Source organism: Lithobates pipiens, unplaced genomic scaffold (genome assembly GCF_037356315.1).
Source record: "Lithobates pipiens isolate NorthernLeopardFrog02 unplaced genomic scaffold, aLitPip1_a1.2 Scaffold_27, whole genome shotgun sequence".
NCBI lineage: Eukaryota > Metazoa > Chordata > Amphibia > Anura > Ranidae > Lithobates > Lithobates pipiens.
In genome coordinates, this window is record NW_027507788.1 from 207,512,371 (window position 1) to 207,800,728 (window position 288,358).

Consider the following 288,358-nt stretch of genomic DNA (forward strand, 5'->3'; position numbering starts at 1 on the left):
GGGGGCCGCGCAGCCCCCCTTCCCCAAAGCACCCCCCCATGTTGAGGGCACGCAGCCTGGTACGGCTAAGGGGGGTGCGCTCGCTCGCCCCCCCTTTCCTGGCCGGCCGGGTAGCGTGCTCGAACAAGGGTCTGATGTGGACCTGGGGGGACCCCCACGCCGATTTTTTCCGGCGTTAGGGTTCCCCTTTAAGTCCATACCAGGTGGCGTGTGTGGGCAAATCCGTTCATTTCAAAAGTAGGGTGGATAGTACGGCGGACTTAGTACGCCGTATTAGTCTACTGAAAAAGTGCCGTGTGTGGGCAAGTAGCTCGTTCGGAAAGTCAGACGGACAGTCTGGCGGGAAGTCCGCCAGACTAAGTCCGTCGGATAGTCCGCTACGTGTGTACGCGGCATTACACACACTGATTGCCCGCCCAAGCGTATGACTTTCTTTACATCACTGCTATGGGCTCTAGCCCCAGATCTTTTGTAGACCTAGCAACGCCCCTGGAGGATGCGGTGCGATATGAGCCACATAGAATAAATGGCACAAAGTGGTCCAATTCCTGTTCAAATTACATGTGGTTCCCAGACCACAGCAGTGTGAACTGGCACGAAGTCCATTGTACTTTGTACTCTTCCTGCTCAGCGGCTCCCTCTTCTCGCTCATACAGATGTTAACCATTTCAGCACTGCCAGTGTTTCTCGCACTCTTATTTTTAGCTAAGTGCATGGCTACAATTTCTACATCATTTTTAACCAGGAAAGGGTTACCAAAAAAAAAACATGGCTCCCGTCCAACACTTTCAGCTTTGTTTGTTATAAATTTCTTGGCAGGATACGGTTATCTCACTGTGCTGAGACTCATGATCTGTTAACTTATATGATTTAGCCACTCCTTATAAACTGTGTATATAAGTTCTGAACTGACCTGCATTCATATTCGTTTTATCCTGTAAAAAAAATGGAGACCGATTTTACAGACAAAGATACTTACCAAGACATATTTGATCCCCATGCATATTGTAATATCTACTATGGACCAAAATCGGGACTTTTAGTGGTTGATGGATTTCTGGATTTTGCATTGAAGAAACTTTGTGAGACTTTTACTGTCCGTAAGTATTTCATTGGTGCTATCTTACAAGCCAATCGACTTTATGTTACTGCTAAATTACATAGTAGTGTCAAAGAATTTCCAGATATTAACTATTATCTGCACTCCAAAGGCTAGGATGTCATTCTGTAATCTAATTCAATGGAAAATCTTTTATATTAAGGAACTGGAGGGTTTAAAAAAATTATAGATGACAGCTATAAAAAAAAAAAACCCAAGACTAATAGGTAGGGAAAGTATACTATGCTATGGAATCGATAAAGTAAAGAGCAAATGATAGCAGGGGCATACTGACAACACATGGGGCCCCTGGGCAATAGGAGATTATGGGGCCCCCAGGCAATCAGAGATTATGGGGCCATCCCCTGATGAAGTCACGTGGTGTGACGTCACGCGTAGGGACGGGAAGGACGCTTACTTTGGATGTACACAAGCAGGAACCTGTTGTTCGTTTGAATAAGGGCTTTTTTTAACCGATTAATGTGTGAGTACCCTGTGTGTTAATATTCAATAAATTTGATTTGTTAAATTACTACACTATGGTACCCCCTCTTTATTGATTTATTGGGTCCTACGGAGCAATAATAAATTTAAAGGAGAAGTTGACTCTGTGCACCTGGGGAGAAGAGTGTTAAAGAAACCTATGCTTATATGCAAGTTTCTCCTTACCATAAGGTAAGGGGCCACTGCCCACTAAAGTGTTGTCACAGCGGGATAAAACACTGAGAAACCTTCACCTTATTTGAATTTGCACAAGTTTGCACAAAGCACTTGCACTTAAAGGAGACTGTCTTTTCACATTATTTATGGATTGAACTTTTAATATTTATACTTTGAGTCATTAATTATCCTAAATATGGACATTTAATTCACGGAGTTTGGAGCGATTTGGGCAGACGCATGTTACAGCTGCCTCTGCAGTGCGTTTACCATTGTACGTTTACTATTTATCACTGCAGTGTATTGTATTGATAATAATTTTTTTCTGAGGGTGGATCCTCAGAAAGTTATTGTCTTTTTAAAAAATACCTCTGCAGTGTGTTTACTTTTTCTCTTTGCACTTTATCAATATATCAATATATCATTGTTGAGGTTAAAGAATTTTTTTGATGCATACATTTACAGATATTTATTATTACTCATGTTGTTTTCACACATTTTTATTCTGATCACCTCTGTAGTGTGTTTATTTATTTGCTTTGTTTTGAGCAAGCACTTAGCACTTTATGGTGAATATTTTTTATTTACATTATATTGAATGAATTTACACTCTATATGAGATTTTTTTGGCACATTAGACATTTATGTATTTATTTTTTCACTATTGATTAATCTGTGTAACCAATATATTGATCTACCACCTTTAGAGAGATTCTTTTCATATAGATAGGTAGAGGAGAAATCAAGATAAATCCCTATTTAATGTAAGAGCAGCGCGACACCAATATACTTTCTAGCTATGGGGCCACACAGTATACACACACACAGTATACAATCACACAGTATACACACACACATTATACAATCACACAGTATACACAGACATGTTTCTATTGGCTGAGAAGGTACTGGAAAGGTGGGGCAGCTATAATCTCTATATTTTTAGACCAAAAGGATGTCGGTAAGGGATATTTCAGAGACATATGTAAAAAAAACACAGATTTTTACATACTGTCCCTGGTTTTACTGAGGCTGACAACCCTGATGGGGCCCCCTAGTGGCCCGGGGGCCCTCGGGCAGTGCCCGAGTGGCCGAATGGTCAGTCAGCCCCTGAATGATAGTAATAGAAAGGGGGAGATTTACTAAAACTGGAAAGTTCACAATCTGGTGCAGCTCTGCATAGCAACCAATCAGCTTCCAGTTTTTTTTTTTTGCCAACGCTTAATTGAAGTTAGAAGCTGATTGGCTACCATGCACAGCTGTGCCAGATTTTGCACTCTCCAGTTTTTAGTAAATCAACCCCATTGTGTCTGTTCAGAGTTCAACAGGATCTGACAGCATTATACTATAAAGCAGGGCAAATTTGCATACGCTTACCTGTTTACATGCCGCTTTTAGCCGTGTTTTGCCACGGTTGTGTTTAGGAGCGTATTTTGGCATTTGGTGTTTCAGCACTGATGCGAATTTACAGCGCGTTTGATGCGTTTAGGAACACACAGATTTGCAGGTTATGTAAAAAGCATATTTTTCCATGGCTTCACATCTATGCGTTGCGAATTTGGTGCGAGAAAAAAAAAGGTTTCCTGTGCGCGTTGACTGCGGATGCTATGTGAATTCCTATGGTGCAGTGCAAATTTTATCTTCATAGGCTTCAATTGAACTTGCAGTAAACTTGCAGCACACAGTTCACATCTCTGCGAATTGTTCACTGTCTGCCTCCTGATATTCGCGGTAAATTCGCACCTGTCTACCTCAAAACGCGAGGAAAATTAGCACCTCGTGTAGGACAAAAAAAAACGGATCAAATTCGCAGTACACCGCATCGCAGTAGTATGAACCTAGGCTGAACTTAACTGCCTAGGAACCACTATAAACGACCCCCTGTACATGTACTGATAAGATAATAGAGGAGAGTTCAGGGGCAGCTGAAAAAAATGCCCAACTGCTCCTAAGGCCACTTTCACACTACCGTGACTTCAAAGTCATGTGATTTTGACGCAGTTTTGACACAGTTTCACTGAATTCCTGTGTAATTTGCATCAAAGTCAGACCAAAGTACTACAGGGACTACTTTGAAGTCAGTGCGACTTGAAGTCGCACAGATATGAATGGTACACATTTGAAATCATGGCATAGGACTTGTCATGCGACTTTGCAGTCCCAAGTCGCAGGACAAGTCGCACTAGTGTGAAAGGGGCCTTACACAGTGAGTGAGGGCGGAACTGCCAGTTTGCAGGGCGGGCGCCGGGCGGTGAGAGATGATGTAATTTCTCTTCTCCGCCATCCGCTGATTGGCCACCCACCCACCGAGCCTCCCAGCTGGCAGCTTTGCCGCCGCCAAGTCACCCAGCTGCGTCCGCTTGTACAGTCAGTGTGACTGTACGAGTGCCGAGCAGATGGGCGGATCACCCTCTGTCCGCTCACAAGGCCCTCCTCGGCTCCGGGCCCCATAGTGACCACACGGGTTTGCTATGGCGGTAGTTCCGCCACTGACCACTATTTTCTATTACAGCTTTATAGAGTCCAGTGTCATCTACTTCTAATTGGACCATAAAGATCGGATTTATCACAATGTTTATAAACAGTTCAAGCACATGTATACACATAGACATATGAAATAGTAATCGATAAAGTAATGTCATCAGACTCTATTTGCAGTGTGACAGAGCTGTATAAATCAGAAGACTGGCTAGATAAAATTACAAGTCTTTTGGCAAATAAAAAGTTTATATATAAAGTGAATATTTATTTAGCTGTTTGGTAGGAATTTTATTTGAAGTGATGATTTAATGAAATTACATATTGGTATTGGAATGTGTTTACCAAATAAAAGATCGCCACTTCTGCGCTAAAGCACAGTGAGCTGTTCAGAAATACACATGGGGGTTGATTTACTAAAACTAGAGAGTTCAAAATAGACTGCAGCTGTGCATGGTAGACAATCTGCTTCTAACTTCAACTTGTTCAATTAACCACTTTCAGACCGGACCATTTTGCTGGTCAATGACCAGAGGTCTTTTTACAATTTGGCACTGCGCTGCTTTAACTGGTAATTGCGCGGTCATGCAATGTTGTACCCAAACAAAATTTGCGTCCTTTTTTTCCCACAAATAGAGCTTTCTTTTAAAGGTATTTGACTGACTCTGCGATTTTTATTTTTTGCGATATAAACGTAAAAAGACCGCAAATTTTGAAAAAAAATTATATTTTCTACTTTTTGTTATTAGAAAAATCCAATAAACTCAATTTTAGTCATACATTTAGGCCAAAATGTATTCAGCCACATGTCTTTGGTAAAAAAAAGTCAATAACTGTATATTTATTGGTTTGCGCAAAAGTTGTCACATCTACAAACTAAGGTACGTTTTCTGGAATATACGCAGCTTTTAGTTTATGACTGCCTATCTCATTTCTTGAGGTGCTAAAATGGCAGGGCAGTACAAACCCCCCCCAAATGACCCCATTTTGGAAAGTAGACACCCTAAGGAAATTGATAAGAGGCATGTTGAGCCCATTGAATATTTTATTTTTTTGCCTCAAGCGATTGAATAATGACAAAAAATTATTATTTTTTTTTTTTTTTACACAAAGTTGTCACTAAATGATATATTGCTCACACATGCCATGGTTATATGTGGAATTGTACCCCAAAATACATTCTGCTGCTTCTCCTGAGTACGGGGATACCACATGTGGTCGACTTTTTGGAAGCCTAGCCGCGTACGGGGCCCCGAAAACCAAGCACCGCCTTCAGGATTTCTAAGGGCATACATTTGTAATTTCACTCCTCACTACCTATCACAGTTTTGAAGGCCATAAAATGCCAAGATGGCACAAAACACCCACAAATGACCCCATTTTAGAAAGTAGACACCCCAAGCTATTTGCTGAGAGGCATGTTAAGCCCATGGAATATTTTATATTTTGCCACAAGTTGCGGGAAAATTACAAACTTTTATTTATTTTTATTTTTTTTTTCACAAAGTTGTCACTAAATGATATATTGCTCACACATGCTATGGGCATATGTAAAATGACACCCCAAAATAAATTCTGCTGCTTCTCCTGAGTACGGGGATACCACATATGTGGGACTTTTTGGGAGCCTAAACGCGTACGGGGCCCCGAAAAGCAAGCACCGCCTTCAGGCTTTCTAAGGGCGTAAATTTTTGACTTCACTCCTCACTACCTATTACAGTTTTGAAGGCCATAAAATGCCAAGATGGCACAAAACCCCCACAAATGACCCCATTTTAGAAAGTAGACACCCCAAGCTATTTGCTGAGAGGCATGTTGAGTCCATGGAATATTTTATATTTTGCCACAAGTTGCGGGAATATTACAAACTTTTGTTTTTTTTTTCCACAAAGTTGTCACTAAATGATATATTGCTCACACATGCCATGGGCATATGTGAAATGACACCCCAAAATAAATTCTGCTACTTCTCCTGAGTACGGGGATACCACATGTGTGGGATTTTTTGGGAGCCTAGCCGCGTACGGGGCCCCGAAAACCAAGAACCACCTTCAGGTTTTCTAAGGGTGTACATTTTTGATTTTACTCCTCACTACCTATCGCAGTTTTGAAGGCCATAAAATGCCAAGATGGCACAAACCCCCCCCCCCCAAATGACCCCATTTCGGAAAGTAGACACACCTAAATTTAGGGGTACACTAGTGAGACTCACAGGTAAAAAAGCACCTAGGCTGTCAGCGACTGTATCAAAACGCTACAAAAAAAACTGTTAGCGATCGCAGGGATCAGGCCTGACTCTGCGAACGCTGCAGTTATGTGTGTTGTGTTTTGTAAGTGACAGTGATCGATCGATACTGCACTTGGGTGGGCTGGGCTGGGCTTGGCGGAGGGGCTAAACGCAGGTGCTAGCAGGTATTTGGGCTGATCCCGCTAACAATGCGTTTTGGGAAACCTAAACTGCTGGCGACGCTAATATAGATCTGATCAGATACTATATTACTAAGGGAGGTGTATGCTTTGTGCGTGGGTGTTAGCGGTACTGGCACTAACCTGACGCTGCCTGGGGCGACGCAGACCTTATGTGACCCTCAAACTTATATCACCCGCCGGGTGATCAGGGGGTTAAACCTTTATTAGGTAATAAATGGCGGGTGCCCTGAAACTATAAAAAAATAACTAACCAACCAGCGTCACCTGTAACAGTTATATGGTGATCACTGGTGAAAGGGTTAACTAGGGGGCAATCAGGGGGCTTTATGCGGTAGTATATGGGGGTCCCTGGCGCTATAAAAAGCTGCGGCGAACCTAAATACCTACCTGCCTAACTAGCGTCACCTGTCACACTAATACAGCGATCAGAAAAACGATCGCTTATTAGGCTGGGTTCACACTGGAGCGATGTGGGAACGCCACAAATCCGCGGCGGGTTCCCGCATCACACTGCCCTATGCGAACTGCTGGGAGTGTCAGTGAAATGTTAATGACATCCCCAGATCAGTTTGCATATCGCAGTGCGATCTGCAAACTCGGACAGGAATCGGATCGCATGGTGTGAACACCCATGCGATCCGATTCTGCTGCGAACCAAAAAAAGGGTCCCGTGCGAGTTTGCGGCGGGTGCGATGCAAATTCAGCCATACTATCTGTATGGCTGAACTCGAATCGCACAGAGATCGGATGTGATTTGCACTGCAGTGCGGTGCGAATCACATCCGTTCTCATAAACCGCTGCAATGTGAACCCAGCCTTAGTGACACTGGCGACGGGGGGTGCTGCATTCCTGGCAATACCGGGTGCTGCATTCCTGGCAATACCGGTCTGCTGCATTCCTGGCCATACTAGGTGCTGCATTCCTGGCAATACTGGGTGCTGCATTCCTGGCAATGCCGGGTGCTGCATTCCTGGCAATACCGAGGGTGCTGCATTCCTGGCAATACCGGGGGTGCTGCATTCCTGGCAATACCGGGGGTGCTGCATTCCTGGCAATACCGGGGGTGCTGCATTCCTGGCAATACCGGGGGTGCTGCATTCCTGGCAATACCGGGGGTGCTGCATTCCTGGCAATACCGGGTGCTGCATTCCTGGCAATACTGGGGGTGCTGCATTCCTGGCAATACTGGGGGTGCTGCATTCCTGGCAATACCGGGGGTGCTGCATTCCTGGCAATACCGGGGGTGCTGCATTCCTGGCAATACCATGTGTTGCATTCCTGGCAATACCATGTGCTGCATTCCTGGCCATACTGCGTGCTGCACTGATGGCATTGGGGGCGCTGCATTCCTGGCAATACCGGGTGCTGCATTCCTGGCAATACCGGGGGTGCTGCATTCCTGGCAATACCGGGGGTGCTGCATTCCTGGCAATGCCGTGTGCTGCATTCCTGGCAATACCGGGTGCTGCATTCCTGGCAATACCGGGTGCTGCATTCCTGGCAATACCGGGTGCTGCATTCCTGGCAATACCGGGGGTGCTGCATTCCTGGCAATACCGGGGGTGCTGCATTCCTGGCAATACCGGGGGTGCTGCATTCCTGGCAATACCGGGGGGTGCTGCATTCCTGGCAATACCGGGGGTGCTGCATTCCTGGCAATACCGGGTGCTGCATTCCTGGCAATACCGGGTGCTGCATTCCTGGCAATACCGGGTGCTGCATTCCTGGCAATACCGGGTGCTGCATTCCTGGCAATACCGGGTGTTGCATTCCTGGCAATACCGGGTGTTGCATTCCTGGAAAAACCGGGTGCTGCATTCCTGGCCATACTGCGTGCTGCACTGATGGCATTGGGGGTGCTGCATTCATGGCAATAGTGAGGCTGCAGATGGGCACTGACCCTTACTTTGCTTCATAGTTTATTTAAAATGAACGGTTTTTTTCCCTGAAACTTCCCTCTTAAAGTGAAGGTGCGTGTTATACGCCAATCAATACAGTATATCCAAATAATACGCCCAAGCTCATCTCTTTACTCACACACAGCCACAAAGGCAAGAGAATTATGGTTGGGCAGTGTATTTGAGCTCAAACTAACACACACACCAAATTTTATTGGTTCAAAGAATGTCAGGCAAAATGGTCGGCCCTCACGCATGTTCACTTCATCAAATCTGGCTAAGTTTGGACACCCAAATGTCTCTCAACTCCAGTCCTTAAGGCACCCCAACAAGTCATGTTTTCAAGCTCTCCATTATTTTGCACAGGTGATTTGATCAGTTTCACTGCCTTAGTAATTACCACAGCCGTTTCATCTGAGGGAAATCCTGAAAACATGACCTGTTGGGGCGCCTTGAGGACCACTGCTCTAGATAAATCAAGACTGAGTTAGGAAGGTAAAATTGGAGGACACCCCATGGCATAATCAGGAGCCGACTCATTTCAAGTGTATGCCTTTGATGTGGGCTGAGAAAGAGAATAAAGATTTGGAGAAACCATCTAAAAAGGCCTTTACATCCCAGGCTCTGTCTGAGCAGAATGTAAATGGTCCAGTCTTTGCCTCCTAAGGCTCTTTTCATTGATGAGGAAGCAAAAGCCATAAAAGGTATTTTGTTCTCCTAGCTGCCTGTCTAGGCCTAGCATGCCCTAAACTAGACTGTGACAAAGGCCAAGAAGAGTCGTAATCTTGTTTTTTAAAAACCTGAAAGGTAACCGCCCTTCTGTATTCAACGTCTGTCTGTTGTTGTCAGTTGGTGAATCTCTGGATACAGCTACAGGGCAGGTCACCATTAGGAAGGCTAGGGGAGCCTGGTAAAAGCCAACAAGTCATTAGGGGTTATTGTTAAACTTCCACCTTCAATGGTGGCTGGTGCTCAAAAATTTTGCTCAAACGCAGCCACTGTGCCCTTTCAAACGCTGCCACTGTGCCCAATTCAAACGCTGCCACTGTGCCCTTTCAAAAGTTGCCACTGTGACCCCTCGCCCGCTCACCGTCTGCCTGTACCTACCCTATCTCAGTAGCGGGTCAGGCAGGGGGTGGCAGTGGTGTGCTGGGGCACCTTGCAGCGGGTCAGACAGCAACTCCTGTGTCCTCCATGCATCTCCTCCCCTTCTCCTGATAGGCTTTGAATCACAGCACCTGTCCTTTCAGCCAATCAGGTGACTACCTGATTGGTGGAGAGGCAGTTCAGTGTTAGAAAAGCAAATATTCATTTGCTTTTCTAACACACCTGGGTGGCCTGCATGCGCAATGCTCTGCGCTCACGGTTCACTTTTTTGAATCCTATTAGAGCCTATGGCTCTAATCAGGTGCTTAAAAAACACCCCCCCCCCCCTAAAGGGGCCGGACGCTTGAATAGGGGGTGGCGGCGGCGGCCATGGATAGATTCATGCTATACATAAATCTATCCCTCTACATAGAGGGGGTGGCTGGAGAGAGGGGGCAGTGGTCGTGTATACTTAATGGATGCACCACCACTGTCTGCCTTTGAATTGTGAACGGACCATGAGAGAATACTGTTAATATGTATTTTGGTTTAACCCTTTTGCTGCCAGACCCTTTTTCACTTACAGCTTTCAGAGTTTGTGAAAGACCCCCCAAAGCATATATTTTCTGAAAGCACATGACGTGCAGAATAAAACAAATGTACTACTGATTTTTGTCGGCCCTGTAAAAGATGTGCAAATGTTCATCAAACATATGTTCACAAAAAAAAAAACACTAAAATCATTATTGGTGGACACAAACACAACATAACTTACAAAATTCCTGCTAAATTCCTATTAAGGCCTCATTCACATAGGGCATACTAAAGTGTATGCCTGTGGAGGGTTGTGTTTACCCGCACAGGGATGCACAGGTACAAGGCCTTAATATGTGTGAACAAGGCCCTAATATGTTTTTATTTTATTTTATATTTTACTTTTTTTTGGGGGGGGGGGGGGGGCGGGTGGTTTGGTGGGAACAGTTTTGCTCCAACATGACTATGCATCAGTGCATAAAGCAAGGTCCATAAAGACATGGATGAGCAGGTTTGGAGTAGAGGAACTTGACTGGCCTGCAGAGAGTCCTGACCTCAACCTGATAGAATGCCTTTGGGATGAATTAGAGCAGAGACTGAGAGCCAGTCCTTCTCGTCTAACATCAGTGCCTGACCTCACAAATGTGCTTCTGGAAGAATGGTCAAACATTCCCATAGACACACTCCTAAACCTTGTGGACGGCCTTCCCAGAAGAGTTGAAGCTGTTATAGATGCAAAGGGAGGACCAACTCAATACTGAACCCTACAGGCTAAGACTGGGATGCCATTATAGTTCACGTGCGTGTAAAGGCAGACAGCACAATACTGCTGGTAATAATGTGTCAGGAGCAGAAGAATTTATTTTGGGTAGTACTTTGGTGGAAGGTCATGGTAGTAACAAGAAATATACAGCTATATTTAAAAAAAAAAATCCTTTGATGATGATAATAATAATAATAATAATAAATCAGGATATACCCATTACCAATTACCATCAAAAGAAAGCCAAATTTGTCAAAAAAATAAATAAACGTATAATCCACCTGGATGCATAAAGTATTTGTGGTGATATGATTTTACTAACACATGTCAAAGTTGCAAAATTGTGCTTAGGCGTTAAGATTTGTTTTACCATTAGGCACAAATGGGTTAAAGAAATCCAATCATTAAACTCTCATAAAGGGTTTAACATGTTAACGCAATTTCAAAAGTTTTCATTCTTTTTGAAAATGCACTAATGCCATAAAATATATCATTACTATATTTCAAAATATTGTAAGTGAAATGAATCAATTTAAACGTGTTTTTATTTCTCTAAAAGGAGGTATCAAGGGAAAAACTTTAATTGACATTGGACATGGACCCACGACTTTTCAGGACCTCTCAGCTTGTGAAGCCTTCGAAGAGATCATTGGAGCTGACTACACTGATCGCAATAGAGAGTACTATGAACGAAGCCTTAGAAATGAGCCTGGAACATTTGACTGGACAGGAGTTATACAAAAAGTTTGTGACCTGGAAGGAAAAGGGTATGATTAAACAATTTGGTTAAAGTGATTGTACAATATATAAGGAGCCCAGGTGTAGATCCAGGGGAGGTCCATAGAGCAGACACAACCGAGTACCTGTTCCTTAGTTCAAAATTTCTGTAGAGTGGTGGGGATCCCCAAAAACATCAGTATTAGTCGTTTATTGACCATGCAGCCTCCAGGTCAATAACTTTCCAACGTCCTCTTTCTACCATGCCTACCAATACAAAAAGGTGTAGGGACACCAGGAGGTCAGCTAATTGTCAACCAAGAAGCAGTCTGATTGATTCATTTGGTATTTATTTAACCACTTGAGATCCGCGCTATAGCTGAATGACGGCTACAGCGCGGACCTCCTTTGCCGGGACTACGTCTATTGACGTCGTCCCGTGCACGAGCGGCCTGCGCGCCCCCTGAGGGGCGTGCTCGGCGCACTCTGTGATCAGCGAGTCTATGAGACTCACCTGATCACTGATCCGAGCAAGGGGTCGATCCCGACCCTTTATCACGTGATCAGCTGTCAGCCAATGACAGCTGATCATGTGATGCAACGGAGCCGGTAATCAGCTATTATTCCTCCTCGAGCTGACAGCGCGAGGAGAGAAAAAAAGATCCGATCACCAGCGGCCGTGATCGGGACATCAGTCCCGATCATGGCCAGCCCTGCCAGTGCCCACCTGTCCCCTGCCAGTGCCACCTTAATAAAACATCAGTGCCACCCAGCAGTGCCCACAGTGCCACCCAGCAGTGCCACCCACAGTGCCCACAATCTGCCTCAACAACGGTGCTGCACCCCAGTGCCACATATCCGTGCCCATCAGTGTCATCTACCAGTGCCCATCAGTGCCCAGCAGTGCCGCCCATCAGTGCCCAGCAGAGCCACCTATCAGAGCCACCTATCAGTGCCACCTATCAGTGCCCATCAGTCCCATCTATCAGTGGTACCTATCAGTGCCCCTTAGTGCCACCCATCCGTGCCCATCTTTGCCCATCACTGCCGCCTTATCTGTGCCCATCAGTACTGCCTTATCTGTGCCTATCGGTGCCACCTTATCTGTGCCTATTAGTGCCGCCTTAACTATGCCTATCAGTGCCCACCAATGCAGCCTATCAGTGCCCACCAATGCAGCCTATCAGTGCCCACCAGTGAAGCCTATCAGTGCCCACCAGTGCAGCCTATCAGTGCCCACCAATGCAGCCTATCAGTGCCCACCAGTGCAGCCTATCAGTGCCGCCTCATCAGCGCACTTCAATGAAGGAGAAAAATGATCTGTTTGCAAAATGTTATAACAAACTATTAAACATGATTTTTATTTTTTTTGCATCTTTTTTGTTTGTTTAGCAAAAAATAAAACTCCGAGCTGTAATTAAATACCACCAAAAGAAAGCTCTATTTGTGGGAAAAAAATGATAAAAATGTCATTTGGGTACAGTGTTGTATGCCCGTGCAATTGTCATTCAAAGTGCATCAGCGCTGAAAGCTCAAAATTGGTCTGGGACTGAGGGGGGTTTAAGTGCCCAGTAAGCAAGTGGTTAAAAATGTATTTAAAAAGTACTAAAGCAGAATTTTATTAGAGAGGTACGAGAGCTGCAGACTGTAAAGAGAGCTGCAATGTATCTGAAGGAAATTCCAGGAACATTCTCTTACTGCTAGATTAAATACTATAGAGGATTCCACATTACCCTGGAATTTCTAAAAAATTTTAACCACTTCAGCCCCGGTAGATTTGGCTGCAGAATAACCAGGCCATTTTTTTGCGATTCGGCACTACGTCGCTTTAACTGACAATTGCGCAGTCGTGCGGCGTTGCACCCAAACAGAATTGACATCCTTTTTTTTCCGTACAAATAGAGATTTCTTTTGGTGGTATTTGATCGCCTCTGCGTTTTTTTTTGTACTATAAACAAAGTGACAATTTTGAAAAAAAAAAAACTATATTTTGTACTTTTTGCTATAATAAATATCCCCAATTTTTTTTAAAAAAATAAAAATTTTTCTCAGTTTAGGCCGATATGTATTCTTCTACATATTTTTAGTAAAAAAATAAAAAAAAGACGCAATAAGTGTTGGTTTGGTTTGCGCAAAAGTTATAGCGTCTACAAAATAGGGGATAGATTTATAGCATTTTTATTTTTTTTTATTTTTTTTTACTAGTAATAGCGGTGATCTGCAATTTTTATTGTGACTGTGACATTATGGCGGACACATCGGACAATTTTGACACATTTTTGGGACCAGTGTCATTTATACAGCGATCAGTGCTATAAAAATGCATTGATTACTGTAAAAATGTCCCTGGCAGTGAAGGTGCTAACACTAGGGGGTGATCAAGGGGTTGTGTTCCCTGGGAGGTGATTCTAACTGAAGGGGAGGGGACTGACTAGATGAAGTGACGGATAGTGTTTCCTGGTTCCTACTAATAGGAACACACAATCTGCTATTCCTCTCAGAACAAAACACGGATTTGTGTGTTTACACACACACTTCTGTGTAATTCACTTCATTCAATAAAGTAAAATTCAATAAATAAAATTCAAGAGAACATATACACTTTAATTATCCAATCACGTTAAAAGCATATTTATTTTCTAATTGATTAGCCAATCATGCGCAGATTATATAAGTACAGTGTCTTGAAAAAGTATTCATACCCCTTGAATTTTTCCACATTTTGTCATGTTACAACCAAAAAACGTAAATATATTTTATTGGGATTTTATGTGATAGACCAACACAAAGTGGTACACAATTAAGAAGTCGAAGGAAAATTATAAATGATAATTTTCAAAATTTTTTTACAAATAAATATGTGAAATGTATGGTTTGTATTCAGCCCCCTTTACTCTGATACCCCTAACTAAAATCTAGTGGAACCATTTGCTTTCAGAAGACACCTACTTAGTAAATAGAGTCCTCCTGTGTGTAATTTAATCTCAGTATAACTACAACTGTTCTGTGAAGCCCTCAGAGGTTTTTTAGAGAACCTTAGTGAACAAACAGCATCATGAAGGCCAAGGAACACACCAGATAGGTCAGGGATAAATCTGTGGAGAAGTTTAAAGCAGGGTTAGGTTATAAAAGAATATCCCAAGCTTTGAACATCTCACAGAGCTCTGTTCAATTCATCATCCAAAAGTGAAAAGAGAATGGCACAACTGCAAACCTACCAAGACATGGCCGGCCTGGCAAGGAGAGCATTAATCAGAGAAGCAGCCAAGAGGCCCATGGTAACTCTGGAGGAGCTGCAGAGATCCACAGCTTAGGGGGGAGAATCTGTCCACAGGACAACTATTAGTCGTGCTCTCCACAAATCTGGTCTTTATGGATAAGTGGCAAGAAGAAAGACATTATTGAAAGAAAGCTATACGAAGTCCTGTTTGCAGTTTGTGAGAAGCCATGTGGAGGACACAGCAAACATGTGCAAGAAGGTGCTCTGGTCAGATGAGACCAAATTAACATTTTTGGATTAAAAGCAAAATGTTATGCATGAAAACTAGCACTATACATCACCCTGAACACACCATCCCCACCGTGAAACATGGTGGTGGCAGCATCATGTTGTGGGGGTGCTTTTCTTCAGCAGGGACAGGGAAGCTGGTCAGAGTTGATGGGAAGATGAATGGAGCCAAATACATCTTAGAAGAAAACCTTTTAGAGTCTGCAAAAGACTTGAGACCGGGGCGGAGGTTCACCTTCCAGCAAGACAATAACCCTAAACATACAGCCAGAGCTACAATGGAATGGTTTAGATCAAAGCATATTCATGTGCTAGAATGATGCAGTCAAACTGCAGACTTAAATCCAATTGAGAATCTGTGGCAAGGCTTGAAAATTGCTGTTCACAGATGCTCTCCATCCAATCTGACTGTGATTGAGTTATTTTTCAAAGAAGAATGGGCAAAAATGTCCCTCTCTAGATGTGTAAAGCTGGTAGAGACATCCCCAAAAAAAGACTTGCAGCTGTAATTGCAGTGAAAGATAGTTCTACAAAGTATTGACTCCGGGGGGGCTGAATACAAATGCACGCCATGCTTTTCATATATTTATTTGTAAAAAAATTGAAAACTATTTATAATTTTCCTTTCACTTCAGTTGGTGATAGACCAGTAATGCCGAACCTTGGCACCCCAGATGTTTTGAAACTACATTTCCCACGATGCTCATGTACTCTGTAGTGTAGTTGAGCATCATGGGAAATGTAGTTTCAAAACATCTGGGGTGCCAAGGTTCGCCATCACTGTGATAGACCAACCACTTTGTGTTGGTCTATCACATGGGTCTTCAAACTATGGCCCTCCAGTTGTTCAGGAACTTCAATTCCCATCATGCCTAGTCATGTCTGTTAATGTCAGGCCGCGTACACACGGGCGGACTGTTCGCCCAACTTTGTCCGTCCAACAGTTTCGGCAAACAGTCCGCTCAAAATAAGCATGGACGGACATGGCCACACACGACGAACGAACAGTTTGCTGAAACCGTGCGCGATGACGTATGTCACGTACGACGGGACTAGAAATAGGAGGTCCAAGACACAGCAAAGCACCCTTTGGGCTCCTTCTGCTGACTTTGCGTTAGTAGAAGTTTGGTTAGAGACGATTCGCGCTTTTCAGACTTCAGCTTAATTTGTCCGTTCACTGCGGCGCAGTCTACCTGTGAGGTTTGTATCTGTCTTTCGGTACACGTGGATCAGTTGTACCTGTTATTAGGCGCTTCTGGTCCGCTCGTTTCTGGGTTTCAGGTCGTTCTTCATAGGTCTGGCTGTTCTTCAGTGCGTTCAGTTGAGCTTGTCTGTCCAGCCGACCGTTTCAAAGCCATGGAGTGTGGACGTACTCGGGAACGAGTTCGTGCTATATGGGGGCTTGGTGTTGGGGTTAATACTTTGACCCGAGCCCAGTCTGTGAACAGGGTGAGGAGGAGTTCATGGACAAAGAATTGGTTGCGCCAGCGTGAGCAATTCTCTCATATGTCTTTACTCCGTGAGATCCGTGAGAATAATCCTGATGATTTCAGGAATTATCTCAGGATGACGGACCCCGTTTTTCACCGTCTGCTGGCTTTGCTGACCCCTTATATCAGCAGGCAGGATACCTGCATGCGGCAAGCCATCACTCCGGAGCAGAGGCTCGTTGCCACGTTGCGCTACTTGGCGACAGGGAGAAGCCTTCAGGACCTCAAGTTCTCGACAGGCATCTCCCCCCAGGCTCTGGGGATCATTATTCCAGAGACCTGTTCTGCCATTATTCGGGTCCTGCAGAAGGACTATATTAAGGTAAGTTTGTTATTTTAATATTGCATGGTATGTTTGTATTAATTTCATCATGACTTTTAATATCCATGACAGGAATATGATGTGAATGTCCCCTTAATATGAATGCATGCACTTTTTTTTATATATTTTTTTTTTTGGTGTCATTTTTTTTTTCTTAAATTTTTTTTTTTTTTCTTTAAATGTTTTTTTTTTTTTCTTTTTAGCATTTTACCTTTTTTTGTGTATACATCCTGTGTGTGGAGAGAGAGAGAGAGAGAGAGAGAGAGAGAGAGAGAGAGAGAGAGAGAGAGAGAGATAGATAGATATAGATAGATATAGAGAGAGAGAGAGAGAGAGAGAGAGAGAGATAGATAGATAGATATAGATAGATATAGAGAGAGAGAGAGATATAGATAGATAGATATAGATAGATAGATATAGATAGATAGATATAGATAGATAGATAGATATAGATAGATATAGAGAGAGATATAGATAGATAGATAGATAGATAGATAGATAGATAGATAGATAGATAGAGATAGATAGATAGATAGATAGATAGATAGAGATAGATAGATAGAGATAGATAGATAGATAGATAGATAGATAGATAGAGAGAGAGAGAGAGAGAGAGAGAGAGAGATAGATATATAGAGAGAGAGAGAGAGATATAGATAGATAGATAGATAGAGAGAGAGAGAGAGATAGATAGATAGATAGATAGATAGATAGATAGATAGATAGATAGATAGATAGAGAGAGAGAGAGAGAGAGAGATAGATAGATAGATAGATAGATAGATAGATAGATAGATAGATAGATAGATAGATAGATAGATAGATATAGATAGAGAGATAGAAATATGGATTGTCAACTCATTAATTTAATTATTCCCCCCACTCAAATTTGTTTCATGTGTTGTATACTTAGTAATTAGTCCCCCCCCCCACCCCACTTACCCACCTAATTTATGTCCCCTGGTCCATCAGAGGGCTGATTAATCTGTGAATTGGTCCGCCTATTTATATATATTTTTTTTTTTTGGTGTCTTTATTTTTTTCTTTAAATGTTTTTTTATTTTGTGTCACTTTTTTTTCTTTAAATGTTTTTTTTTTTTTTTTTTTTTTTTAGCTTTTTACCTTTTTTGTGTATACATCCTGTGTGGAGAGAGAGAGAGATATATAGAGAGAGATATATAGAGAGAGATATATAGAGAGAGATATATAGAGAGAGATATATAGAGAGAGATATATAGAGAGAGATATATAGAGAGAGATATATAGAGAGAGATATGGATTGTCAACTCATTAATTATTCCCCCCACTCAAATTATGTTCATGTGTTGTATACTTAGTAATTAGTCCCCACCCCACTCAAATTATGTTCATGTGTTGTATACTTAGTAATTAGTCCCCACCCCACTCAAATTATGTTCATGTGTTGTATACTTAGTAATTAGTCCCCACCCCACTCAAATTATGTTCATGTGTTGTATACTTAGTAATTAGTCCCCACCCCACTCAAATTATGTTCATGTGTTGTATACTTAGTAATTAGTCCCCACCCCACTTACCCACCTAATTTATGTCCCCTGGTCCATCAGAGGGCTGATTAATCTGTGAATTGGTCCGCCTACTTTTTTTTTTTTCTTGGCAGAAAACAAATTAGCAAGATTTCTGTTTAACTGTTGTTCCAAAATGTTTTTGAATTTTCTTTGTTATGAATTGTTTTTATTTAATGACTATTTTTTTTTTTTTTTTTTGTTTCAGCTTCCTTCAACGCCACAGGAATGGCAGACTGTGGCTTCCCAGTTCGCTGCCCGTTGGGACTTCCCCAACTGCGGAGGGGCCATCGACGGGAAACATGTGAGGATTGTGCCCCCACCCCATTCGGGGTCCTACTATTGGAACTATAAGGGGTTCCATAGTGTGGTGCTAATGGCGGTGGTGTCGGCACAATGTGACTTCCTTTATGTGGATGTGGGGAAGAACGGCCGGATGTCTGACGGAGGAGTCTTTAGGCAGACCGAGTTCTGCCACCGTCTTACCACTGGTGGCCTGGACTTGCCACCAGATGCCGAAAATGTGGAGGGGCTCCCGTTTGTTTTTCTGGCTGACGAAGCGTTTGGTCTGAGTGAACATCTCATGAGACCCTTCCCCCAAAGGACCCTCACCCCGGAGAGGAGGATTTTTAATTACCGGCTGGCCAGAGCAAGAAGGGTTGTGGAGAATGCCTTTGGCATTATGGCCAGCCGGTTCCGTCTGTTGCTGACAGCCATCAACCTGGCAGAATATAAACTCAACTATGTTGTTCTGTGCTGCTGCATTCTGCACAATTTTTTAAGGAAATTTTCTGGTAACCAGTACCTGCAGCCTATTGGGCCTGAGGCCGGACTCAGGCTTCCAGAACTGACAGGGCTGGATCATGCCCTTCCTGGCTTAGCCCCCCAAACAGCACGTGAGGTGCGTGACCGCTATGTCAGCTATTTTAATGGTAGGGGGGCTATTCCAATGCCAGCTGACCAATAAAAAAAATCTTTTTCTTGAAATATGTCTTGTCTGTTCAAATTTTTAAGTTTGGTTCTTGTTTGCTTTTCACGTTGCTTGTATCCTACATTGACCTAATTCAGGGATATGCAATTGGCCAACCTCCGGCTGGTGCAAAACTACAAGTCAATCATGCCTCTGGGTCTCATGCTTGTGGCTGCCAGTCTTGCTATGCTTCATGGGACTTGTAGTTCTGCAACAGCTGGATTTCCACTAATTGCATATTCTTGTCCTAGTGCATTTGTATAGCAAAGTGGTTTTTGACAATAGGAAATAAGGCCCTTTGTGACAGAAAACACAAAATGACTTTACAAACTGGTATTGAGTATTGAAAGAAGTAGACACACACATTTTTTATTTTTTTTTTTGATTTTTTAATAGTGCACATTAAAACCAGTGCCTCTTATTTAGATCTTTTTTTTTTTGTGTTTTTTTTTTTTTTTTTAATTCTTTTTTTTTTTTTTGTGAAATTGGTTTTTAAAAAATATTTTTTTTTTATATTTTTTTTTTTTTGTTTTTAAAAATTATTTTTTTTTTTAAATATATCAAAAATACAATTATCACTAAAATTTAAAATAATAAAATCAGATTTTGAACTATTTACATCAAACAAGGGGTAAAGCCAAATTTTGAAGATGCACACCAAAAATTGGTAATGTCAACATGTGCTATGTACCATCATGAGTGATCAATGGACGTGTTTGGTGTGTGCAATCCCTTCCTCTCTCATACTAGAAGGAGGAAGGGTTTGCAAACACCAAATGCGTCCATTGCGATCCTCTGATGGCACATAGCACATGTTGACACACCGTGTGCATCTTCAAAATTTGGCCTATAAAAATCTTGTAACAACCTTAAAAACTTTTGGGCAAGGAAATGAAGGACATGATCGATTGTGGTTTAGGGGAAAAGGGGCTTATATTCTCCCTAAAACATCGATCATGTCCTTCATTTCCTGCCTCATAGGGACCAGCTGTTGCTGAATGCCCAGGATTTGTTGTTGCATGGCCTGGATGTTGCTCTCCATGATGTCGATCCTGGCATTCCAGGCCATGATCTGCCCTATCAGCCTGTGGGCACTGTCCGATGTAAATGGCTCGGCTACCACAACCAGATCATCACCTAAAAACATGTGTAGAAAAAAAAATTGGTTAACATATACAGTCATTAATTGTTTAGCTTAAGCTGGGTTGTCAGACACTCACTTTCACTCTCCTCCACATCTAGCCCTGGGCTCGGCTCATCCAGTGGAGCTACGGAGCTTGGTCCAGCGGAGGATACCGAGCTCCGTAGCTCCCTCGCAGACACAGGACTGGGCAGCTCCAATACCGACGCAGGGCTGGGGTTGGGGCTGGGGCTGGGGCTAATTGCCCAATCAGGCTGGCGAGGTCGGGGGGTCCTGGGCTGCTCCGCCTCTTGTCTGAGTCTTTGTTTCCCTATGAGAATGAAAAAATAAAAAATAAAAAAAAAATAAAATACTTTTAAGCATAGTGATATTTGAGTTCAGAAATTTGAATATGAAACATTGGTTTGAAGTGGTGTAAAATTATTAGCTGCTTATTACAAGATTCTAGTTTAATACATCCTTAAAATTACTTTTTTTCAGTTAGGCTGTGTTCAGACTGCTGCGATGTGTGAACGCTGCAAATCTACTGTGGTTTCACGCATCGCATGCGGAGTTCGCACTGCCCTATGTGACCTGCTGGGAGTATCAGTGTAAAGTTTTATTGACACCTCCAAATTAGTTATCACTTCACAGTGCAATCTTTAAACTCGGACAGGAATCGGACCACATGGTGTGAACACCCATGTGATCCGATTTGGCTGTGGACTAAAAAAAGGGCCATGTACAAGTTTGGTCCGGATGCGATGTAAATTCAGCCATACTATATGCATGGCTGAAATCGCATCACACAGAGATCACATGTGATTTGCACTGCAGTGCGGTGTAAATCACATTTGATCTCGTACATTGCAGCAATGTGAACCTAGCCTTTAACCAAACTGTGATACTTTATATCTTTTGTCCAAGTTTCACAGACGGACACACTCGAATCAACGCCTGGAGTACCTGTGTGTGATTATGTCAAAAATGTTCTATGAAGGCCCAAACTACACTTATAAAAGTTTCCTAGTCCAGATGTTGAACCAGCATTTTATCTATCTATCTATCTCATTTTTTTAATTGAGTCTACATTGCACTGCATAAATTTATGAAACTTTATTAAAAATTTATATCCTATAAACTGAGCGTGACAATTCAGTTTATCATGAACAATACAAAAAAAAAAAAAAAAAATAACTAATTAAAATCTAATCCAACACCAGATAAATTTACACCATACACAAATTCATGCTATTTACGCCCACATATACGAACAACCATATGCGCCATATTTTCATAAACAACCTACACGAACGATTACGATCCGCCAGAGGTTCAGTCACTATCTACATGAACGATTACGATCAAATCCGCCAGTTTTACATACACTATCTATACGTACGATTACGATCAAATCCGCCAGTTTCACATACACTATCTACACGAACGATTACGATCAAATCAAACGATTATGTCCGACAGTCACGAGAAACGCGGAGTTTACTCACTTTTTTTCAGGACCTTTTTGATGCGGTCATATTGGTCCGGCTCCCTGGACTTGATGTCCGACCATCTTTTCCGCAGCTGGTCCTTTCCTCTCCGTACCCCGAATTTTGACTCCAAGGCTGTGACCACCTCGTCCAAGATGGCGCTTTTCCTTATATTGGGTTTTGGGTAAGGGCCATGTTCCCCATCATAATCCTCCCTTTGAAGGATAGCTACCATCTCCACCATCTCTTCGAACGCCATATTGGTGGCCTTATATCTCCTCCTTGCTTGGGGCCCACGGCTTTCCTCCGCGCTGCTCACGCTGCTAATTGAGCTTGCATCCGCCATTTTCCACTCTCATACACCCACAGCGGAAGGAGGGTAAAAGGGGCGGGGAAACACGGTCGCAAGGAACGTCAGGGGCGGGCGACGCAGGCGGAGCCTGAGCGCATGCGCCGTGTATAAAGCGGTACCACGAGGCCGTACGCTTGTCCGAACGGGAGCAGCGAGTGCTACACGCGACGGTAAGATAGTTATTATTTTCGGTTAATTTAAAGCCTGCGTTAGGGATATCCATATTGAATTTTATTCTTATTGATGTTTAATTGATCTCTATGTGGGTTGGTGGTTGAGTGGGCTTGGTGTTTTGTGTGGTAGTGTGTGGGTGGGTGTATAGGGGGTGGGGCTAGTGTGTGTGTGTGTGTGTGTGTGTCTGTCTGTGTGTGTGTGTGTGTGTGTGTGGGGGGGGGGGGGGGGGGAGTGTTTGTGTGTGGGAGGGGGGGCAGTAGTGTGTGTAGAGTGTGTGTGTGTGTGGGGGAGTGTTTGTGTGTGTGTGAGGGGTAGTGTGTGTGTGTGTGTGTGTGGGGGGGGAGTGTTTGTGTGTGTGTGTGGGAGGGGTAGTGTGTGTGTGTGTGTGTGTGTGTGTGGGTGTGTGTGTGTGGGGGGGGGTAGCGTGTGTAGTAGTGTGTGTCTCGCCTACATTGTCACAATATAGTGTGCATTTGGTCTGACTTTTTTTTTTTCTTTTTTTTTTTTTTTTCTTTTCAGAAAATGAAAAAGTATAGTGCAGACCCCTTTAAAGAGGAGGCCTTCCTCTCCACCTTTATAGATCTAGTGGAGTCCCACAGCAATCTGTGGGATACAAAACACCCCCAATACCCAATCCGTGCTGCCCGTAAGAAGACACTGGAGACAGTTTTGGCGTTTGTGAAAACCCGAGTCCCCCAGGCAGACACTGCCTTTGTGAACGCCAAAATTCAGAACCTGCGTAGCGCGTATAGGCGGGAGCAAAGAAAGATCCTAGAGTCCCAAACATCAGGATCAGCAGCAGGTCAGGTCTATGTACCTAGGCTGTGGTATTATGACAGGCTGCGTTTTCTGGATGACACGTCAGAAGCCAGGCCGTCACTTTCGACTCTTCCGTCTACCCGTCCCTCCACCCTTCCCTCCACCTCAGGTGAGCCATCCCTGGAAGATCCAGACCCTTCCTTGCTGGATGAGGTTGATGCGCCCAGCTGGAGCCAGGTATATTTTAGTTTCTAACGTTTGGATTGCTCAAATATTAATGATGTAAAGTTCAATGTTTGAATTGCTTCCAAATCTAGGATTTCATCACAAATTAAATTAGATAGAAGGATACAGTAGTTTACACAAATGTGGCTCAAATCTTAATGAACTGATGGAAAAATGATGGTGTCAAAATGATAGCCTTTTGTATTTCAAGACAAATGTATTTGCAAGTGAGAACTGTAAAATTGTTAGTGATTGATGATTTCTAAATATAGACATATTTTAGTTATTGATTGCTTTGTTTTTTTACACAGGATGAGCTCACCCAGGAGGAGGCCGGGACCAGTGGTATGGAGGAGGAGGCCGGGACCAGCCACACGCAGGAGCTAGCTGGGCCCAGCAGGAGTAGGACTGAGAGCCAGGTCCCTCCCCTCCACCTAGCCAGCAAAAGGCCCAGGAGGATAGGCCGTACAGAGGAGGAGTCCTTGGTGCTGATACGGCAAGCCACCCAGATTTTGTCCAAACCCCCCAATCCGCAGGAGGCCTATGCCACTTATCTGGCTAGCAAGCTCCAAGAAATGGACAAACCCCAAAGAGACATGTGTGAGGCAATCTTCTTTGATGCCATACAACTGGGTCTGAAGGGTGAGCTCACACCCACCACGAAGCTCTACAAAACAGACCCTACTGCTCCTCCTCCTCCTCCTCCTCCTCCTCCTCCTCCTCCTCCTCCTCCTACCACAACTCCACCACCAGAGGCACAGCCTCCAGTGAAGCGTGGAGGGAAGGCTAGACGGAAGAGTCGCAAGTGACTGCCTGGCTTCAGTCTGCTCTGAAAGAAGACGCAGGCTGTTGTAGTACCACAGTCTGGGGACATAGATCTCATCTGCTGCTGTTCCTGGTCTTTGGGATTCTAGGACCTGGTTGTGCTCCCTATGTACATGCTACGCAGGTTCGGAATTTTGGTGTCCACTCACTTGATGTGTGCCTGGGGGACAAAAGGCTTCACAAACGTCAAAATTGTCTCCAGTGTTGCCTCCCTCTTGATTTATTTTGGTTATGAGGAAAAATAAAAAATTTTGATTTAAAAAAAAAATTGTATGTTTTCTTTTTTTTTCTTTTTTTAATCAATATTTTTGTATAATTTTGGGTTAAAAAAAACAAAGTTTATTTGTGAGTAGGCAGATACATGTCAAAAAGACTCTGAGGGTTATTTACAAAACACATGTTCATGTAAATATGCTAACTTCAAGTGCAAGTTTTAAAGCACTGCAAGTGCACTTGGAAGTGCATTCGCTGTAAATTTGAGGCTTAACATTTGAAATGAGGGGAAGCTCTGCTGATTTTGAACATGCAATCATGTGTAGGCTAAAATGATGGTTTGGGTATCTATCTATCTATCTATCTATCTATCTATCTATCTATCTATCTATCTATCTATCTATCTATCTATCTATCTATCTCTACTTGCATAGTCCTGCTTGGCCCAAAAAAATGAAAGTCCATCTTGTTTCAAACCCCCCACCCAAAAAAAAAAACAAAAAAAAAAAAAAAACAATAGTAGTTCCAAAAATATATAGTAATAGATTTTTTTTTCTGAAATAAATAAATAAATATATATATATATATATATATATATATATATATATATATTTTTTTTATTTTTTTTTTTTGGGGTTGGTTTGTTTTTTTTTTTGTTTTTTTTCTTTTTTTTATATAAATTGGGAATATATTTTTGCTATAATTGGAAGATTAATCATAGGATAAAGATGAATAAAAACATGTAGTATAACTCTGTGTGAATATAAGCAGCAAAGCTACTTCACTTTTCTTGCATTACGAAGAAGAAAAGAATGTGCTATATTAAAAAAACCCACAAAATTAGCAGCATGACGAATATGCTAGCTTCAATACGAACACTAGTTTTACAAGACCGAGCGCTTCCGCCCTGTAAATTCTTTCTGAGTATGCGCGGAACTTAGTTTGTCGAACAAGCCTACACACGGGCGGACTGTTCGCTGAAACAAGGTTTCAGCGGACAGTTTTACGGAATTTCCGAAAAACCTTGTTCGTCCAACTGTCCGCTGAAACTGTCCGCTGAAAGCCCACACACGAGCGGACTGTCCGCCCAAACACTGTTCAGCGGACAAAGTTGGGCGAACAGTCCGCCCGTGTGTACGCGGCCTCAGAGTTTTACAATGCCTCATGGGACGTGTAGTTTCGCAACAGCTGGAGGGCCGTAGTTTGAGGATCCTTGGTCTATCACATAAAATCCCAATAAAATACATTTGCGTTTTTGGTTGTAACATGACAAAATGTGGACAATTTCAAGGGGTGTGAATACTTTTTCAAGGCACTGTAAAGAGGAATGTGTTTTCCACATGCTTGGAAAATGAAAGTGAATATTCACACAATTTATTGACTGAAAATATTCTTTGTTTCTTTAGTAAATCTGTCAGGAAAGCTTTATAACATTTTTGAATTGGTGACTAGCCCTTGAAAAACCTTCCCCAAAAGACTTATTGTAAGAACACTGTGACATTGAGCATTGGGCAGGTACAGTAGTTCCTTCAGCACTGATGATAATCCCTCCCTAGGGCCTAAAGTGCTGTCTAGACCAGGAAATTTACGTTGCCTAATGATAGGAATAACTCTAATTGGCATCACATAATTACAAATATGGACTGGGATAAAGTTACCAAATGGCTGTGCCCTAAAACGGTGTGCTTGAACATTTTTAAGTTAGAGCTATCCTGCATCGCTTTTTTTTTGTGGGTTAGAGACTCATGTCATAGTACCTATTATTACTGTATTCCCAATCCATTATCAAACAGGGAGCAGTTTATTTTGAATATATATTTAGCATCAAGGTCACTTTAAGTAAAGATTAACTGGCTACGTTTGGTTTAGGCCGGGTTCACACATGTGCGAATTGGATGCAGGTTTTATTGCATCCGACTCGCAAGAGAGGCAAGTGTGACCAGCTCTCAGTGAAGCCGGTTCACACATGACCATTGTCATTTATACAGCGATCAGTGCTATAAAAAGGCGTTGATTACTGTAAAAATGTCACTGCCAGTGAAGGTGCTAACACTAGGGGGTGATCAAGGGGTTGTGTTCCCTGGGAGGTGATTCTAACTGAAGGGGAGGGGACTGACTAGATGAAGTGACGGATAGTGTTTCTTGGTTCCTACTAATAGGAACACACAATCTGCTATTCCTCTCAGAACAAAACACGGATTTGTGTGTTTACACACACACTTCTGTGTTCTGTCCCTTCTGCTCGCGATCGCTCATGGTCGCGGTGATCGCGACCGTCGACCATGAGCGTCGGCACCCCTGCTGTGCAGTGGGCACTTGCGCGCGCCTGCTATCCTGCTATCCCGGTCCCGCGAGCCAACGTATAGCTACGATGATTCGTAGGATCGTGCCGACCTGCCGCAGTATAATGGCGGCGGCTGGTCGGCAACCGGTTAAGAGAGATGCCGTTTTTAAGGGGAGATTGTCATGTTGCCACTTGTTCAAATTTAAACAATGGGGTTGATTTACTAAAGGCAAAAAAAACATTGTAAAGTTTTCACTCTGCCAGAGTAGTTACTCCAGAGCTTAATAAATGAGGAAAAGTTTCACTTTGCAAAGAATACCCAATCACATGCAAGGAGAATTAAAAAAAAGCAAAATTTTTTCTTGCACATGATTGGATGATGGAAGTCAGCAGAACATTTGCCATTTACTAAGCTCTGCAGAGTGCACACTGTATTTTGCTTTAGTAAATGAACCCCTTTGCGGGTATCACCGGGTGATAACAAAACTTTTTCACATGACCAGGGTTTTGGGGTTCATTTCAGGTGTGAATTCAGGCAAAAATTTGGACCTGATCCAGTGAACAACAATACACCGGACCCTATGATGGGACTCGTATGTGAACCCGGCCTTAGTGTTGTGCATGTCTTCTAACAGACCTGCTGTTGGTATGTCATAAGCTATACATGAATTGTTTAATAATAGAATAGTTTTCCTGATCAATGGATACGTTGTCTCACAAAAGAGGTGCAATTTGTCCCAAAACACATTAGGGTTGATTTTCTAAAGGTAAAGAGGTAGTGCACTTTGCAAGTGAAGTTGCATTCTGCAAGAGCAGTTGCTCCAGAGTACATGAGCAGAAGCTCTGCTGACTTCCATCATTCAATCACGTGCAAGCAAAAATGCAGTTTTTTAAATTTCTTTGTGTGTGATTGGGTACTCTTTGCAAAGTGAAGCTTTACCTCATTTATTAAAGAGGAAGTAAACCCTGATGAGTTTACTTCCTCTTTGATTCCCTGCAAAGGTAAAGCATAATGGACTACTATGCATCGCATAGTAGTCCATTATGTGTCACTTACCTGACACAGGAGCCAGCGAAGTCACCGCTGTCCCCTGTAGTCCGGCGCATCCATCTTCTCGGTGGGTCTCGCCGCTCCGCCGCTGTCCTTCGGCGAAGCCGCGATGACGTCACTCCTGCGCATGCGCAGGGGAGCCACCACTCGCGGCAAATCGCCGTTGACCGCGGCACTCTCAGTGCGCCTGCGCACCGCTGTCTACGGCGCATGCGCCGTAGACAGCGGTGCCTGTCTTTTGGCAAATATCTCCTAAACCAGGGATCCTCAAACTACGGCCCTCCAGCTGTTGCAAAACTACACATCTCATGAGGCATTTTAAAACTCTGACATTCACAGACATGACTAAGCATGATGGGAATTGTAGTTCCTGAACAACTGGAGGGCTATAGTTTGAAGACCCATGTCCTAAACCGTGTAGGTTTAGGAGATATTTCTTGGACCTACGGGTAAGCCTTAATCTAGGCTTACCTGTAGGTCAAAGTGTGTTGTAAGGGTTTACAACCACTTTAAGCTCTGGAGCAACTGCACTATGCAACGTGCACAGTCTATTTGCATTTAGTAAATCAGCCCCATTTTCTTCATATAATTGGCAAACCACTTTTGTATTAAAAACACTTACCAGCCTACCAGCTGTCAAAGTGGTCTCTTGGTTGAGACAATCAGGACAAAGGTAGAGCAGAGTAAAAGACAATTGCTCCCTGGCTTAAAATATGAGTTGGCAAGAGGCAAGTACTCTTCATGTTTGAACTTTGCATTTCACGATGATCTAAAAAAAATGTTGCATTATTTTTTTTAGAATGACGGTAGAGGAGAAGAAAAAGAAGCTCCAACAAACAGTGAAGAAGACCATAAAGTGTGACGTTTTGAAAAGCAACCCAATGGAACCATTAGTTCTGCCCAAGGTTGACTGTGTCCTGACTTTTGGATGCTTAGAGTGTGCTTGCAGTGACCTTGATACCTATCGCAGAGTACTTAAAAATGTTTCATCCTTGATAAAAATAGGAGGGTACCTGATTGTAAGTGAAATTCTTAACTGTAGCTCTTACCTACTTGGAGGTAAGAGGTTCTCCTGTTTGGTGTTGACAGAGCAGTTCATGAGAAGTGCTATTATTGAGACAGGCTTTACCATTGTGGATTTGGAAGTCATCCCAAGAAAGTATGATAAAGAGCAATATGAGCTCTGTAATCATGATTCCAGCTTGTTTGTGCTTGCACGAAAAGAGCGAGATGTTTAAGATAAATTTGAGAAGGTATGGAAAAATTGTCACTCACTTATTACTATAGTTGCCTATATGTAGAAAGCACAATATAAAATATACCAATCAGAAACATCATAGAGAATGTCTTGTATAATTCCATAGGCTATTCAATCGTGCAAATAAGACATTCGATCTGCAGTCTATATTGATCAATTATATTGTATAACCTCTATTAAAATCATATATTTCAAGGAAAAGACCTTTATCCTACTGAAAACATCCTTCCAATTCATTCATTTAGTCATTCATTCTACATGTCCCAATAAATGCTAAAGAAAAACTCCACTTTCAATAGAAAAAATTAATAAAGCAAATACCACACAAGCCATTTTGTAATTTAATGTTATTATATATTGCCTTTCCATTTTAATCTACTGCAGCAGATTCAATGCAGTATGGCAACCTGGAGGCATTCTGCACACCCTAGTGTACAGAACACGCCCAGAAATGTAATTTCTTACTTCTGTTGATTGGCTTACTGATTTTTATTGTAGTCTGCATTAATAAGTATCAATAAGTATATACAATTTTTGGTATCTCCTGCAGTATGAACTTTATTTTTTAAGAAATACTTTGTTCTGTTTGAAATGTATCTTTTTGCATTGACATAGGTTCTTAGACCCAGTGGGAGAGATTTACTAAACTGGTTCACTCAGAATCCAGTGAAGCTGTGCATGGTAGCCAGTCAACTTCTACTTCAGCTTGTTCAATTAAGCTTTGACAATGAAAGCTGATTGGTTTCTTTGCAGAGCTGTACCAGATTTCGCACTCTCCAGTAAATCAACATCACTCTGTCTGGACCGTATGGTCACCTGTTGACTTGGCACCATCCAAAGGCAGCTTAGACACAGAAAATGAATCCAATCAATTTTATTTCAGATGTTTGCGGTACCTTAACCATCTATGCGGCTGGTACACTCCATCCATAACATTGCCCTGGACTGACGAGGGCCGTTTGTTACAATAGCATTAGACAGTTATTGTGAATCCTTTGTTGTTTTTTAGTTTTGGAGTTTTAGAGCTCTGAAAAGTTAGAACATCAGTCAGTCAGTTTTTTTTATTGCTGACTGTGTCATTGTCGGGAAGATTTACCCCACTTATACTATTCACTATTGCAGTTGAACGTGAACCTGAAGGGGGATGTAGAATTTTTATGGCTGAAGAGGAACAAAAGGGAAATATTTGAATAGGGACACTCATTTTTCCGTCAAAGGTAGGATTTTCTCAGATTTTGGGGAGATTTACACTTACTTTCTGTTTTCTCTGGAACAGGGAGTGTAGGGTAATCTCATAGATGGTGATATGATTAGCAATTAAATCTGACAGAGGCTCTAGCTTTCCAACTAAACAAAAAAATTAGTTGGAGTTAGAATCTAATTCTGCGTACACACGATCGGATTTTCCGATGGGAAATGTTGGATGTGAGCTTGTTGGCGGAAAGTCTGACCGTGTGTATGCTCCATAGAACATTTGTTGTCGGACTTTCCACCAACAAATGTTGGCTAGCAGGCTCTAAAATTTTCCTCCAACAAAACTTTGTTTTCGGTCTTTCCGATCGTGAAGTTGCACAAAAGTTCAAGCATGCTCAGAATCAAGTACGAGCCGGAAAAGCGCCCGGTCTTGTAAAAAGCATTCGTAATGGAGATATCACATGACTATTGAACTTCTTTTTTCTTGGCTCGCCGTACGTCTTGTTTGTCACTACGTTTGTAATTGTTGGCCAACATTTGTGTGACCGTGTGTATACAAGACAAGTTGGAGCCAACAACCTTCCAACAAAATCCACAATTTTTTGGTCAGAAAGTCCAATCGTGTGTACATGTGTCGAGCAATAGGGACACCTTTTAAATACCATTAGTTAAAGATGATGCACAGACCATAGAATGAATCAGGGCATGTTCGGTTGATTGCAGTTGCTCGAACTAGAGGTATAGCTAATTTTTTTTTATAAAAATTTATTGCTGACTTGGTGGTGTGGGTGGGTTTGTTCAGTTTTCATGAAAATAAGTGGAGCAAAAAATGCATTGTATAAATGACATGTAGCTGTATTCTCTGTTTTCTAAGTTACGTATCTTGTTCTGTAACTGTATGCTTTTACATAAAAATGATATCACACAGCTTGTATTATTTCATTTATATACCAAATATTCATATGTTTAATGTCAATAGTTTACTATTTTCTAAAATATGGAACACTGGAAACTAATATGTACTTTTTTACTGCTTTTCAAATAAAATTACCCAAACCTCCTAACTGTCCCTGATTTCGAGGGACTGTCCCTGACTTGGAAAAAAGTTCCTCTGCCCCTCTTTCCTCCTCATCTGTCCCAGATTTTGGTCTGGCCTATATAGTTGTATAAAAATTGCATATTTTTATCTTTCAAAAAAGTGTTTCCCAGCGCTAAACCTTTCATCTAATTTCTAAATTGCTGCATTTGTAAATTTTAAAAGCAAATATAGAGGAACAGTAGCGGCAAAGGGGGCGTGGCGGGGGGATTTGGGGTGTGTCCTGTGCCTACATACTTTTGCTAATAGGTGTCCCTCATTCCCATCTTAAAAAGTATTCATATTCCCATATTCATATTCTTCATATTCCCATCATTCCTGGATGAGCTCTGGAGTTTGGGTGCTGCAGCAACAACCAGCTGGATACTGGTTCAAGTCACGGTGAAGATATTTGCCAGCACATCATGGAACGACATAAATAGCGTCCAAACGGGTAATTTATTGCATGATCACAACACAAGGAGAGTGCAACGTTTCGGAGTCACACAGAACCCCTTCGTCAGGCATGTGACGAAGGGGTCCTGTGCGACTCCAAAACGTTGCACTCTCCTTGTGTTGTGATCATGCAATAAATTACCCGTTTGGACACTATTTATGTTGTTCCATGATGTGCTGACAAATATCTTCAGTACTACTTTTGGAATTTGGCGCCACAAAGTTGAGATTGCATTGATTCAGACAGTGCCATTGCCGGCACTAGGCTGCGATTTGACATGTCAAATCATTTTTGACATGTCATTTATCCCTCAGTGGCTGGAGAAGCGTGTGCACCGTGTCTGGAGAAGCATGTGCGCCGTGTCTGGAGAAGCGTGTGCGCCGTGTCTGGATAAGCGTGTGCGCCCCTCCCTGTCGGTCTCTGTATGATATTCAGCAGCAAAGGATTAGCATTTCCTTTTAATCATTGATGTGATTTTTTTTTTGTGTTTCTATCCTCTTACCCTCAACAGACCCTCTTACCCTCAACAAATATTTTTTTTTACAAATAACTTGCCCCTGAAGAAGAAAGAGCTATATGAATCATTACATTTGAAACGCGTTGAGATATCTTTGCCCTCATCGTATCTGTATGTCAACTGTCAAAAATGATCATCTGTTATTGAATTGCATCTTATTTTTAACATTTGTATGGAATATGTTTCAAATTGTATCGATACAATTTACTTTTTATAGATTTTTTTTTAAAGTTGTGCATGCCCTAAAAAGTCCCACTTAGAGGGTCTGGTGCTGTAATGATATTAGTATTCCGTCGATGCTGGTCAGATTTTACCATTCTACTATAAATAGTTCTACCCTTTCGATATGATGGTATAGGAAAGTTTTAAAACTGAAAAATTTGTGTATAGTTCTCCCTAAGAATGGACCAATGTTTTTTAATTTGTTTTTGGAATTCGCTTCATTTATTGAAATTTTTCTAATTCTATTCGAATTGAATGCCTTTTGATAGCAATACCCCCCATTACTCTGCAATACCCCCCATTACTCTGCAATACCCTGCCATTACTCTGCAATACCCCTCATTACTCTGCAGTACCTGCCATTACTCTGCAGTACCTGCCATTACTCTGCAGTACCCCCCATTACTCTGCAGTACCCCCCATTACTCTGCAGTACCCCCCATTACTCTGCAATACCCCCCATTACTCTGCAGTACCCCTCATTACTCTGCAATACCCTGCCATTACTCTGCAATACCCTGCCATTACTCTGCAGTACCCCCCATTACTCTGCAGTACCCCCCAAAACTTGGCAATACCCCCCAATACTCTGCAATACCCCGCAATACCCGCCAATACTCTGCAATACCCGCCAATACTCTGCAATACCTGCCAATACTCTGCAATACCCCCCAATAGCCCGCCAATACCCCGCCAATACTCTGCAATACCCTGCCATAAATTTCCATACCCAGCCATACTTGGAGATACCCTGCAATACCCAGCCATACTCGGGGATACCCAGCCATACTCGGTGATACCCTGCAATACCCAGCCATAGACGCCCCCACCCCTCACCGCCCTCCGGTGCTTCTACCAACTCGCCAATACGATCAAAGCCAGAATCTTTTTTTTTTTTTATTTCAGGCTTCCCAGCCTAGAGGTGAGATGTGGGGTCATATTGACCCCCAGATTTCACTGTAAAGAGGACCTGTCATCCCATATTCCTATTACAAGGGATGTTTACATTCCTTGTAATAGGAATAAAAGTGATCAAAAATTTATTTTTGGGGAAAAAAATGTCAAACTAAAATAAATAAAGTAAAATGAACAATAAAAAAAAAAAAAATTTTTTTAAAGCGCCCCTGTCCCCATGTGCCTTGCATGCAGGAGCGAACGCATACGTAAGCCCCGCCCACATATGAAAACGGTGTTCAAACCACACATGTGAGGTATCGCCGTGAACGTTAGAGCGAGAGCAATAATTCTAGCCCTAGACCTCCTCTGTAACTCAAAACATATAACCAGTAAAAAAAATGTAAAGCGTCGCCTATGGGGATTTTTAAGTAGCGACGTTTGGCGCCATTCCACGGGCATGTGCAATTTTGAAGAGTGACATGTTCGATATCTATTTACTCAGCATAACTTCATCTTTCACATTATGCAAAAATTGGGCTAACTTTACTGTTTGTTTTTTTTAAGCACAAAACAGTTTTTTCCCCCAAAAAACGCGTTCGAAAAATTGCTGCGCAAATACCGTGTGAGATAAAAATTTGCAACGACCACCATTGTATTCTCCAGGGTCTTTGCTAAAAAAAAAAATATATAATGTTTTGGGGTTCTGTGTAATTTTCTAGCAAATAAATGATGATTTTTACATGTAGGAGAGAAATGTCAGAATTGTCCTGGGTGCTCCAGAACGCCTGATGGCGCTCCCTGCATGTTGGGCCTCTGTATGTGGCCACACTGTGTAAAAGTCTCACACATGTGGTATCGCCGTACTCGGGAGTAATAGCAGAATGTGTTTTGGGGTGTAGTTTGTGGTATGCATATGCTGTGTGTGAGAAATAACCTGATAATATGACAATTTTGTGAAAAAAAAAAAAAAGGAAAAAAAATCTTGATTTTGCAAAGAATTGTGGAAAAAAATGAAAACTTCAAAAAACTCATCATGCCTCTTACTAAATACCTTGGAATGTCTTCTTTCCAAAAAGGGTTCATTTGGGGGGTATTTGTACTTTTCTGGCATGTTAGGGTCTCAAGAATTGAAATAGGCCATCAGTCCTTCAGGTGTGATCAATTTTCAGATATTGGCACCAAAGATTGTGGACTCTATAACTTTCACAAAGACCAAATAATATCCACCAATTTGTACTTATTTTTACCAAAGATATGTAGTGGTATAAATTTTGGCCAAAATTTATGAAGAAAAAATGACTAATCTGCTAAATTTTATAACAGAAACACAGAAAAATTCATTTTTTCACAGAATTTTTTGTCTTTTTTTCTTTTATAGCACAAAAAATAAAAAACTGAGAGGTGATTAAATACCACCAAAAGAAAGCTCTATTTGTGTGAAAAAAAGGAAAAACATTTCATATGGGTACAGTGTTCCATGACTCAGTAATTGTCATTCAAAATGTGAGAGCACCAAAAGCTGAAAATTGGTCTGGTTATTAAGGGTGTTTAAGTGCCCAGTGGTCAAGTGATTAATGAATGAGGATTAAATACTATATTGTGTTGGCTTAGAAAAGCATTTTCCAAACCCCAGATATAGTATTCTAATTTCTGTAAAAAGTGATGGTGGGATTTTTGAGGCACAATTTACACAAATTCCAATATAAAATGTAAACAAGTTTTTATTTCATGGATAGTTTAAAATTCAATCCAACAGTAAAAAAACAACCCACTTGTTATAATAAGTTAGTCATCACGACACACATTACATCAGAGATATATGAAAAAAAACACCTTTTCTTCATATCTTAGTAGACCCATCATTAGGAGTTATAATTAGCTTGATGCAATTCTTGGATGGTATCCACTTCTTCAGTTATAGACAGAGGGGGTAATAAACTGCTCTAAATATAAGAAAATAAGTACACAGAAAAACAAGAACATAATACATTTCTATATATCGAATCCAACATTTAACAATATTAATTATCACTGTGTGAGAGTACCTGATGCCCCCACAGGGGGGAAGATAACTACTACAACTGCCCAAATACACTTGAATCCTGTCATCATTTTTATGGGTATTAGAATGAAGGAGGATTGGTTGAAATGTACCAAAGAAAAAGAAAATGGGTAGGTATTTACTACAAAAATTAGGAGACCACAAATGACACAGTAGTGTAAAATTGACAAGCAGCGTGACAATTTTAAGAAAGGCTCCTAGCTGATTGTTTACTACCCTGTTTCCCCGAAAATAAGACCTAGCGTGATTGTTGGTGATGGCTGCAATATAAGCCCTACCCGCCAAATAAGCCCTACCCTGTTTCCCCAAAAAGAAGCCCTGGAAATAAGACCTACAAGGACTGTAACTAGGGCTTATTTGGGGGGTAGGGCTTATATTGCAGCCATCACCGACAATCATGCTAGGTCTTATTTTCGGGGGAAACAGGGTATGTACATAGTATAAAATGATAGTGTTTTATTCCTGCGCTACCACTGGTGATCTATCAAATGTCAAGGGCTGTTGCTACTACCGGAATGGATCACACCGTATCCACTTAATATGAAACTTAAGATATGTTGGTATTGCGCTGCCCCTATATTAAATAACCCAGGGTATGTACAGCTGCACCAGATTCTGTGTGCACCAGTTTTAGTAAATACCCCCCACTTTGTCTAATTACTATGATAAATGTAAAAGTTTCACACCTTAAGTGCCAGTTCACACTGCTGCGTGGTGCGAGACTGCATGTGATTCGCACCGCACTGCAGTGCAAATCACATGCGATGTCTGTGCAATGCCATTTCAGCCATACAGATAGAATGGCTGAAATCACATCACATTCGGACCAAACTCGCATAGGACCCTTTTTTTGGTCCGCACCAGAATCGGATCGCATGGATGTTCACACCTGTGTGATCCGATTCATGTCCGAACTGTGAGTTCGCAGTGCAATTTGCGAGCTGAAATAGGGGTGTCTTTAACAATGTATTGACACTCCCTGCAGTTTGCATATAGCAGTGTGAACTGCCATGCAAGTTGGGTGCAATGAGGAAACCCGCAGTGGATTCGCAGGGTTCCTGCATCACAAAAGTGTGAAACCGACACATCTATCAAGGGTTTACTGCTTTCTTTGTCCCCTATGAAAAGATCCCTCTCCACTATTTGTCCTGGTGATGGAGTATAATTTTGGGAAAATTAATTTTTTTTCCTGTTGTGTCTTCAGTACAGGAAATGAGGAGAAACTTCTCCAAAAGGGACAAAGCAATAAAAAACCTAATGGAGGTTCTTGCCCTCACCCACTACATCCAAAACGAAAGAAAATGTTTTGGCTGAAGTTCTAGTTTAAGTCTACTATAATTTCAAAAAGGAAAATGAAAAAAAAAAAAAGTTATACATTTTAGCATTATGTCAGCATTTACATACAAAAATATAGAGGGAAACAAAGGAATGTGGTATGCTCGTTGTATGTTTCTCTACTTTGTATGCTCACTTTGCAAAGTTAACTTTGGTAAAAAAAAAAAAAAATAAAAAAAAAAAAAAAAAAAGGTCAATAACCAATTACAGTATGTGTGAGGGAAATAAATAATGCCTGTTTTACAGCAATTGTACGTGCATTTTCAATAAAGGAAGATTATTTTTGGATGCTATCCCGAGTGCCAACCATCCTTCCTGTGATTCAAACAAAGAGGGTTTATGCTACAACATGATTGGATATACAGAAGTATAGTGCAGAAAGCAATGTACTATTCAATCCCACACTCACCCTCCACCCACAAAAACCCTTCTGTCCCTCTATTGCCGGCCATACATAGATCAAAGTTAAGCTTGGTTCATGGGTGTACCTACAGGGGTTGCAGAGGTTGCAATTGAGACAAGGCCTCTTGCTCCAGAGGACCCGTGCAGCTCCCTTGTACACCTGCCTAGGATCGGAAGCATACAGAGGAACTGATGCCCTCCATTTCCTTCTGCAGCTGCTGAATGCTCGCTTCTCCTCCTCTCCCTCTCACAGGCATTCAGCGGCTGCAGGAGGAAATGCGGCTTTGGGAACTCCTGCACTGCCTCCCTGCTCTGTTCTTCATTCATGCAGACAGCAAGGGTGGCGGAGGGGCCCAGTATGTTAATAGTAACCCGGCCCCATATGCCTGAGCCCGCCCTGCCCTCCTGTCCCTGAGTCATAGACTAGTCACTGGCAGGGGAAAGAGAAACTGTCAAAGAGAAAGGGTATTAGAGACAAGTAGTCCCTCTTCCCTGTCACTTAAGCCTGCTCCACCATCCTGCCCCTGAGCCTTACACAAGTGGAAAAAGTAAAGAGGACCTATCATAGGGGAGGGGATTGTAAACTAGTAACCCCACCCCCTTTCACTAAGCCTGCCCTGCGCTCCTGTTCCTGAGCCATACACCCAATAGTAGGAGGGGGAAAGAGAACCCGCCATGGGGGAAGGGGATTCAGAGAAGGCTAAACTACAAGTGCCAGAAGAGGGGGGAGGGGCAGAGAAGCCCAAGAAGGTCAACAAAGTATTGTTGGCCTCCGGGGGGGAGGGGGGGCAACAGTCTAATGTGTATAGGAGGGACGGTGGGGGGATGAAAAATAGATAAGGGAAAAATTAATGCGCTTTGAAAAAGATATATATATATATATATATATATATATATATATATATACACCCTGTTTCCCCTAAAATAAGACCTAGCGTGATTGTCGGTGTTGGCTGCAATATAAGCCCTACCACCCAAATAAGCCCTACCCTGTTTCCTCAAAAATAAGCCCTACCCTGAAAAGAAGACCTACAAGGACTTTAACTAGGGCTTATTTGGGGGGTAGGGCTTTTATTGCAGCTATCACCGACAATCACACTAGGTCTTATTTTAGGGGAAACAGGGTATATATATATATATATATATATTTATATATATATATATATACAGCAGCCAGCACAGCCGGAGACAAACAGCGAAACATGAATCAGGCAATATATATTAAGGACAATATATGTTGTGATCGGTTAAAACACACAATGAATATAAAAAGTCCACCTAGTGACAAAAATTATGTGCCATAAATATAAATATGTTATCCATTAAGTGAAAAATTATGTATAAAAAGATTTTCAAAAAGTCCTGGTATCAATGAATAATATCAGAAAAGGGGACATCTCAAAAACATTGATAAGGTAAGTGACATCAATGTGAAGGAACTCTATGGAGGGGAGAAAACTCGGTGAACAGAAGCTTGTAGAGGACACCACCACCAATTACATGAAGGTTTACTGAAATTAGTGGACTCCAAGGCCTTTTACCTCTCAAGTCGAACAGGCTTATGGTGATAAACACCGTATATGGAAAACCATCAGAACTCCTGGGCAGATCTTTGAATAGTGTTGGTTAACATCAAATCCACAGCGTACAGGCACATGAGGCCCAAAATGGAAGGAGGGAAAGCCAGAGGACATTCTTTGCTCACACGTTGAAACCAAAATTCAAAGAATGGTTCCACATAGTGTGATATTGTTTAAAAATTGCATTTATTTAAAAAAAGTAACAATGGAACACTCACAGAAGTGCATACAGAGCTCATAGAAGTACATGAAGAGGCACAGTAATGTTGGCAGAGGTTGAAGGATTTGCATATTAATATAAATATTTGTCTGTACTTGTATGTATAAAATACAGTTTTAATTAAAAATGTCATATACAGGAATAAAATGGCGTGAAGATGTTAGATAACCATCAAACGGCGTCCTTTGTTTTTTACTCCTACTTTAAGCTTGAACATCTGAGTATCATGTCTATGTTAATACCTTGGCCATATCTACAAAGGATTATACATTAGTAGAAAAGCTCCTTCAACAACTGCTAAACTTGACATGCTTTATGTACGTTATTTACCTGTAAAGCTTTTTTGTGTAGACATCTTAAAGCCATGTCAGTAGCCCCAGAGGACTCCGAGCTGTCACTCAAATGAAACTATTTCAAGAGTTTCCAAATATCTCCAAAAGCCATAGCATATATTTTACAAATATTTCTGGGCCAAAAATATAAAGCACCCGGCCAATCGTGGTCCTCACAGCAGATGTGCGCTGTGATTGGCCAAAGCATGCAGGTCAGGTGCACAATTTGGCCAATCAGCAGCCGTCAATGCACTGCAATCTTGCAATGCATTATGATGCGCTCCGTGGCGCTCAAATTTGCAGCGAACGCTCCATATGTTCCTTTGAAAATCCAGACCATCCCTAGTGATTAAATCAGCTGCTAAAAGTGCTTAACCTCCCTGGCGGTACGATTATTTCGGATTTTAGGTGCTAAAAGCGGTACAATTATTTTGCATGAAAATTTGGCGTTTTATATTGTAGGCCTGTAATTCTTAGGAATAACTCACTTAAATCTGTCCAAACCAGAGTCTAGCAGACATCCCGGGTATGATAAAGTTTGTAAAATGAAATCATAAATTATAATATAATAAATAACTATAAATAATTATACCAAACAATAATATAACAAAAATAAAAATTATTCAATAATGTAATCAAATTAAAAACATTGAAATTTGCTCAGTTGCAGAATTGTCACTGTCATTACTTCTCAATATTTGATGACGGATCTCCCCAAAAATCGCTATGGCTCAATTCTGCGAGTGATTCCAATTTATCATCACTGTTTTCTAGCTGGTCTAAAATCATTTTTGATGTAAAGGGACGGTTTTGGTTGCTATGGACAATCTCCAGTTTCCAGGCATAAAGAACAGTTTTTATAATATAAAACTGCATGCAGGACACTGGGCAGACCACTAGGGACAAAGGGGATGTGAAATGATTACATACAGCAATGTAATCTGTAAGATTACATTATACTGTATGTAATGTGTGTGTTTCACTTTTTGAATTTGGCGCCAATCTCCGTCCCCATGCGTCGCAACGCTCGCAGGGAACGGAGATGGGCTCTGTGATGAATCTTGCGGAGGACGAGCCGCTCGTACAGCGGGGGGACATCGCTGGATCCAAGGGAGAAGGTAAGTAAACGTCCTCCTGGATCCAGCGATGCAGTCCCGAGTCTGGCTCGGGGTTATCGCTTTTGGTATAAAACTTCCACCCCGAGCCAGACTCGGGAACACCGCCAGGGGGGTTAAACACTGAGGGTTTAATATATAGTTAATGCTGGCCACTACCTTACCCTCCCTTCCTTATTGGCTCATCATTAGGATGGGCTGCCATACTGCCCCATAGAAATGCATGGAATGAAAGAAGGGTGGCCAACGAAAATTGCCCCTCTCAAGATGTATCAATGCTTTGCCAGTCAGAATGGCTGGGGATTCAACTGTAATGGTTAATACTTGGTACACATGATGAGATTATCAGATGAATAATTGTCCTTTTTTTCCGCTAATCTCATATCAAAAATGAAGAGGTTACTAAAGTTACAAAAATTTTCTTACAACAGAATAAAAATTTGTGATGTAATGTGTTGTAATTTATTTGTATGTGTATTTTTAAACAATAACACTGCTTAAATAAAAAATTGTACCTTCTGGTATTTTGCATGTGCGTACGCGCGCCGCAGTATGAGCACGCATCTTGTAACAGTTCATTGCGCCAAAATGGGCTATTTAAACTGGGTTAGCACCCAGAGTCAATAAAAATGATTTGACTCATGAGCTATGGCATGTTATTGCCATCATCCCGGAAATGATACATATAATTGGATGACACCTCAAATTTATTGGGATTTTTAAGGCAATATAGAAAAAAATACTAAAATATATATGAAAAAATATATAAATTTTTATTACAACTATCAAAAGATATTACAAAACCACAATGATCCATAAAATAACAGTGTTGTGCTAACATATGTGTATGGCATAGAATGTTACTACATGCGTAGACTCTATCCAGCAAAACAGGCAGCTCTTTTCCTACGCGTTTCGAAAAATGTGCATTAACAATTTCTTCTTCAGGGAAGCCACTGTCTGCAAGCACACAACAAGCAATAAATATTACAGAAATTACATATATACAAATGACATGATACATTGAAACCCAATACTTGAATACTCACATGCTATTTTTGTACCAAAAGTAGGCACTATCTCCTCTTTAGGCGACCGTTCCAGAAACGGTAAGACAGGCCAAGAGAGGAGGGGATTGAGCCACAAACGTGGAGATGGTAAGGATAAGGATAATATGGATCTGTTTGCAAGGTCACCGCATTCAAAGCCCTGGAGTCCAGGAATAAAAGATTCCTTTGCACAAATGTCCAATGGCCCATCAAATAGGAAGATGTTGTGTTGTATAAACCTCAATCTTGTCTAAAAGACCGACAACAAAAAGAACCAAGAAACATTTTACTCTACTCCCTAGCCCCACATCTAACATAGGACAGAGATTCCCAAAGTGTAGCTTACCGCCATAACGAGGTTCAATCGTTTCCTAGTTTTATACGAATATCACCGAATCTGGGGCATCCAAAGGACATAGGAGAAATTCCCACCTACTTAGAGCTTCTGGCGTCTGCCTTAAATAGCCCTTATTGAGTGGATTGGTGCCAAAAAAACTTCCTCCAATCAACACAGAGGCTCCTCCCATCTCTCTAACCACTTCATTCTGATTGGAGGTTCTCCGAAGAGCTCCTCCTCTTTTCAACAATAACTTTTTTTCATTGGAGATCACCCAGGTGATTGCTCCAGGTATATAGATTCTTATTGGTCAAAATTGCGGCGTTTTTGCCGCCATTTACATCACTTCCGGTATGGCCACTTCCGCCGGAACCGGAAGTGACGTCACTTCCGCCCGAAACCGGAAATGACGCCATTTTCCGGAACCGGAAGTGAGGGGGGAAAAAAACCTTTTTTACTTCCTGGAGAAAACATCTTACTGGGCAATGACTGTAAGCAATGACTGCAAGTTATTATAAGAATGCATGGGAGGAAATAAACACTACAAAATGAATCGCTAAATCTATTGCAATCCATTTGAAAGGGGGCTCATCCTAATAGACTCAAATTAATGGGCATGTGGAAATTAATCCACAAAAGTGACCATAACTAATACAGATACACCAATTAGATTTGTCACCTGCAGTGTGTCACTAAGGCAAGAACTAAAACCACCGACACAGGAATAAACTGGATAAACCTCCAGATGCCACACACAGTGGCTATCGGGAACGGAAACCAATGCCCAAATTAGTGGCAAAGAAAAGGGGAGCAAAGAAAGGGGTAAGAATAACCCCAACCACAGCGCCCTCCCAACAAAACCACCCCGATGGGCTTGCCTGTGCCGGGAACACGGTGACCTCAGATCCCACCAAACCTATTATAAATCACTTAAAAACATGTTAAAGACATCAAGTATTGTTCACATAAAGAAAATTGTGTATAAAGATACAAATGTATTTTATTTTTATATTGTTAAGAAAGAGAAAAAAAAAAAAAAAAGGAGAAACAGAATCACATCTGGGTAAGGAGCCCAATTGTCCACCAACCAGCTAATCATTCAGTTTTACCTGAAACATAGCCCTCCAGGAATGGCCTGAAGCTCTCTGTTTCATTAAGCCCTGGATAAATTGTAGCTTCCAAGAATTTGATCCAACGCATTTCACGTTGCAAGAGTGTCTTGTTCCAATCCCCCCCTCTGATAGGTATATGTACCCGGTCTATCACAGTAAAGTTTACAACCGGCATCCTATATGCATGAGCGTCCGCAATATGTCTCCCCAAAGGGAGATAGAGGTTGCAGATCCTCATGGCAGACAAGTGTTTACTAATACGTTGGCCAATTCTTATTTGGTCTTTCCAATGTAGAAAGCTCCGCACTCACATTGAAACAGGTAAACAACGCCTTTAGTTTTGCAATTAGCGAAGTGTTTTAGTCGAAAACTCTCACCGTTAGGTAACTTGAAAGTAGTCCGTTGTTTTATGTATTCACAGCAGGAACAAGACCCACATGGGTATGTTCCCCAAGTTTTGCACGGATCTAGGCGTTGGTTACCCTTATATTCACTTTGTACCAATGAATCCCCAAGAGAGCCGGCCTTACGAAAGGTGATTTGAGGTTTTGGGGTAACAACCGTCGATAATATTGGATCCTCTGTTAATATTGACCAATATTTTGTAAGAACATTTTTTATTTTGTCATGCTCGTATGAAAACCGTAATATTAATCTAGTTGTATTCTCGTTCTTCTTAGGTTTACTTTTACCAAATAGCAAAGTTTGTCTATCTTGATTTTTAACACGGTTGAAGGCCTTTTTCAGGCAGGTTTTTGTATATCCCCGTAGCAATAATCTTTTGCTCAATTCATCCGCCTCTTTTTGAAAGGCTTCATTGGTTGTACAGTTGCGTTTAATTCGCAACATTTGACTATATGGAATGGATTTTTTCAAAGATTCCGGATGGAAACTGCCGGCATGCAAAAGCGTTTCCTTCCTGAATAATTTTGTAGTGAGTCAATGCTGTCTGCTCTACAGCGTTCCACCATGTGTCCCTGCTAACCAGTATCTGATATCTGTTCCTGTAGTTTGACCTGGCTTGTTCCTGATGTTCCTGCCTTTTGCCTGCCTCTGACCCCAGCTTGTCTTTGACTCTGCACTTGCCTGCTCCTTCTGCTACTTCGTTGCCAGCCTGTTACAGATCCGGCCTGTACCCTGACTCTGCTCCAGCCTCTGCATCAGTTCCTGACATGTCCGCCTGTGAATGACCCGGCCTGCCTGTACCTGTCTTTTCTACAGCCCTTTGGGAGCATCCATCCCACCTGCAGCTGCATCTGCTCCTCAGCCTGTGGTGTTCCAGTACCGGTCTGTTCCAGCTTCCTGCTTACCGCTGTCCCTGGTCTTCCGCTGTGTCGGTCTTCCTCCACAATCCTGCTAGGAGTTCCAGTCCAGCTCTGCTGTCAGCGATCCTGCCAGGCACTCATGCGACTCTGCACTCCCGCACCTCCTGTCTGCTCTACCAGGGGCCTTGAGTCAGAGGTGTAAGAGAGGCCGTCCTCTGCATATAAGGCTCTACCACCAGGTACGTGACAAGGTGCTAAACTAAACCAAAGTAATAAAGTGCAACAAATGTGAGCAAACAGTCTATAAAGGTAAAGTACAAAGTGTAATGAAATACTAGCTTGTTCAATACAGTATGAAAACAATATGTAGATTCCAGAGAAAAATTGATTATCTTCCACCTTATATGCAATCACCAGAAGTTAAATAAAATTCAGCGTATAATATAAACAATCAACCCAAAAAAAGATGCACAAACAGTAGTGTCAAATAAAGCTTGTAAATAAGTAATTTTTCTCCTTCACTGATGTGTGCTGACGAGGTGGCACTGATGGGCACTGGTAGGCTGCACTGATGAAGTGGCACTTAGGGGCACTGATGAGGTGGCACTTATGGGCACTGATGAGGCGGCACTTATGGGCACTGATTGGGTGGCACTTATGATGCTATGCTATACTATTATACCGCACTGATGGGCACTGATAGGTGACACCGATATGCGGCACTGGTGAACACTGATAGCATTGATGGGCACTGATAGGTGGATCTGATAGGCAGCACTGATGGGCACTGATAGGCAGCACGGATAGGCGGCACTGATGGGCTCTAAAGGGCAGCACTGACTGGCTCCAGTAATGGGCACTGATTTGTGTCACTGATGGGCACTGATTTGTGTCACTGGGCACTCATGGGCACTGATTGGTTGCACTCATGTGCATTGATTGGTGGCATTCATGGGCAATGATTGGTGGCACTTCTTGGGCTTTACTGTAATCAGGGCACTGATGATCAGTGCCCTAATTACATGCCCTGTTCTTCCCTGTGAGGAGATGCTGCTGATCGGCTCTCCTCACCACATTCTCTGTCAATGTGAGGCGATGAGAGGCGATTATTGGCACTTCCTGTATTTACAAGTGACTGGCTGTGATTGGACACAGCCGATCACATGATTGAAGAGCCACGAGCTGCTCTTTACAGAGATCGGAGTCGCAGGTGTCCTAGCAACATGGCACGATCTCGATCTCCACATGCGGGAGCGGCTGCTTAGGTGTGCCGTCATATGACATCACCCCAGAACGAGAGCTGCACCGTCCCTCCGTCATTTGACGGTGGGCAGGTAGCAAGTGATTAACTAATGTTATTTTCAGTACCAGCTGTACAGGCATACCCCACTTTTAAGTACACAATGGGGTTTATTTACTAAAGCTGGAAAGTGCAAAATCAGGCTCACCAATGAGCTTCTAACCCCAGCTTGTTCAATTAAGCTTTTGCAATAAAATCTGGAAGCTCATTGGTTTCTATGCAGAAGTGAGCCTGATTTAGCAATTTCTAGCTTTAGTAAATAAACCCCATTGTGTACATAAAAGTGGGGTATGCCTGTAGACTGCTGGTTTGGGCTGCGGGCATTGGACTTTGCAAAGGAAGTTTCACATTGCAAGGGAATTTTCCCCAGAACTTAGTGAATGTGGTGAAGCTCTGCTGACTTCCATCATGTAATCATCTGCAAGCAATAATGTTGTTGTTTTGATTTTCCTTGCATGATTGGTTATTCTTGCAAAATGACACTTCACCACATTGACTAAGCCCTCTTTTAGCTGTTCAGTAAATTCAGTTTAGTCAATTTTATAATTTATAACTGAAGTTATCTGTGTCCTTTAATAATTCATTTTCTGCAATGTTTTTTTAGAACTTATGCCCAAAACTGAATTTCATATTTAAGATTTCACTTTACATACACTCGCGAGTACGGACATACCCACGAGAGTATGTAAAGCAAGTTGCAGCCGAGTAATCCGTGCACGGATAGTTCAGATTCCCTGCTACTTGGAAGACGCTCTACAAACTGTGAGGCCGCGTACACACGCGGGGACTGTTCGCTCAACTTTGTCCGTCAAACAGTTTCAGCGGACAGTCCGCTCAAAATTAGCATGGACTGCCTGCGGGAGAGATGCAATGCAGGAACCGGCGCTGCAATCGGACTGGTTCCAACTTCCCTTAAGTGTGAACCTATCCTCAGGGCTTGTTTACACATGTGGTGCCCTCTGAAGAGCAATCCATGATTGCTCTTCAGAGGGAGTTTGACAGGCAGTGATGAGGTGTTATATCGCCTCCTCAAAACCTGTTTAAACCCCACAGCAGCACCCCGCTACTGAATGCATTGCACACGGATGCAAGAAACCCCCCATTCACTTGGATGGGCCACATTCAGCAGGCATTACTGCTCGCTGAGCCCAACAATTTTTGCCATACTCTGATGCAAAGAATTTTGGCTAATGCATGTGTACATCTAAGGTTGCCACCTTTTCTTTAAGCCAAACTCGACCACTTTAGTGGCCTCGGACACCTTTGGGTGCCCCAAGGAGAGAAGAAATGGGGTGCACATAGCATGCAGCAGTGAACAGTGGGTGTAGCCAAATTGCTCTTGCTGACATCATCGCCCTGCCCCCCCAGTGATGCCAAATCTGCCTCAGACAGACGCCTGCAGCTCCCAGGTGGCAACAGATTTGTCTGTGCCTTTCTTGGTTACTTGGGGAGCCACATACAGTCTGAATAATGTGTCCTGGTTTCAGTCTGCCTGAAACCTGGAAGCAAGATTCAAAACCCGGACTGTCCGGGTGAATCCCGGACAGGTGGCAACCCTATGTACATCCCCCCTCTGCTGCTTTTGCAGCTTAAGAGGAACAGTTGGGTAGCAGTATAAACACAGCTCAACCTCCCTATTTTTTTCTGTCCCCACAAGTGTAAACGAAGTTGCAGAGCACTCTGAAGAGTAATCTGCATAAGTTCCAGCACAAGGGTCACCTACACAACTCACCTGGGAGGAAGCCTGCATCATGACAGAAAAGTGTCCTGCATATAGGAAAATCTGTACTGCATGTGGTCAGGGCCGGTGTAAGGATTTTTGACACCCTAGGCGAAACCTCATTTTGCCGCCCCCATTGGTTCCACCCCTGACCCCACCCCCTTTGCCCTGCCCATGTGAAAGAAGACGGCGCTATAGCGGAAGTATCGGCTCTGCTTCCTCCATCGCTGGCTCCAGTGCTGCGCCTCTAATTACACTACCGGTCAGACAAAGCAGCTGCCTGAGACTGAGTTAGTTACAAGCTGCAGCCTACAGAGCATGCAGACGTGGAGGGAAACCAGCAACCGGACGCCCCTAGGTAGCAGTGCGCCCTAGGCGGCTGCCTAGTTTGCCTAGTGGTAGCACCGGCCCTGCATGTGGTAAACCAAATCACTTTGCAAGAGTGTGTCTCTCCACTAAAATTGAAGCAAGGAAGCTGCACACAATTGAGCAAATGTCAGATCCGGAGGACGTACACCTGCTTAGCACTCATATAGTTTACTCCTCAGAATGCATTGGTGCTCCAAACACAAAGGGCAAAAAATGGTTTGTAAACCTCAGATTAAACAATATAATCCAACCCTGCCAGCTGGACTCGGGTGCAATGTGTGATGTCATGAGTATAAAGGACAAAATTAAACTGGCACCCAGAGCACCCCTTCAGCCTATTAGCACCAAACTAAAGTTGTATTCAGGGGAACTAATGGAATCATTGGGGCTATTCCAAATAGAATGCAGCATACGTGATTGTCTACACAAACTGAACTTTGAGATTGTTGACGCCGATCAGAAACCGCTAATATCGGGTTCAACCAGGGGCGGACAGACAACTCATGGGGTGATTTCGATATGTTTTTCAGTATTAAGTGTAAAATACAACTGAGTAGGATTGAAGAAATGTGAACCTATGTAATACTCTTAGCCCTTGTACACACGGTCGGAGATTCCGACAACCAAATCCGTCGGATATTGTCCGTTGGATTTTGTCCGAAACTGTTGTATACACACGGTCGGACAAAGTTGCCGGAAAATCCGACGTGATGACGTTATTTCGTTACGACGGGACTACATTCAGGCTAGTAGCCAATAGCTTTGGTGTAGGAATTTGATCTGAGCATGCGTGGCACTTTGTCTGATCGGAATTCTCTACACATGATCGGAGTATGTCCGATCGGAGCATTTTGTCGGAAAATTTTACCAACAAGTTGGAAAACTCCGACGGAAACAGTCCGATGGAGACCACACACAGTCGAAATATCCGACAAAACGGTCCGATCGGACACATTCCGTCAGAATCTCCGTCCGTGTGTACAAGGGCTTAGATTATCTGCAGGTGCAACGACCACTGAAATGTGTAAATGTAGTCATTCGACACTAATGTTTTGTACATTTGTGTAATGTGTTCAATAAAACTTTTTCTGATTAAAAAAAATATTGTCCTCTTTCAGGGACAGTGAGAGCTGTAAGAAGAAGGAAGAAAAACTAAGGAGAACAGTGACAAAAGTTCTGGAATGTGATGCCCTGAAGAAGAACCCATTTGAACCAGTGGAGATGCCACAAGTCGATTGTAATATTAGTTGCCTCTGTTTAGAAACGCCCTGCAAAGATGTGGAATCCTTCACCAATGCTTTAAGGAATCTTAAAGCCCTCATTAAACCAGGGGGTCACATAGTAATTCAGAGTGTACTTAACTGTTCCTACTACTACGTTGGAAAAAAGAGATTCTTCTGTCTAGCCATTACCGAGGAAGAGCTTGAGAAGGCATATAGGGTGCTGGCTATGAAATTGTGAAACTAAAGGCCATTCCATTAACTGAAAAGCTAAGCTTGGACTTTTCTGATGAGAATGGCTATTACTTTATCCATGCCCGTAAGCCATGTTCATAGGGAAAACTACCTTATGAAGTACGGTACATACTGTATGCCCAGGTCCTAATCAGCAATTCCTCCTTTTGCTTTCCAAATGTATGGTATAATCAGCAAAGCTAGGGAAACTACATAGGTCAATTAAATGCTTTGACAAGTGTAAATGTATTAAAATATTTTTTTTTAAATTCCATTTAATATTATTTTAAAAATGATAAAAAGCATTAAAACCGCTCCAGGTTGGCCCACACTTGCCTGCAATCCATAGCTAGATGCCTGTCCAGCTCACCACTGAGGAATATATAGTAATCAAACAGCTTACTGTATGTATGCATGTTCAACATCTAACAGGATCCACATCCCCAAATAATGACACAAATGGACCTCAATATAGTAGGGCTTTAAGGCCCCTTTCACACTGGGGCAGTGCGGCCGTCGGCGGTCAAGCGCCGCTACTTTTAGCGGCGCTTTACCGTCGTTTTAGCGGTGGTCTGCGGGCGCTAGTGGGGTGGTTTTAACCCCCGCTAGCGGCCGAAAAAGGGTTAAAACCGCCCGCATAGCCCTGCTGCAGCGGCGCTTTGCCGGCGGTATTGCCGCGCTGTCCCATTGATTTCAATGGGTAGGAGCGGTTTAGGAGCAGTGAATACACCGCTCCTTCATCGCTCCAAAGATGCGGCTAGCAGGACTTTTTTCACCATCCTGCCAGCACACCGCTCCAGTGTGAAAGCCCTCCGGCTTTCACACTGGAGTGAAAGGGGCCGGTTTTTTCAGGCGCTACACAGGCGCTATTTTTAGCGCTGTAACGCCTGAAAACCGCCCCAGTGTGAAAGGGGCCTAAGGGACACCACGATAGCCCATGTACTATTTCTAACAGTACTGAAGTTTACTTATTTTGAATATAAATGTTAAAAACTGTATTTCATAATAAAAAATGTCAACAAATATAACCGATTATGTACATCTTTTATGCTATGCTTTTCTTCTAGTATTGCCACTATTTATCCATGTAAATACTTTTACCCAATAGCCTACCAGCCACTGTTATTATACTGCGACAGGTCGGCTCTCCTGCACAAATCGCCATAGCTGCAAGTCGGCTTGCGCAGGTGCGACAGCGGGCTCACGCCCATGCCCGCTGCGGTAGGGTGCCTGCGAGTCAGATGGACTATTTATAGCACTGATTGCTGTATAAATGTCAATGGTCCCAATAAAGTGTCAAAAGTGTCCGATCTGTCCGCCACAATGTCGTAGTTCCGCTAACAATCGCAGATCGCCGCACTTACTAGTAAAAAAAATAAAATAATAATAATAAAGATACCATAAATCTATCCCCTATTTTGTAGATGCTATTACTTTTGCACAAATCAGTCACAGGTTTGCACAGGTAGGCTGCATTGATGAACACAGGCTGCATTGGTGGGCACAGGCAGGCTGCATTGGTTGACACAGGCAGGCTGCATTGGTTGACACAGGCAGGCTGCATTGGTTGACACAGGTAGGCTGATGTAGGCTGCACTGGTGGACACAGGTATGCTACATTGGTGGGCAACAGGTAGGCTGCATTGGTGGGCAGCAGGCAGGCTGCATTGGCGGACACAGGCAGGCTACATTGGCAGACACAGGCAGGCTACATTGGCGGACACAGGCAGGCTGCATTGGTGGACAACAGGCAGGCTGCATTGGTGGGAATGGACAGGCTGCATTGGTGGGCACAGACAAGCTGCAATGATGGACACAGGTGAGGCTGCATTGATGGACACAGGTTGAGACTGCCTTGTTGTGCACAGGTGAGGCTGCATTGTTGGGCATAAGTGAGGCTGCACTGATGGGCACGGATAAAGTTGTTTTTAATATTTATTTGTATAACTTAATTCTGCATAAAACATTTAAATGTAATTTCATGAGATAATTTATGAAGGCGTGTTTAGGGGCGGGCGGGGCAGAGTAGGGGTTGGGTGGGGCAACTGGTGGCGAGTAACCCTTGAGGCCTGGCTAGTAGCTCGGGACTTTAAATTTTGAGCCCTGCACTATGGGATTGGAGGAGAAACAGTTTAACCTTAAACTGCAAGGGTTTTTTTCAATGTCAGGGCAATAAGGATGCAGAATTCTCTTCAACAATTGGTGGTGGCTGTGGAGAGTATTGATACTTTTAAGAGACTCTTGGATGTGCATCTTAACACAACATACAGGGATATGGGAAATAATTATAGACACTAACACAGGTGCACCTATACAGGTTGAACTGGATGGACTATTGTCTTTATTCAACCTTACCTACTATGTAACTATGGGGGTTATTTGCTAAAGGAAAATCCACTTTGCACTGCAATTGCACTTGAAAGTGCACATGAAAGTAAAGTCGCTGTAGATCCGTGGAGGACATGCAAGGAAAATTTAAAAAAAAAAGAGCATTTTAGCTTGCACATGATTGGATGATAAAATCAGCAGAGCTTCCACTAATTTCAGATCTACCCCTAAGCCCTTGTACACACGGTCGGACATTCCGACGGGAAAATGTCCAATCGGACCGTGTTGTCGGATAATCCGACCATGTGTGGGCTTCATCTGACTTTTTCAGTCAGAATGTCCGACCAACAAAGTTTGAGAGCTGGATATAAAAAATTTCCGACAACAAAATCCGATCGGACTTTATCCGATCGTTTGTAGAGAATTCCAATCGGACAAAGTGCCACGCATGCTCAGATAAAATTCCTAGACTAAAGCTATTGGCTACTAGCCTGAACGTAGTCCCGTCGTAACTAAATAACATCATCACGTTAAGAACGATCGGATTTTCCGTCAACTTTGTCCGACCGTGTGTATGCAGCACCAAATTCTGACAAAATCTGTCAGAAAAAATCAGACGGATTTTGTTGTCGGAATGTCCGACAATGTGTACATGGGCTTAGAGTTAGAGCGACTGCACTTCTAAGTGCATTTTTATTTTTACACTTTCCACCCTCCTAGACTTTGTGTATTTTCCCTTTGTGGACATGCATTGCAGGATTTTGGTCTTTTGCTCATTTTATTTCCAGCTCTGTCTGTTTGTGCCATTTTGCCACTATATGTCCAACCTCTTAAGAGTACGCTATATTAGTAAATAAGTAAACTTTCGAACATCGCGAAAGTTTGGAACCAAATAACGAACCTCATTGCAGTCTTTGGGAGACGAACTGTAAAAATCAAAAGTGCCCATTTTGAAGGCAGGGTTGCCAACCACCAGTAAATTTACTGACAGTTTGTAAAAATCAGTGATTTGTTTTTGTTTTTTTTACAACTGACAGTAAATATCAGGGGCTGATAATTTCACGCTGTGTTGACTTTTTAAGTGTAAATCAAGCAAATTACTTTGTTATAGGTAGTGTTAGGCCGCGTACACACGGGCGGACTGTATGGCCTACTTAGTCCGCCAAAACACATTTCAGCGGACAGTCCGCTCGTGTGTGGGCTTCAGCGGACTTTTTCAGCGTGCAGTCTGGCGTACTAAGTATTTCGGAATTTCCGTAATTCTGTCCGTCATACTTTGGTTTCAGCGGACAATCCGCTCGTGAGTAGGCTAGTTCGACGGACTAAGAATGGCGCATGCTCAGAAAGGATTTACACGGCGGAAGGTTGCATTGCTGTGTATTGGACTTCCTATTTCTAGTCCCGTTGTACGTGCTGTACACGTCATCGCGCAAGCTTTCGACGGACTGTTTGTGCATCCGTATGTGGTCAAGTCCGTTCATTCGAAAGTATGACGGACTGTCCGTCGGATTGTATGACGGACTAAGTAGGCCATACAGTCCACCCGTGTGTACGCGGCCTTAGTTTTCAATAGGAGTTCTGTAATTTCTCAGGTTGCCAGTAAATATTGTGCTCCGCCAGCAAATTTTCCATGTTTTGTCAGTAAAAAATGCTGCGGGAGGTTGGCAACCCTGTTTGAAGGTGTATATGCAAGTAATTGGGCATACAATGGTTATAGGGGTCCAGGCACTGCCCTGGGGACATGCATCAATGAAAAATAAGTTTGTAAAAAAATTCATTTTTAAATGAGTATTGTTATATTGATGGTTAAAGTGGAGGCATAAAAATGAAAAATTCCTTTCAATATAGTGCCTGGGGGGTCCCCTTAGTCTACCTGTAAAGTGGCACATCCGCACTGTGCATAAAAGCTGCTGCAGCAATAATTTCATTTATAAAGCTAAAAAAATAAAATTTTCCCTGCAAGCTTTCTTTATTTTGTAAGCAACGGTTTGCAGAGTGGTATGATGAGGCCATAATGTAGTGCACTGGGAACAAGATTGGAGATTTTTTTGGATAAATTCTGTTGTCTTTTCCACAGACTTTGGATAGAAGTAACAGGTGTGGAAAAATTGGTCTTTGGGTGTCAGTGGTGCCTTCACACCGTAACCTTCTAGAGGTGGGAAGAAAAAAAAATGGCTGCACGCCACAGGAACGTTCCAACGATTTTATTCCTTGTATTCCTTAGGCCTTTTCCATCCCCGGAACACCTCCACCTTCAGTACCGGACCACACCGATAGAGGCATCGGGAGATCCAATCGCCAGGAGAACCACAGCCCAGGCCCAGCCCTGGCGCCCATCTCTATCCACCTTTACCTCATACCTGGACCACCCCCGGACAAGTAACTACACCCCACGGACAGGTAAGTACCTCAGGGCACCACACACCAGCAGCTGATCCAGGGTCCGCCGATCGCCTCTGGGGTCAGGAAGGATTTTTTTTACCTCAGCTGCAGCAATTGGCCAGCTCAGCCAGGGTTTTTTCCGCCTTGCTCTGGATCAACGGGGTGGGAGGGCAGGTCAGCAGGGTCGCCTGTTCATCTCCACTACCTGAACATTCGCATCTGCATCAGGACCATCAGCATCACCACCCCATTCATCAGCCACCTCTTGCAGGACCATCATCTCCTCAACAACCACATCAATATCATCACCGCCAAATTTATTTATTTTTTTTCTCAGCATGTGCAACTTCAAATGCTCAGTGGACACCCTTCACAGGCTAAGAAACACCACCTCAACATTACCAACGTCCATTCAAAAAATACTACGAAAAGAGCACTTACTAAGGATCAACCCACAATCAACCCCCAATCAAAGGAAGACTCCAATTCAACCACAACACTTAACATGTGCCCAAAGGCGGATCCAGAGTCAAGTCTCGGGAGGGGCACTGCCAGAAAATAAGGTGTTGCTTACAGAACTCTATTTAACGTATCGTACAGTCCTAACCTTGTTTAAAACAGTGACACTTTTATCATTCCAGATTAGATTATTACATTACAAACAGACAGGATAGGTTTAACCACATATAACTTTATTATTACAAAAGTCATAAGCAGTTTATATACTTATAACAGAATATTAACAGACAAAATATTCACAAACAATATAAAATTATGTGTAAAAAAACAAATAGCAGAACCCGAACATTATCACTCTCCACTGTCTCCAAACACACACAACAGAAACATTTTATTTGTAAGTTACATAACATGAAAAATTCACAGAATTAGCTCAAGTCTTCGTTTTCCTTGTTTGGCAAACAGCTCGATAACTCGGTCAGTATTCATACTAATATCTCTATGAATGTAAAGTAAACACAAGCCATTTAACCGGTGCTCCACTATTCGAGAACGAAGCCATGTTTTAACACGACGGAGGGTTGAGAAAGATCTCTCTGCTGTGGCCGCACTTACAGGAAGAGTAGCTAAGATCAGAAGTAAACTTCTGATGGTTGGGAAGAGGTCCTGGTCACACAAGTCCAACACTTCAAGAACTGTTTTTGGAATTTCCATATGTTGTGATAACTCTCGTTTCCACTTTGTAAGCCATAGCCCTTGCACACACGGTCGGAGATTCCGACAACCAAATCCGTTGGATTTTGTCCGACGGATCTTGTCCGAACCTGTTGCATACACACGGTCGGACAAAGTTGTCGGAAAATCCGATCTTTCAGAACGTGATGACGTAATTTCGTTACGATGGGACTACATTCAGGCTAGTAGCCAATAGCTTTGGTCTAGGAATTTGATCTGAGCATGCGTGGCACTTTGTCCGATCAAAATTCTCTACACATGATCGGAGTATGTCCGATCGGAGCAGTTTGTCGGAAAATATTTCCAGCAAGTTGGAAAATTTGGTCCGACGGATATTCCGACGGAAACAGTCCGATGCAGACCACACACAGTCGGAATATCCGACAAAACGGTCCGATAGGACACATTCCGACGGAATCTCCGACCGTGTGTACAAGGGCATAGACTTACTTCTCCCTGCAGCAATGTCTCCATTATCTTCTGCTTACCATCAGTTGAAGAGGGTGGAAACGCTTTGATAATGATTGCACAGCCACAGGAACCATGCTTTCTATTTTTTTCTCAAAAAGTACTGCTGGCATCAAGATTTGAATCTGGAAACACTGCATCGAATTTCCTGGAAAACAAGTTTTTAAATCATTAATAATGTTGTCCAGCAAGGGAATATGCAACGATTTCCTGTAGTATTCTTCAGCTGATTCTACATTGTAATTGAATCTGTGCACTTGCCTGCCTACAGGACGTGGCAATTTTAGTTCCACTCCAAGTTCTGATGCCAATTCTGTAGCCTCCATATGCAAAGTGGAAAAAGTGGCATCAGCGTTACATTGAATATTCTCCATGATTGCCATGGTATCAGTCAAAGAGTCAGATGCGCTTGTTAAATCAATTGTTGGGGATTGAAGGAAGCGACTCAGAGGAAGGGTTACTTTCAGAACACTGATGACTGAGACCAAGGAAAATATGAATTCTGCACTGCACAGAGAATGAATGAGAATAGATGCTGTTGACCTAGTGCTTGAGCATTTCCATTGAGATATTGCACTCACCACTTTTAGAAGTCCATCTTGAAATCTTATGAGAGAATCATGGTGTTCTACCCATCTAGTTTCACAAAAACTGGTAAGCTGAGAGCTTAACTCCCGCTTTAAAATAAAATGACGCTTTGCTGATTGGTTAAAGAATGAAAAGGTTGATTTGACCACTGCTCAGGGGCGGATTCAGGGGGGGCAACGGAGCAATTACCCCCTCCGAGAATACGGGCAGCGGATGACAGTGCAGCCGGTTCCGCGGGTGCCAGCCTGACCGGTTACTCGGGAGCCAGCGCGGCCGGTTACGCGGGTGCCAGCGCGGCCGGTTACGCGGGTGCCAGCTCGGCCGGTTACGCGGGTGCCAGCTCGGCCGGTTACGCGGGTGCCAGCGCGGCTGGTTACGCGGGTGACTGCGCTGAGTGGACATGTGAGGGGGGGCAGCTGGGCAGCTTAGGAGGGCTGCTGGACAATCAGGAAGCCAGCGGGCAGGGGAGCAGGGAGATGACATCATCTCTCACTGCACTGCATCCCTCCAGTTCCGCCCTCACTGTGCGGGAAGCTGTGTGCAGCAGAGAGATTACATCATTTCTCTGGGACTCAACAAAAGAACACCTTAGTAGAAAAGTGACACAGTAGGTGACAATCCGCAATGTGTGGCAGGCTACTTGCCACAAGTGGCAATCTGCAATGTGTGGCAGACTACGTGGCAATCCGCAATGTGTGGCAGACTACGTGGCAATTCGCAATGTGTGGCAGGCTATGTGGCAAGTGGCAATCCACAATGTGTGGCAGGCTACGTGGCAAGTGGCAACCCGCAATGTGTGGCAGGTGACGTGGCAAGTGACAATCCGCAATGTGTGGAAGGTGACGTGGCAAGTGACAATCCGCATTTGGTGACAGGCGACATGGCAAATGACACCCTCAGGGCTCCCACTGATTCTGCATTATGGTGAGTTGAACCATTTAATTTTATATTACAATGCATTAATAGAAATAATGCGCTTCAATCATCCTGACACCATAACAGCCATGGTGCCGTAATGACTGAAGTGCCAATACCAGCCATTTCCCATATAAATTGCCCCCAAAAAAACATATTTTATAGCAGTGCCCCTCCCGAGACTAGACTCTGGATCCGTCCCTGCCACTGCTACTGCATTGCGAACTGCTGACACTTGTGAGGACTTTGAAATTGAATTGTTCAGACAATGATTGTATCAAGGACATCTGCAACTGTTGGGTGCTACACGGAGAATCTCTGATACAGCACCAGCCACCTCTGAAGACATAACACTGCAACTGTCTGTTCCAATGCCAACACCATGAGTGATGTCCAGGGAGAGGTCTTTAATTAGTTGGATAGCCATCTGGCCTAAAACCTCTCCTGTAAGCCTTGGTTCTGAACCTGAATTATCAATTCCCGATTCCTTCTGGGCTGCAAATTCATAAGCATCTACACATTTTATAAAATCCTCACGAATCGATCCATTGTAGACATATCTAAAGTTCAGTGTAAGGCCGCGTACACACGGGCGGACTGTTCGCCCAACCTTGTCCGCTGAACAGTGTTTGGGCGGACAGTCCGCTCGTGTGTGGGCTTTCAGCAGACAGTTTCAGCGGACAGTTGGACGGACAAAGTCTTTCGGAAATTCCGAAAAACTGTCCGCTGAAACTGTGTTTGAGCGAACAGTCCGCCCGTGTGTGGGCCTGTCCGCTGTACTTTCGAAATGAGCGGACTGTTCCCGCTCGGAAAGTCCGCCCATTTCGAGCGCGTGTACAGGTAGGCGGGGCCCGCGAAGGATACTTCGCGGGCTCCGCCGCCTGGAATGGGCTTAAAGGGGAACCCCAACGCCGAAAAAAATCGGCGTGGGGGTTCCCCCAAAGTCCACACCAGACCCTTGTCCGAGCACGCTACCCGGCCGGCCAGGAAAGGGGGGCGAGCGAGCGCGCCCCCCCTCCTGAGCCGTACCAGGCCGCGTGCCCTCAACATGGGGGGGTGCCTTGGGGAAGGTGGGGCCGCGCGGCCCCCCCACCCCAAAGCACCTTGTCCCCATGTTGATGAGGACAAGGGCCTCTTCCCGACAACCCTGGCCGTTGGTTGTCGGGGTCTGCGGGCGGGGGGCTTATCGGAATCCGGGAGCCCCCTTTAAGAAGGGGGCCCCCGGATACCGGCCCCCCACCCTATGTGAATGAGTATGGGGTACAATGTACCCCTACCCATTCACCTGTGAAATAAAGTACAAAAAAAAACACAACACAGGGAAAAAATATTTTATTGCACAGCTCCGGGGGTCTTCCGTCTTCGGGGGTCTTCTCGCCGGACTCCTCCGCTATGTGTGTGTAGCTCTTTTACTAGCGGAGGAGTCCGGCTTTCTTCCTCCCCGCCGCCGGCCTCTTCTACCGACTTCGGGGGTCTTGTCCCCCTCTTCGGTTCTTCTGCCGGGCCACCGCGCCTGGTCCGGTGGCCCGGTCTTCTGTCGCCGTCTTCCGTTCTTCTGTCGCCGCCTTCGGTTCTTCTGCCGGGCCACCGCGCCTTCTTGTAGCTCTTTTACAGGCGGTGGCCCGGTCTTCTGTCGCCGCTGTCGTCGTCGCCGCCGCCGCCGCCGCCTTCCGTTCTTGTTCTTCTTCTTGTTCTTCTTCTTCTTCTCCTGGAGATGTTGACTCGACGAGCTCTCCGGCCGGAATGCCAGAGCCGCGCTGTGCGGTCACTTATATAGTGACAATGGGGCGGTGTCACATGGTATATGTCACATGGGTTGGTCACATGGTGACCCCGCCCCCTTACGATGTCATAGTCCCCATGTGACATCAACCCATGTGACCAACCCATGTGACATATACCATGTGACACCGCCCCATTGTCACTATATAAGTGGCAGCGGAGCGTGTCCCTGGCATTCCGGCCGGAGAGCTCGTCGAGTCAACATCTCCAGGAGAAGAAGAAGAAGAACAAGAAGAAGAACAAGAACGGAAGGCGGCGGCGGCGACGACGACAGCGGCGACAGAAGACCGGGCCACCGCCTGTAAAAGAGCTACAAGAAGGCGCGGTGGCCCGGCAGAAGAACCGAAGGCGGCGACAGAAGAACGGAAGACGGCGACAGAAGACCGGGCCACCGGACCAGGCGCGGTGGCCCGGCAGAAGAACCGAAGAGGGGGACAAGACCCCCGAAGTCGGTAGAAGAGGCCGGCGGCGGGGAGGAAGAAAGCCGGACTCCTCCGCTAGTAAAAGAGCTACACACACATAGCGGAGGAGTCCGGCGAGAAGACCCCCGAAGACGGAAGACCCCCGGAGCTGTGCAATAAAATATTTTTTCCCTGTGTTGTGTTTTTTTTTGTACTTTATTTCACAGGTGAATGGGTAGGGGTACATTGTACCCCATACTCATTCACATAGGGTGGGGGGCCGGTATCCGGGGGCCCCCTTCTTAAAGGGGGCTCCCGGATTCCGATAAGCCCCCCGCCCGCAGACCCCGACAACCAACGGCCAGGGTTGTCGGGAAGAGGCCCTTGTCCTCATCAACATGGGGACAAGGTGCTTTGGGGTGGGGGGGCCGCGCGGCCCCACCTTCCCCAAGGCACCCCCCCATGTTGAGGGCACGCGGCCTGGTACGGCTCAGGAGGGGGGGCGCGCTCGCTCGCCCCCCTTTCCTGGCCGGCCGGGTAGCGTGCTCGGACAAGGGTCTGGTGTGGACTTTGGGGGAACCCCCACGCCGATTTTTTTCGGCGTTGGGGTTCCCCTTTAAGCCCATTCCAGGCGGCGGAGCCCGCGAAGTATCCTTCGCGGGCCCCGCCTACCTGTACACGCGCTCGAAATGGGCGGATTTGCCTCCTCCTTACGTGGGCGAGTCCGTTCATTTCAAAAGTTGAGCGAACTGTTTGCCCAACCTTGTTCGTCAAACAGTCCGCTCGTGTGTGGGCAAGTCCGCTCATGCAAATTTTGAGCGGACTGTTTGCCGAAACTGTTTGACGAACAAGGTTGGGCAAACAGTCCGCGCGTGTGTACGCGGCCTAAGTTGTTCAGTATGGGAAATGTCTGTAGTTTCATCAAATATTATACTAAAATAGCAAGCCTCTTTAATTCTATCTACAATGACATTACTGATTTCATCACCACAACACCCGATTAAATCATTTTGTATGGATTTTGAAATGTATGTAGCGCGAGAAGATGCAGTAAGGAGGTTCTTCTCTAGTATTTTGTCTCCAGGCGCAACACGGTACCTCAGCAATTCCCGAAAGTTGCCTTCATTCACCTCCGGGGTGGAGTCATCCATTAAAGCACCATCATCTTGGTGGCCATGCAGAGGTATATTTTGTCTGCCCAAGAATATAATTGACTCATCGATTGGACGAATTCGCTCTCGGTTCTCTTTCACTTTCTGAAGAGGATGCAAGTTTATTTGATTAACAATTTCATTTTCGGGTGCATGGTAGGTTTTTAAAAATGCATTTCCCTCAAATACACTCTCCTGGTGATAAACAAGCCTTGCATGGACTTCCAAATCTCCATCCTTGCCCTTAAGCTTTTTAAAATTAGTAAGGGGCTCCATTACCAATTTTCCACGGGCCATGCCTTAGTTATGACCACCTTTCCGATGCTGTGCAAAACAATCCCTTTTTGGCAGGTGAATACACTAGCCAAGGAAAACTGTCAATATGTTGTTTTGACAAGTATCTCTTTATTTCCCGAGTTTCACCATTCTTGGAAGTCATGTTCTGAACAGAGAAAGGTAATTCATATCCAGGAGGAGGTTGCCGTGTATTTTCCAATAGCAAGAATTTCGTGTAGTCACTGATTTTTTTTTTCCAAGATGTGTGCCAATGTCATTAGTTAAAATACTGCTGGTTTGAGGTGGGGTATCAACAGACAGTGGCGACACATTAGGATCTGTTTCATCAGATATTGGCTCTACAAATGTACCAGAACAGGATGGGAGGGTAGTGTCAATTTCCATACTTGAAGTGCTTTCTACTATTGGCTTTTCTCCTGATGACTTTTTTGCACTGGCACTGAAGAAAGAATCTATAATCCTGCAGTTCACTCTTTTCTGACTCATTTTGCTGTTTCTATAATTAAAGTACAAAAGTGTACACTACATAAAGTAATTGGCTTTATAGAACAGCACTGCACACACATTGTTGACATGTACCATAACTGAACTGACCCCCTGTTTAAATATTGCAAGAATACATTGCAGACATGATACAAGAGATGATCAGAGACTGCAGACATGATACAAGAGATGACCATAGACTGCAAACATAATACAGGAGATGATCAGAGACTGCAGACATGATACAAGAGATGACCATAGACTGCAAACATAATACAGGAGATGATCAGAGACTGCAGACATGATACAAGAGATGATCAGAAACTGCAGACATCATACAAGAGATGATCAGAGACTGCAGACATGATACAAGAGATGACCATAGACTGCAAACATAATACAGGAGATGATCAGAGACTGCAGACATGATACAAGAGATGACCAGAGACTGCAGACATGATACAAGAGATGATCAGAGACTGCAGACATGATACAAGAGATGATTAGAGACTGCAGACATGATACAAGAGATGATTGATTAGAGACTGCAGACATGATACAGGAGATGACCAGAGACTGCAGACATGATACAAGAGATGACAAGAGACCGCAGACATGATACAAGAGATGACAAGAGACTGCAGACATGATACAAGAGATGATCAGAGGCTGCAGACATGATACAAGAGATGATCAGAGGCTGCAGACATGATACAAGAGATGACCAGAGACTGCAGACATGATACAGGAGTTGATCAGAGACTGCAGACATGATACAAGAGATGACCATAGACTGCAGACATGATACAGGAGATGATCAGAGACTGCAGACATGATACAAGAGACAATCAGAAACTGCAGACATCATACAAGAGATGATCAGAGACTGCAGACATGATACAAGAGATGACCATAGACTGCAGATATGATACAGGAGATGATCAGAGACTGCAGACATGATACAAGAGATGACCATAGACTGCAGACATGATACAGGGGATGATCAGAGACTGCAGACATGATACAAGAGACAATCAGAGACTGCAGACACGATACAGGAGTTGATCAGAGACTGCAGACATGATAAACAAGATGACCATAGACTGCAGATATGATACAGGAGATGATCAGAGACTGCTGGCATGATACAAGAGATGATCAGAGACTGGAGACATGATACAGGGGATATTCAGAGACTTCCGACATGATACAAGAGATCAATGCAGCCTCACCAGTGCCCATTAAATGAATCCTTATCAGTGCCCAACAGCAATAAAAATTGTCAGGGGTTCTAATGATCAAGTCTGTCGGTCAGTTTTTCAGGGGGACCTGGCTGGAAAGGTCAATGCATTCCTATAGACAGGCAGGTGTAAATGGCCCATTTATACCTGCCTACCTCCTCTCCAATTTGCTCAAAAAAATGGAAGGGGATCTGTCCTTTTCTGTGTTGGCAAATCGGATTAGAAGTAGTCGGGTGTAAACAGAGAGCGGAGTCGGGTTACACCCAGTCGCTCATAGAGTAGAGCAGGCTTAGTCTGTGTTTGCTCTTCAGAAACTTGGCGGATACAGATGTGTCATCCGCCCACTCTGCTCCAATCAACAGGGGATCTGTCAGACAATCCCCGGCTGAATGAAACAGAATCCGCCCCGTGTGAAAGGGGCCTAAGGTTCTTCCTAAAATAACAGCAACATTGGTTACATTGTTTTCTTTATAAACTCACCTGTTTTGTTTCCTTTAGGTTATAAACTTTTGTACCATGAAATACCAAAATATTGCATACCCTGAAAATTTTTGCTCAATTGCCATGTCAGTGTTTAAAATTCAGTGTTAGATTTATTGATTTAACAAATGTTTCAAAAATGTAAATATAAAAAATAAGCACTGTTTGCTCTTCTGCAGCTCTGCATTTAAGTCAATATTCTGCATTATAATTAGATGAATCACTTGCTGACCAGCTGCAGTATATATACCGCAGCAGGTCGGCTCTATTGCACGAAACTACATACCAGTAATAATGGGCAGAACAAATATGAGCACTGAGAAAATTTCCTTTAGTTGAACTAACAAAAGCGTGCCCATTCTAGAGCTGGTAACTGAGGATATTCAATATCATTTTAAAGAACTGATTTTGTGCGTAAGAGGCATAGGGGAAGAGAATGGATGGTATAAACGTGGGAAGTATGTACAGGAGAGGAGTGTGGAGGGTATGACAGTGGTCACTATGTACAGGAGAGAAGTGTATGACAGTGGGCAGTATGTACAGGAGAGGATTGTGGGGGTATGACAAGGGGCACTGTGTATAGGAGAGGAGTGTGGCGGGTATGACAGTGTGTACAGGAGAGGAGTGTGGAGGGTAAGGCAGCAAGCAGTATGTACAGGAGAGGGGTGTGGAGGGTAAGACAGCGGGCACTATGTACAGGAGAGAAGTGTATGACAGTGAGCAATATGTACAGGAGAGAAGTGTGGCGGGTATGACAGTGTGTACAGGAGAGGAGTGTGGCGGGTATGACAGTGTGTACAGGAGAGGAGTGTGGAGGGTATGACAGTGGGCACTATGTACAGGTGAGGAGGATGAAGGAACCTGGGTTGCGGAAGGATGTTTAGGGACTGCGTGGTGGTTAAGCGTGCCATACATGGATTATAATTAGGCTAACTAAGCAGAGACCAGCCACGTATGGGCTAGCTGGTTGTACAAAAGTCACTCTATTAATCGACTTGAGTACAACCAGCCTGTCAGGTTTTTCCCCAAAATAATCAGTGCTGCCAGCTATAGTTAGCAACACTGATCATTGTATTCTGTGGGTAGGGAAGGCTTCTCACTGGCTGAACTCTGCAGGAGCGATTCCCCCATCCACATGTCAGCAGGTGAGAGGGTGTGTGGGGACAGACTTGGGAGAGATGTCTGTTAGCAGGGGGGTGCGAGGTGGTCAAGGATATGTATCAATTAGCGGGTGGGGGGAATAACTGGGAGATGGCTAACATGGAAAGTGGCTGGGGATTGTGAATTGGATGATTTGTTTCAAGTTTCTTTCATATTTGCGGTAATGCTTACTGCTCTCTGAAAAGTGATCTGTGGTGGGTTGCTTTTCAAGGAGTGGTATAGCAGCAGCTGACAGGCATTCATGAGGTGCTACTGACACTTTTTTTTTTTACATTGCTAAATGGTAGTTTTACATTGTTGAACTATGCTGGTACTACAAGCGAGTTTGGCTTGCAGTTGTAGAGTGACCCCATTGAAATTGATAGGCGATGCTGCCTGCCAAACTCTGCAGGCTCCAAGCTGTCCATTGAGCTCAGTGCATCTGACAAGAAGTGAGGAGAGGCTCTATGAGCTCATCTTCTCAGTCTGTTGCAAACAGTGTGCCAGATTGTATTTAAACTGGCCTCTCTGTATGTAGCTTCTGACAGGCTGCGCAAGGAGCCCCTTATCTACGGAACCATAGATGACAAGCCCCAAATTTTGACCAGTGGTGGGGAAGGTCTTCAGCTACCCCTGGTGGCCAAGCTATGACCCTCAAAGTCGATTTTTGTTTTTGTTTTTTGGGCAAATGGGCCTACCTTAAGGTAAGGGGCCTGGAGCTTCAGCTCCAATAGCCCCTAGGTTAATCCAGCCCTGCGAGGGAGGGGGGCTGCCTGTCTCCCTAGTCATCCAATCAGGCAGGCTATCCTTTGGCAATCTTCAATGTCTCCCGAGTCCCGAGGTAGCTGGAGTTGGTGGGCAGAGCCGAGGGTGTGGTGCCTCCTTCACGCTTCCCAAAGACTCGTTCTCTGGCTGTTCCTGGAGGAGAAAGAGGAGAGCACACAGGAGCTATGAGTGTCTGCATCTGCAGCTAGGCTGTAAGTGAGCACATTGTCACTGTATACGGCCCTAACCTGCCCCTAAAATACCCTATACAGCTCTAACCTGCCCCTATAATATCCTATTCAGCCCTAATCTGCACCTAAAATGCCTAACTTGCCCCTATAATACCCTATACTGCCCAAACCTGCCCCTATAATGCCCTATACAACCCTAACCTGCCCTTATAATGCCCTAACCTGTCCCTATAATACCCTATACAGCCCTAATCTGCCCCTATAATTATCATATAAATGTACTCACCGAGGCCAAGATGCCGAGAGCGGTCGCTGTTGCGACTCGGCGCAGACCACCCCTGAAGGTGGCACAGAGGGTAGTTGCACCAAGAGGCACAAGCTACCAGTAGGACAGTCACTTGCTAGAAGATCAGCAGGTAGCTTGAGCAGAGCTGAAGGTGATGTCCCATGGGAAGGTCCAGAAGCAAAGGTATCAAGTCCGTAAAGCAAAGACAGAATCCAGGAGACTGGCCAGGGGTCAAACACAGTCCAGATCAGAAGACAACAAGTACCAGGAACGCTGAGACAGAAGAATAGTCCAAGACAAGCCAGGGGTCGGGTCTAGAGAAGATCAGCGAGGTCGATGAGGCAATCCGGGTCAAAAACGAGTAATAGAGATCACAGGAACAGACGTGGGAAACACAGGGAGCTGAAGACAAACCAGCAGTGTGTTTGGATGACCTCACTTCCTTTATAGGTCAGCGAGGGGTCACACCCTGTGTGTGTGTGCTTGTGTGCTTTCGTTTATTCCTATTGCACACAGCTGTGCGCCAGAGCGCTTTACCTGTGCGCATCCTATGACAGTGCCCCCCCCCCCCCCCCGACGCCCAAGCTAGCCATCAATTCCGGATGTTGCTGATGGAATGTCTTTATTAATTTGGGAGCATGAAGGTTCTTAGATGGTTCCCAGGAGTTCCCAGGAGTTATCTTCTGAAGGATACCCCTTCCATTTTACCAGGTATTGTATTTGTCTACCGACTTTCCTGCATCCTAGTAAAGCTTCCACTTCAAATTCATCTTCTCCATCGATCTTGATGGGTGGAGGAGGAGGCACTTCCCTTCCAGGAAAAGGACTAGGAACCAATGGCTTCAAAAGGGAGGCATGAGAAACAGGGTGTATCCTGTATGATTCAGGGAGAGCTAGTTCAAAGGCTACAGGATTTATTACCCTTTTGATTTTCAATGGTCCTATGAATCTGGGACCCAGCTTGCGTGTGGGACAAGGAAGTTTAAGATTAGTGGCAGATAGCCAGACTTCCTCGCCAATTTTAAAGGCAGGGTGCTCCTTCCTTCCCCTATCATGGTATTTCTTGTAATCATCCTGGGCCTTCTGTATGGTCTCCTGGATCCTTTGGAAATTAGATTGGATGGCGGCTATCCGATCTTGGACCGCAGGAACAGTGGATTCTGGGATGGAGTTCGGGAGGAAAGAAGGGTGAAACCCACAGTTGATCCAAAAGGGAGTCTGATTGGTAGTTGTGTGAATTGAATTATTATAGGCGAATTCTGCATATGGCAATAGGGCCGACCAACCATTTTGAGATCCTGAACAAAAGCAGCGAAGATACTGCTCAAGGGTTTGATTTGTCCGTTCAGTTTGCCCGTTACTTTGGGGATGATATGCCGATGACAAACAGATCTTGATTTCCAGTATCTTGCAGAGTTCTCTCCAAAATCTAGAGGTGAACTGTGGACCTCTATCTGACGTGATACTGCTGGGAACCCCATGGAGCCTGACAACCTCCTTAATAAAGAGATTGGCAGTTTCCAGAGCAGAGGGGGTACCGACCATAGGTAGGAAATGGGCCATCTTTGAAAGACGGTCAACTACTACCAGAATTGTGGTGAAACCTTCCGAGGGCGGCAGCTCCACAATAAAATCCATTGACACGTCTGCCCAAGGTCGGTCAGGAATGGGCAAAGGCCTTAACAGGCCCCAGGGCTTAATCTTGGGACCCTTACTACGCTGGCACGGTACACAAGAGGCAATGTAAGTCTGGCAGTCCTGTCTCCAACCTGGCCACCAGAAAGAACGAGAGATCAGTTCCACGGTTTTCTGTGTCCCAAAGTGGCCGGCCAATTTGTGATCATGACAAGTCCTTAGAACTTGAGTCCTAATCTCAAGGGGAACGAAGACCTTGTTTCGGGCCCAAAACAGATTGTCACGTTTTTTCAAGGTAGATAGGACTGGGTCATTGCAATGGACTGAAGCTGTTTTGATGGCCGTAAGTAAGTCAGGCTGTGGGAGTAGAAGGAAGTTGTGAGGCGACAAGATCGTACTAGGCTCCGTTACCTGGGAAGACTCAGGGAACATGTGCGAGAGCGCATCCGCTTTTCTGTTCTTGGATCCAGGCCGGTACGAGATATGGAACTGGAATCTTGAAAAGAAAAGCGCCCAACGGGCTTGACGGGGTCTTAAGCGTTTGGCAGTCCGCAGATATTCAAGATTCTTGTGATCTGTGAATATTGTGATGGGATGAGTGGCTCCTTCCAAGAGGTATCTCCACTCCTCCAGAGTGAACTTGATGGCCAATAGTTCTCGGTCGCCTACATCATAATTCCTCTCCGGTGGGATCAGCTTCCGAGATGCGAAAGCCACCGGGTGTAACAAAGCTTTGGGCCCTTGTCGTTGTGAGAGGATGGCTCCTGTGGCTGTCTCGGAGGCATCTACTTCCAGTACGAATGGCAGTACTGGATCGGGATGCTGTAAAATAGGAGCTGAGGTGAACAAGGTCTTTAGTTTGGTAAAGGCTTCTTGGGCTTCTTGAGACCACTGAAATCGGGTGTGTTGGCGGGTCATTTGAGTAATGGGGGCGGCTATTGAAGAGAACCCGGCGATGAATCTGCGATAAAAGTTAGCGAAGCCTATAAACCTTTGCACGGCTTTCTTATCCCCTGGAGCAGGCCATTCCAAGATTGCCTTGATCTTTTGGGGGTCCATGGAGATGCCCTCGGTAGAAATGACGAATCCTAAGAATTGAACTGTAGTTATCTCAAATTCACATTTTTCCGCCTTAAGGTACAGCCGATGTTGTCAGAGGATGGTGAGGACTTTCCGCACGTGGACCCTGTGGAGTTCAAGAGAAGCAGAGAAAATAAGGATATCATCTAAATATACCACTACAAAATCATCAAGATAGTCTCTGAAGATATCATTTACTAGATGCTGAAATGTGGCCAGGGCATTGCACAGGCCAAAGGGCATAACAAGATATTCATAATGGCCAAATCTCGATCTGAAGGCTGTCTTCCATTCATCCCCAGCACGGATTCTAATCAGATTGTAGGCCCTCCGCAAGTCCAGTTTGGAAAATACTTTGGCAGATCCTAAGCGCTGGAATAACTCAGGGATGAGTGGAAGTGGATAGCTATTTTTGATTGTGACTTTATTAAGTTCCCTGTAGTCAACACATGGCCTAAGGTATCCGTCCTTTTTTCCCACGAAGAAAATACCTGCCCCTGCTGGCGAAGAAGATGGGCGAATGAACCCCTTTTCAAGATTTTCGTCAATGTAGGCTTTGAGAGCCTTTAGTTCAGTCTCGGATAAGGGGAATATTCGTCCAAAAGGGATCTCAGAGCCGGGTAACAGTTCAATGGGGCATAAGACATCCTTAAACTCGGAGTAGACCTGAGGAATGTGCTGAAGGTGATTAGTGGTGGGGGCCACGGTCATACAAGGAGCTGGAATGGACTCAAAACAATGCTGCATACAGTAGGCGGATATAAAGGACACTTCCTTCTTGTTCCAACTGATCTGGGGATCGTGAGCCTGCAACCAAGGAAGTCCCAGGATGATAGGGAACATGGGAGATGATATTAGGTCAAAGCGTAGGAGTTCTCTATGGCCTGAGTCTGTAATAGTAAGCAAAGGTAGTGTCTCCTGTGTTACTGGACCTGAGAGTGGCAGAGATCCATCAGCTAAATGGACTAGAAGGTGTGTAGCTTTATTCTGGCTTGGAATGCGTAGTTGCTGTGCAAGGGAGATGTCCAAAAAGCAACTACATGCTCCTGAGTCAATCACGGCTGGGAGTGGGATCTTCTCTTCTGCCAGCTGTAGGGAAACAGAGAGAGTCACATAAGTTTGAGCAGGACCAACACTCTGGTAGTTCATTATACACCGTGGGGGCAACTTACGGGGTCTCACAGGACAGCTGTGAATGAAATGTCCAAGCCCCCCACAGTATAAGCACAGATTGGCTTGGCGTCTTCGTTGTCGCTCTTCTGGGGTGAGACGAGGACGGACCAAACCTAGCTGCATGGGCTCCCCTTCCGAAGCTGAGGGACCTGAAGGAACCGGGATGGGCGGATACGGGACAGTGGCCTTAGGAAGCATCCAACTAGGCCGAGGGGCCTGGAGGCGTTCGGAGCACCGCTCGCGCATCCGTCTGTCCAGTTTTGTAGCCAACTGGATTAATTCCTCCAGGGAGGCAGGAGTCTCTACTCGGGCCAACTCATCCTTTAGGTTCTCGGAGAGCCCTAACCGGTATTGATAACGCAGGGCCGCCTCGTTCCAGCCGGTGTCAGCTGACCACTTGCGAAACTCAACGGTGTAATCCTCCACCGGTCTTCTCCCGTGTGAGAGAGCATGCAGGGTAGCCTCAGCCATGGCAGTACGCTGAGGGTCATCATATAATTGTCCCATGGCCTCAAAGAAGGTGTCCATGGAGTTTAACAAGGGGCTTCTCTGTTCCATAAGGCTACGGGCCCAGGCCTGGGGTTCCTCAGCCAAAAGAGAGATAATAAACCCGACCTTGATGATCTCCGAAGAAAAGGTCCTGGGTTGCAAAGCCAAGTACAAGGAACATGCATTTTTAAAAGCTCTGAATTTCTTTTGGTCGCCTGAAAATCGCTCAGGCGTGGGTACTCGTGGTTCGGGTACTGTCATCATCATACCGGGTGGAGGCTGGACATGAGGTGTGGAGGCACCGCTGACTGAGGCCTGCGTAGGATTTGTGGGTGCCCGAGCTGTGGCTAGTCGCTGAAGCCTGCTGTCGATCTGTGCATAGCCATCCTGTAGTTTCTGTACTGCTTCTGTGAGTGCAGAGACTTGCTGGCACAGGACTTCTAATGGAGAAGTCCGTAAAGCAAAGACAGAATCCAGGAGACAGGTCAGGGGTCAAACACAGTCCAGATCAGAAGACAACAAGTACCAGGAACGCTGAGACAGAAGAATAATCCAAGACAAGCCACGGGTCGGGTTAGGAGAAGATCAGCGAGGTCGATGAGGCAATCCGGGTCAAAAACGAGTAATAGAGATCACAGGAACAGACGTGGGAAACACAGGGAGCTGAAGACAAACCAGCAGTGTGTTTGGATGACCTCACTTCCTTTATAGGTCAGCAAGGGGTCACACCCTGTGTGTGTGTGCTTTCGTTTATTCCTATTGCACACAGCTGTGCCCCAGAGCGCTTTACCTGTGCGCATCCTATGACAATAATGCTCTAGCCTGCCCCTATAATACCCTATACAGCCCTAACCTGCCCCAATAATACCCTATTCAGCCCTAATCTGCACCTATAATGCCTAACCTGCCCCTATAATACCATATACTGCCCAAACCTGCCCCTATAATGCCCTATACAGCCCTAACCTGCCCTTATAATGCCCTAACCTGTCCCTATAATACCCTATACAGCCCTAATCTGCCCCTATAATGCTCTAGCCTGCCCCTATAATACCCTCTACTGCCCTGACTTGCCACCATAATAACCTATACTGCCCTGACCTGCCACCATAATACCTTATACAGCCCTAGCCTGACACCATAATACCCTATACTGCCCGAGCCTGCCACCACAATACCCTATACTGCCCTAGCCTGCCACTATAATACTCTAACCTTCTTAAATTGAGCTGCAGTCGCAGCAAATCACACACTGTCACTCAAAAGAAGCTCCTGCTCCCTTTTAAGTGACACACTTAGCACGCAGCGATTTCGTCAGGGGGGTTGCCAGAAATAGGATCTGTCCCGGGTGCCAAATGCCCTAGGTACGCCCCTGATGCCAGTCTTATCATAAAAACTGGGTGACAGGGAATGTCCTAGTGTTGGTGCCCTTCTGGGTACTATGTTGCTGCCGTTATGCAAGATATTCGCACATACATCATAAACCCAGAGAATAGGTAGGTATTTGTTGATGATGACACCTCACTGAGCTCCAAACTGAAAGGTGTAGATAGAGTTAATTTGTATTTATACAGATCTACCATCTCACAAACCTATGGAGTCACCAACTCATCCCTACTCTTGCGTTTTGCACTACTATAAGCTCTGTTTAGCATCCACTTAGGGTAGCCCCTATCCAGAAATCATTTGTAGAGCACACTAATCTCTATATTGAATTGTGAATAATTACTACAAATGCGTCTTAAGCACAAAAACTGTCCTTCAGGGATACCCTAATAGTGTGTTTGCAATGTCCAGACTTAGCTGAGAGTAATGTATTTCCAGATGAAGATTTTTTGTATAGTGTGGTACTTACTCCCAGTACTTCTCCCATGAGACACACATCTAAATAACAGATCCTGTCAGGATCTATCACTCCTGTGAATGCCAAGGTTGTGTCATTGTCTTTGAGGTATCGCAAAAACCGGTCAAGCATGTCACCACCTCACCGAGAATGGCGGCGGCAGCAGCCAAGAGCCAAGCGATCAATCGGCCTCGGCTGCCGACATCGTTGGACCATGGGACAGGTGAGTGTCCATTTATTAAAAGTCAGCAGCTGTAGTATTAAAAGTCAGCAGCTGTAGTATTTATAGCTGCTGGCTTTTAATAATTTTTTTTCGGGTGTACTCCCTCTTTAACCACTTGCCGACCGCCGCACGACGATATACGTCGGCAGAATGGCACGGGCAGGCATATGGGCGTATATATAAGTCCCTGCCTGCCCGCGGGTGGGGGGCCCGATCGGGCCCCCCCCCCCGGTGCCTGCGGCGGTCGGCATTCCTTCGAGAGCGATCCGGGATGAGGGGGCGGCCATTCATTCATGGCCACCCCCTCGCGATCGCTCTCGACGAATGGAAATCCCCGGTGACATCACTTCCTCTCCTGTAATGTAAACACAGGAGAGGAAGTGATGTATTCTCTCCTCCGTGTCGGTATTTTTCGTTCCGACACGGAGGAGAGCGGATCGGTGAGTTGCACCAACACTCTACACACACAGTAGAACATGCCAGGCACACTCACACCCCCCCTTTACCCCCCGATCACCCCCCCAATTACCCCTGCCCCCCAGTCACAGTGACACCAATGTCATTTTTTTTTTTTTTTTTTTGCATTGGTGTCATTTGTGACTGTAATAACTGTTAGGGCAGTTAGAGTTAGCCCCCTTTAGTTCTAATGTGCCCCCCTAACCCCCCCCAATAAAGGTTTAACCCCGTGATCACCCCCCGTCGCCAGTGTCACTAAGGCTGGGTTCACATTGCAGCGGTTTATGAGAACGAATGTGATTCGCACCGCACTGCAGTGCAAATCACATCCGATCTCTGTGCGATTCGAGTTCAGTCATTCGCCGCACCCGCCACACCCGCCGCACCCGCCGCAAATTCGCACGGGACCCTTTTTTTGGTCCGCAGCAGAATCGGATCGCATGGGTGTTCACACCATGCGATCCGAGTTTGCAGATCGCACTGCGATATGCGAACTGATCTGGGGGTGTCAGTAACATTTCACTGACACTCCCAGCAGTTCGCATAGGGCAGTGTGAACTGCCGCCGGGAGGCATGCGATGCGGGAACCCGCCGCGGATTCGCGGCGTTTCCGCATCGCTCCAGTGTGAACCCAGCCTAATAAGCGATCATTTTTCTGATCGCCGTATTAGTGTCACAGGTGACGCTAGTTAGGCAGGTAGGTATTTAGGTTCGCCGCAGCTTTTTATAGCGCCAGGGACCCCCATATACTACCGCATAAAGCCCCCTGATTGCCCCCTAGTTAACCCTTTCACCTGTGATCACCATATAACTGTTAGAGGTGACGCTGGTTGGTTAGTTATTTTTTTATAGTTTCAGGGCACCCGCCATTTATTACCTAATAAAGGTTTAACCCCCTGATCACCCGGCGGGTGTCATTTGTGACTAATAACTGTTAGGGCAGTTAGGGTTAGCCCCCTTTAGTTCTAAGGTACCCCCCTTACCCCCCCAATAAAGGTTTAACCCCGTGATCACCCCCCGTCGCCAGTGTCACTAAGGCTGGGTTCACATTGCAGCGGTTTGAGAACGGATGTGATTCGCACCGCACTGCAGTGCAAATCACATCCGATCTCTGTGCGATTCGAGTTCAGCCATTCGCCGCACCCGCCGCACCCGCCGCAAATTCGCACGGGACCCTTTTTTTGGCCCGCAGCAGAATCGGATCGCATGGGTGTTCACACCATGCGATCCGAGTTTGCAGATCGCACTGCGATATGCGAACTGATCTGGGGGTGTCAGTAACATTTCACTGACACTCCCAGCAGTTCGCATAGGGCAGTGTGAACTGCCGCCGGGAGGCATGCGATGCGGGAACCCGCCGCGCATTCGTGGCGTTCCCGCATCGCTCCAGTGTGAACCCAGCCTAATAAGCGATCGTTTTTCTGATCGCTGTATTAGTGTCACAGGTGACGCTAGTTAGGCAGGTAGGTATTCAGGTTCGCCGCAGCTTTTTATAGCGCCAGGGACCCCCATATACTACCGCATAAAGCCCCCTGATTGCCCCCTAGTTAACCCTTTCACCAGTGATCACCATATAACTGTTACAGGTGACGCTGGTTGGTTAGTTATTTTTTTATAGTTTCAGGGCACCCGCCATTTATTACCTAGTCTCACTAGTGTACCCCTAAATTTAGGGGTGTCTACTTTCCAAAATGGGGTCATTTGGGGGGGGTTTGTGCCATCTTGGCATTTTATGGCCTTCAAAACTGTAACGCCCTTAGAAAGCCTGAAGGCGGTGCTTGGTTTTCGGGGCCCCGTACGCGGCTAGGCTCCCAAAAAGTCCCACATATGTGGTATCCCCGTACTCAGGAGAAGCAGCAGAATTTATTTTGGGGTGTCATTTCACATATGCCCATGGCATGTGTGAGCAATATATCATTTAGTGACAACTTTGTGAAAAAAAAAAAAAAAAAAAAAGTTTGTAATTTTCCCGCAACTTGTGGCAAAATATAAAATATTCCATGAACTCAACATGCCTCTCAGCAAATAGCTTGGGGTGTCTACTTTCTAAAATGGGGTCATTTGTGGGGGTTTTGTGCCATCTTGGCATTTTATGGCCTTCAAAACTGTAATAGGTAGTGAGAAGTGAACTCAAAAATTTACGCCCTTAGAAAGCCTGAAGGCGGTGCTTGGTTTTCGGGGCCCCGTACGCGGCTAGGCTCCCAAAAAGTCCCACATATGTGGTATCCCCGTACTCAGGAGAAGCAGCAGAATTTATTTTGGGGTGTCATTTCACATACGCCCATAGCATGTGTGAGCAATATATCATTTAGTGACAACTTTGTGTAAAAAAAAAAAAAAATTTTTTTTTTGTCATTATTCAATCGCTTGAGGCAAAAAAATAAAATATTCAATGGGCTCAACATGCCTCTTATCAATTTCCTTAGGGGGTCTACTTTCCAAAATGGGGTCATTTGGGGGGGTTTTGTACTGCCCTGCCATTTTAGCACCTCAAGAAATGAGATAGGCAGTCGTAAACTAAAAGCTGCGTAAATTCCAGAAAACGTACCTTAGTTTGTAGATGTGACAACTTTTGCGCAAACCAATAAATATACAATTATTGACTTTTTTTTTACCAAAGACATGTGGCTGAATACATTTTGGCCTAAATGTATGACTAAAATTGAGTTTATTGGATTTTTCTAATAACAAAAAGTAGAAAATATCATTTTTTTTCAAAATTTGCGGTCTTTTTACGTTTATATCGCAAAAAATAAAAATCGCAGAGGCAATCAAATACCATCAAAAGAAAGCTCTATTTGTGGGAAGAAAAGGACGCAAATTTTGTTTGGGTACAACATTGCATGACCGCGCAATTACCAGTTAAAGCAGCGCAGTGCCAAAGTGTAAAAAGACCTCTGGTCATTTACCAGCAAAATGGTCCGGTCTGAAAGTGGTTAATGTTGAGATGAAATGTATCTTTCTCTGAAATAAATTTTCCTTTGCTTCCTTTGTTGCTTCTACTTTAACTATTTTGTTTTTAAGAATGCTAGAATGTCACAACAATCTTCACTCAATCTCACACAGGTGTCTTTACAAACCACAAACAATACCATTGCTGATGTAAATTTAAAATGAGTCACAATTTTTTGTGCTTTTTATTATTTTCAAATAATCCTAATTTGAGCCCAAAAATGTGATATGTGTACCAACATCAGAAATCAAAATGTAATTCCCAAAAACTTGAGGGTAATATCACTAATCTACACTCACCCACAAAGAACCAGCAAATATCACAGAATAAATCAAGAAGAATAACTCTTGAGTAATGTAATTCCATTACCTGTATATCCAAAGAAATGCAGTATTTATGTGTGTTTATGTGTAGGATGCTCTCACATGTGGCTTAGAGGTTAGAACTTCTGCTTAGCATCCCTGAGCGTCTGGGTTTGAATCCCAAACATCCCGCTTCATCTAGAGAAGTTGTCTCATCTCCCAGGTCCTAAAACTATGTCCAAATGTATTTAAATGTATTATTTATGTGTAGGAGGGTTCCTCCACCATTGTAAATCTTGCCAGATACACTATCTAGTCAAAAGTATTGGGGCACCTGCCTTTACACACACGTGAACTTTAATGGCAGCCCTGTCTTAGTCCGTAGGGTTAAAAGAGTTCCATTCACTGGAACTAAGGGATCTCACAAATGGTGAATGGTCAAACATTCCCATAGACACACTCCTAAACCTTGTGGACAGCCTTCCCAGAAGAGTTGAAGCTGTTATAGCTGCAAAGGGTGGGCCAAATGAATTTTGAACCCTACGGACTAAGACTGGGATGCATTACACTTCATGTGCGTTTAAAGGCAGGCGTTCCCATACTTAGGCCAATATATTGTATATTGCTTGTGACACCGAGCATGGCTACGGATTTAGGGTTGGTTTGCAGCAAAGAGATGCAGAGAACATGTGTGAGGCTTACGCAAGCTATATTTTCCTATATGTGTGCTATATAGAAAACCTGTTATGAAGCTGAAAAACAGAACTAGTTGACTTTAACTAGAGTCTGAATATACAAGTTAAGATATATGAATCCATATGACTCTATGGCCACACAAAATAGAGTCACCTCTGTTCAGTCATATTACTACAGGGAAGAAAAGCAATCTTGTAGAGATACATGTATTCAATATGGTGCACCACCTTTTTATCATGATTCTTCTGACATGTTGTCTCTCACTTTAACCGCTTCAGCCCCGGAAGATTTTACCCCCTTCCTGACCAGAGCACTTTTTGCGATTTGGCACTGTGTCGCTTTAACTGACAATTGCGCGGTCGTGCAACGTTGCACCAAAACAAAATTGATGTCCTTTTTCCCCACAAATAGAGCTTTCTTTTGGTGGTATTTGATCACCTCTGCGGTTTTTATTTTTTGCGCTATAAACGAAAAAAGAGCAACAATTTTGAAAAACATGCAATATTTTTACTTTTTGATATAATAAACATCCCCCAAAAATATATAAAAGAAAAATATTGTTTTCCTCAGTTTAGGACAATATGTATCCTTCTACATATTTTTGGTAAAAAAATAAATAAAAAAAATGCAATAAGCAAAAGTTATAGCGTCTACAAAATAGGGGATAGTTTTATGGCATTTTTTTTTACGAGTAATGGTGGGGATTGGCGATTTTTATCAGGACTGCGACATTATGGCAGACACATCGGACAATTTTGACACATTTTTGGAACCATTGGCATTTTTACAGCGATCAGTGCTATAAAAATGCATTGATTGCTGTAAAAAGGTCACTGGCAGTGAATGGGGTTAACCACTAGGGGGTGATCAAGGGGTTAATGTGTTCCCTATTCTGTGTTCTAACTGAAGGGGGGATGGGACTGTGTAGGGGAGATGACAGATCGCTGTTCATAGTCTGTATGAACAGACGATCTGTCTGTTCTCCCCTCAGAAAACCGGGATCTGTGTGTTTACATGTGCCCTGAGCGATTGCGGGAGCCCAGTGGTGATCGTGACCACCGAGCACTTGCATTGGCTCCCTGGGCGAGCGGGGGGCGCGCCTTACGCCCATTGCCCAAATATAAAGGCAACATAACATGACGCAATTCGCGCAGCCGAGCCATGTTGCGACCTGCGGCAGCTGGTCGGCAAGTGGTTAAAACAATTTTTAGCACTCCGACTACAAAACCTAACCTTGTCACCACCACAAGCATAAGCTTAATGTGTGTTTCTTTTTGTACATAGAAAAGCTGCATATTTTCTTTAAACCAAAAAGTTACCTAGGGAGTAAAGTATAAGGGCCTATGTTGATGAGCTTTGGGCTTGAGTCTATGACAGAGATCTGCAATTAGCGGACCTCCAGCTGTTGCAAAACTACAAGTCCCATCATGCCTCTGCCTCTGGGTGTCATGCTTGTGGTTGTCAGAGTCTTGCTATGCCTCATGGGAGTTGTAGTTCTGCAACAGCTGGAGGTCTGCTAATTGCATATCCCTGGTCTATGACATCAGTTTAAGACTCTTTGAGAATTCACAAACAATTAATTGATTGCATTTGACCTGCTTCAAGATGGTTTTGCATGCACAGTCTTTATTGGGAAATGCAAAGCCCATTTGAAGGGGTGGTTGACACTGGTCAGGGCTGAGCAAGCAAGGGAAAGATAAATATAGCTGATTTTCCCTTACCCCCAGATGATCCCTTGCAGTGCTGGGGAATCATCACTGTTATGCCCCGTACACACGATTGGATTTTCCGACAAGAAATGTTGGATGTGAACTTGTTGGCTGAAAGTCCGACTGTGTGTATGCTCCATCAAACATTTGTTATCGGACTTTCCGCCAACAAATGTTGGCTAGAAGGTTCTCAAATTTTCCTCCAACAAAACTTTGTTGTCGGAATTTCCGATTGTGTGTACACAAGTCCGATGCACAAAAGTTCACAATGGGAAAGAGAAAATCCACCGCTCCAGGCTGATCCACCGAGAAACTGACCACTTTTCCTCCAAACAGATAGGGGTCCCAGGTGCAGGCTAATTGCACTAGCCAAATGGAAAAGAACAGAGGAACTCTGGATAGCCGCACTCCGGATCAAGTAAAGTGAATTGTGCCTTTATTGTTTCCACTAAAAAACCTTCACATCATACAAGTCACAACAGCAAAGGGGAAAAGAATATAGAGCAAAAAATTGTGACGCGTTTCACGCTAAAATTAGCGCTTACTCATAGCTATGAGTAAGCGCTAACAGTTCTTTTCCTTTTGCATAAAAGTTCACACATGCTCGGAATCAAGCGGAAGGAGCCGCACTGGATATTGAACTTACTTTTTCTCGGCTTGTCATACTTCTTGTACCTCACCACGTTCTTAATTGTTGGCCAACATTTGTGTGACCGCGTGTATGCAAGACAAGTTGGAGCCAACAACCTTCGAACAAAATTCCACGGTTTTGTTGTCGGAAAGTCCGATCGTGTGTGCGGGGAATAAGAGTCATATATCTTTTTTTCTGATGTTCAGTTTTAAGGTATAGAAGACTGCTGAGTTTTGAACTATAGAGTTTGACCTTCCATGTTGGGCCATCCATATGTTGAGAGGTTGCTTTGGCTCCTCAGTTCCTTGGTACACTGGAATGCAAATAACAGGTTACAGGTTACTTTATCTGTGTTTGGTTGTTGGGGCTTTAAAATGGAAGTAAACCCTTCCAAACAACTTTGACCTACAGGTAAGCCTAGATTAAGGCTTACCTGTAGGTCCAAGTAATATCTCCTAAACCTATATGGTTTAGGAGATATTTGCCCGAAAATGGGCACCGCTGTCTACGGCGCATGCGCCGTAGACAGCGGCGCGCAGGCGCACTAAATGCGGCAAGTCCAAGAATGGATTTGCCAAATTTGTCTACTCCCGTGCGCATGCGCGGGAGTGACGTCATCGCGGCTCCGGCGAATGGCAGCGTCGGAGCTCCGAGACGCGACTCCCGTGCGCATGCGCGGGAGTGACGTCATCGCGGCTTCTCCGCTGTCATTCGTCGGAGCTGCGAGAGACGCCACAACCAAGATGGATGCGGCGGACTACAGGTGACAGCGGCGACTTCGCTGGCTCCTGTGTCAGGTAAGTGACACATAATGAGCTACTATGCGATGCATAGTAGTCCATTATGCTTTACCTTTGCAGGGAAAAAAAGAGGAAGTAAACCCATCAGGGTTTACTTCCTCTTTAAATATCAGAGTATGTTTCATGTTTTTTAGAACTAAAAAAGCTGCTAAGATAAGAGGCAGAACATGTTTAGCATTTGAGATCCAGGCTATTTACTTCTCCTAATAAAAGTGGAAATGAAAGCGGGAGTCCGCCGTTTTTTTTTTTTTTTTTTTTAATCCAGCAGCTACAAATACTGCAGCTGCTGACTTTTAAAATAAGGACACTTACCCGCCCAGCGTGGCCGCGATGTCGGCACCCGAAGCCGATCTCTCGATCGTCTCCCGGGTGCTGCCGCCGCCATCTTAGGTTTGGGAATCAGGAAGTGGAGCCTTGCGGCTTCATTTCCCGGTTTCCTACTGCGCACGCGCGAGTCGCGCTGCGCAATAAGGATGGTCGCCGCTGTCTCTGGGATCCGTGTGTTTCCCAGCAGACAGTGGGGGACCTGCGGAAAGGGGCGTAGATTCTGCGGAAAGGGGCGTAGATTCTGCGGATATCTATGCCGGAAGTGGGTGCAGATACCTGTACTGTACAGGTACCTGCACCCCCCTTCCCCCTGAAAGGTGCCAATTGTGGCGCCGGAGGGGGGGAGGGTTCCAATGAGCGGAAGCTCCACTTTAGGGTGGAGCTCCGCTTTAAGACCTGCTAGATGACTTCAGGCTGGCCCCTTTTGCAGGCGTAGCTAGGTAAAACATTGAAAATAAGTGCCTATACTGCTTAAAGTCCAGTAGCACACTGTCTCACCCTGCTCTGCACATGCTCAGTTGCTCTCCATTTTTAGGCATTGCCGAGTTTGTAGAGGCCAATCTGCTGACAGCCTTAAAGCAGAATTATACCCTCCTATCCTTTACAGCCAAGGAAGCTGCTTCTGCTTGATCTACAACTGCCATGGTGCTGCACATGTGATCAATTATGACACCAACCATTTGATGGTTTGACAGTTTGGTTGCGGACACAAGCAAATGTGATGGTTAACAATCCCAGCATTAAACCTTTAAATTGATAGGATTAGTCCCCCTTCATGATTTACTGCTGTTCAGGGGCTCTAAGCTTCAGCAAAATGGCAGCTTCCGACAAGAAGAAACAGGATCAATGCTGGAGGCAATTTACAACACACACTAATTTTGGTAGCATAATTATTAGTGTGGAATGTATGTTCCTTGCTAAAGAACAATATTTTTTATCAAACTGTTATGAGTAAAGTTTTGCTTTAAGCCAATAAAACATTTATGTCAGTTTGTAATTTTGTTATTTGCATAAAGTTGCCAATATATTTTAATTCTTTCTATGATCTACCACAGTAGAGAACTCACAAATTTGTCTGAACATTAGTGCCAATATTTAAACAGAGAATGGTGTTTGACCTGCTTAACATTTCATGATGAGCAAAGTCCTTCCTAATTATCTCTGTTATTGCAAAGTATTGCATTCTCTGTTTCAGTTGCAGTCCACTTGCAAATAACAGTATCAAGTTTCCTTTACTCTCCTAGAGAGAAGATAGATCAGCATGGAGACTCCATACACATCATCTCAAACCTACATTGATGAGTTTGACCCTGTAGATTACTACAGAACGTATTATCACCCCGAAGAGGGAACTATAACAGGAGAATGGCTTGATTTTGCATTGCGTAATTTTCATGAAACTTTCACTTCAGGTAAACAACTGACTGCTTTATTATTATTATTATTATTATTATTTGTATTATTATTGGCAGTTGCAGCTGAAATCTTTCTATCTTTTTATATCCTTTTCCATCTTTGTAAAGTTTAATTACCTTGTTACGCAGGTCTTTTGACTGTTCTTTTCTACCTCCTCATGGCTCAGTGTCTAGCTTGCTTAGTGCATCCATGTGACTATTTATACACAGACACTAATTGTGATTTAAAAATTGCCATTTTAATCTGTATGTGCCACCTTCTGTGTCTGTACCAAGGCCAAACATTCCAGGGTATGTAAACTTTTTATCAGGGCCATTTGGGTGATTTCTGTTATCATTATGATCTAAAAAGGATCCAAAAAACTATGATAATAAATGGCTTCATGTGATTGCTATCCTTGAATAAAAAATACAGTTTTTTTTGGCATAATCAGTCATATTTTCAATATTAACCACTTCAGCCCTGGAAACAGGGCTGGATTAACGTAGGGGCTATTGGAGCTGCAGCTCCAGGCCCCTACCTTAATATAGGCCCAGCCACCCAAAAAGGACATGGAAAGCAATGGGTCCTGCATTCCACATGCACCGCCTGGGCAGAGTGGTGGGATTGATAAAGGGCACTGCATGAGCAGTCCTAACAGAAGCCTGGGGCATGCCAATGCAGGGCTCTTACAGAAGTCTGGGGCTTCCAAAGTGTTAGGCCTGCACAGCTGCACTCTTTCAGCTCAGAGTGCACGCCAATACACGTCCCTTACAGAAACTTTGCAAATCAAATGCCAGGCTTCCCTAGTGTTATGCCTGTGTGGCTGCGCAGTTTTGAGTTTGGGTGCATGCCAGCACAGGCTCTTGGAAAGCAGAAGGGTGCCCAGTAAAAGGCCCACCAAAATCCTCAGCACCAAGCACATGATGCTCTTAATCCGGCCCTGCCTAGAAATAATTCCCCACTTCCTGATCGGGTCATTTTTTGCGATACGCACTGCATTGCTTTAACGTTGAAACCATTGACATTTATAACAGCAATCAGTGTTATAAATAGCCACTGATTACTGTATAATCTGTCTGTATGATCTGTCTCCTCTCCTCGGACAGAATATGGATTTGTGTGTTTACACACAGATCCCCGTTCCTGCTCTGTCAGGAGAGAATGCGGATGCCCGGCGGACATCGCTGCTGCCGGGCACGTGCATCAGCTCCTCAGTGACGCGACGGGTGCCGTACACCTACGGTGATTTGTGCAGGGGAGCCATTCTGCCACTGCCAAACGATAGCGGGCAGTTGGCAAGTGGTAAATGCCAAATTTTCACAATTTTTGCCAGGGTATGCAAACGTTTGAAAAAAAAAATACAAGTAAAGGCGCAATATCTTAGAACCGTAAATCTCCCAAAAGCAACAAAAGTCTGTGCAGCAACAAAAGTGAAATACACAGCCTGTTTTAGTCCATGTAGGTAATTATTAATATATAGGGCAGTGATGGCGAACCTTGGCACCCCAGATGTTTTGGAACTACATTTCCCATGATGCTCATGCACTCTGCAGTATAGTTGAGCATCATGGGAAATGTAGTTCCAAAACATCTGGGGTGCCAAGGTTCGCCATCACTGATATAGAGAATAAAAAGTCCAGAGCATTCAAGGCTGCCATCATATAGGAACAGAAACCAGGTTGCAAAGCACTGCAAGAGACAAGGAGAGAAGCGCCTCTGAGTGTAGACGTTTCTAAAACTTTAATAAAACATTACATTTACCAACTCACATTTATGTGGTGAGTACAGGTATGTGGATCCCAACAAGGGTAAGTCCTGGTGACGTTCCTGCTTCCTCGATCATCCACAAACTGGCACTGTCTATGTGGATATCCACCACTGTAGATGAAAAGCCAGCTGCTGTGGAAGGACTCAGAACGAGGCGTGAGGCGCAAAGGCAAGGGTGGCAGCAAGGGATGACATCACACTTAATGGACACGTTTTCTGAGCATGTGTGTTGCGATATACCAGCAAGCTGCGCTCCTTTTTCAAACAGAAGAAAAAGATCCCGCCTCCATGAAATAAGAACCAATATGTAGTGTATTTATATGATAGTGGAAATTTCGATGCCATTGTTGATGCCACCAGGCAAAAGGATGTCAAGGTTGTAAAGGTTGTAAATCCAGAATGTTTCTCTGGCACAACGTTTATTAAAGCATTCAACCACTGGGAGAGAGCTGGGTATCCTGGTATAGGAGGGGGCCTGATCCTTCTCTGCTGCAATTTTCCTTCCAGGAAGAAATGTGGAAAATGTTGAGGGGTATGAATACTTTTTCAAGGCACTATATATAGATATATTATATATATATATATATATATATATATATATATACACAACAAAAGTGAGTACACCCCTAAGGGAAAAATGTCCAAATTGGGCCAATCAGTGGCATGTGACTCATTAGTGTTACAAGGTCTCAAGTTTGAATGGGGACTAGGTGTGTTAAATTTTGTGTTGTCGCTCTCACTCGCATACTGGTCACTGAAAGTTCAACATGACACCTCATGGCAAAGAGCTCTGAGAATCTGAAAAAATAATTGTTGCTCTACATAAAGATGGCCTAGGCTATAAGAAGATTGCCAAGACCCTGAAACTGAGCTGCAGCACGGTGGCCAAGACCATGCAGTGGTGTAACAGGACAGGTTCCACTCAGAGCAGGCTTCGCCATTGTCGGCCAAAGAAGTTGAGTGCATGTGCCCAGCATCATATTCAGAGGTTGTCTTTGGGAAATAGTGAGTGCTGCCAGCATTTCTGCAAAGGTTGAAGGGGTAGGGGGTCAGCCTGTCAGTGCTCAGACCATACGCCGCACACTGCATCAAGTTGGTCTGCATGGCTGTCGTCCCAGAAGGAAGCCTCTTCTAAAGATGATGCACAAGAAAGCCCTCAAACATTTTGCTGAAGACAAGCAGACTAAGGACATGGATTACTGGAACCATGTCCTGTGGTCTGATGAGACCAAGATAAACTTATTTGGTTCAGATGGTGTCAAGCATGTGTGGCAACCAGGTGAGGAGGACAAAGACAAGTCTTGTCTACAGTCAAGCATGGTGGTGGGAGTGTCATGGTCTGGGGCTGCATGAGTGCTGCCGGCACTGGGGAGCTACAGTTCATTGAGGGAACCATGAATGCCAACATGTACTGTGACATACTGAAGCCGAGCATGATCTTCTCCCTTTGGAGACTGAGCCGCAAGGCAATATTCAAACATGATAACGACCCCAAACATACCTCCAAGATGACCACTGCCTTGCTAAAGAAGCTGAGGGTAAAAGGTGATGGACTGGCCAAGCATGTCTCCAGACCTAAACCCTATTGAGCATCTGTGGGGCATCCTCAAATGGAAGGTGGAGGAGCGCAAGGTCTCTAACATCCAACAGCTCTGTGATGTCATCATGGAGGAGGGGAAGAGGACTCCAGTGGCAACCTGTGAAGCTCTGGTGAACTCCATGCCCAAGAGGGTTAAGGCAGTGCCAGAAAATAATGGTGGCCACACAAAATATTGACAGTTTGGGCCCAATTTGGACATTTTCACTTAGGGGTGTACTGACTTTTGTTGCCAGTGGTTTAGACATTAATGGCTGTGTGTTGAGTTATTTTGAGGGGACAGTAATTTACACTGTTATACAAGTTGTACACTCACTACTTTAAATTGTAGCAAAGTGTAATTTCTTTATTTTTGTAAATAAAATATTTACAAAAATGTGAGGGGTGTATGTATGTATATATATATATATATATATATATATATATATATATATACATATATATATATATATATATATATATATATATATATATATATATATATATATATATATATATATATATACATACATACATACCGTATATACTCGAGTATAGGCCGACCCGAGTATAAGCCGAGGCCCCCAATTTACCCCCAAAAAACTGGGAAACCTATTGACTCGTGTATAAGCCGAGGGTGAGATATGCCTGTCCATCCCTGTGTGTGTCCGTCCATCCCTCTGTGTCCGTCCATCCCTGTGTGTCCGTCCATCCCTGTGTGTCCGTCCATCCGTCCATCCCTGTGTGTGTGTCCATCCATCCATCCCTGTGTGTGTGTCCATCCATCCATCCCTGTGTGTGTGTGCGTCCATCCATCCATCCATCCCTGTGTGTGTGTGTGTGTGTCCATCCATCCATCCATCCCTGTGTGTGTGTGTCCATCCATCCATCCATCCCTGTGTGTGTGTGTGTGTCCATCCATCCATCCATCCCTGTGTGTGTGTGTGTGTGTGTCCATCCATCCGTGTGTGTGTGTGTGTGTGTGTGTGTGTGTGTGTGTGTGTGTGTGTGTGTGTGTGTGTCCGTGCAGCCTTGTGTGTCCAGCCTACCTGTGCCCCGAGCCTCCGTCCGGTCCCGTCCCGAGCCTCCGTGTCGTCCCGTCCCGAGCCTCCGTGTCGTCCCGTCCCGAGCCTCCGTGTCGTCCCGTCCCGAGCCTCCGTGTCGTCCCGTCCCGAGCCTCCGTGTCGTCCCGTCCCGAGCCTCCGTGTCGTCCCATGCCAGGATCGCCGCTCTTCGTCGGCGCCCTGGCGGCCATTCCCCTGTTCAAAAGCCGCGCCTCCGCCTACCGCCTGTGATAGGCGGAACACTCAATTTCCCAGCAGTCAGTGTTCCGCCTATCACGGACATCGGCTCATCCGAGGATGAGCCGATGTCCGTGATAGGCGGAACACTGACTGCTGGGAAATTGAGTGTTCCGCCTATCACAGGCGGAGGCGGAGGCAGAGGCGCGGCTTTTGAAAGGTAGAATGGCCGCTGTCTGTCTGCTCGACACGCTGTTCGGGCAGTCAGACAGCGGTGACTCGAGTATAAGCCGAGGGGGGCACTTTCAGCCTCAAAAAAGAGGCTGAAAATCTCGGCTTATACTCGAGTATATACGGTACATATATATACACACACACACACATACACACACACACACGGTGTGTATTTACTGCGCAGAAGTCTTAGCCCCTGTACACACGGTCGGAGATTTCCACAACCAAATCCGTCGGATTTTGCCCGTCGGATTGTGTCCGAACCTGTTGCATACACACGGTCGGACAAAGTTGGCGAAAAATCCGATCTTTCAGAACTTGATGATGTTATTTCGTTACGATGGGACTACATTCAGGCTAGTAGCCAATAGCTTTGATGTAGGAATTTGATCTGAACATGCGTGGCACTTAGTCCGATCAAAATTCTCTACACATGATCGGAGTATGTCCGATCGAACCAGTCGGTTGGGAAATATTTCCAACATGTTGGAAAATTGGGTCCGACGGATATTCTGACGGAATCAGTCCGATGCATACCACACACAGTCGGATTATCCGACGACACGGTCTGATAGGACACATTCCGACGGATTCTCCGACCGTGTCTACAAGGGCTTAGACAGGTGTGAATAAATGCTGTAAACTAAGAATGCCTTCAGAAAAAGAAGTGTTAATAGTTTATTTTTAGCGTATGTGTATAGAAGAGTCAATGCTCAGGGAAGTAACAAAAAAAAAAGCAGCATACAATATGGTCAATATGCAAAAACCCTCTAATGAAAATAATAAATATAATGTGAATAATTGTATGAAATATTTTTTTCTGTAAGCATAATGGCATTAATTCTGTCTTTGATTTGCAAGAAAGTTACAGAAGTGTTCTACCAATTAATTGCAATGGCCCATATTGTTTCAATAGAGAGTATGAATCAAAAGATGTGAAAGATATTACCGGTATTGGAGCAAATATTAAAAATATTGAAGGAAAAAGGGAAATAGAACAAAGTGTAATTTGTGAGGCAAGTGAAGGATGTTAGAAGGGTCATCATGATGTTCATTTTCATTATATACGTGTAGCACTTATGATACTGCTATCAAATAGATAATGAGGAATGCTGAAGATGCTGACTGTTGGGAGATATGTGCAGCATTTGATCCAATGTTGCATTTGTCCCATGCCTCCTCTATAACCAAGAACTGAGTGATTAAAGACCCCTGATCACTCAATTCTCGGTCTTCAGTGAGCAGAGAGCCGAGAGCCGGTGACTATCAGTCACTGGTTTTCTGCTCTACCCCTCCAGCACTCACTGGAGCACCAAGCTGTGCAGGAGGCTCTCAGCAGCAATGCCGAGAGGCTGAGCCAGCTGCATGTCAGGCATCTGGAAGTATCCTGAAATGAAAGAGCCGCCTAAGTGACTATAGCCAGACTACAGGCATGTACTGGCCATCGGGACTACAGGGAGTTTCCCGGTGGGCCGATGGCTTAGTGGGCCACTCTGATGTAAGGGGGCTGGTGATGGGACACTCTGATGTAAGGGGGGGCTGATGGAACACTCTGATGTAAGGGGGTGCTGATGGGACACTCTGATGTAAGGGGGCTGCTCATGGGACACTCTGATGTAAGGGGGCTGCTCATGGGACACTCTGATGTAAGGGGGTGCTGATGGAACACTCTGATGTAAGGGTGCTGCTCATGGGACACTCTGATGTAAGGGGGCTGCTCATGGGACACTCTGATGTAAGGGGGCTGCTCATGGGACACTCTGATGTAAGGGGGCTAGTAATGGGACACTCTGATGTAAGGGGATGCTGATGGGACACTCTGATGTAAGGTGCTGCTCATGGGACACTCTGATGTAAGGGGATGCTGATGGGACACTCTGATGTAAGGGGGCTGCTCATGGGACACTCTGATGTAAGGGGGCTAGTAATGGGACACTCTGATGTAAGGGGGTACTGATGGGACACTCTGATGTAAGGGGATGCTGATGGGACACTCTGATGTAAGGGGGCTAGTAATGGGACACTCAAAATGTAAGTGGGCCGGTCTGGATGTCCCAGGGCCAAATTTCTGTCCCAGTCCAGCCCTGCCAGACTATAGCCTAAGAACTAAGTGCATTCCTGTGACCCGCAAGGAAAATAGTGCCAAAGAGCTTTAGCCTTACTTCCTATTTTAAAGCAGTTTGATGTAAGCTTTCAGAGGCGGTCAAGCCACATTTTGCTATTCACACAGGCTTCAATGTCATAGAACCAAATTCCAGACAATGTGAAGTTCTTGTTCCCATTTTTTTAAACATATTTTTAGCACATATAGTATTTACTCTTTTAGAACCTGTTTAATTTACTATTGAAAAAGCTTTTCAAATATTCATCCTTTTGCATCCTTCGGTCATTCAGTGTTAAAGATTGTCAATTAAAACAGAGGTGAAAAGGACTTAGCACAAAGTCCATCTGGTCAGTCAATATTAAGATATTCAGTTTGTTACACAGGGCCCTACTGAGTACAACACACATATGTTATACACAGGGGTGGACTGGCAACTCATGGGACCCCCCGGGCAATAGGAGATTATGGGGCCCCCGGGCAATAGAATATTATGGGGCCCCTGGGCAATAGGAGATTATGGGGCCACACAGTATACATACACACACACACACACACACACACACATACAGTATACACACACAGACACATACTGTCCCTGGTTTTATTGAGGCTGGCAACCCTGATGGGGCCCCCTAGTGGTATGGGGCCCTCGGGCAGTGCCCGAGAGCCCCAATGGTCAGTCCGCCCCTGGTTATACATTAACCACAGTGTTATCAGAAAAAATCTGATTTCACCTTGACTCCTCTATGCTTCTAAACAAAAAGTTCCACTCTTTGTTTTTTTTTTACCCCTAAGGTGGTGTTAAAGGAGACCTACTAATAGACTTTGGAGCTGGACCCACAATTTATCAGCTTCTCTCTGCTTGTGAAGCTTTCAACAATATCATCATTTCCGACTTTCTTGAGCAAAACCGAGCACAGCTACAGAAGTGGCTGAGGAAGGATCCCGATGCGTTAGACTGGACTAAAATTGTCAAGCTTGTGTGTGAACTGGAAGGTAACAGGTGTGTCACAATTGTGTTATTAGGATAATGTGTTTGTGTAACAGCAGTTCTGCCCTCCCCGACTAGTTTGTATATATTATTATTTTCATTGCAATCAAATGCACTAACATGAGGTGAGCTGTGGTATGTTGCAATAAAACCAGCGCGTCTGCTTTTTTACGCACTTCACCAGCACCCACCTCAATGTAGCGTTTTGGTGGAAATAAGTGTAGTGCTAGCCCTGTATGGGCTGCTCAGAATAGCTGGTTCTTTCCAATAGTACAGAGGCTGCCTGTCCCCACAAGCACCAGTCCATATACACACCAGCTCCAATAACTTAGTCTAGGCTATGTCTTTTTTGAAATGTATTGCTTTAAGTACTTCGAACAGGAGGGGGGTTAGGGCATGGGATACTCAAAATTGCCTTCACAGATATAAGGGGACTCTCTTCTCTAGGCTCGTATACACAGATCCACTGGGGCCACAGAGGAATGGCCTGTACTCTAAGGCCGCGTACACACGGGCGGACTGTTCGCCCAACCTTGTCCGCTGAACAGTGTTTGGGCGGACAGTCCGCTCGTGTGTGGGCTTTCAGCGGACAGTTTCAGCGGACAGTTTGACGGACAAAGTCTTTCGGAAATTCCGAAAAACTGTCCGCTGAAACTGTGTTTGAGCGAACAGTCCGCCCGTGTGTAGGCTACTTTCGAAATGAGCAAACTGTTCCCGCTCGGAGGAAAGTCTGCTCATTTCGAGCGCGTGTGAAGGTAGGCGGGGCCCGCGACGGAGACGTCGCGGGCTCCGCCGCCTGGAATGGGCTTAAAGGGGAACCCCAACGCCGAAAAAAATCGGCGTGGGGGTTCCCCCAAAGTCCACAACAGACCCTTGTCCGAGCACACTACCCGGCCGGCCAGGAAAGGGGGGCGAGCGAGCGCCCCCCCCTCCTGAGCCGTACCAGGCCGCGTGCCCTCAACATGGGGGGGTGCCTTGGGGAAGGGGGCCGCGCGGCCCCCCCACCCCAAAGCACCTTGTCCCCATGTTGATGAGGACAAGGGCCTCTTCCCGACAACCCTGGCCGTTGGTTGTCGGGGTCTGCGGGCGGGGGGCTTATCGGAATCCGGGAGCCCCCTTTAAGAAGGGGGCCCCCGGATACCGGCCCCCCACCCTATGTGAATGAGTATGGGGTACAATGTACCCCTACCCATTCACCTGTGAAATAAAGTACAAAAAAAAACACAACACAGAGAAAAAATATTTTATTGCACAGCTCCGGGGGTCTTCCGTCTTCGGGGGTCTTCTCGCCGGACTCCTCCGCTATCTTCGTGTAGCTCTTTTACTAGCGGAGGAGCCCGGCTTTCTTCCTCCCCGCCGCCGGCCTCTTCTCCCGACTTCGGGGGTCTTGTCCCCCTCTTCGGTTCTTCTGCCGGGCCACCGCGCCTTCTTGTAGCTCTTTTGCAGGCGGTGGCCCGGTCTTCTGTCGCCGCTGCCTTCCGTTCTTCTGTCGCCGCCTTCGGTTCTTCTGCCGGGCCACCGCGCCTTCTTGTAGCTCTTTTACAGGCGGTGGCCCGGTCTTCTGTCGCCGCTGTCGCTGTCGCCGTCGCCGCCTTCCGTTCTTCTTCTTCTTCTTGTTCCCCAGGAGATGTTGACACGTCGCTCTCTCCGGCCGGAATGCCAGAGCCGCGCTGTGCGGTCACTTATATAGTGACAATGGGGCGGTGTCACATGGTATATGTCACATGGGTTGGTCACATGGGTTGATGTCACATGGGGACTATGACATCGTAAGGGGGCGGGGTCACCATGTGACCAACCCATGTGACATATACCATGTGACACCGCCCCATTGTCACTATATAAGTGACCGCACAGCGCGGCTCTGGCATTCCGGCCGGAGAGAGCGATGTGTCAACATCTCCTGGGGAAGAAGAAGAAGAACAAGAAGAAGAAGAAGAACGGAAGGCGGCGACGGCGACAGCGACAGCGGCGACAGAAGACCGGGCCACCGCCTGTAAAAGAGCTACAAGAAGGCGCGGTGGCCCGGCAGAAGAACCGAAGGCGGCGACAGAAGAACGGAAGGCAGCGGCGACAGAAGACCGGGCCACCGCCTGCAAAAGAGCTACAAGAAGGCGCGGTGGCCTGGCAGAAGAACCGAAGAGGGGGACAAGACCCCCGAAGTCGGGAGAAGAGGCCGGCGGCGGGGAGGAAGAAAGCCGGGCTCCTCCGCTAGTAAAAGAGCTACACGAAGATAGCGGAGGAGTCCGGCGAGAAGACCCCCGAAGACGGAAGACCCCCGGAGCTGTGCAATAAAATATTTTTTCTCTGTGTTGTGTTTTTTTTTGTACTTTATTTCACAGGTGAATGGGTAGGGGTACATTGTACCCCATACTCATTCACATAGGGTGGGGGGCCGGTATCCGGGGGCCCCCTTCTTAAAGGGGGCTCCCGGATTCCGATAAGCCCCCCGCCCGCAGACCCCGACAACCAACGGCCAGGGTTGTCGGGAAGAGGCCCTTGTCCTCATCAACATGGGGACAAGGTGCTTTGGGGTGGGGGGGCCGCGCGGCCCCCTTCCCCAAGGCACCCCCCCATGTTGAGGGCACGCGGCCTGGTACGGCTCAGGAGGGGGGGCGCGCTCGCTCGCCCCCCTTTCCTGGCCGGCCGGGTAGCGTGCTCGGACAAGGGTCTGTTGTGGACTTTGGGGGGACCCCACGCCGATTTTTTTCGGCGTTGGGGTTCCCCTTTAAGTCCATTCCAGGCGGCGGAGCCCGCGACGTCTCCTTCGCGGGCCCCGCCTACCTGTACACGCGCTCGAAATGGGCGGATTTGCCTCCGCCTTACGTGGGCGAGTCCGTTCATTTCAAAAGTTGAGCGAACTGTTTACGTGGGCGAGTCCGTTCATTTCAAAAGTTGAGCGAACTGTTTGGCAAACAGTTCGCTGAAACAGTCCGCTCAAAAAGTGCCGTGTGTGGCCATGTCCGTCCATGCTAATTTTGAGCGGACTGTTTGCCGAAACTGTTTGACAAACAAAGTTGGGCGAACAGTCCGCCCGTGTGTACGCGGCCTAAGGCACTATGAGAGCTGTCTCAGTCTATGGCTACCTCTAGCACTTACATTCCAAAGTAATGCAGTCGCAAAGTTTCATAGTTAATAAGGTTGAATAAAGACACCAGTCCATCCAGTTCAACCTGAGCGAGTGTCTACAATTGTCCCTATCCCTTTACATTGCACACTCACATTATTATTATTATTATACAGGATTTATATAGCGCCGCCAATTTACGCAGCGCTTTACAACATTGGGGTAGACAGTACAATACAATACAATTTAAGACAAGGGGAATCAGAGGGCCCTGCTCGTTAGAGCTTACAATCTAGGAGGGAGGGTCAAGTTATACAAAAGGGTAATAGCTGTGGGGGATGAGCTAATGGAGACAATAGTGAAGTTGTTAGATGGAGGCAGGATAGGCTTCTCTGAAGAGGAATGTTTTCAGGGATCGCCTAAAAGTGGATAAATTTGGAGACAGTCTGACAGATTGGGGTAGTGAGTTCCAGAGGATGGGTGAGCCTCGGGAGAAGACCTGGAGGTGGATATGGGAGGAGATGGTGAGGGAGCTAGAGAGCAGGAGGTCTTGGGAGGAACGAAGTGGGCGATTAGGTTGGTATTTTGAGACTAGGCTAGTGATGTAGCTGGGGGCAGAGTTGTGGATGGCTTTGTAAGTAAGTGTTAGTATTTTGAATTTAATTTGTTGGGCAAGTGGCAGCCAATGGAGTGATTGGCAGAGAGGGGTAGCAGACACTGTGCGGTTTGTAAGGTGCATGAGTCTGGCAGCAGTAGTCAAGGTGAGAGATAACCAGGGAGTGAATCAGGAGCTTTGTGGTTTCATTGGTTAGAAAGGGACGTAGTTTAGAGATGTTGCGGAGGTTGAGGCGGCATGCTTTGGAAAGTGATTGGATATGGGGCTGAAAGGAGAGTTCAGAGTCCAGGATAACACCTAGCCCCCTGACATGTGGGGATGGGTGGATGGTTGTGCCATTACTCTTTACTCCATTACTCACATTGGTCCCTACCCTCAAGGAGCCCACAATCCAAGGTCCCCAATCATATACTAGGGCCAATTTTGGACAGAAGCCAATTAACCTACCAGCATGTCCTTGGAGTGTGGGAGGAAACCGGAGTACCCGGAGGAAACCCACGCAGGCACGGGGAGAACATGCAAACTCCAGGCAGGTAGTGTCATGGTTGGGATCACAATTAGTATCACAATTCAGGGTCAGTACTCACAAGTCCTCATGATAACTGCACACCTTTCAGTTTCCCCCAGACACAATCCAGTGAGGGTGACAATCCTTCTCCAGACCAGGTGCCTTATTGTGAAGTTCCAAAGCCAGCTTCTCAAGAAGATCACTTCAGGCTCTCACCTCTGCCACAGCTGATATCTCAAAGAACAGCTACATGGTCTACCGGTTGTCTCAGGAGGCTTTGGAACTCTCCCTGATGAGGAAAGAATGATCTCTCCAGGGCTCCAGACCATGTATTGCCTCCTAGTCACCATCTGAACACTCCCCTCCAAAGGTTGTCTAGGGCATGGGAAATATTAAGTCTGGTCATTTGACTCACCCAACCCCATATTCTGGAAACTTTTTCCAGAATCAAGGGGAAGCAGTCAATTTCCCACCCTGTGAAACCCCGAACAGGCCAGAACAATCAATCACTGCTCCCTTAACTACAGAAGCAGCCAAAAACCAAATTTGCAGAGGGTGCTACATAGGTCACATAGAAAACAATAGTTTGCAGATCAACACAGTTCAATTAATATGGGGTGAACAAGCCCTAAACCTGCCTCCTCTTTTTGAAACAGGGGTAACTGCAGTTATGTAGAATCCATATTCTCAATATATTTACATGGCTTTCACAGGAGGAGAAAGCAGCTAAAGGCCAGATGAGAGTCCTTTCTCATACTATCCGTAGTGCTGCAAAAGGGACTGACCTGCACAATCACTTTCTTGCACCTAGGAGAAACCTACAAAATACTACACACAAGTAAAATATAGAAAAGGTATAAATGTAAATTGCAACTAACTTATGGTACGGTCCCCGCACCTCCCCTTCCTGGGTTCCCTGCCCTCAATCTTGACTTCCTCCTCTTCTGTGTCTGCCCCCATAGCAAACTCTTGGGTCCATTGAAACACACAGCTTGGCTGGGCCCTACCCCCCACTCTCTGCTCACAGGATTTGACTGAGAGCAGCAGGAGCCAATGGCTTGTGAGAGTGGGGCAAGAGGAAAGAAGACCAGCAGAAGGGCACATCGTTGGATCAATACAGGACTCGGGTAAGTATTTAGGTGAGGGGAAGGGCACAGCGAGTAACAAAATCACTTTTAGTACCACTTTAATTAAATTGATGGAACCTACTATTCCCATTCCAGTGCTAATAGAGGGTGCTAAACAAGACAAGATTCTTACTTAGCTTGGTACTAGGTACTATGGTTCCTTTCAATCCGTATAGAGCTTATTTACTATAGAGATTATTAGAAATGTGAGCAATAATAACACACTACAATTTCCTCTTTTAGTGACGATGAGAGCTGCAAGAAGAAGGAGGAAAAACTAAGGAGAACAGTGACAAAAGTTCTGAAATGTGACGCTCTGAAGAAGAACCCATATGACCCGGTGGAGATGCCACAAGTGGATTGTCTGATTAGTTGCCTCTGTTTAGAAGCACCCTGCAAAGATGTAGAATCTTTCACCAATGTTTTGAGGAATCTCAAGAGCATCATTAAACCAGGGGGTCACATAGTAATTCAGAGTGTGCTTAAGAGTTCATACTACTATGTTGGTCAAAAAAGGTTTTTCTCTTTGTCCATTACTAAGGAAGAACTGGAGATGGCATTTAAGGAGGCTGGCTATGAAATAGTAAAACTAAAGGTCACTCCATGGACTGAAAAACGAGAAATGCACACCTTTCATCATGATGGCTATTACTTTGTCCATGCCTGTAAAGCATGCTCATAGGGAAAATGACAATTGTTCTTCTACCCAGGTTATAATTAGCAATTTCTCCTGTTGCTTTCCCAATGGTTAATATGATTAAACAGGACAGATCAGTTAAATCCTAGGTCAAGTTAAAATATATAAAATGTTTATTCCATTAATATTGGTAAACATTTATTAATTTCAAGGTGGTTCTAGAATCTAGATGCTAATAACTCAAGGCCCTTGTACACACGGTCGGAGATTCCGACAACCAAATCCGTCGGATTTTGTCCGTCGGATTTTGTCCGACGGATCTTGTCCGAAACTGTTGCATACACACGGTCGGACAAAGTTGTCGGAAAATCCGATCTTTCAGACTGTGATGACGTAATTTCATTACGATGGGACTACGTTCAGGCTAGTAGCCAATAGCTTTGATGTAGGAATTTGATCTGAGCATGCGTGGCACTTTGTCCGATCGGAATCCTCTACACATGATCGGAGTATGTCCGATCAGAGCACTTTGTCGGAAAATATTTCCGCCAAGTTGGAAAATTTGGTCCGACGGATATTCCGACGGAAACAGTCCGATGCAGACCACACACAGTCGGAATATCCGACAAAACGCTCCGATCGGACACATTCCGTCAGAATCTCTGATCGTGTGTACAAGGGCAAGGACATGTGCAGTGGCATAGAAACTGCATTCACGGCTGATATCAGACCTTTTCTGTCCATTTTGCCCAGCAGACAGTGTGTAAATCCTTGTACACATGATCAGATTATTCATTATTGGACACATTTTCGGCAGTTTTTTGTTCGATGCTAGTCTCAGCCCTTGTACACACGGTCGGACATTCTGACAACCAAATCCGTTGGATTTTGTCTGACAGATTTTGTCCGACGGATTTTGTCCGAAACTGTTGCATACACACGGTCGTACAAAGTTGTCGGAAAATCCGATTGCACATAACGTGATGACGTTATTTCGTTACGACGGGACTACGTTCAGGCTAGTAGCCAATAGCTTTGAAGTAGGAATTTGATCTGAGCAAGCTTGGCACTTTTTCCATCGGAGTAGGCTACACATGATCGGAGTATGTCCGATCGGAGCATTTTGTCGGAAAATTTTACCGGCAAGTTGGAAAAGTTGGTCCGTCGGATATTCCGACGGAAACAGTCCGATGGAGACCACACACACAGTCGGAATAGCCGACAAAACGGTCCGATAGGAAACATTCCGTCTGAATCTCCGGCCGTGTGTACAAGGGCTCAAATTGAAAGTGAAGAGGGTACTCACCATCAGAAATCTTTTGTACGACAGAATTCAACGTCAGAAGTGACATAATGTGTTGAATTGTTTTGTATGTGTTCTTTCATTTCTGAGCATGCCTAGTCTTACTCTTCAGATTTTTTTTTTGACAGAAATCCCTACTAATGAAAAGAAAATGGGACGTTGTGGTCACATCAGACAAACATTTTGGAACCTGCACATCCAGTTTTTGTCTGCCGAAAATTCATAATCGGTTGTCAAAAGCAGCATACTAACGATCAGAAAATCAGCAGATCGTTCATGGGACTAAATTTAACATCAGCTTTTCTGATCGTGTGTATAGGCCTTTAGACCCCATACACACTATTAGCCCTTGTACACACGATCGGAGATTCCGACGGAATGTGTCCGATCGGAGCGTTTTGTCGGATATTCCGACTGTGTGTGGTCTGCATCGGACTGTTTCTGTTGGAATATCCGTCAGACCAAATTTTCCAACTTGCCGGAAATATTTTCCGACAAAATGCTCCGATCGGACATACTCCAATCATGTGTAGAGAATTCCGATCGGACAAAGTGCCACGCATGCTCAGATCAAATTCCTACATCAAAGCTATTGGCTACTAGCCTGAACGTAGTCCCATCGTAATGAAATAACATCATCACCTTCCGAACGATCGGATTTTCCGACAACTTTGTCCGACCGTGTGTATGCAACAGTTTCGGACAAGATCCATCGGACAAAATCCGACGGATTTGGTTGTCGGAATCTCCGACCGTGTGTACGATTTTCTGCAGATTTTTGTCTTCAGATTTACCAAAACCTTGTAGTGCAAGGGCCTGCCTGATTGTATACAAACTGAAACTCTTACCTTCTATTATATGGTTTTGGTAAATCTCAAGGCAAAAATCTGCAGAAAATCTTCTAGTGTGTAGGCTAGTATACACGCTTAGATTTTCGGACGACCGAACGTCCGTATTTTGTGGCATGCTAGTCTCATGTCGAAAGTGAAGAGGTTACTCACAATAGGAAAATTTTCGTACGAGAGAATACAACGACAGAAGTGATGTAATGTGTTGAATAGTTTTGTATGTATTCTTTCGTTTCTGAGCATGCATAGTTTTGCTCTTACGATTTTTTTCGTACGAAAACCGTACTAATGAAACGAAAATCGGACCTTGAGTTCACATCCGATAAAAACTTTATAGCCTGCACATCCAGCTTTTGTCTGCCGAAAAAGCAAAACCGGCTGTCGAAAGCACCGTACTAACGATCCAAAAATCGGCAGACAGCTTGCCGTACAACTTTTTCCATCCCATTTTTGTATTGTGTGAACGGGCCTTTACACATACTATGCAGAAAATGTAAGCCAAGGGGCGTTGTAATTTTGTATCCAAATCAGAAGGCAGAGCTCTTTCTTCAGCATAATAGTAGGGGTGGTATAGTGTGGGCTGGAGGGTTTAGGCACAGCAGTAAGGGGATGGGGGAGTGGGAAAGAACCCAATGTCGGCCAAAACCCACATATCTTCACCAAACTGATCTTTATTACTATTATTAGCTATTACTATATCCATGCTTTTAAAACTTGCAAATGACCAATAAAGTACATTTATCCAGATTCATTTTAATGATAGTAGTAATAAATTCATAACTGCAATCATGGTGTGTGTGTGTTTTTTTTATCTTCCTGGAGTTAATCTGATCCTATGGCCTAGGCCAGTGACGGTGAACCTTGGCACCCCAGATATTTTGGAACTACATTTCCCATGATGCTCATGCACTCGGCAGTGTGGTTGAACATCATGGGAAATGTAGTTCCAAAACATCTGGGGTGCCAAGGTTTGCCATCACTGGCCTATACTATGGTCATTAAGGTAATTGCATGCTCTCCACAAATTGTAAATCAGCTAACAAGCCCTCACTGACCTCTCTAGTTGCAGGTGCTGTGGAGTAATGTATCCTTTTTGAGCTTTTTGCAGTGTCAGTGGTTTTGGACATTTTTGTAAAATTACATTAGCTTACATTCAGCTCTGCATTGTAAAAAATGCTGAGCGCTATTTGCGTTTTTCAGCGTTTTTTTTTTTTTGTTCAGATGAACTGCTCTAGAAACGTGATTTTAGGGCGTTCAAACAACAAATCCTAAACTCCCCTGCTGATAAACTTAAAGTGGAGGTAAACCCATCGATTTAAACAGTTAAAAAAAAAAGGCATGCCGGGAATGCTAACTGCACATTGGCTGTGCTCTCAGCCAAACTATCAAACCATCCAATGGCTGGTGTCATAACGAATCACATGTGCAGAACCATAGCAGTTGAAGATTAAACAGAGGCAAAGATGGCAGCTTCCTTGGCTGAAAACGATAGGGGAGTCTACTTCCACTTTAAAAAAAGGTCCATGTGTGCATGGACACATAGGATAACACAGAGAGGAGTTTATGGGCTGTTCAAAAAGACGCCCAAACTCATGAAAACATGAATTTATGAGCTGTAGTGTACATGAGGCCTAAGGCTCCATGCACACTATCGTTTTTTGTTTTTTTAAAGCTAAAAAAAGCTGGATAAAAAAATGCTGGTAATAGTTTTTTTGTAGCAGCATTTTAGTAGTGTTTTAGGAGCATTTAAGAGTGTTAGCCCCCGTAGTACACATGGTCGGAAATTCTGACCACAAAATCCGACGGATTTTGTCCGAAACTGGTGTTGCATACACACGGCCGGACAAAGTTATCGGAAGATCTGATCGTTCAGAACGTGATGACGTTTGTTCGTTCCGTCGTGAGTAAATTCAGACTAGTAGCCAATAGCTTTGCTCTTGTACTTTGATCTGAGCATGCGTGCCACTTTGTCTGATCGGAATTCTCTACAAACGTTTGGAAAAAGTCAGATCGGATTTTGTTGTCGGAAAATTTTATTTCCAGCTCTCAAACTTTGTTGGTTGGACATTCTGACGGAAAAAGTCCGCTGGAGCCGACACACGGTCGGGTTATCCGACAACATGGTCCGATCGGACATTTTCCATCGGAATCACACTGGAACACTTCATGCCGTCGGTGCGCCTGGATATGCACCTGGAATTCCCTCTCTCAGGTTGGATGTCCCAGACCGGCTGTGGAACTTGTAAACGAAATAGGGTACTGACCCGGGACTGACCTGGGAGGCAACACCTCTCCTCTGGGTCCAGTCTCTTCTCCTGCCTTGTGGTGGCTGAATTCCCTCAGGACAAGATGGAGTCTTTAGTTCTTTTCTCCCAGAGCAAAGTCTCTCTCTCTCTCTCTCTCTCTCTCTCTCTCTCACGAGAGCCTGTGTAAAAGGTCTTGGCAAGGCCTGCGGGAGATGCAGGGCACCTGCTGCATATGCACTGGCACTGTATAAATATGAAATGTCTATATTTTTAGTTATTTATTGTCATATTTCAGTCAATACCTTACCTTGTTATGGAGCTTCACTTATCCACATAGGTTACAATAATCCTGCCGCTAGCATGCATCCCAGTGTTTCCCAGTGTAGCACAGCCCGGTCGTCTCACCCTCCTATGCAGTGTTCCAGACTCCAAGTCTCCATTGAGACAGCATGTGATGTCATCAAATGTTGCCATGCAGCTTTGCCCTAAAGGCAAAGCAGTGAATGAGTTAATGGATGAAAGCAGTAAGAGATCAAGCAAAGAGTTTAATATATAACTAAAGGAAAAACTTTTTTTTTTTTTTTTTTTACAAAACAAAATGTTCCTTTATTGAAATGTTGGCATTGTACAAGGTTCAACAACACTCAATGGCACAATAACAGCACAAATTAAAGCAAAACAGCAGTAATAGCAGTACAATGTCCATATGGGAAAAGCTACCCAAACCTACATAGAACCTGAACCAAGGCCCTCAGTCAGGGTCATATCTCACAACATCCAAGACAGGGCACCACAGTGCAGTCGAATAAAAAGCAGGTGAAGATGAACTGCACCACTAGGCTGTCCATGGCTGCCAAACCCTATCAGACTTTTTAGGGCAGTTTCTACTGATATAAGTTAACTTATACATCAGAAGGACAGCATTAATAGAATTCTTCCATGAGACCACGGAGGGAGGGCAATGGGCATTCCATTTAAGTATGATTTCTCTCTTGGCATAGTATAACAAATAAGACATTAAGAGTTTTGTACATCTGGGTCTTTGTTCACCAGTTAAGATACCCAACAATGCCAAAGTAGGAGAAGTTGAGAGAGTCAGCTGCAGAAGGAAGTTGATTAGCTCAAACCACCATCCAAAGCCGAGTCACCCCTGGACAGCTCCAAAACATGTGGAAGAACGTGCCAATACCTGTCAAACATTGGGGGGGGGGGCAGTCCAGGGAGCTCTGGGGGTTTATTCTTTGTAAACTCTGGGTGATATAGTATGCCCCATACAAGAATTTAGTCTGGATTAACCATCAGTTTCCTGCTATCTTTGAAGCAGTCCTTGCCATCCTCTCTGTCAAGGTCAGGCATGTCCATTCTCTATGCCCCCCATAGTCTATCCATTTTAGGGGAGTCTACACTAAGTAGGGCCAGATTGAGGGAGGATAAAGCCTTTGACAAAGCCTCCTGAGCAAGGAGTTCCTGAATAGCTAGTGTCGGGGGGTTAGAAAATGGGCTGCGGGGTGCAATTAAAGATAGCAGAAGTACATCCATCGCACCAGTGCAAACTTATACCGAAGGTCAAGAAAGGGAAGTAGGGAGCCCATGAGAGTATGTCTCACAGGGTTTTTATGCCATAGCGGGCCCAAAGTTGGGGATCAGGCAGTAGATGGAAGTGAGAAAGATTTGGATTACCCCAAAGAGGGCAGTGTGGAGACCAATGATCTGACCGAAGGAATCTCCTCCTGGCCACTGTCCAAAACCATAACGTCGTCTTACTGGGCAATGGAAGTCGATTTGGTCAAGATTGGAGTTCAATTCCAGAGGGGGTTACTATAATTAATGGGGGCCGATGGCAAAAAAAATTTTGGGGGGCGGCAAACAGTATGGCACCCGGTTCCGGTTCCTTCCTCCTCCTTGACGGCAAATCAGGGGTCTTCTCTTGTTGGCCAATTGGAAAACGGGTTTCACACCCACTTCTGATTGGCCGAATTGAGGATCAGTGTTTTAACAGTGAATGTTCATTCGCTGTTGTAACACACCTGGGTGGGATCAGAGCGCACTCTCTGCAACCTGCACAGTGTACACCTAAAGCTACCGCAATTGCTTGTGTTCTTCTGGTCCTATACCACAGACAGCTGCAGCAATTACAGTCGGTGTATTGTGCCACCTGCACAGTGTACACCTAAAGCTACCCCAATTGCTGGTGTTCTGCTGGTCCTACTCCACAGGCAGCTGCTGCAGCAATTCCAGTCGGTGTATTCTGCCACCTGCACAGTGTACACCTAAAATTACCGCAATTGCTGGTGTTCTGCTGGTCCCTTTACCACAGGCAGCTGTAGCAATTACAGTTGGTGTATTGTGCCACCTGCACAGTGTACACCTAAAGCTACCCCAATTGCTGGTGTTCTGCTTGTCCTATACCTCAGGCAGCTGTAGCAATTACAGTTGGTGTATTGTGCCACCTGCACAGTGTACACCTAAAGCTACCCCAATTGCTGGTGTTCAGATGGTCCTATATCACAGGCAGCTGCTGCAGCAATTACAGTCAGTGTATTGTGCCACCTGCACAGTGTACAGCTAAAGCTACCCCAATTGCTGGTGTTCTGCTGGTCCTATACCTCAGGCAACTGTAGCAATTACAGTCGGTGTATTGTGCCACCTGCACAGTGTACAGCTAAAGCTACCCCAATTGCTGGTGTTCTGCTGGTCCTATACCTCAGGAAGCTGTAGCATTTAGAGTGGGTGTATTGTGTCACCTGCACAGTGTACAGCTAAAGCTACCCCAATTGCTGGTGTTCTGCTGGTCCTATACCATAGGCAGCTGTAGCAATTACAGCCAGTGTATTGTGCCACCTGCACAGTGTACACCTAAAGCTACCCAATTGCTGGTGTTCTTTTTTTTATTTTTTTTTATTTTTTTATTTAGTAGGTCAAGTGAGAAGCTAGTGGTGGTGGTTGTCACTGATGGTGATATAATCATCTTTGGATGCGTGCCTGCTTTTTTACTTTACGGATTTCCGTGTGTAGTGATTTTCCACCTGTTGGGACTAATATTAATTACTTGCACAGTTTTTGTTCACCTCTTAGCCCTTGTACACACGGTCGGCGAATCCGTCGGAATGTGTCCTATCGGACCGTGTCGTCAGATAATCCGACTGTGTGTGGTATGCATCGGACTGATTCCGTCGGAATATCCGTTGGGCCCAATTTTCCAACATGTTGGAAATATTTCCCAATCATGTGTAGAGAATTTTGAGAATTTTGATCGGACCAAGTGCCACGCATGCTCAGATCAAATTCCTACATCAAAGCTATTAGCTACTAGCCTGAATGTAGTCCCATCGTAACAAAATTACGTCATTACGTTCTGAAAGATCGGATTTTTCGCCAACTTTGTCCGACCGTGTGTATGCAACAGTTTCGGACAAGATCCGACGGACAAAATCCGACGGGCAAAATCCGACGGATTTGGTTGTGGAAATCTCCGACCGTGTGTACAGGGGCTTACTGTGGACTGCTGTTAATATACTGACTTTCTTTCCAGTATATATCCATTGAGCCATATATTTGCCCACTTGATATAGATTATGGTTTTATGATTCACATTTTTTTGTGGTGTGTGTGTGTAGCACTGTCTTTTAATATTAATACTGTTTTGTACAATGTGATGTAGAAACATAGGACTTGGCAGCGACACATTTTATAGACATTTAGACCCCTTTCACTCTGTGCCGCCTAGGGTGTCAGCGGGAAAGCATCGCTATTTTTAGAGCTGCTTTATCGTTGTTTTAGCAGCACTATTCGACTGCTAGGGTGGTTTTAACCCCCTGCTAGCGGCCGAAAAGGGGTTAAATCTGCCCGAAAAACGTTGCAGCGCTACCCCATTAATCCCACTGGGGAGCAGCGGCGGAGGAGCGGCGAGCCCACCGCTCCTTCACCGCTCCAAAGAAGCTGCCGTCAGGACCCCCTCCGACGTCCCGCCAGCGCACCACTCCGAGTGCACGGAGCAGCTGCTCAAGACCCCCTTCACATTGAGGGCATTCCGAAGGCGCCATAGCGTTAAAGATAGCGACTGCAAAACGCTCTAAAACAGCTGCTCCATGCACGGTGCGCTGGCAGGACGCCAGAAAAAGTCCCGCCAACAGCCTACCTGGAGCGGTGAACTCACCACTCCTCCACCGCCGCCCCCCCACCGAAATCAACGGGGCAGCACTGAGATACCCCCTTTTCGGTCGGTAGCGGGACGTTTTTTTTTTTTTTTTCTTTTTTTTTCTTTTTTTTGCTACATCAGCGAATTTATCGGCGAGGCTCCAATCAACTTGACGTTCATTTAGTTTTCCTCGTCTTCACATCATTGTAGCCCATCTTTTTATGTTAACATTACCAACAATAGTCTTTATTCAATCATGTATAAAAGGAAGAGCCCAACTATTCCATACTATCCCCGGTGGTTGACCCAAACCAACCCTCACACTGCGTCTTTACATTATTTTACCCCCCCCAGTCCCCCCCCCTCTTTTATTTCCTATGCGGGTAGAAGAAAGGAAAAGGAAACCCAAAGAAAGAAACAAGACAATAAACATCAAACCAACAATCAGGCCTCCTCCCTTTATCCCTTTATATTCTGACCTGCTCAGCATAGCTCCAGTTTTTTTTAAACTTTTTCCACTTCTGCCAACTATCTATTGCCAGGTCTTTATCATCGTATCTATCCCTACGTCTGACCATTTGGTAAGTTTCTTCTACCGCGTCAATCCATTCCCAGATTGGTGGACTTTCCTCTTTTTGCCAGTTCTTAGGAATCACTCTTTTTGCGGCATTCAAAAGATGCGGGACTAGTGACTCTTGATATTTTTTTATTTCTCCTTTAGTGCCGTGGAATAGAACGATCCACGGATCCTCCGGGATTTTTATATTAGTAATTTCTTTTACATAATTTAAAATCTTTTTCCAATATGTGTTAATTTTTGGACAACTCCACCACAAATGAGTCATCGTCCCTGCCACTTTACACCCTCGCCAACAGTCCCCTGACCTATTCGGTTGGAATTTATGGATTTTATCTGGTGTAGCGTACCATCTTGAAATGCATTTATAATTCATTTCTGCAGTGAAGCTATCCGCTGCTGATCTATGAACGAGTTTAAAAAAATTTCCCAGTGTACCTTTATCACATAGTGAGCCTAGTTCCCTTTCCCATTTTTGTATATAAGGGGGGCTCTCCAGCTCCTCCCCCTCGGTCAGGAGCTCATACAGCCTGGAGACGATCCTCTTTGAGTTGTCGGTTAAACACAGCCTCTCCAATGGAGAGAGCTCGCTTTCCCTTTTCAGTGGCTGCGGTAAGCTCCCCACAAAGTGGGCCAGCTGGAGATACCTCCACTCATCTATTTTACCTATTTCCCCTTTATATTTTAACTCATATAGTGACCTCATCCTCCCGTTTTTTATAATATCTTTTACCCGCACCCTCCCCTTATTTAACCAATTCCCACTATTAATTTTTAGTCCCGGAGGGAAATATTCATTCTCTGTTAACTCAATAAGTGGCGAGTTATACTGACCATTCAATTTCTTATATGCCCCATTCCAAACCTTAAGTGCGTTTAGTGTTAAAACATTTGTATTTTCATCTAGTGTCCTATACTTTGGTGGATTCCACACTATCTTATTCAACTGTGCCCTGCTAAAAGTGTTCTCTATATCTATCCATCTTTTCTCCTTATTATTCCCCCTAACACACTCCACTACTCTTGACAGCACGATAGCTTTATAGTATTTCTGAATGTCTGGAACCGCTAAACCCCCTTTTCCTTTACTTCGTTTTAATGTAGTGAAGGGTATTCTCGGTTTCTTATTATTCCAAATATACTCCATTAACAAGGATTTCATCTTAGAGAAATAATACTTTGGGACTGCTAAGGGGATCATCTATAATTTATATAGTATTTTTGGCACGATATACATCTTCAAAGCACAGATACGTCCTATCCAGGTTAATGATCTGTTGGCTAGTCTTTTGCTTTCTTTCCTGATTTCCTCTAATAAGGGAAGATAATTTAATTTATACATCTTCTCTATAGAGGTCGCTAATTTTATTCCAAGATAGTTCAATTCCTTCCGCCAAGGAAACTCAAACTTTTTTTGAAGCTTCTCTTTGTCCAATTTACCCGTATTTAAATTCAAGATTTCTGATTTCGCCTGATTGATTTTAAAATTCGAAAGTTGACTATATTGTACTATTACTTCCATTAATTTGGGCATGGAGACACCGGGGTTGCTGATGTAAAATAAAATATCATCTGCGAAAGCAGCCAATTTATGTTCTTCCTTTCCTATTTTGATTCCCCCAATCTGTGGGTCATTGCGGATCGTGGCAAGCAGTGGTTCCAGGGATAATACAAATAGAATGGGTGATAGAGGGCATCCCTGCCTCGTTCCGTTTTTCAACTCAAAAGGTAAGGACAACATACCGTTAACCCTGACCCTCGCGGTAGGGTGGCTGTATAATGTCCTAATCCTCTTGATCATTTTGGGGCCTACCCCCATCATTCCCAACGTCTGAAGCATAAAGCCCCAGCCCACCCTGTCGAAAGCCTTCTGGGCATCAATCGACCAGAGTAGACGGGGGCCCCACCCCCCATTTCCCTGGGACAGAAGGAGCACCGTTCTCACCCCATTATCCTTTCCTTCCCGCCCTGGTATAAAGCCCACCTGGTCTGGGTGTATCAATGTGCCCATCAAGGCCTTCATTCTTCCCGCCAGCACCTTAGCAAAAAGCTTTGTATCAGCGTTAAGTAAAGAAATAGGCCTATAATTAGGGCACCTTGTCTCATCCTTCCCCTCCTTCCGGATTATAGTTATAGTAGCAGAAACTGCATCTTTACTCAACTCATAATCCATACCCAGTCCATTCATATAGCTACATAGATGCGGAATTAATATTTCTTTATATTTTTTATAATAGTATACCGTAAACCCATCCGGGCCTGGGCTTTTCCCCGAAGCTGATTCCATCAGTGCCCTATTTAGTTCCTCCTCTGTTATGGGTCTATCCAAATCTTCCTTGTCTAATTCCGTAATTTTTGTTAGCTGGGCCTTTTCCAGGAACTCCTCTCTTTGTGCTTCCTTATCCTCCCCCACTAGTCCCTCTAACTGCTCTACTGAGTATACTTTCTCGTAATAGTTTTTGAATGTTTCCGCTATCTCAGTTGATCCAAAAACCATTTCTCCCTTTCCTGAATGAATCTTTTCTATAAAGTTCCTAGATTTTTCCTTTTGTAACTTTCTTGCTAGGTATTTAGTGGGTTTATTCCCCCCCCCCCCCCATAGTACCTATCCCTGGTTCTCTGACTGAGGGTTTTTTGAGTTTCTTGTTCCATTAAAATTTTCAGTTCATCTCTCTTGGCTATTAATTTTTGGAGGATCCCTTTGTCTTGATTCCCATTTTGTTTATGTTGTTTTTCAATTATATGTATTTCCTCCATTATGGTTCCTATTTTAACTAGTCGCTCTTTTTTCTTCCTAGCTCCCTGAGATATCAGGATACCCCTGATATAAACTTTGTGAGCCTCCCATAAATTTTGCCTTGATATATCCTCTGTATTATTTATAGCAAAGTACTGTTTTAATTCTTTCTCAATCTCTTTTCCTACCTCCTCATCTTGGAGTAAACCCTCATTCAGACGCCATGAGAAAGGTATCCTCTCCTCTCCCCTTACTACCATCTTCATTCCCACCGGAGCATGGTCCGAAATAGTAGTTGTCTCGATCCTGGTCTCTACAATCCTTTCTAATATTCGATGTTCAACATATATATAATCGATCCGGGAGTACGTCCCATGCACAGGGGAGTAAAACGTATAATCTTTTTCATTTTGGTGTTGTACACGCCATGCATCCACTAACTGGGATGCATGTAATTTTTGTTTAGTTCTTTTAAGTTGAATCCTACTAGTCCCCTGTGCACAGGACGTACTGTCCAAACTCGGTTCTATACTAAAATTTAAATCTCCCATCAAGATTACCGGGCCTTTCTTAAAATCCCTCATTCTAGCTAAGGTACACTCCATTTCTCCTAGTTTACCCTTTAATACTAAGTACCTTCCCTCAGGATCGACTAATCTATCATCCAACTTAAACTGCACCTTCCCTGCAAACTCTATAGCCACTCCCCTACTCTTATTTGTTATAGCATCGCCATAGTACCAGACTGGGAAGTCTTTGGAATATAATTTAGTATTCGCTTCATGGGCAAAATGGGTTTCCTGTAGACTAATCACATCTACTTTATAATATTTGAGCTCTTTTAGGATCTTATGCCTCTTACTTGGTGTGTTCAGCCCTTTGACGTTATACGTCATAAAATTTATGACCGACATCTAGTGTCCCCTTTTTGGTCCTGTCGCTTCCCCCCTCTCCCTCTGAACCTCCGTCCACCCCCTTCCCCCGCATAGGTTTCTCCCCCCTCCCCCCCGCCCTCCATCATCCCCGGCCCACAGTCGGCCTTTAACTCGCTGATGGTTCTATAATACTTAACCATCATTGAGTCTCCTCTCCAGGGTGAACCCGCACGCCTGCCCCGTCCTCCCTCCCGGCCCCCAACATGTGGGGGGGGGGCGGGAGGGAGGCAGAGACTCTCCCGCTGTCCAATCCACCCCCCCCCCCTCACCCCATCCCCCCCCCCATCCCCCCAACCTGGAAGATCTGGAACCCGCACATCCAATTTTTTACAAAAATCCTCTAATTCCTCCGGGAATCTCAGTCTAGCTGACACACCGTCCCCCGAACCAATTAAACTTGAGGGAAAACCCCAGTTATGTTTAATATTTTTCTTCTTCATTTCTTCCAGCAATGGTTTTAATAATCTTCTCCTGGTCAACGTCTCGGGGGCCAAATCCGTGAATATTTGTAGCTCTATGTCCATATATAAGGGGACCACCCCTCCCCTCAACTTCACCCCGATATCTTCTTTATCCTTATGAAACCTAAATCTCACAATAATATCCCGGGGTCTACTAGCCCCGTCATTTCTCCATTGACCAATCCGATGTACTCTCTCAATTGCTGGAAATTCCTCCTTATCTTCTCCAAAAATGGGCAAAATATTATTTTAATGATTTTGTTTAAATCTTCCCCTCTAGATTCTGGTACTGATCGGATTTGCATATTTTTCCGTCTGTTACGATTTTCTTGGTCTTCTAGTCTATATAATAGTCCCCTCTGATTTTGCTGGGAAAGTTTAACCATTTCTTTCAACTTTATGACCTCCTGGGCCTGGTTCTCTACTCTTTCTTCCGTCACCTCTACTCTTGTTAACAGATGACCCAAGTCGACCCGTAGCAGATTTATATCTGCTTTAATAGACTTTTCCATTCGTGTAAACATTTCCATCAAATCGCCTTTTGTTAATATTTGGTCCTCCGTTCTTCCTTCCCCTAGTTTACTTATTTCTGTATCGCTGCCATTTCCTAGTTCTTCTGAGGACTGATCTGGGGTCTCCCCGAGTTTATCTTCCCGTCCCTTTCTCCTTACAGTCTTGGGGTGTTGGTGTCTGGTTCCTTCCTGGTCTCTGGGGCTCGAACCCTGTGTCATGAACTGTCTTATTGAACTCTCGTTCCCTCTGTCTTTTGGAGTTTTCAAGGGACCTCCCTTTGTTTTGCTTGTAGACTTACTCATTGTAACTTCCTTTCCTTTTCTTATTCGCTTCCCCAGTTTCCTCTACAAATGGGCGTCTATCCCCTTCTTAGGCCAATTATTATTATTGGTGGAACACTATCCAGGTTCTTCTAATTTCCCCTCTAATCTCCTGTTACTGGGCCACCAGGTTTGTTTGCCTGCCAGGTAATCCGCTTGTAAATTCACCTTCTATGATCCGTGAACTTCTGGATATACAGGATATTTAGGCTTTTATTCCCTGGTTCTTTAATCATCTATCCATACACAGTTATTTTTAGGTGTTAGCTCGTATAGAGTTATTGGGAATCCAATTCTTTAGACACCCTTCAACTTGTAGTAAACTCATAAAGATGCTAATTCCTTTACACGGCCCTTTATTCCATGCCTCTGTAGGGGGATCCGGGACAGTGGACTTGATTACCAACCTTTAGGATTTTATCCGGTTACTAGCACCAACCTTCCACTGAACCTCTTTAGAATTCTCCCGTTTTCCAAAGCAATTCTCCCTGTCGCCCCTATTTCCTCCTCCTCCTCAAATCGCATTCTATATAATAGGGTTTTATGTGAACCACATATGCTCTCAGTCCTCCTAACAGGGGATAAAATTGCCACTGAGCACATCCACCATTTAATTTGTAATTGTCGCATAGTATTCCTCCAAATTCATATTTCTTTCATGCTTTCCATGCCATTATACACATAGGGGAAAACGCTCAACCAAAACAGTATAAGACAGAACTTGTACACCTCGTGCTTCTCCTTTAAGAGAGCTGCTCCACTCAGTTTCCTTTACAAGTTTGAGGAAGTCAAAAAAGGAACATTTGTTTATTTTGTGTCAAAAAAGTCTTACCAGTCTTTCCAGTTTTAAACGATAGTCCCCAACTTTCAGCCAGCGGGTCTCTCAGGTCCCCTTAACTTTACTCATACCTTATTGTGCCGCTTTCCGTCCAGGAGGAGAACTTATCTTGTCCAGATTTGCTTCCCTCTCCTGTCCCCTGATCTCCCAGACATACATTTATCTTCAGCCTCCGTAGCAAATAGGCAGACCGGCAGATGGAGAGAGAGGGGGGGAGGGGGGGGGGGAGACACACACGAGCCAGCAGCCACCTCACCGCTCCAGTAAACCTCTGCTCTTTTCCTTCTCCCGGGGCGCAGAGTCAATCCCTGCGTCTCTTCCGACGGTGCTGGCGGTGACTTCGCCGCTCGGTCCGTGTCCCGCTCGAAACCTCTCACGCTCCGATGCCCACAGACCCTCGTGTTCCTTCACTCTCGGGCTTCCGCGAACTCATGCCGGCTCCTCCCCCCTGGTCAGAGGTCACGTTGTCAGCTCGTCATGACGCCCTAGTGGTAGCGGGACGGTTTTAACCACGCTGCTGGTGTTCTTCTGATCCTATACCACAGGCATCTGCTGCAGCAATTACAGTCAGTGTATTATGTAATCTCCACAGTGTACAACTAAAGCTAACCCAATTGCTGGTGTTCTGCTGATCCTATCCACAGGCCGCTGTAGCAATCACAGTCAGTGTACTGTGTCATCTGCACAGTTTGCACCTAAAGCTACCCCAATTGCTGGTGTTCTGCTCATCCTACACCACAAACAACTCCAGTAATTACAGTTGGTGTATTGTGTCATCCGCACAGTGTGCATCTAAAGCTACCCCAATTTCTGGTGTTTTTCTGATCCTATACCACAGGCAGGCAGCTTGTCAGACTTCGTGTACCTGAATGATGAGCCTAAGATAGCAGGGGAAGGCCTCCCTTATGTGTCTGGTTTGCTACCCCTGGTAGCATGGACAGGAGGCACGGGAGCACAGATTGGTATGAGAGCCTGGCGGGTTGTTGCAGGAGAAGAGGCCCAAGGGCTTGATGCAGATGGGTCGGTGGACTCCAGGCAGCTGGACCCTGGCAGCGGATGCAGAGCAAGAGCTGGTGAGGCAAGTCCAGTCACAGCTTGGATCTCCAACCCCACTATACCTTCAGTCCTCTCTGAAACCTGCACTGAGAGAAATGAAGGTGTAGAATTAGGTGTGTCACGGCTAAGTACTTGCGAGCAATCTGCTAGCGGTAAACTGATGTCCGATTGTACCAGGCAAATTTCTCTGCCCCAGCTGCTGCACCGTCGAAAGAAGTTCACTCCCAGCCATCCACATGCCCAGCGGTTGAATGCTAGCTTGGCTAAATTGCTAGCACTTCAACTGCTGACTTTTCAGTTGGTAGACTCGGCCCCCTTCCGTGAGTTTGTGCAATGTGCGGTTCCTCAGTGGCAGGTTCCCAAACGCTACTTTTTCTCATGAAAGGACATTCCGGCTCTCTACCGGCATGTGGAAGGCATTGGGTGACTCTTCTGGCAGCTGGTGCTCGGTAGGTGTTCAAGGGGCTACGCAAGTACACAGGCAAAAATATGCCATGCCGTGCTTGCGCTGGTGTGCTTGGTTGGACAGGAGCCACACTGGGGCAGAGATTCTGTCATCTCTGCAGGGGCAGGCTGAGAGGTGGTTGATGCCACGCCAGCGTTAGCCAGGAATGGTGGTTTACGACAATGGCACCAACCTCCTCTCCGTCTTCCGACAGGGACAACTGACCCTTGTGCCCTGTCTGGCTCATGTTCTTAACTTGGTGGTGCAGTGGTTCTTGGGCAGGTACTTGGGCTTACAGGATGTCCTGAGGCACACCAGGAAAGCCTGTGGGCATTTCTGCCGGTCATATAATGGCAGTGCTCGGCTGGCTGACCTCCAAAAGGAATTGAACCTGCCCAAGAACCGCCTAATCTGTGACATGCCCACCAGGTGGAACTCAACTTTGGCCATGCTGCAGTGGCTGCACACGCAGCAGAGGGCCATCAATGAGTACTTGTGTGACTACGGCACCAGGACAGGGTCAGAGGAGCTCAGTTTTTTCCCCACGCCAGTGGGCCATGATCAGGGATGCATGCACTATCCTGTCACCATTTGAGGAGGCCACGAGGATGGTGAGCAGTGACAGTGCATGCATCAGTGACAGTGTCTCTCTTGCCCACCTGTTGGAGCACACGCTGCGTGGAATAATGGACAGGCACTTGAGGCAGAATAGAGGCAGGAAGAGGAGAACTTCCTTGCCTCTCCCCCTTTATCCAGACAGTGTTACTGCTGGCCCGCCGATCCCACAGGAAGAGTACGAGGAGGAGGAGGATTGTGTCAGCATGGAGGTGTAGCCTGGCACTCAGCATCAGCAGCAGTCTTTTAGGGATCATTTACAGTGCCAAGAAACCCCTGGACTTGTACGTGGCTGGGAGGAGGTAGCTGCGGATCATGTCATCCTTAGTGACCTAGAGGACTCCGGATCGAATGCCTCAGCTAACCTACACTGCATGGCCTCCCTGATCCTACAAAGCCTGCGGAAGGATCCTCGTATTCATCGGATCAAGGAGAGGGATCATAACTGGCTGGCAACTCTCCTTGATCCATGGTACAAGGGTAAGGTTGGGGACCTTATCTTGCCATCGCAGAGGGAGCAGATGATGAGACATCTTCGGGAGGCCTTGCAGAAAGGTCTGTGCAACGCATTCCCAGAGACTGGGAGGTTACAAATTCCTGGTCCTGGACAACGTGTTGCTGAGGCTTCGGTCAGTCAGAAGGAGCGATGGAGAAGGTAGCCGTCTGACCGATGCATTCAGACAATTTTTTGCTCCGCAACCCCAAGGTATGATCGGTTCCAGCAACCATCGCCAACGTCTGATTTACATGGTGCAGGAATACCTAGGGGCAAGATCAGACTTGGACACCTTTCCCACTGAAAATTCTCTGGGTTACTGGGTCTTGATGATGGATCACTGGTCAGAGCTTGCACAGTATGCAATTGAGCTACTGGCCTGTCCTGCATACAGCGTTCTTTTGGAATGCACATTCGGTGCTGCTGGAGGCTTTGTAACTGGTCACAGGGTGCGCCTGTCCACCAACTCGGTTGATCAACTGATCTTCATAAAAATGAATCAGTCTTGGATCACCACCAGCTACCAAGCACCTGAAGCTGATGCAACCGAATAATTTTTTTTGAAATGTCAGATCCCTTCAAGACTGCCTATGCTGATGCTGAGTGACTATCCTGTTATGCTGACTGACTATCCTCTTCCTCCTCAATGATCCTGCTGATAGCTTGGAAGAACATTTTTGGTTCTAGGCACCGCCACCAGTGGCTAAGGCCCAATTTTTCAGCCCCTGTTTAACAGAGGCGTGTAATTACAATTTTCGATGCAATATTTTTCAGGAGGGTTCGTTGCTGCGCTCAACTACAATATCTGTGAGGGGTTGCAGTGTTGTGGCACCAGCAGCAGTGCCTAAGGCCCAATTTTTCAGCCCCTGTTTAACAGGGGCATGTAATTACAATTTTTGATGCAATACTTTGCAGCAGGGCTCATTCCTGCTCTCAAACTAGAGTTTCTGTGAGGTGTTGCAGTGTTGTGGCACCAGTGCCTAAGGTCCAATTTTTGTGCCCCTGTTCAACAGGTACATGTATTTACAATTCTTGATATAATATTTCACAGCAGGGCCTGTTCCAGCGCCCACCAAGAGTAACTGTGAGGACTTACAGTGTTATGGCACCAACACCACCACCAAAGGCCCAATTTTTCTACCACTGATCAACAATGGCATGTAATTACAATTCTTGATATAATAGTTCACAGCAGGCGGTTCCAGCACCCACCAAGAGTCACTTTGAGGGCTTACAGTGTTGTGGCAACACCAATACCTTAGGCCCAAATTCATGCAGAGCATATAGGGCAGGCCCCTACTGTCAAACATCCATCTTACAAACGTCTCCTACTTGCAAACGGAAGGAGACAATAGGAAGTGAGATGAAATCTACCCCTAGGAAGGGAAATTCTCTCCTGTAAGAGTTGATATGGATCTTCTCTCCACTGATGCTTTATCCCAATCCTTGTTTTACTAAAAAAAACACATTTTCTAAAAATATTTGTCATTGGGACAGAAAGTGAGGTGAAATCTTCTGAAGAGGTGCACAAATAGCAAAAAAAATGTTACAGGGGTGATAACCCTTCCCTATGTTTTCCAAAAAGCTTAAAAATAGATTTTTTGACTGATTCTACTTAAAGGGGTTCTGCACTCAGAATAAAACATTTGCCCATTCTCTTGCCTCTAGTTAATATATTTCATAATGCCACCTGTTTTTTTTTTTGCATTCACCTACCTTTTGTAATCTTTAGTCGTTTATTTTAAACCCCTGCGGCGATGGGCGGTCTCTTGCGGGGATCAGCGTCATTTCCTGCTGAAGCCCGCACTGTCTCCTGGGATCTCGTTCGTGTAATCCCAGGAGACATTGCGGCTAATGCACCCGACATCTCGCGAGATCTCGGGTGCTACAGCCGACATCTCGCATGATTTCGGTAATTACAGGCTGTAATTACCGAAATCACGCGAGATGTCGGCTGTAGCACCCGAGATCTCGCGAGATGTCGGGTGCATTAGCCGCAATGTCTCCTGGGATTACACGAACGAGATCCCAGGAGACAGTGCGGGCTTCAGCAGGAAATGACGCTGATCCCCGCAAGAGACCGCCCATCGCCGCAGGGGTTTAAAATAAACTACTAAAGATTACAAAAGGTAGGTGAATGCAAAAAAAAAAACAGGTGGCATTATGAAATATATTAACTAGAGGCAAGAGAATGGGCAAATGTTTTATTCTGAGTGCAGAACCCCTTTAACAACAAACCAACACTGTCCCTGTCTTGTTTGCACTGCCTGTATACTGCTGTTCTGAGTATATTGGGCCTGGGGGCCCCACGCCTTCCTTTTTTTAATTTGGGTACGGGGTTCCTCTTAATATCCGTACAAGACCCAAAGGGGCTGGTAATGGGCGGGGGGGTACCCATGCCCTTTTTCACAATGATTTTCATCCATATTGCCGGGACCAGACATTACATTAAAACCACAAGCAGTTTTACATGACTTTTTTTCTGTTAGAAATTTCATTTTGTGCAGGGACTGTTCTAAACATGGGAAACACGTGCCACTTCACAAGGCATACTATAGACACCCCCAGGCATGATATTTAAAGGAATATTTCACTTTTTTTTCAATTTAAGCGTCATTAAAATCAATGCTCCTGAAAAAAGCCTGTTTTTTAAACTTTTTTTTGCATTGATACATGTCCACTGGGGCAGGAGCCGGGTCCCAAACCCTTTTTAGGACAATAACTTGCATATTAGCCTTTAAAATTAGCACTTTTGATTTCGAACAGTCGAGTCCCATAGACTTTAATGGGGTTCTGATGTTCGTGCAAATTTCCGTTCGCAGGTTCTGGTGCGAACCGAACCGGGGGGTGTTCGGCTCACCCCTAAATCACCAGAAAAATTGATCAAACCCAATAATATGAAATTGTAAATGAGTGTTATACAATTAATACATAAAAAATGAACGTATAAGGAAAAACCAATAAATTATTAAACGTGCCAAAAACGTGCAGATAAGAAATCTTGCATTGAAAGTTAAAGATTGAATCCTTCCGCCGTGACACAGTCCAAGTTCATAAAACAGTATTCAAAAATATTGGCTTGGATTATCGTTGATTCCATGACAGAACCACCACTGCAACCAAAACTGTGACCACCATGTGAAATTGTGAAATACAAGCTTACCAAATAGCAAGCTCAGCCAGCTTGTGACCTATATCCTCCGTCAGGGCCTTTAACCCAAACTGCACCAGATATCAGCAATCCGGACCTATATCCTGACGTATCACATATTTATAGAAACAAAAACAAACCAAGATCGAGGCTTGGTTTGTTTTTGTCTCTATAAATACACGATATGCCAGCGCGTCGACCGTTCCCCAGACGATGTCAGTGGTTTGACAAAACGTACGTCGGGAGGAATTGACATGCTGATGTCACCGCATACCAGTGTTTCAGTGGACGGGTGTCCATGTTTAGCCGGTCCGGCTATTTTTGCTGTTACTAATTTCAACACTGTAAGTGTACTTTTAACCTTTTAATAAAGTTGTTCAGACGGAATTATGCTATGTTTAGGCTTTCCTGAGGCTTACCTTTTGGGTTCCATATGAATATCGTATTGGAGTTCCCAGATTAAGAGGACACTTCGGATTATTAGGAATCATTCCCCCTGTGATGTTTTAGCCTGGCTTCAGGATATAGGCCCGGATTGCTGATATCTGGTGCAGTTTGGCATAAAGGTCCTGACCGGGATATAGGTCACAAGCTGGCTGAGCTCGCTATTTGGTAAGCTTGTATTTCACATGGTGGTCACAGTTTTGGTTGTGGTGGTGGTTCTGTCACGGAATCAACGATAATCCAATCCAATATTCTTGAACACTGTTTTATGAACTTGGACTATGTCACGGTGGAAGGATTCAATCTTTACCTTTCAATGCAAGATTTCTTATCTGCACGTTTTTGTCACGTTTAATTATTTATTGTTTTTTCCTTATATGTTCATTTTTTATGTATTAATTGTATAACACTCATTTACAATTTCATATTATTGGGCTTGATTAATTCTTCTGGTGATCTTCATTGCTATTTTTAGTTAAAGGTCAATTCCTAGCACAAGTATATATTTTTATATTTTTTTTATTTTTAGTGCTGCTACATTTTTTTCTATTTGCTATTGTGTGTGTATCTCACTTTTAGTAGCTGTTTTTTTTTTATTACATTTTGTTTTTAGACATAGCGCAGTATTTCACCACATTCCAGTACTCATTGTACAGTGCTAAATGCATTATATTTTTATATTTTTTTATTTTTAGCGCTGCTACATTTTTTATTACAAAAGAAATGCCATACAATTCATATACTGATCACATTTGAAAGCATTTACAAACAGAAACAAAGAACATGAAAATAAATAAACACAGCCAAGAATACTGACCCCCGTGTATTGTATGTTTCAACCAAAAGAGATCATAGCTAAAAGAGTGAAAAAGGGCTGAAGCGCTAAGGCAGCACCGTGAAGTTTTCACTTTTTAACCACTTGCCTACCAGGCACTAACACCCCCTTCCTGTCTAAGCCATTTTTCCGCTTTCATCGCTGTCGCACTTTTAATGAAAATTGCGCGGTCATGCTACACTGTACCCAAACAAATGTTTTATCATTTTCTTCACACAAATAGAGCTTTCTTTTGGTGGTATTTAATCACTACTGGGTTTTACAAAAAAAAAGACAAAAAATTTTGAAAAATAAATGTTCTTTACTTTACCACTGATGAGGTGGCACTTATGGGCACTGATGAGGTGGCACTGATGAGGAGGCACTAATATGCCGCACTTATGGGCACTGATAGGTGTCACTGATATGTGGCACTGACGAGCACTGTTAGGTGGCACTGGTGGGCACTAATAGCTGAAACTGACTGGCACTGATAGGCAGCAGTAGCGAGCATGGATAGGCAGCACGGATAGGCGGTACATATGGGCACTGATGGGCATTGATGGGTGGCACTGATGGGCATTGAATGACAGCAGTGATGGACATTGATGGGCAGCACTGATTGCCAGCACTGACTGGCATGGCTAATGGGCACTGATTGGTGGCACTTGTTGGCAGTGGTGGGCACTGATTGCTGCCACTGGTAGGCATTGTATGCTGGAATTGGTGGACACTGGATTTTAACACTTTATTTCTTTATTGTAATCAGGGCACTTATTTTCTTAAAGCGGGAGTCCGCCGTTTTTTTTTTTTTTTAAAGCCAGCAGCTACAAATACTGCAGCTGCTGACTTTTGAAATAATGACACTTACCCGCCCAGCGCGCCCGCGATGTCGGCACCGGAAGCCGATCTCTCGATCGTCTCTCGGGTGCTGCCGCCGCCATCTTGGGTATGGGAATCAGGAAGTGGAGCCTTTCGGCTTCATTTCCCAGTTCCTTACTGCGCATGCGCGAGTCGCGCTGCGCAATAAGGATGTTTCCCGCTGTCTCTGGGATCCGTGTCTTTCCCAGCAGGCAGCGGGGGACCTTCGGAAAGGGGCGTAGATTCTGCGGAAAGGGGCGTACCTTCTGCAGAATCTACGCCGGAAGTGGGTGCAGATACCTGTACTGTACAGGTACCTGCACCCCCCCTCCCCCCTGAAAGGTGCCAATGGTGGCGCCGGAGGGGGGGAGGATTCCAATGAGCGGAAGGTCCACTTTAGGGTGGACCTCCGCTTTAAGGTTTTTAATATTTGCCGTAAACGGCTGGAGGCACCGTCTATTAATTCTATTTATAATTCAGACAATGCCCTTTTATTAATATTTTATAATTTACAAAACTTCTCCTTTTAACTTCATTATATTATTTTCCACGTATAACATCACAATTTTTTATACCACTATACACTTATAACAACATAAGTAGCAGATTGTCTTTAACACTACAGATTAAGGCTACTTACCGTATTTATCGGCGTATAACATGCGCCAGCGTATAACACGCACCCCAAGTTTAGGAGGGAATTTTAAGGAAAAAAACTTTTAGGAGGGAAGTTTAAGGAAAAAAACGTACATTTAAGTGCCCATCAATGCAGCCTTATCAGTGCCATTTGCAGCCTTGCATTGCAGCCTCGTCAGTGTCGTTGCAGGCTTGCCGTTTAAAAATGGCGCCGCCAAGATACAGAGCGGAAGTCCTGTGTATCTCAGCGGCGCTCTGTAGCTCTCGGCCGTTCTAGGCGGCTTTCAGCTATATTCGGTGGCCGACAGCGGCCAAAAGCCGCCGAGAAGCTCCCAATCAGCGGGGGATCAGCGTATAACACGCACCGACGTGCGTGTTATACGCCGATAAATATGGTATTTCTTTCAATAATCTATCACAACAGAGAACACAAAGTTTCCTCTAAATATTTAGTCAGTGATAATATTTAAACAGTGAATGATGTCTCATCTGCTAAATATTTCATGCTGAGCAAAGTCCTTCCTAATTATCTCTTTTATTCCGAAGTATTATACTCCCCTTTTTCAGTTGCAGCCCACTGCAATTACCAGAATCAAGTTTCCTTTACTCTCCTAGAGAGAAGATAGATCAGCATGGAGACTCCATTTGCATCAGTTCAAACCTACATGGATGAGTTTGACCCTGTGGCGTACCACCGAATGTACTATCACCCTGAAGAAAGAACTTTACCTGGAGAAAGGCTTGAATTTGCATTGCGGAATTATCATGAAACTTTCACTTCAGGTAAACAAATTGCTGCTTTATTAACCCTGGTTCACATAGGGTTGCCACCAGGGCCGTTTTTAAGGCAGGGCAAAAATGGGCAGCTGCCCTGGGCCCCATCATTGTTGTGGGGCCCAAAGCAGCTGCCTCATACTTGCCAACTAGCCCACTGCCCTATTTACAGGGGCAGCTGAGAGGGGGGGGGGTAGCTGACAGAGCAGGGAGGGTAGCTGAAGGAGGAGGGGAGGGTAGCTGACAGAGGGGGGGGGGGGTAGCTGACAGAGAAGGGGGGTAGCTGACAGAGAAGGGGGGTAGCTGACAGAGAAGGGGGGTAGCTGACAGAGAAGGGGGGTAGCTGACAGAGAAGGGGGATAGCTGACAGAAGAGGGGGATAGCTGACAGAGGAGGGGGAGGGTAGCTTGCTGACAGAGGGGCGTAGCTGACAGAGGGGCGTAGCTGACAGAGGAGGGAGAGGGTAGCTGACAGAGGGGGGGTAGCTGACAGAGGAGGGGGAGGGTAGCTGACAGAGGGGGGGTAGCTGACAGAGGAGGGGGAGGGTAGCTGACAGAGGAGGGGGAGGGTAGCTGACAGAGGAGGGGGAGGGTAGCTGACAGAGGAGGGGGAGGGTAGCTGACAGAGGAGGGGTAGCTGACAGAGGAGGGGGGTATCTGACAGAGGAGGGGGAGGGTAGCTCACAGAAGGGGGTAGCTGACAGAGGAGGGGGGTAGCTGACAGAAGAGGGGGAGGATAGCATACAGAGGAGGGGGGAAGCTGACAGAGAGGGTAGCTGACAGAGGAGGGGGGTAAGTGACAGAGGAGGGGGAGGGTAGCTGACAGAGGAGGGGGTAGCTGACAGAGGAGGGGGTAGCTGACAGAGAGGGGGTAGTTGACAGAGGAGGGGGGGTAGCTGATGGGGGTAGCTGACAGAAAAGGGGGTGGCAGCTGACAGAGGGGGGAGTAGCTGACAGAAGAGGGGGTGGCTTATAGAGAGGAAGTGAGAGGGCAGATGAGAAATAGAGGAGACACACAGTGCATGACAGGCAGGGAGGCGGGACTCCGAGCGCCGGTGCTCTGGCAGATAGTGTCCTGCCATCATATAGGGCAGAAGAAGCTTCGGAAAATCTCCGAAGCTGAACGGCGCCTGCGCCATGAGTGGAGGTGGTAGCCCCACCATCCAAGCGGACATAGGGTTGTGAAAATTAGAGGGCCCCTCGCGGGCTCGCTTCGCTTGCCACGCTTCGGGCTTTTTTATTCCTACTCTATGTCCACTTGGATGGTGGGGATAGAACCTGGACTCATGGCGCATGCGCCATTCATCCTCTGCTATTTTCGGAATCTGTGTTGCTGTGTACTGCGCATGCATAGTACACAGCGGACACTATCCGATGGGGGACCTTATATGATGGGACATCGGCGATCACCCACAGTCCAGCCCCGCCTCTACATGTGACACGTTCCACCGGGCCAATCACAGACTCTCGTGTCTGCCGGCTGCACGTGACCCATTCAGCCAATCACAGGGCGCTCGCTGCCTATCGCTGAGCTGGGCTCGGAGTGCACAGGCATGTGTGTAACATTGATGGCGGGCACATGAATCGCCGCTCTAGATGGGTTTCTGGCGAGTTGAAACCTGGGCACATGTGTCAAAACCCGGACTGTCTGGGTCAAAACATAGGTGGCAACCCTATGTTCACATTATGAATTGCAATTCACACATGAATCAGTGTGATATGAATGGGCTGAAACCGCACTGTATTACATGGTACTTTTTGTACCATCCGCTCCGAGGCAGTGGGGTTAATTTATTAAAACTGCAGAGTGCAACATCTGATGCAGCTCTGCACATAAACTAATCAGCTTCCAGGTTTTTTTTTTTGGCAAAGTTTAACTGAGCAAGCTGAAATTGGAAGCCTATTGACTACCATGCACAGCTGCACCAGATTTTACATTCCTAGGTTTTATTAAATCAACCCCATTGTGTTAGTGACCAGCATTTAAGGGTGTCATTAACTTAACATACACACTCACTGCAGACCGCAACTGCTGTGCATTTTGAACGTGGTGTGGGAAGCGCACAAAGAACCATGTTGTAGTGTGAATCAGTGGCGGCCGATGGTAATTGTTTTGGGGGGCTAGCAAAGAGTACCACCCCCCATCCCCCCCCCCCTGGTCGGTCGGGTGCACTTACCCCATCTATGGTGGGCAGCGCTTCTCCTTCCCCTGCTCTCCACGGGCTTTGCGGCAGCTTCCGTTTCCTCCCTCCTCCTCTGCGGCCAACTGGGACTCTTCTCGGAAAATGGTGATGTTGTTGGGGACTAATATAAAGAAGAAAAACAACACACGGGGAAATTACATTAAAAGATACCCTAATAGAGGTCCCAGTTTACTAACATTCTGTGGAATAGATAAGATCAAACGAGATTGGAGGGGCTGTAACATGAAGCTGGAAGTATCTGTGAATGAATCCAAGTGGATTTTTGATTTGAATACTTTATGTCCAGCAGGCCTGAATGTGGATATTGAATTCAATTGTTTTATATGTAATTTTTAGTTACATTGTTAATGTTTTTTTACAATTATTTAGCATTAATCCAATAACAATGTAATAAATAAACTTTTTTGGGACTATGTTGAAAATGAGGCAATACCAATTGGTTAAGATTCCCTACAATCCCATAGGGTGATAAATGTTCCCAATGGGAGAGGGTATTCATTAATTGTCTATTTTTGGCCACTGGAGGTCCTCACTTAAATGTAAAGAATAGACATGTGCAAAAGGAAAAAATTAGTTTAGTTTCGTTTTAATTCGTTAATGAATTAATTTTGTTCGTTAAATTCGTTAAATTCATTTTCGGATTTTGTTTCGTTTTCTACCGAATTCGAAAAATCAGTCGCATAAAATATTTCAACCGCATTCGAAAATATTTTACGACCCGACTTTAGGGCCATGTATCTTGGGGTCACTTGGTGCTATAAAACCCAATTTGGAGATGTTGTAGTGCTAGTTCTATTGTATTTGCATACCAAATCTGGTATTTCTAGCTATAAGTGACCCCGAGATATGTGGCCCCAAATTCGGGTAGCAAAATGTAATTCTCTGCTGCAGAAAAATGCTTGACATTTTGTGACTCGAATTTGGGGCCACGTATCTCGGGGTCACTTGGAGCTAGAAACCCCAAATTTGGAGATGTTGTAGTGCTAGTTCTACTGTGTTTGCATACCAAATTGGGGTTTCTAGATATAAGTGGCCCCGTATTCGGGTCGCAAAATGTCATTTTTCGAATTTGATTAGAATTTCGTTTGAATACGTTAGCATTGTAATTCGGTAATTCGGATGCATCCGAATGTCCGAATAATGAAAATTTGTCCGAATTTCGAATCGGAACGAAACGAAATGCACATGTCTAGTAAAGAATGATAGGTCCTCAATAGTCAATCAGATATGGTGGTTATTTTACATATTTTTAACCAATTGAGGTCTTAAGTGATTGTAAAGTCTTGTGTTTTTTTCTAAAAAAAATAATAAACATGTTATACTTACCTGCTCTGTGCAGTGGATTTGCACAGAGCAGCCCAGATCCTCCTCTTCTCGGGTCCCTCTTTGGTGCTCCTGGCCCCTTTTTCCCGTTGAGTGCTCCCACAGCAAGCAGCTTGCTATGGGGGCACCTGAGCCGAGTCTCAGCTTACTTTGTCCATTCAGACACAGAGCCATGGCTCGGCCCCACCCCCTGTCTCTCTTGATTGGCTCACTGAATTTGATTGACAGCAGCAAAAGTCACTGGTGCCATTGCTGTTTCTCAGCCAATCAGGAAGGAAAGTGTTGGACAGTGTTGTAATGACAGTCTTGGACTCACACAAGGGACATAGCTCAATGGAGCATCAAGATTCTAGTGGAATTTTAATTCTGGTGTCCAAAGGCAGTAAAGCAGAGAAGGGTTTGTGTGGATTCATCAATCATCTGCTTACTAGCCACCTTGCTTGTGGAAAACACATGCTTTCTCTAGGCCAGACATACACTATATTACCAAAAGTATTGGGACACCTGCCTTTACATGAACTTTCATGGCACCCCAGTCTTAGTCCGTAGGGTTCAATTTTGAGTTGGCCCACCCTTTGCAGCTATAACAGCTTCAACTTTTCTGGGAAGGCCATCCACAAGGTTTAGAAATGTTTAGGGAATGTTTGACCATTCTCCCAGAAGCGCATTTGTGAGGTCAGGCACCTATGTTGGACGAGAAGGCCTGGCTCACAGTCTCTGCTCTAATTCATCTCAAAGGTGTTCTATCGGGTTGAGGTTAGGACTCGATGCGGGCGAGTCAAGTTCCTCCACACCAAACTCATTCATCCAAGTCTTTATGGACTTCACTTTATGCACTGGACTAAATAAAAGACCATGTTCCGGGGAAGGGGGGGGGGGAATAGATCATGGTGGGGGGTTGTGTTTCAGGGGTTGGGCTTGGCCCCTTAGTAAAAGTGAAGGGAACTCCTAAGGTGTTAGTTTCATGCTCCCAACTTTGTGGCAACAGTTTGGGGATGGCCCTTTCCTGTTCCAATATGACTGTGCATCAGTGCACAAAACAAGGTCCATAAATACACGGATCAGAAAGTTTTGGGTGGAGGAACTTGACTGACCTGCAAAGAGTCCTGATAGAGCAACTTTGGGATGAATTAGAACGGAGACTGTGAGCCAGGCCTTCTCATCCACATCAGTGCCTGACCACACAAATGAACCTCTGGAAGAATGGGCAAACATTCCCATAGACACACTCCTAAACCTTGTGGACGACCTTCCCAGAAGAGTTGAAGCTGTTACAGCTGCAGAGTGCGGGCCAACTCAATATTGAATTCTACCTTCTAAGACTGGGGTGCCATTAAAGTTCATGTGCATGTAAAGGCAGGTGTCTCAATACTTTTGGTAATATAGTGTATCTTCCAATAGCCAGCATCTTCAGGATTTCTCCTAAGAGGGGCGATTTCTGCAACATTTGGGGTCCTAGGTCCCACAGGCATGGGGAGCAAGACAGATTTCACAGCAGCATCCTCTCTGGGCAACAGCAAAAGAAGAAAGACCATGTGCCAGATAGTGTCTTAAATATTGAATGCCACCTGAGCAGCATCTCAAGGTCCAGTACAACATACAAGTCTATGGGAAAGCAGTTTTATGCAGCTTGGAAAGAGGTCAAGCCAAATTTTCTTATTGACACAGGCTTCAGACCTCATTCAGCGTGACATAGCAGCTGATACGGCCGCAATGTCCACCGGGCACCCCCGATCGCTTCTGAGAGAGACAGAACGGAGGATCTGTCAGTGTAAACAGTAAGGGAGAGGAGAGAGATCTGCTGTTTCTAGTGAATAGAAACAGTGATCTCTCTCTACTCCCTGTCAGTACACTGCCCCCACAGTTAGAAGCACCTCCCTAGGACACACTTAACCCCCTTGATCGCCCCCTAGTGTTAACTCCTTCCCTGCCAGTCATATTTATACAGTAATTAGTGGCTATTTTTAGCTCTGATCACTGTATAAATGTCATTAGTCCCAAAAAAGTGTCAAAAGTGTCCGATGTGTCCGCCGCAATGTCACAGTCCCGCTAAAAATCACAGTTAGCCGCCATTAGTAGAAAAAAAAAATAACAATATAAATGCCATAAATATATCCCCTATTTTGTAGATGCTATAAATTTTGCACAAACCAGAAAATACACACTTATTGCGATCTTATTTACCAAAAATATGTAGAAAAATACATATTGGCCTAAACTAATGAAAAAAATTGTTTAAAAAAAAAAAAATTTGGGATGTGTATTATAGAAGAAAGTAAAAAAATTTTTTTTTTTCAAAATTGTTTTTTTTTTGGTTTATAGCGCAAACAATAAAAACCACAGAGGTGATCAAATACCACCAAAAGAAAGCTATTTGTGGGGGAAAAAAAGGACACAAATTTTGTTTGGGTACACCATCGCACGATTATCAGTTAAAGTGACGCAGTGCCGTATCACGAAAAATGGCCTGGTCATTAAGGGGACAAATCCTTCCGGAGCTGAAATGGTTAAACAACATCGCAAGCCACAAATCTCACTGATCTGCCACTTTGAAATTGTGCTGAAGATCTACGATTTCAAAGCCGGAGTAATTCCGATGGATTAATTCCGGAAGAGGTCCGGAAGTGATGTTGCATACACACGGTCGAAAATCCGATTGTACATAACGTGATGACGTTATTTCGTTAGGTCGGGACTACATTCAGGCTAGTAGCCAATAGCTTTGGTCTAGGAATTTGATCTGAGCATGCGTGGCACTTTGTCCGTCGGAGTAGGCTACACATGATCGGAGAATTTTGTCAGAAAATTTTACCGGCAAGTTGGTCCGTCGGATATTCCGACGGAAACAGTCCGATGCAGACCACACACAGTCGGAAAATCCGACAAGACGGTCCGATAGGAAACATTCCGTCGGAATCTCCGACCGTGTGTACAAGGGCATACAGCCAGTGTACAGATTTTGTTTTACTGTGTTAAACATTTTTAGCACATATAGGGGGGTATTTACTAAAGGCAAAACCAGATGTAAACTACAAGTGCAAAGTACACTTGAAATTGCACTGAAAGTGCACTTGGAAGTGCAGTCGCTGTAAATCTGAGGGGGGCATGCAAGGAAAATAACCACTTGAGGTCCGGGCCATAGCCTCAATTTCCAGGAGGCCATCATAGGAACGTCCTCCCCTGTGCACGCTCCCTGAGTGCGCCCTACAGGGCGCTCGGGGAGCGCGCTGTGATCACGGGTCACTGAGACTCAGGTGATCACCGATCCACTTAAGGGGCTGTTCCCAGCCCCTTACCATGTGATCAGCTGTCAGCCAATGACAGCTGATCACATGATGTAAACAAAAGCTTGGTAATCATTTTTTTTTGCTCCTCAGCGTGAGGAGAAAAAATAGCCAATCAGCGGCTTATGCTAAAGGGACATCGGTCCCGAAGAGGAAGGAACACAGGCACCTCATCTGTGCCAATCAGTACCCCCTGCCAGTGCCACCTGTTATTGCCACCTACCAGTGCCCACCAGTGCCACCTATCAATGCCCATAAGTGCCACCTATAAATGCCCAAAAGTGCCACCTATAAATGCTCACCAGTGGTGCCAATCAGTGCCACCTATCAGTGTAAGCAATCAGTGCCCATTATTTCCAGTGCCACCCATCAGTGCCCATCACTGCCACCCAGTGCCCATCACTGCCACCTATCAGTGCCCATCACTGCCACCTCATCAGCATACATCAATGAAGGAGAAAAATTACCTGTTTGCAAAATTTTATGACAACATATTTAAAAAAAATAATAATTTTTAAAATTCTGTCTCAATTTTTTTTACAAAAAAGAAAAACCGCAGAGGTGATCAAATACCACCAAAAGAAAGCTCTATTTGTGGGGAAAAATTTGGGTACAGTGTTGTATGACCGCGCAGTTGTCATTCAAAGTGCATCAACGCTGAAAATTGGTCTGGACAGGAGGGGGGGTTTAAAGAGGAAGTAAATCCATTCCTGATGGGTTTTACTTCCTCTTTGATTCCCTGCAAAGGCAAAGCATAATGGACTACTATGCATCGCATAGTAGTCCATTATGTGTCACTTACCTGACACAGGAGCCAGCGAAGTCACCGCTGTCCCCTGTAGTCTGGAGCATCCATCTTCTCGGTGGGTCTCGCTGCTCCGGCGCTGTCATTCGTCGGAGCCGCGATGACGGCACTCCCGCGCATGCGCACAGGAGCCGCCACTCACGGCATATCGCCGTTAACTGCGGCGCGCTCAGTGCGCCTGCGCACCGCTGTCTATGGCGCATTGCGCCGTAGACAGCGGTGCCTGTCTTTCGGCAAATATCTCCTAAACCGTGTAGGTTTAGGAGATATTACTTGGACCTACAGGTAAGTCTTAATCTAGGCTTACCTGTAGGTCAAAGTGGTTTGTAAGGGTTTACAACCACTTTAGGTGCCCAGTAAGCAAGTGGATAAAAAACAGCATTTTAGCTTGCACTTGATTGGATGACAAAATCAGCAGAGCTTCCCCTCATTTTAGATCTACCCCTCAGATCTACAGCGACTGCACTTCCAGTGCACTTTCAGTGTAATTTCAAGTGCACTTTGCATTTGCAATTTGCTCTTGTAGTGTAAAGTGGATTTGCCTTTAGTAAATACTCCCCATAGTAGTTACTCTTTTGAAACCTGCTTAATTTATTGTTGAAAAGCGTTTCAAGTATTCATCCTTTGGTCATTTGGTGTTAAAGCGGGAGTCCGCCGGGACTCCGCGTTTTTTTTTTTTTTAAAGCCAGCAGCTACAAATACTGCAGCTGCTGACTTTTAAAATAGTGACACTTACCTGTCCAGCGCGCCCGCGATGTCGGCACCCGAAGCCGATATCTAGATCGTCTCTCGGGTGCTGCCGCTGCCATCTTGGGTATGGGAATCAGGAAATGGAGCCTTTCGGCTTCATTTCCCGGTTCCCTACTGCGCATGCGCGAGTCGCGCTGCGCAATATGGACGGTCCCCGCTGCCTCTGGGATCTGTGTGTTTCCCAGCAGGCAGCGGGGCACTTGCGGAAAGGGGCGGGCACTTGCGGAAAGGGGCGTAATCTACGCCCCTTTCCGCAGGGAGCTATCCCGGAAGTGGGTGCAGATACCTGTACTGTACAGGTATCTGCACCCCCCTCCCCCCTGAAAGGTGCCAATTGTGGCGCCGGAGGGGGCGCCGGAGGGGGGGAGGGTTCCGCTGAGCGGAAGGTCCACTTTAGGGTGGACCTCTGCTTTAAGGACTGCCATTTTAAAACAGAGAGGTGAAAAGGATTAAGCAGAAAATCCATCTGGTAGGTTTATATTAAGGCTTTAAATTTGTTACATGGATGGACCCAACTGACTACAACACACATACAAGTGTATACAATACGTTACCTACAATGTTAGCAGAATAAATCTGATTTAATTTTTTTTTTGTTTTTTGTTTCCAAAGATGGTGTTAAAGGAGACCTACTAATTGACTTTGGAGGTGGACCCAGTATTTATCAGCTTATCTCTGCTTGTGAAGCTTTCAAAAATATCATCACTTCTGACCTTGTTGAGCAAAACCGAGCACAGGTAGAGAAGTGGCTGAGGAAGGATCCCGATGCATTAGACTGGACTAAAATGATCAAGTTTGTGTGTGAACTGGAAGGTAACAGGTGTGTCACAATTGTGTTATTAGGATAATGTGTTTGTGTAACAGCAGTTCTGCCCTTTCCGACTAGTTTGTATATATTGTATATCTAAACCAATATTTACTTCACTATAAGCCCTGGAACACAGTCAGACATTCTGACAACCAAATCCGTTGGATTTTGTCCGACGGATTTTGTCCGAAACTGTTGCATACACACGGTCGGACAAAGTTGTCGGAAAATCCGATTGTACATAACGTGATGACATTATTTCGTTACGACGGGACTACGTTCAGGCTAGTAGCCAATAGCTTTGGTCTAGGAATTTGATCTGAGCATGCGTGGCGCTTTGTCCGTCGGAGTAGGCTACACATGATCGGAGTATGTCCGATCAGAGCATTTTGTCTGAAAATTTTATGGACAAGTTGGAAAACTTGGTCCATCGGATACTCAGACGGAAACAGTCCGATGGAGACCACACACAGTCGGATTATCCGACAAAACGGTCCGATAGGACACATTCCGTCGGAATCTCCGACCGTGTGTACAAGGGCTAACAGGTGGAGGTTGGTGTCCATTGTATAGGGGCCATGCTTTTTGTTTCAAGACAAGGCACTGTGTTTTGTTCTTTTTTTTTCAACTTTATTGAAATGTCACCCAATTTCATTCACTTCTTTGCTGCAGTGCAGTGCCATGCACTAACATGAGGTGAGGTATTTTGCAATAAAAGCAGCAAGTCTGCATTTTTTACGCAATGCACCAACTCCCACCATAAAATGCAGCATTATGAAGGAAATTGGTATAATGCTAAGGGGCTGCTGGTAATAGCTGGTTCTTCCCAAATTGTACAGAGGCTGCCCCCGTCCTCATAAGCACCATTCTATACACACTGGCTCCAATAACAATGTCTAGGGGATGTCTTGAGATTTATTGCTTGAAGAACTTTACACAAGAGAGGAGTTAAACATGGGATACTCCAAAACACTTGTGCAGTAATAGGAGGACACGCTTCTCTAGGCTTGTATACAAGGGTTCAATTGGGAAAACAAGGGAATAGCCAGACATTATGAGAGCTGTCTCACGCTATAGCGACCTCTGGTACTTACATCCTAAAGCAATGCAGTCCCCAAGAATCACAATTCAGGGTCAGTACTCACAAGTCCCCAGGATAGCTGCACACCAGCTTCCTCGGCACATGGTTAAATGTGGGAGAAAATCCTTCTCCAGACCAGATCCCTTATGGTTTTCTACAGCTAGCTCCTCGAAAAGGTCAGTTCAGGCTCTCAGTTCTGCCACAGTTGAGACCTCAAAGAAGAGCTACACAGTCCACAGGCTGCTTCAGATGCAGGAGCCCCAGAGGCTTCAGATCCCTCCCTGACAAGAAAAGAACAATCTCTCCAGGGCTCCAGACCTTTTATCACCTCCCCAGCCACCTTCTGGACACTCCCCTCCAGGGATTGTCTAGACCTGGGGAATGATAAATATTTAGTCTGGTCATTTGACAGATGCAAGGGGAAGCAATCAAACTCCCAGCTTGTGAAACCCTGAACAGACTAGGTCAATCAATCACTGCTCTCATGACTTCAGAAGGAGCCAAAAACTAAATGTGCCCAGCATCCTATGCCAGGAAGATGCTACATAGGGCACATAGAAAACTACAATTTACCAATCAACGCAGCTCAATTAATATGGGGTGAACAACCCTAAACCTGGCAGATCTCCTCTTTTTGAAACAGGAGTACCTGCAGTTATGCAGAATCCATATCACCATATTATTTACATAGCTTCCACAAGAGAAAGAGACAGCTAAAGGCCAGGTGAAAATCCTGCCTCATACCATCCTAAAGGACAGTGCTGTCAAAGGAATTGACCTGCATTTCTGGGGGTCTTGCACCTAGGTGAGACTTAAAATATAGAAAACAATTAGTAAATTCATAAAGGTTTATTGTAACTAACTTATGGTTCTAAATCATAACTTAGCCACTTTAATAATGTGCTATAGCCGAAAGATAGCTACAGGGCGTCCTCTCTCCTTCTGGGAGGGTATCCATCAGGGGTCAAGTCCTGGGAAAAAAAGTGTGGGAACTCCCACCCAAGATCCATTCCCCCACGCTCATATGCATATATACTTCACAGAAAATACAGTACAACATTTATTGTAAAGTGCCAGTTTACAAAAACAAAATAACGTGTGTTAGAAAAGTTTTAAATGTTTATTGTGTGACTATTAGAAAAACAATAGTCCTGAGACTGATTTGTTAAAAAGCTTACTTCTGAGCACATTATTGTATTAACTCATTGTATTGTTTTGTCCTAATTAACTCCATAGTAAGTAGGATGATTAGATTTAACTAAATATGATAGCCTAAGAATACACTGAACATGTATAGCTTATAAAGTGCCAGCCTGTGCCATGACACATTATTTATGTTCCCTCAGCCAATAGAAGCACAGAGATGTTATTCTTGTGGGATATGTGAGGGCGGAACACTTTCTTTTGTTGAGACATTTTCTTCAGCTTTCGTCCTGTAAGCATGTCTCCCTGTTGTGGGCCACATCAGAAATACATTTTCCTGCTTCTCAGAACACCTGAAGTTTTTACTGATCACAAGGGAATTTCCTAACATTTTTGGTCCTTCGAGCCGGAAGCAACACGCTGGTTTTCAGATCAGACGGCCCGACAACACTTCGGTGAGTATTGGACTTTGAAGCTCACCGACCGATTATAAGTCCCCCCAATCAATGTTATTTGGTGAAAAAGGGGCAGGGCCATAGATCTGAATTCCACTGTCTGTTTCCGAACCTTGTGTGATCCAGTCCAGGTGTTTGAGAGGTAAGATAATTTAAATTATTCTTAATTCTTTCTGAGTCTTTTCTTCTCTTTCTCTTGCTTCTGGTTTAATGTGTTGTAATTGCCGACATTGGTATTGATCGTATAATATCTAGATGATCCAGTGCTCGTAGACAGAGACACTTGGGGACGTTGTCTAAGGTAAAAAATTACGTCGCCCGCTGTTCCGGACAGATAACAAAAAGATTTGAGGTATACCGAATGTCAGAGGTTAATTGCCTGACTATTTTAAGCACTGTTTAGTTAAGTGATCTACAAAGATCGCAAGGCTAATTTTCTTCTGTGTGTGTTTCATGTTTATGTTTATGTTTATGTGTATGGTTCATGTTTAACCCTTTCTGATTCTCTCGATAGTGTGGGAATGGGTTGTTTTTTTTTTCTCTTGTATTGACATGGTTTTTGTGCTGCATATTTCTAAGCAGATAAGAAAACATTCTTCCCCTAAGCACTGCACTCCCCCTCCCCTCATGGAAGGAGGTTTTCTTTAAGAAGTTGTAAAGTTAACCCTTGATTAGCTATGACAATACAGAAGGGTTATATTGTATATATTGAAACTTAGCATAAAAAAAAAAGAAGGTAGATGGCATTTTGGAGTAAATAGAATGTTGTAGAATTATCAGGTGGCTTGATGAATGTGAAAAGAAATGAAAAAAAAGGCTGAGGATATTTTCATTGCTATGAAGGTCAAGAAGCTGTTTCTCAGAAACAAGAAAATGCAGATTGCCTGACAGAGGTTAATTTGTGCATCTGTGAAAATATTAGGACTTTTGGTGGGAAAAAGAGTTTGAAAAATAGTCTTAAAGTAAATATTTATATTGGATTGGAGTTATTTTTAGAATTCATAGACTTTCAACTGTGGAGTGTTAATGATGCAATGCTGTTTATATTTGGGTACATTTATAAAGTCAAAAGGCAAAGTTCAAAAAAAGTATAGGTTAAAAATGGCAGCGTATTGGCTTCAGCATGCTAAAATTAGGGTAGAAGGAAAAAGGACAAAGGAAAAATGCCAAGCCCAATTGCCCCTAGTGGACAAAGAGGATGATCTCATCTGCTGTACCCAGAGACCACCTCCCTATGGTGGTCCTCCCCCTCAGGTGCAAGTAACTGCCCAGAGTAACACCTTCCCTGTGACATCCACCCCTGTCAAAGGAACCGCCTCTGAACAAAACCCCAACTCCACTTCCTCAATCTCTCCAGACAGTAGTTCAGTCCTGAAGATGAACAGATCGATCCTTGAAACATTAACTGACGCCATAACTCATGCACTGGGTGCCCCAGCAGGAGTCAAGAGACTAAGTAAACCTCCTATTAGGTATGGTGTGGAGGATGGTGAGGAATACCCCTTGATAGAGGTCCCAAACCCAAGGGGAGGACAGAATGATGCACTGGGCCAGCCATATCCCTTGACTATCACTGTTTTTCGACCATGGACTGACAGTGATATACAAAAGGCTACAGAACACATAAAACATCCAAAATTAGGTCCAGCTGAATCCATTGAAAACATAGAGGGATTACGGAACAGTTATAAATTGAATGGGGTGGAAGTAGAGAGAGCCCTGAGGAGAGTATTAAGGTCAGATTGGGCTTCGGTAAAGGGGGATTGGGACCCCTGCGCCCCAGCAAATGCACATGGATGGGGGGATCCATTGCCTCCAGAAAGCCCAGACTTAGGAAACAGGTTGACTGCCCTACTGAACAGATGCCAGCTTAGATGGGTATAACGGACTGATTCGCAAAAAATAAATAAATATGACAGTACAAGAAGACAAAGAAAGTGTCAGTGACTACCTAAATAAATTACGAGAGATTTTTAGAGTGCTCTCCGGGCTCCCCGAAGCTGAGGATGTGTATAGTGCATATTAGCAACAGCTAAAGATTGCTTTTTTAAATGGATTGAAACAGGATCATAAGGATTACATTGTTTAAAACATGGTTACTTACCGAACTGCATCAGTTTTAGATGTTTTACAATATGCTAAGCATTCTGAGAAGTATTTGAAAGCAAAAGCAAAAAAGAATGTGAAATTAAAGGTTCTTATGCAAGGTGATGAAAGGGAGGAGGATGCAGAAGAGTACACTGCTGAGGCAGAACCAGAGGGGTCTCATAGAGGAAGGATTACTCTACAGAAATAGACAGTGCAACGAGAGTACTTCCACCCTGTGTACAAGCACTGGTAGCATCAGCGGTGTAGTGGTTAGCACTCTCGCCTAGCAGTGAAGGGGGTCACTGGTTCGAATCCTAATCATGACGCTGCCTGCCTGGAGTTTGCATGTACTCCCTGTGCCTGTGTGGATTTCCTCCGGGTGCTCTGGTTTCCTCCCGCACTCCGGGGACATGCAGGTGGGTTGATTGGCTTCTGTCCCGGTTTGGCCCTGGTATATGAATGGGGACGTTGGATCCTTGGGGGTGGAGAACGATGTGGGTGTACAGGGGTAGAGGCTAGACACTCACTCAGGCTGAACCGGATGGACTGGTGTCTTTATTCAACTTTACTAACTGAAAAGGTACCACATGCAGTGTTTGCTATCCTGTTACAGCAAAAGATATCACATTTGAGCCCAGCACGACACCTTTCCTGTATGACAATACTCTTGACACAACCTCACTTAACAATACAGAGGTGTACTACATTAAACCCATCCACGCTACTACTACTTCCTACTGACGGGTATAAACATGACTGCACTGTTGCCATCGCTGAAAAGGTACTGCCACAAAGTGATCTGAAAGATGTACCATTATCTAACCCTGACATGATACTTTTTGTTGATGGTTCTAGTAAGAAAAATCCAGATGGCACAAATGCAACAGGATATGCAGTAGTGACACAGGATGAGATTTTGGAAGCGGGGCCACTACCAAAACATTATTCAGCACAAGTTGCAGAACTTGTAGCACTGACAAGAGCATGTATACTGTCAGAAGGAAATCTGTAACCACATACACTGACAGTCAATATGCCTTTTCAACAGTGCATGTTTTTGCACAACAATGGAAAAACAGGGGGATGGTCACCTCCAGTGGTAAACCAATTTCACATACGGACTTCATTTTAGAACTCCTAGATGCAATACAGTTACCAAAAAAGCTTGCAATCTGTAAATGTCAAGCACACACAAAATATACGGACCCCATCTCAAAGGGAAATAAAAGGGCAGATGAAGCTGCACATAAAATAATGACGAGAAATCATAGTGATAGATCATACAGTCCTTACTGATATGCAGCAAAATGCCCCCCCTGGGGAAAACAATATTGGAAAACAAAGGGTTGCACAATAATTGATGATATTTACACATCACCTGAAGGGAAACCGGTATTACCAAAATCTTTATTTAGGTATGCAGCAGTATTGACACATGGAGTAACGCATGTGTCAAACAGGGGGATGACTGAGATGTTAAATAAAGTATGTACAGCCTATGGATTCACAAATTATTAAAAAAAAAAAAAAAAAAAAACTTTTTGCTCTCAATGTCTTATATGTGCAAGACACAATGCTCAGGGAGGTATAAGACCACAGAAAGGGAAGTTCCCTACACCACAATATCCATTCCAACACATTTGCATGGATTTTATTGAATTAGACAAATGTGAAAGGAAGAAATATTGTTTGGTACCCAGGCACCCTGACCAAATGGGAGGAGATATTCCCGACAGGAAGTGCAGATGCACAGACTGTAGCCAAAGCATTACTAAGAGATATTATTCCTAGATTTGGAATCCCTGAAAGGATTTACAGTGATAATGGACCCCATTTTGTAATTAAAAAATATACAACATTTGATAGAAGTGATGAGAATTAAAGGGAAATACCATTGTGCCTATCATCCCCAATCAGCTGGATTGGTAGAAAGACATAATGGCATTCTAAAAAGCAAACTGAGAAAAGTTATGGAAGAAATTGGTAAAAATAATTGGATGTATTGCCTACTAGTAGCTGTGACCAGTATGTATATCACACCCCCAAAAGAAGATGAAAAAGGTGCATGTGGGAGATTGGGTCTCAATAAAAAGTAATAAGAAAAAAGCAGTGGTACTCCCCAAGGTGGGATGGTCCTTTCAAAGTCCTTTTAACTACCCCTACTGTGATAAGGATTGTAGAGAGGTCTACCTGGATTCACCAGTCCCATTGTAAAAACGTTTTACAGGCAGAGTAGGGCCAGTTGGCTACAAGAGGTCCAGAAAGTCCGGCTACAAAGGGAGGTCTCACACAAGGTGGGACTTGTCTCAAACCGGTGAAGTCTCCCTCCCCTTCCAACTCCCCTATCCTATCCGCTGGAACTCTGTAGCTGGTTAGGATGAAAGGGACAGTAATTATCCTTGGGTTACTGGTGACTCTAGGAGAGGCATCCATAAGAGGGGGTAGGTGCTATGGAAGAGTAGAGGAACCTTTGGATTGGGAAAGAACAGGAAAAGCATTAAATCCAAAACTTTATAGAGGGAATAACTAGCACTATACTGGTAGACTTCTGTCAGATTGCAGATTGTGGGGATACAACTGGGGCTAGAGGACTTCTATGGGCAGATAAATATATCTGCTGGCTCTGGAATAAGGCAGGATGTCAAGCATGGGATCAGGCCCTGTGGACTACAGCGCATCAAGATTGGGGGTATAATCAACCAGGGGCTAAAAAGAGTGGTATAAAGGAGAGACTCGTAATCACAAAAGCGGCCAACTCCCCCTGCACAAATAGTAAGAACTGTAACCAACTATTACCGTATATACTCGAGTATAAGCCGAGATTTTCAGCCTCTTTTTTGAGGCTGAAAGTGCCCCCCTCGGCTTATACTCGAGTCATCGCTGTCTGCCTGCTCGATCAGCGTGTCGAGCAGACAGACAGCGGCCATTCTATAATTCAAAAGCCGCGCCTCCGGCTCCGCCTTCGCCTGTGATAGGCGGAACACTGAATTTCCCAGCAGCCTGTGTTCCGCCTATCACCGACATCGTCTCATCCTCGTACTACGGACGAGGATGAGACGATGTCCGTGATAGGCGGAACACAGGCTGCTGGGAAATTGTGTTCCGCCTATCACAGACAGGGAGGCGCGGCATTTGAACAGGGGAATGGGCGCCGACGAAGAGCGGTGATCCTGGGACGGGACCGGACGGAGGCTCGGCTCGGGACGGGACGGGACCGGACGGAGTCTCGGGACGGGACCGGACGGAGGCTCGGGACGGAACGGGACCGGACGGAGGCTCGGGACGGGACGGGACCGGACGGAGGCTCAGGACACAGGTAGGCTGGACACACAAGGCCACACACACACACACACACACACACACACACAAGGCCACACACACACACACACGGATGGACACACACACACACAGGGATGGATGGATGGATGGACACACACACAGGGATGGATGGATGGATGGACACACACACACACACAGGGATGGATGGATGGATGGACACACACACAGGGATGGATGGATGGATGGATGGACACACACACACAGGGATGGATGGACACACACACACACAGGGATGGATGGATGGATGGACACACACAGGGATGGACAGGCATATCTCACCCTCGGCTTATACACGAGTCAATAGGTTTCCCAGTTTTTTGGGGGTAAATTGGGGGCCTCGGCTTATACTCGGGTCGGCCTATACTCGAGCATATACGGTAATAACATTAACGGAGCCGAGGAAGGAAGATCAGCGGTTGTATTCCATGGGAGCATGGGTGTCAGGAACTGACCCCTCAGGAACATTTTTCCCTGAGGTATTACTACCTAATAAAATTAAACAACAGGAAAAAGTAGACTCAGAAGGGAAAGAAGTAGGCCATACTAAAATAGAAGTTCTGAGTATAACTATAAGATTCACTAACGTAACAATAGAAGATGCCATAGCTTTGGAGACGGGCTACCAAGAAAAAATGAGTGGTTAGAATGGTTGAGGTACACGGTTAGAACTCTGAAAAAGGAAAACTGTTTAGTTTGTGCCGGAGCCAGACCACATTTAGCAACAGTTCCTTTTCCTCTAGATCACAATACAGATCCAGAAGGTTTAAAATGTATGTTGCAATTGTATAATAAGAGCTATAAACCTGAAACAAATTCTACTTGTCACACATTGAGTTTGTTGTTTCCCCCAGTACAGAGACCTCAGATACCTCCAGCGGTTACCGCTTATCCGGGCAACTTTACTTGTTTTGCACTCCCAGGGAACCGTAGCGCGGTGGATCTTGGGTCACTACCTGATGACTACTGTGTGGAGAGGATTAACACGGACAACGGTGACTGGGTTGGACATGACATTCAGAGAGCTGATGTCTGGTGGATGTGTGGGGATAAGAAACTGCGAGCTAGACTACCGGCCAATGCCCAAGGGGATTGTGCTATGGTCCAGCTGGCTATGCCCCTGAGAATCCTGTCAGAATACCCGTGGACTAAGAGTCACCGACAGTATCGTAGGGACACCTCTCCCTTGGGGTCATTTGACTCTCAGATCTACATAGATGAGGTTGGGGTTCCTCGCGGGGTGCCGGACGAGTTTAAAGCCAGGAATCAGGTGACAGCTTGGTTTGAGTCTCTTCTCTGGTGGGTGACTATAAATAAAAATGCTGACTGAATTAATTATATATATATTATAACCAACAACGATTTGTAAATTATACTAGGGATGCTGTGAAGGGCCTAGCAGAACAGTTGGCCCCCACATCTCTAATGGCCTGGCAGAACCGAATGGCTTTAGATATGGTCTTAGCTGAAAGAGGAGGGGTATGCAAAATGTTTGGTAGCATGTGTTGTACATTTATCCCCAACAATACAGCTCCTGGAGGGACCGTGACCAGAGCCTTGGAAGGACTGACTGCGCTATCGAATGAATTGGCGGAAAACTCAGGTATTAATGATCCATTCACAACTTGGCTTGAAGGATGGTTCGGTAAATGGACTGGATTTATCACATCATGTTTGATCTCAATCGCTGTGGCTTTGGCCGTTTTGGTCACTTGCGGATGCTGCTGCATTCTCTGTATTCGAGGACTTTCACAAAAACTCATTGCAGTCTCAAGAACAATGTATCAAACCCTCTCTACCTCTGAGGAGACCTATGTGGACATTGAAGCTCAACTTAATGACATACAGTCCGAAAGTGTATAACACAGGGACTTTCATCGAAATGTGTGGAGATAAAATAGTCACACAAAGAGGAGGGAATGTTAGAAAAGTTTTAAATGTTTATTGTGTGACTATTAGAAAAACAATAGTCCTGAGACTGATTTGTTAAAAAGCTTACTTCTGAGCACATTATTGTATTAACTCATTGTATTGTTTTGTCCTAATTAACTCCATAGTAAGTAGGATGATTAGATTTAACTAAATATGATAGCCTAAGAATACACGGAACATGTATAGCTTATAAAGTGCCAGCCTGTGCCATGACACATTATTTATGTTCCCTCAGCCAATAGAAGCACAGAGATGTTATTCTTGTGGGATATGTGAGGGCGGAACACTTTCTTTTGATGAGACATTTTCTTCAGCTTTCGTCCTGTAAGCATGTCTCCCTGTTGTGGGCCACATCAGAAATAAATTTTCCTGCTTCTCAGAACACCTGAAGTTTTTACTGATCACAAGGGAATTTCCTAACAACGTGTCAAACAAAACAATCAACACAATGGGTGATGATCTTTCCCTCGCAGGGAATTTCTACCACAAATACACCCTGTTCCAAATTCTGTTACACAGCCCATTAGAAAATATCCCACAAACAGGAATAAGTATTGGCAGAGTATTGAAGAGTATTGGCAGGGTATTGCAGAGTATTGATAGGGTATTGCAGAGTATTGGCAGGGTATGTATTGAAGAGTATTGGCAGAGTATTGCAGAGCATCGGCAGGGTATGTATTGGCAGGGTATTGCAGAGTATTGATAGGGTATTGCAGAGTATTGGCAGGGTATTGCAGAGTATTGATAGGGTATGTATTGTAGAGTATTGGCAGGGTATTGCAGAGTATTGATAGGGTATTGCAGAGTATTGGCAGGGTATTGCAGAGTATTGGCACAGTATTGCAGAGTATTGATAGGTTATTGCAGAGTATTGGCAGGGTATGTATTGTAGAGTATTGGCAGAGTATTGTAGAGTATTGGCAGGGTATGTTTTGGCAGGGTATTGCAGAGTATTGGCAGGGTATGTATTGCAGAGTATTGATAGGGTGTGTATTGTAGAGTATTGATAGGGTATTGCATAGTATTGGCAGGGTATTGCAGACTATTGGCAGGGTATTGCAGAGTATTGGCAGGGTATTGCAGAGTATTGGCAGGGTATTGCAGAGTATTGGCAGGGTATGTATTGCAGAGTATTGGCAGGGTATTGCAGAGTATTGATAGGGTATTTATTGCAGAGTATTGGCAGGGTATTGCAGAGTATTGATAGGGTATGTATTGCAGAGTATTGGCAGGGTATTGCAGAGTATTGATAGGGTATGTATTGCAGAGTATTGGCAGGGTATTGCAGAGTATTGATAGGGTATGTATTGCAGAGTATTGGCAGGGTATTGCAGAGTATTGGCGGGGTATGTATTGCAGAGTATTGCAGAGTATTGGCAGGATATTGAAGAGTATTGGAAGAATATTGAAGAGTATTGCAGGGTGTGTATTGGCAGAGTATTGGCAGGATATTACAGAGTATTGGCAGGGTAGTATTGCAGAGTATTGGCAGAGTATTGCAGAGTATTGACAGGGTATTGCAGAGTATTGGCAGGGTATTTATTGGCAGAGTATTGGCAGGGTATTGCAGAGTATTGGCAGGGTATTGAAGAGTATTGGCAGAGTATTGGCAGAGTATTGAAGAGTATTGGCAGGGTATTGCAGAGTATTGGCAGGGTATGTATTGCAGAGTATTGGCAGAGTATTGGCAGAGTATTGCAGAGTATTGACAGGGTATTGCAGAGTATTGGCAGGGTATTTATTGGCAGAGTATTGGCAGGGTATTGCAGAGTATTGGCACAGTATTGCAGAGTATTGATAGGGTATTGCAGAGTATTGGCAGGGTGTTGCAGAGTATTGGCAGGGTATGTATTGCAGAGTATTGGCAGGATATTGAAGAGTATTGGCAGAGTATTGAAGAGTATTGGCAGGGTATTGCAGAGTATTGGCAGGGTATGTATTGGCAGGGTATTGCAGAGTATTGGCAGGCTATTGCAGAGTATTGACAGAGTATTGCAGAGTATTGATAGGGTACTGCAGAGTATTGGCAGGGTATTGCAGAGTATTGGCAGGGTATGTATTGCAGAGTATTGGCGGGGTATTGCAGAGTATTGCAGAGTATTGGCGGGGTATTGCAGAGTATTGATAGGGTAGTGCAGAGTATTGATAGGGTAGTGCAGAGTATTGATAGGGTATTGCAGAGTATTGGCAGGGTATTGCAGAGTATTGATACTGATAGGGTATTGCAGAGTATTGGCAGGGTATTGCAGAGTATTGGCAGGGTATTGCAGAGTATTGGCAGAGTATGTATTGCAGAGTATTGGCGGGGTATTGCAGAGTATTGGCGGGTATTGCAGAGTATTGGCGGGGTATTACAGAGTATTGGCGGGGTAGTGCAGAGTATTGATAGGGTATTGCAGAGTATTGATAGGGTATTGCAGAGTATTGGCAGGGTATTGCAGAGTATTGATACTGATAGGGTATTGCAGAGTATTGATAGGGTATTGCAGAGTATTGGCAGGGTATTGCAGAGTATTGATAGGGTATTGCAGAGTATTGGCAGGGTATTGCAGAGTATTGATACTGATAGGGTATTGCAGAGTATTGATGAGTATTGGCAGGGTATTGCAGAGTATGGATGAGTATTGGCAGGGTATTGCAGAGTATGGATGAGTATTGGCAATTTGGCAGGGTATTGCAGAATGCAACTTACTTACACACTAGTGACTGACCTCCTGGTATTTATTCTCTTCCCTTCTGTTCTGGGGGGAGAAGAAGTAAACTTGAAAAGTGCAGCGGCTGTGGCAACAGGAGGCACTGGGTAGAGTGGAGCGGGAGGACAGTCCGGCGCGCAGCGTGTGTCACACTGACTGACGGTCTCGCGCCAGTGCGTGCCCACGTGCACGGCCGAAGTCATGTGACCGGTTGCTAGATGCGGAGCGGCCCCTGCCTAGCAACCAGTCACTCGGCGGCTGAGGAGCGGCGCGGACTACGCGCTGCATAGCCTCAGCCCGGCTCAGACAGCTAATGGGAACGGCGTTCCCGCTGTGGAAATAGTACGGGAACGCCGTTCCCATGCGTTCCCGCAGCACTCGAGCCCTGGTATCCATGGATGTCCTCACAGAAAGCACCTTCTGGGCGCCCCCTGGGAAGCACTTTGGGCTCACTATGTTATTACTGTGCCCAAAAGACCAGATCGAGGTAAAAGGCCAATCACAGCAGCCCTTTGCCATGTGATCAGCTGTGTCCAATCACTTGCCAACTATTGGAAGGCAAGGATTGCCGATAAGTGGAAGCCTGTCAGCACACTGTTTATACTGATAATCAGTGCCCTCATTATCGGTGCAGCCCCATCAGTGTCCATCAGTGCAGCTTATCAATTCCCATTAGTGCAATCTCACCAGTGCCGCCTCATCTGTGCCCATCAGTGCAGCCTCATAAGCGCACATGAATGAAGAAGAACAATTACTTTAAAAATGTATTTGCTACATTTTATAACAAGCTAAAAAAAATTATTTTTTCTCAAAATTTTCTGTCTTTTTTGGTTTGTTTAGCAAAAAATAAAAAGATCCCTGTGGTGATTAAATATCCCCAAAAGAACACTCTATCTGTCTAAAAAACAAAATGATACAAATTTCATATAGGTTCAGTGTTGCATGACTGCGCAATTGTCATTCAAAATGCAACAGGGCTGAAACCTGAAAATTGGCTTGGGCAGAAAGGGGGTGAAAGTGAAGTGGTTCAATTGCTTGTAATGCAATTTTTTTTAATTAAAATAATAAACAATTTATATTTGCATGCTCTGTGCAATGGTATTGCACAGAGCGAACCAAAACCTCCTCTTTTGGATTTCCTGTTGCCGATCTTGGCATCTCCTCTTCTGCATCTGCCCTTCTAGCAAGTGCTTGCTACGGGGGCAAACATGCAGGCTCAATCCTTTGCATCTATTGGCCCCATCCGCCACTCACTGCTCACAGGATTTGACTGACAGCAGCAGGAGCCAATGGCTCCAGCTGAACTTAGCCAAGCTGTGAGTGTGGGGAGAGGAGCGAAGACTATTGGACAGGTACAGCACTAGATCCATACAGGCCTCATCAGGCATGTACTGGCCATAGGGACTATAGGGAGTTTCCCGGTGGGCCGATGGCTCAGTGGGCCGGTGACAGGCAGTGGCATCGCTGGAGGGGACTTTTGGGGCTATAGCCCCGATTCTGGGGCCCATTGCCCCAAGTCAGTGCAGGAGTCCCCAACCACAAGATCCCGGCCCACTACCTGCCCTCTTTCTGGTGACCCTGATATTAGGAGGGGCTCTCTGTGGACCCGGATGTAAGGGGGGCTCTGTGGGGACCCAGATGTAAGGGGTTGGCTCTCTAGGGACCCTGATGTAAGGCAGATGATCTCTGGGGACTCTGATGTAAGAGGGGCTCTCTGGGGACCCTGATGTAAGGGGAAGGGTATATGGGGACCCTGATGTAAGGGGAGGCTCTCTGGGGACCCTGGTGTAAGTGGGGTGCTCTCTGGGTACCCAGATGTAAGGAGGGGCTCTCTGGGGACCCTGATGTAAGGGGGGCTCTTTAGGGGCTTTTTTTTGCAATTGCGTACAGTTTATATACTGTTTTTGCGTGTTTGCAAAATTAAAGTGGGCCGGTCTGGTTGAAGTCCAGGGCCAAATTTTTGTCCCAGTCCAGCCCTGGGCCTCATGTAGGTATTCAGGAGTGGGGAAGGGCAAGTGGCAAAACCACCTTTAGAACAAATTGAATGGAATTGATGGAACCTATTCTTCCCATTCCATTGCTAATAGAGGGTCGCAAATGAGGTGAGATTTTTACTTAGCTTGGTACCAGGCAGTCTGGTTTCTTTTAATCATTTTAGATCGTATTTACTATACAGATTATTATAAATATGTGCGATCCTAATATTCTACAGTGTCCTCTTTTAGTGACGATGAGAGCTGTAAGAAGGAGGAAAAACTTAGAAGAACAGTGACAAAAGTTCTGAAATGTGACGCTCTGAAGAAGAACCCATTTGACCCGGTGAAGCTTCCACAAGCGGATTGTCTGATTAGTTGCCTCTGTTTAGAAGTAGCTTGCAAAGACGTAGAATCTTATAACAAGGCTTTGAGGAATCTTAATGGACTCATTAAACCAGGGGGTCACATAGTAATTCATAGTGTGCTTAAAGCGGGAGTCCGCCGGGACTCCGCGTTTTTTTTTTTTTAAAGTCAGCAGCTGCAAATACTGCAGCTGCTGACTTTTAAAATAGTGACACTTACCTGTCCAGCGCGCCCGCGATGTCGGCACCCGAAGCCGATCTCTAGATCGACACTCGAGTGCTGCCGCCGCCATCTTGGGTATGGGAATCAGGAAATGGAGCCTTTCGGCTTAATTTCCCGGTTCCCTACTGCGCATGCGCGAGCCGCGATGCGCAATGAGGACGGTCCCCGCTGCCTCTGGGATCTGTGTGTTTCCCAGCAGGCAGCGGGGCACTTGCGGAAGGGGGCGGGCACTTGCGGAAAGGGGCGTAATGTACGCCCCTTTCCGCAGAGAGCTAGCCCGGAAGTGGGTGCAGTTACCTGGATTATCCAGGTAACTGCACCCCCCTCCCCCCTGAAAGGTGCCAATTGTGGCGCCGGAGGGGGGGAGGAATCCGATGAGCGGAAGGTCCATTTTAGGGTGGACCTCCGCTTTAACTGTACATACTATTATGTTGCTCAAAAAAGATTCTTCTGTCTGGCCATTACCCAGGAAGAAATGGAGATGGCATTTAAGGGGGCTGGCTTTGAAATCGTGAAACTAAAGATCATTCCGCGTACTGAAAAACCAGGAGAGGGCATTTTTGATAAGGATCAATATTACTTTGTCCATGCCCGTAAACGATGTTCATAGGGCAAGTGACATGCCTTTTTTCTACCCAGATCCTAATCAGTAATTTCTCCTGCTGCTTTCCAAATTGTTGCTATAATTAAGAAAGCTAATGAAACAACAGAGAGCAATTAAATCTTATGCCAAATTGGAATTAAGAGATTTTTTTTCCATTAATATTAATAAACATTTATGAATACCAAGGCATTTTATATACTAATACCGTATTTATCGGCGTATAACACATGCCAGCGTATAACACGCACCCCAAGTTTAGGAGGGAATTTAAAAGAAAAAAAACTTTTAGGAGGGAAGTTTAAGGAAAAAAACTTACATTTAAATGCCCATCAATGCAGCCTTATCAGTGTCATTTGAAGCCTTCCATTGCAGCATTGTCAGTCATTTGCAGCCTTCCATTGCAGCCTTGTAAGTCACTTCCAGCCTTGCATTTCGCCTTGCCAGTCATTTGCAGTCTTTTCTGTGGCTTTGCCATTTAAAAATGGCGCCGCCGAGATACAGAGTGGATGTCCTGTGTATCTCGGCGGCGCTCGGTAGTTCTCGGCCGTTCTCGGTGGCTTTCGGCTATACTCGGCCGTTCTCGGCTATTTTTGGCCGTTCTCGGCTATTTTCGGCCACACTTGGTCATTCTCTGCGGCATTCGGCTTTCCTAAAGCCGCCGAGAATGGCCGAGTGTGGCCAAAAATAGCCGAGAGCGGCCGAATATAGCCGAGAACAGCCGAGTGCGGCCGAAAATACCCGGAAGCCGCAGAGAGCGGCAGAAAGGGTTAGAAATAGTGGGGGATCGGCGTATAACACGCACCCCCAATTTCCCCCTGATTTTAGGGGGAAAAAAGTGCGTGTTATACGCCGATAAATACGGTAATTCAAGGACAGGTGCAGTGGCATTAAAAAACTGCACTTACAGCTGATACTGGATCTTTTCTGTCCACAATTTTTCCCAGCCTCCAGTGTTTTACAATTATTACTACTTACTACTATGTAGAAAATGCAAGTCATGGGTTGTTGTAACTTGTAGTCAGATGAAAGGGCATAAGAAGGGCATTTCTTCTGCACAATAGTAGTGGCAGTATAGCATGGGCTGGAGGGTTTAGGCGCAATAAAGAGGGGTGGGAAAGAGCCCAAGATCTGCACTGGGGCCAAAACCTATATAGCCACACCAGACTGATCATGATAGCCAGTATTATATCCATGCTTCTAAAACCTGCAAATGCCCAATAAATTAATTACAATTAACCAGATGATTAATCTACATAACTGAATTTATCATGTGTGTGTGTGTGTTTTTTTTTTGTTTATTGTTTTTTGTATCTTCCTGGTGTTCACTTTAATCTGAACCTGTGGCCTAGGCTATGGTCATTCAAGTAAGTACATGCTCATGACAAATTGTAATTCAGCTTTAACCACTTAACCCCCGGACCAATTGTCAACCTAAGGACCAGAGGTCTTTTTACTATTTCGCACTGCACTGCTTTAACTGGTAATTGCGCGGTCATGCAATGTTGTACCCAAACGAAATTTGCGTCCTTTTCTTTCCACAAATAGAGCTTTCTTTTGATGGTATTTGATTGCCTCTGCGATTTTTATTTTTTGCGATATAAATGGAAAAAGACCGAAAATTTCGAGAAAAAAATATATTTTCTACTTTTTGTTATAAGGAAAATCGAATAAACTCAATTTTAGTCATACATTTAGGGCAAAATGTATTCAGCCACATGTCTTTAGTAAAAAAAATGTCAATAAGCGTATATTTATTGGTTTGCGCAAAAGTTATAGTGTCTACAAACTAGAGTACATTTTCTGGAATTTACACAGCTTTTAATTTATGACTGCCTATCTCATTTCTTGAGGTGCTAAAATGGCAGGGCAGTACAAACCCCCCCCCCCCCCCCCCCAAATGACCCCATTTTGGAAAGTAGACACCCCAAGAAAATTGCTGAGGGGCATGTTGAGCCCATTGAATATTTTTTTTTTTGTCCCAAGTAATTGAATAATGACACAAAAAAATAAAAAAAGTTTACAAAAAGTTGTCACTAAATGATATATTGCTCACACATGCCATAGTTATATGTGGAATTGCACCCCAAAATATATTCTGCTGCTTTTCCTGATTACGGGGATACCACATATGTGGGACTTTTTGGGAGTCTAGTCGCGCACGGCACCCCGAAACCCAATCACTGCCTTCAGGATTTCTAAAAGGTGCAAATTTTTGATTTCACTCCTCACTACCTATCACAGTTTCGCAGGACATAAGAAGCCAAAATAGCACAAAACCCCCCAAATGACCCCATTTTGGAAAGTAGACACCCCAAGATATTTACTGAGAGTCATGTTGAGTCCATGAAATATTTTATATTTTGCCAGAAGTTGGAGGAATATTAAAAAAAAATTTTTTTTTGCACAAAGTTGTCATTAAATGATATATTGCTCACACATGCTATGGGCATATGTGAAATTACACCCCAAAATAAATTCTGCTGCTTCTCCCGAGTACGGGGATACCACATGTGGGGGACTTTTTGGGAGCCTAGCCACGTACGGGACCCCGAAAATCAAGCACCGCCTTCAGGATTTAAATATAAAACGCTACCAAAAAAAACTGTTAGCGATTGCAGGGATCAGGCCTGACTCTGCGATCGCTGCAGTTATGTGTTTAGTGTTTTGTAAGTGACAATGATCGATCGATACTGCACTTGGGTGGGCTGGGCGGAGGGGCAAAACGCAGGTGCCAGCAGGTATCTGGGCTGATCCCACTAACAATGCGTTTTTTTGGAACCCTAAACTGCTGGGGACGCTAGTATAGATCTGATCAGATCAAATATTGATCTGTTCAGATTCTATACCACTACGGGAGGTGTATGCTTTGCGCGTGGGTGTTAGCGGTACTGGCACTAACCTAGCGCTGCCTGGGGCGACGCAGACCCTGACCCTAAAACCTAATTGATATCACCCGCCGGGTGATCAGGGGGTTAAACCTTTATTGAGTAATAAATGGTGGGTGCCCTGATAATATAAAAAGCAAACTAACTAACCAGAGTCACCCGTACAACTTATACGGTGATCATTGGTGAAAGGGTTAACTAGGGGCAATCAGGGGGTTAAAACCATTATTGGGTAGTATATGGGGGTACCTAGCGCTATAAAAACCTGGAGGTGAACCTAAAAAAATAACTAGCTACATAGCAGCACCAGTGACACTAATGCAGCGATCAGAAAAACGATCGCTTAGTGACACTGGCAAAAGGGGGTGAAAGGGTTAACTAGGGGTAATCAGGGGGTTAAAACCGTTATTGGGTAGTATAGGGGGGTACCTAGCGCTATAAAAACCTGGCGGTGAACCTAAAAAAATAACTAGCTACCTAGCGGCACTAGTGACAGTAATGCAGCGATCAGAAAAACAATGGCTTAGTGACACTAGCAAAAGGGGGTGAAAGGGTTAACTAGGGGCAATCAGGGGGTTAAAACCATTATTGGGTAGTATATTGGGGTACTTAGCACTATAAAAACCTGGCGGTGAACCTAAAAAAATAACTAGCTACCTAGCGGCACTAGTGACACTAATGCAGCGATCAGAAAAACGATTGCTTAGTGACACTAGCAAAAGGGGGTGAAAGGGTTAACTCTAGGGGCAATCAGGGGGTTAAACCTTTATTGGGGGTTTGTAGGGGGCTACCCTGGACCTAACACTAAATGCCCTGACAGTTTTTACTGTCACAACTGACACTGAATGCAGTGATCAGTAAATAAATGATCACTGCAATCAGTGACACTGTGACTGGGGGGGGGGGCGGGGTGATCGGGGGGCGATCGGGGTGTGCCTATGTGTACCTACATGTCAGTGTAGTGTTGGTGCACACTTACTTTCTCTGTTCTCCTCGCAGTCCGGTCAAAAAGACCGCCCCGAGGAGAATGACATCACTTCCTCCCTGCCTGCGTTTACAATACACAGCGGGGGAAGCTTCTCATTCACCAGGAGCGATCGAGAGGGGATGGTCAGAAACCAACGGCCATCCCCTCATCCCGGAATGCTCCTGAAGCAAAACGGACCGCCGCAGCCAGCGGGAGGGGGTCCGATCGGACTCCCCACCCGCTGGAAGGCAAGCACGTACATGTACGTGCTTGTGCCTGTCGGTGCCATTGTGCCGACGTACATTGCCATGCAGCGGTCCTGAAATGAACAGACTTTTCCCGCCCGGAGAAAAAGTCCGCTCATTGTGAGCGCGGCTCCAGGTAGCCGGGACCAGCGAAGGAGGCGTCGCTGGCCCCGTCACCTGGTATGGAGTTAAGGGGGAATCCCTACGCCGAAAAAACGGCGTGGGGTCCCCCTCTAGGTCCATATCAGACCCTTATCTGAGCACGCTACCCGGCTGGTCAGGAAAGGGGGTGGGGACGAGCGAGCGCCCCCCCCCCCCCCCCCCCCCGAGCCGTACCAGGCCGCGTGCCCTCAACATGGGGGGTTGCTTTGGGGAAAGGGGGGGCGCGCGGCCACCCCAAAGCACATTGTCCCCATGTTGATGAGGACAAGGGCCTCTTCCCGAAAACCCTGGCCGTTGATTGTCGGGGTCTGCGGGCAGGGGGCCCGATCCGAATAGTCTGATAAGTGTGTACGTGGCAGTACACAGAATGTGTACAGAATTCCCCCCCCCCCCCCAGAAACATAATTTCCTGCTTGTGTGATTGGCTCACCAATTTTCCCAGAAGTCTATACTAAGATACAAGTCAAATATGCTCTCCTGCTGCTGTCTAGTATTCCATTCTCCACTTCACCCGGCTGACAACTCCCCCCCCCCCAGTGGCATGTTACCTCAGCTTATATAGGAGGACCACCTCCTGCCAATTCCAGTTGGGGATTGGTCAGGGCTCTCACACGAGCTGCTTGCCACTCCAGTTCTAGGCCCTGCCCCTCTTCCAGAATATTCTCCCTGGAAGCAGGGGAGGCGCCTCAGAACCAGAGCACAGGTGGTCACACCCACTGCTACACTAACCACTCCCAGCCCTCAGATTAAAACAATCAGGCCTAGGCCTGCCTAAATTTACCTGTGCTGACAGTATATTTAGTAAAAATCCTATTAATAGCACCTACCTATTGGTAGAGAGTGCTACATAAGGAAGAGCCCCCAGGTTTTTGTGCAGTTGGTCAAGCATTGGCAAAAGAGCTAACCTCCCTCCCACCATTGTCGCTGGTACTTTATATGGTTTGTCACTCTGGATGGCTTGGGAGGGGACATTTATTGTTATTTTAGTTCAATTGGGCTTGAGTTGTAATAACTTAGCTTATATACATTATGAATATTTACTTTATTTATGGTTGAATAATAAATATTTTATGGATATATGATGTTTAAATTAAACCAATAAAGTGTCATGCCCAACTGATATCTGATTATTGTGCTTTTATTTATGGCTGTATTGTAAATTGAAATGCATGGGATTACAGGCAGTCACCACTCCAAGCTACACAAACAGTTTTTAATTTAAACTATTTAATCTCTAATTTTTATTCTTTTGAAAATGTCACTTTTCTGTCGCATATCCCACAGCAAGAATGGAAAAATAATTCCCATTCCTCTCCAAACCAAAAATGCATACCAGGCCCTTTGAATCTGGTTTGGAATTTAAGGGGTACCTCATGCAAATAAAAAAAAAAAAAAAAGATAAAAGTGCGTAGGGTCCCCCAGAAAACCCATAACAGACCCTTCAGGTCTGGTAAAAAAATTTATGGGGACTTCACAAAAAAAAAAAAAATGAAAACAAATTCAAAATAGATGATGATGATACCTGACCCTTAATCCCAACATTCAGCATGGCTAGGAAGGGGGTGGGGGATAGAATAAGTGTGCCTGGTGTAATGTTCGGGTGATTAAGCACAATTGGTAGATGCACGTTTTAGTCTACATCAGGCAGGCGTTTTATGGTTAAGGGCCTGGTAGCCCACGTTTATTATAAGAAAACAAAATATTAGTTCATCCAGTAATCCCACGCAGGGGTTTAAATTCATTCAGCACACAAATTAACATACCAAACCACCTGGCTCTCAATTGTCAACAGTTCCTCTGCTTGCTCCCAACAGGTTTGTCAACTCTTTCCAGCCCCCTGGACTCACCGACTTCCTTAGTCTTCCTGACTCTCAAGGTTGTCAGCCTTTCCCAGTCCCTTACACGGACTACAGTCTCCCACAGGGCAAACCACTCTTCAACCAGCAGCAAGCTGCTCACACTCCTCCACACCCATCTACAACTTCCTGTCTTGCTTTTTAAAGACACTGCCTTAACAGGTGGGTTAATCAATTGTATTCCCTTAAAGAGAGCACAACCCAAACAGAGGGGAAATATAGCGTCCTTCCAGGACCCAGCCACGGCGTCCATTACATATCCCCCCCCTGTGTTTCGATCCGGAGGGAGGAACACCAGCACCCATCATGATGGTTGGGACACCTCTGTGCTGGCTGTCAGCCACGTAGGCCCAACCTTTTTTCCGGGTGCGCTTCCAGGAACATTCCCCCCTGGATCTTAACAGGTTCCTATATTGTCCTATACTCAGCCTTCCTCTTCTTTTGGGGTCCCTGGGCTTATTCACTTTTCTTGGGGGAACTCTGCCTTCCTTGAGCCCTCCTTTCAACTTACAAATACCCATTTTACCCTTCACCATCTGTATTTCAGGTTCAAAACAGTTTCTCTTGTTACCCATGGCAACCAAATCATTGTTTGCAGAACGAACTCTTAACAGATCACAGCTTTCCGTATCATCAGTGCTTTCCAAATCAGTGTTTGTTAGAAGAAGACCCGAGGAGGGGCTACATCCGACGGAACCATAGCACAGCTCCACCTCACCCGTTGTCCAACACTCCATGGGTACCTGTTCTAACAAACTACCCTGACCCAAGCATAAACCATTTTTTCCAGGTGTACACATTACATTGTTACGGCAACCAACATTAACACTTTCTCCGGGCACCTTAACTTGTACCCCTGGGCCAGTGACAGAAAGCATCTCTGCTACTGCTGAGTCCATTCTGGGCCGTTCCTTCTCATGAGGCCTAGCGGGTAAGGCAGTGTCTGCGCCCTCTACTGACAACTGCTCCGCCGCACCTCGGACCACACCAGCAGAGATTTTTCTAGTCACCGCCCCAGGCGGAGAGACCTCTGATATCTCAAGCAGTTCTCTCGCGTGCCTTCCATACCAATCAATAACTAGAAGTACGCTCACAGAGAATCTGGAGATCCTGTGCCAAATGGGTAACCATTGGTCCCACCAATTCCACTGTTGGTCATGGTTTCCCAGCACTGCCTGTACCACCTGGCTCCACCCATTGGTGCTACGCAGCACCACCTGGTCCAACTGCGGTGGAGATACCCAAGTATACAGCAAGTTCATTTTTACCAACTCTAGCATTTCCAGTAAGGTTTCGGTCATCTCTAAACATCCCATGTCTAAACACCAGAACTTTCTAGGGTCTTTTACCCTGTCCAAGACATGGAGGGGCTCAGCGACTGTAGGTTGAGAGGGTGAGACATTTGACACCCCCCTGTCTGGCATAGCAGTTGTGTCCACACCCTTGTTATTTAAGCTAGCCTTACCCAGCATGGCTAGCAATTGTTTGGCCCAGCTGTCCCAGTCCATTGTGGTTCCACCATGGGTGTTCCACAGCGTTGCATCACCTGCTGTAGAAAGCCGCACAGAAACCTGGGATTCATTAGCTTTAACTGCACATTCCTCACTTCTATATACATCATTTTGTGACACCATACTTTTATCAACGTTGCATTGGGGTGATGCTTCACCTAAAGCTTGGTGCAGCACACCATTTTGAACACCTTTTTCTGGTGGCACTACAGACACATTCAGCTTTGTACCCTCAACTTTTGCAGGCTGAATTAACCCCTTGCCCACTGGGCTACACGTAGGGTTGTGGGGCTGCGCCCACACTCTCTCACTGTGTGGCTCAGTCGTAACATTACAGGAAACACATTTTTCAGCATTATAATCACCAATCACATCACATTGGCCAACACTATTGTCAGCATGACCATCAATATTCTCATTATGTGTTGACATAGCTACTGCTTTTGTGGGTTGTCTATGAGCCACCATAACCTCTGAGCAACTCTTCACAGCACCCGCTCTCGGTAAAGGGGCACTTTTGCCTATTTGGGCAGCTCCATAGCTGACCTGGGAAACTCTCTGCTCCAACACTGCAAGCTCCTTGGAAGTTTCCCTGGGCAACCCTGCAGCAGCTGTCACTAGGGAACATGGTACCAGCACTGTTTTGGTCACCCCTAGCTCAATTTTCCCAGCCATCTGCTGGATCATAGCAGGCATATACAGAGTCCCCATGTCCTTTTCAGTCTTTAGCCCTGCGTCTAGTTGGGCTTTACGCTGCGCCTCCCCACTGCTCTGGGTAGCACAATGCAGAAAGTCTATGTCCATTTGTACTGCGGATCTCCCCACTGGACATACTCCCACTTCACTGGGTTCAGCATCATAAACTGAAACAGTCTTACCAGTTCCTGCAGCTGATGTCATAGCCTTCACTTGAGTGCGTTGTTCCACTGGTGTGGTGTCTCCATAGGCTGACTCCCCCATGTGGCCATGGAGCAAAACTGCAGCCTTTCTGGACCCACTGACGCCCCCTGTAGGTAACACAAGATCCTTGTTGCTAGGGGTAACTGCAGACTTGCGCTCCAAAGCTGGTTGGCTATAACTCATGCAGGATTCAAGCTGATGTACTCTCCTTTCGGGACTGACCCCTTTGCCTAAGCGGCCATGACAGAAAACCTTACGTTTCTCTGGATTTCCAATTCCTAGGACTTCCGGCGACACTTCTCCCATCCTGGAGCATTGCTGGCGGCCCATGATACGACGGAACTCTCCTCTAAGAAGGATTTCCTCTTTAAACTTGCGATAGTCATCCTGGTCCCCATCCATCAAATGGTAAACCGACCGGAACTCTATCCGCAATAAGGTTTGCAGCAGTTTTGGCCACCGGTCCCTAGGCCATTTTCTCTTTACAGCAACTTTTTCAAATCTTACAAGGAAGTCTCCCACCTAGGGTGCCCACGTGTCCCGGATTGCCCGGGATTGTCCCTGATTTCACACTTTTGTCCCGTGTCCCGGGCACCTTCATTCCGGGACAATACAGTGTCCCGGAATGAAACAAAACACAGTCTGCTCCGCTGAGTCCGCTCCCTCTCTCTGTCTGCCGCCGCGCCGCCGCCACACACAGTCAGTATCAGTGTCACACTACACAGCGCACAGGAGAATGACTCATGCTGGCAGTCTGGTTGCTAGGCTAGGGGCCGCCCCGCATCTAGCAACCAGTGACATCAGCCTGAGGGGCGGGCTGAGAAGGAGCTGGTGGCACTGGCAGTGAGTGTGGGCAATGCAAACCCCCCGCAGGCCCCACACAGTAACGTACCGGTCCCCAGCCCAGCCAGAGTGACGCCACTGACGACACAGGGCGCCACTGACGACACAGGGCGCCACTGACGTCTGGTCTCCAGACTCCAGGGCAGGCCAGTCAGCAGCTTCAGTCTCGTGTGTGTCCTACTCCTCTCACTGCCTGTGCTCTCACTGAGATTCCTCCTCAGATTCCTCCTCCAGAGCCCAGGCTCCTCCCGCCCACGAGGTCCTGCAGTTAAAATACAGACACTGACAAACTTCCAGGAGTCCAGGTTAGTGTACAATTCTGCTGCTGTCCCCCTCCCCCTCCATTCTGCTGCTGACTGTCCCCCTCCATTCTTTCTGCTGCTGTCCCTCTCCATTCTTCCTCTGTGTCCCCCTCTTTTCTGTTGCTGTCCCCCTCCCTGCTTCCTCCGTGTCCCCCTCCGTTCTTCCTCTGTGTCCCCCTCCGTTGTTTCTCTGTGTCCCCCTCCGTTGTTTCTCAGTGTCCCCCTCCGTTGTTTCTCAGTGTCCCCCTCCGTTGTTTCTCAGTGTCCCCCTCCGTTGTTTCTCAGTGTCCCCCTCCGTTGTTTCTCAGTGTCCCCCTCCGTTGTTTCTCAGTGTCCCCCTCCGTTGTTTCTCAGTGTCCCCCTCCGTTGTTTCTCAGTGTCCCCCTCCGTTGTTTCTCAGTGTCCCCCTCCGTTGTTTCTCAGTGTCCCCCTCCGTTGTTTCTCAGTGTCCCCCTCCGTTGTTTCTCAGTGTCCCCCTCCGTTGTTTCTCAGTGTCCCCCTCCGTTGTTTCTCAGTGTCCCCCTCCGTTGTTTCTCAGTGTCCCCCTCCGTTGTTTCTCAGTGTCCCCCTCCGTTGTTTCTCAGTGTCCCCCTCCGTTGTTTCTCTGTGTCCCCCTCCGTTGTTTCTCAGTGTCCCCCTCCGTTGTTTCTCAGTGTCCCCCTCCGTTGTTTCTCAGTGTCCCCCTCCGTTGTTTCTCAGTGTCCCCCTCCGTTGTTTCTCAGTGTCCCCCTCCGTTGTTTCTCAGTGTCCCCCTCCGTTGTTTCTCAGTGTCCCCCTCCGTTGTTTCTCAGTGTCCCCCTCCGTTGTTTCTCAGTGTCCCCCTCCGTTGTTTCTCAGTGTCCCCCTCCGTTGTTTCTCAGTGTCCCCCTCCGTTCTGCTGCCGTCCCCCCCCCCCGTTCTTCCTCCGTCTCCCCCCCCGATCTTCCTCCATGTCCCCCTCTGTTTTTCCTCCGTGTCCCCCTCTGTTCTGCTGCTGTTCCCCTCCATTCTTCTTCTGTGTCCCCCTCTGTTCTGCTGCTGTTCCCCTCCATTCTTCCTCCGTGTCCCCCTCCGTTCTTCCTCCGTGTCCCCCTCTGTTCTGCTGCTGTTCCCCTCCATTCTTCCTTCCTGTCCCCCTCCGTTCTTCCTCCGTGTCCCCCTCCGTTCTGCCTACGTGTCCCCCTATGTTCTGCTGCTGTTCCCCTCTGTTCTGCTGCTGTCCCCCTCCGTTCTTCCTCCGTGTCCCCCTCTGTTCTTTCTCCATGTCCCCCTCTGTTCTTCCTCTGTGTCCCCCTCTATTCTTCCTCTGTGTCCCCCTCTATTCTTCCTCTGTGTCCCCCTCTATTCTTCCTCTGTGTCCCCCTCTATTCTTCCTCTGTGTCCCCCTCTATTCTTCCTCTGTGTCCCCCTCTATTCTTCCTCTGTGTCCCCCTCTATTCTTCCTCCGTGTCCCCCTCTATTCTTCCTCCGTGTCCCCCTCTATTCTTCCTCCATGTCCCCCTCTATTCTTCCTCCATGTCCCCCTCTGTTCTGCTGCTGTTCCCCTCTGTTCTGCTGCTGTCCCCCTCCGTGTCCCCCTCCATTCTTCCTCCGTGTCCCCCTCTGTACTTCCTCCATGTCCCCCTCTGTTCTGCTGCTGTTCCCCTCTGTTCTGCTGCTGTCCCCCTCTGTTCTTCCTCCGTGTCCCCCTATGTTCTGCTGGTGTCCCCCTCCGTTCTTCCTTGTCCCCCTCTGTTCTTCTGTGCCCCCATACTTTATTTTTTCCTTATTTAAAAACTCTTACAGAAAACATCTAACATAAATAAAATGTATTTTTAATCCCCACCAGACAGAGCCAGACTTACTGCTGGTAAGGATACAGCCTGTGCCCAGTCAGTGCCAGTCCTGGGGCCGCCGCCGACTACTCCCGCAGCCGTTGCAGTGCATTGCCAGCAGCGCCGAGGTCCGTGAGTTTGCCTCCCGCCAGACATTGACAAACTTCCAGGTTAGTGATACACTTTGTTACAGTGAGCATACTCCCCCTCCATTATGCTGCTGTCCCCCACTATCTCTCCGTTCTGCTGCTGTCCTCCTCCAGTTTTCCTCTGTGTCCCCCTCCATTCTTCTGCTGTCCCCCTCCAGTTTTCCTCCGTGGCCCCCTCCGTTCTGCTGCTGTCTCCCTCCAGTTTTCCTCCCTGTCCCCCTCTGTTCTGCTACTGCCTCCCCTCCAGTGTTCCTCCATGTCCCCCTCCGTTCTGCTGCTGTCCCCCTCCGTTCGGCTGCCCCCTCCACTCTTCCTCCACTTTCAGTGTCACTTACAACTCCTCCTCTGTTCCTCTTTCTGTTGGGGTACCCCAAGGCTCCGTCCTTGGGCCTCTCCTATTCTCTCTTTATACCTCTTCCCTGTGTCAGTTGATAACCTCATATGGCTTCCAATACCACCTATATGCCGATGACACACAGATCTCTCTCCCCTCTTCAACTAACCTCCTCGATCTCCTCATGGATCTTAAACTTACTGAATGACATATTGGTATGGATGTCACAGTCACACCACTTCCTCAAACTCAGTCTTACTAAAACGGAGCTAATTACATTTCCTCTTTCCCAGTCCCCCCCCCCCCCCATGATTTTATCAACAGCACAACCATTAGTCCCTCCACACATGCCAGGGTGCTGGGTGTCATCCTTGACTCTGACCTCTCCTTCAGCCCCCACATCAGTGTTGCCAACCGTCAGTATTTAGTGGCAGCCAATAAAAAACAGACAATTTTCTCCTGCAAGTAAATGTAAAAAAAATGCCAGAAAAAGTAAAAGGTTGCCAGTAAAAAATATGGCTGTGACGCTCGGCTTGGTTCAGAGCCGGTTGAGACCATCTGAGTGCCTTCTACAGTGTGATCGGGCAGCTCAGGCGGTGCAATGGAGCCAAGCAGAGCAGCCAAAGCCTTGTGATGCAGTGAACTTGCCAGAGTAAGTGATGTACAAAGTACACCGTTGTCACTAAGTGACTTAGTTAAAGCAGGTGTACATTGCATACCTGTCTAAACTGGTTACCACTGTTTGCTTTTTTTTCCCCAAAAAATTGGCAAAAAAGGTATCAAAAACCATCTTTTTTGGGCGGGTGCGGGGGGGGGGGGGTTGTCCCTGAATGGCAGTTTGGAAATGTGGTCACCCTACTCCCACCTCCTCTGTAGGCAGCATGGGTTGCACATAGTCAGAGGCCAAGATGTCAGCCCCTTACAGTGCACCCCACTCTTTGCGATTCCGCTGGAACCATTCATTCGCTGTCTCACATTTCACTGGCCCCTTTTGGCTGGCCCTACAAGGTGGAGACATCTTCCCAGGCCATGCTGAGCTCACATCCTCTTTAACTTGATAAAACATGAACTTCTTGCTTTTTGACTGCCTCATCCTTGCAATCACATGCACACAGCAGCTTGTAACAGTTCTCAGCAAAGAAGGAGAAAAAAAAAAATCTGATGTTTGATTCTTCCTTCACAGGTACACAACCCGCATTCAACACAGTCCATCAAATAAACGTATCCGCAATGCTGTTCGCCTGGCTGCCACACACAGCTAGCAGCAGTTCCTGATGCGACTCACTGTGGAGCAAGGACCCGGATTCCACCGTCTACATGCCCGCATTCGAGCACCACTTGTAATGTTCGGGTGATTAAGCACAATTGGTAGATGCACGTTTTAGTCTACATCAGGCAGGCGTTTTATGGTTAAGGGCCTGGTAGCCCACGTTTATTATAAGAAAACAAAATATTAGTTCATCCAGTAATCCCACGCAGGGGTTTAAATTCATTCAGCACACAAATGAACATACCAAGCCACCTGGCTCTCAATTGTCAACAGTTCCTCTGCTTGCTCCCAACAGGTTTGTCAACTCTTTCCAGCCCCCTGGACTCACCGACTTCCTTAGTCTTCCTGACTCTCAAGGTTGTCAGCCTTTCCCAGTCCCTTACACGGACTACAGTCTCCCACAGGGCAAACCACTCTTCAACCAGCAGCAAGCTGCTCACACTCCTCCACACCCATCTACAACTTCCTGTCTTGCTTTTTAAAGACACTGCCTTAACAGGTGGGTTAATCAATTGTATTCCCTTAAAGAGAGCACAACCCAAACAGAGGGGAAATATAGCGTCCTTCCAGGACCCAGCCACGGCGTCCATTACACTGGCCAAATACATACTAGGCCACACGCACCCAACATGGGGTGGTCAAAGACCTCATCCCCACGACCCTTGTCTGGCAGTTGTGGGGAGATTTATCTGAAAGCCCCCTTTAATGTAAAGGGCGCCCCACAGATACCACCCTCACCTTACATGAATGAGCATTGGGTACTCATGCACAAGAAAACTCAAATAATCCACAAATAAAGACATCCCAAAACTGCCCCTTGTAAATCCATTGTCAGTCATGATGCTTGAAGCCAGGGCAGAAACTACTAGGGGGAGGGGGCAGGGGGTATGTGTCCTGGGTGCCACACTGAGAGGTGTGCCACTGACATGCAGATTCTCCACCATTTGACAGGTTCCTGCTGTCTCTGCTCCCTAACAATCTCTCCCCTCCGATGTAGTTCAGATCATCTATTCTCCTTTCTTTGGTCTCTTCTTTCTCTCCTCCCTGCCACACCCATTCCCTGATTTCCTCTCCTTCCCAGCCATTAACAGTTCCACCTATGCAACTCCTTTCTCTGAAATCAGGGCCGCAGCTCTATTTTCCAGCTCTCCACGCCAGCAGAAGCTGCTTTCCTCAGTTCTCTGGGAGGCTTTAATGAAGCTTGTCCGGGTGCGTCTGATGTACTGTAAGGGAGGGAGGCCCCGATGATATCACTAGCACAGGGCACCTGCAGAATCCCCCCGCCGGCTGCCGACAGTCACCCCAATGTAACAGAGCCGAGGCAGCTTTCCGCAGGCTCCAGTTTTGTCTTATGACAGACCACCACGTGGAGGAGCCTGGGAGGAATATCTCTCGCCCTGCATGGAGCCGCACTGTATCTGAGGTCTATGTTGGGAAGGGAGGGAAACAGAAGGATTTATGGTTGCATTTGTACATTTAGGGGGATGGGGGGGGGGTGGTAATGTGCTGGTAGGAGAAGAGGTTTTATACTGGGAGGGGGGATGTGGGGGCTTGGTCTAAAATGTCAAGGATGGCAAGAATGGCAATTTGGTTTAAAGTGAGATATGCAGTCCTGAGCTCTACCTTCTGTACATAGCACATGCCTTAACTCTGCACTCTCTGAACACTGCGCATTCCCGATCACCGCACTCTGTACACTGCGCATTCCTGATCACCACACTATGTACACATGCGCATTCCTGATCACTCCACTTTGTGCACTGCGCATTCCTGTTTACCGTTTTAATAATTCATAATTTTATTTATTCAATCAATTTATGTTACAAAAAGGGAAATATACTGGAGCCCTTGGGTTGTCTGGTAGGAGGAAGGGATGACTGTCACCATCGAAAGAAAGCTTGAAACCACTGAAAAGGCACAAAAAAGACATAAGGAATGGGAGACCACAAAAAAACCAAGCAGTACAGGAGACCCAAAGAATTTCTAGGAAGGACTTTAAGCCCCACCAAGACAATACAGAGGATGTGGATGGGTTCTTTCAGGATTTTGAACATCAATGTGAACTGGGGGTCCCACCTGCAGCCTGGAACTGGCATTTTTAGTATGACTGCTGGGGGGGGGGGGGGTGCTGAGGCTTATCGAATGATGGACCCTCTAAAGAAACGTAGCTATGAGGACCTAGAACAGGCAGTACTGGACTATTATGCTTTATCGCCAGAGGCGTACTGGGCCCAGTTCTGGACTACTCCTCAGGTTCCCGAGACCTCCTTCAAAATGTTTGCGCACAAGCTGTCCATAGCATGCCACCGATGGCTGGAAGGGGAGAAGGCCACCTCCCCTGAGGGGATCTTACAGGCTGTCCTGAAAGAACAATTCTTTTTCAAGTGCCCCCTGAGCTCCGAATGTGGGTGCGGAAGCGAAAACCTTCCACCCTAGAGGAAGCTGCAGCCTTAGCAGATGAGGCCCTCTTGATCAACACACAATGGCGGAAGCCCCCCGCCGAGGCACCCCCGAGTTCCCAGGGTATCCAGCCCCACCTCTGGGCCCTACATGCCTCCCCATCATCAGATGAACCACCAGGCAGCACCAACCTATGGGTTGTGAACAAATGGGCCAACTTGCTGGGGTCGCAGCGGACCATCTCAAGGTTGCCCAAACCCTCCAAAAGACATGGTATGACCGCAAAGCTCGAAACCTTGAGTTTGCCAAGAGTCAACAGGCCCTTATGATAGTCCCAGATGCCCAAAACAAATTACAATCTACACAGGAGGGACCCTTTCGAATCATCAAGATGTTAAATGAGACCAACTATGTTCTCACGCTAGATGATCAGGGGAGGCGGCAAAAGACCGCGCACATCAATATGATCAAGGAATACCATGACAGGAACCTTCCGTCCTGGCGGTCTGCCCCGTACCCTCTGAAGAAGATGACAAAGTCGTGCTTGATCTACTGGAGGTAGTACGCCACTCAGCTGATGTACACCAGGTACCCTTGGGCCCCCAGCTCAGCCCATGAAGACCGTTGTGCACCACCGCTGTCTCATCTTTTCCACTCTGCCTGGAAGGATGACCCTCACTACTCATCATGTGGAAACCATGCAAACTCGGCCCATCCAACAAGCCCCTCACTGAGTTCCAGAAGCCATCCAAAACATCATAAAACATGAGCTGAATGAAATGTTGGACTTGGGAATTATCCAACCCTCCCAGAGCCCCTGTGGCACCGCCCTAGACCTAATTACAGGGGCCAACCTCACTATCCGGCCTGATAAGTGCCAGATGGGAATGGCCGAAGTCCAATACTTGGGACAGCGGGTGGGGGGAGGCAGACTGCGCCCCAAACCAGCTAAAATCACTGGCCCGCTCCTCAGAATAAAAAGCAGGTTATGGCCTTTTTTGGCACTGCTAACTATTATCGCACATTTTTATCCATTTCAGCACAATTTCCAAGCCACTGATGGACCTAACCAAGAACACTATGTCCAGGGTGGTGAGGTGGACCCCAACCTGCCAGACCACCTTTGACCAGCTAAAAGAGGGCCTCTCCGTGACCCCATCCTGGCAGCTCCAAACTACAAGCGAAGGTTCATTGTACAGACGGATGCTTCCACAGATGGGCTGGGGGCTGTCCTCAGCCAGGTAAATGAGGAGGAAGAGGAGCACCTGGTGGTCTTCCTTAGCAAAAAGTTGCTGGACAGGAAGGTCGCCTATGCCACCATCGAAAAGGAGTGCCTGGCTATACTATGGGCCTTAAAAAAACTGTAACCCTATTTGTATGGCAGGGAGTTCACCATTCTCACAGACCACAACCCCCTCATCTGTCTGAATCGGGTCTCAGGGGATAACAGCTGCCTGCTAAGGTGGAGTTTGGCCTTACAATTGTACAACTTAATTATTCAGTACCAAAGGGGGAGCCAACACCAAAATGCAGATGGGCTCTCCCATCAACAAGATTCCCAGTAAAGCCCAGCAATCCACAAGTGCATCTAGGGTAGCCTGTTGGGTTTCCTCTTTTGGCAATCGTAAAGTAGAGTGGGAAAGGGTTGTCACGGGGAACCTACTTCCCCTGATTGCCCTACTGTTCCCCGGCACTAGCCCTACAAGTGTTTGCGCCAAGTATCACTGTGACGGGAGTCACTTTGGGTGTGGTTGTATTCCATTGTCGTGTTGTGTCTGTCGGCCTTGGGAGAAAAGTATATTATGGGATGTATGTCTATGTGGAGGGGAAATTCCTCCAGCAGCCCCTCCTTGCTGATAAGGCTTTTTACTGATGAGAAGTTTGTATACACCTGACGTGTGTGTCCATTGTTCTTGTACAGTTTACCCCGCCCTGAATCCAAGGGAGGGGGGGAGTGTCCCTGAGTTGTATATCTGTTGTTACATGTTTTTGAATAAAGAGTCTGATGTTTTTCACCCTACACTGAGTTACGGCTAGAGGGTGGGCTAAAGGGTCTTGGATCATGTGGTACAGTAACAGGACAGAGGAAGTATTTACCGCGGACATAGTCCTGTTGAGGATGGAGGTCCGTTACACATACAAGTACACAAAAAAATTAAATAGAAAAACATTTAAAAACATTGAACCTTTTGATTATGAGTAATCATACAGATAATATTATAGGAGGTTATATTTTGTGACATACAGTATTAATCACAACATGTTTCGCCAACTTGTAGACTCCATCAGGAGATGTATATTACCACACCTACATAAGTAGATCAAATATATGAATGTACATGTATATTTATAAATATGAATACACAATCCAATAATACACACATACACTATCCAAAAAATACACCTCAAGAATATTATTGAATGATTGGTGTAGGGAATCTTACCAGTCCAATATATCTGATAATTCATCCATTCAAAGAGATGAGAAATATGAAACATCAAAATACTTTTTGGTTCGATTCAGTGGGGGGAAAAAACAGGAGGTTTATGCCTCCCGGGGAGTTGAATGATGCGTTATGTGGCTGGCCACAGGAGGAGCCTTATTGGGTAGGAACTTATTGGTTAGCTAGAGAACCCTAAACAAATAAAGACAAGCAGGTTACCTATAAGTTCTTGGGTTATGAGGTCAGTGGTGACCTTTGATAGTATATATATATGTATATGACAAAAAATCATACGTAAATAATAAATGTCAAGGATGTCAAAAGTACCCTTATATAGGCCATTGCCAAAATAGAATAAATCATAACTTACAGTACAGTTTTGATAAAGGGTAAATTGGCAAGTTCATTAGGTAAATATACTGCCAGATGGGTTACCTTAAAAACATGATTAGCAGATGTAGATACTTGGGGGGTTATTACGAAAGGCAAATCCACTTTGCACTGCAAGTGCTCTTGAAAGTGCACTGAAAGTGCACTTGGAAGTGCGGTCGCTGTAAATTTGAGGGGTAGATCTGAAATGAAGGGAAGCTCTGCTGATTTTATCATCCAATCATGTGCAAGCTAAAATGTTGTTGTTTTTTCTCCTTGCATGCCCCCCTTGGATCTACAGTGACTGCACTTCCATGTGCACTTGCAGTGCAAAGTAGATTTGCCTTTCGTAAATAACCCCCATGGTGTGTTTCCCCAGAGCCATCCAGGAGACAAATCCCTAAGGGACATTTATTTGGAGGACATAAAGCAAAGACTATTAGGTACAGTGGATATAAAAAGTCTACACGCTACTGTTAAAATGTCAGGTTTCTGTGATGTAAAAAGATGAGACAACTATAAATCATTTCAGATTTTTTTACACCTTTAAATGTGACCTATACACTGTACAACTCAGTTGAACAACAAGCTAAAATCTTTTAGGTGGAGGGAAGCAAAAAAAATAATAATATTGCTGCATAAGTGTTCACACCCTTAAACTAATACTTTGTTAAAGCGGAGGTCCACCCTAAAGTGGAGCTTCCGCTCATTGGAACCCTCCCCCCCTCCGGTGCCACAATTGGCACCTTTCAGGGGGGAGGGGGGTGCAGGTGCCTGTATAGTACAGGTATCTGCACCCACTTCCGGCGTAGATTCTGCAGAAGGTACGCCCCTTTCCGCATAATCTACGCCCCTTTCCGAAGGTCCCCCGCTGCCTGCTGGGAAACACACGGATCCCAGAGACAGCGGGGACCATCCTTATTGTACAGCGCGACTCGCGCATGCGCAGTAGGGAACCGGGAAATGAAGCCGCAAGGCTCCACTTCCTGATTCCCATACCCAAGATGGCGGCGGCAGCACCCGAGAGACGATCGAGAGATCGGCTTCGGGTGCCGACATCGCGGGCGCGCTGGGCGGGTAAGTGTCATTATTTTAAAAGTCAGCAGCTGCAGTATTTGTAGCTGCTGGCTTTTAAAAAAAAAAAAAAACGGCGGACTCCCGCTTTAAAGCACCTTTTGATTTTCTTTTACAGCAGTCTTTTTGGGTATGAGTCTATCAGCATGGCACATCTTGACTTACCACTGTTCGCCCACTCTTCTTTGCAAAAACACTCCAAATCTGTCAGATCACAGCCCTCTTCAGATCACCCCACAGATTTTCAATAGGATTCAGGTCTGGTCTGGCTGGGCCATTCCAAAACTTTAATCTTCTTCTGGTGAAGCCATTCCTTTGTTGATTTGGATGCATGCTTTGGGTCATTGTTATGCTGAAAGATGAAGTTCCTCTTCATGTTCAGCTTCTAAAGGCCCATACACACGATCAGACTTTTTGACAACAAACATGCAAATTAGCTGTTTTGGAGCAACATCCGACTGTGTGTACGCTCCATCGGACAAACTTTTTTGGTTTTCATCAGACTTTTGTTGGCTGTGCGAACGGACAAACTTTCTGGCAACAAAAGTCTGATGGAGCAAAGTCTGATCGTGTGTACAGAAAACCATAGGGCTTTTGTACAAAGTACAAACAGGCATGCTCAGAACCAATGCAAAAGATCAGACAACAATACAGAAGTTGACCAAAGGTGGCGGTAAAGAGCAGAAAAACCACGTGATTTGGTGAAAGTTGGCTGAAAAAGTCCTGCTGTGTGTATGCAATACAAGTTCAGGGCCGACGCCCTTTGTACAAAAATCCAAGGGAAAGTTTGTACAAAGTCCTATAGTGTGTATGAGGCTTTAGCAGAAACCTGAAGGTTTTGTGCCAAAATTGACTGGTGTTTGGAACTGTTCATAATTCCCTCTACCCTGACTAAGGCCCCTGTCTCAGCTGAAAAAAAACACGCCCCAAAAATGATGCGGCCACCATCATGCTTTACTGTGGGTATGGTGTTCTTTTGGTGATGTGCATTGTTGTTTTTGTGCCAAACATTACTTTTGAATTTATGGCCAAAAAATTCAACCTTGGTTTCATCAGACCAGAACATGCTTTTGGGAGACGTCAGATGTGTTTTTACAAAATTTAGCCAAGCTTGGATGTTTTTTTTGGTAAGAAAGGCCTTCTGTCTTGCAACTCTACCCCAGGCATATGACGAATACGAGAGATTGTTGTCACATGTACCACACAGCCAGCACTTGCCAGATATTCCTGCAGCTCCTTTATTGTTGCTGTAGGCCTCTTGGCAGACTCCCTGGCCAGTTTTCTTCTTGCCTTTTCATCAATTTTGGAGGGACGTCCAGTTCTTGGTAATGTCACTGTTGTGCTGTGTTCCATGGTATATCTAATCCCTTGGAAATTCTTTTGTACCCTTCTCCTGACTGATGCCTTTTAACAATGAGATCCCTCTGATGCTTTGGAAGCTCTCTGTGGACCATGGCTTTTGCTGTAGGATGCAACTAAGGCTGGATTCACACCTATACATTTTTAGTGCTTTTTGCATTTTGGAGATTTGCACTACAGTCCATTTAACATGGTTTCCTATGGAAAACGTTCTGTAGTGCAAATCTGCAAAATGCAAAAAGCACTAAAACTGCCATAGGTGTGAATCCAGCCTTAGAAGATGTCAGGAAAGACCTACTAGAACAGCTGAACTTTATTTGGGGTTAATCAGAGGCACTTTAAATGATGGCAGGTTTGTACTGACTCCTATTTAACGTTAGTTTGAATGTGATTGCTTAATTCTGAACATAGCTACATCCCCAGTTATAAGAGGGTGTGTACACTTATGCAACCACATTATTTTAGTTTTTAATTTTTCTTCCCCTATAAAAGATTTCAGATTGTTGTTCGATTGAGTTATACAGTTTATAGGTGACATTAAAAGGTGGAAAAAGTTCTGAAATTATTTATCTTTATCTCATTTTTTTTTTACATCACAGAAACCTGACATTTTAACAGGGGTGTGTAGACTTTTTATATCCACTGTATATGCCGCAGGGATGCAAGCCCCATGCCCATGCCAGCCGAAACATAAGTTGTGCAGCTTACATTAGTTTTACTCAGGTGGACAAACACAGCATGTGGGCTTAAAGCGTCCCCCGCCAGTCCGCTTTGGCCACTAGGGTCCGCCACTTAAATGCTCCTCTTACCACTCCCGACAAAGGACATTTTGGTGTGAAGCAGAAGCCAGTGACACCCCTCCCTGTGCTGACAGACCCTGGGATTCCCTCAGGCAGGCGCATGCGCGCACCGGTCCAGACGATATAGCTGCTGTATACAGTCACTTCCTCTAGATCATAGAGGCTCGTGGTTTACCATATTGTTGCAATAATAGGTTTGTATGAGGCAAAGGGCAAAAAAAAAAAACACCAAGTCTCTACACATATGCTAATAGAAGTTACCATTATGTAAGCACCTCATTCTACAGATCTGGGGAACAAAAATACTAATGCATCATTAGAACCTATGTTCTATTAAATTAGTGGTGAGTCAGAGGTGTTCAATACCAGGGTAAGGTCACGTTGAACAGGGCACCCCTAGGAGGACAGTCAACTAGCTCATCCCCAAAACAGAAAAGGGTGGAGAGAAAGATTGGTGTAGAGCGGTGGTGTAGATTGGGCATCTGTATGACTTAGGCCGCGTACACACGGGCAGACTGTCTGGCCAACTAAGTTCGTCAGACAATCCGACAGACAGTCCGTTCAAAATTTGCATGAACAGACTTGACCACACACGATGAGCAGACAGTCCGCTGAAAGCGTGCGTGATGACGTGTACAGCACGTACGACGGGACTAGAAAAACGACGTCCTATACACTGCAATGCAACCTTCGGCCGTGTAAATCCTTTCTGAGCATGCGCCATACTTAGTCCGTCCAACTTGCCTACACACGAGCGGACTGTCCGCTGAAACCAAGTTTGGACGGACAAAACCAAGTTTGAACGGACTGTCTTACGGAAATTCCGTAAGACTTTGTTCGTCAGATTGTCCGCTGAAAAAGTCCGCTGAAGCCCACACACGAGCGGATTGTCCGCTGAAACACGGTTCAGCGGACTAAGTTGGACAGACAATCCGCCCGTGTGTACGCGGCCTAACCGGAAACATCATCCCCAAAAAAAAAAAAAAAAAAAAACAGGAAAGGCAAAACATTTCTAGTCCACGAATAAGTTCTACTTGATATATGTTAACCTAATAATAATATAATTAATATAGGGAAGAAACAGATTATGTCAATTTGTGCCCAACACCAATCTTGCACATAAACAATGGATACGGACAATTACATCTTTATAAAAGAATCGCATGAACGCAATCCATTGGAGCACCTGTGGTGGGGATACAAACACATGTACCTTGAGATTTTATAAATAAGGTTTAAAACTCAAGGATTTATTCAGACCTGGGAATTTAATAGCTTGCAACGTGAAAATCTATTTGGTTTCTCGGTAACGGAGGAGGTAGTCAATGTCTCCACCCCTTTTTTTTGGATAGGTGCATGTTCCAACACAAAGAATTGGATTTCGTAGTTGTGATATAACCCAAAGTGACTACTAATGGTGGGTTGTAGTCCTTTCTTGGCAATTAGGGACATGTGATCTTTGATGCGCTGGAAAAACGCATGCTTTGTTTTACCTACATAAAACGCTCCACAGGTACATTGCATAAGGTATACAACCCCTACCATTTGACAGTTAGCAAAAAATTGTGGGGTATCCATGCGGCCGCTGGGTAGATTAAAGGCCATTGAATGTGTTACATAAGGACAAAATTTATACATGCTGCAGGGAAGGTATTTGTCCTTGAAGCAGCAGATTTACCCTAACTGATTTTGATCTTTTAAAAGTGATCTCAGGGCTCAAACCAACATATTTTGAGTCAAAACTGTTCTATCTGCCTGTAATAAATACCAATATTTGCCCAAAATCTTATCCCTTGTGCACTGTCAGATGTTGGCCAAAGAAGCGTGTAATAATTCTAGTGGTGGGAAGACTAAGTGCCCATTCACACTACCGCGACTTGTCAGGCGACTTAGTCGCCTGACAAGTCGCGCTCCGTTCTGTACTACGGAACCATTCTAATAGGAGCGACTCAAGTCGCGTCTGTGAGTCGTGCTGCAAGTTGTGTCGCCCCTGTGTGAACGGGCACTTACTCATGGTTTGCTTTTATGGATTAGTTGAGATCTGTCACTATTTTTTACATGATTATAAGCCTTATTAAGGTAAGTATGCCTGTAACCTCTCTGTAAGAAGCTTCATTGTAAAGCTTTTGCTTCTTTGTAAAAATGTGGGAGTTACGCCGTATTCTGAGATACTGACTGAAAGGGATGCTAGAAATTAACAAATTAAGGTGCACACTAGGAATGAGCTCAGGCGCGTTCAGGGCCCGCCAGGAAGTCGGCGCAGTGCTGCACTAATCACAGGCAATGAGACATTGCCCGATCTCTGCAGCCGCACATTGGGGCGATGTCTCACTGCCTGTGATTAGCTCAGCGCTGCGCCGACTTCCTGGCGGGCTCTGCACGTGTTCCATGCGAACACGCCTGAGCTCATCCCTACTAGTCACATGGAGAATAGTATTCCTTGCCAAGGGTTTAGTGTAAAGGGATGAACCTATTCTTCCAACGTCAAATAGTAAAAGAAATCCGGCAACACGAATGCTTCTTCTTGTAAAACTTTTATTCAAACACAACAAGCAGTGCTATATCTGAACAGTTATAGTCACCCGATGTTCCATGCAACTTATGAGTCTCATCATGACATATGAGAAGGAAGCTCTATTTTAAGTTAAAGCGGGAGTCCGCCGTTTTTTTTTTTAAAAAAGCCAGCAGCTACAAATACTGCAGCTGCTGACTTTTAAAATAATGACACTTACCCGCCCAGCGCGCCCGCGATGTCGGCACCCGAACCCGATCTCTCAATCGTCTCTCGGGTGCTGCTGCCGCCATCTTGGGTATGGGAATCAGGAAGTGGAGCCTTTCGGCTTCATTTCCCGGTTCCCTACTGCGCATGCGCGAGTCGCGCTGTGCAATAAGGATGGTCCCCGCTGTCTCTGGGATCCATGTGTTTCTCAGCAGGCAGAGGGGGACCTTCGGAAAGGGGCGTAGATTCTGAGGAAAGGGGCGTACCTTCTGCAGAATCTACGCCGGAAGTGGGTGCAGATACCTGTACTGTACAGGTACCTGCACCCCCCTCCCCCCTGAAAGGTGCCAATTGTGGCGCAGGGGGGGGGGGGGGTTTCCAATGAAGCGTTATGCTTAAAAAAAAAAAATAATTAAGTCAGCAGCTACAAATACTGCAGCTGCTGACTTTTAATAAGCGGACGCTTACCTGTCTCAGTGTCCAGTGATGCGGGGGAAGGAAGCCCCACTCATCTCCCCCTCCTCTTGGCGGCATCGGCATTTTCACTGTGGGCGCCCGGCTGTGGCTTCACACACTGCACCTGCGCAAGCCGTGCAATCATCTGGGACCTGTGACATGTCCCAGATGATTGCCAAGAGGGAGGGGGGAGAGGTGATCTCCCTTCTGGTGCACCAGGAGGAAGTGGGAGCTGGGACCCTCTAAAAAGAGGGTATCCACCCCCACCCCCCAAAAAAAATGACATGCCAGGGGATCACCTTCCCTTAAAGTTAACATTCTATTTTTGGGTGGAACTCCGCTTTAATGAAGAGATTGCATCTCTAAAAAAAAAATGTCTTCTCTGTCCCTCTGTGACCCTTTGAATCAGGACCTTCAGGCAAATATACAGAGTTTGGAATCACAAATTATGGAAACAAAAAGACTGGAGTTCCTACGTGATCTCAAAGATTGTGAGGATGGAACTGTCTATGTGCACCAAAATTTCCTTGTTCTATCCCAGTGATGGCGAACCTTGGCACTCCAGATGTGTTGGAACTACATTTCCCATGATGCTCAACTACACTGCAGAGTGCACGAGCATCATGGGAAATGTAGTTCCAAAACATCTGGGGTGCCAAGGTTCTCCATCACTGTTCTATCCTAATGAAAAGGACATCGGGCTCCACGGCAGAGAAAAGGGTTAACTTCAGTTCGCTGGAGACATCTGATACTCAATCAGAGTTTTCAGATACAGCTCAGTCAGGATTGTTGACTCCCTTCCATAGCTCAGTTGGTTCGGTTTTTTCCAAAAAGGATTCTCCTGCTAATCCTCCAAAAGACCTGCAGAGCAACAAACAGAATTCAAGAAAAAGAATAAAAGATCAAGACACGGGAGGACAAGCAGAAAAATTACCCCAGGAGAACCAAGAAACACAGAAAATAGGTACTGTTGATGTATTGAATTTATCATCTATAACATTGACTGACATCAAACTTTATTTGCTGTCAAAAGGTTTAATATTTTACTCCTGTTTGCCAATTTGATGTTTTGTCTACTATTTTAGACATTAATCTTTTTTTTAAGAATTTATTGTTGAAAAACCATTTTGTTCAGGGAGCTACGGAGTTTGATGTTTCACCTTCTGGGGTTCAATCTGATGACAGCTCTTGTTTTTGGTTTAATTGTCTAACTATGATCTCTACTTTTAGAAAGTTTACAATTTGAATGTGATAAGGGATCAGGGGTGGACTGACAACTCATGGGGCCCCCGGGCAATAGCAGATTATGGGGCCCCCAGGCAATCAGAGATTATAAGGCCACACAGTATACACACACACAGTATATAATCACACAGTATACACATACATGTATACACAGACATGCTTCTATTGGCTGAGAAGGTACTGGAGAGGCGGGGCAGCTATAATCTTGCGAATTTTTAGACCAAAAGGATGTCGGTAAGGGAAATTTCAGGCACAGATGTAAAAAAATAAAAAAAAGATAGATTTTTACATACTGTCCCTGGTTTAAATGAGGCTGGCAACCCTGATGGGGCCCCCGAGTGGCCAAATGGTCAGTCTGCCCCTGTAAGGGATCCTATGGGATGGAAAATAGTCTCATTTCCACCGGAGACAAGTATTTTTATCCCATTCTGGCTAGAAGTGAGGTGGTGGATACTATTCAACAGAGAGTTGAGAGGGAGTTGAACAAATTGAAAGAGCAGTCTGAAAGAAAGAAAGAGCCTAAAAAAGAAAAACAAATGCAGTCATCACACCTAAAAATTGGCAAGCTGCAATATAATAAATGTTTGTTTTTGCGTTTAAAGTGGTTGTAAACCCTTACAACACACTTTGACCTACAGGTAAGCCTAGATTAAGGCTTACCTGTAGGTCCAAGAAATATCTCCTAAACCTACACGGTTTATGAGATATTTGCCGAAACACAGGCACCGCTGTCTACGGCGCAGGCACACTGAGCGCGGCACCGGCGAATATGCTGCGCGCGCGTGACGTCATCGCGGCTTCGCCGAATGACAGCGGCGCAGCAGCGAGACCCACCGAGAAGATGGATGCCCCGGACTACAGGGGACAGCGGTGACATCACTGGCTCCTGTGTCAGGTAAGTGATACATAATGGACTGCTATGGGATGCATAGTAGTCCATTATGCTTTACCTTTGCAGGGAATGAAAGAGGAAGTAAACCCATCAGGGTTTACTTCCTCTTTAAGTGCCCTGTAATAATGGAGACAGAAGGACCTACTAGTAGGGGAAAAAAAGAGATGGCTGTGCGGTAGATCAGAAGGAATAGTATAAAGTAGTCTTCACTAATCAAAGCACCACGCCAGCTGTGTTGCCACTCATAACGGGTTGGGGAAACACCAGAGGAAACTCTAAAAAGAATAACAGAAAAAACAGAAAGAGGGCGCACCAGCCTTGTAGAAAAAAAAAAAAAGAAACTGCGGTAAGGTGTATAAAGACCAACTGATAAATATGACGTTTGATGGAAGCAGCAATTCTCCTATATAGCACCAATATAGTGACAGCATAAAAAGAAAAAATAGAATCTCACTAAACCAATAACTATAAACAAAAATAAACCATGAATATAACACACAAAAAAATGCAAACCATTCGCAATACAATGTGAATAGTAAACAATAGCGCTTGGCAGTGGCGTAACTAGAACCTTCAGGGCCCCGATGCAAGAAACCACGAAGGGCCCCCCTGAACCCCAGCCAGGGTCCTTCCCTCCGAGTCCGGCGGTGGAACTCCAGGGCGTGGTCACAGGTATGACCTTTGTGAGCCCTGTAGTTCCACCACTGGTATCAGTAGTTTTTTTTTTGTTTGTTTTTTTTAGGTGCCCCATTGGGGGACTCTCCCTAGGCAGGATGGGGTCCCCATCCCCAGAAGAGATGAGGTCCTTTCCTCCAGGGCAGATGAAGTTACTGCCCCCAGGAGAGAAGGGGTCCCTGTCCCCAGGGAAGGTGGGGGTCCCTGTCACCACATGAGAAGGGGTCCCTGTCCCCAGGGGGAGATGGAGGGGGTATGTAATGGTGTGTGGGGGATGGGGTCCTCTCACTCACCATGACCAAGCTGTAGGCCGCGCACTCATCCATGTTGGCCTGGGCTCCATCCAGTGTGCTGGACGGGTGATCAGCATATCTCCCAGAAAGACCTTTCATCATCTGTGTATGACGGGGGAGGAGGGGGGCTGGCAGACAAGCCTGCAGTGTCCTCTGGGGGGCTCTCATAGGGCTGCACTGCATCTGTGTGCTTAACGTTTGTTTACCCGGGAGAAGTATGCAGTGCAGTGTGGGTCGGACTCAGGGGGGACGGAACTCTGGCTGGGGAGAACAGACATCGGATTGAGCGGCAATGCATGGAGCAGGAGAGGGGTAGTCTGAGGAGCTGGCCGAGGACACAGGTCATGCGGGGAATGCACAACTAAAGAGCAGCCAGTGCGATAGTCGAGCATGGAGCTCTGCTAGTCACCCTCCACCTCCAGCCACCCGTGTGCATGGTGCACTAGTAACCCTAGCTGCCTATGCTGCTGCCGGCCATATGTAGAGGGGGCTGCATGGGCCCCCTGCATCACAGGGCCCAGTTGCGGTCGCAACTGCTGCACCCCCTATAGTTACGCCCCTGGCGCTTGGTAAATAAACCCTGGGTTACACTCAAAAGTGCGTAAACCAGTCACAGCTCAATGTGAATAGCTCATATATGTGAGTGAATTAATAAATCATAAACTTTATGAAAAACATATATAAGAAATTATAATCATAAACAATGGTGAACAAAATTCAGTCCGTGCCTGGACCAAACAAACAGTCTGTGTATGAATGACTAAAAAGTGTCACATCCACCCGTGCCAAAATCAAGGATAAAGTCCATCCACCACCACTATGGAAAGAATCACTTCATACCAGATAGCCATGATCTCCCACTACAGAGGATCACTGAAGGCATGTAATATAGACTCAATTGTAGCTTCAGAGCGCATCAAAACCACTTGATTGCTTGCTAGCCCCCTCTTCAAATTGCCTCACTAGTGGGTACACATAGCATGTAAAGGACATAAAAGCTCTGATAGTGTAAGCCCTTGTACACACGGTCGGAGATTCCGACGGAATGTGTCCTATCAGACCTTTTTGTCTGATAATCCGACTGTGTGTGGCCTCCATCGGACTGTTTCCGTCGGAATATCCGACGGACCAAGTTTTCCAACTTGCCGGTAAAATTTTCCGACAAAATGCTCCGATCGGACATACTCCGATCATGTGTAGCCTACTCCGATGGACAAAGTGCCGCGCATGCTCAGATCAAATTCCTAGACCAAAGCTATTGGCTACTAGCCTGAACATAGTCCCGTCGTAACGTCATCACGTTATGTACAATCGGATTTTCCGACAATTTAGTCCGACCGTGTGTATGCAACATCACTTCCGGACCTCTTCCGGAATTAATCCGTCGGAATTACTCCGATGGATTTGGTTGTCGGAATCTCCGGCCGTGTGTACAAGGGCTTACACCTTCAGATTTATAAAAAATGTTAAGAACAAAATAACGCACTTACAAATGTGGTATCAGCTAGAAAGCCTAAAGTCCAATGTGTCGACCAATACACGTTCGGACAAACCCATCCTGCTGGATACGAATAGTGACTTGAGGTGACGTCAGCGTGTCGACTTGTTCTACCCTGCACGTTTCGTAATAGAATTACGTCATCCAGGGGCATGGGTGGCGCGCTGCGTCACCTCCCTTTATACCATGCCAGCCTGACCAAGCCTTGTTCACCGTCGGACCTGCGCAATGAAAAATGTGAAGTTATGCGAGACCCGAACCCTAATACGCTGGCAACCTGACCAAGCCTCATTGTGAACCTCATTGTGAACCTCATTGTGAACCTAGATCTCAATGTAAAAGGAGCTGTACAGCCAGGGTATGAACCTCTGCTAACACTAAAAATAAAAAGAAGTCCATACTACACCCAAAAATCCGTAAATAAGCTGCTTGCAATAAAAAATAAAATGTAAATATGTTATCTGTAGAACAATCTTAACGTATGACTAACAGAAGAAGTGGCAACTCGCCAGAAATAAATGCCGTCTCAGCCAAGAGAACAGCAAACACGCTTTGTGTAATCCCTCTGTGCTGTAATCATCAGAGTCCAGTATTTGGGTGTTTTAAACTTCTCCTCAGGATTCCGTGGTGCCACAATGTGCAAATTATCTTGAAGGCAAAAAAGACTTATAGTATGTGTGTACACGGCATTACAGTCTATCGCCATTTTGTCCTTGTGTGTGGCCAAGTGTTTATCCAAGGTTTTTTCTTTTCCACATTCCTACACTATATTGTCCATTACATAAGCCTGCACTATATACACTATATTGTACCTTACATATTCCTGCACTATATACACTATATTTTCCTGTACATCACTGGACTTTAAGTAGTTAAACCAAGAAAAAATACCACTGCCCCCACCACAGTTTTGACTGTGGTATACTATGTGCCCCCCTGTATATATTGTTCCTAGAGTCGCCACTGCGTACTGTCTATAATATAAATAAAGTAGAACAGCTAATGGACAGTGAGGGGGGGGGGTAGCTTGGGTGGCCATTAGGGTTGGCCATGTCTGGGCAGCATGGGAGAGACCTGTCATCCGCACTGCCCATCACCTCACTTCATAGTACGCAACATGGCTCAGCCTCAGGGCCACTGCATTGCTGAAAGACAGCCAATGGCTGAGCAGCAATGTCGGTTTCTCAAGTTCCAGCGCGACGTTAGCCCTCCCACTTCACTTGTTCGCTTGTTTTTGTGCGTGTTTGCAAAATTAAAGTGGGTCGGTCTGGATGAAGTCCAGGGCCAAATTTTTGTCCCAGTCCAGCCCTGAATGAGGGGCAAAAGGGGAAGCTACACCAGGCCCAATTATTGTTTTGGGGTCCAAAGTAACTGCCCCTTGAGCCTGTGCTACTCACAAATTGGGGGTCCCATTGGCACTGTGCTTTGTATTATTCCCGAATGCCCAGCGAGGAAGGAGCGGGCAGGGCCATGAGCCTCATGCCAGTCTGCTCTTATGCACGGGAAGCCATAGGGTAGGAGCTGATAGTGAGAAGGGTAGCTGGCAGTATTGAGAACGTGCAATTGGTGAGCAGAGTTTGGCTGGCCAAGACTAGGCATGTGCTTCTCCCCTATCCTGTTCCTAAACCCTGACCTTGCTGTGGCTATTTTTCTGTAAATAGAGAGCTAGGGCCACAGTGGTACTGGCACACATGCCATCTTCCACACAGGCATAGCGAAACACAACACTGCTTGATGGACTTCTTTTAGGCCTGGTTCATATTTGAATGGGCTGCTGTGCCTTCGTTTTGCACAGAGAAAAGATACAGGCAACATTTTAAAAACGCAGTGTCCTTGAAATTGACACTGCGTTTTCCCTGCTGTTCCCACACTCCTAAAATGCGCTGCATTTTTATATGCGTGGCCTAACCAAAGTTAAGTCCCATGATGGAAAGAGTGTTCTCCACAGTGGCCTTTAGTTCATGTCCGCCAACAGAAATTGTTGCACCAAGACGTCTTCAGCCCACTTCCCTCCGATCAGAGAAGACAAGGCTGACACTTTCACTTTTAAAGTATTGTAGCCCAGTTTCTATTCTTGAGCTGTCTGAAGGAAACATAACATTTCTGCAGGCTTTGGGATCAACAGATCAAAACTCTTTTAACCTGGCAAAGGACTTTTTCCATATTCGATAGAAAGTACTGTTTGTGGAGGATTTCTGCACTTATAGCTTAGTGTCCACAACCGACAGCGGAAGAGCCTCCGCTATCAGTTTTTTCCTTTAAATAAGAATGCAGTCCGGCACAGTGTCTGCAGATTGGAATGCTGCCAATGCTTCCTGGAGCAACAAAATTTCCTGCATGATAAGTGAGGAGCAGCTATCATTACTTGAGTTAATAGCGGAAACCAGGGCTTCCTTGTTCAGAACGGCACCACAATAATTGTTTTATATAGTTACATAGTTAGTAAGATTGAATAAAGACACCAGTCCATCCAGTTCAACCTGAGTGAGGTGCGTGTCTACAATTGTCCCTATCCCTGAACATTGCGTCTCATTAAGATGCTCATCTATTATATTATTATTTTATTAAGTGGTTGTAAACCCTCCCCCACAACTTTGTCCCATGTAAATCAGCATAAAAAACCCTAATGAACACTGCTTGTAGATATCTCGTTACTTGCTTAGTATTGTTGTAATCCTTGTTCTGTAGAATGAAGTCACTGAGCATGAACAGATGTCTTATCTATCTGTTATCAGGACTTCCTATGGGAAAACACTGAACTCTGCTAATCACTCAGAGCTTCCTCCTACACACCATGTGACCTCACATACAGTCTAAACTGCAGCCATTACTGCAGTCTTATCAGCTGAAGCTGATAGGTCTGACAAAGGGAAACATTAGACATTGGCACAAGTAAATACTGTGAAATAAACAAGTAAGCTATGAACAGGGAAGCAGGGTTGCCATAGAAATGTTGGATTGAGAAGGAGGCTTGGTTAACAGTACAGGAAGTGCTCAATGTAAGTGCAGAAATACACTCCACTGTGGACTCAGAAAACAATACTTAAATCGGTTCTCCACCCTGAAGTGGAAGTTCCGCTCATCTGATCCCTCCCCCCCCTCCGCTGCCACAATCGGCACCTTTCAGGGGGGAGGGGGGTGCAGTTACCTGGATAATCCAGGTATCTGCACCCACTTCTGGGACAAGACCCCCGCAGACCGCCACAGATGCCCCCCCCCCCCCCCCCGTTGTGTTCTGGGAAACACACAGTTCCCAGGACACAGCGTGGACCAGCAGAGACGCGCAGCGCGACTGGCGCATGCGCAGTAGGGAACCGGGCAAGGAAGCCGCAACACTTCACTTCTCGATTCCCTGACCGAGGATGGCGGCAGGAGCAGCAGAGAGAGACGAGCGATCACTTGTCATCTGCCGCCGACATCGCTGGACCCTGGGACAGGTAGGTGTGAATTTATTAAAAGTCAGCAGCTGCAATATTTGTAGCTGCTGGCTTTTAATATTTTTTTTAAAGGTGCAGAACCGCTTTAAGATGGCGCTGCCTAACCCCTGGAAACAAGTTTTTTTAAAGTTTCTTTAACCACTTCCCAACCAGCGCACGACGATGTACGTCGACAGAATGGCACGGGCAGGCATATTGGCGTATATGTACGTCCAATATTCAATGCCGCCCTGCCATCGGGAGCGCCCCGCCGGCAGCGCACTCCCGCGCTGGTCGGGACCCCCGTGAGTCCGGTCGCGGGACCCACGGACTCGATCGCTGCGGGCATCCGTGTAAACAGCATTTCTCCATTCTGCCTAGCAACTAGTGACGCTGATCTCTGCTCCATGTGATTGGAGCAGAGATCAGTGTTCACTAAATGAAAGCCCAACCCCCCCACAGTTAGTAACACATCCCTAGGAACACTTAACCCTCACACTGCCACCCACTGGTTAACCCCTTCACTGCCAGTGTCATTTACACAGGAATCACTGCATTTATATAGCAGTGATTACTGTATAAATGACAATGGTCCCAAAAATGTGTCAAAAATGTCCGATGGGTCCCCCACAATGTCGCAGTCACAATAAAAATCACTGATCGCCGCCATTACTAGTAAAAAAAAAAATAATAAAAAATTATTAATAAAAATGCTATAAAACTATCCCTATTTTGTAAACGCTATAACTTTTGCGCAAACCAATCAATAATCGCTTATTGCGATTTTTTTTTTACCAAAAATATGTAGAAGAATACGTATTGGCCTAAACTGAGGGAAAAAAATGTTTTTTTATATATTTTTGGGGGATATTTATTATAACAAAAAGTAAAAAATAATGCGTTTTTTTCAAAATTGTCGCTCTATTTTTGTTTATAGCGCAAAAAATAAAAACCGCAGGGGTGATCAAATACCACCAAAAGAAAGCTCTATTTGTGGGAAAAAAAAGGACGTCAATTTTGTTTGGGAGCCACGTCGCACGACTGCGCAATTGTCAGTTAAAACGATGCAGTGCCGAATCACAAAAAGTGGTCTAGTCTTTGACCAGCAAAATGGTCCGGTCTGAAAGTGGTTAAACAGTAAGTAATATGCGATTTGGGCTGGATTACAGTGGCTATAGTCTGATAATGACTTATTATAATGGACTAAATGAAAAGAAGCATCAGAGTGGGAGAGTTTACTTCCTCTTTAAGGTACCCATATAGCGCCATCAATTTTACTCAGCGCTCCACACATACATTGCACACTCACATCGGTCCCTACCCTCAAGGAGCCCACAATCCAAGGTCCCCAACTCACATTAATATACTAGGGACAATTTTGGACAGAAGCCAATTGGCCTACCAGAGTGTCTTTGGATTGGGAGGAAACCGGAGTACCCAGAGGAAACCCACGCAGGGTCTTTAAGATTAGTAGACGTGCAATTCGTTTTGGTCCGAATACAAATTTGGGTGAATTTTTGATTATAGTGATATTCGGATATATCCGTATCTCCAAATGAAATAGTAAGAAATAGTAACAAATTCCAAATTCTCAGAGTGATTAGAATTTGGATGGATCGAAAAATTATCCACCGATTCAAATTCTGTGTGAAGAATAACTGGTTGTTAAGCAGTGGACCAGGAAGCAGGCCGCCATGTCCTTAGCAATTGATGACACGTCAGCTGTCGCTAGCCAGTCCGACAGAATCTGGCCAAATGTCCTGGTTCAGTTGAAGGGGCATGACTGAAAAAGGTCTGCCGATTGACATCCAATCAGCCCTCTCAACCAATAGGAGAGAGCCGATTGGTGTGTTCTGGCGGGGGGCTGTCCCCATCAGGACACAATAGCTCAGCGGGGAGATCACTGTACTAACACTAGATTGTTAGTACAGCAGCTCCTCCCGGGTTCTTCAGTTTTTTTTGTTTTTTTTTTTGCTCAGCCCACTAAGTTGAGGCTGGGCTCACACTGAGGAATGAAGCAGCTCACAACTGGACCATTTCAGGCAGGGCTGTCTTTAATATTGATTGGACCTGGGGCAAACATTTTCTTGGGGTCCCCTTCCCCCATGCAATTTTGCTCTTCACCTTCTCTGAGACATACAATAAATAGCAGCTAGACTTAAAATCAGTTTACTGTATCAGATCAGGCAGCGATTGCGATTGGTTGACAGAGGTTACAGCATACCATTACTGCTTACTGACTGGTTGCTAGAGGCTACTGTACACATTAAGGCTCACTGATTAGTTGCTAGAGGTTACGCTTGTGTGCTTGTTGATTGGTTGCTAGAGATTACTGTACAGTAATACTGCTCACTGGTTGCTATAGGTTACAGTACATCTTCTCCTCACTGCAGGGGGGCATGATATATATGAATGTCACCTTTATTTACATATCAATGCCGCCAGCTTCAGCTATTTACATATGACTGTTGCTTCTATTTACATATGAATCAAAACAATAGGGCAGAGCTGAGCAGCATTAGTAGTTTCACACTGAGATATTGGGACACAGCACAGGACTAAAATTCAAGGGACAAGGGAATTTAAACTGGAATGGTTGGCAAGTATGAGGCAGCTGCTTTGGGCCCCACAACAATGACAGGGCCCAGGGCAGCGGCCCCTTTTGCCCTGCCTTAAAGACGGCCCTGATTTCAGCCCAAATTTTTGGCTGAATTCGGACCTGAAATGGACCAGAAAACTCATAGGACTCCTGTGCAATTTGCACTGGAGCCACTCCGGAGATATGTGAACCAGCTCCATAGAGAGTCACAATCTCCTGACATGCAAATCAGATGAGGGGAAAAACCCACATCCAATTCCCACTGGTGCGATCCCAGCCTTAAGGAAAAATAAACACAGTGTGTACTAGACTTTAGGCATACCCAAGTAACAGTTTAAGTATCCAAATTATTTCTGTGTATAATTTAAGTGTTTAATTATGGATCGCATATATGTATAAACATACACCTCTTTGTAGCTAAAAAATCCCATTTTGATGTTGCTACAGCAAAAGATTAAATATCACAAATTATAAATCACCAAACTCTCAGAGGGGTATAGTTATATGCCTTCTAAGTAAAATACAATTAAAACTATAAAGATTAGATACTAGAAAATTTATTCTCCCTGGAAACCTGAGTATAGAGATTTCTGGTCTCAGAATGCCACCTGGTGGCCAAGTTAAGCTGGTGTCAAGCTGGTGATTATACAAATAATTAATCAATAATTTGATCCACCAATGATAAGAAAGTAAATAATACCAGCTACACCCTCTGGGCAGATTTTTATAGGGGGTCCGACCCTTGAAACGCGTTGGCCATTTATGGACCTTTAATGGTCTTCCCATGCCATCAGCTGAGTATGGTGTTTTGGAGGCTGTCATCTGTGTCTCTAGACATGCTTGTGTCAGACATGTGTTTGAAAGTACCTACTTGTTATACTTTCTTGATAAGTACTTTCTTGATAGTTATGATAATGCACTAGGTTGGTGCACCCTCTTTCTTGTTGTTTTCTATTGGTTTCAATTAGTAAATAGCAAGGTCAGGGAGACATTCAAGATCAGATCATCTCATCCACCATCAGACATCACAGGACACCATAGGCGTGTGCATGGGGTGTGCCAGATGCATCTGGGAAAACCCCAATCACCCCTGTGCGCCAGTGGCATCCAGAGTGCAACCCTGAAGTTAGCAGCAGCGCTCGATCTGCTGTATCATCTCCCTTTTAAGTCAGGCTGAAGGGTGCCTGTGAGCTGGGGCAGGTGTACTGTGCCATGCTGATCTGATTGGCAGTGCCCAGTACTGTGTGCTGTATAAACAGGATGGAGGTGGCTGAGTCTGCCTCCCATCCCACCCCTGCTATGTCTGTCCTGCACCATACTCCACCCCCTTACCTTCACACGTTGCTGTGAAAAGGCTTGCTATGAAGGTGGCAGATTTAAATATAGAGCACACAGCAGGTCTAGATCTTGGCTGCCTGAGCCTAGGGGAGACGAGCCTGGGGCCATGATTGTGAGGAGCAGACATACTGAACACTCCCTTTCTCTCACTCCCCCCTCTCTCTCACTCCCCCCTCTCTCTCATTCCCCCTCTATCTCACTCCCCCCTCTCTCATTCCCCCCCTCTCTCATTCCCCCCCTCTCTCATTCCCCCCCTCTCTCACTCCCCCCTCTCTCTCACTCCCCCCTCTCTCTCACTCCCCCCTCTATCTCACTCCCCCCTCTATCTCACTCCCCCTCTCTCTCACTCCCCCCTCTCTCTCACTCCCCCCTCTCTCTCAACCCCTTCTCTTACTTCCCTTCTCTCCCACTCCCCCCTCTCACTTTCTCCTCCCTCTCTCTTTCTTCCTCTCACACCCCCTTCTCTTCCTCTCTCCCCCATCTCTCTCTTCCCCTTTTCCCCCTCTCTCCTCTCTCTATCTTCCCCCCTCTCTCACTCCCCGCTCTCTCTCATTCGCTTTCTCATGCTCTCTCTCTCTCACGCCCCTCTCTCTCTCCCCCCCCTCTCTTCCTCACTTCCCCCTCTCACTCTCTCTCTCTCTCCCCACCTCTTTCTGCCTTCTTTCTTCCATCTTCCATTTCCCCATCTCTCTCTCCCCCGTATTCTTATTTAACAAAAAAAATATTTTCTGTGATATTTCAGGTTCTTAGTAAAAAATGCACTCTGTCAGTAGATTTTCCATGCTTTGTCAGTAAAAAAAAAAAAAAAAAAAAAGGTTGTGGGGATTGGCAACCCTGTCAGGAAGGAGCTGAGTGGGAAATGAATGGCTGCACAAGGCAATTTACTCCCCAATCATTGTTCATTTTTAATGTACTATATAACCAGCAGGGTGCCACCTTGAGCCCCTGAAAACCACACCCAATTTTGCCTGGGAGAATCCTGACCCATTGGATCTTTCTCAGAGCCATGAAGTTCTGGAGGAATGGTACCTACCACCCCTAGAAGTTGTACCGCCGGACCCCGCCAGCCATGAAGGTGATATTCCCGCTGATTTCTCTGAGGCTGCTGGAGTTGGAGAGCCCAAATACACGGACGTTACTGTGGACTCTCTATCTGACACAGCCGACAGCTCAAGTGAGGGTGTTATGTCTATCCATGATATCTCTCAGACACCTGAAGCTTGTGAACAGCCCATGTTAGGAGGACACTCTGATGTTGAACTTGAGCCGATCATTGAGGACAGCTGCCCCATCCAATCTAGCCAAAGACGGCTGCCAGCTCAATTACGTGTGTTACTGTTGTGGAAATTCCACTATACGCTATGCGTAATCCATGTCTCCTGCACTAATAAGCTCCCTTTCAGCCTTTTGGTACAATGCATCTTACTAAACCAGGGGTCTCAAACTGGTGGCCCTCCAGCTGTTGCGAAAACTACAAGTCCCATGAGGCTTTGCAAGGCTGACAGTTTTAAGCATGACTCCCACACTCAGAGGCATGATGAGACTTGTAGTTTTGCAACAGCTGGAGGGCCGCCAGTTTGAGACCCCTGTACTAAACCCATTTGCCGTATACATAAACAGATATGACCACCATGCTTACATCCTTAGCTCTGTAACTCGACCAACTGACCCTGGAGCTCTGTTTATTTACAGTACTTAACAATAGAGTTTGATAGTTTCACAATCGACCAATCAAGTACAGGCATTCCTTCAAACAGGAAGAGTTATACAAATCTCAACCAATGAACAATGACTAGGGGAGTTTATGGGCGTGTCTGGGCGGAGGCAGTGTGTACGATTTCGCACCCCCTGTACTTGGAAGCCATGCTCTCCAGTAAGTCGCATGGCTGGCTGAAATCATGAACACTGCCCCCCACAAAAAGACTCTCGTTTTCACCATTGGCGTGAATCTTTATTCTGCATTGTTCAGAGAACAACGCATACCCGGATTATACTACCATTCCTGGTGTCAGTCTGCTCCAGTCCACTTTTTAGAGCAGGCTGCGGGAGAACTAACACTGGGAGACACTATGACAATACACATTAAATACATCTTCATAAAATTTCCACTACATTGCCTTTCTTTCTTCTTTTTTTTTTTTTCTGTTTTCATGTTGATGCCTTTTTGTACGATTACCATGGACAGCATCTGTCAAAGAGGGGGAGTGTAGGCAGGTGTAGTTTGGCCTCCCTACGTTGTATGGTGGCCACTGTGCAGGGAGTCAGGGGGAACTCAGGTCCCTTCGACTGACCTCGCAGGCCATTGCTGGTGTGGTCAGTGCTGATATATAGCACTGTCCCTTCCTCGGGTTGGCACGCATTTTGCGTAGTGGGTAAGCCGGGGACAGAGTCCAGCTGGTTAGGGAAATATTTGTTAGCCAAGGGGCAGGTTCCAGTGGAGGATGAAGGAATAGTAGGAATGGACAATATCCTGCTTCAGTAGTCTTCCTCTGTAGAGGCCTCATTGCCGGGCTTCCACCTCCTCTGTTGGATGCTGTCAGTTGTCTGCGGTGTACACTGTTTTGCCTTGCCAGTTTTTCTGTGAGTATTCTGGTCCTGTGTGGCTGTAGGCCGGTAGTGGTTAATGCTGCCCCCGCTAAGAGGGATTGAGTTAACTTGTTTCCTGGGTCTTTCTTGGTGGGCTTCTGCTGGGCCCTGCGCTCCTTCTTGTGCTCATAAATTCAGGAAGGAGGCTCTGCCCAGAAGAGTTCCAGCCACGTGGGAAAGAGGAAAGGCTGTCAGCTGAAAATGCAACCAACCGGAGGGGAGAGGAGCATGTATGGGAAACTGCTGAGATGCTGCTGAACCCCATAACACATGGCCTGCTGCAGGGGAAGGAAGCCAGCCAGCAAGAGGTGAGAGAGTGCTTTTGTTCCTGATTCCAGCAAAGCTGCTACAACACACCTGTGTCCTGGAGCCAGGGTCAGACTGACCATTGGGCCACTCGGGGCACAGCCCCAGGGCCCCAAGCCACTAGGGGGCCCCATCAGGGTTGCCAGCCTCAGTAAAACCAGGGAAAGTATGTAAAAATCTGTGTTTTTTTTTACATCTGTCTCTGAAATGTCCCTTACCGACATCCTTTTGGTCTAAAAATCCTGAGATTATAGCTCCCCCACCTCTCCAGTACCTTCTCAGCCAATAGAAACATGTCTGTGTATACTGTGTGTACATGTATGTGTATACTGTGTGATTGTATACTGTGTGTGTGTATACTGTGTGGCACCATAATCTTGGATTGCCTGGGGGCCCCATAATCTCCTATTGCCCGGGGGCCCCATGAGTTGTCAGTCCACCCCTGCCTGGAGCCTTCCACATGTGGGGGGACTTCTGGGACTTGCAGTGCCCCTTGAAGATACCAACCATGAACTCTTTCCTAAGCAAGTATGCTGGGGCAGCCACAAGCCTGAAGTTAGGTGCTAGAGATGTTAGGAAAATACTGCACTTACTGTTGAACTGTTATCTTGTGATTCTCATCGTGCTGTGTTATTTCAGTACAGCTTTTGAAACTTTGCATAGTCTGAAGTTAATAAAGGGGTGTAATGCAATTAGCCTGCACACATATTCAGCATTTGGGTCACCAGCACATTGGGGTATGAAGACATCAGTACAAAGAGTTAGGATATGGTGGTTATCAAGGATAACGATGGTTTGGTAAGCAGCCTGTAGTTAAGTGTGTACATGTGGCAGGTGACATAGCCTTTTGTAGAGAGGAAGATGTTGTCAGCACTCCTTCTGCAGCGATTCATCTCCCATAGCAACAGGAGCAGATTTGCAATGCTGGGGTCCTCAGCCTGTGCACAGGTACATAAAAGGAAGAGTTAATTAAGTGCATGCATGAACACCAATTTATTAGTTCAAGTGTACATGATGCTCAACATAAGTAAAGGTACCCCCTGTTCCCTGGTAATTAACTCTGTTCTGGGTGCCCAGCCTAGCCCACTCCTACATGTCCGTGAATATCGAGTTGCTGTACTGCCCAATACTATCACATTAACCACTTGCTTACTGGGCACTTAAACCCCCCTCAGTCCCAGACCAATTTTCAGCTTTCAGCGCTGATGCACTTTTAATGACAATTGCGCGGGCATACAACACTGTACCCAAATTAAATTTTTATCATTTTTTTTCCCACAAATAGAGCTTTCTTTTGGTGGTATTTAATTACAGCTGCGAGTTTTATTTTTTGCTAAACAAACAAAAAAAATGCAAAAAAAAAAAAATCATGTTTAATAGTTTGTTATAAAATTTTGCAAACAGGTCATTTTTCTCCTTCATTGAAATGCGCTGATAAGGCTGCACTGGTGGGCACTGATAGGCATAGTTAAGGCGGCACTAATAGGCACAGATAAGGTGGCACCGATAGGCACACATAAGGCAGTACTGATGGGCACAGATAAGGCGGCACTGATGGGCAAAGATGGGCACAGATAAGATGGCACGGATGGGTGGCACAGATGGGTGCCACTAAGGGGCACTGATAGGTACCACTGATAGATGGGACTGATAGGTGGCACTGCTGGGCGGCACTGATGGGCACTGGTAGATGACACTGATGGGCAGGGATATGTGGCACTGGTGTGCAGCACTGTTGTTGAGGCAGATTGAGGGCACTGATGGGTGGCACTGTGGGCACTGATGTGTGGCACTGTGGGCACTGCTGGGTGGCACTATGGGCACTGATGGGGGGCACTTTATTCCTGAGGTGGCACTGGCAGGGGGCAGGTGGGCACTGGTAAGCTGGCCGTGATCAGGACTGATGTCCCGATCACGCCCTCCGGTGATCGGCTCTTTTTTTTTTCTCCTTGCGCTGTCAGCACGAGGAGGAAAAATAGCCGATTACCTGCTCTATTGTATCACATGATCAGCTGTCATTGGCTGACAGCTGATCACGTGGTAAGGGGTCGGGATTGACCCCTTGCTCGGATCCGTGATCAGGGGAGTCTCATAGACTCGCCGATCACAGAGCGCGCCGCGCGCGCCCTTCAGGGGGCGCACAGGCCGCTCGTGCACGGGACGGCGTCAATAGACGTAGTCCCGGCAAAGGAGGTCCGCGCTGTAGCCGTCATTTGGCTATAGCGCGGGTCTCTAGTGGTTAAAATACTTTACCACTTCAGCCGGTCTCCACGTGAAGTCTCGTCGATCGTGGGCAGTGTGCCTGGACCACTGAATGAATGAATGAATGAGTGACTTGTATAGCGCTACCTATGCGAACTGAATCGCCTCAGGGCGCTTTCTTGCCACCAGAGTCGATCTGTGGCTTTTTGCGTGGTCCTTTACCCCGTAAGGCCCTGACATGCACCTCACTAATCTTGAAAGAATATCAGTTCTGTTTGATAAGAAGGAAGACTACTAATTCCTGGCCTGCAGAGTTTGACCTCCTATCTTGGGCCATCCATTTGTTGAGATGATGTTTTTCCTCCCAATCTACAGATCTTTCCATATGCCGGTTCACTTACCTTGTGTTTGGGCATTGGGGCTACAATATAAACGCCAAGTATGCTGACATTCAATAGAACTAAAGAAACTGCTTGGATAACTAGTGAAACAAGATCAGCATTACAGAACAAATCCAGATATCTGTAATTAACTTCTACGAGCTCAACTAATAAACCATGCGTGCAAGTTTGTGATTTGTTATTGTGGAATGAAGCCAATTTTTGTAGGTGTTTCCACCATCTATCGCTGTGCTGGCAGACTCACAGCATTTTGAAGATGTAATTGATAACAATAATTAAACATAAACTTCCCATTTATCTCTTTATTCCGAAGTATTACATTCCCCGTTTCAGTTGCAGTCCACTGCATTTAATAGAATCAAGCTTCCTTTACTCTCATAGACAGAAGATAGATCAGCATGGAGACTCCATACACATCATCTCAGACCTACATTGATGAGTTTGACCCTGTGGATTACTACAGAACATACTATCACCCTGAAGAAGGAGCTATGACTGGAGAATGGCTTCATTTTGCATTGAGGAATTTTCATGAAATCTTCACTTCAGGTAAAGAAACACGGATTTATTGCTGCAGAAATGAGCACACAAAAAAGCTGCACTTAACTCTTTTACTGCCACGGCTGTATGTTGCGCTGTACAGCCATTGGGTCGCTTCCACATATCCTGGTGAGTATTAACTCCCCCCCCCCCCATTCCCGTGTACGCCTCTGCCATGTCTCCCCGACTCCTCTCGCCCGGGACTGGCATGGCGTGTGCTGCCAGGTAGAGTGGAGGAGGGGGATTAGCAAGGTTGTTCACACTTTCACTTTCAAGTCCTGGTGTCACTTGCTGGGGAAAAGGCTGATGGAGTTCGATCTGCAATACATTAGATTCATTGGGGAACAGATGAGACATCAGGGGTCTTCTTATGCCCCGTACACACGAGCGGACTTTTCAACATCCAAAGTCCGAAGGACCGAGTCCGTCAGACTAGCCGATCGTGTGTGGGCTGCAACGGACTTTTGATTCGCCAAAGTCTGACGGACTTTAGAAATGAAGCATGCTTCAAATTTTCCCGACGGAACTCCGCCGGACCCGGTCCCCTTCGAAAACTCCGCTCGTGTGTATGCTACTCCGACGGACTAAAACCGACGCTAGGGCAGCTATTGGCTACTGGCTATGAACTTCCTTATTCTAGTCCAGTCGTACGTCATCACGTTCGAATCCGTCGGAGTTTAGTGTGATTGTGTGTGGCCAAGTCCGTTCGGCCGAAAAGTCTGTCAGAACTCCGTCGGAATTCCAGCAGAACTCCGACGGAACTCCTTTGGAAGTCTGTCGGACTTAAGTCCGCTCGTGTGTACGGGGCATTAGGGTTGCCACCTGTCCAGGATTCACCCGGACAGTTCGGGTTTGGAATCCTGTGTTCCGGGTTTCAGACAGCCTGAAACCCGGACACATTATTTAGACTGGACTATGGCTTCCCAGCAGGGTTGCTGGCTGCAGTTGTGTAAGCTGAGAGTGTGTGTTACACTTTCTTCACACATACAGATGGGAGAGGAGAGAGGGCTCGATCTGCACCTCTTCCTCTCACTCCTACTCCTCTGTGTCTGCCCACACTCCAATCTCCAGGGTTGTAGCTCAGCAAAGGAAAGTGCGGGCTGGAAATATGAAGTCTAGCAGCCTCAGATACATCTTGACGATAGGTGCTGACTGCCAAGGGGTGAGTGAGCTCACCATCCATCCCTGTCTGTGACTGAAGTCTCCCCCCTTCTTTCTCCTGCCTCTGACTGAGTACACTAATTTAAATCAGGGTTCTCAGAGCACCCCTTACATCAGAGTTCCCCTTTACACCAGAGGACACAGTGTTCCCCCTTACTTCAGAGTCCTCTCCATACATTAGAGTTCTCAATGTTCCCCATTAAATCAGAGTTCCCAGAGCATCCCTTACATCAGAGTCTACAGAGCTCTCCCTTACAGTGTAAGGGAACTCTGCGGATTCCGATGTAAAAGGGGAACTCTGCAGATTCCGATGTAAAAGGGGAACTCTGCAGATTCCGATGTAAAAGGGGAACTCTGCGGATTCCGATGTAAAAGGGGAACTCTGCGGATTCCGATGTAAAAGGGGAACTCTGCAGATTCCGATGTAAAAGGGGAACTCTGCGGATTCCGATGTAAAAGGGGAACTCTGCGGATTCCGATGTAAAAGGGGAACTCTGCGGATTCCGATGTAAAAGGGGAACTCTGCGGATTTCGATGTAAAAGAGGAACTCTGTGGATTCCGATGTAAAAGGGGAACTCTGTGGATTCCGATGTAAAAGGGGAACTCTGTGGATTCAGATGTAAAAGGGGGAATTTGCAGATTCAGATGTAAAAGGGGAACTCTGTGGACTCTGATGTAAAGGGGAACTCTGCGGATTCAAATGTAAAAGGGGGAATTTGCGGATTCAGATGTAAAGGGGAACTCTGCAGATTCAGATATAAAAGGGGAACTCTGTGGACTCTGATGTAAAGGGGAACTCTTGTGATTAACTTAATATGATTAGAAATGTTATTCAATTGCAAAATATATGTATAGTTTATACTATAAAAAAATAAATAATTGCTGTGCACCGCTAAAGTGTTCGGGTTTGACTTGAAGAAAAGGTGGCAACCCTAGATCTTCTAGACATGCATACTAGCAGGAAAACAGCTGGGGGAGTCAATGGGGGAGAAGGATCTGGGTGTTCTGGTAGATCATATACTTAATAAGAGGATGCAAGGCCAAGCTGCAGTTTCTAAAGCTACCAATATATCTTGTATAAAAAGCGGTAGAGACTAGAGAGAGAAAAAGATATAATTTTGCCTCTGTACAAATCATTAGTAAGGCTTCATCTGGAATATGCAGTTCAGTTTTGGGCACCAGTTTTCAACAAAATAAAGCATTGACACGTGGATTGATGGGTGAGTTGGCTTTGAATATTAAAAGTGAAATTGTAAGCATATCCAGTTTGTGGTGACCGGATGCAGCTTAGTTACACTTTAACCACTTGCCGACCAGCCACCATTATACTGCGGCAGGTCGGCAATCCCGTGAGCCGTCGTAGCTATACGTCAGCTCCTTTAACCACTTGCTTACTGGGCACTTAAACCCCCCTCAGTCCCAGACCAATTTTCAGCTTTCAGCGCTGATGCACTTTGAATGACAATTGCGCGGCCATACAACACTGTACCCAAATGAAATTTTTATCATTTTTTCCCACAAATAGAGCTTTCTTTTGGTGGTATTTAATTACAGCTGGGAGTTTTATTTTTTGCTAAACAAACAAAAAAAGATGCAAAAAAAAAAAATCATGTTTAATAGTTTGTTATAAAATTTTGCAAACGGGTCATTTTTCTCCTTCATTGAAGTGCGCTGATGAGGCGGCACTGATGGGCTGCATTGGTGGGCACTGGGCTGCATTGGTGGGCACTGATAGGCTGCACTGGTGGGCACTGATAGGCATAGTTGAGGCGGCACTAATAGGCACAGATAAGGCGGCACCGATGGGCACAGATAAGGCGGCACTGATGGGCACAGATGGGTGGCACGGATGGGTGGCACGGATGGGTGGCACGGATGGGTGGCACGGATGGGTGGCACGGATGGGTGGCACGGATGGGCACTGATAGGTGGCACTGATAGGTGGCACTGCTGGGCACTGATGGGCGGCACTGCTGGGCACTGGTAGATGACACTGATGGGCACGGATAAGTGGCACTGGGGTGCAGCACCTTTGAGGCAGATTGTGGGCACTGCTGGGTGGCACTGTGGGCACTGCTGGGTGGCACTGACGGGGGGCACTTACTTTTTAAACATTTGGCACTGCAGGGGGCAGGTGGGCACTGGCAGGGGGCAGGTGGGCACTAGCAGGGCTGGCCTTGATCGGGACTGATGTCCCGATCACGGCCGCCGGTGATCGGCTTTTTTTTTTTCTCCTCACGCTGTCAGCCGATCACAGAGCGCAACTCGCCGATCACAGAGCGCGCCGCGCAGGCCGCTCGTGCACGGGACGACGTCAATAGACGTAATCCCGGCAAAGGAGGTCCGGGCTGTAGCCGTCATTTGGCTATAGCGCGGATCTCAAGTGGTTAAGCGTCATAGCAGGTGAACGATCGCTGGCGTGAGAGGCAGAACAGGGATGTGTGTGTATAAACACACAAATCTCTGTTCTGTTTGGAGAGGAGATGCAGATCATGTGTTCCTAATAGCTAGGAACCACGATCTGTCAACTCCTATAGTCAGTCCCCTCCCCCTACAGCTAGAACACACAGTCAGGGAACACAGTTAACCCCTTGATCGCCCCCTAGCGTTAACCTCTTCCCTGCCAGTGACATTTATACCGTAAACAGTGCATTTTTATAGCACTGATCGCTGTATAATTGTCAATCGTCTCAAAAATGTGTCAAAAGTGTCCGCCATAATGTCGCAGTCATGATAAAAATCGCAGATCGCCGCCATTACCAGTAAAAAAAAAAAATAATAATAAAAATGCCATAAATCTATGCAATATTTTGTAGACGCTATAACTTTTGCGCAAACCAATGAATATAAGCTTATTGCGATTTTTATTACCAAAAATATGTAGAAAAATACATATCGGCATAAACTGAGAAAAAAATTGGATATTTATTAAAGCAAAAATTAGAAAAAACGTTTTTTTGTTTTTCAAAATTGTCGCTCTTTTTTGTTTATAGCGCAAAAAAAAAACCCAGCAGAGATGATCAAATACCACCAAAAGAAAGCTTGTACTTGTGGGGAAAAAGGACGTCAATTTTGTTTGGGTACAGCGTCGCACCACTGCGCAATTGTCAGTTAAATTGAAGCAGTGCCGTTTCGCAAAAAGTGCTCTGGTCATTGAGCAGCCAAATCTTCCGGGGCGGAAGTGGTTAAACCACGTAATTACACTTTTAAGTGTAATTTCACAAAGTTTTATGATATGCTCTAAAAAAAATCCTTGCTATTATCACTTCACATATGTATACATGGTAAGCCTCCCCACAATGCTTTAGGTCCAAGACTCCACTCAGACCTAACATCTTGGAGAAGCTAATCATCAGGGATGAGGTAGATGGGAACATTTCTATATAAACGCATGCAATCTCCTTGTAGCGCTTACTGTATTTATCGGAGTATAACACGCACCTTAATTTTAAGAGGGAAGTTTCAGGAAAAAACCGTACATTTTAAGCTTTGAAACAAAAAAAGGGTCAGTGCCTATCAATGCAGCCTTATCAGTGCCACTACCCATATGCAGCCTCACTAGTGCCCATCAATGCAGCCTTTATCAGTGGACATCTGCAGCCTCACAATTACCCGTCAATGCTGCCTGATCAATTCCCATCTTCAGCCTCACCATTGCCCATCTGCAGCCTGATCAATGCCCATCTGCAGCCCCACCATTGCCATCCGTTCAGCTTGATCAATTCTCATCTGCAGCCTCACAAGTGCCATCAATGCAGCCAAATCAATGCCCATCCGCAGCCTCACAAGTGCCATCAATGCAGCCTGATCAATGCCCATCTGCAGCCTCAAAATTGCCCATCAATGCAGCCTGATCAATGACCATCTGCAGCCCCACCATTGCCATCCATTCAGCTTGATCAATTCTCATCTGCAGCCTCACAAGTGCCATCAATGCAGCCAAATCAATGCCCATCCGCAGCCTCACAAGTGCCATCAATGCAGCCTGAACAATGCCCATCTGCAGCCTCACTTTGGATTACTGCTGCCTCGGAGGGGACAGGGAGGGGGGCTGGACAAGCGCCGTCAGATTACATACAGTTAGAATCTCCTGTTTACTTAGCGGCCTCTAACCACCCCAATACATTGCAGTTACACCCCCTTCCTGACCAGACCAATTTTCAGCTTTCAGCGCTCTCACAGTTTGAATGACAATTACTCAGTCATGCAACACTGTACCCATATTAAACTTGCATCCTTTTTTCCACACAAATAGAGCTTTCTTTTAGTGGTATTTAATCACTAGTGAGTTTTTTATTTTTTGTGCTATAAATAAAATAAAACGTAAATTTTGTGAAAAAAATGCCTTTTTCTTTGTTTTTGTCATAAATTTTTGCTAATTAGTAATTTTTCTTCATACATTTTGGCCAAAATGTATACTGCTACATATCTTTGGTAAAAATAACCCACATTATTGTATATTATTTGGTCTTTGTGAAAGTTATAGAGTCTACAAACTATGGTGCCAATCGCTGAAAATTGATCACTTCTGATCAGGCCTTCAGTACATCAGGTGAGTCTCATTTCTTGAGACACTAACAAGTCAGGAAAGTACAAATACCCCCCAAATGACCCCTTTTTACAAAGTAGACATTCCAAGGTATTAGGTAAGTAGCATGATGAGTTTTTTTAAGTTGTCATTTTTTCCCACAATTCTTTGCAAAATGAAGATTTTTTTTTTTATTATTATTTTTTTTTACAAAATTGTCATATTATCAGGTTATTTCTCACACACAGCATATGCATACAACAAATTACACCCCAAAATACATTCTGCTACTCTTCCCGAGTACGGTGATATCACATATGTGAGACTTTTACACAGCCTGGCCACATACAGAGCACCAAAATTGATGTAGTACCTTCAGACATTCTACGAGCAAAAATTACACATCTCATTTCTCATCCACCTATTACACTTTTGAAGGCCCTGGAGTACCAGGACAATGGAATTTCCCATAAAATGACCCCATTTTGGAAAGCAAACACCCCAATGTATAATCTGTGAGGCATAATGAGTCTTTTGAATGGTTAATTTTTTTCCAGAAGTTTTTGGAATATGTGGAAAAAAATTAAAACGCATTTTTTTTTACACAAAATTGTCAATTTATGAGATATTTCTAACACATAGCATGTATATAGCAAAAATTACAAGCCAAAACACATTCTGCTACTCTTCCCGAGTATGGCGATACCACATGTGTAGGACTTTTACACAGCCTGGCCACATAGAGAGGCCGAACATTGAAGTAGTACGTTCAGGCGTTCTAGGAGCATAAATGACACATCTCATTTCATTCCTACCTATCACACTTTTGAAGGTCCTGGACCACCAGGACAGTGAAATTACCCACAAAATGACCCCATTTTGGAAAGCAAACATCCCAACGTATATTCTATGAGACATGGGCTGCAAATAGGTACTGGGGTACTCTGATGGGCTGGAGATAGGTACTCGGGTACTCTGATGGCCTGGTGACAGGTACTCGGGTACTCTGATGGCCTGGTGACAGGTACTCGGGGTACTCTGATGGCCTGGTGACAGGTACTCGGGGTATTCTGATGGCCTGGTGACAGGTACTCGGGTACTCTGATGGCCTGGTGACAGGTACTCGGGTACTCTGATGGCCTGGTGACAGGTACTCGGGTACTCTGATGGCCTGGTGACAGGTACTCGGGGTACTCTGATGGCCTGGTGACAGGTACTCAGGGTATTCTGATGGCCTGGTGACAGGTACTCGGGTACTCTGATGGCCTGGTGACAGGTACTCGGGTACTCTGATGGCCTGGTGACAGGTACTCGGGTACTCTGATGGCCTGGTGACAGGTACTCTGATGGCTTGGTGACTGGTATTTGGGTACTCTGAAGGGCAGTGACAGGTACTCATATGGACTGTGACAGGTACTCAGATGAACTGTGACAGGTGCTTGGGTACTCAGATGAACTGTGACAGGTACTTGGGTACTCAGATTAACTGTGACAGGTACTCGGGTACTCAGATGAACTGTGACAGGTACTCGGGTACTCAGATGAACTGTGACAGGTACTCGGGTACTCAGATGGACTGTGACAGGTACTCGGGTACTCAGATGGACTGTGACAGGTACTCGGGTACTGAGATGAACTGTGACAGGTACTCGGGTACCCTGATGTGCCGGGACAGGTACTCGGGTACCCTGATGTGCCGTGACAGGTACTCGGGTACCCTGATGTGCCGTGACAGGTACTCGGGTACCCTGATGGGCCGTGACAGGTACTCGCCGTGACAGGTACTCGGGTACTCTGATGGGCCGTGACAGGTACTCGGGTACTCTGATGGGCCGTGATAGGTACTCGGGTACTCTGATGGGCCGTGACAGGTACTCGGGTACTCTGATGTGCCGTGACAGGTACTCGGGTACTCTGATGGGCCGGGACAGGTACTCGGGTACTCTGATGGGCCGGGACAGGTACTCGGGTACTCAGATGAACCGGGACAGGTACTCGGGTACTCAGATGGACCGGGACAGGTACTCGGGTACTCAGATGGACTGGGACAGGTACTCGGGTACTCTGATGGGCTGTGACAGGTACTCAAATACTCTGATGGACTGTGACAGGTACTCTGATGGACTGTGATTGACAGGTACTATGAGGGGTGGTGACAGGTCCTCTTTATTGCGGGGGGGGGGGGCAATCAGTGTGATTGGTGTACACTAAGCGGTAACAAGATGTTACCGCAATCTCCTCCTCACACACGATCGGTGTGTGAGGGGGAGAACAACCCGGTAACATCTCGTTACCGCGGTTTGTTTACATTTTAGTGATCGGCTGTGAAAGGATCACAGCCGATCACGTGGGTAAACAGCCGGCCAATGGCTGTTTACCAGCGTCGGTGACGAGCAGTGTTCCCGGGGAACACGCCGCCACCGACGCGATCGCGCGCATGCGCCGTGCACAGCCTGGGTGTGACCATCTGTGATCGGCCGTGACTTCATCACGGCCGATCACGTGGTAAACAGCCATTACCAATGGCTGTTCTCCCCCTTCGGTGGCGAGCGGTGTCTCCGTGACACGCCGCCACAGAAGAAACAGGGATGCGCGCGCACGATCGCGCGCATTCCCTGTTTAAACGGGAGGACGTCATATGACGGCCTCCCACCACAATAGGTGCGCCGCCTGGCCATCATTTGATGGCCGGCGGTCGGCATCTAGTTAATACAAAGTCCCACCTCCTGGAACGGCTTCTATGATAGACAGAACATTGGTCCAATGTTGGCCCAGGAGACAGGACTTCCTATTACAGTATCAGCGTATAACACACACACACACACACTATTTGCATTTGATTTTCAGGCGTGTCATATGCCGATAAATATGGTACTTGTGAATGTAAGGAAAGAACAGGTCCTTAGCAAAGAAAACTGAGAAACCATTGCTGCCTATCTGGCATGGGGTCTCATATCACTATTACACTCAAACCCCCAACAGCACAGTGGCTCTCAGTTTAGTAATTTTGCCCTGCAGCACTGGGTCATTGGTTAAAATCCCAATTGGGCACTAGACTCATGGAGTTTGTATGTTTTCCCTTGCTCGGGTGGGTTTCCTTCCACACTCCTAATACCCGCTGGTAGGTAATTTAGGCTGGGTATGTATATGTATACATGTATGATAAGTTCCTTACAGTTTCATCACTCCACAAAAAAAATTCCCAGTAGCATTGCGGTTTGCCAAAATGCTCTTTAGCAAATTTCAGGTGCGCAACCATGTTTATTTTTTTTGGAGAGCAGCGGTCTTCTCCATGGTGTTTATCCATGGACAGCCTGTCTGTTCAAAAACGTACGTATGGTAGACTTATGAACAGGGATGTTTGCCAGTTTCAGTGATGACTTCAAGTCATAGTGTCTACTGGATACTGGCTTGTCAGTGTTAGGCCCTTTTACATAAGTGGACCGATCGAGGCCACCTGTCAGTATTTCAGGCGGACTCAATCAGACCATTCATTGTCCTCTACGGAGTGGCAGGTGTAACATGTGTCACTTTACATCCACCAATACCCAATCTGATCTAGTTCGCTAAAAACAGACAGATGGCGATCCATTCCCCACCCTTCTACTGGGTCGGATGGCAAGTGGGTATAAACAGACAGGCGATCCGTTTACATCCGGCTGTGTCTGCTCTGCATTAGTAACTTTGTACAATGCATCTTCTGCCATAATATGCCATACATCATTCAAATATAATGTGATGTACTTTTATCTCACATGCATAATGCTAGTTTCCTTATTTCTCCCTCTGTTTTTCAGCTCTACAAATACTGTGAATCATATAAAATATACAGGTGATGACCTCGAGTCCTGATTTTCTGTGTTGCTACACTTCATTTCTTTGGCATGATATAGTGTTGTTTTTCCCACTTCCGTTTCATCGAAGCTCCCCGGTACACAGGGGCCCTCTGATGATTTGCTTTATCTCTGGGCATTTCCCCTAATTGGGTTGCAGTACCTTGTGTGGTCGATTGAATGGTTATTCCATCTGGTGCATGCGCAACCACCTCCGTCCATCTTGCCAGTATGTCATGGTTATGCAATAGTTTGTCTGCTTACCTGTTTCCATGTGTTCATCTAGAGACCAGCCGACCCTCACCTGTCTGCTTTTGTAATCCATCCTCTGGCATGGCTCCACCCTAGCTCCTATCAGGGACCTCTATATTAACCTGTGCACTGCAGGCCAACGCGGCTGATCAACCTTTGTGTGTTAGCTTCCTGTTACCTGCCGTGTGCTCTGCTGTTATTCCGTTACCGACTTTGGCGTGTCCTTGACTATCCCTGTTTGCCTGTGATCCTGACCTTTTGGCGTGTCCCTGACTATTCCTGTCTGCTTGTGGCCCTGACCTTGGCTTTGTCCCTCACCATCTCTATCCTCCTGTTGCCTACTGTGGGTTTGAGCTGGGGGACCCTGGGGGTCGCAACCTGGAGCAAGTTGCAGCCAAGTCCATCCTCACCACTCGAGGCTATGTGAACACCTGCTGGCTCATAGACTCCACTCCCCAGGGAATCTTACGCTCTAACCCCGGTGGGATCCATCTTGGTGTTCTGGCGGCCCTGCCTTCCTATCACCTTGACCCCCGTCCGCAGCAGTCAGCCGTAGGGTCCACAACCTTGCGGTGCACTCCTAATCCCTATGGGGTGCATCTGTCACCTGGCCTCAAGGTGACCTGACACAGTACTTGCCGCCCACTTGCTGGCTCAAATTAGTTGATGCAAAAGTGAATACACCTCACAACAAAAACAATTACATCGAGTATTTTGCATGACCTCCATGATTTGTAAGGACAGCACCAAATCTTCTAGCCTAAGCATGGAATGAACAAGTTGGCAACATATTGCAACATCTTTCTTTTTCCATTCTTTAAGAATAACCTCTTTCAGAGCCTGGATACTGGATGGAGAGTGATGTTCAGCTTGTCTCTTCAGAATTCCCCATAGGTGTTCGATTGGGTTCAGATCAGGAGACATACTTGGTCGCTGAATCATGTTTACCCTGTTCCTCTTCAGAAATGCAAGTTAACTTATGCCGCGTACACACGACCAGACTTATGTCCGACAGACTTTCGAAGGAGTTCTGCCGGAGTTCTGACAGAGTTCAGACGGACTTTCCGAATGAGGGGACTTGGCCACACACAATCACACCAAACTCCGACGGATTCGAACTTGATGACGTACGACTGGACTCGAATAAGGAAGTTCATAGCCAGTAGCCAATAGCTGCCCTAGCGTCGGTTTTAGTCCGTCAGACTAGCACACACACGAGCGGATTTCTGGGTCCGGCAGAGTTCTGGCGGAAAAATTTGAAGCATGTTCCATTTCTAAAGTCTGTCAGACTTTTGCGAATCAAAAGTCCGTTGCAGCCCACACACGATCGAATAGTCTGCCGGAATCATTCCGTCAGACTTTGGATGTTGAAAAGTCCGCTCGTGTGTACGGGGCTTTAGATGTGCGTTTTGGATGATTTTCATGTTGGAAAAGTGCATGGAGTGATGGTAAGCATCTTCTCTTTAGAGCAGTACATCTGTGAATTCATCATGGTACCATCAATGAGGCCTCATGCACACTGGACGTTTTTTGACATTTTTACAGCAGCTGTTTTTGGCTTTAGACTTTTTTTTTTTTTACAGTCAATAAACTCCCCATCATGTTATCCTATGTGTCCATGCACAGGCTCTTATCAGCTGTTTCTGGCTTTAAAAAACCCCCAAAACTATTGAGTTCTGAGAGGAGTTTTGCCATCATGGAGGAGGGGAAGAGGACTCCGGTGGTAACCTGTGAAGCTCTGGTGAACTCCATGCCCAAGAGGGTTAAGGCAGTGCTGGAAAATAATGGTGGCCACACAAAATATTGACACTTTGGGCCCAATTTGGACATTTTCACTTGGGGTGTACTCACTTTTGTTGCCAGTGGTTTAGACATTAAAGCGGGAGTCCGCAGTTTTTCTTTTTTTTTTAAGCCAGCAGCTACAAATACTGCAGCTGCTGACTTTTAAAATAATGACACCTACCCGCCCAGCGTGCCCGCGATGTCGGCACCCAAAGCCGATCTCTCGATCGTCTCTCGGGTGCTGCCTTGCGGCTTCATTTCCCGGTTCCCTACTGCGCATGCGCGAGTCGCGCTGCGCAATAAGGATGGTCCCCGCTGTCTCTGGGATCCGTGTGTTTCCCAGCAGGCAGTGGGGGACCTTCGGAAAGGGGCGTAGATTCTGCGGAAAGGGGCGTAGCTTCTGAAAATATCTATGCCGGAAGTGGGTGCAGATACCTGTACTGTACAGGTACCTGCACCCCCACCCCCTCCCCCCTGAAAGGTGCTAATTGTGGCGCTGGAGGGGGGGGAGGGTTGCAATATGAGGGGTGCATAGGTGTGTGCGCGCAGGGTGTGCCTGGCTACACCCTAATGCCCAAGCACACCCCAGGGCTTTTTTGCTGGCAGGATCTCCATTCTGGCACCTCTGCTGATGGACAATGGGAACGCTGTGACTGTGCGAGTGGGACGTTTTTTTAATTTGGCTGTATAACTTCTGTAAGTGCAGACACTGAATGTGGAGTGAGCAGGCAAGCAGCCGCATTTTCCGATGCTACTTCTATAGTTCCGGCTACTGCAGCCTGACAGCTGAATATCACTCCGCCGCCTGTTTTCATGGATGCTATATCCACAACTATAGAGGTAGCATCGGGGCTGGATAAACCCCACTGTTTTTAAACAAGACCTGCCCGCTACCACCGCGGGGCTTCCAGTCCACCACTGCCGTGTGTGTGTGTGTGTGTGTGTGTGTGTGTGTGTGTGTGTGTGTGTGTGTGTGTGTGTGTGTGTGTGTGTGTGTGTGTGTGTGTGTGCGCGCGCGCGCGCGCCTCTGCAGCAGGCAGGGAGAGAGGGGGGTGTAGTGCTTTTCATCTATCCTCTGAATTCTTTCATTTGCTGTATTGAAAAGCTAGTAAGAAGTGTGCATCACTGTTCACATGTTCAGGAATGTTCTTCCCATCACATGAATATATACCAACATGCTCTTTGGTTCCCAGTCACTATGCAATGTTCTGTATCCGAAGTCCAGGATATGTCATGGGTAACCAGCCGTGCTAACTTAATGGCATCCTACTGTAGTAATAGCCTTACAAGGGCCTAATTAGAGGGTGTAAGTATATATCCTGTGTAAATATCATCGCATCTCCTGCAGGGAATAAATATTGACCCCCCTGTCTTGAGGATTAGTAATGCCGTGTACACACGGTGAGACATTCGGACAGAAAAAGTAAAACGGAATCATTTTATCGGATATTCCGATAGTGTGTGAGCTTCAGCTGACTTTTTTTTTTCTCAAAAATTCTGACGGACCTAGAAATAGAACATGTTTCAATTTCTATCGGGAAAACCATTTGTCTTTATGCTGTTCTGAAGAACCAAAAACGACGCAAGGGCAGCTATTGGCTACTGGCTATTGAACTTCCCTTTCTAGTCCTGTCGCACGTGTTGTAGGTCACCGCGTTCTAAACGATCGGACTTTGGTGTGATCGTGTGTAGGCAAGACCATTTCAGCGGAAAAACCGCCTGAGTTTATTCTGATGGGAAAAAAAACGGTGCTGTGTACGCGGCATAAGTCATTCTCTGGTAAATGTGGCTGCTAATTGCACATTCATACTTTCTTGGGTTGAATCACTCAGTCGGCAGATGCTGCCAAGCACAAAAATAATTAAATAGGATTTGAATATTAACCTGAACTTATATATTTATGTTTAAACCCCAAAAAAATAAAAAAATATGTGTGTGTGTGTGTGTAAAAATAAATATATATATATATATATATATATATATATATATATATATATTACATATACAATTAAAACTATATGAACACCCTGGCTTGTCAGCAAAAAAGTATATCTATCTATCTATCTATCTATATATATATATATATATATATATATATATATATATATATATATATATATATATATATATGCACTTTTTTGCTGACAAGCCAGGGTTCATTTAGTTTTACTTAGTTTCATAGTTAGTAAGGTTGAATAAAGACACCAGTCCATCCAGTTCAACCTGAGTGAGTGTCTACCCCTATCCCTGTACATTGCACACTCACATCGGTCCCTACACTCAAGGAGCCCACAATCTAAGGTCCCCATTCATATACTAGGGCCAATTTTTGGACAGAAGCCAGTTAACCTACCTGCATGTCTTTGGATTGTGGAAGGAAACCGGAGTACCCAGAGGAAACCCACGCAGGCACAGGGAGAACATGCAAACTCCAGGCAGGTAGAGTCTTGGTTGGGATATATATATATATATATATATATATATATATATATATATATATATATATATATATATATACTGTAATTACAGACGCACGTGTGTTTGAGCTTTGGTTTGAGGTGCACACCCTAATGCAATAGGCTGTGCACGCCTATGGAGGGGGTGTACTCACTTTTGTGAGATACTGCATTTGAAAATGGTAATATTGGAAAGTGATCCAAATTCTCACCTCTTGTCAGCTCCCATTTTAAATGGAGAGGTGGAGATGACCGAGTACAACACCCAACCAATAGATTAAAAGGGAATTCCAGCTTAATCCTAGCTACTCCTAAAACTGTCCCCTCCTAGCACCCGTGCTTACTAATGTGACAAATAGATGTGTATACTTATAAATTATCAGACCGCTCCGGTCCAGTCACATGGTCCTGCTCTCCTGTTTCAATGCCATTAAAGCCTAGGGGTGACGTCACCGCTTCAGGCTTCACTAGCCATTGTCAGAGCGCTCTCTCCTCTCCCCTGCAGTGCTTCACTAGCCATTGTCAGAGCACTCTCTCCTCTCCCCTGCAGTGCTTCACTAGCCATTGTCAGAGCGCTCTCTCCTCTCCCCTGCAGTGCTTCACTAGCCATTGTCAGAGCACTCTCTCCTCTCCCCTGCAGTGCTTCACTAGCCATTGTCAGAGCACTCTCTCCTCTCCCCTGCAGTGCTTCACTAGCCATTGTCAGAGCGCTCTCTCCTCTCCCCTGCAGTGCTTCACTAGCCATTGTCAGAGTGCACTCTCCTCTCCCCTGCAGTGGTGCTGGCTGACACAGAGGAGCAGGATCATGCGTCTGGTCCAAAGCAGCCTGAAAAAAGGCCAGTTTACAAAGTTTTCTACATTTAAAAAATTGTAATCCACAGTGGTTTTTTTTTTTAAGGTGGTGTTAAAGGAGACCTATTAATTGACTTTGGGGCTGGACCTGCAATTTATCAGCTTCTCTCTGCTTGCAAAAATTTCAACAATATCATCACTTCCGACTTTCTTGAACAAAACCGAATAGAGCTACAGAAATGGCTGAGGAATGATCCAGATGCATTTGACTGGACTCCGATGGTCAAGTTTGTCTGTGAACTGGAAGGTAATAGGTAAGTTACACGTGTCAGTGGGATTAGAATAATGTGCCTATGAAACAGCAGTTCTGTCTTTTTCTCTGACTGCTTTCTCCCTCTCTTTCAATTTCTGAAGCAGGCATGGGGGGGGGGGGGGGTGATAGTTGGGGACTCCAGCAATCCAATATCTGCATCTTATTTCCAAAGTTTTCACAGGAGCAGGAGGCAGCTGATGGCCACCAATGTAGGTGAGAACCTTGTCCTACAGGGGTGCCCAACCTTTTGAAGAGCGAGGGCCACTTAAGTGAATTGGTAACTGGTCACGGGCCACAATGAGCGGAGCGGGAGGGTGACAGGTCCCTGTCCACAGACACAGCCCACTCTACTCTATGGGCCCTCTGCTCCAATCCGATTCGTCCAGACGGAAGGGGCAGATCCCTTTCTATTTTTTATTTTAGGTAGGCGGGTGTAAACAGACACAAGTCCGTTTTACATCTGCTGCTCCATAGAGGTGAATAGTAAGTCCGATTGGGTCTGACCAATCATGTGAAAGGCACCTAAGGCTGGTTTCACACTGACGCCCTGCTTTTTGCCCAAAGCGTGGGTGTAGTGCAGTGAACCTGTGGATTTTCTGTAGGTTAGCTGCACTTTGCCATAGACTTCTATTATATCTTGCAGGTGTGGCACACTTTCTGAAGGCCCAACAAACCCGCAGGTAATAACAGAAGTCTATGGTTCAATGCAGGTAACCCGCAGCTGCACTGCACCTGCAGATCAGTTTGAAAGAAGCCCAGTAACCACTGCAAAACAGATATATCCATATATACTGTGAATTTAGTAGTAAACTTACCTTTAATAACTGCCTTCCATTCTGGTACCGCTGGCTGTTGCTGTCCCAGGCGGAGTGCATTTGGTATCACTCTGCCTGCGACAGGAGTGGGCACTATACAAGAAGCATTGGCTTATGTGGCTCTGCTCCACAGCCACTTGCTTCCACTACCAGTGGCTTCAAACACAAAATTGCTGCTCTGGGATGGCTGGTCGGCAACCCGTGATCTGGGCTTGCCAACCTGCCATCTTAGAGCAGGAGGTCGAGGGCCACATCAGAGGGCTCCACGGGCCACATGTGGCCCCCGGGCCACTGGTTGGACACCCCTGTCCTACACTATCCTAGGGGAAAGTATTGGATTGACCACTGAACCTGAATGAGAACTCTCTAAAGGGTCCTGAACCTACAAGTTTGACACAAGCTAAATACAGAAAAAACTTAAAACCCCAGCTAAATGTAACAAAGCAAAAATAAATAGCTCATTAACCGCTTGCCAACAGGCTGACACCGATAAACGTCGGCAGAAGGGCAAGTACAGGCATATTAACGTACCTGTACATTGCTCTTTAAGAAGTGGTTTGTGGGCGCGTGCACACCGTAAGCTGCGTGAGTCGGATCGCGGGTCACACAGACTCGATGTCCACGGGGATACCCACGATCGTCTCACGGAGAGGAAGAACGGGGAAATGCTAATGTAAACAAGCATCTCCCCTTTCTGCCTAGTGACACTGATACTGATCACAGCTCCCTGTAATCGGGAGTGGTGATCAGTGTTGTGTCACACATAGCCCCCCCCACAGTTAGAATCAATCCCTAGGACACACTTAACCCCTACAGCGCCACCTAGTGGTAAAGCCCTTCACTGCCTGTCACATTTACACAGTAATGAATGCATTTTTAATCGCCATGATCGCTGTATAAATGTGAATGGTCCAAAAATAGCACCAAAAGTGTCCGATCTGTCTGCCTTAATGTCGCAGTCACAATAAAAATTGCTGATTGCCGCCATTACTAGTAAAAAAAAAAAATATTAATAAAACTATCCCCTATTTTGTAGACACTATAACCTTTGTGCAAACCAATCAATAAATGCTTATTGTGATTTTTTTTTACCAAAAATATGTAGAAGAATACGTATTGGCCTAAACTGAGGGGGGAAAAAAAATTTTATATATATTTTTGGGGGATATTTATTATAGCAAAAAGTAAAAAATAATGCATTTTTTTTCAAAACTGACGCTATTTTTTTGTTTATAGCGCAAAAAATAAAAACCGCAGAGGTCATCAAATACCACCAAAAGAAAGCTCAATTTGTGGGGAAAAAAGGATGTCAATTTTGTTTGGGAGCCACGTCGCACAACCGCGCAATTGTCAGTTAAAGTGACGCAGTGCCGAATCACAAAAAGTGCTCTGGTCTTTTGCCAGCCAAATGGTCCGGGGCTTAAGTGGGTAAAATAATACCCATGTTTGCTGCAGTATTCACTTTGCATTAAAGCGAAGTTGCAGCCAAAAATGGAACTTCCGCTTTTCCGAGTTCTCCCCCGTCCGGTGTCACATTTGGCACCTTTCAGGGGGGAGCAGATACCTGTATAACACAGGTATTTGCTGCCACTTCCGGCAATAGATTCTGTGGCGATCTATGCCATATCTGGCCTCTTCTCCACCCCCCCCCCCCCATGGTTTTCTGGGAGACACACAGGTCCCAGAAGACAGAAGGGACCAGTGGGATTGCGCATGCGCAGTAGGGAACCAGGCTGTGAAGGCGCAAGGCTTCAATTCCTGATTCCCTTACTGAAGAGAGCCGAGGGACAGATCGACTACGGGTGAGGACATGGCGGGTGCCCTGGACAGGTGAGTGTCTTAATATTAAAAGTCAGCAGCTGCAGTATTTGTAGCTGCTTACTTTTTCATGCAGTACTTTTTTCTACCAGCAGAAGTCCTCATTCTGATGGCCAGCATGATTTTTCTTCCTATCAGCATGCTGCTTGTCATGAAAGTTTTTTCGGCGTAGGGCTACCCCTTTAAGTCCATACCAGGTGACGGGGCCGGCGAGGTGTCGATCTCACCACCGAAGGTGGCGACATTGACTTCCTTCGCTAGTCCCGTCTACCTGGAGCCGCGATCAAAATGAACGGACTTTGCTCCATGTGTAGGCAAGTCCGTTCATTTCAAAAGTCCAGCCGTAGTCCGGCGGTTTGTCCGCCGCACCTAGTCCGCCGGAAAAGTTCAGTCATGTGTGGGCAGATCCGCTAGTTTTGAAGTCCAGCGGACCTCCGCTTCAAAGTCCGGAGGTTTGTCTGCCGGACTAAGTCTACCAGATAGTCCAATCGTGTGTACGCAGCATAAGGGAATCTAATCTCAGCTATGTTCTGTGCGGGGAGGAGGAGATCTGATCATTTCAATAGCTGTGCATTCCCCGCTGCACACTGTCCCCTCCCCCTGTCCGGGGAATTTTGATGAACAGATCACCTGTCCCAGGATTGGACGGGAGATCGGTCTATCAAAGTGCCCAGACAAAGAGGAGGGGCTGTATATGACGGCGCACGACGGGGAACACACAGCTATAGAAATGAAAGCTGTTATGTTCCCTGCGCTCTGATCATCCGGGCAGCGGCTCTTCCCTCTCTTCCACTCCGATCGGTGGGAGAACAGCTCCCATACAACCCACCTGCCGGAGTTGCTGCCCCGCTCCCAGGCAGCCAACATTCGCCAGCCCTCAAAATCCAGTCACAAAATGTGAGTAGGCAAGTGGAATTTTCGCGGGCTGGTATAGTGTATGGTGAGCTTTAAAGGGGTTGTAAACGTAAAAATAACAAACATGCCTATACTTACTTTCTCTGTGGAATAATTTTGCACAGAGCAGCCCCAATCTTCTCCTTCTAGGGTGCCGCACGGGCACGCCAGGCCCCTCCTCTTCATTGGGTGGGCCTGCTCCCGAGTCAGACAGCAGGACTCTACCCAACCCCCGACTCACATGTCACTGGATTTGATTGAATGGCTCCCGCTATCAATCTGTCCAATGAGGAGAGAGACAGTGGCTGGAGCCCTCTGCGTTCATGTACATCGCTGGATCGGATCAGGCTCAGGTAAGAAAAGGGGGTGAGGTCTGTGAGGAGCTTCTTGAGGCTTTACATCCACTTTAAAAACTTCCAGGAACACACTTCTCCTGTTTTCAACTACAGCTCTGCTCCACATAGACTGCTTGTGATCACTCAGCTCCTGCACACTCTGCCAAATGAGTGATCTATGCAAGATGAAGGAACCCAAAAAAATGATCACTATATATTTATTGAGAACAGATGATATATAGATGGATAATATTTGTATGGTAGCACAGAAGTGGGCGTGTGTGTATTGAGGGGGGGGGGGGCATGCAGGTGCAGGGCGTGTGTTATGAGGTACTAGTTTATACCAAATTTAGGATGGGGCAGGAAGTAATGGAGGGGGTTTCTATGAACACTCCAGGGGCTGAGGTAAGGCCTGTCCTAAAAGACAGAGAAAGCTTTTTATTTTCTGCAACAGAGGCACAATAATGGTATATTGGTACATAGAGGAGCTGGAGTTTGGGAAGAAAAAAAAAACAGGTGAACTTGGCCTTTAATGTTTGCAATCATTACACTAAAATAAAATAATCTATAGTCTTCTTTTTCAGTGACGATGAGAGCTGTAAGAGAAGGATAGAAAAAATAAGGAGAACAGTGACAAAGGTTCTGAAATGTGATGCTCTGAAGAAGAACCCATTTGACCCGGTGGAGATGCCACAAGCCGATTGCCTGATTAGTTGCCTCTGTTTAGAAGCACCCTGCAAAGATGTGGAATCTTTCACCAATGCTTTGAGAAATTTGAAGGCCCTAATTAAACCAGGGGGTCACATAATAATACAGAGTGCACTTAACTGTTCATACTATTATATTGGTAAAAAGAGATTCTCCTGCCTGCGCATCACTAAGGAAGAAATGGAGGCATCATTTAAAGAGGCTGGCTTTGAAATACTAAAAGTAAAGATCATTGCATGTACTGAAAACCCAAAGACAGATATTTATAATCAGGACAGCTATTATTTTGTCCATGCCCGTAAACCATGTTCCTAGGGCAAATGACCTATCAAGCATTTACACCCAGGTCTATGGCTAAGTTTGCACAGCAACAAAGAGCTCTATACTGCTCTGTCAGCTGTCCAATCCTGGGTACAGTAGGGGGCAGTGTGGTGCATGGTTCATCGCATCACACAGCTCCCTATTTATTTTAATTTTTTTTTATACAAATCTTTAGTTAAAATGTACAAAACACATACTTCATTCATGGTGCTGTTCAGCCGTGTGACGCGCTGCACTGCAGAACAGTTCTATCACATTCCGTACGGTGCACTGCGGCGTGACTGCATTTTAGCGCAGCCCTAGAAATCAATTATTTTCTATGTGTCCTTGCGGTGACAGACATTTTACAATGCAGTAAAATGACTGACACCACACACAGAATCGGCCCTTTAATTAGTAACTCTGCTGTTGCTTTCCAAATGGATGATAGAATCATCCATAGAGAGAGATCAAGGAACTTATTAACCAGTTCCCAGTAGACCGATAACTGCAGAGTGGGACATTTGTTGTTTCAGTTGGACATCATATGATGTCCTTCTGGAACTCACCTCACACGCACCCCACTGGCCACGCCTGGGGCGCGATCTGTCATGTTGGACACAACCAATGACAGATCACAGTACTGGGCTGCTGCCAGTACCATGTGCTCACTGTGACCAATCATAGCAGGTTACATGACAAATGTAAACAATGAATGCCTTTCATTCATGCCATTCATTGTGTACAATGGAGTTGCTAGCTGTGATTGGTCACAGTGATCACATGGTACAGACAGGGTCAATCAAAGTACTATGTTATAGGGATGGGCAATCACAGCTAATCACAACAATACACACTGAATGGATCAATTTAATTCAGTAAAAATTGTATCTTATAACTGAGAAATTCACTGGTATAAGCAATCAGAATGTAAAAAAATAAAATAAATTGTAAACAAAGTGTATCCACTTGCCGCCCGCCATATAGCAAAATGACGGCAGCAAAGTGGTTTCAATACCCTGACGTCATATGACATCTTCAGGATATTAAGCCCTTGGGTCTGACACACCGCAACTCCGATCTAAGTAAAGAGTCTCTGACAGAGACTCTTTAACACGTGATCAGCCGTGTCCAATCACGGCTGGTCACAGTGTAAACAGGAAGAGCCAGTGATCAGCTTTTCCTCACTCGCGTCTTATAGACGCAAGTAGAGGAGAGCCAATCGGCTGCTCCTCTGACAGGGGGGGGTCTGTGCTGATCAATTATCGACACTGCCCCCCGAAGGAAGTCCACACTGGACCACTAGGGATGCCACCAGACCACCACGGATGCCCACCACCAGGTATGGCACCCTAGACCACCAGGGATGCCAATCAGTGCCCACAATGGGCATCACCGATTGGCAGACATTATTGTTTGGCACTGATTGGCATCAGTACCATATATTACAGTATATTAGTGCCAACTATCAATGCCCATCTGTGCAGCCTATCAGTGCCCATCTGTACCGCTCATCCATGCCGCCTATCAGTGCCCATCCGTGCTGCCTATCTCTGCCCATTTGTGCCGCCTATCAGTGCCCATCCGTGCCGCATATCAGCGCCACCTATCAGTGCCGCATATTAGTGTCCATCATCAGTGCCCATCAATGCCACCTCATCGGTGCCCATCAGTGCAGTCCCATCATTAAAGGAGAAAACTTACTTATCTACAAGTTTTGTAACTGAAACAAATAAAAAATTTTTTCCAAATTTTCGGTAATTTTTTATTTGTTTAGCAGAAAATAAAAATCCCAGAGGTGATCAAATACAACCAAAATAAAGCTCTATTTGTGGGAACAAATTGATAAAAATGTAGTTTGGGTACAGTGTAGCATGACCGCGCAATTGTCATTCAAATTGTGACAGCGCTGAAAGATGAAAAATGGTCTGGACAGGAAGGTGTATAAGTGCCCAGTATTGAAGTGGTTAAAAAATGTAAAAATAAAATAAAAAAACAATAAAAAAAATCACTACTTTTTTTTTTTTTCCATAATGTCATTATTGGTCAGTGTCCCTGATAACCACCACAGCAGTTATATGATGACACTGTACTGCTCTGGTGATAGTATGTACAAAAAATAAAATTGTGAACATTTTTTTTTTTTTTTTAATTGCTTCATTTTCCAAAAAATTGTGGCAAAAAATGGCAACTTCAAAAAACTCCCAATGTTTTCCTAAATATCAAAAAGAGGTCATTCGGGGGTTATTTGTACTGTCCTGGCATTTTTAGGCCTCAAGAAATGATATAGGCCATCAGTAAATCAGGATTGATACATTTTCAGATACTGTATATAGCATAGTTTGTGGACTCTATAACTCTCCTACAGACTAAATAATCTACAGTACGGTACACTGATTTGGGTTTTTTTCACCAATGAAATTCAGCAGTATACATTTTGGCCTAAATGTACTACAATTATTATCTAATATAATCATTATCTATTTGCAGACTTTTATAACAGAAACAAAAAAAAACACTTTCTTTTTTCTTTTTTTTTATAAAAAAAAACAGGATTAAATACCACCAAAAGAAAGCTTTATTTGTGTGAAAAAAAAATATATAAATATTTCATATGGGTACAGTGTTGCATGGCCGTGCAATTGTCATTTAGAGTGCAACAGCGCTGAAAGCTGAAAATTGGCCTGGGCAGGAAGGGGTAAAAGTGCCTGATATTGAAGTGGTTAAAAGAGATCTTCTTTATTACACAACGTGTATAAAACATTGGTGGATTGAAGGTAATTTCATTACCTGATATGACTTATAAAAGTTGTATTGGCACAGGGACCGGTTGGTTCTGGGCACGCCAACCCCCAGACACTGGTGCTGTAGTATGTAGATGGAGCACAGGACATATATGTTTCTCCATGTGTCTCTTGCACTTGGTCTTATGATATTGCATGATCAAGCTAAGCAAATACATAGGGAAGTATCAATGTCCTGTGCACCAACTATTCAGTACAGCACCCCTTTGCTTGCATAATAGTAAGTGTATTATAGTGTGGGCTGCTGGCTCGGGACACAGTACTGGGGAGCTGGTCTAAGGTTCTCATTAGGGCCTCAACCTACACTATATTACCAAAAGTATTGGGACACCTGCATTTACACGCACGTGAACTTTAATGGCATCCCAGTCTTAGCCCTTGTACACACGGTCGGAGATTCTGTCGGAATGTGTCCAATCGGAGCGTTTTGTCGGATATTCCGACTGTGTGTGGTATGCATCGGACTGTTTCCGTCTGAATATCCGTCGGACCAAATTTTCCAACTTGCCGGGAATATTTTCCGACTAAATGCTCCGATCGGACATACTCCAATCATGTATAGAGAATTCCGATTGGACAGTGCCACGAATGCTCAGATCAAATTCCTACACCAAAGCTATTGGCTACTAGCGTGAACATAGTCCCGTCGTAACGAAATAACGTCATCACGTTCTGAACGATCGGATTTTCCCGACAACTTCGTCCGACCGTGTGTATACAACAGTTTCGGACAAAATCCATCGGACAAAATCCGACGGATTTGGTTGTCGGAATCTCCGATTGTGTGTACAAGGGCTTAGTCCGTAGGGTTCAATATTGAGTTGGTCCACTCTTTGCAGCTATAACAGCTCCAACTCTTCTGGGAAGGCTGTCCACAAGGTTTAGGAGTGTGTCTATGGGAATGTTTGACCATTCTTCCAGCAGCGCATTTGTGAGGTCAGGCACTGATGTGGACGAGAAGGACTGGCTTACAGTCTCCACTCTAATTCATCCCAAAGGTGTTCTATCAGGTTGACGTCAGAACTCTTTGCAGGCCAATCAAGTTCCTTCACCCCAAACTCACTTATCCATGTCTTTATGGACCTTGTTTGTGCACTGGTGGGCAGTCATGTTGGAACAGGAGGGGGACATCCCCAAACTGTTCCCACAAAGATGGCAGTATGAAATTATCCATTATCTTGGTATGCTGGGTTTTCTTCACTGGGAGGGATCAAGCCCAACCCCTGAAAAACAACCCCACACCATAATCCCCCCTCCATCAAATGATTTAGACCAGTGCACCGAGCAAGGTCCATAAAGACATGGATGAGCAAGTTTTGGATTGAAGAAACTGACTTGGCCTACACACAGTCCTGACTTTGACACTGTGCCCCGACCCTACAGCCCACACTTTAATACACTTACTATTATGCAGAGCAAGCAAAGAGGCGCTGTACTAAATAGTTAGCACACAGGACATTGATACTTCCCTATATGTTTGCTTAGCTTCATCATGCAATGTCAAAAGACCAAGTGCAAAGGACACATGGAAAAACATATATATATGCCACCTGTCCAGGATTTACCTGGACAGTTCGGGTTTAGAATCATGAGTCCGGGTTTCAGACTGTTTGAAACCTGGACACATTATTTAGACTATGGCTTCCCAGCAGTTTTGCTGGCTGCAGTTGTCTAAGAGTGTCTGTTACAATCTTTCACACTGCCCAAAGGCGGCACTAACAACCCCCCCAAACACACAGATGGGAGAGGAGAGAGGGCTCAATCTGCTCCTCTTTCTCCTGCCCCTACCTCTCTGTGTCTGCCCACACTCCAATCCCTGGCACTGTGCCTCAGAAAAAGAAATTTGGGGCTAGAAAATTGAAGTCTAGCAGCCTCAGATACATCTGGATGAGAGGTGCTGACTGCCAAGGGGTGAGTGAGCTCACCATCCATATCTGTCTGTGACTGAAGTCCCCCCCCCCCCATCCCTCTTCTCTCTCCTGCCTCTGAGTGAGTACACTAAGGTAAATCAGGTTTCTCAGAGCACCCCTTACATCAGAGTTCCCCCTTTACACCAGAGGCCACAGTGTTCCCCCTTACATCAGAGTCCTCACCATGTATCAGAGTACTCAGTGTTCCCCCTTAGATCAGGGTCCCCAGACTATCCCTTATGTTAGAGTCCCCAGAGATCTCCCTTACATCCGAGTCTTGAGAGTCCCCTCTTACAGTGAAAGGAAACTCTGCAAGTTCAGATGTAAAAGGGGAACTCTGTGGACTCTGATGTAAAGGAGGACTCTTGTTATTAACTTCATATGATTAGAAATATTATTTAATAGCAAAATATATGTATAGTATATACTGTACAAAAAAAAAATTGCAGTGTGCCACTAAAGTGTTCGGGTTTGATTTGAAGAAAAGGTGGCAACCCTACTGTATATTCAATAATAATAATAATGAATCATTAGGATCACAATTATTATGGTACTTTACATGCTTTAGTGGTGTTAGTTAATGACATACCACAGTTGCTACATTTCAGGGCTTTTAAAAAAAAAAAAAAATTATCACATGAACTGTAACCAAGATCCAGCTAATACTATAATAACCAAACATGTAACAGCAAGATTTATTTTTTCAGCATTATAAAACAACACATATGTCATTTACTACAGTGCTAACAAACAAACTGATGATTGACAACTCAGTTTTTACTTTAGATTAAGCCATAGACTGAAAAGAAGTGAAGATAATACCATAACAGAGTAAATTATTTTTAGAAAGACGCTTAAGTACTTATTATACCCCAAAGCAATAGAGACCCTAATATAGATATACTGTATGTGCTGAATGAGGTTTGATAAATATTAAATCACTGGAGAGATCTTGTATTTTGACCATCAGAACTAATTGGACTGATGGATAAAGATACCTACAGTGCCTTGTGAAAGTATTCGGCCCCCTTGAACTTTTCAACCTTTTGCCACATTTCAGGCTTCAAACATAAAGATATACATTTTTTATTTTTTGTGAAGAATCACCAACAAGTGGGACACAATTGTGAAGTGGAACGAAATCTATTGGATTTTTTAAACTTTTTTAACTAATAAAAAAATGAAAAGTGGGGCGTGCAAAATTATTCGGCCCCCTTGCGTTAATACTTTGTAGAGCCACCTTTTGCTGCGATTACAGCTGCAAGTCGCTTGGGGTATGTCTCTATCAGTTTTGCACATCGAGAGACTGAAATTCTTGCCCATTCTTCCTTGCAAAACAGCTCGAGCTCAGTGAGGTTGGATGGAGAGCGTTTGTAAACAGCAGTTTTCAGCTCTTTCCACAGATTCTCGATTGGATTCAGGTCTGGACTTTGACTTGGCCATTCTAACACCTGGATATGTTTATTTGTGAACCATTCCTTTGTAGATTTTGCTGTATGTTTGGGATCATTGTCTTGTTGGAAGATAAATCTCCGTCCCAGTTTCAGGTCTTTTGCAGACTCCAACAGGTTTTCATCCAGAATGGTCCTGTATTTGGCTGCATCCATCTTCCCCTCAATTTTACCCATCTTCCCTGTCCCTGTTGAAGAATAGCAGGCCCAAACCATGATGCTGCCACCACCATGTTTGACAGTGGGGATGGTGTGTTGAGGGTGATGAGCTGTGTTGCTTTTACGCCAAACATATCGTTTTGCATTGTGGGCAAAAAGTTGGATTTTGGTTTCATCTGACCAGAGCACCTTCTTCCACATGTTTGGTGTGTCTCCCAGGTGGCTTGTGGCAAACTTTAGACGAGACTTTTTATGGATATCTTGGAGAAATGGCTTTCTTCTTGCCACTCTTCCATAAAGGCCAGATTTGTGCAGTGTACGACTGATTGTTGTCCTATGGACAGACTCTCCCACCTCAGCTGTAGTTCTCTGCAGTTCATCCAGAGTGATCATCGGCCTCTTGGCTGCATCTCTGATCAGTCTTCTCCTTGTCTGAGCTGAAAGTTTAGAGGGACGGCCAGGTCTTGGTAGATTTGCAGTGGTCTGATACTCCTTCCATTTCAAAATGATCGCTTGCACAGTGCTCCTTGGGATGTTTAAAGCTTGGGAAATCTTTTTGTATCCAAATCCGGCTTTAAACTTCTCCACAACAGTATTACGGACCTGCCTGGTGTGTTCCTTGGTCTCCATGATGCTCTCTGCGCTTTCAACAGAACCCTGAGACTATCACAGAGCAGGTGCATTTATACAGAGACTTGATTACACACAGGTGGATTCTATTTATCACCATCAGTCATTTAGGACAACATTGGATCATTCAGAGATCCTCGCTGAACTTCTGGAGTGAATTTGCTGCACTGAAAGTAAAAGGGCCGAATAATTTTGCACGCACCACTTTTCAGTTTTTTATTTGCTAAAAAAGTTTAAATTATCCAATAGATTTCGTTCCACTTCACAATTGTGTCCCACTTGTTGGTGATTCTTCACAAAAAATAAAAATGTTATATCTTTATGTTTGAAGCCTGAAATGTGGCAAAAGGTTGAAAAGTTCAAGGGGGCCGAATACTTTTGGAAGGCACTGTAGATAGATCAATCCCAGTAAAAAAAAAGTGAGTCTTGCAGTTGGCCCCAGAATTATAATGCCGGGTACACACGACCAGTTTTTCCATCAGAACAAACTCTGATGTTTTTTTTGATGGAGCTCCAACTGAGTTCCGCTGAAACGGACTTGCGTACACACTATCCAACCAAAGTCTGATCATTTAGAACGCGGTGACGTACAACACGTACGACGGGACTAGAAAAAAGGAAGTTCAATAGCCAGTAGCCAATAGCTGCCATTGCGTAGTTTTTGGTCTGTCGGAATAGCATACAGATGAACGGTTTTCCCGATAGGAATTGATTTCGTCTTAAAGATTAAAAACGTTCTATTTCTAGGTCCGTCAGAATTTTCAAAAGAAAAAGTCAGATAAAGCCCACACATGATTGGAATGATTCCATATGACCTTTTCAGCCAGAAAGTCCGCCCATGTGTACACGGCATAAGAAGCCAGTGGGTGACTAAGCACAAAGACAAAACTGAAATGTATGAACCTTTGAAAAGAGGCCATTATGTACTACTTAGCAAGGTAAAACAATCCTACAGTCCCACCTGTGTTCTCACATGACTTAGATACATTTATCTCCATGGTTTATTGCTTTGTTGTATCTAAGAAGTAAATGAGTATACTTGATAGTGATGGCCGAACGGTTCGCCCGGCGGTCGTTTCGCGGCGAATTTCCGACTTTCGCCGTCCGCGGGTTCGAACGCCTTTTTCCGTCGTTCGCCCCGGCGGACTTACGTGTTTAATGTATACAAGAACTTTAACCTTTCGTGACACGTTTATCATGTGTTACAGGACAACCAATTGAGACATGACAGCTCATGGACACTTGGACATTCCCCCTAACCTATAAATACACCCGATCCGGTGGCCATTTTACATTCTTTCTTCTGTCACTGTAGGGAAAGGATCCTGTGTGGAGTAGGGACAGAGAAAACGCTAGCTATTTGGTACACAAAAGTTCTTTTCAGGACTGGTATAGGTGTTAGGTCAGCAGCCTGAGTTTCTTTTGTCAGTTTAGATAAAGGGACAGAGCGCTGTATGCTGCTATTTTAGGGACAGCTCAGCCAGATTAGTCTTTCTTCATCATCATCATCATCATCATCATTAGCTGTTACTATCAGGTCCACAAAAGAGCTGTTCCAGCTAATCGTTCCAGCCTACTCTTTTTTGCCAATTTGTATAGGGACAGGCAGGAAGCAGTGTGTCAGGCAGTGAGGATAATTTTAAAGACTTGCTGTTACTATTAGTTCCACAAAGGTTCTTTTCAGGACTGGTATCAGTGGTACGGTAATAGGCTTGTACACGTATAATATTCTTTCTTCCAAATATAGAAAGAATATTATACTTGACTGCTGCCCTTCTGCTGCAGTCTGCTAATCATTCACAACTCACTTGTTCCACAAAGCTCTTTATCAGGACTGGTAACTTGGTCTGTCTAGGGTGCTACGGTACATAGGCTTGGGTGCGGTACAGTCTGCTGTTCTGTAAGGACCGCTATCGGTCCACAATACATAGGGTTGCCGTGCACTACTGCTGACCGCTGCCCTATACTGCAGCAGTCCTTCATTGGTATAGGGACTGACGTACAGTCTGCTAATCACTAACACACAACCTGCTTGGTCCACAAAAGTTCTTATAAGGACTGGTAACTTGGTATAGGGTGCTACGGTACATAGGCCTGAGTGCGTTACAGTCTGCTGTTCTGTAAGGACCGCTATCGGTCCACAATACATAGGGTTGCCGTGCACTACTGCTGACCGCTGCCCTATACTGCAGCAGTCCTTCAGCGGTATAGGGACTGACGCACAGTCTGCTAAACACTAACACACAACCTGCTTGGTCCACAAAAGTTTTTATAAGGACTGGTAACTTGGTATAGGGTGCTACGGTACATAGGCCTGAGTGCAGTACAGTCTGCTGTTCTGTAAGGACCGCTATCGGTCCACAATACATAGGGTTGCCGTGCACTACTGCTGACCGCTGCCCTATACTGCAGCAGTCCTTCATTGGTATAGGGACTGACGTACAGTCTGCTAATCACTAACACACAACCTGCTTGGTCCACAAAAGTTCTTATAAGGACTGGTAACTTGGTATAGGGTGCTACGGTACATAGGCCTGAGTGCGTTACAGTCTGCTGTTCTGTAAGGACCGCTATCGGTCCACAATACATAGGGTTGCCGTGCACTACTGCTGACCGCTGCCCTATACTGCAGCAGTCCTTCATTGGTATAGGGACTGACGTACAGTCTGCTAATCACTAACACACAACCTGCTTGTTCCACAAAAGTTCTTATAAGGACTGGTAACTTGGTATAGGGTGCTACGGTACATAGGCCTGAGTGCGTTACAGTCTGCTGTTCTGTAAGGACCGCTATCGGTCCACAATACATAGGGTTGCCGTGCACTACTGCTGACCGCTGCCCTATACTGCAGCAGTCCTTCATTGGTATAGGGACTGACGTACAGTCTGCTAATCACTAACACACAACCTGCTTGGTCCACAAAAGTTCTTATAAGGACTGGTAACTTGGTATAGGGTGCTACGGTACATAGGCCTGAGTGCGTTACAGTCTGCTGTTCTGTAAGGACCGCTATCGGTCCACAATACATAGGGTTGCCGTGCACTACTGCTGACCGCTGCCCTATACTGCAGCAGTCCTTCATTGGTATAGGGACTGACGTACAGTCTGCTAATCACTAACACACAACCTGCTTGTTCCACAAAAGTTCTTATAAGGACTGGTAACTTGGTATAGGGTGCTACGGTACATAGGCCTGAGTGCGTTACAGTCTGCTGTTCTGTAAGGACCGCTATCGGTCCACAATACATAGGGTTGCCGTGCACTACTGCTGACCGCTGCCCTATACTGCAGCAGTCCTTCATTGGTATAGGGACTGACGTACAGTCTGCTAATCACTAACACACAACCTGCTTGGTCCACAAAAGTTCTTATAAGGACTGGTAACTTGGTATAGGGTGCTACGGTACATAGGCCTGAGTGCGTTACAGTCTGCTGTTCTGTAAGGACCGCTATCGGTCCACAATACATAGGGTTGCCGTGCACTACTGCTGACCGCTGCCCTATACTGCAGCAGTCCTTCAGCGGTATAGGGACTGACGCACAGTCTGCTAAACACTAACACACAACCTGCTTGGTCCACAAAAGTTTTTATAAGGACTGGTAACTTGGTATAGGGTGCTACGGTACATAGGCCTGAGTGCGTTACAGTCTGCTGTTCTGTAAGGACCGCTATCGGTCCACAATACATAGGGTTGCCGTGCACTACTGCTGACCGCTGCCCTATACTGCAGCAGTCCTTCATTGGTATAGGGACTGACGTACAGTCTGCTAATCACTAACACACAACCTGCTTGGTCCACAAAAGTTCTTATAAGGACTGGTAACTTGGTATAGGGTGCTACGGTACATAGGCCTGAGTGCGTTACAGTCTGCTGTTCTGTAAGGACCGCTATCGGTCCACAATACATAGGGTTGCCGTGCACTACTGCTGACCGCTGCCCTATACTGCAGCAGTCCTTCAGCGGTATAGGGACTGACGCACAGTCTGCTAAACACTAACACACAACCTGCTTGGTCCACAAAAGTTTTTATAAGGACTGGTAACTTGGTATAGGGTGCTACGGTACATAGGCCTGAGTGCAGTACAGTCTGCTGTTCTGTAAGGACCGCTATCGGTCCACAATACATAGGGTTGCCGTGCACTACTGCTGACCGCTGCCCTATACTGCAGCAGTCCTTCATTGGTATAGGGACTGACGTACAGTCTGCTAATCACTAACACACAACCTGCTTGTTCCACAAAAGTTCTTATAAGGACTGGTAACTTGGTATAGGGTGCTACGGTACATAGGCTTGAGTGCGGTACAGTCTGCTGTTCTGTAAGGACCGCTATCGGTCCACAATAGATAGGGTTGACGTGCACCACTGCTGACCGCTGCCCTATACTGCAGCAGTCCTTCAGCGGTATAGGGACTGACGTACAGTCTGCTAAACACTAATACACAACCTGCTTGGTCCACAAAAGTTCTTATAAGGACTGGTAACTTGGTATAGGGTGCTACGGTACATAGGCTTGAGTGCGGTACAGTCTGCTGTTCTGTAAGGACCGCTATCGGTCCACAATAGATAGGGTTGACGTGCACCACTGCTGACCGCTGCCCTATACTGCAGCAGTCCTTCAGCGGTATAGGGACTGACGTACAGTCTGCTAAACACTAATACACAACCTGCTTGGTCCACAAAAGTTCTTATAAGGACTGGTAACTTGGTATAGGGTGCTACGGTACATAGGCTTGAGTGCGGTACAGTCTGCTGTTCTGTAAGGACCGCTATCGGTCCACAATAGATAGGGTTGACGTGCACCACTGCTGACCGCTGCCCTATACTGCAGCAGTCCTTCAGCGGTATAGGGACTGACGTACAGTCTGCTAAACACTAATACACAACCTGCTTGGTCCACAAAAGTTCTTATAAGGACTGGTAACTTGGTATAGGGTGCTACGGTACATAGGCTTGAGTGCGGTACAGTCTGCTGTTCTGTAAGGACCGCTATCGGTCCACAATAGATAGGGTTGACGTGCACCACTGCTGACCGCTCACCTATACTGCAGCAGTCCTTCAGCGGTATAGGGACTGACGTACAGTCTGCTAATCACTAACACACAACCTGCTTGTTCCACAAAAGTTCTTATAAGGACTGGTAACTTGGTATAGGGTGCTACGGTACATAGGCTTGAGTGCGGTACAGTCTGCTGTTCTGTAAGGACCGCTATCGGTCCACAATAGATAGGGTTGACGTGCACCACTGCTGACCGCTGCCCTATACTGCAGCAGTCCTTCAGCGGTATAGGGACTGACGTACAGTCTGCTAAACACTAATACACAACCTGCTTGGTCCACAAAAGTTCTTATAAGGACTGGTAACTTGGTATAGGGTGCTACGGTACATAGGCTTGAGTGCGGTACAGTCTGCTGTTCTGTAAGGACCGCTATCGGTCCACAATAGATAGGGTTGACGTGCACCACTGCTGACCGCTGCCCTATACTGCAGCAGTCCTTCAGCGGTATAGGGACTGACGTACAGTCTGCTAAACACTAATACACAACCTGCTTGGTCCACAAAAGTTCTTATAAGGACTGGTAACTTGGTATAGGGTGCTACGGTACATAGGCTTGAGTGCGGTACAGTCTGCTGTTCTGTAAGGACCGCTATAGGTCCACAATAGATAGGGTTGACGTGCACCACTGCTGACCGCTCACCTATACTGCAGCAGTCCTTCAGCGGTATAGGGACTAAGAGTTTTGTCACAGGGTCATTTAAAAAATGACATGCAGAGGAAGAGGCAGGCCCTTCCGCAGGGGTGGTAGGGGTAGGGCAGGAGCAACAGGCTTGAGCCAAAGTGGGAAGTTGCAGAAGGTGCGTTCAATTACTTTAAAGGATGCACCAGACTTGGTTGAGTGGCTCGCTCAGCCTTACTCTTCTGCACCCTCCTCATCCTCTCGATCTGCACCCTCTTCTTCACTCTCTGCTATGTGCACCCCCAAAGACACTACCACCAACAACACGACCACCACCACCACCACCACATACCTTCCGCTTGAGTCACTGGAATTATTTTCCGATCCATATCAAGAGGACATTTCTGATGCGCAGCCACTCTTGGTATTGGATCAGGAAGAGGAGGTAGCAACAAGCGCTACTCAGCAGTCTGACGCCAGTACCCAGATCAGCCCAAGGAGGAGGTTGGTCCCCGGTGTTGCTGCCTACTCTACTTATAGCGGTGGGGAAGGTGACGTTGATGATGACGTGTCTAGTGATGTCACGTGGGTGCCCACAAGAGAGGAAGAGGAGGGGAGTTCAGAGGGAGATATGGACCAGCAGATAGGGAGGAGAAGCAGCAATGACTTACATTGCACAGCAGGGACAAAGCAGACTGCAAATGTATCAGGAGCGAGTCATCGACCATGTACGGTCACATCTGGCGCTCCCAGGACACCGGCACATGGCTCCGCAGTGTGGGCTTTTTTTAACGTGTCCGCTGCTGACAATAGCGTTGCCATCTGCAATCTTTGCAGTCAACGCGTTAGTCGCGGTAAGCCCAATACTCACCTAGGGACGACCGCCTTAAGAAGGCACATGAGCAGCCATCACCGAGCCCAGTGGGAGCAACGGAACACACAAAGCCACACTGCAGGCTCTCACCGTCCAGCCTCGTCTTCTACTTCTCCTTCTCCTCTCTCCTCACAATTGTCCTCCACTCCACCTTCCATCACGCCAAGCTCACATTTTTCTGCAAAAAGGCAGGCTTCCGTGGGCCTAATGTTTGAGCGTAAAAAAATGATGACGCCGGATAACCCTCTTGCCCAACGGTTGGCGGCTGGCTTGTCAGAACTCATAGCCCGCCAACTACTGCCATATAAACTGGTGGACTCGGAGGCCTTTCGCAAATTTGTGGCCATTGGAACACCACAATGGAAGGTCCCAGGAAGGAAGTATTTCTCAGAGAAGGGCATCCCAGAGCTATATGGCCATGTTCAGCGGCAAGTGAATGTATCTCTGGCACACAGTGTCGGTGCCAAGATACATCTGACCACAGACACGTGGTCTAGCAAACACGGGCAGGGAAGGTATATCAGTTTTACTGCCCACTGGGTGAACCTTCTGACGGCCGTCAAGCATGTAACCCGTGGCACCCGTGTAGATTTGGTTTTACCGCCACGGATTGCATGCAGGCCTGACTCTTCTTCTCCTCCTCCTACTCCATCCTCCTCCCTCTCCTCCTCAGCTGCCTCCTCCTTTTCCGCTGCTAGCGTCTCTTCCACTGCACCGCCCAAGCTCCCCAGAACCTATTCCACATGCCAGGTGAGACGTTGCCATGCCGTGCTGCGTCTGTTGTGCCTGGAAGCAAAGAGCCACACTGGCCCGGCACTCCTTTCAGCTTTGCGTTCACAGGCAGATGAGTGGCTAACACCGCTCAATTTGACAGTTGGTAAAGTGGTGTGTGACAACGGTGCCAATCTGCTTAGCGCATTGAAACAGGGCAAAATCACGCACGTGCCGTGCATGGCACACGTCTTAAACTTGGTCGTGCAGCGATTCCTTGTCAAATACCCTGGGGTCCAGGACATCTTGCGGCAGGCAAGGAAAATCTCGGCCCATTTCAGAAGATCTTACACGGCCATGGCTCGCCTTGCTGACATTCAGCGGCGACACCATCTGCCGGTCAGACGTCTTATTTGCGATTGCCCGACGCGATGGAACTCAACCTTCTATATGCTTGATAGGCTGCTCCAGCAGAAACGTGCAGTTAACGTCTACCTGTATGAACTCTGCGAAAGAAACGGTTCTGGGGAGCTGGGTTTTTTTTCACCGCGCCAGTGGCTGCTCATGCGCGACACATGCAGACTTCTGCGGCCATTTGAGGAGATCACCAAACTGGTCAGTCGCAGCCATGGCGCCATCAGTGACATGGTACCTTATGCCTTCTTTCTGGAGCGTGCATTGCGTCGTGTCATTGATCAGGCTGTGGAGGAGCAGGAGCGGGAAGATGAGGAAGTCGCAATGCTGGATGAATTCCCAGGGGGGGCTACTCTATCTGAGACAAGTCAACAACAGGAGTCTGATGAGGAGTCAGAGGAGGATGGTGCCGGGGCGGATGAGCAGGAGCAAGAAGAGCATGCTTTAAACCTTTCTGGGATCCCTGTTGTGCGAGGATGGGGAGAGGAGAATGAAGAGGACGACATTATCCTGGATGATGAGCAGGAGCCAGGCCACCACACCGCTTCCACTTTAGTGCAAATGGGGGCCTTCATGCTCCAGTGTTTTAATAGGGACCCCCGTATAAAAAGCATGAGGGTCAAGGACCAGTACTGGGTGGCAACGTACTTAGACCCCCGGTACAAACACAAAATGGCGGAAATGTTACCGCCGTCGCAGAGGGCTGTCAGAATGCAGCACTTCCAGGCCTTGCTTCGAGAAATGCTGCATTCTGCTTTTGCGTGCGCTGGCAGAGGAGCAATTCCCACTCCCAGAGAAGGATTTGCGGGTACCAATCCAACAGCGCCTGCAAGAAGAGGCCGGTTTGAAGATGTGTTGGTGACTTCGGATATGAGGTCATTCTTTCAGCCGACCCATCGACAGGTGTCATCCGGATCCAGCATCAGGGAACGCCTAGACCGTCAGGTGTCCGACTACATTGGGTTAACGGCCGATGTGGACGCTCTGAGGAGTGATGAACCCCTAGACTACTGGGTGGGCAGGCTTGACCTCTGGCCAGAGCTTGCCCAATTTGCAATCGAACTGTTGGCTTGCCCCTCATCCAGTGTCCTGTCCGAAAGGACGTTCAGCGCAGCAGGGGGGATTGTGACCGATAAGCGTACTCGCCTAGCTCACCACAGTGTTAACTACCTCACATTTCTAAAAATGAATGAGGCATGGATCTCGGAGGAATTCAACACATGTGATCAGTAGACCATGTATATGTCTATAAACAATTTTTGGAATCAAGCACACAGACCTTCTTAATTCATTTGGCTCACTTCCCTGACCCAAAAAAGCACACCGTACTATATGCCCCTACCCTCCTCTTTGAAGAGGTTGAGCGGTGTCATATTTCTACTGGGGCTGCTTATTATGAGGGGTTCCCACCATCCCTGTGCTGTGCTGACTTCCTCCTGGGTGTTCTTATTATGAGGGGCTCCCACCATCCCTGTGCTGTGCTGACTTCCTCCTGGGGGTTCTTATTATGAGGGGATCACACCATCCCTGTGCTGTGCTGACTTCCTCCTGGGGCTGCTTACGGTGCTGCTGTCAGCGCTGTATGTCACGGAGCTGCTGTCAGCGCTGTATGTCACGGAGCTGCTGTCAGCGCTGTATGTCACGGAGCTGCTGTCAGCGCTGTATGTCACGGAGCTGCTGTCAGCGCTGTATGTCACGGAGCTGCTGTCAGCGCTGTATGTCACGGAGCTGCTGTCAGCGCTGTATGTCACGGAGCTGCTGTCAGCGCTGTATGTCACGGAGCTGCTGTCAGCGCTGTATGTCACGGAGCTGCTGTCAGCGCTGTATGTCACGGAGCTGCTGTCAGCGCTGTATGTCACGGTGCTGCTGTCAGCGCTGTATGTCACGGAGCTGCTGTCAGCGCTGTATGTCACGGAGCTGCTGTCAGTGCTGTATGTCACGGAGCTGCTGTCAGCGCTGTATGTCACGGAGCTGCTGTCAGCGCTGTATGTCACGGAGCTGCTGTCAGCGCTGTATGTCACGGTGCTGCTGTCAGCGCTGTATGTCACGGAGCTGCTGTCAGCGCTGTATGTCACGGAGCTGCTGTCAGCGCTGTATGTCACGGAGCTGCTGTCAGCGCTGTATGTCACGGAGCTGCTGTCAGCGCTGTATGTCACGGAGCTGCTGTCAGCGCTGTATGTCACGGTGCTGATGTCAGTGCTCTGTATTACGGTGCTGCTGTCAGTGCTCTGTATCTCCTGCACCCTCTTGTTTGCCTACCCTGGTCCCTGACCTTCCCTCTCCTCCATTGCCTTCATTAGCTCCATAGTCCTGAATTGTCAGAACAATTTCCCAAATAAAAAAAAAATGCTTGTAGTTATCGATCCCAAATTCACCTCATACATGTATTATGCTATTGTCCAGGTGGTGGGACTACGTGCTACCCCCTAATAATTACCCCGTGGCCGCAAATTCGACCTAAAGGTTTGCGAAATTCGCCTCCCATTGAAGTCAATGGAGCCCGCGGCGAACGGTCGTTTTCGCGAACGTTTGTGTCCGTTCGCGTTTCGCGTTCGCGAAACGTCCCGTCGGAAGTTCGTCCATCACTAATACTTGACAGCAAAATTATTGGGTGATAATATGTATACACACCCTCAATTACAGCATGAACCCATTTACCTTTACCCACACCTATGCTTGTCAGTAGAGCAAAGACAGGAGATATATTTCTGTGCCTGGATTTTAATCTTTTCACTTAAAGACAACTCTTTCCATGCTAGGGAGAAAAAAAAAATATGTATGTACGGTATCTCACAAAAGTGAGTACAGCCCTCACATTTTTGTAAATATTTTATTATATCTTATCATGTGACAACACTGATGATATTACACTTTGCTACAATGTAAAGTAGTGAGTGTACAGCTTGTAAAACTAAAGTAAATTTGCTGTCCTCTCAAAATAAGTCAACAGACAGCCATTAATGTCTATACCACTGGCAACAAAAGTGAGTACACCCCTAAGTGAAAATGTCCAAATTGGACCCAAATGTCAATATTTTGTGTGGCCGCCATTATTTTCCAGCACTGCCTTAACCCTCTTGGGCATGGAGTTCACCAGAGCATCACGGGTTGCCACTGGAGTCCTCTTCCACTTCTCCACGTGGACTTCATGGAGCTGGTGGATGTTAAAGACCTTGCGCTCTTCCACCTTCCGTTTGAGGATGCCCAACAGATGCTCAATAGGGTTTAGGCAGGCGCGGACTGACAACTCATGGGGCCCCCGGGCAATAGGAGATTATGGGGCCCCCAGGCAATCAGACATTATGGGGCCACACAGTATACACAAACACACACACACACAGTATACAATCACACAGTATACACAGACATGTTTCTATTGGCTGAGAAGGTACTGGAGGGGTGGGGCAGCTATAATCTCAGGATTTTTAGACCAAAAGGATGTCGGTAAGGGATATTTCAGAGACAGATGTAAAAAAAAACACAGATTTTTACATACTGCCCCTGGTTTTACTGAGGCTGGCAACCCTGATGGGGCCCCCTAGTGGCACGAGGCCCTTGGGCAGTGCCCGAGGGGCCAAATGGTCAGTCCGCCCCTGGGTTTAGTTTTGGAGACATGCTTGGCCAGTCCATCACCTTTACCCTCAGCTTCTTTAGCAAGGCAGTGGTCGTCTTGGATGTGTGTTTGGGGTCGTTATGTTAGAATACTGCCTTGCTGCCCAGACTCCAAAGGGAGGGGATCATGCTCTGCTTCAGTATGTCACAGTACATGTTGGCATTCATGGTTCCCTCAATGATCTGTAGCTCCCCTGTGCCGGCAGCACTCATGCAGCCCCAGACCATGACACTCCCACCACCATGCTTGACTGTAGGCAAGACATACTTACATAGTTACATAGTTAGTCAGGTTGAAAAAAGACACATGCCCATCAAGTTCAACCACAAAATAAATAAATAATAATAATATCATACAATCCCATATACCCAAATCTATACCCACAGTTGATCCAGAGGAAGGCAAAAAACCCCACCAGAGCATGATCCAATTTGCTAAAGCAGGGGAAAAAATTCCTTCCTGATCCCCCGAGAGGCAATCAGATTTTCCCCGGATGAACTTTACCTATAAATGTTAGTACCCAGTTATATTATGTACACTTAGGAAATAGTCCAGGCCTTTCTTAAAGCAATGAACTGAGCTGGCCAGAACCACCTCTGCAGGGAGTCTATTCCACATTTTCACAGCTCTTAGCCCTTGTACACATGGTCGGAGATTCAGACGGAAGGTGTCCGATAGGACCGTTTTGTCGGATAATCCGACTGTGTGTGGTCTCCATCGGACTGTTTCTGTAGGAGTATCCGACGGACCAAGTTTTCCAACTTGCCGGTAAAATTTTCTGACAACATGATCCGATCGGACATACTCCGATCATGTGTAGAGAATTCCGATCGGACAAAGTGCCACGCATGCTCAGATCAAATTCCTACACCAAAGCTATTGGCTACTAGCCTGAACGTAGTCCCGTCGTAACAAAATAACGTCATCACGTTTTGAACAATCGGATTTTCCGTCAACTTTGTCCGACCGTGTGTATGCAACAGTTTTGGACAAAATCCGTGAAGAAACCTTTCCGTATTTGGAGATGAAATCTCTTTTCCTCTAGACGTAAAGAGTGCCCCCTTGTCCTCTTTGTTGACTGTAAAGTGAATAACTCAACACCAAGTTCACTATATGGACCCCTTATATATTTGTACATGTTGATCATATCCCCCCTTAATCTCCTCTTATCAAGAATGAATAAATTCAGTTCCTCTAATCTTTCCTCATAGCTGAGCTCCTCCATGCCTCTTATCAGTTTGGTTGACCTTCTCTGCACTTTCTCCAGTTCCCCGACATCCTTTCTGAGAACCGGTGCCCAAAACTGAACTGTATATTTCAGATGAGGTCTTACTAATGATTTGAACAGGGGAAAAATGATACCTCTCTTAATACAAGAAAGGACTTTGCTCACTTTGAAAACAGCAGCTTGGCATTGCATGCTATTATTGAGCTTATGATCTACCAAAACCCCCAGATCCTTCTCCATTATGGATTCCCCCAGTTGTCCTCCCCCTAGCATGTATGATGCATGCATATTCTTAGGCCCCAAGTCCATAACTTTACATTTATCCACATTAAACCTCATTTGCCACATAGTCGCCCAATTAGACAGAGCATTGAGGTCGGCTTGTAAATTGGAGACATCCTGTAAGGACGTTATTCCACTGCATATCTTGGTGTCATCTGCAAAGATGGAAATTTTACTTTTGATCCCAGACCCAATATCATTTATAAAGATATTAAAAAGTAAGGGTCCCAGCACTGAACCTTGGGGGGCACCACTGATAACCTTAGACCAGTCAGAGTAAGAATCATTAACCACGACTCTCTGAATTCTGTCTTTTAGCCAGTTTTCTATCCATTTACAAACTGATATTTCCAAACCCGTAGACTTTACCTTACACATGAGCCGTGTGTGCGGAACTGTCCACCACCACCCCTCTGTCCAAGGTTTTACTTACCACCTCATAAAAATAAATCAGGTTTGTCTGACAACTTCTGTCTTTCATGAATCCATGCTGTCTGTTGCTTAAAATATTTTTTTCCTGCAAGAACTCGTCTATGTGGTCTTTTATTAATCCCTCCAATATCTTCCCAACTATAGAAGTTAAACTAACAGGTCTATAGTTACTTGGTAAAAAACTTTGTTCCCTTTTTAAATATAGGCACCACATTGGCCCTGTGCCAATCCAGTGGTACTATTCCTGTCATTAATGAGTCCCTAAAAATTAGATACAATGGCTTTGAAATTACGGAGCTCAATTCTTTTAGGATCCGTGGGTGGATGCCATCAGGTCCAGGTGCTTTATCCACCTTTATTCTGTCCAAATATTTCTGGGCCATATCACTTTTGAGCTATTGTGGATTTGGGGCTGCGTCACTACCACCCCCATTATGGACATGGTTGTCTTGGGTGTGTGTTTGGGGTCGTTATCATGTTGGAATACTGCCCTGCAGCCCAGTCTCTGAAGGGAGGGGATCATGCCCTGCTTCAGTATGTCACAATACATGTTGGCATTCATGGTTCCCTCAATGAACTGTAGCTCCCCAGTTCCGGCAGCACTCATGTAGCCCCAGACCATGACACTCCCACCACCATGCTTGACTGTAGGCAAGACACAGTCTTGTACAGTCTTTGTACTCCTCACCTGGTTGCCGCCACACACGCTTGACACCATCTACGTTTATGTTAGTCTCATCAGACCACAGGACATGGTTCCAGTAATCCATGACCTAAGTCTGCTTGTCTTCAGCAAATTGTTTGCAAGCTTTCTTGTGCTTCATCTTTAGAAGAGGCTTCCTTCTAGGACAACAGCCATGCAGACCAATTTGATGCAGTGTGCGGCATAATGCAGTAATGCTGGCAGCACTCATATGTCTATTTCCCAAAGACAATCTCTGGATATGATGCTGAGCACGTGACCTCAACCTCTTTGGTCGACCATGGTGAGGCCAGTTTTGAGTGGAACCTGTCCTGTTAAAACGCTGTATGATCCTGGCCACTGTGCTGTAGCTCCGTTTCAGGATTTACACTGTTATACATGCTATACACTCACTAATTTACATTGTAGCAAAGTGTAATTTCTTCAGTGTTGTCACATGAAAAGATATAATAAAATATTGACAAAAATGTCCGGGGTTGTACTCACTTTTGTGAGATACTGTATATGCATGAACCACCTAGTTGGGCCTTTTTATAGCATACAGTTTATATGACATTATTTCTATAATGTATTATTTTGTACATAAAAATGTGAGAGGTGTACTCACTTTTGTGCGATACCGTATATCATTTATGATTTCTTGCCCATTTTTCAGAGAACATGAATGATAACACAAAATCATTTCTTTCTCTCATGGTTAGTATTTGGCTGAAGCCATTATCAATTAACTGTGTTTACTCTTTTAAATCATAATGGCAACAGAAACTACCCAAGTGACCCCGATCAACGATATGAATAAATATGATTTTGGCCTGATAACATGCACACAAGTTGACACAAAAGGATTTGAATGGCTATTGAAGGTAACCATCCTCACCTGTGATCTGTTTGCTTGTAATTGGTGTGTGCCAAAAAAGGTCAATGAGTTTCTGGACTCTTGACAGACCCTTGCATGTTTCATCCAGTGCTGCGCTGACGTTTCTGGATTCTGAATCATAGGGAAAGCAAAAGAATTGTCAAAGGATATGCAGGAAAAGGTAGTTGAACTGTATAAAACAGAAATTGAGAATGCCAATCAGCAGTGTTCAAACACGAATCAAGAAGTGGAAAATGAGGGGTTCGGTTGAAACCAAACCACAGTCAGGTAGACCAACTAAAATTTCAGTCACAACTGCCAGGAAAATTGTTAGGGATGCAAAGAAAACACCCACAAATAACTTCAGGTGAAATACAGAACTCTCTGAAAACATGTGGTGTGGCTGTTTCAAGATGCACAATAAGGAGGCACTTAAAGAAAGATGGGCTGCATGGTCGAGTCGCCAGAAGTAAGCCATTACTATGCAAATTCCACAAAGTATCCCACTTACAATACACCAAATAGCACAGAGACAAACCTTCTGGCACAAAGTAATTTGGAGTGATGAGACCAAAATTTAGTTTTTTGGCCACAACCATAAACGCTACATTTGGAGAGGACTCAACAAGGCCTATGATGAAAGGTACACCATTCCTACTGTGAAACACAGAGGGGGATTGCTAATGTTTTGGGGATGTGTGAGCTACAAAGGAACAGGAAATTTGGTCAAAATTGATGGCAAGATGAATGCAGTATGTTATCAAAAAATACTGGAGGAACAGTTGCATTCATCAGCCAGGAAGCTGCGCATGGGACGTACTTGGACATTCCAACATGACAATGATCCAAAACACAAGGCCAAGTTGACCTGTCATTGGCTACAGCAGAATAAAGTGAAAGTTCTGGAGTGGCCATCTCAGTCTCCTGACCTCAATATCATTGAGCCACTCTGGGGAGATCTAAAACGTGCCGTCCATGCAAGACAGCCCAAGAATTTACAGGAACTGCTGGCCTTTTGTCAAGAGGAATGGGCAGCCTTACCATCTGAGAAGATAAAGAGCCTCATCCACAAATACCACAAAAGACTTCAAGCTGTCATTGATGTTAAAGGGGGCAATACACGGTATTAAGAACTGGGGTATGTAAACTTTCAAACTTTGGGTAGTTTCTGTTGTGATTAGGATTTAAAAAGAGTAAACACAGTTGATTGATAATAAATGGCTTCAGTCAAACACTAACCATGAGTGAAAGATAAGTTGTTGTGTTATCATTAATATTCTCTGAAAAATGGCCAAGAAATCATAAATTCTGCCAGGGTATGTAAACCTATGAGCACAACTGTATATATATATCTGTATATATATATATATATATATATATATATATATACAGTGGTGTGAAAAAGTGTTTGCCCCCTTCCTCATTTCCTGTTCCTTTGCATGTTTGTCACACTTAAGTGTTTCGGAACATCAAACCAATTTAAACAATAGTCAAAGACAACACAAGTAAACACAAAATGCAATTTGTAAATGAAGGTGTTTATTATTAAAGGTGAAAAAAAATCCAAACCATCATGGCCCTGTGTGAAAAAGTGATTGCCCCCTAAACCTAATAACTGGTTGGGCCACCCTTAGCAGCAACAACTGCAACCAAGCGTTTGCGATAACGTGCAATGAGGCTTTTACAGCGTCCTGGAGGAATTTTGGCCCACTCATCTTTGCAGAATTGTCCTAATTCAGTTACATTAGAGGGTTTTCGAGCATGAACGGCCTTTTTAAGGTCATACCACAACATCTCAATAGGATTCAGGTCAGGACTTTGGCTAGGCCACTCCAAAGTCTTCATTTTGTTTTTCTTCAGCCATTCGGTGGTGGACTTGCTGGTGTGTTTAGGATCATTGTCCTGCTGCAGAACCCAAGTTCGTTTCAGCTTGAGTACACAAACAGATGGTCGGACATTCTCCTTCAGGATCTCTTGGTAGACAGCAGAATTCATAGTTCCTTTTATCACGGCAAGTCTTCCAGGTCCTGAAGCAGCAAAACAGCCCCAGACCATCACACTACCACCACCATATTTTACTGTTGGTATAATGTTCTTTTTATGAAATGCAGTGTTCCTTCTACGCCAGATATACTTGGACACACACCTTCCAAAGAGTTCCACTTTTGTCTCATCGGTCCACAGAATGTTGTCCCAAAAGTCTTGGGGATCATCAAGATGTGTTGTGGAGAAATTGAGACGAGCTTTGATGTTCTTTTTGCTCAGCAGTGGTTTTCTCCTTGGAACTCTGCCATGCAGGCCATTTTTGCCCAGTCTTTTCCTGATGGTGGAGGCATGAACGCTGACCTTAACTGAGGCAAGTGAGGCCTGCAGTTCCTTGGACGTTGTTGTGGGGTCTTTTGTGACCTCTTGGATGAGTCGTCGCTGCGCTCTTTGGGCGGCCGGCCACTCCTGGGAAGGTTCACCACTGTTCCATGTCTTCGCCATTTGTGGATAATGGCTCTCACTGTGGTTCGCTGGATTCCCAAAGCTTTGAAAATGGCTTTATAACCCTTTCCAGACTGATAGATCTCAATTACTTTCTTTCTCAATTGTTCCTGAATTTCTTTGGGTCTCGGCATGATGTGTAGCTTTTAAGGATCTTCTGGTGGACCTTACTGTGTCAAGCAGCTCCTATTTAAGTGATGCCTTGATTGTGAACAGGTGTGGCAATAATCAGGCCTGGGTGTGGCTATAGAAATTGAACTCAGGTGTGGACAACCACAGTTATAGTATGTTTTAACAAGGGGGGCAATCACTTTTTCACACAGGGCCATGATGGTTTGGATTTTTTTTCACCTTTAATAATAAACACCTTCATTTACAAATTGCATTTTGTGTTTACTTGTGTTGTCCTTGACTATTGTTTAAATTGGTTTGATGTTCCGAAACACTTAAGTGTGACAAATATGCAAAGGAACAGGAAATGAGGAAGGGGGCAAACACTTTTTCACACCACTGTATGTATATATATATATATATATATATATATATATATATATATATATATATATATATATATATATACACATACACACACACACACAGTGCTCAGCATAATTGTAAACATAATTGTAAACACCCCAACAGATTTGTCAGAGAACCTTTACTTTCCTTTCAGAATCAACATTTTCTATAGAACACTATACTACAAAATACTCCCACAGATGCTGGCCATTGATTGCAACCAAGACTTGCTAATTTGCACACACAAAAAAGTATTTTTCCTAACAAATTAATTCAAGACCATGTTGCAAAAATGAATACACCTCAATGAAAGTCTTGGGGTTCATACACACTGCAGCTCAAAGGGGCTCAAAGAAGCGGCTCCTACAGGCTTTTGAGTTCTTTTTTCTTCTGTCTAGAAACTTCCCTGCATGTTAGCCAAAGTGTCCATGCACACTAGGGCTTTTTCAATAATGTGAGGGGTGTACTCACTTTTGTGAAATACTGTACATGCTCCTAATTCACTCCTGGCCTTATAACAATATTTATTTTCAGATAAAATTAAACCCAAAACCAAAAATGTAATATATAGCTACAGGCCAGCAGGAGCTGCAGGCACAGCAGAAGCAGAAGGCCTACATGACTGGGTTTGACTGTAGGCTCTGGTAACATAAGGCTTAATATAATGGTGTTTTAAGGAAAATAGGCCTTACCTCATTGGTGGAGGGAAGGATGTGGCCCTAGGGGTCTCATGGTGGGAGGTGTTGCTTCTAGCATCAGATGGAACAAGGGACAGCGCCGGACAAGCTTCTCCCGCCCCTTCACTTGTTATATGGGTGGCTCTTTTCTTACCAGGTTGATTAGGGTGGGACTGGTGATGTTGTAGCAGCAGGCAGATGTCGCAGGGTTTTCGAAGACGGGGATGGTTTTTTTCTTTGGAGAACAATGGGTTGGGCCTGTCTCCGGTATGGATGCACCTGCCCTAATAAGTGTCATAAGTAATATGTGATTGGTTAGTTGGCTGTATGGGCTGGAGAATTGATAAACAATTGGCGGTGTAGTTTACGGCTGGGGGCTGTGGAGATGCAAGCTGGTGCCAGATACAGCTGGTTGGTCATTCACGTGTCTTCAAAAATCCTAATACCTAGTAGAAGAGCGGGTAGTTACATCAGGCTGTTATGCTTTGTTTAACTACTTAAGGACCAGCCTCTTTTTCAGATTGGGTGTTTACATGTTTAAAACCGTTGTTTTTTTTTTGCTAGAAAATTACTTAGAATCCCCAAACATTATATATTGTTTTTTTTTTCTAACATCCTAGAGAATAAAATGGCGGTCATTGCAATACTTTTTTTTCACACCGTATTTGCGCAGTGGTCTTACAAGCACAATTTTTTTGGGAAAAAATTCACTTTTTTGAATAAAAAAATAAGACAACAATAATATTAGCCCAATTTTTTTTATATTGTAAAGGATAATGTTACACCGAGTAAATTGATAACCAACATGTCACGCTTCAAAATTGTGCCCACTCGTGGAATGGCTTCAAACTTTTACCCTCATATTTAGACTTAAATGCAATAAAAAAAAAAAGTAATTTAAAAAAAGTGCCTTTAAACTTCCCACCTGGCCAATGCATATATACGGCTGGGTGGGAGCCGTCTACTTTTGATAGGACGTTCAGGAACGTCCTTCAGAAGGAGCGGGATCGCGCCCGCGCAGCGGCGCGATACCGATGTGCTCGTGTCACCCGGACACGGCACATCTCAGATCGGCAGGAGGGCTCTGTGATTGGCCCTCCTGATCACATGGCGGCCGTGTCCAATCACGGCCGTCATGTGATGTAAACAAACAGCCGGTTGCTAGGCAATCGGCTCTCCTCTCCTCACACGGAAGTCATCGCTGAGGAGAGGAGAGCAGATCGCTGCAGCCGGCTGATGATCAGTGAGTATGAGCTTACAGCTTTTTACTCACTGATCATCAGTCTAGTGTAAACACACAACACAGTGTAAACACAGTCCCCACATATGTCCCCAAAACACACATGTCCCCAAAACATACATGTCCCCAAATAATAAAAACACATGTCCCTAATAATAAAAACATGTCCCCCACATATGTCCCACTAAAATCACATGTCCCAATGATTATCTGCACACATATGTACATGATCATTTGCGTACATATGTCCGTGATCACACAAACCAATTATTATACACTTAACGGAATTTTTTTTACCAAAAGCATGTAGCAGAATACATTTTGGCTTAAATTTATGACAAAATTTGATTTTATTGGATTTCTTTTAAAATAGAAAAAAGAAAATATTGTTTTTTTTCCAAATTTCCGCTATTTTTGCGCTTATATCGCAAAAAATAAAAAACGGAGTCGTGAATAAATAACACCAAAATAAAGCTCTATTTGTGCGAACAAAATGATAAAAATTTCATTTGGGTACAGTGTAGCATGATCGCGCAATTGTCACTGAAAGCGCTAGAGCGATGAAAGCTGAAAATTGGGCTGGGAAGGAAGGGGGCGAAAATGCCCTGTATTGAAGTGGTTAAGAGGTATGGGCAACATGAAGGACTCGATCTCCTCCGCAGCTACCAACGGCTCCGGTAAGCGGCGGAGGGCGGCAGGAGGGGGATGGCACCTCTCCCGTTGCCGTTAACGGTGATCTTGCGGCGAACCCGCCACGGAGACTACCATTATCGTAAACACGACCGGCACCGCAATTTTGATTCATTATTTTGGATTCGTTTAACCACTTACAGACCGCCGCACGCCGATATACATTCTAAGTTTGAAGAGGAATATCGTTGTTATGGCAGCAACTAGCTGCCATAACCCCAGTATCCTCTTCTTTGGCCGGTGGTCCGCTTTCCGATAAGAGTGGTCACTGCCGCGGATTCACCGCGAGATCACGTTTATCAGCGGTGGGAGAGGACCTCCGCTCCCGCCGTGCTCCGATGCCTTCCGTCACTTACCAGAGCCGTCGGCAGCGGCGGAGGCGATCGGACCTTCACCCTTGCTGGGTATGGAGACGAGTGTGGGGAAGATGGCCCCCACCTGTCTCCATAACATTGCAGGGCGGAAGTGATGTCAAAATGTCACTTCCGCCCATAGCTCTTAAAGGGCCATTTTTTTTTTGTTTTTTTTTAAATTACACATTTTTTTTATTGCATTTTAGTGTAAATATGAGATCTGAGTTATTTTTGACCCCAGATTTCATATTTAAGAGGTCCTGTCGTGCTTTTTTTCTATTACAAGGGATGTTTACATTCCTTGTAATAGAAATAAAAGTGGCACGATCTTTTTTTTTAACCACTTACCACGAATGACGGCTACAGGGCGGTTGCTTAACTTTGGCTTAACTCCCAGAATTCCGCTCTCGCGCGCCCCCTGGGGCACACACCCGAGAGCATCACGGATCACGCGATGAGTGGCCGTTTACGTCGTGATCGCTCCGTCAAATGACGGAACGATCACTTGTAAACAAACCAGCGTCATGTTATGACGCCGGTTCCTCCCTCCCATCTCTGTACCAATCAGTACAGCGGAGGGGGAGAGATCGGTGTCAGCCGCGCTGTGGGCTGGATCTGCAGTGCCCACAGCACTGCTCACCGACAATTAACCCCTCAATTCCCTACCAATACTCTTCAATACCCAGCTATGCCCTGCCAATACTCTGCAATACCCAACAATGCCCTGCCAATACTCTGCAATGCCCTGCCAATACTCTGCAATACCCAGCAATGCCCTGCCGATACTCTGCAATGCCCTGCCAATACTCTGCAATACCCAGCAATGCCCTGCCAATACTCTGCAATACCCAGCAATGCCCTGCCAATACTCTGCAATACCCTGCCAATACTCTGCAATACCCAGCAATGCCCTGCCAAAACTCTGCAATACCCAGCAATGCCCTGCCAATACTCTGCAATACCCTGCCAATACTCTGCGATGCCCTGCCAATACACTACGATGCCCTGCCAATAGTCTGCAATACCCAGCAATGCCCTGACAATACTCTGCAATACCCAGCAATACTCTGCAATAGCCTGCAATACACTGTCAATACTCTGCCATAAATTGCCATACCCAGCCATACTCGGTGATACCCAGCAATACCCGGTGATACCCTGCAATACCCAGCCATACTCTGCAATACTCAGCCATAGTCAGTGATACCCTGCAATACCCAGCCATACTCTGTGATACTCTGCAGTACCCAGCCATACCCGTTGATACTCTGCAATACCCAGCCATACTCAGCCATGCTCTGCCATACTCTGATACCCTGCAATACCCAGCCATACTCGTCCATGCTTAGTCATACTTGGTGATACCATGCAGTACCCAGCCATACTCGGTGATACCCTGCAATACTCGGTGATACCCAGCCATGCTCAGGCATGCTCAGCCATGCTTGGCTGTACTCGGCCTCTGCATGTGGCCAGGCTGTAGAAGTCTCACACATGTGGTATCGCCGTACTCAGAAGGAGTAGGAGAATCTATTTTGGGGTGTAATTTTTGGTATGTACATGCTATGTGTTAGAACTATTGTATAAATGGACAACTTTGTGTTAAAAAAAAAAAGAAGCATTTTAAGCACTTCCCGCCCGCCGGCCGTCATATGATGTCCTTGTGTCCTTGACTTTGTGCGGGGATATCTGAATGATGGGTGTAGCTACAGGCATCATTCAGATATCAGCTTTTTTAGCCAGCGATTCCCTACACCATAAGAACAATCATAGTGGCTGTTCCACTGCTTGATCGTTCTTACAGGAGACGAGAGGGGATGTCTCCCCCCCCCCCCCCCCGGTGCTTCTACCGATTTGCCAATACGATTAAAGCCAGAATCGTTTTATTATTTCAGGCTTCCCAGCCTAGGGGTGAGATGCGGGGTCTTATTGACCCCATATCTCACTGTAAAGAGGACCTGTCATGCCATATTCCTATTACAAGGGATGTTTACATTCCTTGTAATAGGAATAAAAGTGATCAAAAAATTTATTTTTGGGGGAAAAAAAATGTCAAACTAAAATAAAGTACAATAAAAAAATAAAAAAATTATTTAAAGCGCCCCTGTCCCCATGTGCTCGCATGCAAAAGCGAACGCATTCGTAAGTCCCTCCCACATATGAAAACGGTGTTTAAACCACACGTGTGAGGTATCGCTGCGAACGTTAGAGCGAGAGCAATAATTTTGGCCCTAGACCTCCTCTGTAACTCAAAAAATTTAACCAGTAAAAAAATTTAAAACGTCGCCTATGGGGATTTTTAAGTAGCGACGTTTGGCGCCATTCCACGAGCGTGTGCAATTTTGAAGGGTGACATGTTAGGTATCTATTTACTCGGCGTAACTTCATCTTTCACATTATGCAAAAACATTGGGCTAACTTTACTGTTTTGTTTTTAAGCACAAAACTTTTTTTTTCCAAAAAGAACGCTTTCGAAAAATTGCTGCGCAAATACCGTGCGAGACCACCATTGTATTCTCTAGGGTCTTTGCTAAAAATATATATATAATGTTTTGGGATTCGATGTAATTTTCTAGCAAATAAATGATGATTTTTACATGTAGGAGATGCTCCCTGCATGTTGGGCCTCTGTATGTGGCCACGCTGTGTAAAAGTCTCACACATGTGGTATCGCCGTACTCGGGAGTAATAGCAGAATGTGTTTTGGGGTGTAATTTGTGGTATGCATATGCTGTGTGTGAGAAATAACCTGATAATATGACAATTTTGTGGGGGAAAAAAAAAGGAAAAAAAAAAATCTTGATTCTGCAAAGAATTGTGGGAAAAAATTATAACTTCAAAAAACTCATCATGCCTCTTACTAAATACCTTGGAATGTCTTCTTTCCAAAAAGGGGTCATTTGGGGGGTATTTTTACTTTTCTGGCATGTTAGGCCGTGTACACACGGGCGGATTGTCTGCCCAACTTAGTCCGCTGAACCGTGTTTCAGCGGACAATCCGCTCGTGTGTGGGCTTCAGCGGACTTTTTCAGCGGACAGTCTGACGGACTAAGTCTTTCGGAATTTCCGTAATTTTGTCCGTCCAAACTTGGTTTCAGCGGACAGTCCGCTCGTGTGTAGGCAAGTTGGACGGACTAAGTATGGCGCATGCTCAGAAAGGATTTACACGGCCGAAGGTTGCATTGCAGTGTATAGGACGTCGTATTTCTAGTCCCGTCGTACGTGCTGTATACGTCATCGCGCAAGCTTTCAGCGGACTGTCTGTTCATCGTGTGTGGTCAAGTCCGTTCATTCAAAAGTTGAACGGACTGTCTGTCGGATTGTCTGACGAACTTAGTTGGGCAGACAATCCGCCCGTGTGTACGCGGCCTTAGGGTCTCAAGAAATGAGATAGGCCGCCAGTACTTCAGGTGTGATACATTTTCAGATATTGGCACCATAGCTTGTGGACTCTATAACTTTCACAAAGACCAAATAATATACACAAATTTGTACTTATTTTTACCAAAGATATGTAGTAGTATAATTTTTATTTATCAAAAGGTGAAAAAACGCAAGTCTACCACTTAAAATGCAAATGACACCTAGTGGCGCTATAAAGACTGCACACTGTTAAAGAAACAGTGTGTTAAGATCCCCAAAATACCAACATAAAAATGATAAATAACTGTGCATCAATATAATCAACAATAAAGTGAATATATCGTGATAATGTGACAGTAAAAAATACAATAAAAGTATAGGTTAGAATAAATACATAAATAAATCGCACAGAAAAAAATGCAGTGAAAAAAGTGACAAACGATGAAAATCACATACACAATAACAAAAAAGTGCTCTAATGAGACTGTGCAGTTCCAAAGTGCATTAAACAGGTCTTCAATCCAATGCAATTATTGAAGAGTAATAATCGTGATGATGACAATAGTTCAAAAAAAGAGAAGAAAAGTCTGCACCCAAATGTCCATCAGCTGCAAAACCTCCACCACACCCTTAGTGGTCGTGCCCCCCTTGTTCAAAACACTCACCAAAAGTATTGCCCAGCACTCTCGTGTCGGGCAAACAACGCTTATAATGTATGCAGGTGATGATTAATTCTCCAAGCCAGGAGAATTAGGAGAATTAGGGGATCTTAGCACACTGTTTCTTTAACAGTGTGCAGTCTTTATAGCGCCACTAGGTGTCATTTGCATTTTAAGTGGTAGACTTGCGTTTTTTCACCTTTTGATAGATTCATTTATTTTTAAAGTGGCAGCTGGGAGGAGGGTGAGTTTGAGCACTGTGATGATATACTAATTGGGAGGTCATTGATAGTGTATCTTGAGTTGTTTATAATTTTTATTACTAATCTTCTAAATTTTATAACAGAAACGAAGAAAAATTCATTTTTTTTTACAGAATTTTTGGTCTTTTTTCTTTTATAGCACAAAAAATAAAAAACACAGTGGTGATTAAATACCACCAAAAGAAAGCTCTATTTGTGTGAAAAAAAGGACAAAAATGTCATATGGGTACAGTGTTGCATGACTGAGTAATTGTCATTCAAAATGTGAGAGCACCGAAAGCTGAAAATCGGTCTGGTTATTAAGGGTGTTTAAGTGGTTAAAGTGTAAAAAAATAAAATAAAAGGTAAAATAAATAAGAAAAAAATTCCCGCTAGGCTTGCGTGCAGAAGCGAATGTATACGTGAGCAGTGTCCGCATATGAAAACGGTGTTCAAACCACACATGTGAGGTATTGCAGTGATCGGTAGAGCAATAATTCTAGCCCTAGACCTCCTCTGTAACGCAAAACATGCAACCTGTAGAATATTTTAAACGTTGCCTATGGAGATTTTTAAGGGTAAAAGTTTGTCGCCATTCCGCGAGCGGGCACAATTTTGAAGCGTGACATGTTGGGTATCAATTTACTCGGTGTAACATTATCTTGTTGGGCTAACTTTACTGCTGTCTTATTTTTTAATTTAAAAAAGTGTATTTTTTCCCAAAAAAGTGCACTTGTAAAACCACTGCACAAATACGATGTGACAGAAACTATTGCAATGACCGCCATTTTATTCTCTAGGGTGTTAGAAAAAAATGTATAATGTTTGGGGGTTCCAAGTAATTTTCTAGCAAAAAAGAAAAAAGCAGTTTTTAACTTGTAAACAACAAATCTCAGAAAGAGGCTCGGTCCTTAAGTGTTTAAATTCATTACTATTCTAATGTATCCAAATTTCTGAAAAATTTGTCCAAATTTCAATTCAGAACAAAGCTAAATGCACAAGTCTAATATCTGGTGACCTGGTCATGAAAGTCCTTGTTCATAAACTCCCTGTTATGTCTAATGCTGCGTACACACGTAGCGGACTATCCGGCAGACTTAGTCCGGCGGACTTCCCGCCAGACTGTCTGCCGGACTTTCCGAACGGGCTACTTGCCCACACACGGCACTTTTTCAGCGGATTAATACGGCGTACTAAGTCCGCCGGACTATCGGCCGTACTTTTGAAATGAACGGACTTGCCCACACACGCGGAGAAAAGTCTGCTCATTTTGAGCGCGTCTCCAGGTAGGCGGGGCCCGCGAAGGAGGCCTCGCTGGCCCCGCCACCTGGTATGGACTTAAAGGGGAACCCCAACGCCAAAAAAAATCGGCGTGGGGGTCCCCGCCAGGTCCACATCAGACCCTTGTCCGAGCACGCTACCCGGCCAGCCAGGAAAGGGGGGGGGACGAGCGAGCGGCCCCCCTCCTGAGCCGTACCAGGCCGCGTGCCCTCAACATGGGGGGATGCTTTTGGGAAGGGGGGGCCGCACGGCCCCCCACCCCAAAGCACCTTGTCCCCATGTTGATGAGGACAAGGGCCTCTTCCCGACAACCCTGGCCGTTGGTTGTCGGGGTCTGCGGGCGGGGGGCTTATCGGAATCCGGGAGCCCCCTTTAATAAGGGGGCCCCCGGATCTCGGCCCCCCCACCCTATGTGAATGAGTATGGGGTACAATGTACCCCTACCCATTCACCTGTGGAAAAAGGTAAAAATAAAACACAACACACAAGGGTTAAAATAGTTTATTGCACAGCTCCGGGGGTCTTCCGTCTTCGGGGGTCTTCTCGCCGGACTCCTCCGCTATCTTTTGCTAGCGGAGGAGCCCGACATTCTTCTTCATCGCCGCCCTCTTCTTATGACTTCGGGGGTCTTGTCCCCCTCTTCGGTTCTTCTTGCCGGGCCACCGCACCTTCTTCTAGCTCTTTTACAGGCTGTGGCCCGGTCTTTTGTCGCCGCCTTCTGTTCTTCTATTCTTCTCTTCAGATGTTGCCTCGTCGCTCTCTCTGCTCACAATGACGGGGACAAGGCGCGCGGCGACTTATATAGGGACATCACCGGATGATGTCCCCACCCAGTATGATGTCACAGTCCCAGAGGATGCTGGGACTGTGACATCATAATAGGCGGGGACATCATCACCGATTTTTTCGGCGTTGCGGTTCCCCTTTAAGTCCATACCAGGTGGCAGGGCCAGCGAGGCCTCCTTCGCGGGCCCCGCCTACCTGGAGACGCGCTCAAGATGAGCGGAATTTTCTCCGGGCGGGAAAAGTCCGTTCATTTCAAAAGTACGGCGGACTGGCATGCGCACGGCCGGATTGTCAGCCGAAATGCGAGTCCGGCAGAAAGATTGGAGTGCAAAACTACTTTCTAAGTCCGCCGTACTTTTGGGTAAAAAAAGTCCGCCGGAGGCTACACACGGGGGGATTGTCCGGCGGACTTGAGTTTGCCGGACTTTTCCACCAGATTGTTTGATCGTGTGTACGCGGCATAACAAAGCCTTGTCACTGTTTTTCTATTTTCCTCTGCTTTGTCACCTTGTCATGTGCTCTCCCGATACAGATTGCAAAAGACTATACTGATGTACAAGTCAGTGGCAATTGTTTGATACACGCATAAACAAACGGCTGATTCACAGAGGCCTTAGGCTTTCTGTTTTTTTTAACTCTGAAGAACTGCAAGAGTTGGAAGACATGATAATTCTTTTAACAGTGTATGCTAGTAAAAAGCGACAAACAATTTAATATCAATAAACAAAACACACTGGGTTGAATTAAATGTACTGCAAGCATTTATAAGAACCTTTAACTGGGCTGTGAATTAGCACCAAGACCGTTTAATGGTAAATGAACTTAACCACTACAATACCGGGCACACTTTCCCCCCTTCCTGCCCAGGACAATTTTTAGCTTTCAGCGCTGATGCACTTTGAATGACAATTGCGCCGTCATACAACACTGTACCCAAACTAAATTTGTATCATTTTCTTCTCACAAACAGAGCTTTCTTTTGGTGGTATTTGATCACCGACAATTTTGAAAAAAAAAAAAACTGATGGGCACTGATAGGCGCCACTGGATAGGTGCCACTGGATAGGCAGCACTGATGGGGCACTAATGACTGGCATTACTGAGTGGCACTGATTGGCACTTTGATGGGGCACTGATTGGCACTGTTGTGGGCACTGACAGGCGTTTGTGGAGGGGGACAGGCTGGCAGGTGATGGGCACTGATGGGCACCTTTTGATGGGGCTGTGCTGGTAATCGATGTGCTGATTATCAGCACAGCCCCCCCCCCCCCCTCTCTGACAGGGAGAGCCGCCAATCGACTCTCCCTGTCAGTGTTAACCCGAGGAAAGCCATTTACCGGCACATCCTGGTTCCCGCGATGATCAGCTGTGATTGGTCACAGCTGATAATATGGTAAGTCAGAGGCTTCATACCGTGATTGAAGTTGCGGTGTGTCAGACTGACACATAGCACCTCCAATTGCTGCGCTGCGCGCCTCCATATGATGTCCGATCAGGATAACACAACCATTTGCCGCTGTCATTTTGCTATACAGCGGGCAGCAAGTGGTTAATATAATGGTCAGGGTTAGGCTGTACTCACACAAGAATAGACTGCTGCTGAAGTGTGTTACCTCTCCGGCAACTGCCCATTCTCGATTGCAGTAGGGGGCGGTGTAGGGTGTGATTCAGCACATTACACATAGCTCCCTTTTTTTTTTTGCTTGAAGTTATATTTTATTTTTTTGTTTCAATCGTTTTTATTGGTAATTTTTTCAACATTAACACAAGTGTAATACGTTATGGAAAACCCACTTTGGCCCGACATATTAAGGAACTGGGTGCATTCAAGAAAAAGAATGACAAAGTCAAACAGTCCAATATCTTACGGGCCCATGAGTGGCTTCCCACTCACTGGTCGGGTAGTCGGGGTACTATGAATGTAAAATCCAAACAGTAGTCCGTGAACCTGAGCATCATTTGCATCATCCCCAACAGGGGGAGCTATTGTGTAATATGAAATAATGTAAGTGTGAAGAAATAATTTGCACAGGGTATTCTGTGCTTAACTTTGAACATATTAACTCCTGCCTGTTCCCTTACTTGGACTCATGCGAGCCCTTTCACTTTATATTTATTGACCAAGTCGCTCTGGACCAACAACGGGTTAAAGGTTAATCCATCTTGTAGAAAAAATGGAGAAGAAAAGATGTGTAGGAGAAGAAAAAAAAGCAGAGGGGGAGGGGGAAAGAATTAGGTAAGATAAGAGAAAAGCCCGTAGAGAAGGAGATGGGAAAAGACAGGAAGAAAGTGGTAGTGCCTATGTGCCAGGCTATGGCACCCTGCTATACGGGATGCTAGTGTCTCTCCCTCCAGATCAGATGGATTCTGACAGGTATTTTATCCATAGAGTCCATGTTTTCTCAAAGTGGGCTAGTTTGTCCCAAAGGAATAGCCACCATACGTTCATTGATCATGATCCATGTCAATTTTGCCTTCAAAAGATCAAAGGAATTATGGGCGATCTCCAGGATCTCGCTATGGATATCCTAGCTACCATAAAGATTATTGCAATTAGTCATCTCACATGTCCCGTGTAGAGACTTTGTTAGGTTCACTTGGGTGAGGGAATAGATAAAATTATATGTGCGGATCCAGAACCACCTAACTTTGCTACACGTCCACCATGTATGGAGGACGGTGCCCTCCTGGCCACAACTGCAAAAACACTTGGAGTAGCTCCCTTTTTTTCTTATTCAAACTTTATAAACTTCAAACTTTATTGGAAGTGTAGAAAAGTTGCGTGATGTGCTGCACTGCTCTACAGTGCCATGCAATTCTGTGTAGGGTGGTTAAATAAAATGCAACATGTCTGTATTTTATTGCAGCAGGCTGCAGCACAGTTCTGGTCTGCATTGCAGTGTGAATAGGACGTACAGTAAACCATTTTTTTCTCCTTGCGGTCACTGGTGCTTTACAATGCAGTAAAACTCCTGTCATCACATGTGTGAATAAGCCTGTAAAAAAGTTCTGTAAAAAACGTGCATGTAAGCATTAACTGCAATGTGAATAGTAATACTATAACTAGTCTAGAGTGCATTTTAGGAGAATGGCTAGGATATGGTGCAATGTTCTCTGACAGGTACCTCTTAGCCCTTGTACACACGGTCGGAGATTCCATCGGAATGTTTCCTATCGGACCGTTTTGTCGGATATTCCGACTGTGTGTGGTCTGCATCAGACTGTTTCCATCGAAATATCCGACGGACCAATTTTTCCAACTTGCCAGTAAAATTTTCAGACAAAATGCTCCTATCGGACATACTCCGATCATGTTTAGCCTACTCCGACGGACAAAGTGCCACGCATGCTCAGATCAAATTCCTAGACCAAAGCTATTGGCTACTAGCCTGAACGTAGTCCCGTTGTAACGAAATAATGTCATCACGTTATGTACAATCAGATTTTCCGACAACTTAGTCCGACCGTGTGTATGCAATATCACTTCCGGACCTCTTCCGGAATTAATCCGTTGGAATTACTCCAATGGATTTGGTTGTCGGAATCTCCGACCGTGTGTACAAGGGCTTAGCGTAAGCAATAGGTAAAGGTCTGTAGCAGCTGTAAAGGGATAGCCTTTGGTCTCTTAACTCTTCAGCCGGCTAGCTTTGGGGCCCAGCTCAATTGTTGGTGCACATGAGAATAGTCCTAGTCAAGCTGGCAGGCAGCAGTAAGGCTACAAAATGGCTGTGTGGTCAGTTCCTAAGGGGGTTAGTCTCTCTAGCAGTGGATTTTAAATCCCCACAGCAGCAGCTTACCAGTAACAGTCCACTCTCTGCTCTGCACTCTGGCTGTCAGCACCCCCAAACTCAGAGCACTGGATCCCATTCATACCACTGATATGCCACAGTGATGGTGCACACTGATCAGCAATGTGCACTCTCCAGGCTCCCTCACAGTAAGAGGAAACGATGTCCTACAGAGCCTAAGAAAATGCATCTTTTCCCCCTCCTTTTGGCAATCTCCCTCTGGGAAATGCAGTTTAAAAGCTCTTGATTACAGTGGAATCTTTCTCCTCTGAACTACATATCCCACAGTGCAGTGTTGCCTGACTCAGTATATTGTACTCTTCCTGCTCAGCAGCTCCCTCCTCTTGCTAATACAGCTGTTATCAGTTCAGCACTGCAGGGCAGCAACTACAGACAGCAGCTGCAGCCAGTGTTTCTCTTACTTTCTCTTACTCTTACTTTCCATTCTTAGCCAACCACTTGTCTAAAGTATTTTTATAAAAAATTAGCACAAGGTCCGTTACTTACAGTCAATGAGAACTGTCCCTTTTGCTGTTAGCTAAAGTTTTAGTTGAAGTTTTCAGACCTCTGATCACCCCAATAACCAGGTAGTGATGGTGTTCTGGGGACCTGTGATGTATCAAGAGTGCCAACACTTTCTCTCCCCCTCCCCCATTCATAGATTCTGAACCATAGCTTCCATAAATGTAATGCAGTCTATGAATGGATGACCAATGAAAGGTGCAGACAGGACTTTCAGCTGTTTGCCTTAAAGCATAGTTCCAGGCATTTACATCAGGTTCGGCAGCACAATGGCTCCTGGGGTATGATCGTTGTCAATCCCAGGAGACAATACGCCGCTTGTAGCATGGCTATGTTGTTTATGGCCATGCGCCCAAACGGGAGGTGCATGCTGAGTAGCCAGCAGTACTATATCCCGGAAGGACATACTAGTGGGCTTCAGGTGCCTACACAGATGGGAACGTGCTCGATGGGGACTGCTGCTCAGTAAACATTTATAAATAAATAACATTTAAAAAACCTACACTAGATAATAATGCCTCTTGATATAGGATTAGGTGCAAACAACATGGGGGGGGGGGGGGGTGTTTTAAAATAAAAAAAACGCTGGAACGCCGCTTTGAATTCAGTTTTAAGCTAAAGGCAACAATAAACTGTTTTACAAAATAACACTAATTTCCATGTTGTGAATCGTAAAAGACTCTCTGTTGATGTTTTGGACTGATTTGAAGAGCCAACAGGAGTCCAAATACGGTCCACAATTTCTGTGGATCTGAATTTTAACATGATTCACACCACTTATATTTGAATATGACTTACAGACTTTCAGGGTGTCACAGAAGAAGATTAAGAATACTTATACATAATCCCTGTTTTGGGTATAATTTCATAGTATAACATCGTTACTGACTAATTGTGATGAATCACTAAGGTGAGATGAATGGTAGGGCACACTGTTCATAAACAAAATCTGAAAACTGCAGATTATTTCATCTATAGTGTAGTATGTTGTTAATCATACATAAAACCTCTTAAAATATGTTATAGTAGAACATTCTCAGACCCCACCTTGTGTATAGGAGGATCCCTTTCTCATACGTATAAAAAGACAAGTCTATCCAAACATCGGCTTTCCACCATAATATTCCATCTCTTTCAGCACAATGAATTTCTTCGCAGTAGGATTATTTTCACTGAGTGCCATGTTGACTATTTCAGGAGGTAAGTTATACACTCTTCAAACATACCTAAAACAATATTTTATTTAGAGCATTTTAGTGGTTCAACATCGCAAAACACCTAATAAGTAAGGCACCACATCCCTGAGAATTGAAACATGAATCAAAAACAAGGAAGGGAAATAGTGATTTTAGCGGTGCAAATAATAACTAAAACATAATAGACATTATTAGACTGATTACAACATTGTATTACAAATATTTATTAAATTCAAAGTTAAAATTCATTAACAATTATTAATGAAGTATAAAAACAGAGGACAATACAATGCAGTGGTTGTTCTCGTTAAGCACACATTATCCCAACATGTTTCGCAGTAGTTGCTTCTTCAGGGGATGTGTGGATATTTCAAAGAGATCTTTAGCCACTACAAAGGTGATAATATAGGGAGTTTGTCCACCTCAAGAGTCACCCACAGCCATGCTGGATCGCAGGGGGCATCTGGGAAACTGCTGTAACTGAACAGAATCCCAAGTTGAAGGTTGCCTTAAAGTCTTCTTGAGGTGGACAAACTCCCTATATTATCACCTTTGTAGTGGCTAAAGATCTCTTTGAAATATCCACACACCCCCTGAAGAAGCAACTACTGTGAAACATGTTGGGATAATGTGTGCTTAACGAGAACAACCACTGCATTGTATTGTCCTCTGTTTTTATACTTCATTAATAATTGTTAATGAATTTTAACTTTGAATTTAATAAATATTTGTAATACAATGTTGTAATCAGTCTAATAATGTCTATTATGTTTTAGTTATTATTTGCACCGCTAAAATCACTATTTCCCTTCCTTGTTTTTAATATTTTATTTAGTTTCCAGATATTTTATGCAGTTAAAGACCAATGCCACCCAAACCTGGAATTACAGAGGCACTGCTGGATTAAACCCCCCTGGCGGGCTTCTTCTTTCTTGGAGACTCCATAAATGAGGTTAACCTTCATGAATGTGGAAAAATAATCTCTTACACCCTATTTGGGTGGTTATATTACAGCAGCCATAATAACTGTGTATAAAAAGTGAAGTGGCGCTAGTTAAACCAATCTAGTAAACAGGTGAATAAAAATCTAACCCAATTATCAACAAGGGATATATACGTATCCATAAACAGTGATAAATTATTACTATATATATTTTCTTTGGATTGTTTATATTCTGCGGATTTTATTTTTCCAATAAAGAACTTTATATGTCATCTACATTGTACCTTATTCAAATCGAAATGAGTTTTTTTGGGTTTTTTTCTCACATCAGTATTTATTGCATTTTTATTTATATTGATTTAGATCACGTGTTTTGGGATTATCATTAATATTTTTTGAATTTACTTATTACTGTTTATGGATACGTATATCCCTTGTTGATAATTGGTCAGATATTTATTCACCTGTTTACTAGATTGGTTTAACTAGCGTTACTTCACTTTTTATACACAGTTTTTATGGGCGTTGGTAACATTTTAGCCCTTGTACACACGGTCGGACATTCCGATGGAGAATGTCCGATCGGACCGTGTTGTCGGATAATCCGACCGTGTGTAGGCTCCATCGGACAGTTTCCGTCGGAATATCCGACCAACAAAGTTTGAGAGCTTGGCTATAAAATTTTCCAACAATATGATCCGGTCGTTTGTAGAGAATTCCGATCGGACAAAGTGCCACGCATGCTCAGATCAAATTCTTAGACCAAAGCTATTGGCTACTAGCCTGAACGTAGTCCCTTAGTAACTAAATTACGTCATCACGTTCTGAACGATCGGATTTTTCGACAACTTTGTCTGACCGTGTGTATGCAACACCAGTTTCGGACAAAATCCAACGGATTTTGTTGTCGGAATGTCTGACCGTGTGTACAAGGGCTTAGAAGTTTAGCTGCTTTTTACTTGCATTTAGCACCTTATCTATTTATGTGTATATACCTCATAGCCAGCACAGATTGCTTTCTTAGCGCCTTAATACACACCTTTTGATATATTACAGAAGCTCTGTGGGTGAGAGACTGATGCTTTCTGTTGCTCATTTTGCTCCATTAATTTGTGCCTCCGTTCTGTCCCACAACGATACAATAAAGAGGTTACTTTTACTTTACACCTTTACAGATCCTGTTCTGCAGAGCCATAAAAATTTGAGCACGCCTAGGAATTATGATAGAGATATTTTAACAATGAAGATCCTAAATTATGTAAGAAGTCAGAATGTAATGTTGGTTTTAGGTGAATTTTAACGCTTTCTGTAATTTATTGTTTAACTAACTAACCACATATATATCGGCTTGCATAAAGTGTATGTCCATTAACCCCAAACCTACATCTTCCTTTCTATTGCATGTCCCAGTATATTATTTCTGTTTTAACTGCTTCCCGACTGGCGCAACACAATGTATGTCGGCAACAGGCAAATGGGCGTAAAGGTACGTCCCTTTGAATTTGCCGCCGTGCCATCGCATGTTGGCGGCACGCATGCCGTTAGGGACCTCTGTGAGTCTGAACACGGGTCCCGCAGACTCGATCACCGCAGGGATACCCACAATCATCTCACGGGGAGGAAGAACGGGAAGATGCTGATGTAAACAGCATCTCTCTGTTCTGCCTAGCAACAAGTGACACTGATCTCTGCTCCCTGTGATTGGAGCAGAGATCAATGATCTGTAAAACACAGCCTCTTCCCCCACAGTTAGAAACATGCCCCTAGGACACACTTAACCCCTGCACTGCCACCTCCTGGTTAACCCCTTCACTGCCAGTGTCATTTACACAGGAATCAGTGCATTTGTATAGCACTGATTGTGCTGAATAAATGACAATGGTCCCAAAAATGTGTCCAAAATATCTAGTGTCCTCCATAATGTCGCAGTCACAATAAAAATCGCTGATTGCCGCCAATACAAGTAAAAAAAAATTATTAATAAAAATGCCACAAAACTAGCCCCAATTTTGTAAACACTATAACTTTTGCCCAAACCAATGAATAATCGCTTATTGTGATTTTTTTTACCAAAAATATGTAGAAGAATACGTATCGGTCTAAACTGAGGAAAGACATTTTTTTTGGGGGGATATTTATTATAGCAAAAAGTACAAAATAATGAGTTTTTTCAAAATTGACGCTTTTTTTTGTTTATAGCGCAAAAAATAAAAACCACAGAGGTGATCAAATACCACCAAAAGAAAGATCTATTTGTGGGGAAAAAAGGACATCGATTTTGTTTGGGAGCCACTTTGCACGCAGTGCCGAATCGCAAAAAGTGCTCTGGTCTTAAGCCAGCAAAATGGTTTGGTCTGAAATGTTTTTAAGAGGGATAAAATATGAGGATACTTATGTTTTGCAGAGAATCACACATTCTGTGGTTTAGATCTGTCCAATGTACTAATAGTCCGTTAAAGGACAAGTTTACCTTTGGGAACATGTTACATGTTCTTTTCAAAAAGGAAAGAGGGCGCCCAAAGGACAAGCTGAGCTGCACTGCTCCATCCGTTTTTAGGAGAAAAACAAGTTCCATTCGTTTTTAGGAGAAAAACATGTTCCGTCTGATTTAGAAGGAGATTTTCTCCCCATGTCCACTGCCACAATTTAAAAAGAACGAGGCCATGAGAGGCTCCGAACTCTAGAGTTATATGAATGAATAAACTACAAGAACCAACAGCCTTTGCAGCTGACATCTTTTTACCTGCAATACAATTTGCATTTATAAAATTTATTTTTTCTTCTTTGAAATTCTAATTCTTTTTTTTTTTTTTTTTTTTTTTTTTTGTTTACAAACGATTTTTATTATTTGTAAGGTCAGAGTATAAAACAGTTAAGTGAAGGTACAGGTATAAAAGTATATGATAATAACAATAAATGTAGTACAGGAATATAACAAGGATTATGGTTGAATGAATAATAGAAAAGAATCTGTAAATTTGCTCATTGTTGTATTATTGGCTATATGTAAGTGGTAGAGGTGGGAAGGGTTATATAGTAATTGATACTTGAATGTTGCGGCGGGGGGGTGGAAGATAGTAAAAAGCTGAGCCTAGGTTCCCCTTTTCTCACCCCATACCTCCCATTCTCTCTTAAATTAAAAGAGCGGTATCCCATAGCATCCACTTCTTTTGGTAAAGGGGCATTGAGTCGTATAGCATGTGGTGAATTCTTTCTGAAAGTTTGATGTTCATCATGCGGTTGAGGATTTGTGGCCAAGGTACCGTAGTGGAGCGCCAATTAAAGGCTATGGCCCAGTTGACTAGTAAAAGAGAGGGGAGAACAGTCCTCCTCTCTTTGACACAATAGTTTGTTACTACATGATCATATGAATCAACTTAAATGAAATGCACTATTATATTTTATTAAATATTATATTTTTTATTATATATTTTATTTATATATGCAAAGTTCTTTCTTACATTAATGCCCCAATCAAGAAATATTACAGTGGGAAGATAACATTCATACTTTATATATGTTTGATAAACTCTTTAAAGTGGTTCTAATGGCTGAGGTTTTTTTTTTTTTTTTACCCTTCATGCATTTCAAAAAAATAAACACATATACTCGCCTTCCCAGGATAATTTGCCACTAGTTTGTGGCTGTGTTGAATTGTAAGCCTTTTAACTTGCTGCACATTTTCACTGGCACATTGTACACTTGCAGAGCACTTGAAGTACAAGTTCTAGCTGACAGTTTTCCAATTTGTAGAAAATTTGTGTGGCAAATCTCTAGTAAAAGCAAAGTTGCAGTGGTGAACCTACAGCAAGAGTACTGCAAGTCACAGTGACCCCATGTGGTGGGGTGACTATTGCACAAATAACTGAACCAGAACTTGCGGTAGACTTGCAGAGTGTTTACAAAGAAAGTTGATCTGGAGTCACACAATGCGGACTTGCAATTTTGCAACAAACTTGTGAATCCTGGCAAGTCTAGCAATAGTTTAGTAAGTCATTTTCAAACTTGCAGCTTATTTTAATTGCTTGCTATCTGGGTTGCAGGGATGCTGCAGCTGTCCGATCTTGGCTCTAAACCCAGAAGCTGAGCGATCACATAACCGCTGATTGCTGAGTTCTCGGTCTGCTCTGGGCATAGAGCAGGCACCACTCTCTGCTCTGCCACTCCAGTGCTCACTGGAGCTCCGGGTTGGTGATGGAACGGGTGCATCTGTCTTCGCTGAGAGCCATAGCAAGCTGTCAATCGGGCAGGTTGGTGGATCCCAACAATATGCTCAGGATCCTTCCAGAGTCTGGAACCTTTCTGTGTTGTCAGCTGACTCTCGTAGGATGTCAGCTGAGTCTCGTAGGATGTCAGCTGACTCTCGCAGGATGTCAGCTGACTCTCGCAGGATGTCGGCTGACTCTCGCAGGATGTCAGCTGAGTCTCGTAGGATGTCAGCTGACTCTCGTAGGATGTCAGCTGACTCTTGCAGCATGTCAGCTGACTCACATGAGTCCAAAATTAAGTGCACTTCTCTGACCCAGAAGAGACGTATAACCAACAAAACCTTTAGCCGTACATCTCTTTTAAAATCAAGTCATCTTATATTAATTGTAAAGCTATTTATGAAGAATATGCTGATCTTACATGTTGTCACCATTACTTTGCATCAATCGCTCACTTCTATATTTTTCTATTTTAGTGGCATCTTTATATTGCTATTCATGTACTGATGTGAAAAACAACACTTTGTGCAACCAACAGCCAGCAGTGATCTGTAACTCCTCCAGCCTGTGTTTTACACAAATAGACAAAGCAGTACGTAAGTATATGACTTCTTTGGGCGTGTCACCCACATTACAGTGAGGTCAATATAATTGTTCATTTTCTAATGCTTGTTGCAAAATGGAATGCTTAGTACCTAATCAAAAATCATAATCACAGTGCGTAAAGCAAAAAAGAAATAAGTGATGTAAATCTGTGTTCACTTCTGACAATCATTTGCAAGGGCAGCTGTTTTTTAACATTTTCCTGCATGCGATTGGCTGTTTATTTTCACTTTATTTCACACATTGTTTAAATTTGACTTTTATTGTTATACTTAAAGGATAAGTTCACCTTTTTAAAAAAAATAAAAATGAATCCACATCTTTTTGCAGATAAAAAAAATGTGCATTTATTTATTTTTATTTTTATATTGGGAGCCTGAAAAGCATTGCATCAGAGATCGGCATATTGTGGGTGCTATGCAGGGTTCTGTGTGTTAGCTGTCTGCTCATACACCGTATGGACAAGCAGTTACACACTAACATGAAGCATCAATGAACTACCACAGCGCTCAACAGCACTGTGGTACTTCATTGAGAACTACAAGCCGACAGCTGCAAAGGCAGTTTCCTATTTACTTAACTCTGTGAATGAATTACGTGGATGGGTGGGCAGAGCCCCGCACGGCCACGTTCTTTCCAGACAGTGACAAAGAGCGAGGGAAGAGGATCCCCTGCCGCCTATTACAACGGGGAGTCAGGGGGCTGTGGGGGCTGGTGAATTTGTAACCTGTTACATGTTAGACCCTGTAACACATAACAGGATAAGGAAACCTGTCATGGATAAGGAAAGCTGTCATGATAAACATTTAGGCTTAATCAGGAGTGTAAGTAGAAATCACAGCGCCCCATTGCGAAATTGGCACCTGACTAAATAACTGTGAAACCTGAATTGCCTATATATACACAAAGATTGCCATCCAGAAATACCATTTACAGGCAGGCCCCTTTGAAGCAGCTAGCTATCTATATACCCCCTTGCAACTTTCCATAGGTAACTTGCAGCCATCTACTGATCCCCTTTACAACCATTCAATAACCTTCTTGCACCCTTCAGAGGCTCCCTTTGTAATCATCCATATTCAAAATTGCACAAATCTATAAACCCCCTTTGTGGTCATCCATAGTCCCATTAGCATCCATTCACGGTGGATGGGTCCTCCACTGCAAGCGGGGCTATGAATGGCTACAAAGGATGAATGCCTTTGTAACCATTCATAGCTCCACTTGCAGCCATCTACAGGCAGGCTTTGCCGTCATCCATTGCCCAGCTTGCTCCTTTCCACAGAACGTCCTGTGTAATCATTTCTAGTCCTACTTCCAGCCATCTACAAATCCTTTTAAGATGCATCCATAGTCCCATCTACACAAATCCACAGACTCTTTGTTATCATCCATAAACTCACTTGCAGAAATCTACAGAGCCACTGCAGCTTTCTCCACTGGAGAGGGATTACTACCAGCAGTGAGATGTGCTGGTGGTACTTATGTCACTACATTCTCAGCACAGGACAGGTAGTAATGCTAAACCTTCCTAATAGGGCACATAATCCCACCATCCATCCATCTATCCATCCATCCATCTATCCTACCATATATCCATCCATCCATCCATCCATCCTACCATCCATCCATCCATCTATCCTACCATCCATCCATCCATCCATCCATCCATCCATCTATCCTACCATCCATCCATCCATCCATCCATCCATCCATCCTACCATCCATCTATCCTACCATATATCCATCCATCCATCCATCCTACCATCCATCCATCCATCTATCCTAACATCCATCCATCCATCCATCCATCGTACCATCCATCCATCTATCCATCCATCTATCCATCCATCCATCCATCTTTCCTACCATCCATCCATCTATCCTACCATCCATCCATCCATCTATCCATCCATCCATACATCTATCCTACCATCCATCTATCCATCCATCTATCCATCCATATTTCCTACCGTCCATCCATCTATCCATCCTACCATCCATCCATCTATCCATCCATCCTACCATCCATCCATCTATCCATCCATCTATCCATCCATCCATCTTTCCTACCATCCATCCATCTATCCTACCATCCATCCATCCATCTATCCATCCATCCATACATCTATCCTACCATCCATCCATCCATCCATATTTCCTACCGTCCATCCATCTATCCATCCATCCATCCATCTATCCTACCATCTATCCATCCATCCAACCATCCATCCATATTACCATCCATCTATCCTACCATCCATCTATCTATCCATCCATCCATCCATATTTCCTACCGTCCATCCATCCTACCATCTATCCATCCATCCATCTTTCCTACCATCCATCCATCCAACCATCCATCCATCCAACCATCCATCCATCCATCCATCCATCCAACCATCCATCTATCTCACCATCTGTCTGCCTGTCTATAGGGATACAGACATAGGTATATATAGGTATATAGACATACCACTATTCCAAATACTTGCAGTTAAATAATTGTAATAGACAATCTACCACATTAAACTTATATTAAAAAGGCAACTTGGCCATCTGATTTCCACTATTAACGGCTTATTCTATTCTGATCTTTAAATAGGACTACAAAATTAGTTCAAACCCAGGAACCGGAACTAGGGGTTACACTATCGGAAGAAGATTGGAATACAGTTCTCACAGTCATTCACACGGATTCCTTAAACATTAATAGTCAAGAACACAATTATAAGGCAGTTTGTTAAAATGCTATAGGACCCCATACATCGTCCATAAAATATACCCCAACACATCTGACCATTGCTGGCGATGTGGGACCGCGCAAGGGACTAAGATCCACATTTGGTGTCTGTGTCTCAACATTCCACAATACTGGGCTCGTGTTCATAATATGATCACCAGGGTCACAAGATACCCTTTCGATTTTTTGCAAGCACCTAGCTTGGTTCACTAGATTGAATAGAATAACAGACATGGAGTAGTTGATACACATTTCCAAAGATAGAATTACCAAATATAACAAACTTTGGCCATGCTGGTGTCACTTTCAAACTACCTCTGAATACAAAACTATCATGACATAGGCTTCATGAGACATCATGGATATGTGACTCCTGAGGTCTATTGCTGCTAGGTGAAAGTGCTAACCACTACACCACTGTGCTGCCCTTTATACCACACATGCCAATTTTGAGATTTCTTGCCTGATCTGTTTTATTGGGATGGTAATTGTATTCCTGCCTTGTTGTTTTGTCTCAGGTTGACTTAATTTATATGTTATTATTATTTAAGGTACTTATATAGTGCCATCAATTTACACAGTGCTTTACATATACATTGTACATTCACATTGGTCCCTACCCTCAAGGAGCTTACAATCTAAGGTCCCTAACTCACATTCATATACTAGGGCCAATTTAGACAGAAGCCAATTAACCTACCAGCATGTCTTTGGAGTGTGGGAGGAAATTGGAGTACCCGGAGGAAAACCCACACAGGCAAAGGGAGAGCATGCAAGTCATGTCGTGGTTGGGATTCAAACCAGCAACCCTTTATTGCTGCTAGGCGAGAGAGCTATCCACTATACTACTGTGCTGCCTGTATATGTCGCTGGTAATGTACATTAAGGGCCATTTTATATCATGAATCACACAGAACTGCTCTGTGCATTCCTGTGCGATTGACATGCAATCTGGGTGTGGTGCAATTTCACCCAATTCATTTGAATGGGCAGAAATTGCGCCGGACTGTAGCATAAGTATTGCAAGAACTACTTTACAAAATGCAGAGCGACTGGATCTCATGGTACTTCTGTACAACGCAATCCATGTGCAGACAATTGCACTGTGTTTACAATCTGCGTTTGGGGGGGTCGTTAGCATTGCACTGGCACTGCTGCAGATAGCAAGCGCAGTGCATTTTGAACGCGGTGTGTGCAATGCGGGTTTTGGCACCACATTCTGGTGAGAACCGACTCTTTAAACTCTAATAAAAAAAATGTAACAAAAAAGGCAACTTGATCATCCAATGTTTCTTACTTGCCTATTTGTGTTTGTATTTAGTTCACAATGTGAAGATTACCAAAAAATGTGTTCATGAGAGGGAATGCAATCCAACAAACTACAATGTATTGGTGGCCTCTAAGCATACATCCTGCTGCTCTGGAGACTTCTGCAATGAATATGCGAACGGCAAGACCAATGTTACATGCAACATCTTCCTCATAATGGCTGCAGTACTGGTGCTTGGAATCTTCAAGAAGATGGAATAATCTTATGAAAACAAGTCTAAACAACTTATGAAATTTGAGGGGGTTTTTTTAGATATTGTTTGCATCCAGGACTCTAAAATATCTGCAAAATGTTCTTAGATATGTTTAAAAAAAAAAAAAAAGTTACCTTGGGCCATGCATGAAAATGTCTGCAAGAGCAACAGTCTACCTTGCATATAGCAGTCAGATTCCCTAATCTCTTCCTGCACTTGTATCCATGAGGCCTATTAAAATACTGTAAATGTTTTTCTGGAATTCCTCATCAAAACTAGCAATGTACGTCCTGGTTTGTGTGTGTGCCGGCAGCCTTACAGCTAACTATAGAGATTTCAGGCTCTGTTCTCTTGACTTTTTTCCTTAGCGTATTTGGCCTGAGATTTGGGGATTTCACTGCTGTGCTGCTCCCTGTTCTCTTTGCTGGAGACTCAGATACCAGAAAGCAAAGCCCTGCCTCTACCAAGATGGCCACCTCTGCATAGAGACACAGTGCAGAACAAGACAAAGTAAGCCCTTGTACACACGGTCGGACATTCTGACAACCAAATCCGTTGGATTTTGTCCGACGGATTTTATCCAAAACTGTTGCATACACGCGGTCAGACAAAGTTGTCGGAAAATCCGATTGTACATAACATGATGACGTTACTTTGTTACGACGGGACTACGTTCAGGCTAGTAGCCAATAGCTTTGGTCTAGGAATTTGTTCTGAGCATGCGTGGCACTTTGTCCGTCGGAGTAGGCTACACATGATCGGAGTATGTCCGATCGGAGCATTTTGTCGGAAAATTTTATAGACAAGTTGGAAAACTTGGTCCGTCGGAATATCCGACGGAAACAGTCCGATGGAGACCACACACAGTCGGATTATCCGACAATACGGTCCGATTGGACACATTCCGTCGGAATCTCCGACCGTGTGTACAAGGGCTATGGCAGCAATGAAAAGATCAGCTGCAGGGAGACCCTAGGCAATACTGGTGTCCAATCATTTGCCTTCTTCATGACTGTTTTGGGCACAGCTTCCAGAGTTCAATTCCTCTTCAAAGCACAGTTTAAAGTAGATCTAGTCATTAAAATATCCCATGTTGGCAGTGTGCCGGGACAAGGTCATCTAGTGCCCTGGGCAAAGATGCAAAAATACCAAAATACCCCCCCCCCACCTCTCTTAAGGTTAGGGTCAGGGCACCTCTATTACTGTAATAAACTATTGTGCCCAGGGCGATCATCCTCTCCTGCCCACCCCTTGTCCCACCCCTGGTTGCCACTCTCGTTCTTGTTTGTTAATATTTTTATTATATGAAATTACAAGTGGCCCTGCTGACACGTATTGCTAAGACATGGTCCACTGTTGTCACTGTCAGGGATTCGATCTTCAGATATCATACACAGCCAACAGTGGAGCAAGAATGTGTAGACAAGAAGTGGCTTAAATAGGCAAGAGAAGATCAGAACCACGGTGGTGTAAATAAGAATGAAAAACAGATGGAAACAGTATTTTACAAAAAAAAAGGCAACTGTTTATTATACTCTGTGTTTTAGCAAACTAAACTAGCTAGGATTTGGATCCTTAGGATTGAGATTTGGGATCAAGGTTATTGAGTCCTGCTAGGCATAGCAAAGTGTTCTGTCCCCAGCTCTGCACTTGAATATTGGCACTTCACAGACTGTTAGGAGACCATTACTGGAATAATTAGCAGTTCTTATGCTAAATTTCAGCATCATTGCTGAAAGTCTCACTACAGATCTTCTCAAATAAAAACACTGCGCTACTCTCCACACAATGGCGGTTATTTACGAAAGGCAAATCCACTTTGCACTGCAAGTGCAAACTACAAGTGCAAAGTGCACTTGAAATTGCACTGAAAGTGCACTTGCAAGTGCAGTCGCTGTAAATCTGAGGGGTAGATCCGAAATGAGGGGAAGCTCTGCTGATTTTATCATCCAATCGTGTGCAAGCTAAAATGCTGTTTTTTTATTTTCCTTGCATATCCCCCTCGGATCTACAGCGACTGCACTTCTAAGTGCACTTTGAGTGCAATTTCGAGTGCACTTATTTAAATAAGGCACATCCACTTAACCCCCAATGTGTAGGGAAAGTATGCGATATCAAAAAAAGTAAAAAAAAAAAAAAAAAAAAAAAAAGATTATATATATAAAAAAGCAGAAGAGGGATTGCTGCACAAACAAAAGTAAATTTATTGATAAAATTTACATCACATCAGGTATAATTCAGGTATTCAGGTGACGTTACCTTAATACCTGAATTATACCTGATGTGATGTAAATTTTATCAATAAAATTACTTTTGTTTGTGCAGCAATCCCTCTTCTGCTTTTTTATATTGAGTCTTTGGGACAGACTCGATTGCTGGCACACCTGTTTCACTGACCGTGTGTGCATCTCACCTACTACTTTTATATATATATACATATATATATACATATATACATATATATATATATATATATATATATATATCTTGCCGCTAAAAACTGACATGCATTCCTGCAGCCAAAAAAAAACAGAAGACAGGAGAGTAAAAGTTTAACTCCACAAATCAAATTGGTTGTGTGAAATATGTGAATAACAGGCATTTGATATCAAAAACATCCTTGAAAATACTTTAAATTCACAAAATCATATTCCTCATATACATGTATAAAGTACTTATTTGTAAATGATAACATGCAAAAAATGCATGATAACATATACCACAATAACATGAGTGGTATAAATGTGCAATATGCTACACACAAAGGGGGTTATTTACGAAAGGCAAATCCACTTTGCACTGCAAGTGCACTTGGAAGTGCAGTCACTCTAAATCTTAGCCCTTGTACACACGGTCGGAGAATCCGTCGGGATGTGTCCTATCGGACCGTGTTGTCGGATAATCCGACTGTGTGTGGTATGCATCGGACTGATTCCGTCGGAATATCCGTCGGACCCAATTTTCCAACTTGTTGGAAATATTTCCCGACCAACTGGTTTGATCGGACATACTCCGATCATGTGTAGAGAATTTTGATCAGACCAAGTGCCACGCATGCTCAGATCAAATTCCTACACCAAAGCTGTTGGCTACTAGCCTGAACGTAGTCCCAACGTAACGAAATTACGTCATCACGACCGTGTGTATGCAACAGTTTCGGACAAAATCCGACGGATTTGGTTGTCGAAATCTCCGACCGTGTGTACAGGGGCTAAGGGGTAGATCTGAAATGAGTGGAAGCTCTGCTGATTTTTTTCATCCAATCATGTGCAAGCTAAAATGCTGGCATGTCCCCCCCCCCCCCCCCCCCCCCGGATCTACAGCAACTTTACTTCCAAGTGCACTTGTAGTGCAAAGTAGATTTTCCTTTAGTAAATAACCCACACAGTGTAAACCTGCTCTTTGGAGGATTGCTGCATTTACATACACCCAGGTGTCTGGAAAAGCTCTGGTTGACCTTATCATTGTGTACATCGGATGTGGAGGTAAGTGGCAGCGAAGACTTGTGGTGGATACACAGAGGTTGAGCACTCCTGAAATTTGGAATTTGGGCTTGTTTGCTATTAAGGCCGCGTACACACGGGCGGACTGTTCGCCCAACTTTGTCCGCTGAACAGTGTTTCGGCGGACAGTCCGCTCGTGTGTGGGCTTCAGCGGACAGTTTCAGCGGACAGTCTGACGAACAAAGTTTTTCGGAATTTCCGTAAAACTGTCTGCTGAAACTTGGTTTGAGCGGACAGTCCGCTCGTGTGTAGGCTTGTTCGTCAAACTAAGTTCCGCGCATACTCAGAAAGGATTTACGCGCCGAAGGTTGCATTGCAGTGTATAGGACGTCGTTTTCTAGTCCCGTCGTAGGTGCCGTTCACGTCATCGCGCACGGTTTCAGCGGACTGTTCGTTCATCGTGTGTGGTCAAGTCCGTTCATGCTAATTTTGAGCGGACTGTTTGTCAAACTGTTTGACGAACAAGGTTGGGCGAACAGTCCGCGCGTGTGTACGCGGCCTTAGAGTTTTCATGCATTAATACTGCAGGACATTTTTATTGATGTGGACTTTTCTTTTTGTTTTTTTTCCAATTTCATTTGCATTTTGCGTGTAGCATATTGCACATTTATACCACTTTTGCATTTTTTACATGTTATCATTTACAAATAAGTATATTATATGTGTGTTCTCACACAACCAGTTTTTTAGTGGTGTTGCGCTTTTACTCTTCTGTTTTTTAATATGTGCTTGGATAAGCATAAATGGGCAAATCTCAGAAGAATTAAGACAAATCAAAGTTCAAATGAAATGCGAAGGGTCCAATTGATATGTGTGTAGTAAGCGTGTTTGTGTTTCTTTTTTAATAAATCTCCCTTGCAGGTTGCAGGGCTCTCATCATCTTTATGTTTTCTCTCTTCTCTTCCCTTGGAACAAGTACCCGCATGTCAGGGTTGCTGTCACTTCACTGCCTACAAGCTTGTTTGATCTCAGAGGGATGAAAGGATTACAGATCGGGCATCTGCATACATGTCCATGTTACTCATGAGCTCATACAAGTTTGTGAACATTTTATTGTTACATAATGTATTTATTATATAAGAATTATTATATTAATAATACATTATTAACACAGATTGAAGGGTTTTGTTAAAGGGTTTAAAATATTATGTTGCCAAATTATAAATCAATATTAAAGTGCTTAGATTACATAAGAGTAAGACTAGGACTAGGTTGTTTTTATTTTATTTTATTTATTTTTTGTTTTGTTTTTGTTTTTCATGTACGTTTGGGGAAATTTTCCTCACTCTCTGGAGTTTTTTTTAAATTTTCCACCCGCTCTACTTTTTGTTTTTGCTTTTCTGTTGGTTATGTTTTGTTTGTTTTTTGTTTGTATTTTGGCACATTGTTAGAGAGACATCCCCTCACTTCCTGTTCTATTGGCAATGTTGTCACCTAAAGTGAGAAGTAAAGAAAATGTTCTTATTCAATGCTCTACCTAAAACTAGAATAAAAGCATTTTTCCTAAATATACATTTTATAATAAGCATTTACACTACAGTCTCAAGTTGTTAAAAATCATGTTTTTTGTTGCAGTATACAACTCCTTCAAAGAATACATCAGTATCAGTTTGTATTTATGATGGTCCCATTAATGTGGAAAACCCTTCATGAGTTAATTGTATATGTGTATATATATCTATATATATAGAAAGAGAGAGAGATAGATCTATATACATATATATATATATATAGAGAGAAATACACGCACACGCACGCACGCACGCACGCACGCACGCACGCACGCACGCACGCACGCCAAAAGTATTGGGACACCTGCCTTTACACATACATGAATTTTAATGGCATCCCAGTCTTAATCCGTAGGGTTCAATATTGAGTTGGCCCACCCTTTGCAGCTATAGAAGCTTCAACTCTTCTGGGAAGGCCGTCCACAAGGTTTAGGAGTGTGTCTATGGGAATGTTTGACCATTCTTCCAGAAGCGCATTTGTGAGGTCAGGCACTGATGTGGGCGAGAAGGCCTGTCTACGCTCTAATTCATCCCTATCAGTTTGAGGTCAGGACCCTGTGCAGGTCATTCAAGTTCCTCCACCCCAAACTCACTCATCCATGTCTTTATGGACTTTGCTTTGTGCATTGGTGTGCAACCATGTTGGAATAGGAAGGGGCCATCCCCAAACTGTTCCCACAAAGTTGGGAGCATGAAATTGGCCAAAATGTGTTGGTATGCTGACGCCTTAAAAGTTCCCTTCACTGGAACTAAGGGGCCAAGTCCAACCCCTGAAGAAAAACCCCACACCATAATCCCCCTCCACCAAATGATTTGGACCAGTGCACAAAGCAAGATCCATAAAGACATGAATGAGCGAGTTTGTGGTGGAGGAACTTGACTGGCCTGCACACTCAACCTGATAAAACAACTTTGGGATGAATGGGAGACTGCTAGCCTGGCCTTCTTGTCCTTACATCAGTGCCTGACCTCACAAATGCACTTCTGGTAGAATGGTCAAACATTCCCATAGACACCCTCCTAAACCTTGTGGACGGCCTTCCCAGAAGAGTTGAAGCTGTTATAGCTGCAGAGGGTGGGCCAGCGAAATATTGACCCCTACGGACTAAGACAGGGATGCCATTCAAGCTCATGTGCATGTAAAGGCAGGTGTCCCAATACTTTTGACAATAGAGCGTATATATACATATTCATCATATGTAACCAAAAATGCTTTTGATCATTAAATACATCATTTACATTCTAGGATATATATGATAAAATAATTTACCGGTTATTTTGTCTCACAATGTGTTGTGATAAATAAACAGATTTTACATTAAACTTTAGTGGCATCTTTGTTATGGTTTTAGACCAGGAGATGGTAAGATCCTCTGTCACGGTTTGATTCTAATAAGTGTCCTAACACTGGCAATACGCAAAATCGAAATGTGGCCTATCTACCAGGGACTGGGTACATTTCTACCAGAGGTTGGGCTCCCCTAGTTGACAAAAGTTGATTGTTTAGCTCCGTCCCGGCCCCTTACCATGTGATCAGCTGTCAGCCAATGACAGCTGATCACATGATGTAAACAAAAGCTCGGTGATCTTTTTTTTTATCCTCACACTTACAGCAGAGGAGAAAAAAAAGCTGATCACCGCCTTATCTTAAAGGGACATCGATCCCGAAAAGGAAGAGGAAATTATGCCTCATTTATAGAGTAACAGTGCCCACAAGTGCCACCAATCTATTCCCACAAGTGCAACCTATCAATGCCCACTAGTGGTGCCAATCAGTGCCACCTAGAAGTGCTGCCTATCAGTGTAACCGATCAGTGCCCATCACTGCCACCCATCGGTGCCCATCACTGCCACCTATCGTGCGCATCACTGCCGCATCATCAGCGTACATCAATGACTGACCGTGTGTTTCCCAGCAGGCAGCGGGGGACCTTCGGAAAGGGGCGTAGATTCTGCAGAAAGGGGCGTACCTTCTGCAGAATCTACGCCGGAAGTGGGTGCAGATACCTCTACTGTACAGGTACCTGCACCCCCCTCCCCCCTGAAAGGTGCCAATTGTGGCGCCGGAGGGGGGGAGGGTTCCAATGAGCGGAAGGTCCACTTTAGGGTGGACCTCCGCTTTAAAAAAAAAAAAAATTGCAGAGGTGATCAAATACCACCAAAAGAAATCTCTATTTGGGGGGCAAAAAAATGATAAAAAAATTTCATTTGGGTACAGTGTTGTATGACCGCGCAATTGTCCTTCAAAATGTGACAGCGCTAAAAGCTGAAAATTGGTCTGGATAGGAGGGTTGAAGTGCCCAGTAAGCAAGTGGTTAATCAAATTCAGTCAAAGGGACCCTGTTGGTAAATTTTTCCAGCAATCAGCATCTGCAGCTGATCAGTGGATTCCTTCATACACTTTGTGGTTAAATGGCAGGATGAAAAAATAACCATGTATAACCACTATTACTTGGGAGATTCTTAGATTCCCGTGTGGTCACCAGTAAAGGAAAGTTTGCACTGATGGCAAGATGAAGTACAACTTTGGCCTGCAGTTCTATTTTAAATGGATCACTGCGTTTGTGTTATATCTCCTGCAACTGCTCAAAAAATACTCTCACTCATACTGCATGTCACTGATAAATAGTTAAAGTGGTTGTACACTCTTTTTTTTAACTTTTTTTTAACTTTTACCTACAGGAAAGCCTATAATAAGGCTTACCTGTAGGTAAAAAAAAAATAGGAGATATTCCCCTCGGTATGCGCCGCTGACTGCAGCGGCGCATGCGCACGAGGGGATTCTCGGCCTGAAAATCCGTCAGTGTCCGGCCGGCCGGAATGAAATCTCCCGCGCGCATGCGCGGGAGTGACGATATCGCCGCTCCGGCCACTCACAGCGCCGGAGCCGCGATACCCGGAAGAAACGCAGAGGGAGCATGTCAGCTCCCTCGGCGTGGATCGTGCCAGATGTCGGGGCCTCGTTCTAAGGTAAGTATTTCATAATGAGCTAGTATGCGGTGCATACTAGCTCATTATGCCTTTTGCTTTGCAGGTGTTAAAAAAATAAATAAAAAATAGCGGGTTTACTACCGCTTTAAACCATTGATGTGATGATTCTATTGGTTGCTTTTCAGTCATTCGCTGGCAACATCACCAGTTTTCTTAGTAAAATTGTAGAACTTGGAGAAATGTGCTATAATGTAAATGTAGCTTTGGGTGAGTAAAATTAAAATTTACGTAAATTTCGAGAAAAATGTGGATACATCTGTACAATTTCCCGTGTTGGCAAAATGCATTAGAGGAAAGAGAATAAATCAAAAGTCTTTGGTGGTTTTTAAGGTATAATAGCTTTGATGTTAAACCCAAGAACAAAAATTTACTCTATTGCAGCTTACCAGTCTTCAGATGTGATCGCTGCATTAGTGTTCTTTTTACAGGTTTTTAACTTATTTTTAACTTGGAGATTCTTATTTATTTTTACTTGTTGGTCCTGCCAGTAACACACTTCCTTTCCTAGAGTGACAGCATTTATCTACTGTACTGTATCATAAGAGCAGTGTGTCACCCTAGGACAAATATGATAGGGCTATAGAACACCTCCCCTTTTCTCATCTTTATAACATACACTAAATTAGCATTTTAACTAATCTTCCAAAAGCATATTTGTGAGGTCAGGCACTGATGTAGACAAGAGGACCTGGCTTGCAGTCTCCACTCTAATTCATCCCAAAGGTGTTCTATCGGGTTGAGGCCAGGACTCTGCAGATCAGTCAAGTTCCTCCACCCCAAACTCACTCATCCATGTCTTTACGGAGCTTGATTATAGTGTGGTGTTGTTTTTCAGGGGTTGAGCTTGGCCCCTTAGTTCCAGTGAAGGAAACATGCCAAGACATTTTGGACAATTTCATGCTCCCGACTTTGTGAAAACAGTTTGGGGATGGCTCTTTCCTGTTCCAACATGACTGTGCACCGATGCACAAAGCAAGGTCCATAAAGACATTGATAAGCAAGTTTAGGGTAGAGGAACTTGACTGGCCTGCACAGATTACTGCCCTCAACCCAACAGAACAACTTTGGGATGAATTAGAGCGGAGATTGCGAGCCAGGCCTTCTCATTCAACATCAGTGCCAGAACCTCCCAAATGTGCTTCTGGAAGAATAGTCAAACATTCCCTTAGACACACTCCTAAACCTTAATGACAGCCTTCCCAGAAGAGTTGAAGCTGTTATAGCTGCAAAGGGGGGGCCAACTCAATATTGAACCCTACAGACTAAGACTGGCATGGCATCCCAATACCTTTGGTAATATAGTGTAGGTGAAAGGTGTTTTGGAATCCACATAGGGAAGCGAGAACAATACATCTGACCCACTGATTCCAAAAATGCCACCAATTTTTCTCTATCAGCTCTAGTTTTTTGTGATACAGAATAAATGCCATATAGCACTCTTTACTCTGGTCGCCCATCAAAAATCTGGATATTTTAAAAAATTTCTGCCCGGCCTATTGACAAATGAGGGCCGAGAGGGAGCCTTCCAGTTTCAGGATTATGTCCTCCCAGTTGCGCGCCTTGCGGCTGCACTGCAGCGCAATCCATCACAATGGAGGCCATTCATAAGAATGACAGCTCATCACTTTTTTTTTTCCTTATCCACCGTGGTGCAGAAACCTACAATGAAAAAACCGATGCATGTAAACACACACTATAAAAGTGCACTTAAGGGTGTGCTTTAGTCCATCTTCCCGAAGGAGTAGGACTTCTACCCTGACCCCCCGGGGCACAAGGCTCCTGATGGGGACATAGGTTTAAATGGTCTGCCTAGCGGGAAGGCATGGCAGACCCCGGGCCATCCTCGAATACTAGGTCACAGGAGCTCTCCCAAAGAGACCCCCCCCCCCCCAGAGGCAAGGGAGGAAGGAAACTGTGGGCCACACATCCTCCCCTTAGACGTCAGGGTAAGTCTGAGGACTTACACCCTTCATCCATTGAAGAAAACACACACAAAAGTGAAGAGGTGACAAACATGGGAGAAAAATAAATAAAAATAATAAACCGTGCCAAATAATGCACTGGCCGGGCCCTGAGGCCTGGTAAGTAAAAATTGCCCTGGACTTAAGCCAGAAAGCCCAGCCCTGAAGGCGCAGTGCAAAAAAAAGTGTTTGGAGCTGTGACCATATGATCTTTACACACAGTGGGTTCTCCACCCATAGTGTTCCTATGAGCACCCCTGGGGCAACCACTCCCAGAGGGCACAGACACCACGGACTCTCTGCCTTCCCAGCCTATGGCCAGACAAGGTAGGCTGCTCAAACCAGGAGGTACCCGACCATTCCAGTTTCCAGGGAGAATTTACTTACAGCCCCCAATTACTCTTGGGTGCTCCGGTTTCAATTCCTGCCAGTATTAACCTTCCTGGCCCCCATCAGTCTAGCAGGGTTGCATAGTCACCACTCCAACCCAAGCCGGTATGGGTCAGAATGATAACACAGCGGGTTTACAGAGAATGGTCTGAAAAAGAGAAAATATCCAGTGAGCTGAAGTTGCCTGAAAATGCCTTGATGAGGTCAGAGGTCAGAGGAGAATAGGCAGACTGGTTCAAGATGATAGAAAGCCAACAGGAACTCAAATAACCACTGATTACAACAAGGTATGCAGAATACCATCTCTGAATGCACAACATATCGAACCTTGAAGTAGCAGAAGACCACAGCAGGTGCCGCTCCTGTCAACTAAGAACAGGAAACTGAGGCTACAATTCACACAGGCTCACCAAAATTGGACAATAGAAGATTGGAAAAACTTTTGATTTCAGCTGCGACATTCAGATGGTGGGGTCAGAATTTGGCGTAAACAACATGAAAGCATGGATCCATCCTGTCTTGTATCAACGCTTTAGGCTGGTGGTGTAATGGTGTGGGGGATATTTTCTTGGCACACTTGTGGCCACTTAGTACCAATTCAGCATCCTTAAATGCCACAGAGTATTGTTGCTGATCATGTGCATTGCTTTATGACTACAGTGTACCCATCTTCTGATGGCTCCTTCCAGTAGGATAATGCACCATGTCACAAAGCTCAGATCATCTCACCACTGGACAATGAGGTCCCTGTACTCCAATGGCCTCCACACTCACCAGATCTCAAACCAATAGAGCACCTTTGGGATGTGGTGGAACGGGAGATTTGCATCATGGATGTGCAGCCAACAAATCTGAAGCAACTGTGTGATTGCTATCATGTCAATATGGACCAAAATCTCTCAGGAATGTTTCCATCACCTTGTTCAATCTATGCCATGAAGAATTAAGGCAGTTCCAAAGGCAAAAGGGGGTCCAACACAGCACTAGCAAGGTGTACCTAGTAATGTGGCTGGTGAGTGCATGTGTTAACTTGTACACAAAAACACAAGCTAGACAACTGAAGAACAAGTTGATCAGAAAGATTCAAAAACTGACAAACAAATTATATAAATTCAACCATATCTAAGAAACTAGAGCTCATGCAGTCTTGCCAATGCAATTTTCTGAATAAGCACCCCAAATAACCCCAAGAACATTTCTAAACAGCGGGGCATAAAGAAATGTTTTTATTTTAAAATTTTATTAGGCTGTGTAATCAATAGTAGGGATGAGCCCGTTGTTTGAGTCAAACATATACTTAGAATTTAGAACATTATGGGGCGTTCGCGGGAAATTTGAACGCCCCATAATGAACGGTCACAGTGCATCGACGGCTGCTGATTGGCCAAAGCATGAACCTGACCTACATGCTCTGGCCAATCACAGTGAGAGCCATGATTGGCCAAAGTCCACACTCCACACTATGTTGGCCTGCTTACATTGCGGCCGTACATAGATTTATAAATGAGAGCAGCAAAATTACATTTGTAAAGGAAAAAATGTCATTTAAAACTGCTCGTGGCTGTAATGTATTGCCAGATCCCGGCAATATAGATAAAAATCATTGAAAAACACTCCCCCCCCCCCTTTTTCCTGCGGCCTACTAGGTTGCGTGCTCCGTTAAGGGTCTGGTATGGATTTTAGGGGGGGCCCCTTGTAATTTTTTTTTTTTTGGCAATGACAATTACTCAGTCATGCAACACTGTACCCATATGAAATTTTTGTCCCTTTTTTCACACAAATTGAGCTTTCTTTTGGTGGTATTTAATCACCGCTCTGTTTTTTTTTTTTTTTTTTTTTTTGTGCTATAAAAGAAAAAAAGACAGAAAATTCTGTAAAAAAAATGAAATTTTCTTTGTTTCTGTTATAAAATTTAGATTAGAAATTTTTCTTCATAAATTTTGGCCAAAATGTATACTACTACATATCTTTGGTAAAAATAAGTACAAATTGGTGGATATTATTTGGTCTTTGTGAAAGTTTTAGAGTCCACAGCTATGGTGCCAATATCAGAAAATTGATCACACCCGAAGGACTGACAGCCTATCTCATTTCTTGAGACCCTAACATGCCATAAAAGTACAAATACCCCCCAAATGACCCCTTTTTGGAAAGAAGACATTCCAAGGTATTTAGTAAGAGGCATGATGAGTTTTTTGAAGTTGTCATTTTTTCCTACAATTCTTTGCAAAATCAAGATTTTTTTTCCTTTTTTTTTCCACAAAATTGTCATATTATCAGGTTATTTCTCACACAGCATATGCATACCACAAATTACACCCCAAAACACATTCTGCTATTACTCCCGAGTACAGCGATACCACATGTGTGAGACTTTTACACAGTGTGGCCACATACAGAGGCCCAACATGCAGGGAGCGCCATCAGGTGTTCTGGAGCACCCAGGAAAATTCTGACATTTCTCTCCTACATGTAAAAATCATCATTTATTTTCTAGAAAATTACATAGAACCCCAAAACATTATATAATTTTTTTAGTAAAGACCCTGGAGAATACAAGGGTGGTTGTTGCAACTTTTTATCACGCACGGTATTTGGGCAGCAATTTTTTCGAACGCGTTTGTTTTGTGCTTAAAAAAAAACAGTAAAGTTAGCCCAATGTTTTTGCATAATGTGAAATATGAAGTTACGCCGAGTAAATAGATACCTAACATGTCACCCTTCAAAATTGCACACGCTCGTGGAATGGCGCCAAACGTCGCTACTTAAAAATCCCCATAGGGTGACTCAAATTTTTTACTGGTTACATGTTTTGAGTTACAGAGGAGGTCTAGAGCCCAAATTATTGCTCTCGCTCTAACGTTCGCAGCGATACCTCATATGTGGTTTGAGCACCGTTTTCATATGTGGGCGGGACTTACGTATGCGTTCGCTTCTGCATGTGAGCACATGGGTACAGAGGCGCTTTAAAAAATTTTTTTTTTTATTGTTCATTTTACTTTATTTATTTTAGTTTGACATTTTTTTCCCCAAAGATACATTTTTTTGATCACTTTTATTCCTATTACAAGGAATGTAAACATCCCTTGTAATAGGAATATGGCATGACAGGTCCTTTTTATAGTGAGATGTGGGGTCAATAAGACCCCACATCTCACCTCTAGGCTGGGAAGCCTGAAATAAAAAAAAATAAAAAATAAAAAAAAATAATGGCAGGGTATTGGCAGGGTATGGCAGAGTATTGTCAGGGTATAAGACCCCACATCTCACCTCTAGGCTGGGAAGCCTGAAATAAAAAAAAAAATAATAAAATAATGGCAGGGTATTGGCAGGGTATGGCAGAGTATTGTCAGGGTATTGCAGAGTATTGACAGGGTATTGGCAGGGTATTGGCAGGGTATGGCAGAGTATTGGCAGGGTATTGGGTATTGCAGAGTATTGGCAGGGGTATTGCAGAGTATTGGCGGGTATTGCAGAGTATTGGCAGGGTATTGGGTATTGCAGAGTATTGGCGGGTATTGCAGAGTATTGGCAGGGTATTGGCAGGGTATGGCAGAGTATTGGCAGGGTATTGGGTATTGCAGAGTATTGGCAGGGGTATTGCAGAGTATTGGCGGGTATTGCAGAGTATTGGCGGGTATTTCAGAGTATTGGCAGGGTATTGGCGGGCATTGCAGAGTATTGGCGTGTATTGCAGAGTATTGTCAGGGTATTGCAGAGTATTGGCATGTGGGCACTGCAGATGCAGCCCACAGCGCTGCTGACACCGATCGGTACAGAGAGGGGAGGGAGGAACCGGCGTTATAACATGATGCCGGTTTGTTTACAAGTGATCACTCCGTCATTTGACAGAGTGATCACGTGGTAAACGGCTGCCCTGAAGCCGTTAATCGGCTATGGGCCGGTTGTTAAATGGTTAAAGAGGACCTGCAGTCTGCTTACATAATTTGTAATAATAACATATTTGCCATTCTGAAGCTTCCCTCCAACCTCTTTGTATATTATGTGTTATATATATTGTGATTCTGTACTTGCCAAATATGCTGCAGAAATCTCCCTCCACTGAGTCTGGCTGCATCGATTTTAACTGTGGGCAGCTGAAGCGGCTGCCTGTTCAATTCCTGGATTTACACAGACACAGAGGCACACCTCCAGTTCTGCGGTTCTTGTTGGCCCTCTTAGGACTCATCCCCCCTCCCTTCCTGGCAAACTCTCATGAGAGTGAGAGGGAGAGAGCTGTGCGTGATGTCATAAGCCTAGGCTAATGACCAGACAAGAAACAGGAAGTGGGCTGTAGAAGGGATTTACTGGCAGAAAAAAAATGTTTTACTATCCAAAGTTAAAACAACAAGGGCAGAAGTTTTAATAGATGGAAAGATGAAAAAAATGACTGCAGTTCCACTTTAATGTCATTACAAGGGTAATAATATTCTTTGGCCACTAGATGGAGACATCTTACTTAATTTGCATAAAGACACATAATAATAAGCCTGTACATGAAATACATTGTAACAGATTAGTATCTAATAAGTATCAAAATATTAATGAATGGTTCTCTGGTCAGTAACCTGATACAACAAAGGGATACAAGGAGTCTTTCCATAAGTAGGTATAAAAACAAAAACAATAACTTAAAGAGAAACTGCAGTCTGATCATTTAATTTGTAATAAAAACATCTTCGCCATTCTGAAGCTTCCCTCCAACCACTCTGTATATTATTTTATATATACTGTGATTCTGTATTTGCCAAATATGGTGCAGAAATCTCCCTCCACTGAGTCTGGCTGCAGCCATTTTAACTGTGGGCAGCTGAAGCTGCTGCCTGTTCACTTCCTGGATTTACACAGATACACAGAGGCACACCTCTAGCTCTGCAGTTCTCATTGGCCCACTTATGGCTCATCCCTGGCAAACTCTCACGAGAGTGAGAGAGAGAGAGCTGTGCATGATGTCATAAGCCTAGGCTTTTTTTCAAGACAAGAAACAGGAAGAGGGCTGTATAAGGTATTTACTGGCAGAAAAAGAAAAAAAAAGATTTTTTGTACTCACCGTAAAATCCTTTTCTCTGTAATTCCCCGACCGACACAGCTCCTCTCTGTAACAAAATGGTTGTTAGCCCTATCACTGGAGATTAGTAGGAAAAGTTGTAAAACAACACTTCAGAATTTTAGTTACATAGTTAGTCAGGTTGAAAAAAGACACAAGTCCATCCAGTTCAACCACAAAAAAATATATATATAATAATATCATACAATCCCATATACCCAATTCTATACCCACAGTTGATCCAGAGGAAGGCAAAAAACCCCAGCAGAGCATGATCCAATTTGCTAAAGCAGAGGAAAAAATTCCTTCCTGATCCCCCGAGAGGCAATCGGATTTTCCCCGGATCAACTTTACCTATAAATGTTAGTACCCAGTTATATTATGTACTCTTAGGAAATAATCCAGGTCTTTCTTAAAGCAATCCACTGAGCTGGACAGAACCACCTCTGCAGGGAGTCTATTCCACATTTTCACAGCTCTTAAGCCGCGTACACACGGGCGGACTGTCTGTCCAACTTAGTCCGCTGAAACACATTTCAGCGGACAGTCCGCTCGTGTATGGGCTTCAGCGGACTTTTTCAGCGGACAGTCTGGCGGACTAAGTCTTTCGGAATTTCCGTAATACAGTCCGTCCAACTTTGGTTTCAGCGGACAGTCCGCTCGTGAGTAGGCTAGTTGGACGGACTAAGTATGGCGCATGCTCAGAAAGGATTTACACGGCGGAAGGTTGCATTGCTGAGTATTGGACGTCCTATTTCTAGTCCCGTCGTACGCGCTGTACACGTCATCGCGTAAGCTTTCAACGGACTGTCTGTTCATCGTGTGTGGTCAAGTCCGTTCATTCAAAAGTAGGACGGACTGTCCGTCGGATTGTCTGACGGACTTAGTTGGCCAGACAGTCCGCCCGTGTGTACGCGGCTTTACTGTGAAGAAACCTTTCTGTATTTGGAGATGAAATCTCTTTTCCTCTAGACGTAAAGAATGCCCCCTTGTCCTCTTTGTTGGCTGTAAAATGAATAACTCAAAACAAAGTTCCCTATATGGACCCCTTATATATTTGTACATGTTGATCATATCCCCTCTTAATCTCCTCTTATCAAGAGTGAATAAATTCAGTTCCTCTAATCTTTCCTCATAGCTGAGCTCCTCCATGCCTCTTATCAGTTTGGTTGCCCTTCTCTGCACTTTCTCCAGTTCCCTGATATCCTTTTTGAGAACTGGTGCCCAAAACTGAACTGCATATTCCAGGTGAGGTCTTATGCCCCGTACACACGAGCGGACTTTTCAACATCCAAAGTCCGACGGACTGATTCCGTCAGACTATTCGATCGTGTGTGGGCTGCAACGGACTTTTGATTCACCAAAGTCTGACGGACTTTAGAATATGGAACATGCTTCAAATTTTTCCGACGGAACTCCGCCGGACCCGGTCCCTTCGAAAAATTTGCTCGTGTGTATGCTATTCCGACAGACTAAAACCGACGCTAGGGCAGCTATTGGCTACTGGCTATGAACTTCCTTATTCTAGTCCAGTCATACGTCATCACGTTCGAATCCGTCGGAGTTTAGTGTGATTGTGTGTGGCCAAGTCCGCTCAGTCGAAAAGTCCGTCAGAACTCTGTCGGAACTCCATCAGAACTCCTTCGGAAGTCTGTCGGACATAAGTCCTCTCGTGTGTACGGGGCTTAACTAATGATTTGAACAGGGGCAAATTGATATCGCTCTCACTGGAGTCCATACTGCTCTTAATACAGGAAAGAACTTTGCTCGCTTTGGAAACCGCAGCTTGGCATTGCATGCTATTATTGAGCTTATGATCTACCAAAACCCCCAGATCCTTCTCCACTATGAATTCCCCCAGTTGTACTCCCCCTAGCATGTATGATGCATGCATATTCTTAGCCCCCAAGTGCATAACTTTACATTTCTCAACATTAAACCTCATCTGCCACATAGTCGCCCAATTAGACAGAGCATTGAGGTCGGCTTGTAAATTGGAGACATCCTGTAAGGATTCCACTGCATATCTTGGTGTCATCTGCAAAGACGGAAATGTTACTTTTGATCCCAGACCCAATATCATTTATAAAGATATTAAAAAGTAAGGGTCCCAGCACTGAACCTTGGGGGACACCACTGATAACCTTACACCATTCAGAGTAAGAATCATTAACCACTACTCTCTGAATTCTGTCTTTTAGCCAGTTTTCTATCCATTTACAAACTGATATTTCCAAACCTGTAGACTTTACCTTACACATGAGCCATGTGTGCGGAACTGTATCGAATGCTTTTGCAAAATCCAAGTATACCATGTCCACCGCCACCCCTCTGTCCAAGGTTTTACTTACCTCCTCATAAAAAGAAATCAGGTTTGTCTGACAACTTCTGTCTTTCATGAATCCATGCTGTCTGTTGCTTAAAATATTTTTTTCGTGCAAGAACTCGTCTATGTGGTCTTTTTAATCCCTCCAGTATCTTCCCGACTATAGAAGTTAAACTAACAGGTCTATAGTTACTTGGTAAAGACTTTGTTCCCTTTTTAAATATAGGCACCACATTGGCCCTGCGCCAATCCAGTGGTACTATTCCCATCATTAACGAGTCCCTAAAAATTAGATACAATGGCTTTGAAATTACAGAGCTCAATTCTTTTAGGATCAGTGGGTGGATGCCATCAGGTCCAGGTGCTTTATCCACCTTTAGTCTGTCCAAATATTTCTGGACCATATCACTTTTGAGCCATTGTGGATTTGGGGCTGCGTCACTACCACCCCCATTATGGACATGAGCTCCCCCATGCTCCTTTGTATACACAGAGCTGAAGAAAGTATTTAATAAGTTAGCCTTCTCTTTGTCCCCAGTCACCCACTCCAGATTATTTTGCAAAGGGCCTACATGCTCAGACTTAACCTTTTTACTATTAATATATTTGAAGACTTTTTTGGGGTTTGTCCTACTATCTTTTGCAATCTGTCTTTCATTTTGAATTTTTGGATCCTTGATTTCCTTTTTACATATTCTGTTATATTCTTTGTAACATTTAAATGACACTAGCGTTCCTTCATTTTTATATTTTTTAAAAGCTCTTTTTTTTATAGTTTATAGCTTTTTTAACTTTGGTCGTGAGCCACATCGGTTTTATTTTTAGGCTTTTAAACTTATTGCCCATGGGAATATACTTTGCCGTGAGATCACAAACAGTCTTTTTGAAGAATTCCCATATCTGTTCTGTGCCCATTGATGCCAATATTCTCTCCCAGTCTAGGTCCTGGAGAGCAGCCCTCATCCTTGGAAAATTTGCTCTCTTGAAATTAAGTGTGATTTTTGCTTACAGCTAACATCAAATGAAATCATGTTATGCTCACTGCTACCCAGGTGTTCCTTTATCTGAAAATTAGTAATACGTTCTGCATGGTTTGAGATTACCAGGTCCAACAGAGCATCATTCCTAGTTGGGGCCTCAATAAACTGGACCATAAAATTGTCCTGTAATAGGTTTACACATTTTTGCTCTTTAACTGTCCCAGCAGTGCCATTACCCCATTACCCCAGTCAATTTCTGGGTAGTTAAAATCCCCCATTATTATCACTGTCCCAGCCCTTGCAGCCCTTTCTATCTGTGCAAGGAGCTGAGTCTCCACCTCCTCATTAACATTGGGTGGTCTATTACAAACTCCAATGATTAACTTTGAACTACGCACATCTGTATGCAGTTCCACCCATAATGCTCATCACACTCTCCATCCACCAGGTCCTCTTTCTCACTCGCTTTGAGATCACTTCTCACATACAGACAGACCCCTCCACCTTTCCTTTTTACTCTGTCTTTCCGAAAGAGTGCATAGCCAGGAATATTAATAGCCCAGTCATGTGAGGAATGAAGCCAAGTTTCAGCAATACCGATTACATCATAGCTCTCCTGATGCACCAGAGCTTCCAACTCGCCTATTTTGCTTGGCAGACTTCTGGCATTGGTGAACAAACATTTTAATGCATTAATATAGTTTGACCGGTCACATACTATCCTCTTGGGTGTTCCAAGATTACAACTAGGACTTGCTACTATATTTACCTTGGGTTTATGTGCTTTGGTTACCCTACCACTAATGCCCCTAATATTACCCTCTGGAATATGCTCCAAGCTGACTATCTCTAGCTCTGAACCCCCCCCCCCCCCCCATTGCCTAGTTTAAAAACCCCTCTAACTTTTTGGCCATCCTTAATCCCAGCTGATCTGCACCCTCCTAATTTAGGTGCAGTCCGTCCCTTCTATAGTACCGGTTATCGACTGAGAAGTCCTCCCAGTCCTCCAGGAACCCAAACCCCTCCTTACTAGACCAGCTTTTGAGCCACTTGTTTACTTCCCTAATCTCCCTCTTCCTTTCTGGTGTGGCTCGATGTACTGGTAGTATTCCTGAGAATACTACCTTGGAGGTCCTTTTCCTCAATTTAGCTCCCAAGTGCCTAAAATCATTCTTTAGGACACTCCATCTGCCTCTGACTTTGTCATTGGTGCCAACGTGCACCATGACAGCTGGGTCTTCCCCAGTGCCTCCCAGTAATCTGTCCACCAGATCCGTGATGTGCCGAACCTGAGCGCCCAGCAGACAACATACAGTTCGGCACTTCAGGTTGTTGTTACAGATTGGCCTCTCTGTCCTCCTAAGAATTGAGTCCCCTACCACCAGAATCTGTCTTTCCTTTCCCTTCGCTCCCCCCCCCCCCCACTCTCACTGGAGGAGTTCTTCTCCTGGCAGCTAGGAGAATCCCTCAGCTCCAGCAGTGCTGGTCCCTGACTGGGATCACCAATGTCACTCAATGGAGCATACTTATTGGGATGCTCCAGCCCTGGATCGGCCTCCCTGGCACTTGCCCCTCTATCCTTCCTGACTGTCACCCATCTACTCTCTGCTAGTACCTGCACCTCTTTGTCTCCACCCACCTCTGTGCTGGCCCCTGCTGGCACCTGCCGTGTACGTTCCTGGTTCTCATTTAGGGTGGAGGGGCCTCTCAGTGCTGACAGTTGCTTCTCCAGATTCAGAACCTGGGCTTCCAGGGAAACAATGTGCTTACATTTTGCACAGCAGTATTCAACCTCAATCAGATGATCAAGGAATGCATACATGCCGCAAGATGTACACCAAGTTGCCTCTCCACACCCGCCAGTCATTGTACCTATTAATTTAATGAGAATTAGAGATTATACCCAGTCCAAATTACCTAACAACTAGCTTCCTGACCCTAATACTCAACAAGACAGTACACAGGTACTCACAGACCAGCGTGCACCCACAATATACAAGTACTAACGATACACACACACTACTCAGACAACACTCAGGTATTCACACTACACAGCTACTATGACCCCTGTTATAACCTCCTGTTTTCAACTCTGGTTTTTAACTCACCACTTTGACCAGTTCCACTTAGACTTCTCACAGACTCAAGATGAGCAGGCTCAAATGAGTTCTACACAAAGTTATATAGATCTCAAGCACCTGTGCCCAATTAAACACTCCCCTTAATTAGTAGGCTAAAGGAAGGAAATAAAATAAAAAAAAAACTATTTAAAGAGTGTCAGAAAAGGGTATTAAAAAGCTACAAGGAAAAGCCCCAAAAGAACCTAAAAATGCAACCCAGCAGTCACCAGCAGTCAAAAAGCAATACTTATTCACACTCCACTCAAGGCTCTACTGTTCAGATTACAACCAGCAGTTAGTTCCGCACAGGGGGGCGGTCACTTAGGTTACAATCCCCACACTCTGCCCTAGCAGCCTCAGTACGTCAACAAGCAGTATAACGCAGAAAAAAGGAGGGGTGGGTGCTGTGTCGGTCGGTGAATTACAGAGAAAAGGATTTCACGGGGAGTACATAAAATCCTGTTTTCTCTTATATTCACCGACTGACACAGCTCCTCTCTGTAACTACATGGGACATCCCCAAGAAGTGCCAAACGAAGGGTGGGAAAAACAGCATAAAAACTTCATCCACCATGGCAAGTGGGAACTAGTGAAACTAAACCCACAAAAAAAAAAAACAACAGTGTGTGGAAAACCACCACAAAACAACAGGGTATCCTCAACAGGAGTGATCCCCAAGACCGCAGCCAACTGCGGAAGTAATGCAAACAGTGCATTAACATAACAGTTCTACGTTTTTTCGAAAAACGAGGAAAAAATATCGGTTGCATACTCAATTGCAACTACACGGCCGCCTGCAAAACTTTGGCATCAGCCAATGCACTGACGTCTACCTTGAAAACTTGGTAAACGTATGGACAGATGACCAGGTCGCCGCCTTACACACCTGAGCGACCGACGCTTGGTGTCGGTAGGCCCAAGACGTTCCGATTGCCCTTGTGGAGTGGGCCGTGACCGGAAAGGGGGCACCTGCCCCTTTAAGGCGTAGGCTTGTACTACAATCTGTCTGATCCACCTGGAAATGGTGGCCGACGAGACCACCATGCCTTTCTTGGGACCAGCTATTTAAAAAAAACAGTGAGTCTGACTTCCGAAAGGGAGCCGTGGCAGACAAATACACCTTCAGAGCCCTAACCTCATCCAAAGCGTGAAGGGCCACCTCTTTAGGGTGCTTTGGGTTAGGACACAGCGATGGTAATACAATGTCTTCATTGATATGGACGCAACACCACCTTATCCCTGTGGATAACCAGATAGGACGACTTGCAGGCCGCCAATTCCGAAACCCTCCTGGCCGAGGTGATGGCCACTAGAAAGACCACTTTTTGGGAAAGAGTCAAAAGGGGAATCTCCATGATATTCTCAAACGGCGGTTTTTGAAGCGCTGATAACAGCAGGTCCAAATCCCATGGGGGTAACAGTGGACGCACCGGAGGGACTACGTGTCGTACCCCCTGAACGAAGGTACTCACTAAGGAGTGCGATGCCAGGGGTTGTTGAAAAAAGACAGCTAAGGCTGAGATTTGCCCTTTGATGGAACTTAATGCCAATCTCTGGTCAACTCGTTGCTGGAGAAACAACAGGATTCTGGATATGGAAAAGGAGCGTGGATGCCATCCTTTCTCTTCACACATGGAAATGTAGGCCTTCCAGGTACGATAGTATATCTTCCGAGAAGAAGATTTCCGTGCCCGCAACATAGTTGGAATCACCGAGTCCGACAGGCTCCTGTTCCTCAACACCTGGCTCTCAATAGCCATGCCGTTAAAGCCAGCGATGGTAAAGCAGGATGGAGAATTGGACCTTGAGATAGGAGGTCCTCTCGCAACGGCAGTCAACAGGGAGAGTCTGCCACCAGACGCACCAGGTCTGCGTACAAAGGATGCTGAGGCCAATCCGGAGCAACCAGTATTACAGGGATCCCCTCGGCTTCCACTCTGCGAAGCAACAGTTTCAGTGGAGGAAAGGCGTAGATCAGCTGGTACTGATCCCACGGGGTCACCAGCGTGTCCGACATGTCTGCCCACGAATTTATTGTCCTGGACACGAATCTTGGCACCTTCTGATTGAGACGGGAGGCCAGTAGATCCACATCTGGTGTGCCGCACTTCAGGCACAGCAGCCTGAATGTCTCCGGATGCAATGCCCATTCTCCTGGGTCCAGCATCTGGCGGCTTAGATAGTCTGCCTGCCAGTTCTCCACTCCCAGGATGTAAATGGCCGTCAGGGCCGGTACATGTCGCTCTGCCCACCGAAGTATGTGAGCGACCTCCCGTGCAGCGGCTGAGCTTCTTGTTCCCCCTTGGTGATTTACATACGCCACAGCCGCGGCGTTGTCCGATGCATCCTGATCAGAAGCCCTTGAAGACTCATCGACCATGTGTGGAGACACAGCCTGATCGCTCTCAATTCGACCAGAGGCCCTGAGCCGACTGGACCCCCATCACTCCACCCCAGCCAGATAGACTGGCGTCCGTAGTGATCACCGTCTATTTCAGAGGAAGGAATGATTTTCCAAACTGAATCACCGGGGACCTCAACCACCAGATCAGTGAGTCCCTGACTTGCTGGCCCACCTGGATCTGCCGATCCAGGGACAACTGAGATTTGTCCCATTTTGACAAGATGTCCTTCTGCAGAACTCTGGTGTGGAACTGGGCGTAAGGCACTGCCTCGAAGGAGGCTACCATAAGTCCCAGTACTCGCATGCAAAACTGGAGCGTCGACCACTTGTGGTTCATCAGTAGTTTGACCGCAGATCTGAGAGTCTGCAATTTGTCTGAAGGGAGAAATACTCTCGCTTCCCTGGAGTCCAACAGCAAACCTAGGTACTCCAGATGCTGGGTTGGCACAATCACTGACTTCTTTAGGTTCAACAGCCACCCAAATTCCTGCAGGGTCTGCATGGTGAATGGCACATCCTCCTCTAAGTCTGAGGCAGAAGATGCTCTCAGGAGGAGATTGTCTAGGTATCTCACGATTGCGACCCCATGTTGTCGCAGCAACGCCAAAACTGGAGCCAATACCTTGGTAAAGACTCGGGTGGCTGATGCCAGACCAAAGGGAAGAGCCACAAATTGGAAATGGGCTTTCCCGACTGCATAACGCAGAAACATTTGATGCTGAAGGCATATGGTTATGTGCAGGTACGCATTCTGGATGTCTAAGGACGCCAGGGAGTCCCCTTGATGAAGTGTAGCGACTACTGAGCAAACTGATTAGATTCTGAACCTCTGTACTTTTACAAAGTGATTGAGAGCTTTTAAGTCCAAGATTGGACGTACCCCTCCCTTCTTGGGAACCACAGATTTGAGTAGAATCCCTGGAAGCGCTCCGAGTCTGGAACTGGTACAATCACCCCGCGATTCAGCAAATCCCTTACCACCCCCAACAGGGCCTCCCGGCAAAGCGGGGATATGGGTATGCTGGAGGGGAAGAATCTGTTTGGTGGCCAAGAGAGAGACTATCTTGTAGCCTGTGGAAATCAGATCAGAGACCCATTGGTCGGATAACCGGGAGGACTACCTGGCTGCAAACTCCCTTGTCTCGGGTGGGGGCAAACCTTCATGCGGTAGCACTTTTATTCGCAGGCTTGTTAGGCTTGCGATTCCAGAGATGTTTCTGGCCATCCGTGGGCGTCCTGTCGGGCTGGGGACGTTTAGTTGAAGCTCCGGGCGGATGAAAAAGCCGGTTGTTAGTGGAAAAAGAGGGCCCTTGCCTACGGCGTGGCTCCTTAGCCTTCCTGGCCTGTGGGAGTAGTGTACTGTTACCACCAGTGGCATTTTTAATAATGTCATCTAATGAGGCTCCAAAGAGCCGGTCGCCAAGGAAAAGAAGATCCGTCAGGGCTTTTTTGGATGCCTGGTCAGCAGACCAGCATTTTAGCCAAATTCGGCGCCTCAGCACCACAGCTGACACTGAAGCCCTGGATAACAGAGGGAGAGTATCCAGAGCCACGTCACAGACGTACTTAAGGCCTTGCACTAGTTGGTCTGCTAGTTCCACGCAGACAGGGGAAGCCTGTTGCTCTCCCAATTCGCGGTGCAAAAGTTTTGCCCACTCAGTTAGTGTCTGCAACACAAGTGCGGATGCCAGTACAGGTCGCACGGCTGACCACACGACCGTAAACTAGGAGCGAGCCACTGCCCCGGCCTTCCTTTCTGTGGGATCCTTAAATGCAGGAGTCACCTCAACTGGGATCGTGGTTACTTTCTTTAAGCGGGATACTGGGGGGTCAACGACCGGAGAAGCCGACCACTTTTTGAGAAGGCTTTCCTCAAAGTTGTAACGCACCACCATGTATTTGGGGACCGAAAAGGTCTGTTGCAAGCGACCCCATTCCTTGTAAATGAACTTGTCAAAATATTTCAGATACGGGAACACCTTAGGTGAACGTGCTGGCTTGCAGGACCCAAAAGGGACCGGTACATCAGCAGAGGGATCCGCTGGCTCCTGAATCTTTAGGGTATCACGCAAAGCTGTGATAAGTGCTCCAACAAGCGCTTTGTCGCGCATGGACCCGGACGGGGACTCATCCTCACTGTCTGAACGGTTCTGGTCAGCTGACAAGACAGAGCAGGGGTCACCGGCCTCAGCAGGACCCGAGTCTGCGTCAGAGCTCTCCCCAGAGGACGGGGGGTAGGGGCCGCTTTTTAGCACCTTTCTTCCCACGCACCACCTCTAGCTTGGCAACGAACGAATTGAGGACCGCCATCAGGGTGTCCATGGGAAACGCGCAGTCCGCAGGTGACCCAGTTGCAATTGCTTGGATTTCGGGGGAAGAAACGCCAGTTTCTGAAGCCATGCTGACCCTACCCTGTTTGCCACCCGAAGGGGACTTAGGACAGTGACAGTCCCTCCCACCTTGCTGCCGCTGACTGAGGGGTTCTAACCCGCTGGACTCACCGTCCTGAGGAGTTCCACGCTGTATACAGCAGTGCCTGTAGCCCCCTAGTGCTCCCAGATGCATAGGGACCAAAGCTGTGTCGGTGACAGCCCATCAGAACGAACAGTGAAAGATCACTAAGCGATCTGAAAAACGTGTCCAGATTACATAGAAAGCCTGCCAGCGCTCTGTGATGACAAAACAGGAAGCTGAGGGCACAGGAAGCTGCTAGAGCACAAAAAATGTGGTCCAGCTTCAAGAAAATGGCTGCCAGTGTTCTGAATAGGGAATCACTGGGAAAATGGCCGCTTGAAGCCCAGAAGCATGCTGTCCCTTGCCCACACTGAAAATGTCCGCCAGTCAGCGCCATGAGAGGCAGAAAGAAACATGTGGCAGACACAGAGCTGCACCAACACAGGGGCAACCCTCACAGACACCTCCCGGGATTAAGCACTCAGGACCCAGGCACCCCAGTACAGCCAGAACCCAGGTGAGGGCCCAGGGGCACACACACACACACACCGCTCAGCATCCATGCACAGGGGAAGGAGGGGACCGACCACCTCTGGAGCTAAGGTATTTCGTGGCCTCCCGAGCCATAGCTGCGACCTGCACGCGCTCGATGGCCGGACTGGGGAGACTACAAGGATAAGTGAACCAGCCTGTCACCCAGCCGGCTGTTGTTAGAAGATCACAGGATCATTCATCTTGCGCAAAAAGCCAAGCTTTTGCATCAACAAAACACGGACCTATGGGCCCGCAGGATTCCTAGGTCTATCTCCTCACTAGGCAAAATAAAACTGAGGCTGCTAGGGCAGAGTGTGGGGATTGTAGCCTAAGGGACCACCCCCCTGGGTGGAACTAAAGTTCTGAAGTGTTGTATTACAACTTCCCCTAGTAATCTCCAGTGATAGGGCTAACAACCATTTTGTTACAGAGAGGAGCTGTGTCAGTCGAACATAAGAGAAAAAAAGTTTTACTATCCAAAGTTAAAACAACAAGGGCGGAAGATTTAATAGATGGAAAGATGAAAAAAAGACTGAAGTTCCCCTTTAATTTCATAACAAGGGTAATAATATTCTTTGCCACTAGATGGAGACATCTTACTGAATTTGCATAGAGACACATAATAATAAGCCTGTACATGAAATACATTGTAACAGATAAGTATCTAATAAGTATCAAAATATGAATGAATGGTTCTGTGGCCAGTAACCTGATACAACAAAGGGATACAAGGAGTCTTTCCATAAGTAGGTATAAAAACAAGAACAATATCTTAACCCGTTCCCGCCGTGTTTTTGTTCTACCTTAACCTCCCTGGCGGTATTATGTCAGATTTTTGCGTCTCAAAGTGGTACATTGTTTTGCATAGAAATTTGGCGTTTTACATTGTAGGCCTGTAATTGTTAGTAATAACACACTTAATTCTGTCCAAACAAGAGTCTGGTAGACATCCTGATAATGTTTTAAACACAAAATCATAAATTATAATAATAAATAACTATAAATAATTATAAAAAATAATAATGGAATAATAATAAAATTAATTTCCCCAGGATTCGCTATCGCTCAGTCCTGCAAGTGTTCTAATTTATTATCGCTGTTTTGTAGCTGGTCTAAAACCACTTTTGATCTAAAGAGACAATTGTTGGTTGCCATGGACAATCTCAAGTTTCAAGGCAGAAAGAACAGTATATACAGTGGTGTGAAAAAGTGTTTGCCCCCTTCCTCATTTCCTGTTCCTTTGCATGTTTGTCACACTTAAGTGTTTCGGAACATCAAACCAATTTAAACAATAGTCAAGGACAACACAAGTAAACACAAAATGCAATTTGTAAATGAAGGTGTTTATTATTAAAGGTGAAAAAAAATCCAAACCATCATGGCCCTGTGTGAAAAAGTGATTGCCCCCTAAACCTAATAACTGGTTGGGCCACCCTTAGCAGCAACAACTGCAACCAAGCGTTTGCGATAACGTGCAATGAGGCTTTTACAGCGTCCTGGAGGAATTTTGGCCCACTCATCTTTGCAGAATTGTCCTAATTCAGTTACATTAGAGGGTTTTCGAGCATGAACGGCCTTTTTAAGGTCATACCACAACATCTCAATAGGATTCAGGTCAGGACTTTGGCTAGGCCACTCCAAAGTCTTCATTTTGTTTTTCTTCAGCCATTCGGTGGTGGACTTGCTGGTGTGTTTAGGATCATTGTCCTGCTGCAGAACCCAGTTCGTTTCAGCTTGAGTACACGAACAGATGGTCGGACATTCTCCTTCAGGATCTCTTGGTAGACAGCAGAATTCATAGTTCCTTTTATCACGGCAAGTCTTCCAGGTCCTGAAGCAGCAAAACAGCCCCAGACCATCACACTACCACCACCATATTTTACTGTTGGTATAATGTTCTTTTTATGAAATGCAGTGTTCCTTCTACGCCAGATATACTTGGACACACACCTTCCAAAGAGTTCCACTTTTGTCTCATCGGTCCACAGAATGTTGTCCCAAAAGTCTTGGGGATCATCAAGATGTGTTGTGGAGAAATTGAGACGAGCTTTGATGTTCTTTTTGCTCAGCAGTGGTTTTCTCCTTGGAACTCTGCCATGCAGGCCATTTTTGCCCAGTCTTTTCCTGATGGTGGAGGCATGAACGCCGACCTTAACTGAGGCAAGTGAGGCCTGCAGTTCCTTGGACGTTGTTGTGGGGTCTTTTGTGACCTCTTGGATTAATCGTCGCTGCGCTCTTGGGGTAATTTTTGGCGGCCGGCCACTCCTGGGAAGGTTCACCACTGTTCCATGTCTTCGCCATTTGTGGATAATGGCTCTCACTGTGGTTCGCTGGATTCCCAAAGCTTTGGAAATGGCTTTATAACCCTTTCCAGACTGATAGATCTCAATTACTTTCTTTCTCAATTGTTCCTGAATTTCTTTGGGTCTCGGCATGATGTGTAGCTTTTAAGGATCTTCTGGTGGACCTTACTGTGTCAAGCAGCTCCTATTTAAGTGATGCCTTGATTGTGAACAGGTGTGGCAATAATCAGGCCTGGGTGTGGCTAGAGAAATTGAACTCAGGTGTGGACAACCACAGTTATAGTATGTTTTAACAAGGGGGGCAATCACTTTTTCACACAGGGCCATGATGATTTGGATTTTTTTTCACCTTTAATAATAAACACCTTCATTTACAAATTGCATTTTGTGTTTACTTGTGTTGTCCTTGACTATTGTTTAAATTGGTTTGATGTTGCGAAACACTTAAGTGTGACAAACATGCAAAGGAACAGGAAATGAGGAAGGGGGCAAACACTTTTTCACACCACTGTATATATATTATATATATATATATATATATATATATATATATATATATATATATATATATATATATAAAATATAAAACTGGATGCAGGGCACAGGACAAAGCACTAGGGACAAAACGGAGGTGAAATTATTTGATACAGTAATGTAATCTGTAAGATTACAGTGTACTGTATTTGTTGTGTTTTGTGTACTTTTTAAATTTGCCGCCGGGCTCCGCCCCCTGCGTCGTGGTGCTACAAAGAATTACCGCTCCGAGGTAATGACTTCTCCCAAAACAGCTGTCTCCACAATCCCACAGGGTGCCGGCTCCGTTTGCAACAGGAACTGAAGTAGAAAAGATGTAGCTGGATAGCCGCACTCTAAATTATTCAACTTTATTTAAAATTTTTTATTAAAATCATAGCATCTAGGCTTTCATACAGACTAACTGCACAGCCTCTGACATGTTTCACACTGAACACAGTGCATAGTCATAGCTGCGTCGTGGCGCTCGCAGTGAACGGAGCCCGGCACACAGAGGCATGGGGTGGAGGACGTAGCCCACAGACAAAGCAGGGGTCACATCGCAGGATCCTGGTGAGAAGGCAAGTAACCTGCACCAGGATCCTGCAATGCAATCTCGAGTGTGGCTCGGTGTTACCACTAATGGTACTGAAATTTAACCCCGAGCCACACTCGGGAAAACCACCAGGGAGGTTAAGTTGAATTTGTATGTAAATTGGATCAGGTACATTTTTTAAATGTAGATCCAGCCAAAAAAAGCATTTTTACATTTCGGATAGCATAGGGAAGGGTTAACTGGCCACGCAGTGATGTGGGACTGCTGACAGGTCCGCCAGACAGTAGGTGGCAGCATGTGGTAAGCAGCAAGATGGTCACCCGGCAGTTTCCGGGACCAGCGTGACACCACACTGCCTCCGTTCTTAACCACTTAACAACCGGCCCATAGCCGATTAATGGCTTCAGGGCGGTTGTCTAACTCTGAGTGGCCGTTAATTAACGGCCTCCCAGAATTCAGCTCTCACGCGCCCCCTGGGGCGCGCACACGAGAGCATCCGTGACCGTTTACCACGTGATCGCTCCGTCAAATGACAGAGCGATTACTTGTAAACAAATCGGCGTCATGTAGGTGGCAGCATGTGGTAAGCAGCAAGATGGTCCGTTCCTCCCTCCCCCTCTCTGCACCGATTGGTACAGCGGAGGGGGAAGAGATCGGTGTCAGCAGCGCTGTGGGCTGCATCTGCAGTGCCCACATCGCTGCTCACCCAAATGTAACCCCTTAATTCCCTGCCAATACTCTGCCATAAGATGCCCCTGTTGAAGTCCTATGGGACGAAACGCGTATGGCGTGGTAATCATGTTCCCTCTATTGCTTGTTTTTATGTGATCACAATTTTATTTTCGAAAATGTATTTTTTATCTTGCGTTTTGCTGATTTTATGTCAATAAACAGCCATCTGTTATTTTCCATCTACACCATGGGAAGCTGTTTCTCTTTTTTATTCCTCATATAATTTCGTGTATGGGATTTGATTTTTCCATTACCTGTGGTCCTTGCTGGAGCTGCGTCTTCCTTACGTCCATTTTCTTTGGACCCTGGAGAAGTGGGAGTTCTGGAGACGTTACTGAATATCCATCTGATCAAGAAGGTTACAGTTAGGTATCGGCTGTTATCTTGGCGGAGATCCATTTTTATTTCTACATGCAGGTTTAATCTTCTGTTCTGGTAAGAGTATCCACCTTATCTATTTTCACTTGGAAGTTCACTATGTTTGAAAGGTTTCACGAACATCTTCCAGCCTTCACATTGTGTGCAGAATCACACTGTATGTCCTATAAAGATTTTGAAGACTTAATATCGGGACTTTACCTCCCCTATATTTGTCACATTTTATTTTATTTTTATTTTCACAAGTATATTTTAGCGCTACATTCTATTGTGTTTGTGTTATTTAGGGATTTGGTCATATTCTTATGTAGCTGCTGGTTTATATACTTTTATTTTTTGGGTTAGCGCAATAATTTTTTTCCTTTTTTCAATACTCTGCCATACCCTGCCAATACTCTGCATTACCCAATACTCTTCATTACCCTGCCAATATTCTGCCTTACCCAATATTCTTCATTACCCTGCCAATACACTGCCAATACCCTGCCAATACCACGCCAATACCCTGCCAATACCCTGCCAATACCACGCCAATACCCTGCCAATACCACGCCAATACTCTGCCATACACTGCCAATACCGCGCCAATACCCTGCAATACCGTGCCAATACCCTGCAATACCACGCCAATACCCTGCAATACCACGCCAATACCCTGCAATACCACGCCAATACCCTGCAATACCACGCCAATACCCTGCAATACCACGCCAATACCCTGCAATACCACGCCAATACCCTGCAATACCACGTCAATACCCTGCAATACACTGCCAATACTCTGCAATACCACGCCAATACCCTGCCATACCACGCCAATACCCTGCCATACCACGCCAATACCACGCCAATACCCTGCAATACCACGCCAATACCCTGCAATACCACGCCAATACCCTGCCAATACTCTGCCATACCCTGCAACACCCTGCCAATACCCTGCCAATACCCTGTCAATACTCTGCCATACCCTGCCAATACTCTTCCATACCCTGCAACACCCTGCCAATACCCTGCCAATACTCTGCAATACCCTGCCAATACTCTGCAATACC

At 45.1% G+C, this 288,358-nt stretch overlaps 5 protein-coding genes and 1 long non-coding RNA gene across 6 annotated transcripts; 5 read left to right on the forward strand and 1 right to left on the reverse strand.

The window, feature by feature from the left end:
• The first annotated feature begins 830 nt into the window (after window positions 1–830).
• On the forward strand, window positions 831–31,371 carry LOC143934488 (indolethylamine N-methyltransferase-like). The gene is made up of 3 exons (XM_077458146.1): window positions 831–1,100; window positions 11,509–11,716; window positions 28,792–31,371. The coding sequence occupies exons 1-3, from the start codon at window positions 947–949 to the stop codon at window positions 29,228–29,230; spliced, it is 801 nt and encodes a 266-aa protein (XP_077314272.1). The 5' UTR covers window positions 831–946; the 3' UTR covers window positions 29,231–31,371.
• A 46,951-nt stretch (window positions 31,372–78,322) lies between these two features.
• On the reverse strand, window positions 78,323–184,833 carry LOC143934492 (uncharacterized). Its single transcript, XR_013263279.1, has 4 exons — window positions 184,493–184,833; window positions 121,324–121,450; window positions 99,644–99,821; window positions 78,323–78,859 (listed from the first exon to the last, which is right to left on the reverse strand). It is a non-coding gene; the product is annotated as an uncharacterized LOC143934492 (long non-coding RNA).
• LOC143934489 (nicotinamide N-methyltransferase-like) lies at window positions 80,858–97,876 on the forward strand. Its single transcript, XM_077458147.1, has 3 exons — window positions 80,858–81,085; window positions 88,789–88,996; window positions 94,546–97,876. The coding sequence occupies exons 1-3, from the start codon at window positions 80,935–80,937 to the stop codon at window positions 94,982–94,984; spliced, it is 798 nt and encodes a 265-aa protein (XP_077314273.1). The 5' UTR covers window positions 80,858–80,934; the 3' UTR covers window positions 94,985–97,876.
• Window positions 118,959–146,092, forward strand: LOC143934491 (nicotinamide N-methyltransferase-like). Its single transcript, XM_077458150.1, has 4 exons — window positions 118,959–119,156; window positions 128,125–128,332; window positions 143,274–143,509; window positions 144,020–146,092. Exons 1-4 carry the CDS (start codon window positions 119,006–119,008, stop codon window positions 144,217–144,219), a joined length of 795 nt encoding a protein of 264 aa, XP_077314276.1. The 5' UTR covers window positions 118,959–119,005; the 3' UTR covers window positions 144,220–146,092.
• Window positions 184,834–186,766: 1,933 nt separating the features above from the next.
• On the forward strand, window positions 186,767–208,993 carry LOC143934490 (nicotinamide N-methyltransferase-like). The gene is made up of 3 exons (XM_077458149.1): window positions 186,767–187,051; window positions 201,954–202,161; window positions 206,607–208,993. Exons 1-3 carry the CDS (start codon window positions 186,901–186,903, stop codon window positions 207,043–207,045), a joined length of 798 nt encoding a protein of 265 aa, XP_077314275.1. The 5' UTR covers window positions 186,767–186,900; the 3' UTR covers window positions 207,046–208,993.
• Window positions 208,994–246,474: 37,481 nt separating this feature from the next.
• LOC143934493 (lymphocyte antigen 6E-like) lies at window positions 246,475–256,853 on the forward strand. Its single transcript, XM_077458151.1, has 3 exons — window positions 246,475–246,584; window positions 252,208–252,327; window positions 256,399–256,853. Exons 1-3 carry the CDS (start codon window positions 246,527–246,529, stop codon window positions 256,605–256,607), a joined length of 387 nt encoding a protein of 128 aa, XP_077314277.1. The 5' UTR covers window positions 246,475–246,526; the 3' UTR covers window positions 256,608–256,853.
• Window positions 256,854–288,358: the final 31,505 nt, after the last annotated feature.

Excerpts from the sequence above, each read along its gene's own strand:
- LOC143934488 (XM_077458146.1), top strand. The coding sequence starts at position 947 with ATGGAGACCGATTTTACAGACAAAGATACTTACCAAGACATATTTGAT. Across the intron at positions 1,101-11,508 it reads TTGTGAGACTTTTACTGTCC|GAGGTATCAAGGGAAAAACT; the intron begins GTAAGTATTTCA and ends TTTCTCTAAAAG. Across the intron at positions 11,717-28,791 it reads TGTGACCTGGAAGGAAAAGG|AATGACGGTAGAGGAGAAGA; the intron begins GTATGATTAAAC and ends TATTTTTTTTAG.
- LOC143934489 (XM_077458147.1), top strand. The coding sequence starts at position 80,935 with ATGGAGACTCCATACACATCATCTCAAACCTACATTGATGAGTTTGAC. Across the intron at positions 81,086-88,788 it reads TCATGAAACTTTCACTTCAG|GTGGTGTTAAAGGAGACCTA; the intron begins GTAAACAACTGA and ends TTTACCCCTAAG. Across the intron at positions 88,997-94,545 it reads TGTGAACTGGAAGGTAACAG|TGACGATGAGAGCTGCAAGA; the intron begins GTGTGTCACAAT and ends TTCCTCTTTTAG.
- LOC143934491 (XM_077458150.1), top strand. The coding sequence starts at position 119,006 with ATGGAGACTCCATTTGCATCAGTTCAAACCTACATGGATGAGTTTGAC. Across the intron at positions 119,157-128,124 it reads TCATGAAACTTTCACTTCAG|ATGGTGTTAAAGGAGACCTA; the intron begins GTAAACAAATTG and ends TTGTTTCCAAAG. Across the intron at positions 143,510-144,019 it reads CATAGTAATTCATAGTGTGC|TTAACTGTACATACTATTAT; the intron begins TTAAAGCGGGAG and ends TGGACCTCCGCT.
- LOC143934490 (XM_077458149.1), top strand. The coding sequence starts at position 186,901 with ATGGAGACTCCATACACATCATCTCAGACCTACATTGATGAGTTTGAC. Across the intron at positions 187,052-201,953 it reads TCATGAAATCTTCACTTCAG|GTGGTGTTAAAGGAGACCTA; the intron begins GTAAAGAAACAC and ends TTTTTTTTTAAG. Across the intron at positions 202,162-206,606 it reads TGTGAACTGGAAGGTAATAG|TGACGATGAGAGCTGTAAGA; the intron begins GTAAGTTACACG and ends CTTCTTTTTCAG.
- LOC143934493 (XM_077458151.1), top strand. The coding sequence starts at position 246,527 with ATGAATTTCTTCGCAGTAGGATTATTTTCACTGAGTGCCATGTTGACT. Across the intron at positions 246,585-252,207 it reads CATGTTGACTATTTCAGGAG|TGGCATCTTTATATTGCTAT; the intron begins GTAAGTTATACA and ends TTTCTATTTTAG. Across the intron at positions 252,328-256,398 it reads ACAAATAGACAAAGCAGTAC|TTCACAATGTGAAGATTACC; the intron begins GTAAGTATATGA and ends GTTTGTATTTAG.